The following is a 242,824-nucleotide window of genomic DNA, read 5'->3' on the forward strand; positions in this document are numbered from 1 at the left end:
TAATTGCTCTGGCTAGGACTTCCAGCACTATGTTGAATGAGAGTGGCAAGAGTGGGCGTCCTTGTCTTGTTCCTGTTCTCAGAGGGATAGCTTTCAGTTTTTCACCATTGAGTACGATGTTGGCTGTGGGTTTGTCATATATGGCCTTTATTATGTTGAGGTAATTTCCTTCTATACCCATTTTACTGAGAGTGTTTATCATAAGTGGATCTTGGATCTTGTCAAATACTTTCTCTGTGTCTATTGAGATGATCATGTGATTTTTATTCTTCATTTCGTTAATGTGTTGTATCACATTGATTGACGTTAATCTGTATTTTTAAGAAATATCCCAGGTAATTCTGAAGCGGGTGCTCCAAGAACCATATATGTATTTTAATGTACATTTCATTTAACATTTTTAATATTTTGACACATTTGCTCTATCTCTCTATATATATGTGTGAGTGTGTGTGTGTGCAAATTGTGGAACACTTGAAAGTAAGTTGCAGACATTTTAACAGCACTTCACCCTTAAATACTTCAGCATGTATCTCCTAAGATCAAAGACATTCTCCTACATAGCACAAAGACATTATCACATCCAAGACATTTAACATTGATGGAATAATATTAACAACAAACAGTCCAAATTAATATTTCCCAAATTTTCTCATAATACCTTTTCTAACTTTTTCACTCCAATGTCAAGTTAAGAATCATGCATTGCATTTGGTTGTCGTGTCTCTTTTGTCTCCTATAAACCAGTCCTCCACCCCACCTCCCCCCCTACACTTTGAGGAGCATATTTTGGGAAGAACTAACTGCTCTGTGGCTGGAGTTCTTGGTACACTTTTTCCTCCTCATTCTATTCTCTTTCTCCTTTTCTAATATTTACAAACATATGTCTCAAAATTCTGCAGTGATTCTCTCTTGAACCCACTACAGTCAGACTTTTGCTCCCACACAGTATTCATATCAAGGTCACCAATGACCTCCATGTTCCCCTAATGACCTCCATGTTCCCCCAATGACCTCCACGCTCCCCTATGACCTCCATGTTCCCCAATGACCTCCATGTTCCCCTCAGGACCTCCAGGTTCCCCTAATGATCTCCAGGTTCCCCCAATGACCTCCATGCTCCCCCATGACCTCCATGCTCCCTTGTGACCTCCATGTTCCCCAATGACCTCTATGTTCCCCTAATGACCTCCACATTCCTCCAATGACCTTCACGACCTCTATGTTCCCCTAATGACCTCCATGTTCCTCAATGACCTCCATGCTCCCCCATGACCTCCATGCTCCCTTGTGACCTCCATGTTCCCCAATGACCTCTATGTTCCCCTAATGACCTCCACATTCCTCCAATGACCTTCACGACCTCTATGTTCCCCTAATGACCTCCATGTTCCCTAATGACCTACATGCTTGCAAATCTAATGGTCAATTTTCAGGCCTTATCTTCCTTGACCCATCAGCAGCATTTGATACAGTGGATCACTCCTCCTCCTTGATATACTTTCTTCCCTTAGCTTCCAAATCAACATCCCTCCATTGTTTTTTTCCCTCTACCTCACTGACTATGCCTCAGTCTCCTTAGCTGGTTCCTCCTCACATTTCTGACCCTTAAACATTGGAGTGCTCTAGCCTCAGATCTCTGCTTTCCACCTTTACTCACTTCCCTGCTTCTACTCTACCTCTGTACAGTCTTTTCTCAATACAACAGCCAGAATGATCCTTTAAAGCTTTTAAATTAGATCATGTGCCCTCTCTCCTCTCCTCAAAACTCCCCAGTGGCTGCTGTCACAGGATCCTCCCTCCATAATTCCAGTTCTCATGGGTCTCCTACAATGCTGTTTCCTCTCCTTGCCCCTTCAGGCCTAGGGGTCACCTGGCCCCAGCCTATCCCTGTGATCTCTGTGACCTTGTCTCCTATTGCCCTCCCCCTCAGGTCACTCTATTCCAGCCAGCAAGCCTCCTTGATGTTTCTCAAGTCTGTGTCTGCCTCAGGCCTTCCCCCTTGCCCCAGATAGCCACATTAATTACTCTCTCACTTCCTTAAGGGCCCTGCCCAAATGTCACCTTTTCTAAGAGTCGTTCTTTCTCTACTCTGTGTAAAATAGCAACTCCCGCTACAGCTGGCTGGGCACTCCCCAGCTCTCTTATCCTGTCTTATTTTCTTCCTATCATTTCCTAGCATATTATGCATCCATTGCTAATTTGTTTACTGCCTGTCTCCCTGCACTAAAAGGTAAGCTCCAAAAAGGAAGAGATTTTGGTTTTTTTCACAGCTTCAGTCCCAGTGTCTAGCCTGGCACATAGGAGCCCCTATAGAAACATTTTTTTGAATGAATGAATCATATGTAGGTATGTAAACGTGTAGAAGAAGATCTGTAGATGCATAATAAGGTCTGTAAGGAGGCACACTGGTCATAGTGATACCTCTGGGGAGCAAGATTACGGAAGGGGGACTTTCATTTTTTATTTCATTTGCTTCTCTATCGTTTGAATTTTTATAGCAAGCACACATTACCTTTCTAACTAGAAAAATATAAACAATAGGGATTTTAAAAAGAAAAAGAGCTTTAAAGAACCAAAAATCTTCTTAGGAGACAAGGTTGGGCAGCAGGTGGCAGGGTTGTTTCAACTTCTGCTTCTGTCTGCCAGGCTGGTGCGCATACTGGCCCGGCACTGGCAGAATGCCAGGAAGAGTTGTGTGAACATAAAAATAAGGTTCTAATTAACATATATCATGATGTGACCAGTGGCTATATCTGTGTGTGGGGTTACTGCAGATATTTTTTTTAATCTTTTTTGTGCTTTTGTGTATATTTTAATTTTTTCCATGGTGAACATGTAGTACTTGTCGAATAGGAAAAAGAAAAGCATTTCATCTTTTAAAAGAAAAATTTTAAAAGGTGTCCAGTCCTGCCTTCCCAAGCAGGAGGCAGATTTTACAGGGCTTCTAATGCATTGCCTTGCCCATGAGAACCTCAAGGAAATGCCTTCAGCTAACTTTGAGACAATGAGCCAGGCATTCAGACTTATCTGGGTTAGTAGGTTGTGGAATCACCTCTGCTTCAGTTTACTAAGAATTTCTCAAGTATTAGCCAAGGAGTTTGGAGTTATCATTTTGAAGAGATTAAACCTACCATTTAATAGGTTCACAACTACAGTCTGTGGACATGTCTATGCATACATATTTAAAGAAGAAACTCTAGGAAAATATTTTCATCAGACACCTTTCCTTTACCCATCTCTCCAAGCTTCTTTTCTCTGCTTTATAACAGCTGCTCTCACTGGAGGCATTTTTAAGCAGAATGGCCTTGTCCTTGCCAACATGAACCAATGATTAAATGAAAGGTGCAGCTCTACATGGCTGAGGCAAGAGGCAGAAGGGCCAGGCAGTGCTCATGCTGCCAGCTGAGTGTGACCATCCCTGTCACATGGCCTCCAGGATCTACATGCACATCGCACCTTTTGGTTAAGATTTTGCTGTTAGTCCCCCCACACACACATAGCTTCCACACACAGACATGCACATGTGTATACTCACAAATGTGTGCATACACACATATAGTTCTGCACAGGAGGCTCATGAGGCTCCTCTGCCCCTCTGTATTTTACGCTGTTACCAGGCACCTCTTCCTTCACCCAACCTATACTGCCAGATCACCCCAGTGCTGCCTGGCCAATGTCCGTCATCCTGCTGAACTTCTGCTGCCCCAACACTCCTCTATCTCCACTCCCAGCCCCTGACTCTATACCCATTTTGCATGTACTTCAGTCGGAGCTCCTTTGGATACAAAGAACAGAGACCTATTCAACTTGGTTCAACAACAAGGTGTATGAGGGGGTAGGAGGGCAGGGCACAGATTACTGTAAGGAGACCAAGATTTCAGGGCACTCCCAAGACAGCCACCACAGTGGGACCTGGAACAGGAAGTGAGGCAGCTACAATTTCTGGCTTTCCCTCCAGAGGCTCATGATCTCTCTCTTGGTGTCTCTGCTCCTCTCTGCATATCTGCCCCATTCTCCTCTTTCTGTTGACTGGTTCCTCCTCACTTTTGCTAATACACGGTCCCTCACCCTTGACCCAGCTCCAAGTCTGTCTTATAGCCTTCCAGTCCCATCTTAGATGATGGCTCAGACTCTCAGCTTCCCAATGCCATATCCCCAAGAGAGGAATTCAATTGCTCAAGCTTATCTTCTTAAATCAGGCCACAGGAGTCCTATATAGAGCACTAACTTGCCTAAGAAGGGGCCATCATTGGGTCAATTGCCCACCAATGCTGCTGCAATCAGACAAGACTGGAAAGGGTGGGGTCTCATGGACATTTAGGGTCACTGAAGTGATGTGCAGGGCAGATGCCCTGTGGGAGGGCAGGCAAATTATTAGCAACTTTAGTACAGCAGGCCTGGAAACTGTGGTCTGATGAAAACCTAGACCAAAGGACTCTGTCTACCTACAAGGACTTGCAAATCATACACAATATTCACGTGCCCTGTCTATTCTCAGAGACTCCCAGAGTTGTCAGGTCCTAAGGTCCATCAGGCCTACTGATAACTGTCCTAGCCACTGATCACTGGTCTCCACTGCCTCTTTTTAAATCGCTTTGTTGAAACAAAATATGGCATATTCATACAATGGAATATTATTCAGCCATAAAAAGCAATGAAGTACTGATACATGCTACAACACAGAAGAACCTTGAACACATTATGCTAAGGGAAAGAAATCAGACACAAAGGACCATGCACTGTATGATTCCATTCATACAAAAGTCCAGAATAGAGACATCTATAGAGACAGAAAGATTAGTGGTTGCTTAAGGCTGAGGGTGGAGGTGGGGGGAGGGGATAGGGAAGTGATAGCTAAAAGGTATGAAGTTTCTTTTTGAGGTCATGAACATGTTCTAAAATTAACTGTGGTGATAGTTGCACATATCTGTGAATATACTTAAATTCACGTTTCTCAAAAACTCAAAGTGGCAGAACTGCAAAAAGACTTCTCAGTCTAGAGAGAAATTGCTCAAGTGAAGGAAAAATATTAGACACTCTAACTTCCAGTTGACTTCGCCTTGTCATGAGATGAGTCATGAAATACACAGAGATACAAATCCTAGCAAAAGATAGTCAAGCCTGGTAGCGAAATTCCATCCCAGAGGGCATAATTATTCCACACTAGTCTTAAGAATGAAAGCATAAGGGGATATACGCATGGATGATAGCATTTGACTTTGCCAAGGAGTTGTTAGAGTTTAACAGAGTGATTGCTTTTGTTTGTGGGAAGTGTTACATTTAGGTGTGGGACAGGCAGTGGCCGGAAGGGCAGAACTTATTCTGGAAAGTGGAGAGTGTCCCAACTTGTTTGACTGACCAACGAGTGCTTTTCCATATCACAGCTGCATTTGTAGAACTTCAGGATATTATCTCAAAGTATTTTTAAAGGTAAGCAGAGCGGTGCTGTGTTTCCAAAACTAATAGCATAAAAGAAATATAGGGAGATAACCAGTGCACATGGGGTGTGTCATGTAGGAAAGAGCCAACCATAGGCCAAAGTTTTTCAAGTCTGACCTGCAGAGTGGCTCGTTTATATTATTCAGCTCTCACTTTAAAGGTTCAGTGTCTCTGCTAGAAGTTTTCAAATGTATTTAACGATTACCTATTTTAAAAATTATAACCTATTGCTAGCATACCAACCTGGGCTCACGGATAGCTCAGGCAAATAGCAGAAAACAAAACATGGTTTTCACAATTAGCTGGTGCTAAAAAAATAAATGACCAAAATGTGATTCACAGCTGATTTAGCCTTTATTACAGAATTTTTAAATAGAGAAATTAAATCTCTTTAATTGACACTAAAAAGTACAACATCTAACAAGATAAAGCAATACATATTTACATTTTTGTATAAAATATGGCATATATCACAAAACATTTAAAAATGTGAACAGTGAGGTGTTCTTTTTTGGTTAGTGAAAATCAGATATTTTGTTTTATTTTATTTTATTTTTTAAAATTGTTTTATTAAGGTCATATTGGTTTATAATACTGTAAATTTCAGGTGTACATTATTATATTTCAGCTTTTGTACAGACTGCATCGTGTTCACCACCAATAGTCTAGCTTTTGTCCATCACCATACATATGTGCCCCTTAACCCCTTTCACGCCCCCACTCCCTTCCCTTCTGCTAACCACCAATCTGTTCTCCTCATCTATGTGTTTGTTTATCTTCCACATATGAGTGAAATCATATGATGTTTATCTTTCTCTGTCTGGCTTATTTTGCTTAGCACAATACCCTCATTTACATCCATGTTGTCGCAAATGGCACAATTTTGTCTTTTTTTTGGCTGAGTAGTATTCCATTGCATATATATACCACGTCTTCTTTATCCATTCATCTCTTGATGGGCACTTGTGTTGCTTCCACTTCTTGGCTTTTGTGAATAATGCTGCGATGAACATAGGGTTGCATAAATCTCTTTGAATTGTTGATTTCATGTTCTTTGGACAAATACCCAGTACTGGAATAGCTGGATCACATGGTAGTTCTATTTTTAATTTTTTGAGAAATCTCCCTACTGTTTTCCATAGTGGCTGTTGAGGTGTTCTATTTTAAAAATTCCCCGTGATGCCCACTTTGTATTAGGAATGAAGTTTCATGATCCTCATGGCAGGTGTAGTATTAAATTTATTCCTTAGCTTGCTTTTTCTTACCTGGTGATATGAAAGTCCTCTGTTACATAGGTCTATGTAGCGAAAGGAGGAACACAAACTACACATTGGGCAGCACTGGGAAACTCTTAGAAGTTTCCAAAACCCTTGAATTATTTGATATTCTACAGCTGTTTTTATTTTTATTTATTTTATTTATATGAGTTATTTGATATTCTACAGCTGTTTCCCTCCAATTTTTAGAAACATTGCTGGGATGGGCCATCCTCACTTTGAAGTATTCTGGCTTCTTGCTTGCTTGATGTAGATGCAGTTTGAAGACATAAATCTCTGCTTCTGTTGTCACACTTCTTTCTTTCTGTAACAAGCTCATAGGAAATGAGTGGATGAAATATACACATTTAATAGACAGGATGTAATAAATAATAATATCACAAATATATGTAACTGGAAGGACGACCACTGCCCATTCCCTCACCTCTCCACCCCAGAGATGTTGTTAGCACAGAAGAATTAGTAAACCCTCACCCAGCCTCCCTTTTCAGAGATTGCAGGAAGTAGCCCTGCCCTGGAATTTGACCTAGCCTCCGAAATAAAGAAGAAAACTTTCCATTTCAAAGCTTCTGCCAGCTCTTGGGGTAGGTGGCTCTGTGATAGGTTTACTTTTTTTTCCTCTGGAGCATCTCCCCACCCACCCAGGATACAGTCTGAAAGCAGAAGGAGAAACAAAACACTGGCACTTGCTTTGCATAACAATATAACTTGGCAGGGCCAGCTGTGCAGATTTTGTTAACTTTTGGGAAGTGTTTCTCTTCCTCAGTTTGAATTAGACTGGACTGTCCTTGATAATTAATGGGGACCCATGGAACAAAGTCACTAGCTGTGTGATTTTGAGCAACCTTGAGGTTACAAGCTGTGTAACCGCTCTGAGCCTCAGATACGTCATCTGTAAAATGTTGACAAACATAGTCCATACATGATGGAGATGGTGTGAGGATTAAATTGCCATATCTCACTGAATCTAAGACATCATCAATTGTAGGATAGACCATTATTTTATGTACCACTAAAAAAGATAAAACAAGTTACTCCTTGAACTCTACATATCATTGATTTTGAGACATCGTGGTTTCAGAAATGTTAAAATGTGAAATGTACACATTTTTCTAATCGATGAAATATAGTAGTTAATACTGATAAGGTGCCTAGAGCAGTGCCTGGCATATAGTAAGCGCTCAAAGTTTGCTGCTGTGGAGTGGGACTTCCCTAACAGAAAGTAGTAATTCCCACCTTGAAAATGGAGGCCTTATTTAGAAGACCATAACCTTCGATCAGGGAGAACAAGGCTGGGAACCAGGACAGGTCCACAAAAGACCCTTGTGTAGGAGTTAATTCTTTCATGCTCCTCTGTTGCACAACACAAAGGCAAAGCCATTTTTAGTGCACAGTTTTGCATCCTCTCTCTGTCACTGTAATTCTTTCTAGTTACCCTTGCCCCACCCCTCTGATAAAGTCCGATACTCCTACAGAAGTCTGCATGATGGAGTTTGTGAGTACTACAAGGGGAGGAGGGCCTGCTCCACATTTGGCTTGGAGCTGAGGCCCAGGCAGAGAAGCTGCAGCACACCAGGATGAGCCATTGTCCAGGTGCCCGACATGGTGACGCGCTAGGCAGTAAGCAGTGGTCTCCTTGGAAGAATTGCTGCGAGTGGCCAGGAGAGATCCAAACTCAGAGAAGGGGCTGCCCAATGAACATCTGACTGAGAAGTAAATGTGAGGGACAAAACCTCCTTCCCCAGGATTTTAGGAAAAAAATGACCCCTGGGGTGGCAGAAGTGGCTGATGCTTACGTCACCTAGATGACGAAATTATAAGACAACCTACGCAATCCAGACCAGCAGTCATTGAATCAATCTCTATTTCTCCACTTTTCAAAAGCACAATTTACATATTTCATTGTTTCTGAAATCAGAGTATACGATTATGATGATGGTGGTGATGATAATAGTAACAGAAATAGCTAATGTTTGTATATAACTTAATGTGCGTCAGGTGCTATTCTAAGTGTTTGATCTGTATTAACTGTATTAACTGTATTCCTCAGTTGAGGAAACTGAGGCACAAAAAAGGTAACTAAGTTCTCCAAGCACACTTAATAAGTGGCAGAGGTGGACCGAGTCATGATCCTAACTGTGACACTCTCATACAGATTATCAAGAGTGTGGGATTTATGTTTTTTCTCCAAAGCTATTTCTAAATCAATGGTGCCTCTTAAGACATCCAATGGTATTTCAAAATCGAGCAAATCAAAGCAGTGGTTAAATGGTACCTACAGTCCAATTCCGGTTCCACTTTCATGCACTGGGGGCCTCTGGGGGACAGTAGAGGGCAGTGGCAAAGTGCATAAGCAGTGGCATCCGACTACCTGCATTTGAGTCTCAGCTATGCCTCTTATATGCTGAGTGAGCTTGGGAGAGTTTTTAAATCCCTCTGATCCTCAGTTTCCTATAAAAGGAGGATGATCATAACATTTTCTACCTCACAGAGTGCTGTGATGATAAAAAGAGATAATCCATGTGAAGTTCCTTGAACACAGCAAGTGCTCAATAAATGGAGACCATTTTCGTCTTTCATTTGACTTCCTGGTGTCCTCAGACAAGGGGCCTTCCCCTCAGTGTTCAGTGAAGTTCTTACGCGTTGAAGACTAGCATCTTTAGATAGTGCCACCCTTCAGTCAGCTCAGGGTTTCTAGACTCTTCTCGGTGCTTTAGAGCACACAGCAGTGTAAAGGGCTCACTGCAAGGGCCACCGTGTGCCTGGATAACCGCTGCTGGAGTTTCTGGAGAACCACAAACCAGGCACAACTTCATGCCAGATGGGAAAGTGTAACGTTTGCTAACTTAAACTCAAAAACAACTCCACCTGTTTTTTGTTTCACGTCGTTCAACTTTTTTGAATGTTTCAAGCTTGGCTTAGGTTTGTGAGAGCCTCAAAGGACTTTGTTAGGAAAAAGAAAGACTCAAGCAAACAAAAAACAGACACTGCCATCTTGAAGCAACGGATGGTCACGTGCCAAGTAATAAACTGGAAATTAATGATTCAAGTGCTGAAGTGACATCAAATTCAGGAGTGGACGGGATGTTGGGAGTAAGCCTGTGGTAATCAGACAAATCCCCTTTTCTTAAATGTAGGCTTATTTCCTCTTGTTCTCTCTGTGGAAAAGAAGGCAAGCTTTTAATCCTCCCCTTGGTAAAAACCCTTTTTATGGATTATTAGCATGGAATTAGTGAATTTTAAGAAGGGGTTTGAGAAGAAAAGTGTGGTCGAGAAGGGAGAGACAACTGTGCCGGATGACCTGAGTGGTAGGAGATCTCTGTGGAGGAAGGGGAAATAGAATTGAAGGTTGCACTGTTGTTGTATTTTCTTTTATAGGAGACATTTTGAAATTGACCTGTGGATTATGGGAAGTAAGTACAAGTTTGGCACCTAGTCCCTGAGAATATTTCATCCCCTCATGCTACAAATGCCAGTTAGGATGTGCCTCTCTAGTTTTTATTTTCACTTTGACCTGTTCCTCTGGGAATGTGCATGGATCTTTGGTTTGATGATTTCAGATTCTCCCCCTCAGCATGTGTCCCTAGGGGCAAGACACAAACCACACCCAACTATCATATCCGTGACCCTAGTAGCAAACTCATGACCCTATCATTATAAATACACAGCTAACCAGGCACAACTAAGCCAACCAAATCATCAACACAACTGCTCTCCCTAAGAGCCCCGGGCAGGATTTCTTGCTATATATAATAACCAAACTCTGGGCTCTCATCCCAGTATTCAGCAAAATTTTGCTTTGGTTCAGAGCTTCTGAAAACGAAATCAGTCATCTCTGAAAAGTAGAGTGTCTGCCAGGGCCATCTCTGGGCATGGTGCCCACCCAACTCATAGTTTCCAGATAATACTATAGTGCTCACTTGGGCTTCAGAAGTTCACAGCCCTGATTCTCTGAGGAAGGAGCAGGTATGAAAAACACTTGGGGGAAATGTGTGGGCGGGTAACAAATAATTATAAGCCAGCTGGTAGACATTTGGTGAACTATTGTTCTAGGTGGGTTGAATCCTTAGAGGCTAAGTCACCATCTCCAATCTTTTCTGGAAGTAGATAGGGAGGAGATAAATAATACGCAAAATGAGCAGCAGAGGCAGAATTTAAGAAAACACACGAGCAGCCAGAAACACTGAGAGCTGGGTAAAACTTGTTACAGACAGTGGGAGAAACAGGAATGGCATAATGGTTAAGAGACAGGGAGGGGAAGCGGGCTGCCTAGATTTAGCTTCTGCCATGGCATTCCATAGCTAAGCAAGTTAATTAACCTCCTTGGGCCTCAATTTCCTAATCTGTAAAATGGGGATAATAATAGGTTAGCTACCTTATGGAGTTATTGTAAGGTTAAATGTGAGGGTTTTTTTTGTTTTGTTTTTTGGTGATTAAGATTGGCTCTGAGCTAACATCTGTTGCCAGTCTTCTTTTTGCTTGAGGAAGATTGTCACTGAGCTAACATCTGTGCCAATCTTCCTCTATTTTGTATGTGGGACGCCTCCACAGCATGGCTTGATGAGCGGTGTGTTGCTCTGAGCCCAGGATCCAAACCCAAGAACGCTGGGCCGCTGAAGCAGAGCACGCAAACTTAACCACTACACCATCAGGCCAGCCCCATAAATGTGTTACTATGTAGAAAATTATTCCAACACATCTAAGCACAGGCTAAGTGCTGTATATTATTGTTGCTGTGTTCGAAATGTTCCTAGAATATTCAACCGACTTTGGCTGCTATTCCAGTTTAGTGATCAGCCATTAAGTACAGATCAATTCAAAGCTAGGTGAAAGGAGAGCTGCTATGAATACAACTTCCAATTTCAGGTCACTGATTATTGCCTGCAAAGTCTTGTTCTTCTACACACCCACATTTTGGGGGCAGAGGAGAGTGGGGAGTGTTTCCACATGGAAATTAAAGGTTGAAATTGCTTATTTCGGGAAAAGCAAAAATAAACAATATGGAGATACAACTGGGGCCGTCCCCACCTACTTCCTAGGCAGCTTCATAGGAAGCTGGCATTGGTCCTTTGAGTAGTGTGGGGTCATCTGGATCTGGTTCTATCACACACCTACTCTTTTCTATTCCACCATGTAACAAAGAACCAAGTCACCATTCTTTGGTTACTGATCACTTTGATGAGTGTAACTCTTCATTTCCTAGTAACCGTTTCCTTCCTCATTACTAAGCCCTACCAACCGAAGGCTTCTGAGCTCTTCCACTCTGACTCAGAACAAGAAGCCCGCATGGCAAGCCCGACGCCATGAATCAGAGCTTTTCCAGTGTTTGTTGATAGGAAGGGAAGAATGCAGGTATGGCAACAGTGATCACAATATCTACGGCTTTGGAAACCTCTCAAACCAATTTCTAGTCACTAGTCATCTAAAGATTGTTCCTGAGAGGTAAAGCACCTTGATGTGAAGGGGGAAAGAATGAGACAGAGGCTCCAAAGGGCTCCCTCTCTACCCTATGTCGTCCTATGCCCCATTCAGTCCCTCAGGCCACATGTGCTTCATCCCGCTGGATGGGGAGGAAGGGATTTGACACCAAATTCACATTAGAGTGTTAGAAATTGTGAGTGTGACCCCTTCAGGTAGTATTTACAACTTGAAGGGAATCCCAGCTAGGGTAAGAAATCTCAAGCGGTGGATAATCAAGCCCTGTGACCTCTAGTCCCCAAGCCCCAGAATGAGATGAGCTAGTTTGGATGAGACCTTTCTCAAGTCTCCCACCTAAACCATTTCCTCCACCCTGGTCATTCTCTAACCAATTATCCCTTTCCATTTTCTTCATAACCCTTATTACTATCTGAAATTGTCTTGTTAATTTATCTATTTACTTGATTATTGTCTGTCTATTCTCTCAAGAATGTAATATACATGAAGACAGAGACTTTGTCTGGTTTGTTCACTCCTGTGTCCTCTAGGGCCCAGAACATTGTTGACCACATAATAGGTACTCAATAAATATTCGTGAAGTGAATGAAAGAATAATGAACTGAAATGATTTTTAAGCAAGTTCTCCTGAAAATAAATTGTTCACATCCTCATAGCCTTTGATAATTCAGACCCCATAAATTTTTTATGGTGCAAACAAGACTATCTTCTGTCCTTCCTGTACACTAAATAGCATAGTGTTGTGGCAGTGATAAAGAGTGCCAGTTGTTTTGTCGCCATTATCACTCAAGGGACTTTTGGCAACAGGTAAGCTAGAGTACGGGCTGCTAGAGGCCTGAATGCTCTCCTGGATATGTACGCACCAGCTTGGGGCCGGAAGGGAACACTTCACTTCTAACGTAATTGAAATGCTGAAGAGGAGTTTGAGAGATGAAGATAACAGGTCTCTACACGACAACCCCACAGCTCTGAAAGTTCAAAGGTTTCCACTTTGTTAGATGTACATCTTCTAATGATCCCCCGCTCTCTATGGCCTTTGCCTACAATAACCCTCACAACAGCAATAAGGTGTGTAGGCGGCAAGTATTATTAGACTCATGTGCAGGTGGAGAAAGTGAGGCACAGCCAAGGCGGGGTGAGGCAAATCAACTACCTGGCCTATTGTGTATTCCATTTAAGTCGCCAATCATTGAGTGCTTACTTTGTACAAGGCATAACTCTTGAGCCATGTCAACCAATAACCCATATTATTTCTCCCATTCAGACAACTCTCATTCAGCTTAGCTCAGGATGGGAAGAGGCTTATCTGACAGCCTAGAAGCTGCATTTCAGCACGCAGCCCCAAATGAACAGAACTGGGAAGACCAGAGCCCGTGAGATGACTTCCAGTGCTTGACAGTGGTGGGTTTCTTGTGTAGAATGAAAGGAACCTTCTGATTAGTTCGTGAACACAAGGCTCACTCTGGGGCCAGGCACTGATTCCGCTACATTATCTCCTTGGGTTCTCACAACCCTTGAGGTAGGAAGTATCTTTATCCCCCTTTTACAGATGAGGAAACTAAAGCTTGCTGACCTGCCCAAGGTCACAAAGCTAGTAAGTGGCAGAGCCACTTGAACATGAATCACTTAGGTCTGTCTGATTGTGGAGCCAACCTTAAGGCTTCTTTGTTTCCAGCTGAAGACACGTCAACCAGTATACTACAGCATTCGAGTAGAGCATTGGGAATCTGTCATCCTACACAGACCAGAAAGCTCCTTCAGCTAGAGCCCCACGCAATCACCTTTGGCATCAATGGCTACATCAACAGCACAAGAACTCAATAAATGTGGAGTGAATGCACGAATAATGTTGGTAATGAAGCCATTTAATCTTCCAGAAAATGGGACCATATGTTTAGAGTCTTCTATTGGGAAGCAACATTTTAGAAAGATTTCTATCTGACAACGCTATAATTTGTAAGTTCCCACACATAAAGGGCTGGCCTTCAGCTGTATGAAAGAGGGGGCTCTCTAGAAGAGTTCCTCTGCTGGTTCTGGATCACTGGGCTTGCTCATCTCCACTGTCCTTCCTTCATACACAGTGACTAGGCAGTGGTAAGTTGCAGTGATGATGAGCATAGGCTCTGAGGTCAGGCTACCGGGGTTCTAATCTTGGCTCTGCCACTTGTTAGCACTATAATCATAGGCAAGTTATTTCATCTTTGTGTACCTCCGTTTTCTCATCTGTTGCATAGATTAAATGAGTTATTATTTGTAAAGTACTTAAAACAGAACCTGCCACATAGTAAACTATATAAGTTGTTATGCTACTTCAAGTAAGAAATGATCCTGTGATGAAGAACTGGCCAGGGGATAGGCCACCAAATAGACAAAGTAGAAGCAGCAAGTTGAAGGTTAAGCCTGCAAATTAAAACTTCTGTGCACCAAGTATTTCTCCTTCCTCTTTCCACTCTTTGTTGTTGAGCCCAAGAGTAGTTAGATTGTGGCCCACCAGAAGCCGCACTCTGTGACCACCAAAACTCAAAAATGCCCACCTCTGTCTTCTAGCAACTCTATGTGGGTGACTCAGCACACTCTTTCTAATTCGCCCATGGTACTCTAAACCTGAGGCTAGCCTGAACCACAACAGTGGGTGACATTGGCAGTGTATATTGGGTGGCCCCTCTCACTTCTTCCTTCAGCAGCTCCCTCGTCCAATTCTACCAGGCCCTCAGTGCCCTTATAATGACCCTGGCTGGGCAGGGTTCCCTTGAAAAGTGACATCCCTGAAGCTATTGGCCTAGGGCTCCAGACCTTCCTCAAACAGGATTCTGATGGAGCAAAACGTAAATCCCCAGGAGCTAGTTGGATTCAAAGAACTAATCCCTCATTCACAAAACAAATAAGCTCCAGCTAAGATAGCTTCCTAATCTCTGTCAGTGATCTGCAGGACTGATCCAAGACAATTTTGTCATCGTCGAGTTGTTTTTTCCATCTTTCTCATGATGTCCTCCCTCCTCTTGCCAGGCCACCCTTGATAGTTATTACCTCCATTTTTTTCAAAGTCAACCGTAGCAAACCACATCTTAGGAGCACCTGAATAAGAGGTCTATAACATCTCTGTATGTATTCTCAGTGGTGAAATGTTTGATGCCTTTATATCTTTTTTTAATTTCTGAGATAATCTGTCACTATTTTTTCCCTTAAATTTAAGAGATTTGGGGAACTTTATATTAGAAAGCTCCAAAAGATTTTTAAAAAGGTATGATCGTCATTTTTCTTGATTCAGAAGAGCATATTTTATCAGTAAAATATAATATGAATTCATGCATGTGGAGGGTTTTCAGGAAACATTCATCTATCCTTATGAAATGTTGGATTTCCTGCAGATAAAAGTATATGGTGCACGATTTTAGTATCGAATTGATGGAATTTCCTCCCTGATATCTGATTTCTCTTACTTAACAAACACTTTTCACTTCACTAGGCAGCCGTATACTTCAGTTTATTTCTACTCTTCTTCACTCCCTAGCCATCCCATCTCCACCATCAGTTGTTCATTCCTATTTATTGTAGAAACAACCAAAGACAACATGTTATGGGTTGAATTGTGTCATTCAAAATTTATATGTTGAAGTCTTAACCTCCAGTACCTCAGAATATGACTGTATTTGGAGACAGGGTCTTTAAAGAAGTAATTAAGTTAAAAGAGGCCATTAGGGTGGGCCCTAATCCAATGTGACTGGAAGAAGAGGAGATTAGAAGGGAAGACTATGTGGAGACGCAGAGAGAAGGTGGTCATCTACAAGCCGAGAAGAGAAATCTCGAAAGGAACCAACCCTGTAGACACCTTGATTTTGGACTTCTAGCCTCTAGAACTCTTAGACAATAAATTTCTGTTGTTTAAGTTGCCTAGTTTGTGGTACTTTGTTACAGCAGTCCTAGCAACTAATGCACTACATATATGATGTCAATTGATATTATTCTTTTTGGATAGGTAAAGTGATAAATTACCCAAGTTTTTAATGACCTGTATATGCCAAGGGGGCAGGTATCCTGGGGCAAGTCCTCAACAGAACAGCTATATTCCAAGGCCCAGGGTCACTGATGTGAAATAGCTGGCTGGCTTAACCAGTGGTGACTAGAGAGCTCGGTACTGTGTCTGTACAGCCTGGCACTCAGGCCCCAGGAAAGTCTGTGTTGCAGTTTACTCTGTTTATGGGGAACAATGAAGCTAAGAGGGCCGGATCCATTTTGTGGATGTCTCTCCCCTACCAGCACAGCCCACTCAGTCTGAGGTCTGTAGTGAAAAGAGGTGCCAGCCCCAATTTGAAATAATAGGGCCGACTGCCTTGGCCATTGGCATAGGCTCAAGTGGAGAGCCCAGAAGAAGGAAAAAGAACTCACTCTAGGACCATAGCAGTGGGGAAAAGGCCCTGGACTGAGAAACCTGGCTTCTTAATCTTGTTCCCAAGGACCTTCAGCAAATTACTTAACCTCTCAGGGCCTCTTTTTCCTTACCTGTAAAATGAATGGGTTGTACCCCCTTCCTACTAAGGCATGGTTTCTCAAGGTGGGATCAGCATGAACCAGCTGCAGCATAATCATATGGGATACTTGTTACCAATAGAATCCTGGGCCCTAACCCAGACCCACTGAATCAGAATCTCCTGTGTTGGGGTCTTAGAATCTGCATTTTAACAAACTCTATTGCTCCAAGGTCTCTTTCAACTCAACATCTCCTGAGTCTATGACCTATTATCCACTCTGCCCTGTTCCCATCATCTGTTTAGAAATAGGATCACTTTCTCGCCTGGACCCCTTGCTACTCTTAGCTTCTGGAATGATCCTTAGTGCAGCTGGTGATGTCCTCAAGTGCTTTCTAGCTATGAAAGCCATATGTCTACTTCCGGCAAAGGATGACCCATAGCAAGGAGAAAAGCAAAAATAAAGGTTTGGTGGGAAATAATTTTGAAACTACTAGCTTAACGTAAACTTTTGATATTGTCTGGCTTTTAATTTTCCAGAACTTGTTTGTCCCTCATGAACACAAGTAATCAGTAGGTAGCCTCACTAAAAATTTCCTTGAACTGGTTCCTTTGACCAAAAAAAACAACGGAGAGAAGGGTAGGTTCGCTAATGATTTGAGTTCTACCAAACATCGCATAATTGTTTTGCATATCAGTATTTTGGCCTTTCCTGCTAAAGGTCTTTCCTTGGGTTTGCAAACAGGAGTTTGAGAAGAGTCCTGGTACTGACTGAGCTTTCTTGGTAATGTCACAAAATTTCCAACCACAAAGTCGATCTCCATTTGAGTCAGAGCAATTAGAGGAAGACTAATGGCTGTGGACAAAACTACTGAAATATTTTATTGAGGAAGCCAAATAAGTAATTCAAATGGGAAAATGTCTTTTTACAATGGTGGGGTATAATCTGCCACATTTTAGCGGGGAAATGCCCAGAAGATGTTCTTAAAGAAGAGGAGAAAATATGAGTATTCAAGACTCCCTTTCACAGGCTGTCGGGAATGGCATTGAAGGATGATTTCCTGGGCCCTTCTGTAAGACCTGTTTCTCACAATCTTTCTATAACTCAAAGTTTAAACCTTGATTTCCAGATGATCTGGCACTGCCCACATTCCAGTGCCTAGGTTGGTGCCTTAGGGAAAGATGTTTATTTCAACCAGTCCAGGATACTATTGATCAAAGTCAATAGTAAGTTCACAAACACACATGATATTGGGCTCAGTATAAAAACATACTGTAGGGCCGGCCTCGTGGCTTAGCGGTTAAGTGGGCGTGCTCCGCTACTGGCGGCCCGGGGTTCGGATCCCGGGCGCACACCGAGGCACCGCTTCTCCGGCCATGCTGAGGCTGTGTCCCGCATACAGCAACTAGACGGATATGCAACTATGACATAGAACTATCTACTGGGGCTTTGGGGAAAAAAATAAGGAGGAGAATTGGCAATAGATGTTAGCTCAGAGCCGGTCTTCCTCAGCAAAAAGAGGAGGATTAGCATGGATGTTAGCTTAGGGCTGATCTCCCTCAAAAAAAAAAAAAAAACATACTGTAGAGTTAGATAAGTCATTTTTAGCAAAGCTGAATGTTAGCTAAAGGAGTGGCACCCTGTTTAGAAGTCAGAATAACTAAAGCCACCAAATGTTCAAATGGCTCTTTTCACGTGAGAATACATTGGTGCTGGTAGCTTTGCTGTTTCCTGAGCACTGGCAGCCAGTGATAAAGATTTCCTTGTATCAAGATCATGCATTTTTCATGGAATCCGGGATACTAAAGAGGGTCCATACTTATAAAAGAAGCTCACAATGCAAATGATTTGGATTGATAACGATTGTGCAAATCAACACATACAAATTTCTAAACATTTACTGTCTCTAAGTAAAACTTAGGGTAGAAAGTTTTCAGCAAGGTGACAAAATGCAGTAACCCTTATCAGGACTATAGAGTCTGGGTGACACCTCCATCCGCTGAGCCACTTAGAGTCAGAAGGGTTCTGTTTTTCATCTTAGGATTTAACTTGATGCCCTCCAAGATGCTAGAATCTTCTCACTTGTTTACCATGAAGGTAATGTGTAAACCCATGAGGGTATACGCTCTATCAAACCAACCAACCAAGTTAAAAGGATGCGGTGGAAGCCTCCACATACACAACCCCCACATCAAGGCCGCTGAAACACTTCTTTAGCTAGGAGTAGGTCATATAGATGCCAATACAGAATCTGAGTTTGAGGGTGGTGAACTTTGGTCACTGAAAATGACTCATTCTTTTGCACCCATACTTACTCTATTGCTCATGGAGGGGTACCTGTTTACACAGTCCTGGACTTAATGCTACTTATGCTTTGGGGATCCAACTTTAGGGTCTTTGAAGAAATGCCTATCTCCACCAGAAAGAATAAAAGCTCTTTGAGGGCAGCAGCCATGTCTTAAACTAACCTCTTCACCCTGTACCTATTGCAGAGAAATCGGAGAAAAACAGTCTCAGTGATGTGATGTTATTAAAAAGAAGCATTCTATTATGTTGCCTTTTAAAACAGTGGTTATTAAAATGTGGAGCAACAAAAAAAATGCTTATTGGAAAAAGCTAAGTGAAGATACGTATGTGAGGTGGTGGATGTGTTAGTTAACTAGATGGGGGAATCCTTTCACAAGGTATACTTATATCAAATCATCACCATGTACACTTTATCTTACAATTTTATTTGACAGCTATCCCTCAATAAAGGTGAAAAAAAGCTGAGTGAAAAAAGCAGGATACAAACATTATATAGATTCTATAACTACAACCATTAAAAATTTTATGTGAAGAAAAGACTGGAAGGAAATATAACAATAATGGATATGCTAGAAAGGTAGGTTTATGAGTAATTTTCTTTTTTTTTTGCAATAGCATTGAATAATATTTCTTCATAATTTTATTTAAAAGAGGGGTTTCTGTCCAGTTATTATAAAGTTAAGTTCCCAGGCTGAAAGCATGAGTTGATTTTTTCCCTTGCCTAACCCAATCTTCCAGAAACTGAGAATCTCAATGGGGTGAGCAATTCTCCATCCTAAAAAGGTTGCCTAGGAGAGGGGCTCAGCTGGGCTCTTGGCTCTCAATGAGTAGGCCCAGAGAAACTCTGAGTCACCCCAGAACTAGAGCAACCAGCCTCATTCCTGTTCCCCTAAATCGAGGCAGTGGTGTAGCCCATTCTTATGTGTGCCTGTCAGCGTGTTTTCAGACAGCAGAGCCTCGAGGGGAGGATAAGGAACTGCTGGAAGCCCCTGATTTCAGCTCCATGCAGGTGGGTCTGAAGTAGGAAAAGGGAAAGGAAGCACATTGGGTGCAAGATGGTGCCTCTTCTTCCTGGGAAGGAAGATGACCTTTGTGGCTAAGATTTGCCACTTAGAGCTTTTCCTGGTCCCCACAGATTATCAAGTGAATCACCAGGTTCAGCAAAATATTTTTGTGCAGTCTGCTTACTGCTTGAACAAAAAACTCATAGAGACATTTGAATCAATCCAGTAGGTGCTTATTGGAAAATGAGGAGTGAAGGCACAAGGCACCAAAGCTTAATACCCAGCGCTTGCTGAGGAGACAAGAAAGAGTTAAGTGACAGTGCGTGGTGCAACATAACGAAGTGCCACATGAATGGAAGAGAGCGCCAAGGCTACCACACCCTCCAAATTCCCCAGCCACCCACTGGGGTCTGGAGCTGTTTTCATTTGCTTGTTAGCTTTTGATATTTGCTAGTTAGGGAGCATGCCTCTGAAAGCCAGTGCTTCAATCAAAAGCTTATTCATTTACAAAATCAGCTCTTAATAGGGACACATCCGGGAATAACTTAAATAGAAAAATGCTCACCCGTACACAATGTTCAGAGGAAAAGTGGGTACAAAATTATATACTCAGTGTGAATCCAGTGATGCATAATGTATGTCTATTTCTTTCTTTATTGAGAGAGAGAGAGAGTGTGCAAGCCAGCGAGCCTAGAAGGAAATACTCCAAAATGTTATCAGTGGTTATCTTTGGCTTGCGGGTGCTTTTTGTTTCCTTCTTTATATTTTTCTGCATTATAAAGTTTCCCACAATGAGCACTTATCACTTTTTTCATCAGAAAACCAGAGCTCCATCAGGCATTGGTGGGTGAAGCATTCTAAAATGTAGAGCTTTCTGTGAAAATAATAAAATGGGTTTAAGAACAATTTTAAAGAAATCTCTCGCTAATTGAAAATGAATTCTTAACAGAAATGAAGCCCCTTTGAGGTAAACTTTCTTCCACTGAGATCCAGGGGGCAGCCACACCCTCCCACAAACCTGCCTTGGTATCTCAGTGTCTTGACAGGTCGCCCAAGGCCTGAGCAAGCAGGAGCTGAGGGCCTACTGTGTGCCCAGCATTGTGCTGGGCATGATGGCTCTGCTCACTGTTGTGAGCAAGTTCAACATCCACTAGTTACAGGAGGAATTTGGATTTTATCTGACCACACCCCCTCCAGCATCTCCTACTGTAGTGCGAGCCATCATAGCAGAGAGGGGAAAAGCACAAACACAGCAACCACACAGACTCAGATTCTCATCTGCTTTGTGCTTCTCACTAGCTTGGCCAAGTCACTTGACCCTTCCCAGCTTCCCTTCTACCTCACAAGCTGCTGCTGGGAGCCTCCAAGGAAATAAAGCATATCAAATCCTTAGCATGGACTGCGCATATAAACAGTACCCAAATCATGTTAGTCCCATCCTGTTTCCTTCCCACTGTCACCCCAAGTTCTGAAGTATGACAATATCTTGCCTGGTGTCGAACAGGAAAGAATTGCAAAACCGTAGCAGTACAAGGCATGGAGTGGAGAAAGAGGATGGCAATGTGGGATACAGTGAAAATCTGTGATACCATTCCCTAGTTATCCACAAGAAGCACAGATTTTCTATATATAAGGAAGGGCCAAGTTGTGTGGTAGATGATTTAGTTGCCATAGGAGTTTAGATAAAAGAGAAAGCCCTACGGGGCTTCCTGGAGGAGGTACAGCTGGGGTTGGCTCTTGAAGGGAGGGGTGTGAAGGAGGTGTGAAAGGAGAATGTATTGCAGGTGAGGTGAATGAAAGTGAAGGCACAGTGGAGGCAATAAGGGCGCTGGGCTGCTGGCCTAAACTAATGCCTTCCTTACAACAAGAGTCCATGGGTGGAATATAAGAACAGCAAATCCCTCAGGGAACATTTGACGGTCCAACCCCCTCAATTTTACATCTAAAAAAACTGAGACCCAGAAAGGGAAGGCCACACAGTCACATAGCTGATCAGGAGCACAGCCAAGACTAGAACCTTGGTCTTCTGACCCCCAGAGCCCAGTGATGTGGCACAAGACTCGGAGAGCCTGAGGGGCAGGGATCCCACTTTAGTCAAAACTGAGTGGGGCTGGGGGCAGAAATGGGGCATGACTGCTAAAGGGGATGTTCTAGAATTATTATTGTTATTATTTTTTATAATTTTATTTATTTATTTATTTTCCCCCCAAAGCCCCAATAGATAGTCGTATGTCATAGCTGCACGTCCTTCTAGTTGCTGTATGTGGGACGTGGCCTCAGCACAGCCGGAGAAGCAGTGGGTCGGTGTGCGCCCGGGATCCGAACCCGGGCCGCCAGCAGCAGAGCGCGTGCACTTAACTGCTAAGCCATGGGGCCGGCCCATCTAGAATTAGATAGTGGTGATGGTTGCACAACTCTGTGAATATACTAAAAATCATTGCACTGTACACTTTAAATGGGTGAATTATATGGTATGGGAATTATATCTCAATAAAGGTGTTATGAAAAATACTGAAGCCCCAGGGCCCATCCTGGGTCCTGGCCCAGAACAGAAGCTCAGTTGCCAGGAGAAGAATGGGGCAGGTGAATGGCAGGACAATAGAGTGATGTCCAGTTCAGACCACTTAGCAACTGCAAAACTTCATACACACCAAGCAAAAAAGCCTGGGTGCACTTGAGGTGAGGTATTGAATTTGTTCTCTGAAGTTCTTAGGTTTGGCCTTAGGTGCCACTTCTCCCCCTCCCTCCCTCACTCAGGATGCCCTTGATCTCTTCATAAACAGTTGAGATCAAATGGTGCCCCTGTTTTAATTGTGCCAGGTGTTGGGTTCTGGGTGCTGGCAGGGAGCTAGCTGGGTGTGTGGAGACCCTGTGGTTTGGGAACTGCTCGGGCTAGCAGAGGCCCAGGTAGCTCCCCCACTGCCTCTCGTAACATGACAAGCACTAAAGAGGGGTTCAGCCCTGATGTTCACCTGGGTTATATGCTTTACAGTTTTCCACAACTTTTTGTGAAGTTGTAAGTGCTCCCTCAGCTTCTTGAATATCATGGTAAGGCTTTTGGTGAATCAAAGCACATATATTCACAACTCTTTTTCCTTAGTTCTCTTTCATTTTTTATTTATTCATTCATTCCACAAAAGAGAAATGGCCTCTGCCTTGTGGACTTTATAATCAAGTGGGAGAGAGATCAATCAAACAATCACTGTGGTAGGCAGAATTCAAGATGGTCCCCAAGATTCCTCTGCCCTGCTGTGCCTGCCTTGCATAATCCCCTCCCCTTGCATGGGGGCAGGATCCACGAATGTGAGAGGATGTCACTCCCGTGATGAGGTTACATTATATGGCAAAGCTGAAGGGATTTTGCAGATGTAATTAAGGTCCCAAATCAGTTGACTTTGAGTTCTTCAAAAGGGAGATGATCCTGATGGACCTGATTTTATCAATCACCAAAAGAAATTGTAAGGTGACAATTGGGACAAATAATACAGAAGGGGAATGCCTGGTGCTATGAGGGTCTACAATGGAGGTATTTGAAATAACAATAGCTAACACTCAACGTAATCCATACTGTTTTCCAGGTGCTGTTCTTGGTGCCTTGTTTAGGCCTCACAATAGCCCTAGGAGCAGAGACAACTGTTGTCCCCATTTTGTAGGTGATGAGATGAAGACATAGCGAGTTTAGTAACTTGTCTGCTAAGTGTGCTTCAAGAATAGTGGAGTTAGGATTTGAAGCCAGGCAGTGTGGTTCTGGTTCTGAGGGTCAGGCCAAGCTGATTAGCCCAGAAAAAGCCTTCCTTGGGTGGGGAGGTAGGCAGTGCTTGAGGGGAAACAAGAAGGTTGAGCTTAATCCTTCTTGCATCTTTTTCTCTCTTTGATTTCTATGATACTGCCCCACCCCAACTCTCTATTCTTTTGACCCTTCCTTGCTTTTCTTTTCTCGTTTACCTAATTTTGAGGTTTCCCCAAGATTTGGTTACTTGCTTTCTGCCCTCTTTTAAGTTATCTTTCTTTCTGAAAGTGCATTCACTCTAATGAGTGGTCTTTTAGGCTGTTATGGAGTCATTCAGTTAATTTTTAGTAATGAATCAAAGCATTCAGAGTCAAATGACACATATGTCAATTCGTGTAGCGAGAGTAAAAGTATTTGTAACTTGGAGTGAAATGACTACTGCACCAGTTTGCAATTCTAGCTACCCAATAGGAAGCTGCTCAGGTAATTCTAATGTGCAACCAGGGCTGGGAACCGTTGGGTTAACACAACCAAGGAAGCCAGTCAGTACAATCTTCCTTTAAGGGGCTCTAGGAGTTAACATGGAGGGGTGGTCATGAAGAGAGTTACTTTGTTTGCAAGACCATACATGAATAAGCACAAGCTAGAGCAGCAGTAAAAACATTCTACATCCACTGGTGCAAATGAAAAAAACCAGGAAAACAGAAAAACGATAGCTTATTGCTTCCTTTAGTGTGCTCCCCACAGTTGTTAATGAGTGTTACACAGGTGAGAAAATAACGTAGTAAGAGGGTGGGGGCATTGGGTGTTGTGTGATAGCACTTTACATAGGTATTATTGAATCCTCATGACACTAAGAAGTATATATTATTATCCCTATTTAAAATATTAGCAAACTGAGGCACAGAGTATGTGACATGCCCAAAGTTATAGAGATAGTAAGACCGAAAGATAAATTTAACTTATGAATGAAGAATGTCACTATTCTTCCTCTTCTAAAAGCATTATCAGGAATTGATGTTGAATTTTTTGTTTTTTCACTATTTATCACAATAGTGTTTTTTCTTTGTTCTGTTACTAAAGTGGATTCGATTAATAGATTTTCTAACATCAAACCATCCTTGCATTACTTCAATGAGTCCTTCTCGGTGAAGATATGAGTATATTAACATACTGCTAGATTTCATTTACTAATATTTTACTCACCATAGTTTCAATATATAGGTATGTGTGAGACTGATAGGAAGTTACATTTTTCATGCTCTTTGTCAGGTTTTTAATTTTTATTCTATTGTCTTAACACCTAACATTTGTTACCCTCTTAACAAATTTTTAAGTGTACAATACATTATTGTGAGTGTAGGTACAATGTTGTGCAGCGGATCTCTAGAGCTTATTCATCTTGCTTAACTGAAACTTTATGCCCATTGATTAAGAACTCCCCATTTCCCCCCCAAACACCATTCCACTCTTTGATTCTATGAATTTGACTATTTTAGATACCTTATAAAAGTGGAATCAAGCAGTATTTGTCTGTCTTTCTGTGACTGCCATTTCACTTAGCATAATGTCCTCAAGCTTCATCCATGTTGTTCCATATTGCAGAATTTCTTTCTTTTTTAGGGCTAAATAGCATTCCATTATATGTGTATACCACATTTTTTTTTAGCCAATTATCTGTTGATGGACATTTAAGTTGTTTCTTTGCTGTTGCTGCAATGAACATAGGAGTGCAGTATCTCTTTGAGATCTTGATTTCAATCCTTTTGAATAAATACCCAGAAGTGGGATTGCTGGATCACATAGTAGTTCTATTTTTAATTTTTTGAGGAACCTTCATACTGTTTTCCATAGTGGCTGCACCATTTTGCATTCCTATCAACACGTGCAATGGTTCCAATTTCTGCACATCCTCTTCAGCACTTGTTGCGTTTTGTTTTTTTGACAGCAGCAATCGTGATAGGTGTGAGGCAATGTCTCATTGTGGTTTTGATTTCTATTTCCCTGATGATTAGTGACATTGAGCATTTTATCATATACCTGTTGGCTGTTTGTATATCTTCTTTGGAGAAATGTCTATTCAAGTCCTTAGCTCATTTTTAATTGGGTTGTTAGTTTTTTTTTACTGTTGAATTATAGGAGTTCTTTATATATTATGGAGACTAACCACTTATCAGATATATGGTTTGCAAATATTTTCTCCCATTATGTAGGTTGCCTTTCACTCTGTTGATTGTTTCCTTTGCTATGCAGAAGCTTTTTAGCTTGATTTAGTCCCACTTGTCTATTTTTGTTTTTGTTACCTGTGCTTTTGGTGTCATTTCCATGAAATTGTTACCAAGACCAACCTCTTGAAGCTTTTCTCTTATGTGTTCTTCTAGTAGTTTTACAGTTCCAGGTCTTATGTTTAAGCCCTGAATCCATTTTAAGTCGATTTTTGTGTATGGTGTAAAATAAGGGTCCAATTTCATTCATTTGCATGTGGATATACAATTTTACCAATATCATTTCTTTTTTTTTAATTTTAATTAATTTATTTTTTATTGCAGTAACATTGGTTTGTAACATTGTATAAATTTAAGGTATACATCACTATACTTCTATTTCTGCCAAGACTTGGAAGCAACCTAAGTGCCCATCAAGGGACGAATGGATGAAGAAGATGTGGTATATATACACAATGGAATACTGCTCAACCGATATCATTTCTTGAAGAGACTATCATTTCCCTGTTGTGTATTCTTGGGACCCTTGTCGAAGACCATGGTCAGTATACATGTGGATTTACTTCTGGGCTCTCTATTCAGTTCCATTGGTCTGTATGTCTGTCTTTATGCCAGTTTTGTAGTTTTCAGTAGACAACTTTTGCTTTCTTAGTTAAATTTATTCCTAAGTATTTTATCCTTTTTGGTGCTATTATAAATGGGATTTTTTTTCCTAATTTCTTTTTCAGATAGTTTGTTGTTAGTGTATAGAAACGCAAGTGGTTTTTGTATGTTGATTTTGTGTCTTGTAACTTTACTGAATTTGCTTATTAATTCTAACAGTTTTTTTAATGGAATCTTTAGGGTTTTCTACACATAAGCTCAGGTCACCTGCAAACAGGGACAATTTTACTTCTTTTCTGATTTGGATGAATTTTATTTCTTTTTCTTGCCTAATTACTCTGTCTAGAACTTCCAGTTCTATGTTGAATGGAAGTGGCAAGAATGGGCATCCTTGCCTTGCTCCTGATCTTAGAGGAAAAGCTTTCAGCTTTCCACCAATCAGCGTGATGTTAGCTGTGCACTTGTCATATATGGCCTTTATTATGTTGACGTATCTTCCTTCTAGTCTTAGTCTGTGGAGAGTTTTTGTCATGAAAAGGTGTTGAAATTTGTCAAATGCTTTTTCTGCATTCATTGAGATGATCATGTGGTTTCTATTATTCATTCTGTTAATGTGGAGTATCACATTGATTGATTTTCATATGTTCAACCATCCTTGCATCCTAGGGGTAAAGCTCACTTGGTCCTGGTGTTTGATCTTTTTAATGTGCTGTTGAACTTGGTTTGTTAGTATTTCGTTGAGGATTTTTGCATCTATATTCATTAGGGATATTGGCCTATAATTTTCTTTTGTTGTGGCGTCTTTGTCTGGCTTTGGTAGCAGGTATCATTATTCTGGCCTCACAAAATGAGTTTGAAAGTGTTCCCTTCCCTTCAATTTTTTGGAAGAGTTTGAGAATGAATGCTATTAATTCTTCCAAAATGTTTGATAGAATTTACCAATGAAGCCATCTGGTTCTGAGCTTTTCTTTGTTGGGAGGTTTTTGATTATTGATTCTATCTCCTTACTCATATTAGTCTGTTCAGATTTTCTATTTCTTCATGATTCAGTCTTAGTAGGTGGTATGTTTCTAGGAATTTATCCATTTCTTCTAAGTTATCCAGTTTGTTGATGTTTAATTCTTCATAGTTATCTCTTATGATCCTTTTTATTTCTGTGGCATTAGTTGTAACTTCCCTTCTTTCATTTGTGATTTTATTATTTGAGTCTTCTCTTTCTTTTTCTTAGTTAGTCTAGCTACGAGTTCATCAATTTTGTTTATCTTTTCAAAACACCAACTTAGTTTTGTTAATTTTTTTGTATTTATTTTCTATTTCATTTATCTCTACTCTAATCTTTGTTATTTTCTTTCTTCTGCTAACTTTGAACTTAGTTTGTTCTTTTTCTAATTCCTGGAGGTGTAAGGTTAAGCTGTTTCCTTGTCAGAATTTGATATCAACATTTTGCTGGCTTTGGTTAAAAAATGGGAACCTTTTCTTGTTTTTCACTGTTCTAGAACATTTTTAAAACTATCAAAATTATCTGTTCCTTGAAAGTTTGAAAGAATTTGTTCTTGAAGCTGTCTGGGCCTGATGCTATTTAGAAGAGTTAGTTATTTAAAACATTTCTAGTTTATTCTACAGGGGCTTAAACCAGCCCAAGGAACCCCATGAGGGACAGAAGAAATGTATTCTACTCCATCAGGCCGTTTCTTTGCTCTTCCTATTCACTTATTCACTCATTAGTGATATCCTTCTGTTTACCTGGTAAATCTTCTCTCTTCTTTTCTTCTTATCCAAATATAGATTAGTTATAAAATAGTATTTACTGTGAGTTTTTCCAGTGCTGCATGTAGGTGCATGACATACTTAGGTGCCCTCCCAGTACAATGGGTACATGATGCAGATTATATTTGCAGGCAACTTTTGAGTTAAAAATGTTCTGGACTTCCTGAGATTGACATTAATTTTTCTTCTCTTTTTTCTCTACTTCCGTTTTCCCAGCTATTGAATTAGATCCCCTGTGCTAGAGGAGGCGGCTAAAGAAGAGCTACAGAACTAGGTGAGGGGGTGGGGAGAGAGAGTGGAAAACTATCAGAAACCTTTATTGGGAATTAGATTTTCCCTGCCTCCCCCCTCCCACCCAGAAAGGCCTACAGTTGTTCCAGGCGATGGTTTGAGCCTGCCATTCTAGAATGTTCCACAATGCAACTATTAGTTTCCTGCAGAGGTCATGAAACATAGATTTTTGGCTTTCCGGTCTTGCTCAAAGATCTTCTTCATTTCAGTGAAATACCAGTCCAGAAGCTACTTTGAAAAGTGTCATATGCCGTCCCCAGCCTCGGTTTAGGAATAACTTGTGCAAAAGCCACAATTGCTCTTCTTCACAAAACCTCTACTGTGGTTTTCGCACATCACTGCTACCTTGAGCACAGTCTTTCCTCTTTCGTACAGAAGTAAGAGAAAGTATTAGCACTAAGTCAGCTCTGTTCGCATTTCCGGTTTCAGAGGAGCTAACTCTGAAAATGTAGTCATTTTCATTGTTCACCAACTTTATGAAGGATACTCCCCAAACCCACCCCACTGATGGAAAACTCTTAGTGTCCTAAGCTGCAAATGAACATTTTGTTCCCAGTTGGGAGTGGATTTTGGGACAGGTCTTTGTTAAGAAGTATGAAAATAGGAACATTGGTAACTGAGAAAATGCATTAATTCCTAGGTTCAGCCACATAACTGATACCCTGGGTTGGTATTTTGTACCTAGTGGCTACTAATGCTGTGAACCCTAGAATGCAGAAGTATGCAATGTTGGAAAAGAAGTAAAACACTATCCCAACTCCCCTCCCGTACAGCTCAAAGGCCAGGAAGACTTCCTTTCCCAGAATACACGTGGCTCTACCCGAAAACAGAAATGCGTGATCCCTCAAAATCTTTAGCTATCAAATTGCACTCCTTCCCCTGTTTAGAAAATTAGCCAGGAATGGTCCTTAAGACTGTGGTGTGAGCTTTTCTTTTTAAGGTAACTTCATTACCTATACTTAATTGGCCCATAATCCTTAAGCTTCCCCTTCCTGTCCTGACGTGTGTGGAAAAGGCCAGGGAAGAGGACAATTGTGAGATCCTACGGGGTCCCCAGAGCTCTGCTCCCTGACCCCAGTGCTCAGAGGCCCCTGGCCTCCCTCATCTTCTCCTATGTCTCAGCTGGCTTCTCGGATTCCCAAGAACCAGTCCTTCTGAGCACTGAGAGTGGCCACACCCCTACCCTTCCAGGCAAGGCAGGGGGCAGCTTTAAAGCTTCTTAAGAATTTGCATTTGAAAAGGAGACCTGGGGTGGCAGCCCCACCCCTCTGTACAAAGCCTGCCCTCTGGGAGCAACCCTGAAAAGGCCTAGTGGGAAGGTGTCACCTGCATGGGAGATGGGGGGTATATCCTTAAGAGAAGATGTGAGAAGTAGGGGTTCTAAGGTGACAAGCAGGGGTGAGAGTTCTGCCTGCCACCCCCCCACTTCCTTTTTCCCCCTTCTTGACTTACTTTTGCACATTTTCTGCATTTCTCTTGTTCTGTTTCTGAACTGAGACCCTTCTCCATCCACCTTTCTGTCATCTTCTTTCTCTTTCTCTCTCTCTTTCTCTCTCTCTCTCTGTCAATATTTCTTAATTTGTCCTATTCCTTGTCCCAGAACCAAATAAATCATTCTGTGGTTGACAAGCCCACCCATGAACAGAATCTGCCCTCCCTTTGACCCTGGATCTTTTTGCTGGGTGGCACTATTTTCGGACAAGGAACCCTTTCTAGACTCACCTTGAACCATCCACATAGGTGCCTCCTTGTAGGTGATATGAGAGACCAGCCCTAGAAATTAGCTATTCTTTGCCTGGGGGTGGGGAGTGGAGGAGCAATGTCTGGAAGGACAGAGATTGAGAAGAGAGTGGGACCCCGTCAGCAGCCCTGCTGCCTTCTGCACAGCACAACGCCTTGGCTTAAACAAAAACGTTCCTAGTAGCAGAAAATGCTTCTAGGGAGGAGCTTGCTTTTGTCACAGTCATTCAGTTAAAATGTACTGATCACCTACTATATGCCAGGCACCATTCTAAGTGCTGGAGATATAAGTGCTTGGAGAAGAAGACAGACAAAAAGCGCTGTCCTTGTGGATCTTACGTTCTAGAAACTGCTACTGGACCGGGAGTCAGGACTGTGAGTGCTAGTCACAGCCTCATGAGTTATTAGCTATGAGACCTTGGACAAGTTCCTTATAACAACTTTCTGAGCCTCAGATTCCTTATCAATCAGAGGAGTTTGAGGTTGAATGGTCCGATGGATATGGAGGTGTGCTCTATGAAGAGTATCAAATACCATATAAATATATGGTTTTATTATTGTCTACCCTCATCCCTGCCAGGGCTTTTAGAGAGTAGTTCCTAGCCTTGAGCCTACAAGAAATGAAGGTATCCTGGGACTATTTCACTTGGAAGGATTCTGTGAGTGCATGAGAGTACTAGTAATTAAAGATAAGTAGATGGATAAATAGATGACAGGTAGATATAGATATATATTTTTTATACAAGTAATACATGTTCATTGTGGGAAACGTAGAAAATACAGACAAGTTGAAGCAAAAGGATAAAAATCTCCTAGAATTTATCACCCAGAGACAAGTCTTGTGGTACCTTCCAGACTTATTTCTCTATGCACATATAGACCAGTGTAGAGCATAATCAGAGGAGCCACACAGTCCCTCTGCTTGAGAGTATGTCCTCTGTGGATGAGCATCTTTCTCCTCATGTCACGATTGGAGCAGCATTTCAGAAGATGAGGCAAATTATTTCTGTGGAAGTGTTGTATTAGTTTCCAACGGCTGCCATAACACAGTACCACAAACTGGGTACCTTAAAACAACAGAAATTTATTCTCTTACAGTTCTGGAGGCCAGAAGTCTGAGATCAAGGTGTCGACAGGGCCATACCTCCTCTGGAGATGCTAGAGAAGAATCTTTTCTTACTTCTTCCAGCTTCTGGTGTTTGCCAGCAATCCTTGACGTTCTTTGGCTTGTGGCAGCGTCACTCCAGTCTCTGCCTCTGTCTTCACATTGCCATCTTCCCTCAGTGTGTGTCTATGTCCAAATTTTCCTCTTCTTATAAGGACACCAGTCATTGGATGAGGGCCCACCCTAATTCAGTATTGCCTCATCTTACTTTAACTAGTATTTGCAAAAGTACTATTTCCAAATAAGTCCACATTCACAGATTCCAGGTGGGCAAGAATTGTGAGAGGACGTTATTCAACTTAGCACAAGTGTCAATCCCATCGCTTGTTTGAACATGCTTCAGATATGGTTGGTTCCCCCAAGTCAGGACAGAGGTGTCCAGGCATCAGTGACCCTGTAACAATAGGGGGCACCAGAGCTTTCTGCTCCTTCCAGTCAGAAAACATCTTGATGTCAAAATCCCTGATTGGATTAGATGTTGGATTAGATGTAGATGTGCTCTAGTGGGAGCTGTTCTAAGTCCACACTTAGCAAGATGGCACCATTCACTGTGGGACATTGTGAAAGAGAAAGTTCCCAACTCTATTTATTCACAGATGAACACTTGTGCCACAACAGCTCTTGAAGGTTGTGGTAATAGTTTCCAACTGTTAGCCTATGGGTAAAAATTAACATGGGTGCAGAGAATGGAGGGGCACATACAGCTAATTTCTAACTACCACACATAGACACTTTGGGGACACTCTTGACTTATTTTTACACAAGTGGAACTATGGGAACATTCTATTTTTGCCATGTTATTTGCACTAACAGTGTATCACAGGAGTCCTTCTAAGCCAGTAAATATACTTCTGTACCAAAATGTATTTAACTAGTAATCCTAAATCTTTTGATATACTCTTCTACTCCCCACCCCACTCCTGTGGTCCCTGACATCTTACTATTTAATTGAATCTCTCCACCTCCTTTTGCACCCCCCACCCTGCCAGAGAAAAAAATGCTTCCTGTCCCTGGCATTTCCTTAATCATATGCAGACATGGCTGGATGTTCTTTGCTAGGCTGCTGAGTCAGAAGCCTGGACGGGCCAGCTTCAGTCTTAATGAACTGGCTCAGGAAGGAAGTGCTAACAGAGATGGGTGCACTGTGCAGTCAGTGGGTGGGAGCTGATGCCGGCTAGAAGAGCTGAGCCTTGTGAGAGGCAGTTTGATTCTTGGGAAAGAGCATTGGCTGGAAGTCTGGAGGCCTGGGCTAGTCTCTGCTCTGCCACTAACTTGCTGCATGACCCTGGTAAGTCATCCCCTTTCTCTGAGCCTCAGTTTCTCCATTTATGAAACCATGGGGCTGGTCCCAGGAGGACTGTGGGAGAACTAGAGTTCTCCTGAGTCAGGTCCCCACTAAGAAGACAGTCTCCTGTGAGGATACCTAGGAGATGAATTAGGAGAAGAAGTGCTCATTTCAGAAACAACCCCAAGGGATTGTCAGGAGCAGACCACAGGAGGGATCAGAGAGGGACTGCTGGAGCCTGGGGTCAGAATTGAAGAGGGCAGCTTGGAGGATAGCAGTTGGAAGCTGGAGAGAGAGGAGAGACAGGAGAGAGCCCTGAACAAGTCAAGAAGAAGGATTAGGGTAGGGGTAAGTTAGAGGTGCCCAGGGAAAGGCTCTGTGGGGGGATTTGGGGCATAGGAGCTAGGGCCCAGCCTACCAGAGTCCTGGAGCTCTGGGGAGATGCAAAAGGCAGGCTGAGACTGGAAAGAGGGAGGTAAAAAATGGGCTCAAACTACTCAGACAAGTCTTACATGTTCAATCCTATCAGGCTGATTTCTGAAGGAAAATGGGTGCCAAAAGTGTACCCACTTGTAAAGCACTTGGCCGCTGAGACCCTTCACCCTGGAACAAAGAGGATTTTTGTTACCATAAAGTCCTGATATTCTGTGCTCCACCTTAAGGGCCCATTGGAAGAAGCTGGGGTGCTGTGCAGAGCAAGGCTTTGGTCCCAAACATGCAGACTTAAGAGGAGAAAGAGCCCCTGGTCTCCAGCCTCCGGGCCCTTGCATGTGCTATTCTCTACCTGGAATGCATGGTTCCCTCACCCAGAAAACAACCCCTTGAGGCTCTGATGTCGCCTCTTCCAGGAACCTTCCAGTGCACTGTGGTCGACTCTTTGCTTTTCTATCTCTTTAACTAGAAGTCCTTTCTTTTTCATTTTGGTTCCCCAGACCTATCAGAGAGCCTCGTGCTTTCTAAGTGCTGGGCAAAGATTTGCAGAAGGGATATTGACTACTTGATTCAGGCACAAGGGCCCTCATGCAGTCCTGCTTTAGGAAACATCAATGGGAGGACCTTCGGGAATTATACGGAATGATGTCATGGGGCTTGTGTCTTTCTGCTGGACACAGCAGTAGGTGTTAAAATCATACAAGGGGTGCAGCAGCACCCAAGAGCCCAGTTATGACTAGACATTTTTTCTAGAACTTCCTTCGAAGCAGGCTGTTCCTACTGTTTGGCTGGGGTAGGGGGTGGGGAGAGCAGGGGGTGAGGGGACAGAATCCTGCCTCCAGGACACAACTCCAGAGTTTTTTTCCTTAGAGCCTGAGAAAGAGGAATCACTCACCCATTCTCCCTCAGATACTAAGCCACTGACTGCCTCAGGACAACTATCTCTTCCTTGCCCTCTTTCCAGGCTTTGCCAGAACAGCAGCGAGACACTGATGAACATTTACCCCCTCAGGCACAGAGCAGAGAGCCTTACATAATTTTCTCATCTAATCCTCAGGACAAACCTCTGAAGCAGAAACTATTATCATCCCTGCTTTATAGACAAAGCAACCAAGGCACAAAGAGGTTAAATAATTTGCCTAAGATCCCACAACAAGTAGAATAGTCCAGAATGTCTGCTACCAAATTCTGGCTATTTCCACCACCCTAATCTGCCTCTCGGAATGATTGTTATGCTCAAAAAATATTCCCTAGTCAGGTTAATGACGTTATTATTTTGAAGCAATTAAAAAAATGATTATGTTCTATGTTTATGGAAGATGTGAGCACCAAAGAGGACATATGGATGGCAAATGAGCACATGCAAAGATGTTCAACATCATTAGCCATCAGGGAAATGCAAATCAAAACCACAATGAGATAATACTACAGACCTATTAGAATGGCTAAGATAAATAATACTGATGATACCAAGTGCTAGTGAGGATAAGGAGCAACTGGAACTCTCAGTCAAAACTAATCTTTGGTGATAGAAGGCAGAATAGTGATTACCTTTGTGAGAACTGGAGGTGATTGGGAGGAGATAATTGGGGGCTTCAGAGATACTACTAAATGTCTACAATCTAGGTGATGATTACAAAGGGTGTGTTTATTTTATGAAAATTCACTAAGCTTACGATTTTTGCACTTTTCTGTACATAAAGGTTTACTTCAATAAAAAGTTTATCAAAAAATAAATTATTACAAAAGTAAAATATGCTCATTGTAAAAATAACACAGAGAGCACAGAAGGTATACATCAAAAAGTAAAACTTGCCCCCCCACACCCCAGTTCTACTTCCAAGTGGTAGGAACCACGTTACCTGTGTTTCTTGTCTAAGCACATAAAAAAATATAGCTTTTTTTCTGACACAAAAGGGGAGTGGAGTCATGGTGCCCCCACGTCAGAAACGAAGAGTGGGCATTTGCCAAGAAAGTTCACCATGGGGACCTGGGATGGAGGTAGGCAGCTAAATAGGGGTTGGGCATTCTGATCACACTATCAAAACTAATACCTGAACCCAGGCCAACACTCCAATCATCCCCATCTCCAACCACATTCGTCTATGCTGGAATGATTATCCCCAACCCCCTCCTACCTTATTCCTCCTAAGCCCCTGGAGTGTCAGAGTAAATATAGCCAGCTAGAAGACTGCTGCAGAATGAAAAGGGGTGGAAGACTCTAGACTAGAAAAGCCAAAGACAGTACATGGACACTGAATGTCAGGATTTGTCAATGGAATGCTGGAAGTCAGGATACAAAGTCATGACAGGTGTCTCTTCTTCTAGGGAGCCTTCCTTGGTCTTCTTTCTATCCCACCCCCCTGGCTGGGTAGGTACTCCTCCTTAATGTTCCCACAACAGTCTGTGATCACCTCCACTGTGGCACTTTTCACATTGTTTTACGGTTGTCTGCTCATGTATGGGTTGGCTTCTCTAGACTGGGAGCAACTGACAAGATAGGGACTATCATCTTTATCTTTGTATCCCCAGCATCCAGCTCAGCCCTGGCCCACAGTAGGCACTCAGTGAATGTTGATTTGAGTAAATGAACTGATTGAAAGAAATGTCTCCTGAAATTGCTTCTTACCAATCTAGCCAACAAGCGCAGCATCCTGGAGGGAGGCACCAGAGATCACATCATCTCTGGCTTTCTGCTGCAGACCCACATGGAGAATTCCACATGGTACAACCAAAATCCTCAAGGCCAGACAGGACTTTGCATTGGAGGCCCTAAAACGCAAAGCCTGGCTTTGAAGAGGGTGTATAACACAAACGATTTACTATGCATTGATCTGACTAATGGAAAATAAACCATTATTTATTCTAAATTATCTTCCTTTGAGTGTGGTGTGTTTAGGTTAACATGTTGATTGGTCAGTGTTAAAAAAAATGCGGTTTTTAGCCTTCCAGATCCCATGGAAATGTCTGAAAAAAAACTTTTAAAATTGAATAAGTATAAGGTTATTTGTTGTGGCATCGTTTAATATCATATGACTGGAAACAACCTAAATGTTGATCAGTGGGGGTCTAGTTACATAAATTATAGTATGTCGCTCATACAGTGGAATACTATGCAGTTGTAAAAAAAGAGAATAAAGAAATACTTTGCTGGCATGGAATAATCTCCAAAATATATTGTTAAAGGGAAAAACAAAGATGCAGAATAGTATATTGTATACTACTGTGTGTAAAAAAGGGTGAAAGAGAATATTTATGTATTTGCTTGAATGCACATAAAGCAACTCTGGAAGATACATAAGAAACTGGTAACACTGGATAACAATGGAGGACTGGGCAGAAGAGGTAGAAGGAAGACTACATTGCACGCTCTTTTGTCTCACTTACATTTTTAACCATGTGAATGTATTATTTAGTCTAAAATAAATGTAAAAAGAATGAAACCACAACAACCGTGAGAAACAAGAAAAGGTGCATCAATGTGAAATAAATTTCGAGGGATACCAGGAAGCAAGAAAGCCAATGAGTTTGGACTAATAAAGAAATCTGAATTCAAGAAAACAGAGATAAGAGTGGGTTTTCCCAAGGAGAAAACGGTTGCAGAGTCAATAAATGCAAAGAGCAGGGGTAGGCTGAGAGGCAATTAGGATAACCCTTCAAAGAGCTGTAGTGGAAACAGGGTGGGACAGGTGGACCCTTTTCTCCATCTCTCCCTTCTCCCAGGAACCTTTTGTCAGCAGCATTATTTGGTCTTTGCCCTCAGGCTAAAGTTGCCCGGGGAGGACTCTAGGGAGGGTGCAGAGACCTCCACGACAGGTACAAAAAAGAAAACAAAAGGAAAACCAGCATCAGTCAAGAGTGAAACTCTCTAAAAGGCTCCACCCCTAGAGAAAAGCACTCCTTACGTTATCAGTCGTGGGGGTCCCTGGCCTTCCTGCCTCTCCACCCACATAACTTAAAGGGAAGCCTGTCTGTTGACAGGCCCTACCCACTTAAACAGAACCCACAGCCCTCCCATTCTGGACAGAGGTTTGTGGGGGAAACAGATGAATGTATTTCAGAGGAAATACATGCCATCTACCCAGAAAAGCTAACATAGTTTTTCATTCATAAATATGACCAGACAAGTAAGGGTCATCAGACATTTGAGGAAAACCATCAACATGAAAGAGAAGGGTCAAAATAAACAAGTGGAACTGACCCCAGAGGAAAGAGAGATAATTAAAGGGGTAGGAGAAAACTTAAAACCAATATATTCCAATTTGTATCGCCAGAGAGGCTAGCTAGTGCTATTCTTCCAGGTTTGAATGTTTTACAGCTTCCCTTTACATCCCCTTAAAAGAAAATTTAGTGATTTGGCAAAGATTTACTAATTCCTTACAGTGTGTCAGGAAGCAAGGGTTCTGAGATTTTTTTAATTGTCTCTTTCCTCTAGGAGCTAATGGTAGGGAAATCAGACAAGTTAATTATGATGTAATGTGGCAAATGCTGTGATAGATTAAACACAGAAGAGGGCACCTTGTCAGCCGGGAGGGGATGTTTCACAGAGGGGCTGTCTTTTCAACACTAGTGGATAAGAGAGGAGGGAGTCAGCATGTGCATAGGGAACAGCCAGCTTGAACAAGCACAGCACATTTAGGGAAATAAAACTAGCTTAGTATGGTTGATGCTCAGGGTTGAGCATGAGTGAGTTGTGGGAGATGAAGACAGAAAGGTTGGCAGGGGTCAGAACATGGGCTATGCTGAGAATCAAGACACCATCCTGTAGGCTAGGGCTTTCCAGACATGTTCAGGGAAAAGAGTCCTTGTGAGGCCCTTTGTAGAACAAACAAAATGCTGATATATTTAACTCTTTCGTATGTACTGGAAATAATTTTCCTAGCAGAAACTATGACTGTGTTCTAGGTTATCAATACAAATCACAACCACAAGCATATTCACACCAAAAACAACCTGTTGAAGTATGATCCATTGTTTTTTGAGTTTTTCCCTTGATACTTATTTGCTGCAGATCAATCACTAGCTATAAGACAAGCAGTAGTAGAAAAGGGAGACAGAAAGTTAAGAAAATTTGGTGCAAGAGAAACTAAAAAATGAAACAATTCAATCCATTAACTTAATTCTTTCCATGAACTAAGAAAGAGATGGTCGATCTTTGACTTTGGCTGCAGGCACTTTCATGCACTCCATAGATCTACAAATTTCTTGGAAACTAAGTTTAAGAATCACTTCTGGATGCATTATGCTGCATATGCATTATGCATTAAAAGGGGCCCAACACCAGGATGAGGCCACTCCTTTTTGGGGGAGAAACAGGTATAGAAGGTCCTGACACAAAGGACATATGATACAAAATCAGAAATCAGAAAGTAGAGCTAAAGTTTGGAAGCTGGAAAAGTAGCCAATTGTTGCATCAAGCTAGAGGACCAGGCGGAAGAAGGATGGAAGGAAGAGGAGGCTTCAAGGACTGAAGTACAAACAGGCTATTCTGGAGCTAATCCCATTCATGTTGAACATGCCAGGGCACTCTATCAATCTGCTTCCCTGGATCTGGTGCAGAGTCTTAGGGGGGGTCAAATCAGATTAGAAAATATGGTCTGTTATAAGATCTAGAATTAACATTCTGCCGGCAGTATGGAGGATGGATGGGTTGAGGCAAGAAGAGAAGCAAGGAGATAAATTTAGAGGATGTAATTGAGTAATCTAGGAGAGAGAGGAATGTGGGCTTGGACTAGGATGTTGGCAGGGGGGATGGAGAAAAGTGGTGGCAGTCAAAAAGGTTTTGGGAGGAAGTAGCCACTGGGATTGGGGAGCAATCTATGGCAAGAGAGAAGGAGGAATCATGGACGATTCCCAGATCTATGACCTGGACAACTAGGTGAGTGGAGTGCCATTCATCGAGATAGGGAGAACAGGTCTGGATTGGAAATGGAGTGGGGAGAAGAGTTAAATTTGGGGCATGGCAAATGTGAGGTGGCTTTGGGATATCCAAATGGAGATATTCAGAGGTGGTGGATAAGAGTGGATGGGAATCACCCAAGGAAAACATGGAGAATGAGAAGAGGGTAGGAGAGGAGATGAGAATGAGGATAGGGAATACCAAAGTTTGAAGGGGTACAAAGAGACAAGGGGATCACATGAAGAAGTATTCTGAGAGGCAAGACGGGAGAGGTTTCAGAAGGATGACAACAGAGTAATAGGTCAGAATAATAGAAAAGTCACAAAAAATGAACTCTAAAAACAGCCCGCCAAAACTATTGAGCTAATAATGGTAAGAGTAGTTTCAGGGGAATATTGTGGGCAGAAGTCAGACTTCAGGAAGCTGGAGATCCAGAAGTGGAGGCAGGAAGATTTGACAACAACTCTTTCTTGAAGTTGGTCACATGAAAATATCCTGACATTGTCTGCATCATTGTGGTCCCTTCAGCATCCTTTCCCTGGGGGCTTGGCTGAGCTGATCTTCACAGGGTCCTTGCAGCTCTGGCATTCTGTAATTGTATGAAACTGACCTTGGAGAAGTCCTCGAGCCCATTTTGTCTCTCGTGATAATTTTCCTTCAGTGGAACGAAGGTTACTTGTCTAAGAACCGAAGCCTCTGACTTAACTGATCAAAGTTTATCACGTGCACTTAAGCCACCTACTTGGCAGATGTAGTGAAAAGCTACACAGTTCTGGGCCCAGGACAGGATGCTGGGGCGTGGGAGGGGAAGAGAGCAGGTGCTAACTATACAGATAGCATACCTATCGGAGCAGTTTGTTAGTTTCCTATTTGTCTCTCAAAACAATTTTATAGGAATCACCAAAGCAATCTTATCATGGTTTCTAGACCCGGTTGGGATGCGGGGTAGGGATTTCCACAACTGCTTTTATTTCGAAGGGAATCTGATAAGACGACACAAAAGCCATTCAGAAATGCATAATCCTACACACCTCAATGATTCAATTTGTTTTCAAAACTTTGGTGTTTTTGACGTTGTTATTGTTCATTTGTTTTTTACTAGTATGTAAGGAGTTGGTGATTATTTGGAAAACTCATATCTTAGGCTAAACAAATTCCAAAAAATTCAGGATAAGAGTTGTTCATCTATTGCCTAACACTTTTCAAAGAACTTTCAGGCACATCTTTATTTGATCTTCACAACAACCTATAGAATAGGCAAGGCAGATGCAACTGCCCACTTTGGATATGATGAAACTGAGGTCTAGAGAGGTAACGTGATTTGCCCAAGGTCCATAGCAATATATCGGTAGAGCAAGGACTAGAATTCAGGTCTTTTAATTGCAGCCTGTTTTCTCTATTCTGAACCATTACATCAGCTTCAGCAATTATCTGATGGATTGGAACAGTTTAGACAGGCAACTTGGCTAAGTCAAGCTAATATTCCTACTTTAACCTTAATCCCAGAGTTTTGGCCTGATTTCCCTCAAGACCCTACTCCACTTGGCCTTTGAGAAATTTATTGTTCTTGAATTATCTTTCCAGTTAACTTTTATTTAATAATTGTCAGCACTCCTTTTTGCTTTATGCCACGTAGACTAGACTTGAAAATCTGCTTGGATTTCATCGGGTTTAAAGATTAAAGAAGTCTTGAGAAGCAATTAGTTAGTGGCACACCAGTCATAAAATCAATCCAAACTTTTGTTGACATGTGTTTCTTTCCCCATATACCAGCTTCCCGCTTTGTATTAGTAAGATTGAAATTGAAATAAGTCTGTTGCTGGTGGATTAATTTGTCACTTTCTTTGAAACTGGTGAACCCCAAAAGTTAGACAGCGATAGGAAAATACTGCCATAGTCTGTTTAGAAGCCTATGACATTTCAAGGCAAGAATGAATGTATGGAAGAAGAAACTTGTTTCTTCTTTACTAACAAAAGGAAAAGCCTGGAAGTGAATGATATGGGTATAATTTAAAAAAAAAAAAAAAAAAAAAAAAACCTTTACGTAACTTTTTTGCTGGGAGAGAAGACTACGAAGCACATTTTCCAGGAAGTGTGGGCTGCGACGATTGTGCGCTCTTAACTAATCCTGAGTAAGGTGGCCACTTTGACAGTCTTCTCATGCTGCCTCTGCCACCTTCTTGGGTAGAAGACATCATTTCAACTTTAACGCAGCATGATCGAAACGTACAGCCAACCTTCTCCTCGATCTGTGGCCACTGGACCACCCGTCAGTATGAAAATTTTTATGTATTTACTTACTGTTTTTCTTATCACCCAGATGATTGTGTCAGCACTTTTTGCTGTGTATCTTCACAGAAGATTGGATAAGGTAAGATGAACCACAAGCCTTTATTGACTAAATTTGGGGCCCTTATTGATTTGTGAGTTGATTGGTTTTAGTTCTACCCAAATGATGGACAATGGTAGGAACCCAAATAGACAAATGGTCTTGTGGCATAATGTTTGTTGTCTAGTTAGTGAGGTCTCCTATTCTTGTCTCTGGTCAAGAGCTTGGGCTCTGGAATCAGACTGCCTGGGTGCAAATCTTGACTCTGCCCCCTACTAGCTCTGTGATCCTGGGCAAGTTATTTTACATTTGTATGCCTCAGTTTCCATATCTGAGAAAAGGAGCTAATAATGGTACCCACCTCATAGATTAAATGAGTTTAGCCTTGTAATAAGCTTAGAACAGAGCCTGGCACAAAGGCTCTATGTAGGCGCTAGCTATAATTACTTGCTAAAGTTTTGCTTAAAAAGTAAACTCTTTTTTTCTGATGGAGACAAATTTTCTTTCAAATTTCCAACTGGAGAAGGAGAGCATTAATTTGATCTGAAATTTCATAGTGCTTCAAATTAGCATAGACCTGGATAAGCCCCAGAATTTGTAGTCTTTTAGTAAAAGTGACATTCTCTATATAATTATTCAAATGCTGATTGTACTTGCAAGCTTCTCAGTTTCCCTCTGAGATGTGTTACATTCTTAAATGGTTGGACTTAACAGGATCAAAAAAGTAGAGTAACTTAGTAGGTTGTTCTGCATTCTTAGGAAAAGATAACCATTAGGATTTATCCTGTTTCCATGTGTTTATCCACTTCCACTGAGCGGCATTATTGGCTGTGTTGACAAATTACCAATCATAGGTGAAAGGAGAAATTTGATCAATTATCCGGCTGTTCCTAAAAGTCTGGATGTGGGAATTGTGGATGTACAGCATCTGGAAATTGCATTTTCTCAGGGATGTTTGTGTGTCCTCTATTGGAGGGCCAACCTAGAATTAAGGCGATGAGGTTTTCTATCAGGATAAGGTGGGGCAGTGTTGGTTGAGGCAATTTGCTGGGTTACTCAAATTTTAGGTTTCACTGCTGAGAAAAGAGGGGGATTCTGGGTCTGGTTGTTTGTTTATATTTGGCCTCGTGGGCTCTGCCAGTCAAATGCCTGGACATAAGCCTAGCCTCTGAAGGGGAAATAATGACCTGGGTGGACTCAGATTTACTGTAGCATTTAGATGCGCTCTTAATGACAGTGAAAGCCGCCGGTTAACTGGATCTTGTTATGACTCTAAAAATGTAATCTTAAAACAATAAAATGGCACAGAATTAGTTGATTATACAGGTGAATTCCATACATTTAATTATTCTAAGACATTGGAAAATAAAATATCTCGTTAACTTTGGAAATGAAAGATGATTTCTTTGAAAATGCAAATATTTTCTACAAATACTGAAGTTAAAAAGAGAGAGATGTAATTAGAACTTGAGTTAATTGACACACACTGCAAATTAACGTTTTTTTATAAAGCACTGCATCACAAACACTAAAATGAAGTGGTCAAATTAGCTCAGCAGAAAACTATTTTATAGACTGTGTTCATAATGACCAATTATTACTGGAGGAATGGGAAATGTGACAATTACAGAATATTGCTGCGATAATACATTGAAAAAAAGGTACACTTTGTGATGAAATTTTATTAGAATAGCTGTGATTTTTACCTAGAGTTTCAGATAATATGACATTTTAATTGCTGGCTTTTGTAGATTTTTTTTAACTGCAAATACTAAATATCAATAATCCAGTATAATAACTTTTTACTTCCCTTTTATATGCCCAAAGTCCTCCTCCTGTTGTTGAAGCCATGGAAATGAGTGTAGAGGCAGGCATCACTAGCTGCATTCTCCCTCGGAATTACATTTCTCATGTCCCTGTTATTTTACAAATAGATAGAAGATGAAAGGAATCTTCATGAAGACTTTGTGTTCATGAAAACAATACAGAGATGCAACAAAGGAGAGGGGTCCTTATCCTTACTGAACTGTGAGGAAATCAGAAGCCAGTTTGAAGGCTTCGTCAAGGTAAGGAGCTCGGTTGTTGGTAAAAACGTCATTGAAAAGTTTTACTACTTCTGCTAGGTCGGGAAAATGAAACCCGACAATGTGAAAGTTTAATATTTGTGTTATCTATGTATCTATCTATACATATATATATATATATATACATACATATATGGGTATGTGTGTTTTTTAAAAAGGCAAAAATGAAGCCAAAATCCTATTTTTGAAGGGAAAGGAAAGTTGGAAGTGTGCACTTTCATAGGAATGTTCTTGAGAAGAACAAAAAAGTTTCTCTCCGGGGAAAATGCACACTCTCATGGGCGTATTCACACACACACATGAGTCATACATGCAGTTGCCTCTGGGCAAAATTATGAAGTACATCAATTTGCTTTTTGCATTTTCTTATCTTTCCATCCAAACCTTGATGTGTTCTCACTGTGGACCCATAGTCTGGTCCCCATTTGCCAGGGAAGCGATAACCATTGGCCGCTGCAGTGTTGGCAGGCCACAGGTTAAGATATTGCCTTTACTGGGAGTAGTAGGGACTTCTGGAGACTGATACACTCTAACATATGAAAAAATGCTTCTCTGATGATGGAATTTCAGGTGCCATGAAAGTGAGATCTTTCCCTTTTATTGTGAGGAGAGGTACCAGGAATGGATGATGGACCTTCTCAGTGCTGCTCAAACCAGCCCCCATATAATACCACTTGCTCATGAAGCCAGTCGACTCTAGGGCCCATCAAGACCTGAGGCAGAGAGAGTTTGAAGTCTTCCAGCCCAACAGGCTGGTACCCAGCATGAAGTCACTGCGGTGACTGTGGCCTGTAATGGGTACCCAGAACAAGAAATTTTATAATGTTTACTGAGGATGTGCCTACAACATTAATTCCATCATCATAGACAAGAGGTCTAGGGGCTCTTTCTTCTGAAGCAGAGCATCAAAAAGTCTTTCTGCCTGTTTCCCTCTCAGAACACTGAGTCGAATACCCTTGGCCCTCAGCTCACTTTGGGGTCATGAACAGCTCACATTAAGGGCCGCTCTGTGCCAGAATGGTGGGTATCTGGATAAACCAACAGAAGCTGGTTCTCACATATAGATGATGTGTAATTTAACCCTGGAGTGAAGGGCTTAAGATCTTGTTTCTGAGCTTATCCCTGTCCTCCTGTACCGTCCCTGATGTGTCATTTAATCCAGTAGTGAAGAGTCCAAGAGCTTATACCTGAGTCATGTTCAGACATCAGAATGCAGCTCAAATCTCTGCTGGTTTTTATGTTCTTTACACTAATCTAGGGTTAAACGAAGACTCCTAACTCCTTATTTGCAAGGCTTGGAAATGATTTGAGTTTCTCTGGTTCTTCAAGGATTCTGGCCAGTATTACAGGGTATTAGGAAGTGTTGCAAATTTAAAAGTGAATAAAGCCACTTTCAGAACAATGGTTAATAATCCAAATAGCATATTTAATGTGCTGGCTATGTGACCTTGGGCAAATGACTTCACCTCTCTGGGCCTCAGTTTTCTCATCTGTAAAATGAGAGGGCTGAGATTATCTGTAAGGGCACTATCAGCTCTGACATTCTGTAATTATGTGATCAGCCCTCAATACCCTCCAATGACAACGAGAGTGGCTGTTGTTTTTTTCCCTCCCTCTCTCTTTCTTATCGAGAGCTTTATAGTTGAACTTCCAATTCCTCATGGCTTTATTTCAGGTCGGATATGTAAAGCTTTCCAAATCAGCTACCCATGATAGGAGCAAGAAAAACAGTTGGCTTGGCCACTCTGCTTATGCTTGCATGAAAAAAGTGACAGCTCCAAAGATTCATATTCTAAAAAGGCAGACCTCCTCAGGCATGTCAACTGGAGCTCCTTACATGCGACAGAGGAAGCCCCTTGTCTCTACTGCAGCAGGGGTGGAACCCTAGTCAATGTCATCTGTACGTGTGATATGCACGATGGTTAGACACAGAGTCCTCCAGCTACTCAATCCTCCTCCAACAACTGACCCCTTTTCCAATATTCACTCCCCCAAATTTCTGATTCTAAAACAATATTTTGGACTTTTTTTTATCCCAACAAGCCAACTACAGAATAACCTCAAACTGGATTTTTATATTCTTAGCTAACGTTAGCAGGCTTCCTTTCTGGGTCACAGTCTGACTGGTGCAGAGCAACCTAACATTTGAATTTTGGGGCTCCAAATCATAGGATTTGAAAAGTTCTTAGAAATAATCAGATCCAATTGTCAACCCAGAACTTCAATCTTCTCTTCACCACCCCTACCAACTGGTCACCCAATCTCTGTTTGAACACCTCTAGTGACAAGGAACTCATTATCTCCTGAGGCAGATAGCACCAAGAAGTCACTTTGCGGGGAAGATGGGATTCAGGGCTTATGTTAGGGTAAGTGGAGATAGCATTTTGAATAGCGTAGCTTCACATTAAAATTTACTACCCACCCCACCCTCTGCTAGAATGATCAGTTCCATGATTGTCTGCCCACCAATGCCTGAGATATCTTTGACAGGGTCAAAGCATTTCCTTTTCAAGTTAAAGGTCAACCTGTCCATACCTGTCATATAGCATTCCCACAAAGAGAGAAATAACTAATCTCAGATTTTCTGAAAGTCAACTTTAAAAAGTCTTTCAGTTGAGGTGGGGAGTGAGGCGAGAAAAAAATAAAAGAGGTTCTGGGGAGTGTGGCTGGGGGAAAGTTCACGGAAAAGCAAGGCTGGGCGCATAAAAGACAAACTTTGCTGACTACACATTTTCATCTTGGCCAAGCCCTGACACCAATGCAACCACTCAGCCTAAAAGTATCTCGACCTCGATCATCACACTCCATTTTTGAAAAGACACTAAATACTCATTTGTTTACTTGTTATCTCACAAACATTTTCCTGTTGCTGTACTTTCACAGTGCCACACTTCAGCTCAAGTGGAAAGTTAAAGAAGCTCTGTGGCCCATGTGAGCGTTTCGAGGTGCAAGCTCCCTTTAGGCTTTGTGACTTACACCCTCACATCTGGCAACTGAGCTGAGCCTACAACAAGACACTCAACACTAACAACACTAATTCCTTCTAGGGGAGGAATGAAAAGGAAGGGTCCTGGAGAAAATTAATTTTAGTAATGGGAAGGCGCACAGGACTTTGATTATCAGAAGATGTGAAAATGCTACTGTCTTCCTCCCTTGTGTTCAGGGTACAGAGGGATGGTGCTAGTCGAGCCAGGCCTATGAATGTGATCTCACAGTTTCTACTCTTGGCTTTAGCCTCAGACTCCTTGGGTGACCTCATGCCAGCCAGTGAAGCCCTCCAGGCCTTTTATTCAGTATTTTTAAAATGGCAGCCTTAGCTTTTTTTACCTTCCAGCCGTGTTGATGGCAGTCCCCCTTAGCTTCTTTAAGTGCCTCTAGCCTTCCTTCAGTTGCTGAGTCAGAAGAAACCCCTTTAGAAGTGTTGCATTTGCCTTTGACCATCAACAGCATTGGGAGATTACCTGTGTTTCCTATATGCTGATTATTCTAAACAAATACAGGCCACACAAGGCAACCAGCAACAAGAGACTGTCCTCAGCCCATTGAAAGTGACAACAAAATAAAAACTATCCGAAGGTCTATTCATAGTCTAGGATTTCTTCCCGAGGTCAAACTTGCTATTACCATTTCCTAAGAGATTTCAGACCAATTTTATTCTAATAGACACACACCATGCTTTATGTTTAATAATATTCTATATACCAGTTCCCAGGGTAGAATCATCTTCCCATTTGGCATTATTTGTCAATACCTGTCAAAGCCGGAGAGTCATAGCAAGGGTCAGTATGGCAGCCTTTGGTCTGGAGAGAGCACTGGAACGGAAATAATAAGGCCCGCATTCTGCTTCCAGGGTAGAATCATCTTCCCATTTGGCATTATTTGTCAATACCTGTCAAAGCCAGAGAGTCATAGCAAGGGTCAGTATGGCAGCCTTTGGTCTGGAGAGAGCACTGGAACGGAAATAATAAGGCCCGCATTCTGCTTCCAGGGTCACCCCTGGGCTTTCTGGGCTGTCAGCTCATCTGTCAGAGGCATGGGCTTGCAATCGGTATGATGGAATTAATGACAGGATCTGAGTCTATATGATAATCCTCACCAGAAACAGGCAACGGAGTAATGACAGATGCCAAGTGAATGATACCTCTAAAACTCAGCACCCAGAGTTCCTGTTAAAATGACCTTTTGCAATGATTCTTATTTTAGAATATAATGCTAAATGAAGAAGTGAAGAAGAAAGAAGAAAACTTTGAAATGCAAAAAGGTAGGTTGCTATTTACTAATTTCTATGAATACTTAAAAACTAAAAGGAAGCTGTAGGCTGACTGTATTGAACAACTCAGTGTTGAATTAGGGAACTCTTAGCCCCAGAAATAAAACAAAAACACAATTGCCAAATCAACACCGTTTCCAGTGCCTGTGATTTGGAAAGGCTTTGGATGTACATATTTATGACGGAGGCTGTGTTCCTTTAATGCTGACAATACCAAGTATGAAGAAATCCCATTATTTTCAATACCATAATCAGAGCGACCATACAGCCTAGTACCACCAACAGAGGATAAGATGACAAGAAAGTCATCATTTGGTAGCAGTGGCATTCATTGCTCAACGATAACAGTTTTTCCTAGGGAACTATGGCAAGTAGAGCCTCTAGGATCGAGGAGTGGTTCGGTGTGACAACATTCTATTCTTTGCCCCACTTTTGATGTCATAGCATCTGGAACATATCACGGTTGGAAGGCACCTTGACAGTTCTCAAATCCAGCACCATCCCCAGAGCATGAATCTTCTTCACAACAGCACTGACCATCTGGCCTGTGATCGAACATGCCTAGGCACTTTCTATCTCATAAAGCAGTGTAGGGCATCTTTGAATGGCTCTAATAATTATAATAAGATTACTACACTACTCAAGAGAAGTCTTTTCTCCTCTGGAGTTGAAATTTGTTCCTATAATCTCTACTCACCATACCCAGTTCTGCTCTTTGGGGCCATACTAAACAAAGTATACTTCCTCTTCTACACAGCAGCTGTCCAGATGTTGAAAACAGCAATCATGGCTCCTGAGTCTTTTCTTCTTCAGGCTAAACCTCCCCCGTGTCTTCCACTGTTCCTCCTATGACCCTTTCCAGGCCCTTCCCTCTCCTAGTCACCTGCTTTTTTGGACACACTAACTTTCCCTGTTCCTCTTAGAATGTAGCACCCCAAACCAAACACAATAATGTCTGGAGTGACCTGAGCAGCTGAATATGGGAAAGATGGGATGTCAGTATACGAGTGTTGTTAGAAAAATTATTATATCACAAAGTCAGTGAAAATGATGCTAAGACTTGTGTAAATTTAATGCACACAAAGAAATACATACATAGAAAGATACGGAGATAACAGATACTGTTTTCTGAGGCAAAGGGTGTACTCAGCGCTTGCTTTAACTATTGGTCTGGATGCAAAGGGTCATCTGATTTCTATGAAGGTTTTGTCTTCAGAATGGCTATAAGATCTGTTGAGTGGTACCATGTTGTCTGTTAATTACCATGCAATTTGAGGAAATACTTCACGTGGATGCTGCCTAGCAGTCTTCAGGAAAATGATAAACTTAACAAAACTGGTAATTTAGGTCATGCAATTTGATTCAATATTTATAGGGTGCCTACAAAGTGTCAAGCACCAGGCTCATTACTGGAATAAAAGAAACTTCCATACAATCTCTACACTCAGGAGATCAGCACATCTAATTAAGGAGCAAGACTTTTAATTGTTTCTAATGAGAAACAATTAGAGATAGATACAATAGTTCGGCCAGTTGCTTGACCAAATCAGACAACATAGGCATCTTACTAGCTAAGTGTACAGACACGATCTTGGGACCCACTAAGATTCTCAACAGGTGGGAGTTGTTCCTAAAAGCAAGATTCAAAATATGTTTAATGAAGAGTAGTATTTTTAGCCTGTTTCAATCTATGTAAAGCGGAGTTGAGTACTGAACAACTATTAGAAGAATGGGATCAGCGGAAATAGCCAATTCAATTGTTCAGATTTTAGAAACCAACTTTTCCCTCTGTGAGAGGGATTTCAGGCCCTTTTATCCTTCCTTTTACATGACCTATTTAAGCATAGTCTCTACTACACAGCTGTAGAACTAGACCAAATAGCTCTATGGGCAGTTTTGTATTACTTTGGCCTGATAGTTTGCTTTTGGTTTCATTTCAGGTGATCAGGAGCCTCAAATTGCGGCACATGTCATAAGCGAGGCCAGCAGTAAAACAGCATCTGGTAAGTCCAAAAGTGTCTGAGCATCAGCCACCAAGGGGAAGGCTGGGATGCTAAAGCCATGTAACCTAATTATTAGGCTCCTCTCTTCCTCTGGGGCCCAATTTACAAACCTACCCATACACCTCTCATATGCTCCTTTGCCTTCAAAGTGAGTTCAAACGTACAGATGGGACTTAGAGGAACAAAAGGAGGTGGGAAGCAATCCCAATGTTCTCATTATGTTCTTGCTCAATGGCTGATTCCAAATGATGAATTACTTGGTGGAGGGACCATTATTCTGATAACATAGAAGAGATGGCAGGCAGTGACCTCCCGACTGGGAGCATCCCTCATCCTAACCCCTCTTCACTGTGTGTAAATGGGCCCCAGGGGGTATTTCCTGCCATCTGTCAATCCCTGTATGATTAACCCCAGCCTCACTGGGGCCAATCTCAGGGAAATTAAAAGTAAAATCATTCTGCAAAGATCAATAGGCTCCAGGATGTTAGATTTTCCAATGAAGTAACAACAGACGACATACTGTACTCTTTTCAACTCTGAATGATTTTATTTCCGTATACGTTCTGCCATCATGCTAGCCCTTAGATCTTTTTTCCCAAATCTGTACCTTGTGATTGCTGGTGCTGGAGAATGTGTCGCATCTGATAAATGGATGGAAACATGCATGCTAGCATAAAATCCCCCATCTACATAAATGCAGTCTGAGAGCATCAGAGTAGTCTTTGAAAAATTCATCACAGTGTTCCGGAATGGAGTTCTAAACAGTGTGTGTGCGTGTGTGTGTGTGTGTGTGTGTGTGTGTGTGAGAGAGAGAGAGAGAGAGAGACAGAGACAGAGAGAGACACAGGGAGAGAGAAGAGAAGAGATACTTTCTCATCTTTAGGTGGCTTGGGCTTCTCAGTGAGTGTAACACATACAAGGTTATCATGGATCACAGTATGGGGATAAGAGCACTGGATAGGAAGTTTTTGAACACTGAGGTTCAAGAACCATCACTATGATTTGCTGGGTGACCTTGGACAAGTCCCTTTACCTATGCAGCAGTTTCCTGCCTCACTTACTTCACAGGGTGCCTCTGAGCATCAAATTAGCTAATGTGGAAGAAAGTTATATTGTCAAGTGCTATGCAAATGTAAGGTGTCATTACTTAGCTAACTTCACTTTAGTTTAGATGTCAGAAGAGTGACATAAAATTTTTCATTAATACCAGCTATTCCCACAATATTTAATAATTCTGCCAAGCACCTCTTTCTCAGAAAATACACTTATGGGAGAACATCACAACTCTATTGGCATGTCCAGGGTGGCCATCCACATGACATCGTCTCATCCAGATTGGATGACAGCAACAGAGACACCTCCTAGAAGAGATAGCTTCCCACTAGTCTTTTTCCACCTGTATATAAGTCTTTGCCCTTGGATATATTAGATGGTGCTCAGATTCTGCCAAAGGCCCATGATTCATACCGCTCCTAGCATATTTTACAGTCTGCATCACAGTAGGCTCTCAGGGGATCGGGTGGGAAGAGAGTAACGTTCTTCCCCCACTCCAGTCCCAAACCTCTCATTCCTACCTGGTCACGCTGCTACAAACTTGACATATATCCCACAGCAAGGATGAAAATTGGTAAGAACTTACAGAAATAAACTTAGTGGTCTGAAAGATAAGGAATCTGCCCTTGTTTTCTCAATCAGATGGTCCAAAAGTGAAAACATAATAAAGTGTCATTTCTGGAGTGATCTGGAGGGCCAAGAAATGCCAGGCATTTCAAGATGCCTTCCTATTACGGAAGGATGAGTTTTAACAGGTTGGATATTATACTTTGATTGGCCTAAGACCACCAAACAGATAATTAAAAAAAAAAAAGCTCAAGGAAACAAATGCATCAATACTTTCGCTTCTCCTCCAACCCCCACCCCCAGCAGTCTAGCTCTCTGTGGGAGCTGAGATTTGAAATCGGGTGCACACACTACTTTGAACCCACTCAACATCTCAGCCGAGAAAATGGCACACTGTTGGTGGGTACTCGGGTTTAGCCACAAGAATACAGATACTTTCAAGTTGGTGGCGCCCACTACAATGGGAGATCAAAACATACAGTGAAATGACAGGTTTATTTTCATACTTCCTTGCCTAATTTTAGTCCTTGCTGTGGGAGGCTGTTGGGTTTGCAACAGCATGATCAGGTAGGAAGAAATAGGGTCTTTCCTTTTCTCTGTGCTGAGGCTGAGCTAGTGGACTGGCAACACTTTGACTTTGTAAAATTCAAGGAAAGTAAGATATTGATGTTAATATTAGCACGGATTTTGTCTGAATATTTTGGCAGGCATAATTTATGACGTGGAATTTTGAAATTATTCACACTTTCTTAGGTTCAAGGGCAAATTGACTTTGAACTCTAAAGAGAGAAGGAAACTTACTATGCTCTGTTACTTTATTTAATCTTTATAACAAGTCTCTGAAATATGATGTAACATAGCCCAATGTTACAGATGAGGAACTGAAGCTCAGGGAGATTAAGTGACTTGCCCAAGCTTGAAAAAAGCTTGGATTAGAACCCAGCTCCATCTGACTGTAAAGCCCATGCTGATTTGTCAGTCATAACTCCTCCCAGGACTCTGAGGGTTGGAAGGGTCCTTAAGAATCCCTGACGCCCAAAACTTCCATTGGTATATGAAGCTAGTATCCAACATTAAACTATATTTCCTGATAGAATGTGAACCATGCTATGATTCACCTCATCACAAATTTTTCCCCTCTCCATTACAGTTCTGCAGTGGGCCCAGAAAGGATACTACACCATAAGCAACAACTTGGTAACCCTCGAAAATGGGAAACAGCTGGCCGTTAAAAGACAAGGACTCTATTACATCTATGCCCAAGTCACCTTCTGTTCCAATCGGGAAGCTTCGAGTCAAGCTCCATTTATAGCCAGCCTCTGCCTGAGGTCTGCGAGTGGATCTGAGAGAATCTTACTCAGAGCGGCAAATACCCACAGTTCCTCCAAACCTTGCGGGCAGCAATCCATCCACTTGGGAGGAGTATTTGAATTGCAACCAGGTGCTTCGGTGTTTGTCAACGTGACTGATCCAAGCCAAGTGAGCCACGGGACCGGCTTCACATCTTTTGGCTTACTCAAACTCTGAACAGTGTAAGCTCGCAGGCTGCGGCTGAGCTGATGCTGGCAGTCTTCATAATACAGCAAAGCAGTTAAGACCACCCCTGTTGAACTGCCTATTTATTCTCACGGAGAACTATTTATTATACACCCCAAGGCACGTAGGGCTGCAATAAGTGAATTACGGGGCGGGTGAAACCCAAACAGGCCCTGTTCCATAAGAGCTTGTATTCTGAAGCAGCAACCCCACTGATGCAGACATCCAGAGAGTCCTATGAAAAGACAGGGCCATTATGCACAGATTGAATGCTGAGTAAACAGCAGATAATTAGCGAAGTTTAGTTTTGTTTCTTTGCATGCAGTGTCTTCCAGTGGATAATATATTTGATTTATCAGTGAAGATGCGGAAGGGAAATAGGGAGCCTCAGCTCACGTTCAGTTATGGTTGATTCTGGGTCCTTGTGGCCCTGATGGACGGGGCAGGCTCTAGAAAGTCTAATGCAGTGGAGAACTGAAAAACCCTGCCCCCACCAGCCATCCTGACACTCATTCTCTCTCTCTTTCTCATAGACACACACACACACACACACACACACACACGCACACACAGGAGTCAAGCTGTTGCTAGTCAGTTATCTTATTTCAACCCTGTCCCTGTCTCCACCACGGTAGATGGGAGCGGGGAGCAGAGAGCAGCTCTGAGCCTGCCCACTCCTCCTCATGAAATGACTGTATTTAAAGGAAATCTACTGTATCTACCTGCAGTCTCCATTGTTTCCGGAATGAACTTGTGATTATCTTGTTATTTATTTTTTGAATAATAAAGATCCCTTAACATTATTGTTGTTATTTAGCACCTAAAGCCCAAGCCCAGGTTGGGTGAGGAGGAATCATTGGAGGGACTTTTCCCAACCTTTGTGATGTTTTCATACTTGGTTCTCAAGCTTTTGGCACCACAAAATATCTTGGCGACAGCGCAGTCCCTGAGACCTTCGATAGCCTCTGATGGGTGACAGGGAAGCTTATTCAGTGAAAAGCAACCTGGATCTTTATTTCCAGCTTGTTCTGGAAAGGTTGCAGGGAATTGAAAAGAGACTGTTTTTTTCTTGATTAATCACAGCTAAGTGAAGCTAGAGGGAGGGCCTTAAATGAGAAGCAGTTGCTTATCTTTTTAATAGCTGTCTAGGTGGTTCCACGTTAGGCAAGAGGAAATGAAGCTGGGACAAACCGAGGGGAAGTGTGGGCCCCTCAGTCTTCAACTGAAGCCAGCAGAGCTATTTCTTGTCACCTCCAATTGATGGATTTTTCATGTGAAAAACCCAGTGTCTTCCTCATCTTTACTGGTAGAGTGCATTGCTTAAGACAAACACCACATGTTCAAGCAGAAAAATATTACTAGAAATAGAAATAAGAATAAGAAAATAAGAAAGGGGAGGGAGGAAAGGTGGGGTCAGCTTTTGGTCACTGCCCCTGCTCTTCAGTCCTGTGGATAGCACAGTCCCTTCTTGGCTGAGTGACTTTGAAGACCTTGGAACATAAATTTATAACACAAGGTTGAAATCATGCTAGACAAACTTGCTTGGCTGCATAATTGCTCCAACGAGAGAACTTTGGTATGAGCAGGGGTGACATTTGTTGATTCGGGGACTCACTTAGGGATATGTCCACAGTGCTATCTTGTCCTTGGGAGTAAAGATTCTTCTACAGTGTTGCCCTCTGCACGAGAGACTTGAAGGAAGTGGGGTATGGCCATGGCAGTGAGGAGACATTGGTCATGGTATCCTCAAAGGTATGGGCCTCCCTTTGGAAGGCCAGGACCCCAGGTCTAGCTGAGGGGAGGGCTTGGCCCAGTCCAGAGAGAAGGAGACAATACACAGGCCATGACTCTCTCTTCCTCATGGTAGCTGAGTGCCCACTCTGTAGCACAGCCTTACTTGCCCTACTGCCTGGGTGGGACAATGGGGGTGGGGATGGGCAAGAGGCTTTACCCCTTTGGTAGGGTTCATAAGAATCCATGTCCAGCCTGGACAAATCATTTATAGTCTTTATATACTCACATCCTCTGATTTAAACATTGCCCCTGCACTTCACCCGGCATTCTTCTTCATCTTCTTTGGGAATCATTATCCTCCGATTGTCTCTACCTCTAGTGACCAAGTTGCTAACAATATCTGTTATCAGAAGGAAAGCTATAGATACAAAAACTCTACATGTTCTAGGCTAACTCCTCTGCTCTCCTTCTTTCTACTGCCCTCTAAATGCCACCTCCTGTAGTTCCAGCCCAGAACTTTCCCTTGAGCTTCAGCCTCACCAGACTGCTTCCTCATGGGGTCACCTTGCCCTTCCCAAGAAGTCCAGGTCCTATCCTTCACCCTCTTCTCGTCCTACATACTCACAGTGGGCTGTCTCCCCCTGGTTCACAGGTTTAGCTACCACCGTCACGCTACTATTGTCATGCCTTTAGTCCTGACCTGCCCCATAGAGTTTGTCCCCCAATTGCCTACATCTCCAAACGGTGGGCCCGGGGCCCTCAAACCCAATGCATCCAAATGGAACTCTTGATCTTTTCCCCCACACGACAGGATCCACTTTCAGTGTTTCCCATTCCAGCGAATGGCAGCCTCATCTATCCTGCTTCCCAAGCCAGAAGCGTGGCTTGACTTCTCACTGTCCTCACTCCCATGCCCAATCCCACTAGCCTATACACAGCAACCCTATTTCTTACTAGTTCTTAAATTAATCTACTTTCTATCTCTACTGCCACTATCCTAGTCCAAACTACCATCATCTGTCTTCTGGAAAACTACAACAGCCCCCTAGACTCCCTGCTTCCACTCTTGTTCCCTCTCATCCATTCTCCATACACAGCCAGAGTGAATTCTTAAATACAATTCTGATTTCACCACTCTCCTGTTTCTTATTGACTTTACTATAAAGATCAAAATAATTAACTTATTTCATCTCCTGCCAATACCTCTCTCAGTGTCTTTAGTTCTAACCCTCAGTTCCTCTAAGCAAGGCTGCAAATGCTTTCCTGCCTTGGGACCCAGGCACACTGTTTTCTCTTCTTGTAACACCCATTCCCTTCCCCCACTGCACCCTGTACTTCAGCTTCGCAGCACTTATCATGGTTGAGGTTTTTCCTACTATGCTGTGAGCATCTTGAGGACCGAGACCTTGTCCTGTTCACCACGGTAACTTCAGTGTCTATTACAGGGCCTGGCATAGAATTGGTCCTTTATTCACGTATGAAGGAATAAATGAATGAAGAAATGTAGCTGCTTATAACTCAGTAGTCCATGAAATAATTCTGTGTTGGTTACAGCAAAAATTTGCAATACTGTAAAAACCTTCATTATGTCAAAAATATCTATATGATAAAAATGTACTCAGGGAGTAGAAAATGACTGAGAATTATACCATAGATTAAAATAGATAATATATTTTTAGTTTATGTTTCATGATAGTTTGCAAAATAGTACATGATGCTTGCTCCAAACTTCACTTGAATATTTTCAAAGCTGTTCCAATAAATGATGAAGACTTGAGTACATTTCTGATCTACCTATAATATTCTGATCACACATTATCTAATTTAATTCTATTTTTATAAACATGTCATTTCTGCATTCCATCTAAGAGGGGAAAGGAACGCTTGAAATGACCAGTAATTTTTATTTCCAGATAAAGGGAAAATGAACTAAGTGTAAAACATTACTGTCTCTGTTACTTGATAGGAAGCAAATGTCTACAAAACGCAAACAGTGTGCCCTAGCAAGCTGTCGGTACAGGGCACCCCGGTTAAAGGGAAACAACGTATAGACTCCTGGGCTCCAGGAGAGCACACACTTCATCTTGAATTGGACTATTTCCATAGGGCCTGATATCACTGTGTTGGAAGATGCACTACTTTGAGACACAGAAACATGGAACTAAGTATGATTTTTATTATGTTCTTTTTCTCTGTGAACCACATCTCCATTTTAAAACACAAAACCAGAAATACTCATTATAGTGTAGTGGTTAAGTCTGGAGTCAGACAGATGCAGTCTTATTCTAGGCTCCACTATTTTACCAACTTTAAAACCATAGGCAAGTCATTTCACCTCTTCTGGGCCTCAGGGACCTCATCTATAAAGTGGGGATGATAAGAATACCTGCTTTGCAAGGTTTATGAGGATTTGATGAGCTCATTCACAGAAAGTCCCCAGCAGAGTCTGCTCTCTGGAACAGATCATCATATAAAGAGCACTAAGGTCGGTCTTCACACGGCCCCAAGCACTCCAGTCTGCACCCAGTTGTGCAAGTAGACAGGATGGCATCTTAAAATGGCTGAAACCTCTGAGACCAAGGAGAATGCCTGGCAGCCCAGGCACACATGAAAGGCTTTGCTCATGTAGTAGACTAAAGACCACACCCAATCTGAAGCAAAGTGAAAGCAAAGAAAAATAAAAGGCAAGATGAGAACATACATCTAACATTAGAGTAGACCTGTGCATAGCCAAGACTTTCTTACAGTTTCATTGTCAAAAACAATTAACTATTGGAGGCTTGGGCTTGCCAAATTTTTCAGTAGGCTTGATGTAGTTCCATATATAGGATATTTAGGAAGGTTTAGTTAAAAAAAAAAAAAAAACTACGATCATTGATGCCAATCTAAAGGACATTAGCATACAAACTTACCTGCTCCCTGCCGCACTCCTCTGAGTAACCCCAATAGCCAATTCGGCAACTCTCAAGAAACCAGTTAAATATATAGCTGTTTTCCATTCCCCGTTCCTGGAGTTCCACTGAGTTATCCTTCACATTTTTCCTGCTAATGTAAGCCCACTTAAAGTCCAATAATTTTTGGTCGGAAACTCTACTCCTATCTTCTGTACCTCTCTGATTGTAAATCTCTTTGAAGCCCAACGTGCAGCCTTTACCACGTCTTAGATTTGATTCATGTTTCTTGTTACTAGGAGCTAAAGATGTTTTTTTATCCCTTCATCCACCCATCCAACGCTGATTGAGGTTATAGGTTCTGTGCTATGAATGAGATGAATATGGTCCAGTCCCCGCCCTCAAGTAGCTTCCAGTCTTTTGCATAACAGGTGTGTAAACGTTTAAAGCCTCAGACAAGCAGGGGAAGGTAGGTGTCAGGAAAGGCTTTCCAGGAGAGGTGGCACAGACTGAGTCTTGAAGGATGCTGGGAGGAGGAGGGGCCATAGGGAGGAAAGGAGTCCCAGAGGGAAAGAGCAGAACATGCAAAGCATAGAGGTGTGAAAATGGATAAAGTGTTCAGGGGAGCAGGCAGGAGGAGTCAGCCACAGAGGGCCTCGTGTGAGGAAAAACTCTTGGTGTATATGCCAAACGGCACACGCTGAAGCCCAGTCTAGAAAGAGGCTTTGTGCTCATTTGGCAGAGACAAAGTGCCCTCTGGCCTGCTTTCCCAGAGGGGCTTGCTCCACAGCATCCTGCACTGCAGCGTGGCTGAGGTGGTCTGCAGCGCGAGTTGAGAGAAAGGTGATGAGGAGGCTGGGTCACAGACTGGACTCAGCAGGCTTTGAGGCTGCAGAAAACTTAGAACCCCAGTTGGCTTCTGCTCTTGGCACCAAGGCAAGTTTTCACAATTTTCCCAAACAAATAGCAGAGGCATCAAATTATTTGGAACATTTTCTCATTCAACAAATATTCATTGAGTAGGTACTATGGGCTCAACCCTAATTCAGGCCCTGCATTTACATGGCTGAAAGGAGTCAATCCCTCCTCTTAAAGTACTTAACATTTAGTGTGGAAAAAGACACAAGCAAATACAGTGCAATGTGATGATTGAGCAAAAGGAGCTGTTGGAGTCTAGATTCCCTGAGGAGGCAATGCTTGAGCTGACTTTTTAAAAATTTATTTAAAAATTATTTCAAACTTACAGAGAAGTTGCAAAAATAAGAATAGTACATCCAATGATAATTTTTGCCTGAATCAGTCTTTACTATGATGGTTGCACAAAATGATGATTTTCCAAATCTGGGGTTCCTTCCATATTTACCAGTCAATACTTAGCATGGTACTGTAAACAAGAGCCTTCCCTTTCTCCTCACTTATTTATTAATCTGTATGGACTCATAGATTTCTTTTTCAATGCTTTCAATACTTTTTTCAATGTTTTCTAATTCATTACCGTCCTTATTTTGGTGCTCTAATGTTCCCTTATTTGGCCAGTGGGAGCCTCTTCAAGTTGGCACCTGTATCCTTGTAACATGCCCCTATCATTGTTGGGTTTTTTTGAGCATTCTGTTACTTTCTGGCACAACAAGATGTTCCGGGCTCATCTTATACCTTCCCTGTCTCAGCCATAGAATCAGCCATTTCTCCAAGGAGACCTGGTTCCTTGCAGTGCAGAATATAGTGTCTAGAAACCAAGTTCTGGGCACTAGCTGTATTCATTGCTTTTAGGGTGTCATTGCCTTTCTGGGAAATGTATGCATTTATATACATATATATGCACATATATACTAAAGCTATCAGACTTAGCAAATAAAAATTCAGGATACCCAGTTATATTTGAATTTCAGGTAAACATTGAAAAACTTAGTACAAATATATCCCATGCAATATTTGGGACATTATCTACACAAAGATATTATTTGTTGTATACTTGAAATTCAAATTTAACTGGGCATCTTGTATTTTATCTGGCAATTCTAATACATACAAACATACATACTACATACATATAAAGGCACACATACACATGCATAGACACATATGTATGTGCATTTTAGAAATCATGAGTTCACATAGATACTTGAGATGATTCTAAATGGAAAGGAAAGAATTTGCTTAATGCACAGGGATGGGAAAGGGATTCTAGGCAGGGCAAATGGCACATTAAGGACTTAAGAGAAATTCAGGGAGATCAAATTTTACTGAGTGTGGTAGGGAGAAGCAAGAGATTAAATTTTTAAATAGATGAATGGCATAGTCAGATCTTTTAGATGATCATTCTACTGGCACCTAAGAGGCCAGACTAGAGAAGGTGACATTAGAGGCAAGGAGATGCATTAGTCCAAGAGAGAGATGACAAGCGCCAAAAATAAGCAACAGTCATGAGGATGGAAAGGAATTCAGGGGACACAACAGAGTTAAAAATGGTAAGACTTGATGACTAGACTTAGAAAGGGTTAATGTATAAATCTATACAGGGTTGAGGGAGAAGATAGAATGAAGCATAATGCCCATTTGTCTTGCTGGGGCAACTAAGCGGCCAGTGGCACTGTTCACTGGGATGGCAAACACTGCAGGAGCAGATTTGGCAATAGGAGTGAGAAGTCCAGTTTTGAACATGTTGAGTTTGAGGTGCTGTAGGACCTCCAAGCTGAGAGGTCCAGAAGGTATCTGCATCCCTGGGTCTGGAGCTCAGGAGAAAGGTCAGGATGGAAAAACACGGACATAGGAGTCATCTGCATTTTGATAAATGAAGTTATAGGAGTAGACGAGCTTGTCCAGAAGAGGCTATAGAAATGAAGAGAAGAGGAAAAGAGTGTCAAAGAACAGGGTCAGGGAACAGGCACAAAAGGCAGACGCAGGAAGTGAGACTGAGGGGTGGTCAGAAAGGTTGAATGAATGCCAGGAAAGTTGGGCTCATGAAAGCCAAGAAAAGAGACATTTATCAAGGAAGCAAGGGTCAAATACTGCAGAGAGGTCAAGATAGGTTTTGAAAAGTGTTCCCTGGATCTGTCAATTAAGAGTTCATTAGTGAGTTCATGAGAGTAGATGGCTGTGGTAGAAGCCTACTTAGCAGGTGCCAAGTGCAGAGGAGGGAATGTGGTAGAAAGAGCACGGCTGCGAGAGGCAGACAGACCAGGGTTTCCAATCCCAGCTCCACACATACTAGCATATTTCTCAACAACCTTGTCTGTTCATTGGTAAGATGGGGATAACAATAGTGAATACCTCAAAGGATTGTTGTGAGGGTTACATGAGCTTAACCATGTAAATCACTTAGTACAAGGCCTAGCACACAGAAGGTGCAATGTTATATCTATTGCTTCAGAGTAGGAAGCATAAACAGCTGACGATGTCTCAGGCGGAAAGGTAATATTAGGTGCCTTCAAAATCATTGTCTACAGAAGTAAAAGTCAGGGGGCTTCCATTGGACTAATGGCTTCAAAGTCATAGCACTGCAGTTATGACCCAAATCTAATTTAGGAAGCTGCTGCTGCTGTTGCTGCTGCTACCGCCACCACTGCTGCCACTACAATGCTGTGAGTAGACAGACTGGAATGTAGAGTACAAAAGCCACAAACACATCCTTGGAACTGCCTGCCAGTCACCAAGCCTCAGGCAGACAGCCACTGTCCTACTTAAGCCTTCCAAACATTGTGCAAAGGCATCTCATTGACAGAACTGAAAATGTATCAGAATTCATATTGTATCCAGAACCCTAGCTGCAAGAGAGTCTGGGATATGTATTTTTTCAGACTTCTGGTGGGAAACATAAAAGAGGTAGTGGTGCCAGCCTGTGGTGCAAGCGGTTAAGTGCGTGCGTTCCGCTGTGGAGTCCCGGGGCACGCCAGTTCGGATCTCAGGCGCGCACCCGATGCACCGCTTGGCAAGCCGTGCTGTGGCAGCGTCCCATATAAAGTGGAGGAAGATGGGCACGGATGTTAGCCCAGGGCCAGTCTTCCTCAGCAAAAAGAGGAGGATTGGCAGAGGATATTAGCTCAGGGCTAATCTTCCTCACAAAAAATAAATAAATAAAAGAGGTAGGAATGGATGCTGAGTAGTAACAGAAAATATCTAGCACATCTATCTCTAGGTGGACCAAATATTTTCATCCTGACTGCTAACACTAGCATTCCAACTGTGTTCAAAATATAGGATATCATTGACGGACAAAATCCTACAAAATATAAAGAGGGATGGGGATGAGACTAAAGATCAAGGAATAAGCTTGAACAGGAAAATGAATATCTCTTTCTCTAATTCTGGAAGGAAAATGGTGAGAAGAGGTACAGACAGTTTATAGGTCAGGACCAGAAGGAGAGAGTGGAGAAGTTAAGGGAGGTTCTGTCTCATGGCATGTATTATCTCTGTAAAGTAGGGAGCAAATATCATCTGCCCTGAGTGAAAAAGGTAGAAGCTGGCGAGGGGGCCTGATGAGAGTGGATAGCTAGTGAGGGAAATGGGAGAGGAAGCTGACACAGCATGGGAAATCTTTCTGCACACCAGCTAGCAAAAAAAAAAAAAAAGAAACACAGGACTTATTTTATAAAGCATCGTTATTCTTATTTATTGAAAATGTCCATTTTAAAAGTCTTCAAAATAAAAACAAGTTAGAAAATTTGAGCTTGTGTAAGAAGGGACATGACAGAAGAAGAGCTGAAAGGCCTCTAAGGGCAGCAGTTTAATTACAGGGAAACAGGAACCCATTTATAGAGTATTGTAAACAACACAACTATGGAGACACTGCTCTCAGGCTAACATGGCTTCATTTCCTTATATTATTGTTTAGTGTGTGAGTGCGGACACCACTCTGCACAAGCTTCATTACCCAGAGTACCGAGGGCCTCTCATCAGAAGGGCCAAGTCCCCAAAACATGCATATGTACACGTCACTTTAAAATAAAGACCTTTCACTATTTTAAGCAATCCTATACCTTATCAACTAAAGTATTTTGTAATCACAAAATGTTTCCTATGGATATAGTTTGCACATTTATTGCAAGCCATTGACTAACCACAGACAGGGCAGACGCTAAGATCTGTGTTGTTGTTGTTGTTAATTTTTAGGTGAAGGATGGCATTTCTAAACTGCTGTGCTTAAAAGCAGAACGATAGCCATTCCTAGAAATCTCCTTCACTCCTCAGCTTGCAAAGACCGCCGTGGGTGATCGGCTGATGTTGGACTGCAGGAATAGTCCGTTTGCTACGGATGGTGTAACTTCTGCTATGCAGCAAGCAGTCGGCAGCCCCGTACCGTGTAGCTATGGGAACTTGGGACCCCCAGGACTAGAAAGAAAAAGGGCTTAGCAAGCTGGGGGTTTCAAGCTTCAAGTTTGGTTTCTAGACAACAGTTGCAAAACGCACATTTATAGGCACCCATTAAACGTATCTGGAAGACAACTTTGATCAGCCCATTGGCCCTTTACCTCTCTTCCAGTGATCTTCCCCACGTGGCCAAATTTCACTTGTCTTTGGGAGATAGAGGGGCAGGTTGCACTGCTCTTTCCTAGAGCCTCGGGCCAACTTTCAATTGCGTGAGATTTGGACGTGTGCTGCCCTTCTGTGACCCTCTACTAAACCTGGTTTATCACAGTTCTAATTTCTGAGATCCTTACAAAGGCAATGGTTTGATTCGATGAGCAATTTGAGTAAACCAGTTCCAAATAATCACCTTCACTAGTAACCAGCACACAGCTACTAGAGGGGCCCTTTCTTTCTGGATATACAAACTGGACCAACTGCACACTTCTGCAAATAATGCTTACAGTCCTACTCAAAGAGGCTGATGAATATTACAGCTTCTCACAGCATATATGGGAGAGCAATAAAGTGAATTAAAGCTGTCTACTAGGGCACAATATCTCCTCAATGCAGATTGTTTTGAAGGATGAGAAGTCAATTTGAATATGCAATGTAGATAAAGTAACTGCTCACAGTCTATATTTTTAAAAAGTAAGCAAAGCACACACATACTAGTTTACACACCCCTTGGTATGGTTGGCTAAAAGCACGGGGGAAATATAAACTTTACATATGAGGCAGAAGGCTAGGGAAAATACCTATCATGCACTGGGAAGAAATGGTCAACTCTGCTGCTGAAGGGGAGGATTGTCCAGTGCAATTTGCTAACGGATTTGGTGTTGGCATGGATGACCAGAGCTTCCACCCCACAGAGTTAAAATGTAAACCAACACAAAAGGAATAAGGGCGCTCCTGTTTTCTTGGTTTTATAGACAACCTAGGGCAGTAATTTAAAAAAAAGTGTACATTGAGGGGTGGCACATCATGGTCCAGGGAAGGGCAGCTGGATCATTGGGCGAATGTGTTTGTCTTTTCACCCTACTCTAGTCATAGCTCAAGAAGCTTTGCCTTCAGTAAATTAGCTACTGAAGGGCTTCCAGGTACAGGAAAGCATTGGGGGAAAAGTCAAGTTCACATTTAATAAGCCATGGCCAGCCACTCTGGGATACCAGCCAGCCTAACAAGAGTGACCAGAAGGGTAAGAGCTGTTGAAGAGGCACTATGAATTGAAGGCCAGCTGAAGACCATTTAAGTCATTGGCCTGTACTAGTTTTCCTTTTCTTAGTGAATGGAAAAGACTTGGGGGAGGTTTCTACCACCACCCCTTCCTTTTACCCCTGTCGAAAAAAATAAACAACCAACCACTAACCAAACAACAACAAACACTCAAGCAAACACAGAGAGAAAGAGAGAGAGACTGACTCAGATACAAAATAAAAACCAAAGAAGTGAGCAAACTGAGTGGAACCATTCAGCGGGACATTTCAAGATGCACAGTGACGGTTATGGAAGAATGGAGGTCTTGCTACTGGACTCAGCCCGAATACACTCATCAGTTTGCTTCAACAGCCTCCGGACCAGCTTTTCTAGGTCCCTTCTTGACTTCAATTCTTCTTCCAGGCATTGCTTCATTCTTTTATTCTCCTATGATGGGAAAAGACTTGTTGATTACCAAACAAAGTGACCACTACTCAGGGCTCCTCCTGCTCATCCTCTAGGCAGCCTTCACCACTCACTACACCTTCCTTCCTCAAACTCCTCTCCCTCAGCTTCTAAGACAAGGCAGCCTCTTGACTCTCCTACCTCTCTCTGACCAACCCTTGGCATTCTTCTTCCTTGAAACACAAGCATTCTCTAAGGCTCTAGCCCTGGCCCTCTTCTAATTCAACACTCTTTTCACTTAGTGTCTCTTCTCTTTCAATTCAAGTATCTCTTAAGGGACCTCCCAAATCTCTCTAGTACTGACCGCATCTCATCTCATGAGCACCAGGTCCACAGTCCCCAATGCCCACTTGATATTTCCACCTAGATGTTTTACAAGCACCTCAAACTCATGATGTCCTAAGTGAACCCACTATGGTGAGCTCACCACCACCCCAAAATTCTCTTCCTCCTGTGGTTCCTGATCTCCATGAAGAGCACCACCATATCGAACTTGATACCCAGGTAAGAAGCTTCATCTTCAATCCCTGGCTCTTTCTTAATCCCAACATCATGGCATCATTTTCCATAGGCTGTAACTCTGCAATGTGCCTTCCTTTACATCCGTTTTCCTCCTCCGCAGCCTCAGTGGCACTACTTCACTTCAGGGCTTCACTATGTCTCACCCTGACTTTTGCAACAACCTCTTAAGTGGTCTTCCAGTCTCTGGTCTCTCTTCCCTCCAATCCATCCTTTACCCTGCAACCAGGTAGTCAATCTTCAACCACAAAGAAGAGTGAGCATCGAGGAGCACTGAATCACATCTGCAGGGGAGCCCACAAATCATGATTCATGGTTCTGTTTATACTTACATGCTCACAAATGACTTATCTTTCCTTAAATTCTGTTCACAAATGTCAGGGAACATGGAAGTTGTAACTAAGTCTGGGACCCTACTGTAAACTGCTAAATAGGTATATAAGCAAGCCTCAAAAATTTAAATCCAAGGCCACATGGTAAAATCAGCAAAACCCACCTTGACAATACAAGGGAAATAAAAATCCCCACCTCGCCCCCTTGTTCTTGGACCCTTCCTGAGAGCATCTACCAGTGTGTGGCAAGGAAGAGGGAGTGCTCCTGTTATGATCTGAGAAAATGCCTTTTATGTTTCATTACCTGTTTCAGTTCTTTGACCTCATCCTTCAAGGCATAAACAGTATCAACAAGGCTCCTAGAACAAAGAGATAAAGTTCAGACATTAATAGCTGGCATCGAAGTATTGTTAAGTAACACTTGACAATAAAAGCAGCTTTATAGAAATACAGATCCTGAAAAGCGGCGGGCTTTCTAGCTCATCAGGAGAGATACCACTACTAATGGTCCTTGTGTTCCTCATTTTTATGGGCTAACAACCACCACCGCACACGCTCATTCAAATGCCATGGCATTGCACCTTTTCTATGCTTCCCTCCTCCTTTGTCACGTGCTTCCCAGCTTGAGTGAGTACAAAACAAGAGACTAGGGCTCATCATAGATTTGGATTTCTCTCTTTGGGGCAGTAATGAACATCATCTAACATATAATGAGAGGTGTCACAAGGCCCTGCCCATCCTACAATGTCTGTGCTATGGCATGGCCCTTCTCACCTGTCTGACCCTACACGATCTTACGTGATGCAAAGTCAGGGGCATTATTTCTGGAAGATTCCATATATTCCAAAAAAGGATAAGGCACCCTGGCTGAGTTGTGGAGCAGTCATTTCCTCTCTGGCTCTCTCCCTGGACAAGGACTTTGGCGATCTGGGTTCCAGTTCCGATGGTACCACGTACCAGTCCTCTAACCTTGGGTAACCAATTTCCTTCTCGCCCTCTCTTGGTCTTACTTTCTTCACATAACAAAATGGGGATAATACCACATTCCCTGAAAACCTCACAAAGTCATTGTGGGGATTAATATAGCTCTAATAACAATAATTATAACTATGATTTATTGAGTGATTTCCATGTGCTAGCCTTTATACTTATTATTCCATTTAACCTCACAACAACCCTGAAAGTATTACTATCACACCCACTTTACAGATGGGGAAACAGAGGCACAGAGAGGCGAAGGAACTTGCCCCAGGTCACACAGCTAACAAGTGGCAGAATTTGGCATTGAACCAGGGCTGTTCTTCTGTTAAGCCCAAGTGCTTTACCATTTTCCCCTATCACTTCATATACCAGATGGAAAAACACATTGATGATGCCAAGCACTTTGAAATATGCTGTCTTATGCAAATTTAGGCTTGACTTCAGAAATGACTCAAGTTTAAACAAATGAATTATTTGGCAACTTTGTGTTTATTTTACGAGCCATAAGGTACTAAACCTGATTTTTCCCCATTAGGTCACCCTCACTACTGTACAAAGGTAGGCCAAGGACATAACTTCCCTGAACCTCAGTTTCCTCATCTGTAAAGGTGGTGAAAGTAATGCTTATCTCACTGGATTGCTGTAGGATTTTGAAATGAGGTCAAGTTCGTGAAAGCCCAGTGCCTGACTCAATAAATGTGAGAAGCATCAATCTGGGCAGGGACAACGGCGCTGTGGCCTTCCCAAGCACCACCTAAACCTATCTAGAGTGAAATTCTTGCGTACCCTGAAGCACCTTACTGTAAGAGGGAGCTGGCTCCAGGGGGAGCCACCATGCAGAGAGTTCTGCCCCCTCTGTCTCTCCTTCTCCCCTCCCTTTGTTGGGGGGCAGCCCTCCCAAGGCTCCCAACTGCATGATCAGCAATGAGGGCCACATTCCCAGATGAGGAGGGACTGTCCTTCAGTGCAGGCTTTGCAAGAGCCACATTGCCCTGCCAGAACCTTCTTTCCAGCCCCTGACAAATCAGGAAAGCTTTAGCCCGCTCTGCTCACTTTTCTTCGATGATGGTCTGGCCATTGCTTCTGGTTTCCTCGATGATGAGTTTCTCTTCCTCGGGGAGTAAGACTTGTGGAACAGAATCTTTGCGAGTACCTACAAACAAGGTTGCAAGAGGGGAGAGTCACTAGTGAAGATCATTTATGGGTGTCAGTTCCTCTCTACTATTGTTATCAAAGGGTCTTTGTTGATAGCATGTTGCTACCTTGCACCTAGAGAACAGTCACTCAACAATTACAGACAAAATCTTCCTGACATGAAAAATTCTAAATGGCCAAATATATTGATTCAGTCTTGGTGGGAGGGCATTTTGTATTCAGAAAAATAATGTGAAAGGGTCACTGTGATAACTGTCTTCAAACAAGACCCCATTCTTTCCTGTTTCGCCTCCTCCAGAGCAAAGAGGTGACCAGTGACCTTTCTGTCCCTGCACATCTCCAGGGAATAGCACACCACATCCTATGCTATGGTATTATGTAATTTTAGTAAAAATCATGTAGAGAGTAGCACTGCACTGGGATACAACGTACTTAAAGGGCCTCAGAAGCATCATCCACTCCCATCTGTTCTCTTTATAGTCTTGTAGGGTAAGAGAGGGTCAGTTAAAACCATTCTAATCAAGAGTACAGTGGGGGCTTGGAGATTATCACATCAGCAGCAAAGGTGCAAGCATCCTTACTGCTCTCTGCTCAGACTGTCTCTAGGCGCTGGGATGGAAGAGGTGACAGGACAGACATGGGACCTGACCATCCAGCTCTCCTGCACCTCCAGCCTCCCCCTCACTTCTGGATCCTTCCTCTCGGAGCTCGAGCCCTTAATCATCAGTCTCCCTGAGCCACTGGTTTCCTCTCTTCTAAGCCAAACTTCTTCAAGTTATGTACACTCACTGCCTTCACTTGATCACTTCCCCTTTCTGGAGGTGGATGTGTCTCTGCCTTCCACAGGGCCTAGCACTGCATAGGTGCCTAATAAGTGGATAGCAGACTGACCTACTGACCCACCGACTGAATGCAGCAAGAAACAATAGCAGTCAGTTCTAGGGAAACAGAATTTCTGGCTGGAGAGGGATAGAGGGTGGTAGGTCACCATGATGCTAAAAGGCTTGCTGCGTGCCAAGCATTGCACTAGACACTTTCCACATATAAAAGGCAGGCTGGGGAGGAGGGGCAAAAATGTGACTCTTTAGGCCAGAACACCTGCCTGCACCTCTGAATAGATCTATTGACTCTATTGATGTGAAGAGAGGTGGTGGGGGAGGAGATTAGGTCAGATTTTGTATGAAGGATGCTTCTGGTGTCTCCTTGTCCCCCTCTCTTTCCTTGTTTTCACAATAAAAACTGCTCTTACTCTCCTTTCCTGGCTCCTCGAAACTTGTTATCAGAGCTGGGCATGTCCAGAGCCACAGCCAGGTTTTCTCCATGAAGCAGAAGGTATAACAGTTCCCTCTTCATGGTCAAATGTGTCAACTTTCACATTGAACGTTTTCCTCATGACAGCCTTAAAGAAGTGTTACTTTGAAAGCATACATCAAGGCAGTCCACCTAAGATAGCCCTTCCCACACTCGTGATTGCTCAGTGACTGTCCAAAATGGAGCATTAGGGAGAACTCATTTCTTACACAGATGCAAAAACCTCACGCAAGGTGTCCTGAAGGTCTAAAATAATGGAAGACAGAAGACATAAGCGACGTGACCTGGCTTTTTAAAAAGCACAAGGATGAATCAGAAAACATTATCTCGCTTTCAGTTTGTAGCCTGAAAGTTGTTCAGGGAAATACCCTCACCTAATAGCTCCCTGATAAATTGTCTACATTCCGAACAGCCTCTTGCTAAGCAGCTACATTTCCAGATTTTCAGAGCAACTTCGAAACTTGAGTTTGGTGAAGCATTGTTTGCTTAAATATGCAGCTGATCAAAGATAGTATTTTGACTTCCTTTCCAAATCTGCCTATAAGAAGAGATTAGCATCAGTTCACAGACACAGGAACTCTCTGGGCTCTTTAATTCCTAACTAGTGTTGGTGAAGGTATCTGTGTACTTCAAAGGAGAATGACTTAAAAAAAATTTTTTTTTCATTTCTATCACCTCCAACTTTTTTACTCTTGCATGTCTCTTTGTCTCTGGGTGAAAAGAAATAGTGGGTAAACAAACCGCTTGGTAGCTAAAACCACCTTATCTGAAAGATGCAGTCCTGCACCGCTCCTCTGCACTGTCACCTGCTTTACATGCCCTGCAACCCATCTGGGTTGCTTTTCTCTTTTTCGAAGAGGCAGTGAGCAGTAAAAAAGAAACACCGTTCATTACAGAAAGTGGTTTGGGGGAACGTACTTGAGCCATGGCCTGGTTGAAAATTTGCGCTGGTACAGTAGGCTTCAATCACTTTAAGAATCTGAGCATCTTCTTCCAGAGCAGCCGTACCTGTCAAATTTAATTAATAATGACTTTTTATAGGGATATATGCCTCTGGACCCTCAAAATGTTGCAGTGCACTCTGTTACTGGGGACCGGCTTCTCTGGCCGGTGGTATTTCTGAAAGGCAGAAGGAAAAGCTGTCCAACCCTGGTAATGGAGCAGGAGTGCCAGTATCCCTAGGGAGTTCTGGGGTCAGCATCAGTGAGTTCAGACCCAAGGGTGGCCTGCTTCTGAAGACAACCCAGAGGTCTAAATTGGAGAGTCCTGTCAGTCGTCTCTTAGAGGCCACAATTACAGCACTGGGCTTGGTGTTAGCCTCAGTTCACGTCCAATACACCTCATTCTTCCTCTCCTTCAAATTTCAAGGTTCACCTTCTCTAGGAAGCTTTCTCCCATTAGCCCCACCCATTTTTCCAACCAGCCAGCATAGTCACTGATTCTCTCTCCTTCCTCCTCTCCCTCCAACTCGTTCTTGAAATGACTGGATGGCAGAACCCTGTTAACATGCTGATGTGCACACCCAGGTGGGGGGTGAGGGGTGGGGGATGCAGAAGCTATAGTCAAGCAAGGATTTATCCAGACTATATTTTTGAGTGATACACACAGTTCTGTCACTCCTTTGTAATACATCGCTTGCCCCTTCACATGTCCCGAAGTACTTTTTTTCCAGCCATAGAGGCAAATATGTACATATCAATTGGCTGACCAACTTTGCAGTCCATCTCTAAATCAAGCCATGTTTCTACATGTCAGCAGGCTGATGCCTTGTCTAACTGAGAACATCATGGAGAATTAAATTTCCAGACGGATTTCAGCCTTCAGGTCGATTTAGTCTATCTCAGTAGAGGAAAATATCTCAGGCATCAGAAGCTAACAGGGAAAAAAATATATCCATAGCAAATGGGTCCCTTTAATGGTTCTAAACCAGGCGGGGCAAAATATTCAACATGAAAATCATACAGATAGTGTCTGCCTAAGATGACATAAAGTGCAGCAGATTATTCAAAAATCTTAAAGGTGACCAAATATTTCCGTGCATTTTTCTTTATATAACAGATGACACCGAGAACAAATTGCTCTAATCATCTGCTTTCAAAAAATTATTCTGTTAGTTCATCCATAACCAACTTTCAAAAAGTACAAAACACATACTTTTCCGAATCACATATTCCTCCTCTGATGGCTTTCTTTCAGTCTTTCTTTTATGAAGAAACTTCTTCATCGTTTTGGGGCTTTTACTAGACTCCTGTAAGGATAGAGGTTTCTTTATGAATTAAAATTCTCCCCCAAAAAAACAAAGTAAAAAGAGCAAATGAGATTAAATAGAATGCTCTCTCTTATTTTAACAGTCTCAGTTAGGAATGCACCAAAATTTAATACTATACACAACAAAAATGGCTCCAATAACTCTAAAAGGTTAAATAAAACAGAGGCAACGACATTATCCTCTCAATTGCCATAGAGATGGGAATAAGAATGGAGTGTGCCTACTGAAGATGCGGCAGATTCTCCAGGAGGCCAAATGCCTTTAGGGTACCATCTGCAGAGAAAGTAATGGATGTCAATCCTAGAGAAATAACGGTATTCCTAACTCGGTTCATATTCCCCACTGATAGAGTTTTAAGGGAATTAAATAAAAATTGTAACTACTAATGAAGTAAATACTGCTTTTCAAAGAGCTTTAAAACCATTTAAATAAATTTTCCTTAGCAACAGTCCCACAAAGAAGAATATTAATTTCTATTTGTCAGACGGGAAAATTAAGACAGAGAGACTAAGTAATTTCCCGGCAGTCAGAGAAAAGAGCCAAATGAAGGATTTCCTGATAAACAATTTTGGGTTATGAGTAAGTCACCTACTGCCAAGCTTAAATATACATATAAAGCCATATTTTAATTAGTATATAAAAGAGATATGAATTATTGAATTTGCTTTTGCCATATAAATAACCAGCAGGTCTAAACAAGTACTCATTATCAGTATCCAAGTAAACAGATTAGAATCTTAGACTTAGGCAACAAACCGAGTGATCATCTTATCCCAATCTCCCATGCAATGTATACATGTGATGCATGGATAATAATTAGTACCCTAAAAATATATGAAACAAAGAATTTAATTTCTTCCACTTAGCCACAGCGATCCACTTAAACGTGAAAACAGACAAACACAAAAAACTCACATGTGACAAAAATAACAGGAGAAAATAGCATTTAACAGGAAAATAGGCATTTTTAAGGCATTAGAAGATGACATTTTCATATGTATTTCACAAGAGCCTGCTTTTTGAAGAAAGTACTTACATGTCGGAATTGCATCTCTTCATATTTTAGCCACCAATTATAACAAGGGACAAAACAAGCATAAAAGAACGCTTCAATCATCAAAGTTTACAGCACAGCAATATGATGTCACTGTAAGCCAAAGATATTGTTCTACCCTTACCTTTAAGATATAAGACATCCTCTAAAGTGAATATGTAAAGAAAGAGAAGATGAGCGTGAGAGATCGATGGTTATAATGACCAAATCCATTTATCAATAATTCTAAAACAACATTTGAAATGTTAGTGTTATCAAAAATCACACAGAGAGAATATCATCATGTTTCCCACATTAGTTTAAGATGCAATATCATCATGCAAAAGCCCAAAGAATACAGTTCTGTGCAGAATAACAAATGCTGAAAATAACTGAAATACATACTACATAGTAAGAATATATTAATAACTCTCTTCTCACAGCAGAAACAAAGTGATCATGCCTTAGTTTTAATGGATTAGTTCTGTGAAGGATTAAGTCAACTTTACCCTTCAAAGCTCACCTTAATTTGAACTTAGTAACTGACAATTACAAAATATCCATCATTAAAAAGGGGACCTAGATAACTCTGAAGTGGCACTCTTGGTTTAGGTAATCAAAGAAGAAAATTGGATGATTGCAGGTATCACAGGTCAATTTCCAAAGCAAAGCTCTGAGGCTGTTTCCTGGCCAAATTCTGAATAGAAGTCACGCAAAAGACCCAGCTCAAAGATTATTTCTCCTATCAGGTCAGGTTGAAAGGATCAAAAAAAATCCTCCAGTGTCCAAATATTGTTCTTTTTTTACTGCACTAAAAGTTGGAGGCAACAATTAATCGAAACAGTAGCACGGTGTTTTAAATCCAAACAAACTCGAAATCGAGCTAAGTCTGCATCACTCATCAAAACACACATTTGATATAGAAATATATGCTGCCTTTGCACCATCATTCTAAGACACATCTCACAACTGTCACAAACTAAAATCTTCACTTAGTAAGACCTATTTAAAGCACAGTTACTAATAAATGAGGATCTTTTCGGAAAGCTGAAACGATGAGAAACAGGTTAGGGAAAAAAAAAACACTGTTTGGATGGAAAAGCTAACACTCCACACAGTTACGCAAGCTAGTGACCAACATTTCCTGACTGCAACTTCGAGAGAAAAAAAAACCTTGAAATCCCCACACTACCCAAATATCAAATGTCCTCTAAGGTTGTCACTTAGAAGCCTCTTTTTTTTTTTTTTTTTTTGGTGAGGAAGATTAGCCCTAAGCTAACATCTGTTGCCAATCCTCCTCTTTTTGCTGAGGAAGATTGGCCCTGGGCTAACATACGTGGCCATCTTCCTTTACTTGTTTTTTATAAGTGGGATGCCTGCCACAGCATGGCTTGATAAGCAGTACATAAGTCCACGCCCAGGATCTGAACCGGAGAACCCCAGGCCGCCGAAGCGGAACACGTGAACTCAACCACTACACCACCGGGCCGGCCCCTAGAAGCCTTTTTTTAAAAGACATTCCTTTCATTAAACTCTTTTCCCTTTCCAATTGCAGCAAATAGTTCAGACTTTCATAGTTCAGACTCATGGCTTGGTCCCATAAGACTTTACTGATTTGATTTAAGAGATCAAAATGATCCAAAATGCAGAATTGGGTCTGTTTGGTTGGAAATTCAACTCTAACGAAGTGGCTCTTGTGAGATGTGTGTACATCATCACCAATTTATAGAATTATCCTCATAAAGGTAACCAGAGGCACTTCAGGAGACCAGGGAAACTCATGCAGTGCACATAAACCCTATGGAGATTTAATAAGTATTTGTAGATGGACAATGGGGAAGTGGAAAATTAAGAAATAAAAAAATCACTGAATCTAGCAATTCAAGATTGGCTGACATGTATCATCTATCATAAATTCTAGCACATTCCCACAGAACTATTTGTAATAAGCTATGAAATTAGCTTGTCAGGAGCATTTTATACCATATGTAGCAAAATTACCTCTTTATAACCTAGTGCTGCTGATGGTCTAAGTGGAGGTGCAGGTCGTAGACAACTTAAACTCCACGGTTTTATAATTTGAGGAGGCTCCAAGGGTCCTCGGGGCTGTCCAGTAGAGCTAAAAGACTGGGAAAATGTCTGATGAGATGTTGGCAATCTGCCATCTGAACCCGACCTTGCGCCACACAGTGAAAGAACAATAGCTTCATTGGATCAGCAAAGCCAGCCATAGAAAGGGAAAGATAGGAAAACGAAAGTCTCCAGTTTGAGAACTGGCACTTTCCAGTCAAGATTTTGGGGTCTCTAAGGAACAGCACAAAATTGACTCCACATCCCATGATCCTGTCCTCCCTCTCTCTTCTGGAATTTCATTAAAGTCAGCTTTTTCCCTCTATAAGGGAGGAAAGTGGAGTGACAGGCAACATTTAATGAGTTCAGTCATGTGTTGGGCACTCAACTAGGTGCTTAAATAGGTTATTTCATCAGAACAACCTCAGACATAGACTCAGCAAAGTGAAGCAACTAGCTAGCAATTGGCAAAGCCAAGATTTGAACCCAGATCTAATGCCAAAGCCCATGTTCTTCCCACCACAACACACAGTACTCAAAACTGGAATTTTGGCATCACAGATTTGAGCGTGAAGAGACGACACAGCATATCTTCCATCTCACTCAGCAAGTACAGTAAAATCTCATCAACTCAAATTCCATGAATTCTAAATTTGTGATAACTTGGAAGAAGGCAATGCTGAAAGTTTACCCTTGAAGGTTACTGCGTGAAAGTGATAGCATACATGAGATTACATGGAGATGTTTAAGTACTTATGAAGGTAAACTATTCGTTTTGACTTAGCACATTATTAATATGAGACTAACAGTTGCTAATGAAAATAAATCTTGTTCATCATTAAAACATCTTAGCAGGACTTCTGGTTAGAAACACTTTGCTAGCAGTTCGCTGGAGTACCCTAATACCGTGAAACAAAACTGCACACCTCTAGGTAAAACTTTTTATTAATTTGGATGGGTCTCCCTCCACAACAAAAAATCAGAATTAGTGAGGTTTAACTGTACTTCAACACCTGCAAATATAGACTACCGACAGACTACAGACATGCACACTGCTTCTTTTCAGTCCTCAGCAGGCAGGATTTGACAAGAGACTCAACAATCCCTGGACAGAACAAATGGACTACTTACGGAATGAGCACTACAAGATGACGATGATGTTTTGGATAATGAACTGCAAGAGGCAGGTCCTCTGATCAGTTTGTACAGCTGCTCCAGCCATTCCTGGAAGTCCTGGTTGTTGTTGCAGTGGACCACAATTCTCTCCATTATGCTACCTGCATCACCCAATTACGAGCATTCGAAAACAAAAGGCAAGGAGAACCTTGAGCTTGCCTCATTCGTAAACATACTTCACGTAACTAGGAATTGAGTGTCCTAATTTTCAGGAGTTTTCATACCTATGGGGTAACCCTGTTGAAACTTCTATATCAGGAACAGATAAGCTGTGATAATAAAGTAAAGAAATAAATATTCATGTCTGATATATAAAACTGTCCTTGATTTCTACTGCTTACAGAATCTTAGAAGTAGTATAAAACTTCACTAGAAACAAACTCACAATCCAAAAATTTAAGCACAGAGTTCATAGTCTAAAATGAGAATATTGTACAACTTCACCCAATATCAAAGTTGAAACAAGATCCAACTAAGGCTGATTAGTCTTTAGGCCAATACCAAATCTTGGGCTCCCTATTGGGAAAGAGGGGTAAGGCCTGGGGCCACGATCCCAGTGTTAGCCTTTGTGCCATCTCAGTGTAAAAAGTGCCACCATTGCATGTAAATTGCAAAGGCCTAGCAAAGCGGACAACAGGCCAAAATGTCAGGGCCCGGCAATTTGCTTAATTTGTGAAGAAACTTTCATGGCTTTTCAGCACTTTTTAGAAACACAACCAAATCTTGCTAATTCATAGGCTGATGATCAAATTGCTGATAAAAGTCCACATCTTTGGCTCCACTGTCACCAGGGAATAGATGACAGAAGGGATAAAAACTTGCATTTATATCAGTCCGTTTTGTTATTTCTTAGCTCTAACAAGTAGCTCTTATGCAAGAGAAGATTGAAATTAATGGCAAAGCCGAGGCTTTCGAATGACCAGGAGACTTCTCTGTTCTATCACTGTAACCTAATTATGCTGGGAAATGGAGTATACTTCGTCATGTCCATGTAAGACTTGCTCGTGGACTATATAACAGAAAATAATAGCATTTATTTATCTAAACCCCACTTCATTCCAAAAAGGATTTGAAGTAGCTCTATGAAAAAAAGAAAATTACCTACCTGTGATTTCAAACGTGCAGTCATTCCCTTCAATTTCATCTAATCTAGTCACCACCATTCCTGCTATTGGTATTTTTCCCTACCAGAAAAAGAACATTCCCATTAATTCTGAGGTTATACGTGTCTCTGCTTATTTCTACTAGATTATCTGACCCTCTCAGGAGTCACTGCTGAACTATGGTTGACATATTTCTCTGGTTTGTCAATACATAAAATGTTTGCCTGCTTTAAATTTTAATCAGACAAGAAAGCAAGGAGAGGGGCCGGCCTCGTGGCTTAGTGGTTAAGTGCGCGTGCTCCTCTACTGGCAGCCGGGGTTCGGATCCCGGGCGCACACCGAGGCACTGCTTCTCCAGCCATGCTGAGGCCGCGTCCCACATACGGCAACTAGAAGGACGTACAACTTTGACGTACAAATATCTACTCGGGCTTTGGGGGAAAAAAAGGAGGAGGATTGGCAATAGATGTTAGCTCAGAGCCGGTCTTCCTCAGCAAAAACAGGAGGATTAACATGGATGTTAGCTCAGGGCTGATCTTCCTCACAAAAAAAAAAAGAAAGCAAGAAGAAAACGTGGGTTGTGTTTTGCTAACATACCCTAAACCATAAGGTCAGGATTTATAAACAGTTTACTTTTTCTAACACGTTTTCATGAGAATCAATAAACAAAGTATAAAAGACTTGAATTTTATGAAAATTGTTAATTGCTAGGCCAAGATATAATTAGGCAAGAGTAACTTATATTACTTATAATGCTCCATATTTTGGGAGTAGACTAAAGGAAGTTTAATTTCCTAAGGAGTTTGATGACTTGCATTTCGGAAACCTGAATCATGTGATGTGACTATAATAAGACAATCAAAGGAGCAGGTCCCAGCTTTATATTTTCTCAGCAATGATGATCTAATATAGGCCTGTAAAATGCTGCTGCCAATTTATCTAGTCGCAGACTTAGGTTTCTATTTATACATTCATAATCTAGCTTATAACCAGAGCAGTGGACAGTCAGGCTAAACTCATTACAGCAATGCAAAGGTCTTTGATCTTACAACCTGTTTAATTACAATGAAGGGTCAGAACATTCTGCCTTTTCTGGCTGGAGCTTTTGATGCCATAGTGGAAATATTGCATCTGGATGGAAACCTGTTTTCATTATGGGTCCTCCCGTTTGTTTTGTATGAAATCTACTAACCTGATAAATGAAGCCACTCATCCGAGGACTTGCAGATAACATTATCAAGACATTTGAAAATAACATGAAGTACCGCTCCTCTTTTTCCTGAAGTGGAATGAAAAATATTAAATGGAAAATAGAAATTGCACATTTTGTTTGTTAAGAATTTCTGGAATCACTGTTTTGTAACATAGATCTTATATAAGGCAATGAAATATGAACAATGATTTTTTTAAAAAGGTCATCCAACTTCAAAGCACAAAACTCACTGAATTTTACTTTGAAATGGATATAAACCCACAGAAGTCACACAGGTAACGCCTTCCTGCCCAAGCTGCAGCCAGAGGACAAATAAGTCTCTAGGTTTACAAAATGAAAATGATTTTACTTTGAAAAGTGGCAAAATGAAGGAGTTTCCAGGTGATAGGAAATTTATTATGCTCTAACATGTATGTTAAATTCTTATTCATAAAATTACTTTTAAACAGCAAGAACACAATAATTTTTGTACCCATGTAAAACAAAGAAGTAAGTACTTTTTAAAATGGCACTAAAGGAATTTATATACATAAGGGCTTCTCTGAACTCCTTAAATAGATATGCAATCAGTATATGCAAAAAATTACACTCAGCTCACATGTCCAGTCTTCTTAGCTATGATTATCCTATCCCCGTCTCGATCTCCTTCCTTCCGCTTGAGAACAGCAACCTTTGAAGGCTGACTCTTCTATCAAGGGCTCTGCATCCTTGCACAGCTTTCTCTTGCTTGGTTTCCTTCTACAGACATCTCATCCCGTCCTCCTCCTTCCAGCAGCCTCTCCTGTTTAACTAGATTTTTCTCTTTTGCCTTTACCATATGCACATCTCCTGTTCTAATAGGCCATCACTTGCCCCCGTGGCTCCTTGTAAATAATACCCCGTTTCTGGACATTTTATTGCCAGATTACTTGCTGCCTTCATTTTCTCCCCGTTGATCCATCCCTAACTGCACCCCCACTGCTCTCTCAAAGTCATCAATAACTGCCTTCTAACAAAATCCAATGGCTTCTTCTTGGTCTCCATACTCCTTGACCTCTGAACTTTCTGCAGCACTCAGCAGGCTGACCACTTTCAGATGCTCTTCCTGGAATTTCCATGATACCACATTCCACCAATTCTCTGTCTTCATCTTTGTCTTCTCTTTCTGGCACTGATTTCTCCTCCCTTCACCCAAGAGGTTTATCCCAAAGGTGTGAAAGACTAATAGCTAGACTCACTGCATTAACCTTCCCCAGGATATCTGCATTTTAAATGAGATTGCTTATTAACCCAAAGTAATGAATCTCTGACAGAGACCTGTCAGGGAATATAAGAAGATATTTTGGGAGAGGAAAGACAATTCTAACACCCAGTAAATCATACCAGGTGATGTAATCAACCTTCCTCCCCTCCCCTTCCTCCTTCCTAAAAGACATAATTCATCTTCAATGCTCTGTGCTTCTTTCTGGGTATTTACTTCCCAGGAAGGCACATCTATCAGGGACATCTAAACCTCTGCCTCTGCCTCTGCCCTCTTATCCACATTTCTATCTGTTTTAACAGCTGCCTACAAGACATCTCCACCTAGATACCTACAGTCACTTGAAAGTTAACACGTCTAAAATTACATTCGTCATCTCCTCTAGCCCATGGGCCACCACTTCCTATAGACTTTCCCTTCTAAACGTGTCTCAGATTTGCCCCTTAAGTTTCATTCTCTCCGCCACCACCTTCGTCCGGGGTACTTCTCACTTTCCAACCCAGCTGATCTTTCTGTTTCTAGCCCCACCCCTCCAGTTTACCTGACATATGTGGTTGTCAGACTAAGTATCATAAATACCCCTTTCATTGTGTTTCTCTACTACCCAGGACTCTAATAGTTTCCTATTGTCTGCTGCGTCAATCTGAACTACTCTTGCCTGACATCCAAGGTCCTTTATGACCTAACTCTACCTGACATAATCAATCTTCTCTTTTAATCTGCCCAACATGCTTTCTCTGATCCTAACAGAGTGGCTTCCTCACTGTCCTGCAGAAGAAAAGGCCATTTTCCTGTTCCCTCCTGAGATAAGAATGATCTCTACCTTACGGAATCCTCCCCTTTTCTCTTCATGGCCCTCTTCCTCAAGTCCCATTTCCATAAAGTCTTCTTCTTACTCTCTCCCTTCTCTGAACGTCTATGGAATCCACTGTGAGATCGCACAACCTGGCATTGACTATTTTGGTTTGTTTTCTAGTTGCAGCTTGTGTTTTCACCTGTTTTTAAGGAATTCTTTGAAGGCAGGGATCATTGTGTGTTCTTTCCTCCTATCTCCCACAGCACCTAGCAGAGTGTTGGGCAAAGAATAGTTGCTCAGTTTCTTTGAATGTTTGAGCATTTTACCTTGATGGAAGAACAAATCAAGGAAGAAGAATATGAAAGATGGGAAGAGATGATGTTGAGATTTTAAATATCTTACCTCACATGTTCCATACTGCACCATTACTTGTGACATAAAAATCACATTTCCCAAGGTTTTGATATCCTCCCCTTCCCATGCCTGAATAGGTTCAGAAAGTATCTGCAACTCCAGCTGTTTTCTCTTTCTTAGATCTTGGCACTGCCCCTATAGAACCAGAGCAGAACATAATGGAATAGGAATTCTTATGAAACAAACCTAAAGGAAGACCAAAGTAAGATGTGGCTCTTGACTCTCAGCTTTCCACTGAGTCCCTATTCCTCATCACAAATCCCATCACCAGATCCGTTCCTGACAGACAGAAAGATCTACTACACTAAATTTTTAGCCTTGAGCCCCCAAAAGTTTTGTGAGGAAGAGCTACTTTTCATTTTGCCAAAACATCAAGATAAAATGTTGATGATGGGGCTTGTTTCTCCCTCTTTGCAAGGAGTGTGGGAAGACAAGTAGCAGAGTCATATGAAGCAGGTCCAGGAGAGCAACTGGAAGATTCAGGGCCGCTGGTTAGTGTCCTCATTCGAGCTCCTCTCCATCTGGTCTCTCTTTGCATAAATAGCACTGTAGTTGCAAAGCAATTTTATTTTTCTAACGTATGCCCAGTTTCCAACCAAGTAATATCTTAATAAAAAAACAAACAAAAAGCTGACTCCAGGAGTTATATAAAAAGGGAAAATTAAATTCCTTATGCCACAGTGAATCAAACTGATCTATAATGAAACATGCGCCCTGCCCTATACTTTGTTTAGGGACTAGTAGTAGATTGTTATGAAAAAAAATCCTAAATTAATTTTTATTCCTAAAAGGATTGGAAAAAAGAGACACAACTGAATTTCACAATACAAACTGAAAATAAAAACCAAGAAACAATATGTGGGATTTCAATACTATCACTGCTTCAGAAAGTGTGAGGTTATCTTAGAGTAATTTAACAGTATTCATGCTGAATTGAGTATGAAAATAAGCATATGGCTATGTTACTTTCCAAATAAATGTCATAGTTTTTTAGAGTGTGTTTTCCATAAATCTCTGCTGCCCCTTTCAGCTAAACAGAAACTTGAAGAAATAAATTCATTGTACACATATTTTTAAAGCATCTATAGTGGGAAGTAATATACTATAGCCATCAAAGCAAGTTTTAGAACATGTAAAATGATCAGAAAGAAATACTGTTTTAAAAAAGTGGCACTTTATATTCAACTTACACAGGAAAAAATTAAAGAGACATAAATGATAATAAATGCCATGGGTTTCAGTGGGCTGTTCTATTAGGTTTAACTATGTAGAACTGCCGATGTTGAACTGTTTTTGACCTACGACAACAGCAATTTTAACCTAATACACTACTCTGGTATTCAACTTGGCTGTTTAACCATGAACACGTTAGGTACTGACCTTTCAACAGCAATAAAAACAAGGTGATGGTGAATGTTGCCTCACAACCTTACAGCAAGAATCAATAATTAAACATTGATCCCAATCACTTCAAATGCTACAGAAATGTCTAAAATAAAGCTAAATTTAATCACTCAAAATAACATTTTCTTTCCTCCTAAAATGCCACCAAGTGGTTTTACATCAGTGGGTTCAAGAAGACATTAACCATCATGCTCAAGATACAAGATTACAGGTAACTTTGGTAGCAATCTATATAAAGCAATTGTATTTTAGTAGGTTTTTTTCCTTTTAGATTTGATAAAAAGATTTCTCTTTCATACGCAAAGAATAAACTCACACTTTTTGGCATAAGTAGATGAATCCAGTATTGATGCCAATCAGTGAACGACAAGTTGCACAGACATAAGGTGAGCTATATGGGGGTAAAGACAAAGAGACAAAAGGAAACCCCCCACCTACACAGCAATGCTTAATGTGGCAGAGACTTCAAATGTGAGTGCTTTATACCCTCAGCCTGGCAACCTTTCATAGGTAAGCATGATTTTTGGAAGAAAAAATTAAATGAAACAATCACTGCGATACTGTCACTAAAGCTCATTGTTTCCACTCTAAAGACCTTTGATAAGGAAAGAAATGTTACACACAAATCACTCTTTCAGGAACAAAGCATACAAAATGGAGAATTATAATTTTAGAGCATCACTTACCATGAGAGCTTTGAATGCTATGATTGCTTTCAGAATATCCTGATGATCTGGATGCGTATCCTATTAAAGGAATACATTTTAAAACAATATTAAAGGAGAATGGATCAGCAGTTGCCAGGGTTAGGGGTGGGAGGAGGGTGTGGCTGCAAAGAGATAGAAAGAGGAAATTTTGGGAAATGATGGCACTGTTCTGTATCTCGATTGTGGTGGTGGTAACATGAATCTATACCTCCGTTAAAAGTCATAGAACTGTGCGCCAAAAGAAAAAAAGTAAATTTTACTGTATGCTAATTTGAAGATAAAAAATAAAACAGCATTTGAGCATTTTGAATCTCAGTACCTCCAATTATTATGTACTAAGAAATTAAGACAGCTGGTAACACATCATACATTTCATAACATATACTAAGATGTGGTTATTGAGGCAAGAGTTGCCATTTCTCTTTTTGTTATTATACTTCAGATAACAATAATTATCTGGGGGACATCCTTAGGTCACATTGTTAGTAAATGACAAGAGGTAGAGAATTGTGGAAACAGTGGTGGTTAGAGAAAAATCAATCCAATCTCCTTTCCTAAAATGCCTCCTTTTTCTTTTGGCAGACTCAACATGGCAGATGGGAAAAAATTCCAAGTTTCATACTATGTGCTCCCTCTTGAGCAATGTTATTACTTATGGTCCGCAATGCTATGGCACTTCTAACCCCGAAAAGTTGACGGGTTCAAACACGGCTTTGAGGAATCCACATTTCCAAAATTGTTTGTGAAGGGAAAGCAGAGCTTCTTAGGGTAGATGTATACCTAACATTGGGGTGTAAGGAGTGTAGATGTGTACCTAACCTTGGCGGTATATATATACCTAACCTTTGGAATTCAGCTGGAATAATGGGAAAACAAAATCTGCTGTTCGACCAGCCTTGGGTGATAAAATACAAGCTGAACAGACTAGGGATCTGACTCAAGCCAAGAATAGTATTGCTTATGTAAAAAAGGTTGTATTCTTTTATAGTTAAATTTATCCTTACCCAAATCAGCTGATAACTGAGAAGTTCAGGTTCTACTCTACCATTAGCCAGCAGCCACGCTAAATGATCAGAAAGCTGGATAAAGTGTCTCACCAGATGGTGAACTAGTGCTAAGGATGTGTATTATCTGATGGTGGGAAATGGACGGCAGCCAAAGGCAAGTGACCAACAGCAAACGGAGGCAGGAGTAGAAATAGGCTTTGATTCAAGGAAGGCCAAGACAAAGAACACAGGCAGTAAGAGCATCTGGGGATTTTTTCCCCCCAAATTAAGTGTATATTAATACTTCAACAGTGAGCAGTAACAGAAACTGAGGCCACTAGTTTCTGGATTTTTGTGATAAGAAAGGAGGGGCAAACCTCAAACGGTTCAGCAAACTGGTTTAGCTTCTGGAAAGGCATCCAGATGTCAACACCTTCCCAAGCCCTAACTGAAATTTCATTCCGGCAGGCTTTACTCACTAGCTCCCCACTGCCTCTAGCTTTCTGGCAGGTCAAATAACCTGAGAATGTGGTTTCGCTCAGCGTACATGCTTTCAATCCTTACAAATGCTGACAAGACCGGCAGTGTGCAACCTTTTTCTTTAAAGATAATCAAACCTTTTAAAACCTCAAAACCTTTCCCCAGACACAGGAAGAGCCTACCCCAGCGGGCCCTCCTCTCCCACTCACGTCTTAATCCCCCATGCTCGATTGCACAAGCACAGCTCAAGAAGCTCTCCCTGTTGATTGGGTTTTAATTAGAGGCTCTGGGCTCTTTATGAAAAAATATTCAATTATCAGGCCTCGTTGAAAATCTTAATATTTACAAAAGGATTATAGGTATGCTACAGCTGTTGCAAGTAAACTGTAAGTTTATAAACAAAAATGTGAGTGAACATTCACCTAGAGGTATGGATGCATAGAGAGATAAACCAACATTGGATCCATTTATTAATTTATAAGGAAATACCAGAATCTTCCATTGTAATTCGGAGTCAGAAAGGTGAATGACTCTGGATTATAATGGAAGTGCTCTGGAGATAAATATTTCTGTCTATAGTGAAAGTGTTCTTTATATTTTCTGATGTTGTTTTGCTTTGTCTATCTCCCACAATAAAGATGGTTCATATACCAGAACAACAGAAGATTTCTTGGTCGATTTTGATTGAACCACCATCTACAGATGAGAGGGCAGAAGAAAACCTGTCAATAAGTTAGCATAGACTTGAGGGAAGCAACAGGACCAAGGCTGGGAGGAGAAGAAGGGGAGGGAGAATGATCATGAATATTTAGTAGTAAAGGATGGGGATCTTCCATTATAAGATGAATAAGTATGGAGATCTAATGTACAGCATGGTGATTAGTTTATAACACTATATTGTATACTTGAAATCTGCTAAGAGAGTAAATCTTAAGTGTTCTCATCATTTAAAAAAAAATGGTAACTATGTGAGGTGACGGATGTGTTAATTAACTTGATTGTGGTAATCATTTCACAATGTATAAATATATTAAATCATCACATTATACACTTTAAAAAATCACACTGTACAGCCTAAAGATATACAATATTTATTTGTCAATCATACCTCAATAGAGCTGGAAAAATATATAAAAATAAGTAAAAACTAAAAAATCTTGAGGAAAAAAAAAAGAATGTCCCCTTCTTATTTTGCTGCATAAAGAGGAAAACTAGAAGCCCAGGAAGAGGGAAGATTGAATCAAGTACATTTTGAAACCAAAGCTTTTTCTGAATTCCTCAGCAAGGTTAGTTTGGATGCAGACTGGCTGCTTCCTCCAGAGCAGAGGCCCGTACTTGTACACGAGCTTAAAAAAGCTCGCCTTCCCTTACCTCCATATGCCGTTCCAACTCTTGCAAGAGAGTAACATACTTTTCCAGTCGCATGAATGGTTTGCTGAGGCTTGTTGTTAAAATAAGGATCCCTGGGCTGGATGCACCTTGACTTTCCATAAACTGTTCCAGATCATCACTAGCAAAAGAACGAATATAGTCTTGTTACTGCTTAATATCTCAAGTAAAGAATTATCAACAGAACATTATTTTACTGTATTCCACACAATATAAAACCAAATAAAACTTGTTTCACTAGTCTGAATGCTGTCCAGTTCATTTCAACTCAATTCAATAAATCTTTATTTAGCTCCTCCTATGCAATCAGCATTGTGCCCAGCACTTGGACTATAGTGGTGAGCCGGACAGTCACGATCCCTGGCTTCATTTTCTCATCCAACAATTATTTATTGAGCATCTACTAAGTGACAGGCTCTGTTTTCTGCTAGGGATACAGCAGTGAACAAAACAAAAATCCCTGCCCTTAAGGAGCCTGCACCCATGGGCACAGGGCACACGGTCTATCAGATGACCTCGATGCAAGGTTTAAAAAAATATTTTCTTAGTCATTTCAAACATTCTAGTTATTGGCTGGTCAGATGTTAAGGGTAGCAACTCACCAAGCGCTCCCTATCACCAGGGCTCTCACTTGTAATGTTCCAGAATCAAGTTCAAAATTCAGATAGCAGCATGTTTGTATGACTGACCACAACGTCACGTAAAAGCCTACCCAAACAATTCCATAAGGCAACAACTTGATTAAAAAAAAGACTGTATTAATGTTTTATGAACTATGTCTTGTAAATGTCCAATTCTAAGCTTATGCTTTCTCCGTCCTTTAGCATCCTCTGGATTGTCTCCTTTCCACCAATGGGATATTGAGTCCCGGGGCTGCAAGATCGTTTTATACATTTACACACAATATAATTAAAGAAGGACACTTATTGCCTAACTGACAGCATATTTTGAAAGTTCTGCTTATCACTTGACCCCTTTACCTCCTTCTCGTCCATGCATATCTAGTCACAAGTCTTCTTGTATCTGTTTATTCCTTTCCATTCCCACTGCCACTGCCTTAGTTCAGGCCTTCATCTCATCCGATCTGGTTCACTTCAATAGTCCAACTGGTCTCCTGGCTTGCAAGCTTTTTTGCTTCTAAACCATCCTATAGACCACCACCGGAATCCTGTTGCTTTCCTACTCAAGAACCTCTGATTGCTGACAAGATCAAGTCTTCACTTTGTAGACTCCTAGTAGCTCCACCAATCTTTCCCATCACGCTCCCATAGGAACCCTCTACTACAAAATGACCTACTCATTCTGCATCTTATGCAGCGGTTCTCAACTGTGATGGGTTGCAATAGTTGTAAAATGTGTTCAAAGAAACTTTCTTTCAGTAATAAAATACTAGGGAGGCTAGGAATGGGGTGGATTGCAGGTTATCCCTATTAAGAGACACTCTCCCTCCTTGGGCTTTTGTGAGCAGGAGAGAAAAGGATGGGGTTTCAGCTTATGTACCAGCAGCCTTGAGGCATGCAGTATCACACGCATGTCAGAGGGTATAAAGGGCTTAAGGGAAGCTAGATTGCATCTGAATGGTCACATCTAACAATCGATGCTGAGTATTTTATCAGTTTTTGCAGTCTTGTTCCAGAAGCAGCTGAGAGGAGGGAAGTGTCCCGGCCTCAGTCATAAAACAGATTTGGTGACCTTGGATCAGTTACCTAGCCTCAGCTGACTCATCTGTAAAATAGAGATAAAGCCTACTTCCTACTAAAATTGTGAAGATTATATATTGAGATTTGTACTGTTTCACACTAAGATCTTTGCATGCATTTGTTCTTGTTTAATATTCACAAGAACATCTCAATATAGGTGTTATCCTCATTGTACAGATGAGAAACCTGAGCCTCAGGAAGGGTGAGTAATAGCAAGTAAATGGCTAAGTTGGGGTTCATACCCAGGTCTGAAGTCAAAGCCTCAGGTCTTTCCATGACACCACACTGCCTCTGTACAGGAAGTATTTGGTAAGCTTTAAAGTAGTTAATAGATGCAATTTTATTTCTATTATTATTATTCCAAGTCAAATACCTTGCTCAAATCACATCTTTAAAAACTACGATTAAGCTGTGATTTCCAGCTTAATGGAAACTCGATTGATGTTTCATTTCCAATCAAGAGCATAAGTGCACAAAGAGGTTTAAAAATTCAACGCATAAAAAATATAATTAGGAAAATAACTTGAATTTGGAGAGTGCATTTGAGTAGAAATGTAATTTAGAGAAAATCATTTTCTTAATTTCTTTTCAATTTGGTAAACAAGTCTTATGTTTTCTTTCCATGTCTAAATAACTGCCCTCATTCTCATCTAATTGATACAAGGGTTACAACAATTAAAAGCTAATGCTAATGTGTACTTTGTTATTACTTTCCATGCAGCATTCTAACTTCTGGGGTTGTTAAATATTATAAAAGATTTTTTTTTTAATTTTCAGTATAACGTGAGATCACTATCTTAGAGTAAAATACTGGCAATTTGGAAGAAAAGAACATTTTCCTAGTGCAACGCAAGAACAAAACTGTCTTATAAAGCCACGGCCCATTATGTTAAATAGATCCTAAAAGACACAGTTACTTAGGCAAATAAATTTAATACACAAATTAATATTGTTATACACAAATAGAATACACAAATATATATCGTCATACCAAAAAACAATGGGTCTTAAAAATGCAGTTTTTAATTTTATGCAGCCTGTTTGAAATGTCAGTGGGTTAAGACTTGCTTTTCAAGCTTAACATGTTCTATATCTGTGATGTGATACAACAGAGGTAGTTCTCAATGTAGGAATGTTGTTTGAAACTCAACATATGTTTATCTCATAGAATGCATGGTGGATGGGGCTCTGGTATGTTCTGGGTCAGGCTAAAAAGCTCAAGAAAACTATCGTATATTGTAATACAACTACAGAGCTTAACCATCTCATATAACAGTATTTCTGTGGCATCTTTGCTTAGATTTCTACTTTCAATGATGATAACTCTACCTAGAGCAGTCCTAGAAAAGGATCGGGTATTTCTTCTCCCCAGCTCACTCCCTCCCCACCAGCCTTTCTTGAGAATCACTGTGGCCCGGAAAAGGAAAGTGAGGCATGAGGTGCTGGGAGGCCCGGGGCTTTGGCCAGTGGAAAATCCCAGGGATGCCACTCACACTGAGTTGGGTGGATTTCTATTATCCCTTTTTCATTTATCCAGTTCCAGAGACTGGGCGGTCTGCTTCTTTTTTGTCCCCACCACTTTTTGTTTGTGATCAACCTCACTTGCTCCCTTCCCTGGTTCCTCAAAGACAGAAACAGCACAGAATTATTCCTATGCTCCTTCCCCGAAGCAAGTACACAATTCTTTGGGTTTTTCTCAAAGCCTTCATTGCTGACAACAATGGTAAACATAGGGTGAATAAAACCAACAAGAGGAAAGTACACAGTGGTGCTTGTGGTAGTCGCTGCAATAGAGACAGAAGGAAGGTCCAGATCTATCTTAGCGCTCTCTCCTCCTCTCCCTGCTCTCTTAACTTGGGGACTCTCTCCCTAGTCAAAAGGATGGACGCCACACCGAAGCATGGGAGTGGGTATTTTTGTAAAAGAGAGGTTATTCCCAGGAAGAAACATGAGCTACAGTAGCAAGCCAGAAGGGGAGAGAGAGGGGAAATCCCAAAAGACCTCACTCAGGGGATAGCAAAAGACTGGGGCGGCCATTCAAATATATGTAAATAGGGAGGACACATCAAAGGTGGGGTCTGCTTATGTATCCAAATTCAGATAATAAATACATTACTGCATTTTTTAACAAGATACCAACATGCACTCATACAATTTTAAGGCCGCATGCCTTCTCATTGCCAATTGTGAAGCTCATTTCTGGTATGATGTTGCCACCTGCAGGCTGAAACAAAGAAGTTCACCTGACTGGCCTGCTCAGGCTCAGTGCTTTTCCTGCTTCTAAGCATCTACAGGTTCAGCAGAAATCCACCAATGCCCCTATTTCGGCTGAAACCTTCATCGAAAACAGGATTTTAATCTGAATTTTTTGTGAATTTCACTCAACTATGCTTTGCCTCTAGTATGTCAGCATAAATAACCACAAGATGCATGCAAAATAGCCAAGATTAGATTAGAAGCACATCTGAAGAAAACCCCCAAATATTTTAATTTAGTTTTCATCCCTTACATGTAAATAAATGAGTAAGATAAAAATTCAGTTCTACGGGACTCTAGTGAGTCTTTCATCACTTCAAAGGATATCATAAAATTCTCAAACAACATCACTAACCAAAATCAAGCAAACAGTGGAATAATAATTCCCCAAAACGTTGAGAATCTTTAAATTAACTATGTAACAAACTTTAAATCATTGGGGCTGGCCCGGTGGTGTAGCGGTTAAGTTCATGTGCTCTGCCTCAGCAGCACGGGGTTCGCAGGTTCGGATCCCGGGTGCGGACCTACGCACCACTTATCAAGCCATGCTGTGGCAGGCATCCCACATATAAAGCAGAGGAAGGTGAGCATGGGTGTTAGCCCAGAGCCAATCTTCCTCAGCAGAAAGAGGAGGATTGGCAATGGATGTTAGCTCAGGGCTGATCTTCCTCACAAAAAAAAACAACAACTTTAAATCATGATGTTTGAAGGAATCTCTACTGTTATTTATAAAATTAAATTCCTAATATGGGGAAATGCAGTAAGTAACATTTTAGCACACAGAGTTACAACAGAAACTTCTCTAAACACTACAAAATTTGCTATTTGAGGGGCTGGCCTGGTGGCGTAGTGGTTCAGTTCATGTGCTCTGCTTCAGTGGCCCAGGATTCACGGGCTCAGATCCTGGGCGCAGACCTACTCACCACTCATCAAGCCATGCTGTGGCAGCGTCCCACATACAAAATAGACGAGGATGGGCACAGATGTTAGCTCAGGGACAATCTTCCACAGCAAAAAGAGGAAGATTGGCAACAGACGTCAGCTCAAGGCCAATCTTCCTCACAAAAAAAAAAAAAAAGAAAGAAAAAAAAAACCTTCTATTTGAGGTATAACCACTTCTTTCCGGTATTTAGCCAGAAATGCTGTTCTCAGATTAAAAGGAAAAGAACATGTGTTCATAAAAATGGTAAGCTAACATGAGGGGGATCTCCTTTTACTGGTATTAAGAAATATGTCCTTATACACACAGGATGTTTATGTATCCATCACAGAAAAAATGCATCTGAACTATTTTTTCTTTATTAAAGATAGGTAATCAAGTATGAAAACATTCCTGGAAATAATGAAAACCAATTCAGGACTATGGTTCCCTCCAGTGATGAAGGGTGGAGCAGGAAGTATTGGAGAGTATACACAGGACTACAATTGCAGTTATAGTTTGTGTCTTAAGCTGAATGGTGTGTACGTGGGTGTACTTTATTTTATCTCTGCTCTTTGTATGCTTGAAATATCACATAATTTTTTTTCTGAAAAGCAACTAGTAGCTGGTAGAAGATGAATAAAGTAGAAATGGGCAGTGGCAACAACTACCTTGTGCTCTATGCTGGGTACTTTGTATACATTATTTCATTTAATCCTGTAAGGTAGGTGGTTTTATCCTCATTTTACAAGTGAAGAAATTAAGGCTTAGAATTAAGTGCATTACCTTGGGTAACACAGCTTTTAAGTGGCAGAACTGTAAACTGAGACAATATAAAAGTGGTAAAAAGTTTAGGCTGAGATCAAGGAGTGGCACAAAGGGGCTTAAAAGGAAATAGTGAGGAGTTTCACTTTCAGGACGGTGTCATGAGATGCTCCATGGACCCCAGTGAAATAAGCAAAGCTGGTGGAAACTATAAAAAACAACAACAACCATTTAAAGTCTCTAGAAATTGTCGTACTGGTATATGATAAGTGAAAAAACATTTATTCAAGAAAATATTCCAAAACTCAGTAAGAACAGGGAGAGTTTGTAGCATTTGACCCATGATCTGCTATCTCCCTCTGTCTGCCCCTCCCAGCTCAGCATGAGAGAAACTCCACTTCAGGCAAGTATGGCCAAGAAGACAGGCCTCTTTCTCTCCTCAGCTCCCAATCCAAGGACACAATGTCTCACTAGCACGTCTCATCTGCTTCAACTCTGAGTTGAGGAAGCTAAATTCCTAGTGAGTGTGGCTGAGAGGTTGGAGGCTTCCTTCTCTGCTCAGCCCACACTTAGGGAGGAGGCTCTACCCCAGGTGTGGCAGGCTGAAAATACTGGGGTCCAATCACCTTCACCTCAGCTCACTTGTAGGGTAAAGGTTCTGTCCTAGGAGAGGCAAGCAGAAAAGACCAGAGGCTACTGCCCTGCTGAGTGCCCAGAGTAGTGGCTCAAAGATTTTGCCCAGGGGGGAAAGGCAATCCATAGGAATGGGGAGCTCTGAAGCTCTCCCCAAAGGAACTGGTTTTAGTCAAAAAAGAGTGTGGGGAAATTCAAGCCTAAAGGCTCTTGCAAAAACAACGAAGATTTTGGTGGTAAACAAATAAGAGGATGCTGGTTGCTCTTCTTAATTAAGAGCAAGAAGCTAGACCATAGGCCAACTAGGTCACTAGCGAGAACTAAGTAAAGCGATAGTAAAGAAGTACTAAGAAGGATCAGAACAAACTTCAAAGACTGGTCTCAAAGCTACCCCTGGGGGCCAGCCCGGTGGCGCAGGCAGTTAAGTGCACGCACTCCGCTGCGGTGGCCCAGGGTTCACCAGTTTGTATCCCAGGCGTGCACTGACGCACTGCTTGGCAAGCCATGCTGTCGCAGCATCCCATGTAAAGTGGAGGAAGATGGGCACAGATGTTAGCCCAGGGCCAGTCTTCCTCAGCAAAAAAAGAAGAGGATTGGCAGATGTTAGCTCAGGGACGATCTTCTTCACCAAAAAAAAAAAAACTACTCCTGCCTAAACTTAATTGGATCAGATGGTAGATCAATTTATGCCCCAGGGAATTGTCAAAAACATTAGAGCAATCAACTGGAAATTAGTGGAGCCTAACAGCTGGATGTGATACCAAATGGAGGTAGACAGCTTAACAGAGAGATCAGGAAGAGAGACAATGAGAAGGCTGCTAAAACCACTGTCATTTCAGGGTGACTGTGTGCATGACCAAGGCTGTGTCCTCTAAGAAGTGACATGAGAGGCTGCACACTGTGGGGGAAATAGACTTCACTAAAATAGTCTAATCAAGTTACTAAACAAACAAATAAGCAAACAACAACAAAAACAAACCCGAGAGAGGAGGGAAGGAAATCACTATCCAGAATTCCTAAGCCTAAAATTGGATAAATGTCTAGTTTTCAACAACAAAAAATGTGACAGGCAAATAAACAGGAATGTGTGACCCATACATGGGGGTGGGGGGGAAGACAACATAAATTGATAGAGTGACAAAATGTCAAATTTAACAAAGACTTCAAAGTAACAATTACAAATGTGTTCCAAGAACCAAAGGAAACCATGCTTAAATAATTAAAAGAAGGTACGATGACAGTGTCACATCAAATAGAGAATATCAGACAGAAATTATAAAAACAAATGGAAATTCTGAAGTGAAAAAGTACAATAACTAAAATTTTAAAATTCACTAGAGGTGCTCAATGGTAGATCTGAACTGGCAGAAGAAAGAATCAGTGAACTTAAAGATAGATTGATAAAGATAATGCAATCAGAGAAAATAAGAACAAAAAAATGAACAGAGTCTCAGGGAAATGTGGGACATCTTTAAGCACAACAACATATGCATGATGGGAGTACCAAAAGGAGAGGAGAGAGTATGGAGCAGAAAAAATATTTGAAGAAATAATGACTGAAAACTTCCCAAACTTGAGGAAAATATTAATCTACACATCCAAGAAGCTCAATGAATTCCAAGTAGGGTCAATGTAAAGAGATCCATATGCAGACAAATTATAGTAAAAGTGCCGTGAGACAAAGACAAAGAGAAAATCTTGAAAAGAGCAAGAGAAAAACAACTCATCATGGGCTAGGGAACCAGAATAAGATTAACAGCTAATTTCTCATCAGAATTAATGGACACCAGAAGACAATGAAATAACATATTCAAAGTAATAAAAGAAACAAAATTGTCAACCAAAAATTCTATATTCATCCAAACTATCTTTCAAAAATAAAGGTAGAATGAAAACATTCCAGGATAAACAAAACCTGAGAGAATTCTTTGTTAGAAGACCCATCTTACAAGAAATACTAAACTTATAGGTTAAAATCAAGTAAATCCAGATGTAAATTAAAATCCACATATAAAAACATAGATTACCAGTAAAGGTAATCATGCAATTATGAAAGATAGTATAAATACATATTTCTCCTTCTTCTCTTAACTGATATAAAAATAATTGTATAAAGCCTTATTATGTAATTGTATTTTGGGGCCTATAACATATAGAAATGTAATATATTTTACAACAATAGCACAATGGAGGTGAGTGGAAGGAAAGCCCTATTGGAATAAGGATATAATACCAGATAATAACTCAAATCCACAGCAAGAAATGAACATAAACAAATGGTAAATAAGAATGTTAATATAACAGATGCTATAAATATATCCTTGTTCTCCTTTCTTCTCTCAGTTTTATTAATACACATAAAATTATATTAAGTAATTACTGTAGCAATGTATTATTGGGTTTGTAAAATATAGATGTAGTATGTATAACATTTGTATATGTAACTAGAATTAAGTTAGTGTAAATATAAAGGAGATTCTGACAATTTAAGATATATATATGGAAAGCCTCAGAGCAACCTCCAAAACAATAATTCAAAAAAATCATTAAAGGACTTCTGATTTCAGCTCTGACATGCAAAGAGCTTGCAAGTCGTCACTACTAGCCTCAAAGCAAGAAAAAACACTGAATAAACTGAAATCAATGACTTTTCTTAGATCCACTGAGACTGATATCACAGGGAACTCCACCACACCCAAATTTGGAAAGACAGGCAAATACAGAGAATTAGAGCTGAGATCAGCTTCCCTGAAGGAGAAGCGACTAGAACCAGTAACTGGTAGAAACACTAAAATGGCAATTTTGATGAATTACAAGAGCCTGGGTCTGGACTAGTTTTACAGTTAAAAACTCTCAGGGACCCAGGGAGCCGAACTCTTTTGCAGGCTTTGCAGCCAGGAGCCCAAGCAGGTTCTCATGGTGAAGATCCGAGAAAAATCCTCTTGTGTTTCAGGGAGGGGGAGAGAAAAGTAAGCATTGTGAAATGCTCCCAGAACATCCTCCACAACAAGGGCTTGCTCTCCAAGGGAAATTAGGTTGCCAGAGCCTTATCTGACCAGGGTAAGGGCCAAGAGGCCAGTTCCAGCCCTCTCTCATCTTCTCATCATATGTAAGAAGAGAGAAAAAAAGGCTAAGGAATGCTTCTAAAGGTCAAAGGTCAGGGACACAGGTTCACTAAAAAATTGAAATGTATTCATAACATTATAGAATGTATCCCCTCCACTACACCTTACCACCACATCAACAGGGCTCCACTATAACAGTGGATTATAGTTGAGCGAGCTGCAAGACACAGACTCTACTTAAAAAGGAATTGTTAAGAAACACAAAGATACAAAGGGTGAAAAAAAACAAGGAAATTACAAGAAATTGAAGCCCCTGGTACTTACAAAATGCACAAACAACAAAAGAAAAAGCAAAAAAGTGGGACTACATCAACCTGAAAAGCTCTGCACGGCAAAGGAAACCATCAACAAAATAAAAAAGCAACCCACCAAATGGGAGAAAATATTCGCATGTTACATATCTGATAAGGGATTAAAACCCAAAATATATAAAGAACTCATACAACTCAATAGCAAAGAAACAAAAAATCCAATTAAAAAATGGGGATGGGGCAAGCCTGGTGGCATAGTGGTTAAGTTCACATGCTCCATTTCAGTGGCCCGGGGTTCACAGATTTGGATCCCAGGCACAGACTTGCATATTGTTCATCAAGCCATGCTGTGGCAGTGTCCCACAAACAAAATAGAGGAAGATTGGCACAGATGTTAGCTCAGACACAATCTTCCTTAAGCAAAAAGAGGAAGATTGGCAACAGACGTTAGCTCAGAGCCAATCTTCCTCACAAAAAAAAAAAAATTGCAGAGGAACTGAATAGACATTTTTCTAAAGAAGACATACAAATTGCCAACAGGTACATGAAAAGGTGCTCAACATCACTAATCATCATGGAAATGCAAAAAAAACCACAAGGAGATATCACCTCACACCTGTTAAGATGGCTATCATCAAAAAGACAAGAGATGACAAGTGTTAGTGAGGATATGGAGAAAAGGGAACTCTTGTACACTGTTGGTGGAGATGTAAATTAGTGCAGCCACTATGGAAAACAGTATGGAGGATCCTTGAAACATTAAAAATAAAACTACCATATGATCTAGCAATCCCCCTTCTGGGTATATGTCCAAAGGAAATGAAAAAGGACATCAAAGAGATACCTGTATTCCCATGTTCAATGCAGCATTATTTACAATAGCCAAGATATGGAAACAACCTAAGTGTCAGTCAACAGATGAATGGATAAGGAAGATGTGGTATATACATACACAATGGAATTTTATTCAGCCATGAGAAAGAAGGAAATCTTGCCATTTGTGACAACATATACGGACCTTGAAGGCATTATGACAAGTGAAATAAGCTATACAGAGAAAAACAAATACTGCATGGTATCACTTATACATAGAATATAAATAAAAAGTCAAACTAAAAAAAAAGAGAGAGAGAAAAGAGACATCACATTCAAGAGAATCCACATAAGACTATTAGCAAATTTCTCAGCAGAAACCCTGCAAATCAGAAGGAAATAGAAGGTATATTCAAAGTACTGAAGAAAAACTGCCAACCAAGAATACTATATCTGACAAAATTCTCCTTAATAAATGAAGGAGAATTAAAGACTCTCCCAGGTAAAAAAAAAAACTGGGGGAGTATATCACCACTAGACCTGCCTTACAAGAAATTTTAAAGGGAGTCCTTCAGGTTGAAATGAAAGCATGCTAAACAGCAACACAAAAGCGTTCTTCAGTATAAAGCTCATTGGTAACATTAAATATATAGACAAATACAGAATACTGTAATACTATTGACAATAGTGCATAAATCACTTAAATTTGATATAGAAGTTAAAAGACAAAAGTATAAAAAATAACTATAAAAATATGTTAATGGGTGCACAATATAAAAAGATGTATTTTTTGACATCAGTAACATAAAGTGGAGGGGAAGTAAAGGTGTAGAGTTTTTGTATGTGATTGAAGTTAAGTTTTTATCAACTTAGATTATTACAACTATAAGATGTTTTATGTAAGTCCTATGGTAACCACAAAGAAAATACCTATAGAAGATACACAAATGAAAATGAGAAAGAATCAAAACATGTCACTACAAAAATTCAATGAAACACAAAGGAAGACAGCAAGAGAGGAGAAGAGAGATAACAAAAAAAACAAAAGATAGACCAAAAAAAATGAACAAAACATCAATAGTAAGTCCTTCTCTTTCAATAATTACTTTAAATGTAAATGGACTAAACTCCCCAATCAAAAGACACAGAATGGCTGAATGGATAAAAAACAAGACCCAAATATATGCTGTCTACCAAAGACTCTCTATATTTAAAGACACACACAGGCTGAAAGTGAAGAGATTGAAAAAGACGTTCCATGCAAATGGTAACCAAGAGCACAGAGGTGGCCACATTTATATCAGACAAAATAGACATTATATCAAAAACTCTCAAAAGAGACAAAGAAGGACATTGTATCATGATAAAAGGGCCAACTCACCAAGAAGATATAACAATTATAAATAAGTATATAGCCACTCAACATCAGAGCAACCAAATATATGAAGCAAACATTGACAGAACAGAAGACAAAAATAGACAGCAACACAATAATAGTAGTGGATTTCAATACCCTACTATCAGTAATGGATATAACATCCAGATAGAAGATCAATAAGGAAACAGATGACTTGAAAAACACTATAGATCAAATGGACCTAACAGACACATATATATCATTCCACCCAACAGAGCATCATACTAATCCTTCTCGAGTGCATGTAGAACATTCTCCAGGATAGGTTACATTTTGTGTTACAAAACAAAACTTAACAAATACAAAAATACTGAAATCATATCAAATATATTTTCTGATTACAAGGGAATGAAACAAGAAATTAATAGCAGAAGTAAAACTAGAAAATTCACAAATATATGGAAATTAAACAACACACTCTAGAACAACCAATGAGTCAAACAAGCAAAAGAAAAATTAGAAAATATCTTGAGGGGCCGGCCCGGAGGCACAAGCTGTTAAGTGCGCGTGCTCCGCTGCAGCGGCCTGGGGTTCACTGGTTCGGATCCTGGGCACGCACCGACGCACCACTTGTCAAGCCATGCTGTGGTGGCATCCCATATAAAGTGGAGGAAGATGAGCATGGATGTTAGCCTAGGGCCAGTCTTCCTCAGCAAAAAGAGGGGGATCGGCAGATGTTAGCTCAGGGCCAATCTTCCTCGCAAAAAAAAAAAAGAAAAAGAAAATATCTTGAGACAAACAATAATGAAAACACAACATATCAAAACTTATGGGATGTAGCAAAAGTAATTCTAGGGAAGTTTATAGTGATAAACACTTATATTAAAAAAGAAGGCCAGCCTGGTGGCATAGTGGTTAAGTTCACACACTGTGCTTCGGTGGTCCGGAGTTCACAGGTTCAGATCTCTGGTGTGGACCTATGCACTGCTCATCAAGCCATGCTGTGGCAGGCGTCCCACATGAAGTAGAGGAAGATGGGCATGGATGTTAGTCCAGGGCCAATCTTCCTCAGCAAAAAAGAGGGGAATTGGCAACAGATAAAAAACAAAGATTGCAAATAAATGACCTAATTTTAACCTCAAGAAACTAGAAAAGGAAGAACAAACTAGGCCCAAAGTTAGCAGAAAGAAGGAAATAATAAAGATTAGAGCAAAAATAAATGAAATAGAGAAAAGAAAAAAAATCAATGAAACTAAGAGTCAGTTTTTTGCAAAGATAAACAAAATTGACAAACTGTTAGTAGACTAAGAAAAAAAGAGAGAAGACTCAAATAAATAAAATCAGAAATGAAATAGGACAAATTACAACCAATGCCACAGAAATAAAAAGGATCATAAGAGGCTACTAGGAACAATTATACATCAACAAACTGGATAACCTAGAAGAAATGGATAAATTCCTAGAAATATACAACCTACCACAACTGAATCATGAAAAGACTGAAAATCTGAATGACCAATAACAAGTAAGGAGATTGAATCAGTAATCAAAAACTTCCCAGGAGCCGGACCAGTGGTGTAGTGGTTAAGTTCATGCTCTCCACTTAGGTGGCCCAGGGTTCACAGGTTCGGATCCCTGGCGTGGACCTACACACCACTCATCAAGCCACACTGTGGCAGCGTCCCACATACAAAATAGAGGAAGACTGGCACAGATGTTAGCTCAGGGCCAATCTTCCTCAAGCAAAAAGAGGAAGATTGGCAATGGATGTTAGCTTAGGGCCAATCTTCCTCACCAAAGAAAAAAAAACAAAACAAAACTAAAAAACTTCCCAACAAAAGCCCAGGACCACATGCTTCACTGGTGAATTCTATCAAACGTTTAAAAATGAATTAACACCTATTCTCAAACTCTTCCAAAAATTTGAAGAGAGGGAACACTTTCAAACTCACTACCCTGATATGAGAGCCAGACAAAGGTATTACAAGTAAAGAAAACTACAGACCATTATCCTGAGGAATATAGATGCAAAATCTTCAACAAAATACTAGCAAACCAAATCCAATAGCCTATGAAAAGGATCATGCAACATGACCAAGTGAGATTTATCCCTAGGATGCAAGGATGGGTCAACATATGCAAATCAATGTGATACACCACATTAAAAGGACAAAGGATAAAAATCACATGATCATCTCAATAGACGCAGAAAAAGTATTTGACAAAATTCAATACTCTTTTATGATTAAAAAAAAAAAAACTCAACTAATTAGGAATAGAAAGAAATTACCTCAACATAAAAAGGCCATATATGACAAGCACACAGTTAACATCATACTCAATGGTAAAAGACTGAAAGCTTTCCCTCTAAGACCAAGAACAAGGCACAGATGCCCGCTTTTGCCACTTCTATTCAACATAATATGGGCAGTCCTAGCCAGAGAAATTAGGCAAGAAAAAGAAATAAAAAGCATCCAAATGGGAAAGGAAGAAGTAAAAGGATCTCTGTTTATAGATGACACGATTTTATATGTAGAAAACCCTAAAGACCCCAAAAAGAAACTGGTAGAACTAATAAATGAATTCAGTGAAGCTGCAGGATACAAACTTAACATACAAAAATCAGTTGTGTTTCTATACAATAATGAACTATCTGAAAAGAAATTTAAGAAAAAAAATCTCATTTACAATAGCATCAAAAAGAATAAAATACTTAGGACTAAACTTAACCAAGGAAATCAAAGACTTGTCCATTGAAAATTACAAAACATTGATGAAAGAAATTAAAGAAAACACAAACAGGTGAAAAGACACCCCATGTTCATGGATCAGAAGATTTCATATTGTTAAAATGTCCATACTTCCTAAAGTGATCTACTGCAATCTTTATCAAATTCCCAATGGCATTTTTTTACAGAAATAAAAAAAATCCTAAAATTCCTATGGAATCAAAAAGGACCCCAAATCATCAAAACAATCATGAGAAAGAAGAACAAAGCTGGAGGCCTCACACTTCCTTGTTTCAAAACATATTACAAAGCTACAGTAATTATTATTAATTTTTTTATAATTTTTATTTATTTATTTTTTCCCCCGAAGCCCCAGTAGATAGTTGTATGTCATAGGTGCACATCCTTCTAGTTGCTGTACGTGGGACGCGGCCTCAGCATGGCTGGAGAAGTGGTGCGTTGGTGCGCGCCCGGGATCCAAACCCGGGCCGCCAGTAGCGGAGCACAAGAACTTAACTGCTAAGCCACGGGGCCGGCCCAAAGCTACAGTAATTAAAACAGTATGGTATTGGTGTAAAGACAGACAATAGACCAATGGAACAGAATAGAAAGCCCAGAAATAAATCCATGTTTATATGTTCAATTGTTCTTCAACAATGGTGCCAAAAACACACAACAGGAAAAAGATAGTCTCTTCAACAAACGGTGTTGGGAAAATTGGATATTCACAGGTAAAGAAATGAAATTGAAGCCTTATCTTACACCATACACAAAAATCAAATCAAAATGGATTCAAGACTTAAACCTAAGACTTGAAACTCTAAAACTCCTGGAAGAAAACAGGAGAAATGCTTCACAACATTGGTCTTGGTAATGATTTTTTGGATATAACACCAAGAGCACAGACAACAAAAGGGAAAATAGACAAGTGGAACTACATCAAACTAAAAGGCTTCCTCACAGCAAAGGAAACAACAGAGGAAAAAGCAACCTGTGCAACAGGAAAAAATATTTGCATATCATATAAGGGGTTAATCTCCAAAACATATAAGGAACTCCTACAACTCAATAGTAAAAACACTAATAACTCAATTTAAAAATGGACAAAGCACTTGAATAGACATTTCTCCAAAGAAGACGTACAAATAGCCAACAGGTGTATGAAAAGATGCTCAACATCATTGATCATCAGGGAAATGCAAACCAAAACCACAATGAGATATCACCTCACATCCGGTTAAGATGGCCATTATTTAAAAAAAAAAAAAGATTGGGGCCAGCCCCGTGGCATAGCGATTAAGCACGCGAGCTCTGCTGCTGGCAGCCCAGGTTCGAATCCTGGGCGCGCACTGATGCACCACTTGTCAGGCCATGCTGTGGCGGTGTCCCATATAAAGTGGAGGAAGATGGGCACGGATGTTAGCCCAGGGCCAGTCTTCCTCACCAAAAAAAAAAAAAAAGACAAAAAATGTTGGCAAAGATGAGCAGAAATTGGAACCTTTGTGCACTGTTGGTGGGAACATAAAATGGTGCACCCACTATGGAAAATAGTATGGAGGTTCCTCAAAACATTAAAAATAAAACTACCATAGGATCCAGCAATCCCACTTCTGGGTATTTATCCAAAAGAATTAAAATCAGGATCTCAAAGAGATATTTGCATTCCCATATTTGTTGCAGCATTATTCACAATAGCCAAGTTGTGGAAACAACCTAAGTGTCCACTGATGGATGAATGGATAAAGAAAATGTGGTACATATGTACAATGGAATATTACTCAGCCTTTAAAAAGAAGGAAATCCTGTCATATGTGACAACACGGATGAACTTTGAGGACATTATGCTAAGTGAAATAAGCCAGTCATAGAAGGGCAAATACTACATGATTCCGCTTATATGAGGTATCTAAAGTAGTCAAACTCACAGAAGCAGAAAGTAAATGGTGGTTGCCAAGGGCTGGTGGAAGGGAGAAGGTGAGAGTTGCTGTTCAATGGGTATAAAGTTTCAGTTATGGAAGATGAAAAAGTTCTAGACATGTGCTGTACAAAATTGTACTTATAGTTAAAAATACTGTTCTGTATTCTTAAAAATTTATTAAGAGGGTAGATCTCATGCTGTAGGTTTTATTACTATAATAAAAGGAAAAAAGAAAAAAGTGGAGGAGAAATAAACCTTTCTCAGGGAAACAAAAACTGAGGGAAATTGTTGCTAGTAGATCACCTTTGCAAAAATTTTTAAAAGAAATTCTTCAGAGAGAAGGAAACTTGGATCTACATAAAAAAGGAAGAGTGTCAGCAAATAATAAATGCAGGTAAAAAAAACCTTCTTTTTCTTATTCTTAATGGATCTAATAGATAACTGTTCAAAGTAATAATAGCAACGATATAATGGGTGATTTTACCTTATGGATAAATGAAATGAATGAGGACAATGTTATAAGAGATGAGGGGGAAGAATTGAGAATACTCTGTTATAAGGTACCTGAACTACCTATGAAATGGTAAAGTTTTATGTGAAAGTGCTGTTATATTGGTTGTAAATGGATATTATAAACTCTAGGGAAACTATTGAAATTTTTTCAGAAGAGGTATAATATGCTAGGAAAGAAGAGAAAATGGAATCATATAAAATGTTTAACTAAAACCAGAGAAGGCAGTAAAAGGGGGGTAGTAAAGAAACAAGTGCAATGAACAGAAAATGGTTACAAACATGGTAAATATTAATCCAACTACCTCAATAATCACTTTAAATGTAAATGGTCTAAATATGCCAATTAAAAGACAGAGACTGTCACAGTGGATTAAAAAAACAAGACTCAACTATAGGGGCCGGCCTGGTGGCACAAGCGGTTAAGTGCGCATGCTCCATTTTGGTGGCCCGGGGTTCGTGGGTTCGGATCCCGGGTGTGCACCAACACACCACTTGTCACGCCGTGCTGTGGGGGCGTCCCATATAAAGTAGAGGAAGATGGGCACGGATGTTAGCCCAGGGCCAATCTTCTTCAGCAAAAAAAGAGGAGGATCAGCATCAGATGTTAGCTCCGGGCTGATCTTCCTCACAAAAAAAAAAAAAAAGACTCAACTATATATTGTCTACAAGACACAGATAGATTAAAAGTAAAGGGATGGAAAAAGATATATCATATTAATGGTAATCAAAAGATAGCTGGACTAGCTATTTTAATTTCAGAAAAAGCTGAAATCAGAATAAGGAAAATTATCAGGGACAAAGAGGAAGCATTACATAAAGATAAAAGGGCCAATTCTCCAACAAGACAAAATCCTTAATGTGAATACACTTAACAACAGAACATCAAAATACATGAGGCAAAACTGATAGAACTGAAAGGAGAAACAGATAAATTCACTATTATGGTTAGAGACTTCAACATCCCTCTATCAGTAATCGACAGATCCAGCAGGTAGAAAATTAGTAAGGACATAGTTGAACTGAATAGCACCATCAATCTAGCGGATCTTGTTGACATTTATAGAATATTTCTTTCAACAACAGCAGAATACAAATTCTTCTCAAGCTCACACAGAACATTCACCAATATAGACCTAATTCTGGGACATAAAACACAATGTAACAAATTTAGAAGAATAGAAATCAACAAATGGTGCTGGGACAATTGGATATCCACATGCAAAAGATTGAAGTTGGCGGGGCCGGTCCGGTGGCACAAGCGGTTAAGTGCGCGCGCTCCGCTGCGGCGGCCTGGGGTTCGCTGGTTCGGATCCCGGGCGCGCACCGACGCACTGCTTGGCAAGCCATGCTGTGGCGGCCTCCCATATGAAGTGGAGGAAGATGGGCACAGATGTTAGCCCAGGGCCATCTTCCTCAGCAAAAAAAAAGAGGAGGATTGGCGGATGTTAGCACAGGGCTGATCTCCTCACAAAAAAAAAAAAAAAAAAGATTGAAGTTGGACCCTTACCTCACTCCATATGCAAAAATTAACTCAAAAAATGGATTAAGGAGCTAAATGTAAGAGCTAACACTATAAAATTCTTAGGCATAAATCTTCATGACCTGGATTAGGCAACAGTTTTTTAGATATAATACCAAAAGCACAAGCAACAAAAGAAAAAAATAGACATATTGGGACATCATCAAAATTGAACTTAAGATTAAAACTTTTATGCTTCAAAGGACACCATCAAGAAAGTGAAAAGACAATCCACAAAGTGGGAGAAAATTTTTGCAAATCATATATCTGACGGGAGTATATAAAGAAGAATATGTAAATAAGTGTTGCAACTCAACAATGAAAAGAAGAATAACCCAGCTGAAAAATGGGCAGAGGATTTGAATAGACATATTTCCAAAGAAGATATTAAAACAGCCAACAAGCACATGAAAATATGCTCAATGTCATTAGCCACTGGAGAAATGGAGAGTGACTGCTACTGGGTCCAAGGTTTCTTTTGGGGGTGATCAAAATGTTCTGGAACTAAATAGTGGTGATGGTTGCACAACCTTGTGACTATATTAACAACCACTCAACTGTACATTTTAAAATGATGAATTTATGGTATGTGAATAATTTCTCAATAATAAGACAAATAATCCAATTTAAAAACAGGCAAAGGATCTGAATAGACATTTCCCCAAAATAAATATATACAAATTGCTAATAAGTACAAGAAAGATGCTCAGCATCATTATTCATTAGGGAAATGTAAATGAATATCACAATGAGATATCACTTCACACCCACTAGGATGGCTATAATCAAAAAGACTGATAATAACAAATGATGATGAGGATGTGGAGAAAATGGAACTCTCATACATTGCTAGTGGGAATACAAATTGGTTCAGCCACTTTGGAAAACCGTCAGATAGTTCTTCTAAAGGTGAAACATAGAGTTACCATATGACCCAGCAATTCCACTCCTAGGTATCCACCCAAGAGAAATGAAAACATGCCCACACAAAGACTCGTACATGAATGTTCATAGCAGCACAATTCACAATCCGTATGTCCATGAACTGGTGAATGGAAGAACAATACGCAGTATCCACACAATGGAATATTTTTTGGCAATTTAAAAAATGGTATACTAATAAGTGCTGCCACATGGATGAACTTCGAAAACATTATGCTAAATGAAAGAAGCCAAACACAAAAGGCTGTATGTTGTGTGATCCCACTTAAATGAAATTTCCAGAACAAGCAAATCCATAGTGACACAAAGTATTTTAGTGGTTGCCTTGGGCTGGCAATGGGGACTGACTTCTGCTGAGCATGGGTTTGTTTGGGGAGCGATGAAAATGTTCTGAAATTGATTGTGGTGATGGCTGCACAACTCTGAATATACTGTACACTTTAAATGGGTGAATTGTATGGTATGTGCATTATAATTCAATAAAGCTGTTACATAAAAAAGGAAACGGTAACGTTTTATTTCTTAAGCTGGGTGGTCTGTACATGGGTGTTCATTTTACTATAATTCTTTACAGTTGCATTTAGATTATTCTCTTTGTAGGTAAAATATATATCTTAATAAAAATATTTTTTTTAGAATTCGGACAGACCTGGATTCTAATTCTGGTTCAACCACTTAACAGGTACAAGTTCTTGGGCAGATTACTTGACCTTCCAACGTCTTATCTGTAAAGCAGAGATGGTAATAATAGTAACTCCCTCATAGGCTTTTACATCACGTGCCTGGCACACTGTCTGTGTTATTATTAGCTAATATTTGCTCTAAGCAGTTGAGCTACTTGCCTAAATACCCCAGAGTCATGGCTTCTCTTTCTTTAAAATCCAACTTCCATATTTGCTATTCCACAAGAGTTCACAACTTTGATCAGGGGAATAAAATTGACCTTCAATCAAGTAGGATCTACTGAATTTTACTTTAAAAATGTCCTTATATAACAGCTCTATAAAGTCAATAAAGCTCCTAGCAAACCAGGACAAAACCAAAATTTCCACCCCTTCTGAGGGTTGGTGTCAACAGTGTTTTAGCCTGGCTCTGGGAGTTCAAGTCTGGACCAGATAAAGAGAAGAATATTGTTTTCAGTCTTGAGCAGCCTCGAGAATGCATGTCCATCCTGAATCTCGTCTCCAGGTTAAGTCCTAAGCGCCTCTGTATGTTGTTCTTGCTATTGTCCCACCTGAACTTCTAGCACGTGATTTCAAAGTTAAAACTGTGTCTTTAAACCTATCATACAGTGTTCTGGCCCAGATGAATGTGCCAGTGAATGTGTCAGGGATGGGGAATCAGAGGGTAAGGAAGAGGAGAGATGTGAACTTCTCCGGGTCCTTTGCAAGGACTCTTAAAGGAGACACTATTCTGTTGTTCTCCATGAATTTGAAACAAATTATATTCATGTATAATTACTATCAGAGCCCTTTGTTTAAAGCACCTGCCACACAGTTCACAGTGTTAGTTCCCTTCCACCTTTCCATGTTAATACCTGCCTTTTAGCCAAAGCACTGTTTGAGACTTCCTCTACCAAAGGAAAGTGAAAAATAGATGAATCTAGGCAGTTTAGCTATTTGTCAGCAACTCAGATAAAACATTCACTGGGGCAGGGAAGGCTTTAAACCATGGGATGTAAATAGAATTTTACTTCAGAAAAGCATTCCCTGATCCCTCCCTCACCCCAAACCACGCTGCAAAGTCTCACAGCATCCTTTTAATTACCCTTTTATAATACATGCTTACAATGTTTAATTTCATGTCTGGATTTCCCTTAAGAGTCTATGCTCCATGAGAGGAGGGACCTTCTCTTCCTTGTTCACTACTGTATCCCCATCAGATAGTACAGGACCTTGCACATAGTAGGTGCTCAGTAAATTACTTGTTGCATTAATAGACAATCAACCCATGTTACAATGAATCAATTCCTGGCATGATGAATGGGAATAATCAAGAGTCCAACTGGAGACCTTGGATTTCCAAATGAGGTGGTCCTAGGAAGGGATCTCATTGTAAAACAGCCTATTTGAGGAAATGTTAACGATTTACCTGTGCTGGGTGAGTACATTTACAGCTGAAGGATGATTTGCACAGTAAGCCAGATACATAGATTTAAAATGAGGCATGAGGTTCAGTAGACAACCTCCTACTTTGTGTTGGTTTTCTGGAAACCTGTAAGGAAAACAGGTGAAACACAGTATGTAAAATACGCACCAGAGGATAAAGGAAGATTATTCCAATTAAACCTGACAACATGCAAACTTTTTGAATCCTTTTGCCAAAGTTAAAAGAGAAACTATAGTATAACCATCTTATCCATGAAATGCAAGTTCTTGACCACTGCTTTAAACTCTAGTCACCAAACATGGTGCCAATCCATAGGGTCAGATACTCATTTGGAATTAGTAGGTAAGATTTTTTTCTAAGATGCTTATTCAAACTATAATATTCAAATTTTTAGTTGGGCACACTAAAAATACTCTTGGCTAATTTATATGAAGTTCAAGTACAGACAAAACTAATCAAATTCAAAAATGACACATCACAAAGGAGTATGATGTAGTCTTGGTGGTCTGCTGGTTGCTAGGCAAGGTTGCCTCAAGATTTTTAAAATTTGTTTTTTAAATTACAAGCCACCTGTTTTCATTTGTAGACAAATAAGAAAAGCACAAGAAAGGAAAAAAATGCTCAGAATTCCACCATTCAGAGATATCTATTATAACAATTTGGACATATTCTTTGGACTTTCTTCTACATGTTTCTCTATAAAATGGAAGACAAAGATTACAAATCTAGTTTGTAATCTGCTCTTCTCACCATTTTTCCATATCAATAATATGCATCCCTATCAGGTCTCTTTAGTGTGGGCTCTCACCATCTTCCTCCCTGGACAATCACCTGTGTCCCATAAAGCTCGAGAAATAGGCAATCGCCCCAATTTCCCTATAGACGATGAAAGTCACCAACTTCTCTGAGATATACCGCTTGGAAAATTAATCTTGCTACAGAAATATATTGCCTGATGATCATTACAGTTCATTCTGCAGTAAGAAGTTTAACGCCTCAACAATCTAGCAAGCCATCAAATATGTGTTGTGGTTCACATAAAGATATACTTTTCCTTTCTCCATTTTTTATGTTTTTCAACTGTTAACATAATAGACATGATAGCAAGAATGACTAAAAGAGAACAAGCTTGCAAAACTGAATGAATAGGGCCAGCCGCGTGGCTTAGCGGTTAAGTGTGCGCGCTCTGCTACTGGCAGCCCGGGTTCGGATCCCGGGCGCGCACCAACGCACCGCTTCTCTGGCCATGCTGAGGCCGCGTCCCACATACAGCAACTAGAAGGATGTGCAACTATGACATACAACTATCTACTGGGGCTTTGGGGGGAGAAAAAAAGGAGGAGGATTGGCAATAGATGTTAGCTCAGAGCCAGTCTTCCTCAGCAAAAAGAGGATTAGCATGGATGTTAGCTCAGGGCTGATCTTCCTTGCAAAAAAAAAATTCTAAAAAAAAACTGAGTGAATAATCTGAATAACTTTTCCAAGTAATTTGCAATGTACAAAAGAAAATACCTAATGTATGTCAAAAGCATCATTCACGGCCAATTGAGACCTTATTTGTCTCTCATACTGACTAGAAGCAGTAAACCGGTATGATTTTTAACTAAAGTCAGAAATAATTTACTACATGTAGAGCTCTGAAATACAACTAGTGGTTTGACACTGTTAATACCACCACCTAGTGCATTTTTTCTGTACTGGGACAATTTATCAAAGTTGTAACAAATGTATAAACATAAAGTGCCCCTATCTAAGACAACAGTTAAAAGGAAAACAAAACACAACAATGTTGCTGGCTATCCCAAAGGCAATATGCGACACTTACTTGGAACATTCTTCCAAGGCTTGGCAGAGCGTCTGTTGAAATGTGCATACCTCCTCGAAGTTTCCCAATAAAGATGTAAACTCCACAGTACTCAGACTGAAAAACACATACATGTAGTTCAGTGACTAGAACTTGAGGATCACTCTAGTTACCTATCTGTAGTCTAGTTAGCTAATAGTTTGCTAATAACTGGAAAATGGAACAAGAGAATCAATCCTCACATTTTAACTTTTGCTTTTTAATTTATACCAATTCTGTGGTCTTAAGCAACTTTCTACAGCTTCTTTCCTTGATTTCCCTTTTCTATAATAAGAATACTGATCCTAAAAAAAAAGGAAATCTTTATGAGAAGGAGTAGGGGGAAGAAAATAGTTCTAATTTGCTTGCTTTCAGCGTAGAATGGAGTCAAATAAAGGCAAACTAAACGATTTTATCCAGGGACTCTGTACTAAGAATTTTCTCATCTATTCTTGCCCTGCCAACTAATAGGTGATAATAACAACGAAAACCAGCAGCACTCATATGGTACTTAACACTTATGCAACCATTTTACAAATAATAGCTCATTTTAACCTTACAGTAATTTTATGAGGTAGGTACTATTGCTGTCTCCATTTTACACGCTAGGAAACCCAGGCTCAGAGAGGTTAAGCAAATCACCCAAAGTCACAAAGCCAGTGAATGATGAAGCCAGAATTCGAAACAAAACATTCTAGTTCCAGAGTCCACGCTCTTAATCACTTTTTGGGAGAAAACTTTTCTGAAGATTTCTGCCACATGTTCTTTCTCCTTAATGTAATAAAACAAGAGGAGTGTTTCCCAGAGAGTAATTTTTGCTGACAAAGAAAATGAAGACCCAAGAAAACGTTACCAGTAACCCCTAGAGTATAAAAAGCTCCCAGTTCCTCTGCTACAATGTCCTCCTGAACCACAAGCTGGAAAACCCCTATTGTGGGTGTCAAAAGCGAAACCTTTAGCCAGCCAGCTTCCTTGGCTGTTGCTCTCTCACAGCAGCAAGAACCTGACTTGGGGGCTTACTTGAACCTGATTGGGGGTGTATTTGGCCCTTTCTGGATCAGACAATAAACAGTCTGGCTTGCTCAAATCACTTTGGGGTCTACGAGACAGAACCAATAGAAACTTACTATAACTGCATTTTGAATTTATGTGAGAACAGAGCAGTTCTGAATCGGGTCTCCCACCTCCTCTGCCCTGGCTCTCTTCCTTTCCTTTCCTCTTACTGTTTCTCAATTGCTAATCAGTCACTCCTTCATTTAAAATCTTATCATCTCCCTTCCCAGGGTTATCACTTCATTTTACCTCTCCTCCTCTGCCTGTCACCTCCAGAAAACAGAAGGCACATTTCATTCGGTGGCAGGAGATACAGTGGGTTCAGCCTGGCCACTTACTGCCTGTGTGATGGGTACATAGGAAGCCTCTCTGGACTTCAGTTTTCTTATTTATTCAATGGGGATAGTCATTTCTTCCAGGGCACTAGACCCAATGATTCATTGAGGTTCCATTCAGCTCTAAGGACTATGATTCACAGAACACTTCATGTTTTACATAATAATAACAAAAGACACTTTGTTGTCGATCATGTTGAAACTCTTACAAAACACAGGAATACAAAATCCTTTCATACTGAAGTAAGATTCCCATAGGGCTACGAAAATAACCAATTGGGAAATTTAGCAAGACATTATGCCTAAGCAAGCATGATTTGGAAAAAGGGAGAAAAATAGTGAAATATATTAAATTTATTTTTAAGCCTGAAGACAATAGTTTTGGCAACTGTCCAGCAAAAGTAAACTCTTACTGAGCTCAAAGAGGAGGCTTTTGTCCTCCATTGTATGGACCGACTGCTAAATTTTCTACTTGACTTAAAGATCATAATCTCTAATAAAGTTTAATTAATTAAAATAAAAACACAAACAAATGTAGTTAGCCACTAATTGTTAAATATGCCATGCCTACAAGCACAAAAAAAGAAGGGTCAATATTTGTCTTTTGTGAAAACTAAGTTTTCAATTCAGGCCTCAGGCAATCACTTCAGATATCTAAGACCAGCATAAAGTTTGAACATTTTATTTTAAAAAGCATTTTAACATCTCTTTATCATTCACTTTTGCCTGGGTGAAACACTGGCTTGAATTGCTCTTATGAACATTCACAAAATGCCACTCTTTCCACTCTCAGAGCACGGGAAAGAGTTTCTGCCCTGGCAAGCAAAGGTCAGAGTGAGCACAAGAATTTCCAGTTTATGTGCTTTCTGCATAAAAACACCAGCAAGTTCTTTTTCGGTAAAGTAAAACCAGATGTACCACTTTAAAAATGTACAAGGTAAAAATTGTGACAGACTGAAATCCAGATCTGCTCACTCCTTCCACAGTAAGAAGAAAAAGAGAGCCAAGCTCTCCAAAAGCAACATCTTGCATAATTTTTTGCCTTGACCATGTTCTTGGCAACCTGTGATCTGTGGAAATTCTTCTAAAGGGCAAAATCAATTATTCAGTGACATAAGAGCAATGACTCCATATGCTGACATTATTTTGTTTTATTTGGCGAGGGGTTTAAAATATAAATCTTACTTGTTATTGGACTGCAGAGGTCTTAAGTAAGTAACAAGAAGAGACTGAAGTTCTTTAGCATAATCTCTTTCAGTGTCCAAGATATTCTGTAAGACCTATGGAGAAACAAAGGTCAAGGGATTGTAATTGTCAGGATAGTCCAAGGCAAAATACAGCTTTAGATCTTTTAACCAAATTACTAGAAAAAAAAAGTCCTATTTACTCAGGCTAGCACTGTAAGTCAGGAGCACAAAGTCTGAATGCACTTTGTTTCATTCTAGCCAACTCCTTTAATAACTGCCTGACAACTGGTTAAATTACATAACTCATATGAACACTATTTTTCAGAGTTACCCATAACTGGAGGGGCCTTGCCATTTACACAGTACTGTTCAGAATGCTTTCGTGTGTTTTAAATCATTTTATCCTCAGGCAAGGTCTCAGTTAGCTAGCAAAGGATCATCATTCCCATTTTATGGATGAGAAAACTGAGACCAGATACCTTAAGCCAGCCCTAGTGGTCTAATGGTTAAGATTCCGCGCTCTCCCTGTGACAGCCTGGGTTCACTTCCGGGTCAGGGAACCACACCACCCGTCTGTCGGTTGTCATACTGTGGTGGCTGCATGTTGCTGTGTTGCTGAAAGCTCTGCCACGAGTATTTCAAATACCAGCAGGGTCAGCCAGGGTGGACAGGCTTCAGCGGAGCTTCCAGACTAGGAAGAAGGACCTGGCCACTCATTTCTAAAAAACTCAGCCATGGAAACCCTATGAATAGCGGCAGAGCATTGTCGATATAATGACAGAAGGTGAGAGGATGGCGCAAAACGACGGGGCAGGGTTCTGCTTTGCTGTATACAGGGTCGCTAGGAGTCAGAATCAACTCATGGCACTAACAACAAACCTTAAGATATAGAGATTCAATGTCAGGAAAATTTAATGATAACTCATGTCATACATCACACAAGATTTTTCTTTAAGTTATGTTTTTGATAAGACCTTTAGGGGACAAAATCTGAGGACACTGAATTTTCAAGCAGGGTTAAAACTGGTCTTTTAATAAAGGTAAAAAGTGCTAGTATGAACAATTCAAAGAGAAAAGGAAGTTGAAATGTGAGGAATTTAGCAAGTCTTATAATACTTACCAGTGTTATTAATAATAATCAAATTAAAATCCTATAGGCCAAACAAACAATATACAGGTCCACAATTTCTCTTCCCCCACCAGTCCTAGGACCACACCCCATTTCCCAGCCTCTTCTGGAGACAGCTGCAACCTTCATTTGAAGCTCCTAGAGATAATCAAGCTAACATTTTGGTATATTATTTCTCATATCTCCTAATTCATTCAACAAAAATTTACTGAGTGCTTATTCTGTGCCCATAGGGAGTTTCCACTCTATTTGCAGAGGGAGACATTGAACAGAGGATCACAAGACAATGCGAAGCATTCTTAGCTAGGAGAAGCCCTTTAGCCTACCAATATGCCAGACATATACTCACAAGACAATGCATGATGATCTGCTTTTGAAAAGTGGAGTGAACAAAGCAAGTGGAGGCCCAGGTAGCTATGGGGTTTTTGGGAAACGATGGGACTGGAAGGTGGTCATCCAGGCTCTGCTACCAACTGACAGGTTGCTTTAGTTTTAAGGCTTCACTCAACCTCATCTCAGATTGTGACATTTCACCTACCTCAGGGACCATTGTGAAGAGGTAGTGAGACACTGTATAGGTAGGTGCTGGGTGAGTGGGAAAGACAATATCACTGCTGGTTGAGAACCATTGGTTTAGAAGGACACAGGCCACAGGGTGGCTTCAAAAGCCAGGGCTTAAATTGTAGCCCCTCCTCCCCAGCCACTCATGTCTACTTGTAGGTCCTCTGTTCCTCAGGAACTCCCTACTCTCTAAAGGTGAAAGTGTAAACCCAGAGGCCTAGAGGTGCTAATGCTCTCTGAAATTAATCCAGTGACGGAATAGAAATGTTACCCCCTGTAGAAAGTCTAAGCACAACAAAGGAAATTAGAAACTATATTGAGATGAAAAAAAAAAAAGAAAATACAATATAAAAAAAAACTTGGGGGATGAAGCTAAACCAGTGCTTAGAGACAAATATATAGCTGTAAATGCCATATATCAAAAAAGAAGACAGAGAACTCCTGGTTTCTGGTACAGCATTTAAGGAGCTTGCAAGTCATTACTCCATTCTAACAGCAAGTAAATAGCTGAACAAACTGAAAAAAAAAATACCAACTTTTCTTACATCTGTCAGGGAACTGAGGTCACAGGGGAAAAAGCTAACCCCAAAATTGCAGAGACAGACAGACACCTACAGAAAATCAAAACTTGCTGGAGCAGAAACCCATGAGCAGAAGCCTCCACGGGAATCAGTATTTGGGCAGGAAAACCTGAAGTATAATTGACGAATAGCTGGGGGCTCCGTGTGAACAAGTCTGAGAGTTAAAAACTCTAGGGGGCCCAGTCACAGGGGAGCACATCCACACTTTTGTGAGCTTTACCTCCAGTAGCTCTACCAGGTTCTCACAATGAAGGTAGGAGGAAATCTCCCTCCTGCTTCAGAAGGAAGAAGGGAAAAGTAGCCATTTTAAAATATACTAGGGCATTCTGTTCTTTGTAACAAGGTCTGCCCTCCAGAGAGAAAGGATTTTACCAGAGCCTAACCTATTGGGATTTTATCAGAGTCTAAAATACCTAGGGGAAGGGAAACACCCTACTCCAGCTCCCTCTAGCCTTCCTGCCCCACCTCCGGGAGGAAAGAAAAAAAAACCTGAGAAGCACTGGTGGAGTTCACAATCTAGGGACATAATCTCACCGAAAGACTGAGACCTAGTCATGGGACTTTAGAACACTTCCCCTGGCCCCACACCTTACCACCATATTATTAAAGGCCTATTTACTGCAGTTCCTTTTACCTAGTACATCACATCTGGCTTCCAACAAAAAAATTACAAAGCATACTAAAAGGCAAAAAACCTTAAAACCTTCACAATTTGAAGAGATAGAGCAAACATTAGAACAGAAGTCAGATATGGCAGGAATGCTGGAATTATCAGACCAGGATTTTAATATAACTATGATTAATATGCTAAGGGCTCTAATGGAAAAAGTAGACAACATGCAAGAACAGATGGGTATTGTAAGCAGAGAGAACTACAAAGAAAGAATAAAAATGAAATGCTAAAGATCAAAAACACTATATAGTCATGCACCACATAACAATGTTTCAGTCAACAACGGACCACGTATATGACAGTGGTCTCATGAGATTAGTACCATATAGCCTAGGTGTGCAGTAGGCTATACCATCTAGGCTTGTGTAAGTACACTCTGTGATGTTTGCGCAACAACAAAATCACTTAACATCACATTTCTCAAAATGTATCCACATCGTTAAGCGATGCATGACTGTAACAGAAATGAAGAATGCCTTTGATGGGCTCATTAGTACTGGACCACTGAGGAAAGAATATCTGAGCTTGAGGATATGTCAATAGAAACTTCCAAAACTAAAAAGCAAACAGAAAAAAGACTGAAAAAAAATGGAACAGAATATCTAAGAACTGTGGGACTACTACTAAAGGTGTAACATACTTGTGATGAGAATGCCAGAAGGAGAAGAAAGAGAGAAAGGGATAGAAGAAATATTTGAAACAACAATGACTGAGAATTTCTCCAAATTAACATCAGACACCAAACCATAGATCCAGGAAACTCAGAGAAAATCAAGCAGGATAAATGTCAAAAAAAACCCTCCTAGGCATATCATATTCAAACTCCAGAAAAATCAAAGATAAAGAAAAAGTCTTGAAAGAAGCCAGAGGAAAAAAATAGCTTACCTAGCTATAGAGGAGCTAAGATAAGAAGTATATCCAAGTTCTCCTCAGAAACCATGCAAGAAAGAGGAGAGGGGAGTGAAATATTTAAAGTGTTGAGGAAAAACACCCACCAACCTGGAATTCTGTATCCTGTGAAATTTCCCTTCAGAAGTCAAAAAGAAACAGACTTTCTCAGACATACAAAAATTGAGAGAATTTTTTGCCAGTAGATCTGCCTTGCAAGAAATGTTTAAAAAAAGTTCTTTAGAGAGAAGGAAAACGCTTTAGGTCAGAAACTCAGATCTACATAAAGAAAGAAAGCGTGAAAGAAGGAATAAGTGAAGATAAAATAAAAACTTATTTTTCTTATTCTTAATCGATGTAACAGACAATTATTTGTTCAAAATAATAATAGAAACAATGTATTAGATTATGTATGCTTAAGTATACATATAATGCTTATGTATGCTTATGTATAACTGAAATGAATGACAACAATGATACATGGGATGGGAGGGAGGAATTAGGAATAGTTTGTTATTATAAGGTACTTGCACTACCTGTGAAGCAGTATAATGGTATTGGAAAGTGGACTTGGACTAGTTCTAAATCTATATTGCAAACTCTAGGGCAATCACTAAAAAAAGTAATACAAATTTCTAGAAAGACACAAACTACCAAAACTGACTCACAAAGAAACATAAAATCCGAATAGGCCTATAACAAGTAAAGAGATTGAATGAGTATTCAACACAACTTCCCATAAGTTAAAGCCCCGGATGAGATGCTTTACTCATTGATTCTACCAAAAGTTTAAAGAATTCACAACAATGCTTCACAAACTCTTGAAATTCTGGGAAAAAAAGAACAAAGTTAGAGTGTACACTTTCCAATTTCAAAACTTACTAAAAAGCTACAGTAACAAGACAGTTTAGTACTGGTAAGGGATAGATACATAGATCAATGGAATAGAATTGATAATCTAGAAATGAACCCATGGTCAACTGATTTTTGACAAGGGTGCCAAGACCTTTCAATAGGCAAAGAACAGTCTTTTCAACAAATGATGCTGGGACCACTGGATATCTACATGCAAAAGAAAGAATTTGCACTCCTACTTCACACCATATAAAAAAATTAACTCAAATGGATTCAAGAGTTAAAACTATAAAACTCTTAGAAGAAAACAGAGGAGGAAATCTTCATGATCTGGGATTTGGCAATGGATTCTTGGATGACACCAAAAGCACGAGCAACAAGACAAAAAATAGATGACAAATTGGAATTCATAAAAATTAAAAACCTTTATGTGTCAAAAGACATTATCAAGAAAGTGAAAAGACAACCCACAGAATGGGAGAAATATTTACAAATCATATATCTGATAAGGGTCTAGTATCCAGAATATATAAAGAACTCTTACAACTCAACAATAAAAATAAAATTAAAAGTTGGCAAAGAATTTGAATAGACATTTCTCCAAAGAAGATATACAAATGGCCAATAAGCAAATGATAAGATACTCAACAGCATTAACCATTAGGAAATGCTAATCAAAACCACGATGAGATACTACTTCACACTCATCAGGGTGGCTATAATAAAAAAAAAAAAACAGACAATAACAAGTGTTGATAAGGATGTGGAGAAACTAGAACGCTCATACATTGCTAGTGGGAATGTCAAAAGGTGCAGCTTCTGTAGAAAAGTTTGGCAGTCCCTCAAAACTTAAACATAGAGTTACCATATGACCCAGCAATTCCACTCCTAGAGAAATGAAAACATACATCCACACAAAAATTTGCACATGAATTTTCACAGCAGCATTATTAATAATAACCAAAAAGTGGAAACAATCCAAAAGTCCGTCAACTGATGAATGGATAAACAAACCTGGTATATCCATATAATGCAAGATTATTCATCCGTAAAAAGGAAAGAAGTACTGATATATTCTATAATATGTATGAAGCTTGAAAATATTATGCTAAGTGAAAGAAGCCAGACACAAAAGAACAAATACTGTATGATTCAATTTACATGAAATGTCCAGAATAGGCAAAATCTATAGAGACAGAAAGTAGATTAGTGGTTGTCAAGGGCTGGAGGGAGTGACTGCTAATAGGTATAGGGTTATTTATTGGGGTGATGAAAATGTTATAAAATAAGATGGTGGTGATCATCACACAACTCTGGTAATTTACTAAAAATCAGTGAGTTGTACACTTTAAAATGGTGAATTTTGAGGTATGTGAATTATATGTCAATAAAACTGTTTTATTTTTAAAAGTCAAAGCACAAATTTCTCATCTGTTAATACACATTTTTCTGTTTTTTCTCTGACTCCGAGTCCTTATCCAGTATAGTCCTCCTCCAAACTCAAATTTGTCCATCATTATAGCTTTCTGCCCAGCTGGGCTGTTTTTTACTGCAGTACCTCAAGTAATCACTTATACTCACACTCAACACAAGTATTCATTTTTTTAATTCTTAGAAACGGAGAAAACTGCACTAGAATTCAACAGTACCGTATTTTGTTAAGAGGTAAAACTCATATGCAGATTGCTTTATTAACAATATTTATTTGTTTGTCTATAGTATTTGTATGATAGCATGCCTTCCCACTTATATCCAGGAGGGTATGAAGTCATCTAATCATCTTCTTTTGTTCGCATTTTTCTAAAAAGACTGTCTGGTAATGAGCCATCTTACATCTTCACCCTCCTTTCAAGCACTGTTGTCTATAACTGTCACACTACCCAAATTATAACATCTGTTAAAAAAAGAAAAACAATGAGGCCAGCCCCGTGGCTTAGCGGTTAAGTGCGCGCACTCCGCTGCTGGTGGCCCAGGTTCGGATCCCGGGCGCGCACCGACGCACCGCTTCTCCGGCCATGCTGAGGCCGCGTCCCACATACAGCAACTAGAAGGATGTGCAACTATGACATACAACTATCTACTGGGGCTTTGGGGAAAAAATAAATAAATAAAATTATAAAAAAAAAAAAGAAAAACAAGATAAAAACACAAAACAGCCATTGCCTGAAGGGAATTTCTAAATTGGAAAAATCACAGATAGTATTTACAACATAAAATGTGATTTTTCAAACAATCAAACAACATTGCTTTAATTCCATGGTTGCTATAATCCAACCTCCCTCTCCCCACTGAAACCACTTTGTTATTTCAACTTCCTTTAAAATGCTATCATCTGGGTCTCCTTTAAAAGAAATCACCGAGATTTTGCAAGAAAGGCACTAACTGTTCTGCTGCCATGGGTTTATTTGCTAGGTGAGGCAGCACACTTTTCTAGGAGTTCCACCTCTGTTGGAACCACTAGCATGGGACACACCGAAGGCAAACGCGAGGTAAGCAGGCAGACACTTCCTGCTGCCTTTCAATGAGTTCCAGAGAGCTAAACGGAAAATGTACATTAAAAACTCATATTGTTGCAAGTTTTGAGGATGGCTGAATGCTGACTTTACAAAACTAAATAGACAAAGGTGACTGATGAGTCCTTCATTAAATAATTCAAAAAATTTTTAATGGTAATGTACTAAATAGCACTGCCATTGCTGTGGTTTGATAAATAGAAATGCTCATCATAGTGGATGCTTAGGATTCTTTCCCAAATTCACTTAGATTTTTATTGCTCTCCTCAATCTCAAAAGACCAACTGATGAACTTCTGAGACTGGGTCTTTATTTTTCAGGCCACAGGGCATCTACTGTAAAAGGATAAAAAGGGAAGCAGACAGAGAAGGCTATGTGTTCCCAAACAGAAGCCCTCAGTGGTGAGCCAGAAGGCAAAGAGTTTGGCAGGCCAACCAACTTCAGAGCAGCACAATTTGATGGAGATGAAATCCATTCAAACATACTAAAATAGACTGTGTCCAGACATTGCCTTCGCCTCCCTGACTCTGTCTTCACAAGGACAACTGAGTATCCTTTTTCTCAATTAACCTTTGACTAGATTCAAACTAAAACAGTTGGTGAGAAGCCATAGAAAAAGAGGTGGAGGCCTTTTGTACCTCCATCCTAGGCTATCGATTTTCCAGTAAAATATATTTCCTACATTTTCAGGAAAGGCTTTAGAGTGAATTCATTTTTTATAACTCTGTTTTCCAAAGAGAAAGAGTCATATAAGTATGAAGAAATTATTTTAAGAGGCTAAAATGCATAAAAAAAGACTGAAGATAGAGATATATCCAATGATAAAAGAAGATATAATTGCCCCAGGAAACCTTAAATCAAAGCAAAAACATCACATTACAGGAACTCTGAGACGATGATGATGCCTGTAAAAATGAGTTACTGTTGGTAAAGTCCTATGAGAACGAAAAACACAATATATTACTGTATTTATGTCATATTTTACTTATATGCCAGTAGGACCACCTGTTTACATTCAAGTGCACTGATTGATTTCAAACTTCCGGGTCCTTGGCTTTCATAAAACAAGCAGCACTATCCCCCATTATCGACAGAGAGACTCCACAAACTCCTGTCACCTCCTCTACCTCCAGCCCTCAGATGGAAGAGATGTATGGATGAGTGAGACAGGAAATAGGTAGGAAAAAAAGAATAGGGGATATGGAGAAGCAATAAATGGATAGATGTGTGAGGCAATTTAGGCTGGTGAATTATAAAAGGGAGGGAGCACAGAGAATTTTTAGAGCAATGAAAATACTCTGTATGATACTATAATAATGGCTACATGTCATACATTTGTTCAAGCCTGTAGAACGTACAGCATCAAGAGTGAACTGTAATACAAACTATGGACTTTGGGTGATAATGATGCATCAATGTAGATTCTTCAATGGTAACAAATGCACCACTCTGGTGGGAGATGCTGATAGCGGGGAAGGCTGTGTATGTGTGTGGGCAGGGGATATGTGGGAAATCTCTGCGCCTTCCACTCAGTTTTGCTGTGAATCTAACACTGCTCTAAAAAAATAAAGTCTTAAAAAAAAGGCAGATAAGCACTAAAAAGGTAGAAAAAATTCAGAGTGGGAGCAAGTGGGTAGACAGACGAGCGAGAGAAAATGGAGGTAAGCAGAAGGTGGGTGGCAAGAGCAAGAATTACAGGAGGCTTCCTGGGGTTTTTATGCGACAGACTTCTTCCCACCTTTCCTACTGCATATAGTTCTGTAAGATACACCCTTTAGGCATCTGCCACAAGTTACAATAAAGTAGAAGAAAATTAGAAAAAAATAAATAATACTGGCCCTTACTGAATATATTTTCCCATTTGGATGTAGGGAAATATCATCTCTCCCTCTGCAGACAGCTGCTCATTCCCAGAGCTGAATATTAGGATTACTGTGAGTCTGGCGTATTTGTGGCAGCACAAAGGACCGCATTCTTACAGGGTGCTAGTTGCAATGAATTAAGAATTCCACCTTCCAAGCGGCATATTGATGGGGGAAGAAGAGAGTGCAGTCCACGCTATGACCTGCAGGGATGGATTGCAGGCCCCAACATTCTTGCCTGGGTGAATTTACTCATATAGATCCCCCTGCCTCAATTCCCTTTCAGCTCTTCTCTGCTTATCGAAGTCCTGATGCACCTTGAAACCTTTCTCTTCCATTCAATCTTTCCCTTTATTGGTTCTCAACCTTTAGTTTAGTGAGTATCAGAATCACCCTCTGGGGGGCGGGGGGAGGGAGAGGGTTAGAAAGGGGCTGTGGGAGTTGTTAAGAATGCTGTTTCCTGGGATCTATGGCCAGAGATTCTGATGTAGCAAGTTGGGTGTGGGGCCTAGATCTCTGCAGTTTTAACAAGCTCCACAGGGGCATCTGATGCAAAGGATCCCCCAACAACATTTTGAGAAACTCATCTTAGGACACTTTATAACTTTACACCATTTCTGCCATGTGGCTTATGCTATTGTGTCTGTCCTGCCTCCCAAATGAGACCATGGGTGCCAAGACTTAAATGCTGCATAAAAATTAAGCCTGACAACTAAGCTACATACATTCCTTTTCCTGTTCTTTAGTTTTTCACTTTTATTGAGGTATAATTGACAAATTAAAATTGTACATATTTAAGGTATACAACTTGATGTTTTTATATAGGTATACATTGTCAAATGATCACCACAATCAAGCTAATTAATACATCAAATCACCTCACACAGTTAGCACTTTCTATTTGTTGTTCTTTATTTTTTCTTTCTTTCTTTTTTTTTTTTGCTGGGGAAGTGTCTCCCTGAGCTAACATCTGTTGCCAATCTTCCTCGTTTTCTTGCTTGAGGAAGATGAGCCCTGAACCAACATCTGTGCCAATCTTCCTCTATTTTGTATGTGGGTCGCTGCCACAGCATGGCTGATGAATGGTGTAGGTCCATGCCTGGGATCCAAATCTGTGAACCCGGGCCTCCAAAGTGGAGCATGCAGAACTTGAACCACTCGGCCACGGGGCCAGCCCCTGTTGTTCTTTATTTTTTAATCACTCCTGGCACATAACATCAAGTTACAATGGGCAAAGAAAGCCAATAAACAGAAGAAGATTATTAGAAAAATAATTAATAGAAAAATGATATGCTTTTTTCCAATGGTGAGAGAAGTTTAACAAATGGCAGTGAATTTTGAGGACAATGAAGGAACCAACGTCAGAGGCAGCAAAAGCCTCCTCTGAGCCACCATGTCCCTAAGGGATGCTAAACTCCCATTCCAAACAACAGACCAGGAGTGGCCAAGCCTCAGTTAGACACATTAAACATGTCTCGTGACAGATGCAGTTCTGAGCTGGGTGCCCAAAGCCACTTTGATCACACTGGAGAATTTCTTAACATTTCAAAATTGATGTGTCACTAGGATCGCATCAAGGCCTGAATGGGGCTGAAATCAGCATACAATCCCTTGAAAACTTGAAAAAGGAGAGAGAATGTCTGTAGACTTGCAAATTCTAAGAGGTCTCTATCCTGCCCAAGTTTACAGGACTGTGATAGTTAATTTTATGCGTCAACTTGACTGATTCGCAAGGTGCCCAGATTAAACATTATTTCTTCATGTGTCTTTGAGGGTCTTTCCAGATGAGATGAGCCTTTGAATCGGTAGACTGAGTAAAGCAGATTGTCCTCCCCAATGTGGGTGAGGATATCCAATCTGTTGAGGGCCTGAAAAGAACAAAAAGGTGGAGGAAGAGAGAATTTGCTCTCTCTGCCTGACTGCATGAACTGGATCTTCTCTTGCCCTCAGACTGAGACTTACACCCTTGGTTCTCCTGCTTCTCAGGCCTTTAGACTGAACTACACTACTATCTGTCCTGGGTATCCAACTTGCAGATGGCAGATTGGGGGACTTCTCAGCCTCCAAAATCGCGTGAACCATTTCCTTATGGTAAATCTCTTTATATATATCCTCTTGGTTCTGTTTCTCTGGAGAACCCTAAGTAATACACAGGACCAACATAAAGGGAGCATTTGGACTAGCAAGAACTCTCTGAATGGAGGAGCATAAAAACAGGCCTGATCAGAGACAAGTATTGTCAAGGTATGAAGATAGAAAAATTGCCATGAAGGAGAAATAATGAAGAATACATAGTTCCTGTTTTTATTTAAATATATATATGCATATGCACACATATATATCACAGGCTATATATATACACACATATATGCATATATATGCACACACATACACACACACCTACGTCAAAGTTTAGCATGAGATTCACCAACATGTTAACAGTGATTATCTCTGGGTGGTGGGATTAAAGGTGAAACAGGTGACATTTATTTTTTTCTTTATACTTTTTCTGTATTGTCTGATTTTTTAAAAACCAGTTATTTATATAATGTTAGGTAATCAGAAAAAATGTTCTTTCTGTTTTATTAAAAAATGGAGTAAAACTCAGTCACTATATCTTATAGATATCTTATAGATATCTATATCTATATCTATATCTTATAGATATCTTATAGATATAATCTTATAGAACTAGTAACAGAAAATGTCTACAATTAACGACTCTTAGAGGGAAAAAGATTTAATATAAGATCAGATGGGGACACCTTACATGTGGGTGAAGTTGATTTTCCAGGTCTCCAAATACCGTGAGTGGGCTAGAATTTTTTTGATTGGTCTAAGGTATTCAACACAGATTGGGAGGACAGTCAGAACACTCAGAACATATTTTGAATTAATTGCTGCTAAAAATTTGCCTAAATACTCAAATCAAAAGAAATGTGGATGAATAAAAACCACCAACAGCCAACCAAAATCCCTTCACATCCATATCTAGTTACAATAATATGTCCAACTGGTCTCAATAATTCAGCAATATTTACACCAAAGCTTTACAGCTCCTTCACAGGCCACCATGGGCTCCCCAAGACTTTCTATTTTCTTTATTATGTTTGAGGTTTGAGGCAAAATCTATCAAAATTTAAAGATATATAAATATGTCTATCTTTTGACCACACAATTTAACTTCTAGGAATCTACTCTACAGATCTTTATATACTTTGCCAAAGTTACACATATAAGATGTTCACTGCAGAATTGTTTATACTAGCAAGGAACTAGAAACAAGGCACAGGAACTCCTATAGGAGGTGGGTGATACAAACTGCAGTACACCTAGAGGTTGTATATGGTATATATAGGATTTACACAAGGCCCATAAGAATCACAGGGATTAATCTGCCTTAGATAATCCCAACATTTTAAATTGGTAGAATCAGCAGAGGCAGAGAGAGATCCAGAGCAGAGCGATGGATGGTATGCTCCAGATCCACAGGGAGAAGAAGCTATGATAATATTTTCATCCACCGTTTGACTGTGTCTTTTCTTTAAATATTAAATCATTTATAAATGATTTTTATAATTGGGAGTCACCTGGAAGCTAAAAGAAGTGGTCAGGGAGGAAGGGAGAAGGGAACCTAGTTCTGCTGGGTAATATATTTTAACCGCAGAAACGTAAAAGGAAAAATAGTGACAAAATTGTCCCCTATGATTATTGTCCATGTTATCTATGAAGTTCCTTCTTGATTTTTCATACCAACTACTGCTCATATCGTCATTATGGAGCAGATTCACTGAAGAATGAAATTCAATTTTTTTTAAACTAAATGTACAGAAGTGCTTAAAAACTGTTTATCCATGCACAAAATGGAAGGAGCATGCAGTACAAACGCACATAGATCATTGGGTGAAAAGTGAAACTGTATTTCAGCAGAGGAGGCGGAAGACAACGAGGCTCCCAGACAGGAAAACTTAAGACGTTATGATGACTTGACCTTTTCATTAGTGACTGGGCCAAGTCAGGAAAGGAGACATGAAGGAAAGCAGAGAGTAGATTAAGGAAAAGGATATAATTTCTTTTTCAAGTGGGAACTTATTTTGAGTATTGCACATGCCCTATTTATAGTTAATATATTTTGACATATCTGTGTTCAAGCCAGAGCCACATCATTCCTCCCTCTGTGCCAAAGGGCACTCTTCCCTTTGGGCTCTCCTCGAGAACAAGGCTGATAATATTTCAGAGGATATCACAATGGATTGCTTGATTCTAAAATAAATTCACAGCATGCAATCACTTCAAATTTATTGCATTAGAGGAGCTTGGGAATTCACCTTCTAAATATCTGGCAAGGCTATATCTAACAGCTGAATTTCCCCATAATGCCTCATTATTAACTGATTTCTCTTTTGCCACAGTTTTATAGGTCTTGCTCTGAATCTTTGTGCTACCCTTGAATTTTTCAATACAGTGGATGTAAAACTTCTAGACATCTGTAAGAGGCCTACAAGTAGAAGAGCTCCATTGTACTGCAGCTGACATTAGACCCTTGCAACGCCACTTCATCCAGTCTTCCATTTGTGTCACCTCAACATATCAGTGGTTCGACAAGTGAAAAAGTTCCATTTAGGGAGTCAAGAAAATTTTTGTTCATCATCTGAACACTCACCACAGTATAATAATTCTTGGTAAGTGGAGTAGTTTCAAATCCTTTGACAGCCTTGGGGGAGAGAGGTCTCTCTGTGAACAAGACATTTAAATTATGTTAATATCATACAAGTCTAAGATGAACATTTTATAACATAGGTCAACTAACAGACTATAAATATTGTCAGGTGGAAGGATCAATTGAAATGTACATTCCTAAACAAGTGAAACTATAATTTTACTAAACTAACGACTTTCAAATTTAGATCTGGTCCAGGCCCCTCAATTTCTTTTTTTTTTTTTTTAATTTTATTTAGTTATTTATTTTCCCCCTCAAAGCCCCAGTAGATAGTTGTACGTCATAGTTGCACATCCCTCTAGTTGCTGTATGTGGGACGCGGCCTCAGCATGGCCGGAGAAGCGGTGCTTCGGTGCGCGCCCGGGATCCGAACCTGGGCCACCAGCAGCGGAGCGCGCGCACTTAACCGCTAAGCCACTGGGCCGGCCCCCAGGCCCCTCAATTTCTGAGGGGAAGAATAACCAAGGAGTTAAGGTCCAGCTACTTAATGGCAGGGCCCGGGAAAGAACTTCACTCCCAGTTTGAGCTTGTTTCTTTACTCCTGTCTGCCTCTCCATTCAACTAATTCAAAACAGATAAGCAAAACCAATGCTAACCAAATATATATATTTGTAACTTGCAACTTACTATACAAGTAAAATATAATATAAATAATAGCAACCATCCTTTCTTGGGGCTGTCTACTGTGCCAAAAACAAAATAATCAGAATCTTTAACACACTGAAAAATAGCAGAAAATTCTTCTTTCCTTTATGTATCATTTTAATATCATTACTTTGCACTATAAAATGCTGCCTTTCTTTTACAAAGTTAATCTTACCTATTAAACTCATGACTAAGAGACATCCTAGGACATTCTTTAAAAAAGAAAACCACCTAATAAAAGTGAAAGACCTATACAACAAAAACTACAAGACGTTATTGAAAGAAATCGATAATGACATAAAGAAATGGAAAGATATCCCATGCACATGCATTGGAAGAATAAACATAGTCAAAATATCTATATTATCTAAAGCAGTCTACAGATTCAACGCAATCCCAATCAGAATCCCAATGACATGCTTCACAGAAATAGAAAAAAGAATACTAAAATTCATATGGGGCAACAAAAGACCCCGAATAGCTAAAGCAATCCTAAGAAAAAAGAACAAAGCTGGAGGCATGACAATCCCTGACTTCAAAACATACTACAAAGCAATGGTAATCAAAACAGCATGGTACTGGTACAAAAACAGACACACAGATCAATGCAACAGAATTGAAAGCCCAGAAATAAAGCCTCACATATACAGACCGCTAATTTTCGACAAAGGAGCTAAGAACATGCAATGGAGAAAGCAAAGTCTCTTCAATAAATTGTGTTGGGAAAACTGGACAGCCACATGCAAAAGAATGAAAATAGACCATCTGCTATCGCCATTCACAAAAATTAACTCAGAATGGATCAAAGACCTGAAGGTAAGACCTGAAACTATAAAACTCATAGAAGCAAATATAGGCAACACACTATTTGACATTGGTCATAAAGGAATCTTTTCAGATGCCATGCCTAGTCAGACTAGGGAAACTAAAGAAAAAATAAACAAGTGGGACTTCATCACACTAAAGAGCTTCTACAAGACAAATGAAACCAGGATCAAAATGAAAAGACAACCCACCAGCTGGGAGAAAATATTAGCAAAACACATATCTGACAAGGGTTTAATCTCCATAATATATAAAGAATTCACACAACTGAACAACAAAAAAACAAAGAACCCGATCAAAAAATGGGCAGAGGAAATGAACAGACATTTCTTCAAAGAAGATATACAGATGCCCAATAGGCATAGGAAAAGATGTTCAACATCTCTAATCATCAGGGAAATGCAAATCAAAACAACACTAAGATATCACCTCACACCCGTTAGAACAGCTATAATCACCAAGACAAAAAACAACAAATGTTGGACAGGATGTGGAGAAATGGGAAGGAACCCTCATACACAGCTGGTGGGAATGCAAACTGGGAGAAAACGGTATGGAGATTCCTCAAAAAATTAAAAATAGAAATACCCTATGATCCAGGTATCCCACTACTGGGAATCTATCCAACGAACCTGAAATCAACAATCCAAAGAGGCTTATGCACCCCTATGTTCACTGCAGCATTATTCACTATAGCCAAGAAGTGGGAGCAACCCAAGTGTCCCTTGACTGATGATTGGATCAAGAAAATGTGGTGTATATATGTATATATATATATACATATATACACACACACACACAATGGAATACTACTCAGCCATAAAAAAAGACAAAATTGTCCCATTTGCAACAACATGGATGGACCCAGAGGGTATTATGTTAAGTAAGTGAAATAATCCAGAAAGAGAAAGACAAACACCGCATGATTTCACTCATATGTGGAATATAAACCAACACACGGTCAGAGAGAACTATATCGTGGTTACCAGGGGCAAAGGGGGTGGGGGGTGGGCACAAGGGGTGAAGGGAGACATGTATATGGTGATGGACAAACAAAAATGTATAACCAAAATTTCACAATGTTATAAACTATTAAGACATCAATAAAAAAAATTACTTTAGACTTCTTCTGAAGCAGCAGAGAAGTTAGTATTAAAAAATGCTATTTGCTGCCTTTATAAGTTCCAAAGAAAATCATAAAGTTAAGACTTTGGTAGACTTTACCAATTAAGTAAATTGGGCAGAAACTTAAAGAGGCTTTTGTTGTAAGTGTAACTTAACCTTCAGTAACAACAGGAAAGCAAGGATCTGACAGCTTTTAATGGAATTTTGATTAAAAAAAAAAGAAAACCACTTAATAAAAATACAAGACAGTGATCATAAATGTTTAACAGTGTCACTACATAATATCTTTCCTACCTAATTTTCTCCTTTGCTTCATTTTGGCTTATATTCCATTTTTATCTTGCTATATTGTTTGCTGCTTTAAACCCTTTCTGAAGTATGGTGCAGTATAAACAACCAAATAATAATATATCATCAGGCCTTGATTTTTCTTTTTTAAAAATAACATTTTCTAGTTTTAAATCTATTACACTCCGACCAAAAAAAATGAAAAATATAGAAAAAAAAATAGAAACCAATGATTAGCCCATCTCCCAGCACTAACCATCATCCAGAGTAACTTTTTTTGTGTGTGAGGAAGATCAGCTCTGAGCTAACGTCCGATGCCTATCCTCCTCTTTTTGCCAAGGAAGATCGGCCCTGGGCTAACATCTGTGCCCATCTTCCTCTACTTTATACGGGACTCCGCCACAGCATGGCCTGACAAGCAGTGCATCGGTGCGCGCCCGGGATCTGAACCCCAGGCCGCCGCAGCGGAGCGCGCACACTTAACTGCTACATCACCAGGTCGGCCCCCAGAGTAACATTTTGAAGTCTCATCCCATTTTTACATATGTGTTTGTGATCACACACACACACACACACACTCACACAGGGATTTTTCTTACTTTACCTACAGGTTTGTAATTTTCCTACTACAACATTACTTCATGAATATTTTCCCATTTAACCTTGATTTCTAATTATTACTATTATTATTATATTAAAAAATCCCTTATGTTTATTTGGCACTTAACAGCTTTTAAGGCATTTTATTTGATCTTTACGTCTCTGTCAGGCAGAGATGATCTTCTCATTTTGCAGAGGAGGTCAATAAGGTTCAGGAAGGTGAAGTCAGCTGCCTAAGGGTATGAATCTAGGAAATGGCAGAGCCAAGACTGAATCCCAGGTGTGTCTTGACAACAGCCTGTGCTTCTAACCAATATGATGTCCAGAGATAAATCTACTGAAGGGCTCGGCTGATGGCATGAACAGCGGCTCCTACTGGAGTTCAGAGGGGCCATCAGTTTGAACTGGGATGGTTAGAGAAGACCTTGCTGGGCAGAGGATACTTCATCTGGCCATGAAGGGTGGCTAGAATTCAAACAGGCAGAGAAGACAGTAGAGGGTTTTCTAGTCAGGGAAGATTCCAGAAGCACAGCTGTAGAAATGGCAATACTTAAGGCAGAACTGTTCCTGCGACAGTGAATTGTCCAGCTAGGCCAGGCTAGGTAGAGAGGAAATAAGGCAAAAAGGCAGCAATGAGGGCCAATTCTGTCACTTCTCAGTGGTGACAAGTGGGGCATGGCCAGTTTGAGGAAGCTTTATGCTATTTCAAGATCCACCTGGATCCACATGGTGGCTCCACAAGGCTTTATTGGGTAACCCTGAGCAATGCAGAGCCACCTTGCCTATTACTTGAGATTGTAAATGGCAGAGCCAGGACTTGAACCCAAGTATTGGATTGTCAAGCCTGGTGTTCTTTCCAGCACACCATGGTTTTGCACTCTTAGACATATTCAAAAGTGACAGTTACCAAATTCTTTTAGTTTTTTACTGGGCATGTTTTCTACAATGTAGCTATAATGGTTCTACTTAGAACTCAGTTGTTTTGTGCAATTACTATGTAAACCAGTCTTGATAAAAGTGAAACTTTCTAGAGATACCAGCAAGATGTGGTCACCTTTGGAAAGCAAGGCCAAAAGGAAGGGTAAACAGTAATGGACAGCCTGCCAAGACACAGAAGAGGAAAGGAAAAGCCACAGGAATGGGTCATTGTAATCCAAACAAAATGTTAGCTATGTAAAGTAGAGCAGAGAAGGAGAAACGGGAATTGAAAAGAAAGAAGTGGCTGCTGTGGAGATTCTTGGGTGGCTGAACATGATGCAAAAAGAGCTGGTGCTTTGATAAGATCAATAAAATTGTCAAACCTCTAGCAAGACTGAAAGAAAAAAAGAGAGAAGATGCAACTTACCAATATCAGGAGCGAAACAGGGGATATCACTACAGACCCTAGAGATATCAAAATATAATAAAGGAATACTATGAACAATTCTACACACATAAATTTGATAATTAGGTGTGAAATGAACCAATTCCTCAGAAAACCAAAACTACCACAACTCAGGCAATATGAAATAGCCCATTGGAATAGCCTTATAACTATCAAGAAAATTGAATTTATAAATTTAAAATTCTGGAAAAAGAAATCCCCAGGCCCATATAAGTTTCACTGGAGAAGTCTATCAAATATTTAAGGAAGAAGCAATACTAATTCTTCACAATCTCTTATAGAAAATAAAAGAGGAGGGATCAACTTTCTAACTCATTTTATAAAGTCACTATTACACTGACACCAAAACCAGACAGACAGTACAAAAAAAGAAAACTGTCGACCAATAGCCCTCATGAATATAGACGCAAAAAACCTTAACAAAGTATTAGCAAATAGAATTCAACAATATTTTAAAAGAATTGTATACCATGGAATTCATCCCAGGGATGCAAGGTTGGTTAAATATTCAAAAATCAATCAAGGTAACCCATGATGTTAATAGTCTAAAAAGAAAAATAACGTGACAATATCAATCTATGCAGAAAAAGCACTGGACAATATTCAACACCCATTCAAGAAAACAAAAAACTTCCAGAAAAAATAGGAATAAAGAGGAATTTTTTCAACTCAATAAAGATTATCGATAACAAAACCTATAGCTAGCATCCTACATGATGGTGAAAGACCAAATGTTGGATGCTTTCCCCCTAAGATCAGGAACAAGGCAAGGATGTCTGCTCTCCCCACTCTTACTCAGCACAGTGCTGGAAGTCCTAGCTCTCCTTGCAGTCTTGGTGTCGGATAGGGGATTAACTCAAAGAGTAGAATGAAGACAGATTTAAAAGGACAGACTTGGAAAGTCTAAAAACATGTAGCCTTTGCAAATGACTGGCCCCATGAAAAAATTCAAGGGGTGGATACAAAGAGAAAAAGAGCAGCACTATGCCTCAGTGACAGTTTCCTGCCCCTTGTTCCTCCTTTGCCTCCCACCCCCACCCCTGCCACTGCTTACTCTCGCCATGTGCAGTTCTCTCTGAAACCCACACTCAGCCACAGGCAGAGAAGGAATAAATATGTGGAGGTTCACAGGAGACAGGGTCAGTCCCTGGTGCTGGTTCAAAGTGACCTAACCAGCACTAACATGAAAACATAAATTTTTAAGGTGGTGTTTCTAAGGCAATGAAAAGATTGGTCAATTCAATTCAATCAGTGAAAAAAAAATCAGTCAATGTAGTGAAGAATTCAAATGGGTTATTTGGCATAATATAACTCAAACAACAATGTCACACAGATATAGCCATAAGAACCCTCCTAATCCTGATGAAAAGATCTTTTCCCAGTGAATTTTTGATTATTTTCCTTCCCTTGCTGATGTACAGATTCCAATTGTTACCAGACACAAACACAGGTTCTTTACCTGCCACACAAGAGGGGCAAAATAAAAATGAGAAAGCCAGGCTTACGGCAAGGAAAGGGTCTTTATTTCGGGTAACGTCAGCCTGGAGATGAGAGAAGATTCCAGGTTCGACTCCTGGCTGGCTCGCCAAATTGTTACCAGACACATACACAGGTTCTTTATTCACCACACAAGAGGGGTCAAATAAAAACTGGAACGCCAAGTTTGTGGCAAGCAAAGGGTTTTTATTTCGGGTGATGTCAGCCAGGAGACAAGAGTTCTATTGCCTGTTGGTGGCAATAGGTCAAAAAAGAAATCTAGTGACAACTAGCTTCTCTGACCATGAAACATTATGTGACACACCCAGGGGATTAAAACAGGAAGTCTAAATATAAAACTCAATCCTAGTTTTGGTTTGTAATGAGTAGGAAGAGTCATTTCTTAATCTGCCTTAATACAAATTTAATTAGCTATCTACCTAATCCCTTCCTTTGATATCTATATATACCTGCTAATGAGAAGTTTTAGAAGAAGGATTTAATGATCCCTTAACTGAATCCATTGCAGAAAACAGAATTTGCTTAAAATGTCTGCTCCAATCATATTGCCTCAATATTTTCTTGGCATGGAAATTTTGCCAAGAAAATTTTAATGCAAAGTCCTGACAAAACTCTTACCCTTTCTCGGTGACAAAGACAAAAACTAAAAAGTGATATAATTCACTATGTTACTGATGTATTGGCAGAAATAATTCTGATGTATAAATAACATATTAGGGGCCGGCCCCGTAGCTTAGCGGTTAAGTGCGCGCGCTCCGCTACTGGCGGCCTGGGTTCGGATCCCGGGCGCGCACTGACGCACCATTTCTCCGGCCATGCTGAGGCCGCATCCCACATACAGCAACTAGAAGGCTGTGCAACTATGACATACAGCTATCTACTGGGGCTTTGGGGGAAAAAAAAAAGGAAGAGGATTGGCAATAGATGTTAGCTCAGAGCTGGTCTTCCTCAGCAAAAAGAGGAGGATTGGCATGGATGTTAGCTCAGGGCTGATCTTCCTCACAAAAAATATAAATAAATAAATAACATGTTAATTTGTAGGTTACCACTGATTTTTAAGAAAAGGACATGGGCCGGCCCTGTGGCTTAGTGGTTAAGTGCGTGCGCTCTGCTGCTGGCGGCCCGGGTTCGGATCCCGGGCGCGCACCGACGCACCGCTTCTCCGGCCATGCTGAGGCCGTGTCCCACATACAGCAACTAGGAGGATGTGCAACTACGACATACAACTATCTACTGGGGCTTTGGGGGAAGAAAATACATAAATAAATAAAATAAAAAAAAGGGCAGAAAATTGTGTAAATGGCTAATTTTCTTATTTATAATGTATCTGACTCAAATGAAACAAAGGAAGAAAGTCCCTTAATATATGTTCTGTAGTTTATATAATGACTAAGTTATTCATATAAGTATTTTTCATGAAATAAGATCTTTGAAAATAATACTTTTGCTCAACATAGAGTTTATTTTGCTCATGTAACGATAAATCAAGAGGTAGACAAGCAGGACTGGTAACAATGGATTCATAATGTCACGTGTCCAGCTTCCATCATCCTTAGTGAGAGGCTTTTATCATCATGGTCACAAAAATCTACCCTACCTTCAGCTTCAAGATCATGTTGAAAGGAGATTTATGTATGTGAGTGTTTTATACTCAAATATTCTATTTCTCAACTTTCTAAAGTATTAGATTGGTGGTTCTATAAGTCTTCTGAAATTAGCCTCCTCCTGAAGAGAGGGAAGAAGCTGTCCCCAGGGCTTCAGCCATAATTATCTCTAGACAAAAGCTACAGTGAAATCTAAAACTTAAAATGCCACTCCCCAAGGGGAAATTTACCAGAACACGAAGTGCTCTTGTCAATGACAGGCTCAAGGGAAAAAAACTATGCGCAGCACTCCCATGGCACAGCACTCCCATGGCACAGCAATCTGCAAAATGAGGGTTGTATGGGGCTGGGGTTGCTTCCTTTTGTTTCTAAGACATTCCAAATAATGTGTAGTTATCAGCCTGAAAGGTACTCCAGTCTACCATGAATAAATTTGTCAGAATTACTGACTATTCAAGTGACCTCAGTGTTACACATTTGACCCAATAGTAAGCAGATAGAGATGGAGATCTTTAGTTCCATGTCTGATTCAACTTCATAAATGACCCAAGAGGTTGTATGGCAGTGGGGTTTAAAACTAAATTGAAGGTTTGTTTCTACGAGATATGCATTTAATATATGAATCATTTTTTTTAACTCCTTAAAGATAAATCTTCTTTCCTAAGCTTGCATATCAGTATAGACTTCATGGAAAGAAATAAAAAATTGACAAGTATTTTCCAGACGAAACATCAAAGAGCACAGCATTGAATTTATAATGTACCTCAGCGCATCCTAGATAGGTTTTGGCCTACTTACAATTTTATGGAGGCAGCAAGACTTGGGGTGGGAAAGAATTCGAGTCAACAAAGACTTGACACCTGCTTTCCCAATAAAAGATTTTCATTACACCAAGCTAATCTCTTCCACTGTCTCCCAAGCTCACTCTGCTCAATCCTACCACAGATTCTTTGTGGTTTTTGTTCTGCCTGACCAATCACTACTACTTAGATTATCCTTCCATCTCTTCTGGGCCTATTCACAGCCTACATATCTGAGGGTTCGGCTCAAGCCCTACCTCCTCCGTGAAGCCTCTCCCAACCTCTCCAGCCACACTGCACTCTCTGTCCACTGATGATCTGTTATATATTTTACACTTCATCATCCACCACTTCATACTGTCAGTTGTCGGTTTCATCCCCAGTTCTTATCTCTCTCCCATGCTCCAAATCCATACTGCCAACTACCTGCTGGAAATCTTCAGAAGTATGACTTGCTGGCACCTCCACTCAACATGTCCAAAACAACTCATCATCCTCAGTACCAGTCATCACTCCAACACAAAAGCGCTCACACACACACACACACACACACAACCTCCTCCTCCTGTCTTCTCTATTAATGGAGTTCAGCACGTATCCAACATTTTCTATGTCTAAAGCACTGTGTTAGGCACCATGGAGACAGAAAGGTATACAAAGATGAGTAAGTCCTCCTTGACCTCCCTGCCAGGACGAGTTAGGCACCCCTCTTCTGCTCACCACTCTCCATAGCATCCTGTATTTAGCTCTATCACTAAATGTATCACACTACATTCTAATGATATCTCCCCCTCACTAAACTATGAACATCATGAGGGCAAGAGTCGTGTCTTAGGTTTCGCTGCCTCACCAGTGCGCAGGACAGGGACTGATATCCTAGTCGTGGCAAATAAATCTTTACTGGCTGGCTTCCTGGGTGATGCTGCATGCCCTTAAGGAGCTCACCATCAAGCTGGACCCCTAGACTTGGAGTTATCCTCACCTCTTCCCCTCTCCATCACTAATCGTGAGCAAGTTTTCTTGATTCCCTTTTAACAGTATCTACTGCATCCATCCACTTTCTCTTCCTCTCCACTCTCACCAAAGTAGCCCACACCACTATCTGTACTGCCTGGACCTCAGCAGTAGTCTCTACTTGTTTGCCCACATCCTCGTTGGTTATCCCCACCACTTCCCTGAAATCCAGCCTCCACACTACCACTAGAAAGATCTTTCTCAACCACATGCTATCTTCTGCTTAAAGCTTTTCATTGCTACCCTTCTTTACGTAGCTCCAGCTCAAGGTCCCACTCCTCTTCACTCACCTGACCCTCAGCCTAAATCATCCTACCATTCACTCCATGCTTTCCTCCTTCTATGCTTTAACTTACTAACTCCCTCTAACCTTCTTCTACCAGTCATAAAATTCTTTCCATCCTTTAAGACCCAATTCAAGTGCTTTTTTCCCTTCTTAGGTCATTGTTAATCAAATCATTTCTTTACCCCTCCAACAGCATCTTACTTACAGTTTTGTCTGTGTTACTCCATCTCATCCTGTCACAGTTGGTTGTATACACACTTATCTTGACTACTAGAGTATAAGGTCCTCGGGGACAGGGTCCATGAGGACAGATTATTATAGCCCCCTCCCCACCGAGTGCCTAGGTGATGCTCAATGAACAAGCTGAACAAAATTTAATGACGTGCCCCACAATATTCATTCATTTTATAAATATTTACTGAACCTAACCAAAACAGAAAGAAAATCTCTGCCCTCGTGCCCAGTTACATTCTAATGGTATGACACAGACAGTGAATGAAATAAATAAGTAAATGTATACTATGTTAGATGGAAAGAAATGGTAAACAAAAATATAAAGCAGGGAAGGGGGTTGGAGCAGTGGGGACCGGGGTCAATTTGCTCCTGGGTGACCAGGGAAAGCCCTACTGTGAAGCTGGCAAGTGAGCAAAGACTTGAAGGCAGTAAGGGAAGCAGTCATGCTGATATCTGGGGAGAGCGTTCCAGGCAGAGGGACAGCAAGTGAGGCAGGAGCCCGTGTGGCACAGGCAACCAGGAGGCCAGTGTGGCTGAAGTGGAGTAAGTGAGGGGGAGAGAGGTCAGAGAGGAGATCAGAGGGGCAACAGAAGGCCAAATCCTGTAGGGCCTTAGGCTACTGGGATGATCTTGGCTCTTACTTTTTTTGAGATGCGAAGCAACTACCAAAGTTACGTTTTGAAAAAAATCACTCTGGCTACTGAGTTTACATTAGATTATAGGAGTGACAAGGACAGGAGCAGGGATGCCCATTAGGAAGCTGCTTTAATCAACCAGGTAAGAGATGTTCTGTATACTTCTAGTCCTAGGCCTTCCCTAACCAGCAGGCTTCCTGGCCCCAGCTATCCAGACCTATCCTTGACAGTTGGATAAGATACTTCTAGGGGTTACTTAGGTGTTCAAACCCGAGCCAGAGCTTGCCATGGGAGTCCTTAACTGAGTTCTAAACCAAAGAGAATATAGGAGAGGGGCCGGCCTGGTGGCACAAGCAGTTAAGTGCGCACGCTGCACTGCGGCGGCCCGGGGTTCGCTGGCTCGGATCCCGGGCGCACATCGACGCACTGCTTGGCAAGCCATGCTGTGGTGGCGTCCCACATAAAGTGGAGGAAGAAGGCCACGGATGTTAGCCCAGGGCCAGTTTTCCTCAGCAAAAAAAAAAAAAAAAAAAGAGGAGGATTGGCAGATGTTAGCATACGGCTGATCTCCTCACACACACACACACACAAAAAAAAAGAATATAGGAGAAACTTGAAGGATCCAAAGACCAGGACAAACAGCCCGGGGCAATTTACAAGGGAGTGGCCAGACTGAGCCACAAGGCATCTCAGTGAGGGACACTATAACGAGGGCGTGCTGTCTGTCCACTTTCCCCATCCCCTCAACAATGCTTGGGATTCCCAAGCAAGACAGCAAGTGCTGCTCCTTTTAGTTTTGCAGATGAAGGCACTGAATCAGGGAACAAAGTTAGAGTGAATCTGGAAAATTGTTTAGAGATCCTAACAACCAGATTATACCAATCCAAAGATGTAGCAAGCAGTAAAAATCGGCTGTGAAAATCATCAAAACTAAGGAAATTCCAGGCAAGGCCTATAAAAATACTTCGGGGCTCAACAGAAACTTCTTGATCCTCAGTGATAAAAAATGCTAAGAAGTCTACACAAACATATACAATTATAAACCTGTTAGTAAATATTTATTCCGTTAAAGATGTCCCCCATTAACCCAACACACAACACAGAAAAGTGTGCAAACTAAATTTTATCTTAAATGCTTTAGGGAAAAGCTCCTAACAGTGGTTATCTGGGGGAGAGGATGAAGGAGAGGGGAATTTTTATTATCTATATTATATATTTCTGTAATGTTTTATTTACAGTGAGCCTATAATTTTATTAATTACTAGCCTTAATTTTGAGGCATTAAAAAGGCAATAAAGACATCTACAAAAGAAAAAATGCACTGAGGGGGCCTGCCCGGTGGCATAGTGGTTAAGTTCATGCACTCTGCTTCGGTGGCCCAGGGTTTGCAGGTTCGGATACCGGGTGTGGACCTACACACCGCTCAAGCCATGCTGTGGCGCCATCCCATATACAAAATAGAGGAAGAATGGCACAGATGTTAGCTCAGCAACAATCTTCCTCAAGCAAAAAGAGCAAGATTGGCAACAGATATTAGCTCAGGGCCAGTCTTCCTCACCAAAAAAAAAAAAAAAAACGCACTGAAGAATTAAGTACGCAAAGGAGCCCTTGGTTAAATATTTTTGAAAAGTGAAGAGATATAATAATGCGAACAACTGAACATCATTTTATATATCAGGGGTTTTTTGGTAATATAAGCGAGTCCTACTTTCTTAAATAATAAAAGGCAAGTAAGATAACTAAGAAAGCTCTAAAAAGACTACAGAAGAGCGATTAGATTTCATTCTCTGGATATCATTATGAAAAAGGATAAGCAGTTTGCAGCATGCAATGAGATATAGGCAATCTTATTCAGAATCAAAGCAGCCAGACAGCTTCCTGCAGTCCTATGACTTTTATTTCTTGTACACATCTCTGAGGCATTTAGACTTAGGTCTGCTTAAAGAGCTTAGGGCTAAAAAAAGGAAGTTAGCACATGGCCTCTCTTATGATTGTACTCTGCCATGGTGATTCTTAGAGTAGCAGGAAGGACTATGTACTCTATTACATGGGCTAGAATTAGTAAACAGAAGGAGACATAGTTAAGGTGGAACAGTTGTCTGAGCTTTGAATTCTTTTGCTTTTTTAGTTTTTTGCTGCCTCGATGTAATCTAAATACAACTTCGTTTCAAAATATCTAATCACAGATTTTTCCCAGTTCTGTTCTAGTCTTATTTTTGACATACACATACAGGTACAAACAGTTTCTGTTAACCAATTCAAACTACAAGATTTTCAGCAAGAATACCAAGAAAGTACAAAAGTCACATTCAAAACAGCTGTTAAAAGATTCACTTACCACTGGATTTAATTTCTCGGACATAATTACTAGGGAACCAGCCTGTTCTCCCATTTAATGTGCCTTCCCACCAGCCTCCTTCTTCAACTCTAGTGACATAAATGATGTCCCCTTTACAGACTGACAATTCATCTTCATTAGTCTGTTTAAAGTTGAATCTTGCCTTTACTATCAACTGGTGACTTCCATTTTCCGTCATCTCCTAGAGAAACAAAAGTCACACCAGATTAAGTGCTCATCTAAATGAGGCAGGGGCAGAAATGATATGAATTTAGGCAAATAAAGTGAAGTGACCAAGGATAAAACCCCAGATCCATCTCAGTCTTGAGTTTTTAATTTAGGAGCGGGTGTAACATGGATAGGCCTCAGGGGGGATTAATAAACCCTTCGAAACTGTATGCAAACTTCTGCATTTGTGAGAATGTGAATTTTAGAGGGAGTCAAAGCTTTCATTTCCCTCTCCCCCCACCAATTATCTAAAGATACTTATTTAAATGAGCCAGAAAACAAAGTAGAATGGTAAACTCTTCTCTCCTGCCTCTACCCAACACACAGACATAGTCTTACATAACTATATGACCAAGATTAGCTTCTAACCTACTCTCATAAAATCTGCCTCCCACCTCCCAGTTACTAAGAATATCTTAAATTGGCTAAGACTTAGTCATATGCAAAGATCAAATACCCCATAGTTACCTAAATCAGGAGTTCTTAACCTGTCACAGGCCCATTTGAGAAGCTGTTGAGCACAATGGAGATTTACGTAAAACACATACTCATAAGTTCATACACAGGAGATTTTGCATACTATTTGAGAGGGTCCAAGGGGTGTGCAACTGCAGTGTTCATCAGCTTCTCAAAGGGATCTGTGATCTCAAAGGTTAAGTGCTGTGGAAGTAATTCAAGTGCTTTGGAAGTAATAGCTCATGATGGCTTAAAGCACGTGGGTGGCTTTTGACAAGGAAAAAAGTCTCAAAAGAGCAGAAGATGGGGGCGGTTCCTCCCAAATAAAAGCTCCCCTTAAGACCAAATGCAAAGATAACTGGGCTATTCCAATGTAGGAGCTCATCATAGGCTCAATAAGAATGCAAAGAGAAAAATAAAATGACAATAATGATGATGATAGCAAGTAATCTATATTGGTTGCCTACTTAGTTCTCCTAATAAACAGAGGGATAGGGGAAATAACAGCAAACTGCCATCAGGAAGTAGTGACAATGACTTACGTTTGCATGGCATTCTCAGTTAAACAACTTGCTCAATTCTAGGAAGGGACAGGACTTTGGGGCTTCAACCCCATTTTCTGACTCTCTGCCCCACAAGCCTTTGATCTGCTTCAGCGGGCCAGCCTGAATTGGCGCTAGGTTTAAAATTAGTTTTCTCGGTCCCCAACAAACAGGATGACTATCTCACCACATATAGAGATGCAACCAGGATATTGATCTAATTTTATGGATTTTAAAACAGGCAAGGGGAATTGAGGACTATACTTACCACTGGCTTTGACTGCCTTTGCAGCCCTGGAGCTGTGCTAGAAACTGCTCCCTGTGGGTTTGTCTGAGAACTATTAGCAGCACTAAGAGAAGAGGAACGTCCACATGGTCTTTCTGACAGCTGATCTGTGAAAAGAGGAAAAGGCATGGTAAAGGGAACCACTCATGTCGGAAAAACATCTACAACGTAACATTATCTTTCGTGGGGCATTATCAAAGGCAACCTGGCCATAATTCTAACTGTTATCATCATGAACATGCCAAGTGTAGTTCATTCCCCCTCCCTTTTTGGTGGCCAACTTCTTTTTCTTAACCTTACTGGCCATTGCTCTCCAGTAGAATGAAAAACAGCGACAGAACCACATTTTCTCTTAACCCATTTCCCTACAACCCTTCTCTCCTGAACCAGTTGCAACAGTATGCCCTGTTATCCAAGGCAGAACTATATTGGGTACCAAACAGCTGTTTGTGGCTCTTATTACTTTGAAATATTTCAAATTTCTCTCTTTGTTTTTTGGCCCATAACTGAGTGGTTCTTTTCTTCCTCACATGTTAACAGTATGTGTGGCATATATGATGCAAAATCTCCCCTGAGCCTGGGGGGCGGGGGGGTGGGGGGGTAGAATGAGAATGAGAGAGAGAATGTGTGTCTGGGAAAGATGCACTCTTGATACTAGAATAATTTTTAAAAAAATCAAACTCAAGAGTCTTCTCTTCCTTGAAACCTTGTGTAATTCGATCAGACCAGCGCTGAGCTGGATGTTTTCACTATGCTGAGAGTGTACTAAAGAGAGGAGCTGGCTTCTTGACAAATTCAAATGAGGGTTCTTTTCCTCTCCATTTATTTTTAAAAGATATAAACTGCAAAAGTCTAAAGCCCAAACATTCCCTAGGCGACGAGCTCAGTATCCAAGTAATTTCCTTGATGCTGTGGGTTTTAACTTTCACCTCCTTGTGTTTTATAAATATCTGTGGCAAGGAAAGAGACTGTAAAACTTGCTAGGAGAGTTTGGCAAAGGAACGTATAATTTGTATGGCATAATGTTAGAATTATACGATCCTCCCTGCCCAGAACTGGATAGTTGTCATGTGTGTTAAATATAGTTACTTGAATTAGCTGTACTTTCTGCTATACGCCTTGCAATAGCTCAAAAGCATTTTTTTCCAAATAGCAAAAGAACAACTTCGGAGAAGTATTTTTACACGTATTGCTATTATATATAGCTCTTTTGACTAAAACTATAATTACTTGATAGCTTCCTAGATGCTCCATCCTGTTTGGCACTTGATTATATTGTCTGCTCTTGTTCTCTAATTGTTTCACGTGGGTAAGTTGAGTCTCCCTAAATAGGCGGTAATTTTCTCAAGGGTGGGGACCATATCTTACACTTCCTTTGTGGCACCTGGCAGTGCTGGGCACGCAGCCTGTTGACTCTCCAACAGTTTGAGCAGCAAGACCCGTGTTTGGGCATAAGGGCTCTGGAGCCAGTCAGATGTGGGTTTGAATCTCAGCCCTGCCACTTACTTTCTAGTTGGGCAACTGTGGTCTGACTTTCCTCATCCTTAATACGGACCCAATAATAATACCTACAGCCAGGGTGGTTTTGAAGATTGAATGAGACCACCTATGGCTCTTAGGATAGCCTAGACCACGGTAAGGGCTCAAAGCATTTTAACTATGGTTATTACTGCCCAGCTATAGGTAAGATACTCTATCACAGAAGGAGTGAAGTTAGACTCCAAGGTTATCATTGTTTTCTTCGTATTTACTAGGATTGATATTTAATACCTCCAATGTGATGGGTATTAAACATTTAAATAAAAGACATTCTTTTCACTCACTATGAACCTGAGGTTTCATTTCCAGTGCAAGGATACTGAGGGTTTCCTTTACATGGACAAAGACATACAGAAAACTATGAGAAAAATATGTCTCTGGTGGGGAAAGGGAAGTAATGGCTCTATTTTGTAAACTTTATGAAAAAGGGAACTGGTCTTTTTTTTATTTTCTGTCTTGCTGTACTCAATTGCCTGTTCAATAGCTTTGAATGAAATAGTTCCTCGGTTCTCAACATTATATTAAGGACATTATAATAACACCTGTAACAGATATGTTTAAATCCTAAACCATGAAAAATTAAAGCATTTGACACCATTGGGGTTTATTTGGGGGGAGGGGAGAAATTTGCACCAATCGAACAATCCTGGCCATAGTCGGCTCCTAGCGAAATCAGAAACACACGCATCCCACCATGACACCCAGAACTCATAAATCACAAGCCCTGCTTACCTTCTGTTGCTTTGTTGACAGCTAAAAGAGTGCTCAGAACCTTGGAGAAATTGACCCCTGAATAAAGGTCATCAGGATCAAACACCTATGAGAAAAGAAATTGAAACTGTAAGACACTGTAAGTATTCACGACAACAAACCAAGCTATCAAAAGGCCACTTCCTCCAGCTCTCAGGAGAAAAAAATGTAAAAGCCAAGACCCAAACCTCTGTATACCTTTGGGAGAAATGAAAGCAGCAGCTGAGCTGCCTAATGACATGTGGCGGGCTATCAGTGAGTCAGAGCCAAGCAGTAATGGGAAATGAGAGCCAAGCTGAGAAGGCAGGGCCCACCAGGAAATGCACGGTGCACACTCAGACCCTCTTCTGACCTGAACATATCAATACTCTCAGCCCGGTTACAGGAAACTCGTGTGCATGGCTTACAGTTAGTGCCCATCACCTACAGAATGTCCTTAACACTCCACAAAGAAGGAAGTGGAGCTTTTGTAACACATTTTCATCTGTACAGTTTATTCACTGTACTCAGTAGGGGCACTGTCAGGACTACCTTTCTCTCTGCTCCCTGCCCTCCCTGCTGCCACCCACTAGATCCCAACTCCCTGGCATTCCAACTGTATGTTGCCCAGGTCCACCTTTTGCCCACAGCCTCAGCTCCTGGTTTCTGCTGTTTGACCTTGCCCCCTCAGCTCGTCTTCGTGGATTTGAACCTTTGCCTGAGCCTATAAGTTCTTCCTGACCTTAGGTGACTTTCCCAACATGACCTCTGGCCTTCCTGATGCTACTCAACTGTCAGCAACAAAACATTAAATAAATACAATATTCCACTTTGCAGTCTCAACCAGCATTCTGATACGCCAGTGTCCCTAGTGAGGATACCAGTTGTTGTTTTAAATACAATTTAATTGTTAATTTTAAAATGTATTCAATGTATTAAAATGTATTGAGACTTCTTCTAGTCTCATATATTTATATTTGAAAGTAGAAGTATTCTTAAGCACTGGCACAATCTATTAATCTGCCAGCCAATGATGTACATATATATGTCTATATAGATATATCTAGGCAAGCAGATGCCCACCTTCTGGGTGGAAATGCACCTTCTAAAAACATTTCATTCCAGGATGTCCAGAAGTTTGCATTTTTTTCCCAAATGTGGTGATGGGCATAAAATGTACCTTTTCATGTAGGACATGATTGGTAATGGGCCTAAGATTGTGAAGGATCTGTCTTCCCATTAGGTAGAGCCATTTGTTCCATTTCTAATCTGCTGTTTTCTGGGAGCCACGTCAAGACAAAATTTTATCTTCTTTGTGCACATATTCTTGAAAACCTAAAATCTGTCTCTAGAATGAAAATACATAGTATCTATTTTTTTTTCAAATTTAGGGAAGGTGTCAATATAGATAACATATGCAAATGTGAGCCTACAGAAGTCTGCCTATTCTGGGATTCACAACTCTGCTTATTCATTTAATCAATGAATGTTTTTAGTCATTAAAACAACTGAAGAGCCCAATCACATCCAAAAATTAGATGCTAATTTACTGTTAGTAAAGGGGTAACGCCAATATTACTATTACTCAAGTTAAATGACACTACGATCCAAATATGTTTCTCAATGCTACAATGTAAAATTCAAAGTTTTCCAGAAATAAATTGATAGGCATTTTGTTTTCATTTGCCAAAGCCTGGGTGAACAAGATGCGATAGACCCTGGAGAGAGGATCTAGCATCCCAGGGGATTCCAGACTTATAGAATCTCCCTTAGAACTGATCAATGGGAAAGTGTCAATGTATGCCAAAATGGTAACAAAGCAAAAAATTCAATTGTTTTTAGCCCGTAATTCCTAATGGGAATGTGAATATGTGTGTTCATGTAAATGCATTTGTTGGGTAGGTGTGGTGGAGATGGGTAGAGTCTAAAATTATAAGCAGAAGTAAACTTTAGCAGAATAAAGCATGAGAGCAAAAGCTGTGATAAAACCCTCTTCCTTTGTTTTTCTGTTGCTCCTTTTCCAGGTGAATCAACTGCCTATAAGTGGCAACACTGGCATTATTCACTCGTACTGCTAGTTGACTGAATTTGAGAACAAACACACTGATCAGAAAATGAAACGTGCACTAACAGAGTCATTGTATCTGCTTGAGGGAAGTTGCCTGAACTATACACAGTTCCCTCTTTAGAAAACCCCAATACAGTAGAGTTTACCCATGGACCCTGTTCTTCTCACTGCAAGCCAATGCTGTAGCACTGGGAACTACCCAGGAAGGAGTTGAAAGAGGCCTCTAGGGATTAGTAGAGAAGGCACTGCCTAAGGGTTATGATTTCAGAGCGAATGGAAGATTAGATATAACCATGAACACCCTCCACTGCACCACACCCTTCTTAGCCTCAAACTGAATGATATTGAAAATTCTATCCCAGACCTTTCTTCCATGCACTTGAGATTGGTCCCCTACTAAAATGGAAATGTTATTCGGAGAGAGTGCAACACTTTCAGCTGTTATCAGTCTTTTATACCTTGGTGGAAATGAGAGGTCTGAGACCAAGTTTAGAGATGATGATGATGTGGAAAAAAACTAAGGGTACTGGCACGCAACTGGGACAAAGCAAGAGAGAATCCCCTAACGTGGAGAGGGTGTGAGGAGAACAAGGAAAAGTAGATTACAGTACAAGCCATTTGCCTAGGACTAATCCCAATCACTTATACATACAAAATGGAGAACAAATTCCCCTTTTCTATCTGCAAAGCACTTTTTCCAATACAAAGTCATGATGACACTCATCTTCTAGTACTCTGTGCAAGCCTCACTAGCCTGTTTAGTGTCTCTGGTATGAAACTGAGGCCCAGATTGGCTGAACTTGCTTTATATCTATTTTGGTCCAGAAATTAGCTGGTTAGTTCCAGTTGGATCTGTGAAGGTCAGAGGAACAGCAGGATTCCCTCCCTCCGTTTACCACTACTGTCACGCAGACACGAAAGAAAGGATTGCTTCTTAGACTACTGCTAGATGGTTTCAAGGTCCCACTCCTGCAATAGGATGAGGTAACGTTCAAGTATAACAACAACAAAACATTTACTCTACTCTGGGTAAGCAATAGGGGACACAGGGACTAAACGTCATTAAAGACTTTTTAAAAATATTTATATATAGCCAGTCTAAGGTCCAACCCTACACCAGCAGCTGAAATCAGACGAGGCATTTAATTTTTAAATGTTTCCCCACATTTTTCCATTTTGGATATCCCCAATGACAGAAAAACCTATTTTCCACCCACTAAACACCAGGTGTTAATTCTGAACTGTTGGGGATCTGCCAGTATAAACTGCACAGAAGTTAATATTTTTATGGATTTACAAATAGACCCTTTTGGAGTAGTTTTCAGTTTCAACATGTATGCTATTTTATGACATTTTCCCTAAATTGACAAAAGCAAGGAAGCACATGAGAAGAAATTCCCCCAACCCCTTGTTCTATTCCCCTGATAATCTTATAGCTACAATTTACTGATGTACTGAGCCATTGCTATGTGCTATGTGCTGACACCAGGCTTAGAGATTATATATATCCATTCATTGCACTGGATTCTCCCAGCAAGCCTGTAATGTGGGTACAATTATTTCCCCCATTTTATAGATGAGTAAACTGAGACTCAGAATAGTTAAGTCACAAAGTAAGAAAGGATGGAACCAATAAAAATATATAAGAAAGTGCTCTGAGGGGCATTTTAGCCCTGTGTGCATACTTTATGTTTTCATGAGACATTGAAAAAAATGAAAAAGAAATCCATGGATTTGTACACAAAAAGAAATCCCTTGCTGCTGTCAATACAAGCAGCATCTGTACCATCGCAGCAAGTTTGTTACAACCTCTAAGATGACTAATTCAACTAATCGTGGCCAAGGGAAAATCTCCCTTATGACAAGACTGTCTCCGCAGGGGCCTTGCCTAGCTCCTGTGCTGTGCTTATCATTTCAAGGGGCAGCCCCGCCCCAGCAGGCACCTGGTCGTGCAGAAGCGGGGAAGGGCTGCACTGAGTTACTCCTATTTGTTCAGCTGGTTCCACCTTGTGAGCCACCATCCATATTTGTGAGGTGTTGGGTGGGTGGGGGTCCAGCACGTGGTTATAGGACCAAGCTAAACCATTCCTTGGCATCGTGCTCTAACCACCTGAGTTAACCAGTCACAGCCCTAGCCACACCCTTGCTAAGGGAAGAAGACATACTGTATACTAGTTCAGAACTGGGTAATGTTGCTAATGTCATGTAGCTTCAGCACCACTTAATCAACTTCCATTTAAACTTAATTTAGGGTTTGAGGCGATCACAATAGGCTCCATCACTCAACTGTTAAAATCTAATCATCTGAAAAGCAAGTGATTCGGTGGAACCACATGGACATAGCTTATGTTTTAGTCCCATTTAAAAAAAAAAAAAAGAGGGCTGCCCAGTGGCGCAGCAGTTAAGTTCATGCTCTCCACTTTGGCGCCCTGGGGTTCACTGGTTTGGATCTTGGGCTCGGACCTATGCACCACTCATCAAGCCATGCTGAGGCAGCGTCCCACATACAGCAACTAGAAGGATGTGCAACTATGACATACAACTATCTACTGGGGCTTTGGGGAGAAAAAAGGGGGAAAAAAAGGAGGAAGATTGGCAGCAGATGTTAGCTCAGGGCCAATCTTAAAGAAAAAAAACATTCCAAGTATTTTAGGAACATTCCATCTCTCCTTTGTTCTTATTGTTCTTGTTGGATAAAATCTTAAATTAACCCATCTTGAATCACATTCTCTAATTCTCACAGCTGAGCACGCTGCCTCTGTTAACCCCTGAACTTTGGAGGAAATGTCATTATATAGTGTGACAGAGCAAGCAAATCTGAGCTGCTTAGTCATATTTCACCGGGTGGCACCGTTCCTGGCTCTGTGAACACGACCTGGGATGCTTCCACATAGCTCCTACTAAAAGCATCACAAAGTCAGCAACAAATAATGCTCTTAGCTCAGAAATTGGACTCAGCCACTAGTATTCCACTTACTAGAATACAGTGGATGGCATTTGTACACTGCCTCGTTTTAAATAATAACTGTTCCTGTTTGCTATGGAGCAAACTTAAGAGAGCAAAGCCTGCTCTCTACTCCTCTCTTATTTCCTTCCTTTCGCTCCATTTCAGCAATTTAGGGAACAAGATCTGACTTGTGCATGTAACTGCAGTAACATCGGTGTATTGAAAAGAACACTGGTGTGAGGGTCAGAAGACCTTAACTCCAATCCCAGGTCTGTCACTGCTGAGCAGTTGTGAGGACCTTAGAGAAGCAACACCCCTTTTCCGTGGCTCTGTTTCCCGTCTGGAAAGTGAGAGATGTCTTTGACCCAAAGAGCACAGTGAAAGGCCTGCTGGCCCATCATCTGAGGGGCTCTCAAAGGCAGCATCTTGCCTAGGTCCCCAAGGTCCAGAATCTGGTCTTCAATTCTCAAGGCTCTTGAGAATGAAGTCACACTAACCAAGTTCACAAAATGCCAAGGCATAAACCAAAATGCCAACTTAATAATTTTTACTAAAAAAATGAACCATTAAGAGGACTGGATACTCCCATTTTATGGCCAGATCACTCTCTCTCAATAGAGAAATCTACATGGTTAGCCAAATTACCATTAGAAATTTGTTGGATAGTATGGAATCAAAGCAAAGGGAGTCTGAGGTATTGCAGCCTACCATAATTATTACCTGTTTATAAGTTGATTTTTTCAAAATTTCATTTTAAAAAGGATCTAGTTATAAATTCTGGCTCTATCTTGCTGCCACGCCTAGTGGGACTTGGACTGTGATTGTGGACGGCTTTAATCATCTATGTTCTTCTGTCTCTGTAGATTTATATAGAGTTACTTTACATAACTAATATGGGCTTCTAGATTACTCGGACCTCATAGAATCCAGAGCCAGGAAGTTCAGCTCCATAGAGCTCCTACAATAGGAGCAACGATCTGAGCATAGTTCCTCACTGCTCACACTGCATTGCAAAGTCACCAAATCCACTTTCTGATGGCCTCCTCAGCATCACCAACATCAACGTATCACACCTTATGATCTCCATTCTTCCTTCTTAGCACTCCTTTAAGGGAAAACCACTTTCTCCATAACAGACATTTATCTTCAGTTGAGTATTAAGTGTTCAGGAAAGAGGAGGAATGATACAGGCATCTTGGTGGGAACAGTCAAAGGATTAAAAAGAGAGAGAGAAAACCACTGGCTTGGGATAATCTCACCAAAAAGAGAGTAGGCATGAAGGAAAGGAAAAGATGAAATCTCTCTTGTCAATAGTGCTTGCCAAGACAAGAACAGGAAGCAGGAGGCCTAGAAGCAGCTGTCACTCAACCAGCCAGCCATTGTGGCCTGCCCCCTTGCCCCTCTTCCTGTGCTCCTGTCACTAGAGCCTTTGCAGGAGCCACACTGGCTTCCAGTTTTGAGGGGTTGAGGTTGATGCGTGATGCCTCAGCTGCTGGAGTGTCCATGTGCCAGACCTGGGGGTGTCCTCCCCAAGCCCCTCACTCCCACCTCTTCAGAGAAGGGGACTTATTTCCAAGTGTTCCAAATTGGAATGCGGAACACATTTTCCCAGAGACATAGTGTCACACCTGCCACTTAATCTCTGTGAGTTCTACAGTTTAGCCACATTAGTTAGTAAACAGGCTGTTGTGGGCCAGCCAGAAAACATAATCACCCTGCAGAACCCTGTTTCTATAGGAAAATGTTTTCTGGGTTCCTAACAATAACTTACAAAAGAACTTTTGGAAAATAATCCGTTTTTATATTGAAGAATGCCTGAATATGTGTTCCCAAATCAACGTCCAACATTCTTTATACTTTTACTTTGTCCTTTCAATAGAAAGGATGAAAAAATACCCTACACACTGGAGTACCCTACACACTGGAGTACTATTTATTTTAGAATTTCTCATGGTGTGAGAATCAAGTGATATGTATAAAGACTATGACAATATATGTAGAAATTGCAATAGTCAACAGCTCCTGCCTGTTTAACAGTCCAGGCAGTTAAGGAGGAGACTCACCTGTGAAGATAGGGCTCCCGCAGCCCTGCTTTTCCTATGATTTAGGGTTGGAGCCTGAGAGCCTAACAGAAGCAACTGCTTCACTATGAATTCCATGCACAGGAGAGACTGGTGTTAAATGAGCCTCACACAATGATTAGGGCGGGAGGAGGGCAATAAAAAAAGTAGCCACTGCAGGTTGCTTTAAGCAGCAGCTCATCCGGCAGTTTCATCTGCTGCTTTCCATAAAGTCCTCCACTGACTTACCCTCATGTTTATTTCTTCTGAACAGCTAAGCCTTACAGTCTGCATAGATGCTGCACACCAAAGCCCTCAATCACCTACCACTGTAATATTCCCTTTATTCTGTGGGTGATAAGATTAGCCCAATTTCCAATTAGAAGGCAGACTCTTTGAAGTCCAAATTGCTCAACGGCCCTGGTCCAGTATTTGACATATATGAGACACAACAAATAATCATTCACTGACTGATCGACAGGATGTACTGTCAGGGAAACTTAAATACAAATTGTGCCTAGAATGCAAGCCCTATGAAGCCAGTTTTTAAAAAACTTTTTCACTTCTGTATCCTCAGTGTCTAGAAGAGTGCCTGTCACATAGTAGGTGCTCAATAAATATTTGATGAATTACTGAAAGTTTAGAAGCTCTTGCCAGAAGCTCTTGTCAATAGATGATTAATCATAATTGAAGAAAAAGCACTGTTGAAATTACAGTAAAGTCAAAAAGAAATATCATTAAGGAAGAAAAAATACATTTCCATGTGACTTTCCAGGAAACATCTATTATTTAAAATAACATACACCTGTACTCATTTGCAAACTTAAGCCCTGGGACTGTGAGGTGAGCAAAGGTACTTCAAAATCCACGGCTGTGGATTTCACTGAGTTGTGTGCTGAGTATGGGCGAAGTCCACAATTGCTGGCCTGTCTCAGGTAGTGCAGGTTCCTTTTAAATCTCCTCCCAAAGCACCATGACTTAAGCACCATGAGGGCATAGAGAAGGGAAGCTGGAAAGAACTGTGGGACTTCACTGCTTTGCTGGAATCGGCTATATTTTCTGAACTGTTTATTGTAAAATAACTTAAATGACAAACACTACTAGCCACACTTTACCCGTTCATACCCTGCTCTAAGGCAGGATCCAAGTCACACAGAGCACAGCAGGACATGGCAAAATATGGCAAAGTAACACACCAGAAGCAAGAAGGGGTGACAGGCAATTTGAAAGACTACAGATCACATGCCCAAAGTCCCTCTTACACCAGCTAATCGGGTGGGAAGGATGTTGTGCCCGAGTTTCTACCATTTTCTTTCTTTAGAGATCACCTTCAACAATACGTTTGGCAAAGACTTTTGGCACTCTTTGCTTATGTCTATATGTGAGTCACTTTTTCAAAAGCATGTCATTTTCAGAGATGCCTATCAATGTCTAACAAACATCAATCAATCGATTAACTAATTACTTTTCCTCCATCTGATCCCAAACAAGATTCGCACCTAGGAAACAATTCAAACACGGTAAGGTGGGCGTTCGGGAGCTCTGATATCAGAGACATCAGAAATGGTGCTTTCAGTTAACATCCATGTCTCTCAGTCTAATGGAACCCAGCCTAGAACTGCCTACAAGGTCAAGTCCACACTCTTCAGGCTAGCATTCAAATTGCTTGTCAAGCTGGCCTCACCCTAGGAAGCCCACCATTTCTCACCATCATCTCCTTGTATGCCCCAGAATCCTTCACTTTCTTCACTGTGCCTCTGTCTGATATGTACACTTCTCCTTATGCAAAAGTTCCCTCAGGGGCCGGCCCGGTGGCACATGGTTAAGTTTGGTGCACTCCGCTTCGGCGGCCCAGGGTTTGCAGGTTCAGATCCCGGGTGCAGACCTACACCACTCATCAAGCTACACTGCAGCAGTGTCCCACATACAAAATAGAGGAAGATGGGCACAGATGTTAGCTCAGAGCCACTCTTCCTCAAGCAAAAAGAGGAAGATTGGCAACAGGTGTTAGCTCAGAGCCAATCTTCCTCAGCAAAAAAGAAAGAAAGAAAGAAAGAAAAAGTTCCCTCAACCATTTGAATCCTAGCTGTCCTTCAGGGCCCATCCTGCATCACTCCCCTCCGTGAGATCTTCCCCAAACACTCCACCTCGGTACACAGTGGGCTTCTCTTCTTCTGAGCTCTGTATTATGCTCTAAACTCTGGAACCACTAACTTGGATGCCTCGCCATACCCTGCTGTACACTGTTAAATCCATTATTTCCTATATACATGCTGCCTCTTCCCACAGTGCTAGACACGGCACTCACCATATAGACAGTGAGCAAGTACTTGCTGACTGTTAGTCTTTCCTTTCAACCTAAAATTTAGACAGATTTTTTTTTAATAATTTTATTTATTTATTTTTCCCCCAAAGCCCCAGTAGATAGTTGTATGTCATAGTTGCACATCCTTCTAGTTGCTGTATGTGGGACGCAGCCTCAGCATGGCCAGAGAAGCAGTGCGTCGGTGTGCGCCCGGACCCGATCCCGGGCCGCCAGTAGCGGAGCGTGCGCACTCAACCGCTAAGCCACGGGGCCGGCCCTAGACAGATATTTCTTACACCAGAAACACTTGTCCTTTTGACATGCCTTCCCCAGAAGGAAAGACAGGGAGAAGGCATTTTTTTCTGGTAGAACTTGATAAATCAGGGCTCATATATTTTACATCATTTGGTAAAATAGATTCTTCTTTTTGAAGAATATGATTCAGAGAAGTGAAGAATGCTGACAAAGCATTCACCTCACCAAAAGGAAGTGAAGTTACTGCCTGGGATCACTTTGGAGAATCAGAGTTACAGGGTCCCAATGTGCGAGTCTCACACCTTGAAAACCTAATCAAATTGAGAGAGTTTGGGTAACATAAGAAATAAGATGCCAGCCGGCCGGGTGGCTTAGCAGTTAAGTGCTCGCGCTCTGCTACTGGTGGCCTGGGGTTCGGATCCCGGGCGCGCTCCGATGCACCGCTTCTCTGGCCATGCTGAGGCCGCGTCCCACATACAGCAACTAGAAGGATGTGCAACTATGACATACAACTATCTACTGGGGCTTTGGGGGAAAAATAAATAAATTAAAAAAAAAATAAGATGCGATCTGAGAATTGGAAAAGCAGAGAAGGTCTTCCACATGACATTATGGGACCCAATCTCTCATACTTTTAATTTTCTTTTTTTTAATTTTTAAAAAACATGAAACAGGTACTCTAGCTTGGCATAAAGAAACTGAGTAACATTGTATTAGGGGAGACCTAGCTTTCTTTCTATCCTTATTTTCATCTACTAAAGAGTCATTTCTATGAATAAAAGTCAACTCTTGATAATCTATATATAGACTCTTAGATATACAATTTATCTAAAATAAGTTTTTAAAAATGCATCCATTCATTATCCATTCAATAAATATTTCCTGAACACCTGATATATGCCAGGCACTAATACATAACCTTGTTTTAAGATGAGAAATAGCTGCTGGCCCGGTGGTGTAGCGGTTAAGTGCACGCGCTCCGCTTCGGCAGCCCGGGGTTCAGAGGTTCGGCTCCTGGGTGCACACTCACACACCACTTGTCAAGCCATGCTGTGGCAGTGTCTCATATAAAGCAGAGGAGGATGGGCATGGATGTCAGCCCAGGGCCAATCTTCCTCAGCAAAAAGAGGAGGATTGGCATTGGATGTTAGCCCAGGGCAAATGTTCCTCAGCAAAAAGAGGAGGATTGGCATTGGATGTTAGCTCAGGGCTGATCTTCCTCACACACACACAAAAAAAAGATAAGAAATAAAAAGGACACTATACAAAATCCGGCAAATAAAGAAGTCACTCACAGGTACACCAACTGTTAAACGATTGCTGTCCATTCTGTTGTCTTTCCTTGAAGGTGATTTTTTAATCCCAAATCAAAATTGTCCCCCATCCATAACACATTCCCAAACACCATCCTATCTTCAAAGAATGCAAACTGGTTATATTACAGTACAAATGCTCATTTCCACTATCACAACATACATTTCCTTAAAGAAGTGGTTAAATTTCTGTTGTTAGTAAAATACTGCATTCTCTTAGTTCGCATGCATTTCTCAGAAATTATTGGTTAATATCCCTAGTTTGCTGGAGACCTAGCCACGAAGAACAGACAAATTACAAGATGGAATGTTCCTTAGTGTTCAGGCTTGCTTCACAGGCCAGGCTCTTCATAAAAGATGTTAAGAGCTTGACATCTTAAAGATGCTTCTTAAAATAATGTCCACACTTCTAAGGGGTAGGGAAACCTGTATGTTATTGTTTAGGGTGAGACAAGTCCTTAATCACAGTTTGCACCTCACTGCTTTGCAAACTGCTGCATTTCATCTCACCTTAATTTAATTCCTTCTTTTCCCTATTGCCCTATTCAATCCCTCAATTGACATGTCTGATCTCTGTAATAATATTCAAGTCCCCAAGAAAGTATAAAGCTAGGATTTTACTCTGTTTGTCTAAGCAGAACTTAATTAGGAAGGTAAATCTTCTGCCAGAAGTCAAATAGAAGTGACACGTGACTATAGGCTGTTTCGGATGATCCACATCTCTGAACCCATACACCCCTCTGGCTGGTAGGGTGCAGTTTGCCAGAGTATGACAAAGCCTGGAGCTAATCAGCCAGATGTCTAGTGTCATAAGTCTTTCTTGCAGATGACAGCAGAGGAAGTGGCAATGTCAATGGTGAAATGCAGATATGGAGCAGCTTCTGGACCGAGTGGACATATCCCTCTAAAAAGTTAGTAAGCAAAGGCCCTAAGAAACTGGCAAGTGCCCTCACACTACTTCATTTGCAATTCAAAGGCCAGATCTTACACTTCCTTTTGGTACTAACTCCAGTGTCATCACCAATGGCTCTGCATACCTTATGCTATGCTGGCAACGTCTTCACCTCTCAGACTGATCCCTGGGGGCCGCCTCAGTGATAACGTATGACCAAATGAGAATGGGGCTGGAGTAGGGGATAGCTGGCCAAGATGGTGTTTTGTTTTGTTTGTTTGTTTTTGTGTGTGTGAGGAGATCAGCCCTGTGCTAACATCTGCCAATCCTCCTCTTTTGTTGCCCAGGAAGACTGGCCCTGGGCTAACATCCGTATCCATCTTCCTCCACCTTATATGCAGCATGGCTTGCCAAGCAGTGCATCGGTGCGCGCCCGGGATCCAAACTGGCGAACCCCGGGCCACCGCAGTGGAGCGCGCGCACCTAACCGGTTGCGCCACCGGGCCAGCCCCAGATTGGTTTTAATGAAGAGCTATATTGTGCTCTGTTGCCCCCAGAAACAGCCTGGATTAGAATCAGCATTAAAACCAAATTAGAGCAAGTTAGATTTAAAACAAGATAACTTTTACATCTCATGTCAGGAAGATGCAATCGATCAAATTGTCTAACAAAATGCAGTCCTTTTGGTATTACCAATATGCATTTAACCCAATTAAGAAATGACTTTTTCTTTTTAAGTATTACATACTGTGTTTTTTCGTATAGAGGCAATTCATTTTGATTTTCCCCCTCAACTACGCCCAGTGCAACAGGTTTATTACTTATTTCCTGGGGGCAAGAGGGAATGTTTTTGTCAGTCATCCTCAAGAGCAAAAAAAAATTTGTTGAATTGTTTCATTTAATAAAACAATAAGCATCTTGCTCTGGGGTGTGTTTTTAAATTTCAAGCTCTTGTAATTATAAAATAAATATGTTTCTTTTAGAAGATACAAAGATTAAACTATTTCATCCAGGTGAACATGAGAAACTGAAAATATTCTTTTTTCACATTTTTCTAGTTCATGCATAGACTAGAAAAGAGTGAAAAACTTTCCTGATTTTTCAATTCCAAGAGGAATCCATCCAAACTGTTTCTATTATTAGCACACAAAATGGTAGCTAAAGAAGTTGCTTTGTCGTGAAATAAGTCAGAGGGAGAAGGTCAAATACCGTATAATTTCCTTCATTAAGTAGTAGATAATAACAACAATAAACAAACACATAGGGACAGAGATTGGATTGGTGGTTACCAGAGGGGAAGGGGGGAGGGAGGAGGGTGAAAGGGATAATTCGGTACATGTGTGTGGTGCTGGGTTGTAATTAGTATTTTGGTGGTGAACATGATGTAATCTATGCAGAAATAGAAGTACAATGATGTACACCTGAAATTTTTACAATGTTATAAACCAATGTTACTGCAATAAACAAAAATTAAAAAAAAAAAAAAAAGAAGTTGCTTTGTCTTCTCCAGTTCCTCTGTAGAACTAGAACCCCAAACATATTTCTAGTCCTGAGTTGTTATAAAGGAAACCATATACAAATCATTTTCAGCAGTTAAAAACTGGCCACTCTAAGCATTGAGAACAACAGCAAGACAATAAGTTGGAGACTTGCCATGAACTTTTATAACCAGTTCACAAAACTCGTAAGATTACACGTATATTGTCAGAAATTACAGATAAAAATCCCAGTCTCTGTTCTATGGATATCGTTGGGCTACAATATCACTGAAATTTCAACTGTCTTTATGTAGCCTTTCAAATAAAATATATAAACAAATTAAATATGGCATATAACTAATTTTAAACACATTTCAACACACTCTAGTCTAAATTCGAATCATTTTCTATGATGCGAGGCACTGAGAACTTCAAGTCCAGAAAAAAGCACTTCAATTAGTGAGTGAAAGATGTTAATAATGTTGAAAGGATTCATTTCTGCTGTTAAACCTGAACACGGAGGCGAAGCCTGCCATGGCTAGCCATCTCAAATTCCCAGAAACATTCAACTTTGCCTTTGAAAGAGGGGTGTTGAGTATGGGGCAGATTTTACCTTTGACTTTATTTTTTTAAAACGTTTTTCCAAAAACAAGCGGTCTCTGCCAAATAAAGCTGGGAACTGAGAAACAAGATGGCTGGATTTTGTGTTTCCTGTTTTAAGTTTCACCCCTGTCTAAATTCTCAAGGTAACTAGTGTAAAGACTCAGAACGCTTGGAGAAGCCATCATTCCACAGAGCCCACAGTTTACCCTTTCCTGTATCCAAGGTTTTTTTTAATGTTAAGATTTCAAAAGGAAATCTTGCTACAAAGCATGACTCACTTCTTAAATGAGGTTTGCTTAACATAACTGAACTGAGTGAACTTTTTTTGAAAATGCAATATTACCATTTGTGAACACTAGTCTACTGGGATATATGAAAATTCCAATTAGGAACTAGGTCTTATTGAGAGTTTACTCAATGCCAGGCACTGTGCTAAGTGCTTTACTTGCTTTCTGTCATTTAACGCTAAGAGATAGCATATACCCACTACTAATAAAGTAGCATATACCTAATATTTCCTACCACTATCACCAAGGAAGCTAGCACACACCTAACAAGTGGCTAACCCAGGTCAGTTCAAGTCCAAAGCCCAGCTGTTAGCCACTGCACTACTATCCTACTTCTCAAGAACAAAGGTTTCTCTGACCAGGAATCAAACCCAGCCCAAGGCAGGGAAAGTCACAAATTCTAGCCACTAAACCACTTGGCACGGTTAAGTTGCCTGATCCCACATGGAAAGGCCTCAGATGGTTATATGTTTGGGGGTCCGCTTTTTATAGTTTTTCTGTCTCCTTTCCTGATGTGCCGTTGATTTCATTTCTTCCATGTTATACATACATATACAATCTTTCTGCCATTGCCAGAGTATCTAATCGACAGCAGTGGCCTCTTCTCCCTTTATCACAACTTTCTATTTAGATGCTGTTTTTCCAGTTCACAAAGTGCTTCCACATACCTTATCTCACCTAATCTAATTTGCTGTTTCTAATCTGTTTTGGGATGAGCAACCAAATTACCCATAATTCCAACATGCTTGGATAAGTAGAAGTAATTAGGCTCTGAGTGAAGGCCTGAGGCAGTCTCCTAGAAATAAAGTGCATAAGTCTTAGTGCAAAGATGGGGCTTCTCTTTTGCAGCCCAGACCTTCTCTGACCATTCAATCACTCTATCAATCATTTATTTAATAAACATTTATTGAGCATCTGCTATGTGACACATTCTGTACTGAGTGTTGGAGTTATAAGGATGATCAAGCTCTGGTTCCTGCCTTTGAGAAGTTCCAAGATGAGTAGAGAGAGAAATGTGTCCACAGATTACCATAGTGAGAGTGGGCGGGCAGCATAAAGGTAGTTTGGCACAAGGGATTATGGGAAAATGGACGATATCTGCCCAATCCAGCAGAGAAGATTTTCTACAAGATCCTAGGATGAGGAGGAAGCTGGTATCTTTCTTTATGGTTCTCAGCTAGGTGGTAGACACAGGAGATTGCTAGATTGCTGAAGTCTAGATAAACTAGGGAAATGGTTCTCAACTCTGGCTGCACATTAGAATCACTTGGGAAGCTTTCAAAACAAAATAATAACAAAACCTGGCCACTCTGGAAAACTGTTGGGCGGTATCTACTCAAGCTGAACATATACATACCCTATGATCCAGTAGTTCCATTCCTATGTATAAACTCAACAGAAATGTGCACCAGGAGACATACACAAGGATATTCATAGTAGCATTGTCCATAGCAACCCCAAACTGGAAACAACCCAGATGTCCATCAACAGGTGAATGGATAAACAAAATATGGTACATCCACATGATGGAATACTACTAGCAATAAAAAAGAACCACCAGTATCCACCACAACATGGGTGACTTGTACAAATATCACCCTGAGTGAAAGAAACCTGATACAAATGAGTACATACTGCATGATTCCATCCACTCATGTAAAGTACCAAACCAGAACAGACGAATCTTTTTTTTTTTTTTTGTGAGGAAGATCAGCCCTGAGCTAACATCCATGCCAATCCTCCTCTTTTTGCTGAGGAAGCCTGGCCCTGGGCTAACATCCGTGCTGATCTTCCTCCAACTTTATGTGGGATGCCGCCACAGCATGGCCTGACAAGCGGTACCTCCGTGCGCGCCTGGGATCTGAACCCCGGGCTGCCAGCAGCGGAGTGCGCGCACTTAACCGCTATGCCACGGGGCCAGCCCAACAGCAAACAAATCTATTGTCTTAAAAGTCACGGCAGTGGTGCTTGTTGGTGAGGGGTAGTGACTGGGAAGCGGCACGAGGGTGGCTTCTGGATGCTGATAACGTTGTCTCTTAATTAGTGTGCTGATTATATGGATGTGTTCAATTTGTAAAGATTCATCAAACTATATACTTTGGATTTGTGCAATTTCCTGAATTCATGTTATACTTCAACATAAAGTTTACTTCAACATTAGAAAAAAAAAAAAAGAAATACCAAGGAGGCTTGGGCCTCACTGCAAACCAGTTAACCCAGAAGCTCAGTGGAGGGGACTCCAACATTTGTATTTTTTAAAAGCACCCCAGGTGGCTCTAATGCACAGCCTTGTCTGAAAACCAAGGGGCTAGGTGTTCCTGATTTATCAATAATTCCTTTGGGGGTACGGCCTGGCACATGGCAAAGGGAACGAGTTCTGGAGTAAGGTACATCAGTGATGACATTCTGGTCTGTTTTGCACTGGCAGCATGGGGCATTTGTCTGGATGATCCCCAAACCTCAGTTTCCACCGCTGTATAATGGGCACGCTACCACCTCCCTCCCAGTATTGTTGTGAGGACTAAATAAAGCACCCAGCACAGTACCTAGGACGTAGTAGGTGTTTGAGAAATGGTAGGTACTCAATTTATTTTCTTCCTTTGCGTCTAAGTCCCTAAGGACAGTGATGAACAGATTGCTGTAAACGAACAGAACTCACGCTCTCCAATTTCTCCTCCTGAATGAGTTTCTTTGTAAAGACTGAAGTAATATTATACTCAGACTCTAATGATGTCAAACGAACATCGGACATTTCTGGGCTCTAGTCACTGACTCTGTTCAGCACCTGCTATTCCCGAAGATGAATGGAGAGGAGGCAGACTGTAGGTAAATATAAACCACAGACCCTCCTTTGGAAAGCTTTCTCCTGTCCTCACGCCTAAGAATATTGCCAGCCCTGTGTTAGTAGCTTGGAAGACATACCATCCATAAAATGTGCCAAATGAAACACTTTTGTATAAAATATCATGTTTTAGTAAGAACAAACAAACAAACAAAGCAAAACCCTGGGCTGAGAGCAGGAGATCCAGGTTAGAGTTTTGTTGCTTTCACTGGTAAGCTGTATGACTTTGGTTAACTACACTTTTCTGTTTTTCTGTCAAATGAAAGTAATGCCATCTCTCCTACATCCCTTACAAGGGCACAGCGAGTTTCAGATAAGATAAGTAGTAGGCATTCCAAAAAATTAAGCAGCAAAGAAATGCAAGATGAGAATACCAGCTGGAAATTTACTTTGTTCCAAACTCGAATCACCAACCACCACCACTCTCGAAGACTGAGAACTCGCTGATATTAACTGCTCCAAGCACACCAGAGACTACATCAGCCTGAGGCTGGCTTATGTAAGAAGGGACTGCAGCACTGCCTGGCATGTAGCAAAATACTTTGCTTAAGAGAAATCCTTGGAAATGCCTCAGCTGAAGTACAAGGGCAGGCCCAGGCCTTATGTTTTGGAGAGAGGTGCTCTCAGTCACGGAACACCAGAACTGTGGCTGGAGAAAATGATGTCATCGGAGCTCCTCTTACCATGGGCAATGTCAAAATTAAGATAGGAAGTTCAAGGACAAATTGTGGGGTTTCCAGGCAAATATAAGTTAGAAAAGCGGCTTGGATCTTAGAATTTTGCTTCAAAATTTAATACTTTACAGAATAGCAACTGAAATTTATCCTATTCTGTTATGGTTTTTGGTTTACATCGTTTTATTGACAAAAATATACATAGTTGCATAGAAAAATATATTCCTTTACCTTTACTCTCACTACACATTAAGACAAGAAAAAAAATCATATGAGTCACCCTTATATCCAAAAACAATAACGAACCGAAAATAAAAATATAAGATTTTTGAAGAGAGAGAGAAACTTAAGGGCTCTCCACTCTAGAGCTAAGAAATAAAATAGCTCAAATACCTGTTGGGTTCCTAAATGACTGGAAAATGAAAACTCGAAATTAACTATGGGCACGTTGAAATATCTTGTAGAGTACAAGTCTTTCCCCATCCACAAACCATTCCTGCGACAGACCTGTGTACTCAACACCGAAAATATCCCCAAATGTACGGATGCCAGGGATGGTGGGGGGGCATCAAATTAGTATCAAAAATAGTACTGTTGACCCCTGCCCTGGTTCCGGGGGAAAGAAGGAATCCGGTCTGATGCAAACCTTGCGGGCAGAGCCGGACAACTCGCCCCTAAGTTTGGCGCGTCCTCGCTCTGCGCCCGCGGCCCCCGCCCCCCTCCCGGCACCCGGGATCTCAGTGCACTGTGAGGCCCTGGCAGAGAACGGACCCCGCGGCTGGGGCTGGGAGCCACAGCAGGGGGAGGAAGGGCGGCTCCTCTCCAACGGGGGTCCTTCAGCACCACCCCCGGCCCTCGCGCTCTCCCCTTCCCCTGACCCGTTGCCCCCAGGCAGGTCACCTGGCTCGGCCGCTGCCCGCTTGTCCTCCGACTGCTCGCTCACTCCAGCCGCGCCGCCACCGCCTCCTGGAAGCGGCTCGCCCTCCCGAGTCACGGGGCCGGCGAGCGGGCGGCGAGCCTGTGCCAAGGCTGCGGGAACCCTTCAACCCAGCCGGAGCTGGGACCCTGCCCCGAGCGCGGCCGCCACCAGGGCGAAACTGGAGAGCTGGGCTCGGCTCGCCCGGGCGGGGAGGGGCGGCTGCAACTTTGCTCCTGGACGCGGGCGAGGAGGGGGCGCCCGTCTCCAAACTCCGTGCCGCGCCCGCAACCTTTCCAGTCCAGGGATTTTTTTTTTTAATGCCTTTCTTTTTTTTTTTTTTTTTTTTATCTAAAGGGAAGCTAGATTCTTGCCTCCAAGTTCTTGCTTCCAGAGCCTTGCCGCTCGGCGGGCGGAGGACCGCGGGCCGACGGCGGGGTGCGGGAGACGCGTCCCGCTGGGTGCGCTGGCGGCAAGCTGGGCAGGGCGCGCGGGGCGGCGGCGGCGGGCGGGGAGCGGCTGCCCAGGGAACCTGCCTTCGCGGCTCCTCCGGACCCCGCTCAGCTGCCCGCGCGGGCCCCCTCCTGCCCAGAGCCAGAGCCCGAGAGAGAGAGCGGCCTGGAGGGACCCGGCCAGCGGTGGGGAAGCAATGACCCGGACCTGGATCGCTGAAGTAGGAACTGGAAGTGACAGCGGCGCAGGGCAGAGCAGCAGCAGCAGCAGCAGCGGCGGCAGCCCGGGTAGCCGTGGCAGCAACAGAAGCCGCGGTGTAGCGGCGGCGGCCACACTGCGCATGCTGCTGCCGCCTGGTTCAGTCCCTAGCCCAGGGCTGCCGGCGCCTGGCCTGCTGCGGGCCACTGCCAGAGCCTCGGGCGGGAATCCGGGCCTCACAGACTAGCCTTTCCTGGTGGCCCACTTCCTTCTCCACCCCCAGGTGCAACTCGGTAACCTCCAAGCTCTATGATGAGCCGCTGAGACACCCAAGCAAGGAAGCGCTTTCCACATACCTCCCTTCCTTGAACTATCCTGAGTGTCCTTCCTGGGCTCTCTGATAACAGGCCCCAAATCAAATAGGCTCTATGAGGGAGAGTAAAAAGGTTCGTGATAGATGGGAAATATTTACAACCTTACTTGAAGTCCAATGTTTACAGAAATACAATGCAGTCGGTAAAAGAGTAGGATGGCCAGAGTCATGTGTGTCACTTACTGTAACTCATGGAAATTCCATTAGGAGTGTCAGATTTGCTCAATAGGGGGAAAAAAAAACTTACCAAAATCCTCTTTAGTCTTCCCACTGGCTCAAATTGAGCAGCTAAATATACAAAGCTTTGCCCCGTGGAAACTGATGGAATCAGGCCAGTTAGAAAGTGTCCAACAGTTAGGCATTACCAATCCCTGCTCTAGTCTCTTCATTTTACGGATGAGTCAACCAAGGCCTAGAGAAGGGGACTCTGACTTCATACAAGTAGCAGGGCCAGGGCTTGAAAGAAGGTCTGCTGATACCCATTACAGCTCCTGGTTAGTTCCTGGCCTTGTGCCTAACTCCTCCAGGGAGGTTCTGCTCTCCTAGAGCTGGAGCTCTCTTACCCGAGATTTAGCCTTGACTCATGATCATTAGTAGAGCTGCCTTCCTTCCAGAACTGCTTCCCTGCAGAGCAGCCCCTGGGAAGTGGCAAATCGTCCATCCCACAAGCCCTACTTTGGGGAGGGCACCCATGCTGTTCCAGTGACAAGGCAGATGGAGTGACTCAGGGAGACAGGAGGCAATGAGGGGGTGGGGGCAAAGAAAAAGCCATACTGATACCAGCTGGTACTGGAAAGAGAGAGAGAGAGAAAAGGAAAGAGGGAGAGAGAGAAAGAGAAAGAGAGAAAGAAGCACTAACTGAGCCTCATATACATTCAATGATATCCTTCATGAAGCAAACATCTTTTTACAAAGTAGGCTTGGCCCAGGAGCAGAATAGGAGATGGCAGGGTGTCCCTGGCAATGGGCTGGTAGTAAGGGTGGCAGGGGACAAAGCAGGAGTACCTGCTGGGGATGAGACAGGAGGAAAGCCTGGCTGAAAGGAAAACCACAGGACTAGAGCTGTCATAGACCAATCATTCATGGGGCTGGAGCCAGGACAATGCAGTCAGAGAGGTACCACCCAGGCCACTCGAATGATCATAAGAACTGTATATGTCCCTGACTCCCACCAAGTTCAAAGGCGGAACAAAAACAAAACTACCATTGCTAGAATAGTGTTGTCAAGGGACTTCCTGCTCACATTAGTGACACTCTAGACATGAGGATGTTCCCATATGTTCTGGAAGATTTTCTCTTGAGGCCTGAGTGTCCTCCCTGCCTTCATCATTTGTAAACAAATAAGAAAGATATATTTGGTTCACAGGAAAGGAAATACAAATGGACTATAAGGGGGTGAGAAGATGTCCAAACTCACTAGGAATCAGGAAATTCAAATTATAGCAATAAGTGAAATACCATTTTCACCCAACATTTTAGCAAACATTAAAGATAAATAATATCAAGTGCTGCCAGGGACATGAGGAAGAAGGCACTTTCTACACTATTGTGGGAGTATAACTTCATATAGCATTTTTGTAGAGGAATTTGAGACTATCTATCAAATCTTGAAACAGTAATTTCATTTCTATGAAGAAACATGCTTCAAGAATAATCACAGATGTGCACAAATATCTATGTGCATATTACAACATGACCCACTGGGATTTATCCCAGGAATGCAAAATTGATTTAACATATGAAAATTAATCAATGTAATACAACAACATAGCAATATAATAAAAAACAAAAGCCAATAGTCATCTTAACAGATGCAGAAAAAGCATTTGACAAAATATAGCACCCTTTTATGAAAAAACACTCAAAAAACTAGGAATAGAAAGGATCTCCTTCAAACTGATAAAGGGCATCTATGAAAAACCCACAGCTAACATCATACTTAATAGTGAAAGACTGAAACCTTCTCCCTAATACAAAAACAAGACTAGGATGTGCACTCTCGTCACTTCTATTCAACATTGTACTGAATGCTCTAGCCAGGCAAATTAGGCAAGAAAATGAAATAAAAGGCATCCAAATTGGAAAGGAAGAGGTAACACTGTCTCTTTGCACAGATATACATATGTACAGATCTTGTACAAGAAAACCACAAGGAAGCAAAAAAAAAAAAAACTATTAAAACTAATGAACAAGTTCAGCAAAGTTGAAGGATACAAGATCAATATATAAAAATCAATTGTATTTCCATACACTTGCAATGAACAATCCAAATATGGAGTTAAGAAAATTTCATTTACAATAGTATCAAAAAGAATAAAATACTTGGGAATAAATTGAACCAAGGAGGTACAAGGCATGTACACTGAAACTACAAAATATTGTTGAATGATATTTAAAAAGACATAAATGGAAATAAATAAATGGATAGACATGCTGCATTCACGGATCAGAAGACTTAATATTGTTAAGATGGCAATACTCCCCAAAGTGATATACAGATAACACAATCCCTATCAAAATTCCAGCTTGCTTTTTGGCAGAAATGGACAGATTGATCCTAAAATCCATAGGGGCACACAAGGGATCCAGAAGAGCCAAAATGATTTTAAAAATGAAGAACAAAATTGGAGGACTCTTGCTACATTAATTGATTCAGTGGGAGAAAGAATAGGATTTTCCACAAATGGCTTTCAGACAACTGGATATCCATATGTAAAAGAACGAATTCGGACCCATACCTCACATTATATACAAAAATTAACTCAAAATGGATCAAAGACCTAAATGTAAGAGCTAAAACTATAACACTCTTAAAAGAAAACATAGGCGTAAATTTTCATGACCTTGCTTTAAGCAATGGTTTCTTAGATATGATACCCAAACACAAGCAACAAAAGAAAAATAGAGGAATTTGACTTCATCAAAATTTTAAAAACCTTTGTGTTTCTAAGGGTATTGTCCAAGTTGGGGAAGCACTTTAGAGAGTGCTTTTCTCCCCAGGTGTCTCAGCAGACTTCCCTGACCAGTTGCAAGTTGTGTGATCTCTAGAGACCCTAGGACACTATAGTCCTATGAGAACACAGAGATAGAGGCCAACTGGGCACCTAAAGGGTCAGAAGACAACGGCCCTTTAACACGGTCACCACGCCCCACAGTTGATACTCAAATCGTCTGTGTGCTGCTGCATCCCTGGCTTCATTTTTCTGCATTTCCAAACCGACCATTTCAAGCCGGCACTCTTTCTTCAGATAAATGATAGTGTGTTTTGGGCAATAGTCAAGCCCTGCTCTTCTTGCTTTTTGTACGTTAACAGTTTTATGGCATCAACAAAAATCTATTCAGCATGTCCTATAGTAGGCACTGTGTTAGGTACTTTATTTTTTTTTATTTTTATTTTTTTTGTGAGGAAGATCAGCCCTGAGCTAACATCCATGCTCATCCTCCTCTTTTTGCTGAGGAAGACCGGCTCTGAGCTAACATCTATTGCCAATCCTCCTCTTTTTTTTTTTCCCCAAAGCCCCAGTAGATAGTTGTATGTCATAGCTGCACATCCTTCTAGTTGCTGTCTGTGGGACAAGGCCTCAGCATGGTTGGAGAAGCGGTGTGTCAGTGCGCGCCCGGGATCTGAACCCGGGCCACCAGTAGCAGAGCGCGTGAACTTAACCGCTAAGCCATGGGGCCAGCCCCTGTGTTAGGTACTTTAGACCTGAGAGATACTCTGTCTAAAGTGACAAGATATGGAAACAACGCAAATGCCCATCAACGGATGAATGGATAAAAAAAGATGTGGTATATATATGCAATGGAATACTACTCAGCCATAAAAAAGATAAAATTGTACCATTTGTGACAAAGTGGATGGACCTTGAGGGTGTTATGCTAAGTGAAATAAGTCAGACAGAAAAAGACAAGTACTGTATGATTTCACTTATATGTGGAATCTCAAAAAGTCAAACTCAAAAAAAACAGAATAGAATGGTGGTTCCCAGGGAATGGGGGCTGGGAGGACAAAAATTGATGTTGTTTAAGTGTACAAACTTGCACGACTAGTAAATAAGTCACAGTGATGTAACGCACGGTATAGTGACTATAGACAACAATATTGTACTATAATTATGTAATGTGATCAATATTGCTACAATGGCAATCATATTACAATATATAAATGTATCAAAGGAACACGTTGTGCACCTTAAATTTACACAATGTTATATGTCAAATATATTCAATAAAAAATAATTTTTTAAAATTTTCAAATATATGTGTTTAGGTCTGTCTCTTAGCTACCCAGGAGCTTGAGACTGGATGGTCAGTATTCTTGGCTGCTGGGTGCACCCAGCTCAGCTTTCAGTCTCATTCCTTATGTATTGATTTTATTGACTTCCCTCAGGGTTCTAGGAGTGCCTCAATATAGCTCCCAATACAGGCATAATTTTGCATACAATACTACCTAATAATTGCAGTAACATCAAGCAGCTATTATGCATGTCTTATGTGCAGTTCTATATAAGTACCTTAGATGCGTTATCTCGTTTGATCCTTAAAACAATTGTATGCAGTAGATATCACTAATGTCTGCATTATATAGATGAGAATACTGGAGCATAGAGAGGCCAAGTAACGTTTCCCATAGTCACACAGTCAGTAACTGACCACGCCAAGACTCTAACCCAAGTCTGTGAAACTAGAGAAGGTATGTGGTTAACCGTGATGCCAGAGATTGCCTTATTACAATATTCATACAATGTTCAGGCCAGCCTTAATTATCAAAAAATAATAAAAAATATGCCCAATGCCTTTTATTTAAAAAATGAAAATTACGACATACTTTTTAGAAAGATTTATATCCAAAATAGATAAAAATATCTTAAGCATTGTTGCTTAAAGTAGTAAGCATTAGTTATCAGAAAAATCCACTTTTGTGAAACGACTCATTCTCCAACAATTCCAGACCCAGGAGGTGTTTCTGTATCATCTAGTATTCTTAGAACTGCAAAGAAGCTCAGCATACCTTCTGGCAGCTTCAGAGTGCAGAAATTGTTGGCAACTTCACCATGTTTTTATTTGACAAATAAAAAAAGAAAATACCATGATCTGTTTGTAATACATATCATTCTGTAATGGATATAGAGTGGTCTCGGGGTACACCTACCTCAAAAGCCATACGCACACGTGCCTATGCACACATACACGTGCCCATGCACATACATGTGCGCACACGCGTGCGCACACACACACACACACACACACACAGAGCTATAATTAGGCAATAGGGAAACCCAGAATAAAATATTCTGAGACGTGCATAGCCTGATGCTCTGGCTAACTTGAGGAAAAATTCTGAAGCAAGCAAAGTTGATCTAGGGCAAAGCTACTTGTACTACTACTTACTACTAATAGCTAACACTTGGAAAACACTTACTATGTGCCAGGCACTCTTCCGAGGACATGGATTCATTGAAATTTCACACACCAATCCTATGAGATAGGTGCTGCTATTATTCCCATTTTACAGTTAGGGAGACTGAGGCATAGAGGCATAATTAAGTAACATGCCCAAGGTCACAAAGGTACTAGTGAGAGAGAACTGAGATTTGAACCCAAGCAGTCTAGCATCAGAGACCATGCTCAAACCACTACTAGTACTTCTCCACAAAAAGTACTACTAACGCAAGTCTGCACTTCTTATGTCCCTGGTCCTGTGATGAACACTCTACATACATTATCTCATAGATCTTTTGAAGTTGGAGCTCTTAGCCTAAATTATTATGCAGTATCTCATTTGATCCTTAAGACAACCTCATGAGGTAGCTATAATTGTGTCCATTTTACAGATAAAAACATTGAGGCACAGAGAAGTTAAGTAACTTCTTAACACACAGGCAAAAGTACCACCTCCCTTTCAGCAACAACCCCTATACATGTTGTGTATATTGCATATAATATAAGATAATGCAATGTAATTTAATATTCAATTTCCACCTCAGGGCCAGGTTCTCTCAGGATTTCAAGGTCTGTGTTCTAAAGTGGGAAAAAGTGACAATAGACTTTCCTCTCTTCCAAACTCAGGGGGATTGCAGTGACCCTCTGCAGCAGCCAGTGGCCCACTTTTGGTTCCCCTTAGTAGGGAAGCACGCCACACACGCTCTGTCGCCGGAAGCCTGCTCTCACATCCACACAAGCTCTGTCACCGGAAGCCTGCTTTCACGGCTTGGATGCTGTATTTAAAAGATATCGTATTTTGAGTTTTGATTTTGTTTTGCTTTGTTTTGGAACTGGTTTCTGGAAAAGACAAACTAGCAACCACCACTGGGGACCACCAATCTTAACCATGGTTTCCATACAATGCTTCCTCTGTTTAACAATGAAAATAAACCAAGCACTTTTACTATACCACCATCTCAATTAGCAGAGCGAAAAATGATGACAACGAGGAAGACAACCTGGGCAGGCTTACCTCCACTTGAAGGGTCGCACATCCTTTCAGGAAGTCATTGATGTTATTCATGCAGTCAGCTTCGGTTTGGGGCTCCAGACAGTACTAGAGAAATATAGTCAAATGTCACTTGGAGACTGTCATCCATGCCAAGCATACCATATTTCTCATTCATTGATGACTAGATAGGTAGGCTCTTTAAGGCAAGGGGCAACATTGCTGTCAATCCAGGAAGAGAAATAACCACCGAAGGAAGTGATGCAAAAATCTAAACGGTTGGTCTTTGTTTCAAATGTCACCAAACCTTTAGTCCCAAGTGATCTCTACTTACAAACTTTTTCTCATGCTTTTTGCCAAGTGTGGTAATAGCAAATTAGAGAGACCCAGACAGTTTTTTGAGCTTGGTTCTTGCTTTCAATTGATTACTTTGCTCCCTCCTCCTCATGACAATTTATTAAAATTATATTTTCCCCTTTGCTATTCTCTACATTTGATCACAGTTGTCTCTATTTTATAAATATTTTATCACCATTTTTCAAGTTTAAGAAATTATAAGTAAATAAATCTGTTCAATAAAAATACAAACTGATTCAAGAAGGCAAAAGAACTATGCTCACAGTCACAGTCCCCACTGACTTTAAGAAAATAACTGTAGGACTCTACAGTTAAACTTACTTAAGGTGCCTACTTTAGAAATTATCCAGCCTTTTGATCATGGGTTTTCAACAATAAAAATTTTGGATTTTTAAAAGAGAGTAACGTTAGTTTCACTTTGAACACATGTTGCATTTGAAACATATATTTGATTTCTATTGTTTTAACAAAGCTTATGTGACATTTTGGATTATTTTTCCTGCTTGCTAAATAGTCTCTCTTTCAATGGATATTTTATCTCCTTGAGAAGAAAATCTACATTGATTTTAGTCAAATTGCCAATAAACACCATCAATATCTGTTATAAATCACCCCATTATTACACAGACTCATATGTACCCCAAGTTCAGAACATGCCCTCGGTACACAAGGAGCTGTGACATGTATATCTGTGACAGAGCAAGCTTGTGATACGGGTGTTCTTGTCCCCTGGTATCAGGTTTTTAGTACACTGATATTTCTGGGACAATTACTAAACAATAGAATTTCATTTTCTGACTTTTTCAAACTAAAGAAACAGTAAGAAAGAATGTCTAACTCTTAGAGATTAAAGGAGAGTCCCGTGACCTGCCCAATAGAACATCTCAAGAGTTATATTATTGCTGCTCTCTGGTGGTAAGCAATCCTCAAGGTACTGTAAATTTCCCTTACCTTTTCTATAGAGCCAGGCCTAAGTCTGTTGATCAGTTTGCACAGCACTACACCATTTTTCAGCGAGGACTTCAAGAACTCTTCCGGATCACAGATGGTCTTTTTGGGGGAATCTAAAACTCCCAAGGATATAAGCCATGTCACGATTCGCTCTTCTGGATTCATTACTGAGGACTGTACGCTCCAAACAGCTCTCAGGGGCAGCTGCAAGGACTAAGCCACATCCGCGATTGCATCTGCTGTTGTCTTCCTTTTTATGAGTTCTCTTCTGGGGCTTGCAGAACAAAGCTTTGAAACAACTTTTCTTAGACAACGGTGGAACCCACTCAAATTATGGAATTTTAAAACCACAGAGATCACATTCAAAGATGTGGAAATAGAATGAATGTAAAAATCATGGATAGCACTCGTTTTCTTTTTCAAAATCTGCAAAACAAATTCGTTAGGATAAAAAAGAAGAAGCACACACACACACACACACACACACACACAAAACCCCAACAGTGCAAGAAGCTGTAAGGGAAGGAAGTGGGGAGGATGCTGGGGAGGGAGGAGAGAGAAGGAAGCAAGTGCTCTTGGAAAACAGAGGTGAGCCAGCACTTCAGAGGACCTTAGAAATGAGCCACTCATGGGCCAGTCGGGGAAAACGCTGTCAATAAATAGTCTAGCCCCAGTGAAAAGCTGGCTTCTGTCAAGAGCAAGATGCCAACTGGCTCTTAGGTCAGGCAGATTCGAGCCTCGTAGGGAGCTGTGCTGGCACAACAAGGCTCAAAGAAGGTAGGCTGAGAAAGTTCTTCCAAGAAACGGCCGGATGTCTTCATACTGTCTCACGGAGATGGTGTATCACGATCATTCCTTGCAAAACACGTTGAGTTGCATGGTGACAACATGCCAAGCAAATGAAGATTGTGCCTGCTGTCAGCCATCACTGTGTATAAGCAGAAGCTAGAAGAGTGGCATTTTACTTTGCAGCCAAAAAGCTATGTTTAGGGAAATAGGCTAAGGATAACATCTGACATCCTGTTTACTTGCATTCTTTAGCAATTCTTTTTCTGGACATGGTTCCACTACACAATCCAGCTGCAATACCCTTAGCAAAGGCTCAGACACAGTCATATAAGCGGGTAAAAAACACTTGAAAACAGAACTTTAGAGAATAAAAGAGCACTTGTCCTCTGTCTACACTACAGTCTGGAAGGTTGATGTTTCCCCAACAAGAAACACTTTGAGTCAAAAATGCTGCTCTGAAAAAAAACTGGTCTATAACAAGAGATCTTCACTATTCTCAAACACTTTCATAACCAGTTGAAATACTCATACTATTAGGAAATCTATGATAAGGGCAACTTGAACAGCATAGCCTTAGCTTGGCAAAGGCATGGTACTCACCATCACTGCCCCTCCTTATGCATGGGATCCTGCTAAGCTTCAGAATTCTCTTCAACACAGCTTTAGGCATCTACTACCAAATAATCAGCTTAGATAATCCTGCTAAATGTTTGCAAAGCTTCCCCTTCTTGCCCTGTCATAACACTTATCACGCTTTACTATTACTACTTGTTGATGTGTCTCCTCCACCAGAATGTAACCTCCCTAGAGCAGGGGTCTTATCTGTCCTGTTTAATACTGTTCCCAGCAGAGTGCCTGGTATACAGTCGATGTTCAAAAATGTTGAATGAATGAATGAATGAATGTACTCATACGGTCTTCTGGGTACAGGCACTACTTGATTATAAGAAGGATTTTTTGTTTGTTTTAATGGCTGAAAATAAACACTTTTTCCTTGCTAATGATTTTTTATTTATTGAGGTATAATTGACACATAATAAACTGCACATATTTAAAATGTATGATTTAGTGAATTTTTTTTTATAATTTTATTTATTTTTTTTTTCCCAAAGCCCCAGTAGATAGTTGCATGTCATAGCTGCACATCTTTCTAGTTGCTGTATGTGGGACGCGGCCTCAGCATGGCCAGAGAAGCGGTGTGTCGGTGCATGCCCGGGATCCGAACCCGGGTCGCCAGCAGCAGAGTGCGAGCACCTAACCGCTAAGCCACAGGGCCGGCCCTAGTGAATTTTGACATATGTATACATCTGGGATACAATCACACGTACACATACACACACTCCAGATAAACCTTTCCATCATCCCCAAAAGTGCCCTTGTGCCCTTTCAATCCCTTCTTCCCTCCCTTCCCCTCAAAGCCCAGGCCACCACCAATCTGCTTTCAGTCCCTATAGATTAGTTTGCATTTTCTAGAATCTTATATAAACGGAAGCATGCAGTATGGTAATTTCTTTTACCTGGCTTCTTTCACTCAACATTATCATTTTGAGATTGATTTATGTTGTTGTGTCTATTAGTAGTTCTATAACGAGGATTTGACATCTAAATGTTTGGTTTGATGTAATTATATGTATAGGCAAAATAAGAATGGTCAATCAAAAGTTGTAATTGACTTTTGACCTGTGACCAAATCTATGTAATAGAAAAAAATATAAGATCTATTTGTGGATAAATGAAATTCCCAAGTCAGACCTACTTAAACACATTTTTGTATGTCATTTGGACAGTTTTCACAATTTCTCATCAAAATTGTACTCTACAGACAAACAAATCTGGCAGTATTATTGCAGTATCATTTACGTTTTCTAGTGAAGAACAAAGCCTGGGTAATTTCAGGAGCCCAGCCTAGTCCAAAATAGGCTTGAGCCCAGTGAGGTCACCTGGATGAAAATCTGTCTCATTTTGGACACTGACTATAACAAATTACTATAAGTAATAAAGTGAAACCAGAAAGGCAAGGTTATTTCCTCAAGGCAGAAAAAGTAGTCCTGTTAGTATAAAGATTGGAAGTTGGGGTTGGTATGGTCAAATGTCAAGAGAGCAAGGGATTTCAGGACAGTAGCAAGCATTTGGGTGAAATGACTAACCGTGGAACCCAGGCTGCATAGGGAAGCAAGTGATGATGGAAAAGAGGGGCTGAACTGGGGGAATAGGGTGGGGGGTGGAAAGACTAGAGGTCACAGTGACACAACAAGTAGCAGGCTCCACACAAGAGCACGAGAAAAAGAGAAAAGGCCAGTCACTTGACTTCCGATTCTTAGTACCATACACCCTGGGCCACTAAACCTGCCCCCTCACTCACTGGCTTTCCCACCTCCATCTTCTCATCCTAATGAACTCTCTGGCAGAGCACAGTTGTGTGCTCCGTACCTCTTGATAGTGTAATACCCCTGCTCAAAAATCCTCAGACTCTCCGTCACCTAAAGCAGTGATTTACAAACAACAATGTACAAAAATAATCCTCTTGTGAGAAAGGAAGGAGAAAAGAATGAGAGTGGAACTTGAGCCAAAATAGGTAACAGTTTATTAAAAATAAAGAGATCTACAGGAAGTGAGGTAAATGTTAATATTTGTTAAAACTGGTTGCTGGGTACATTGGTACCAGTTATACTATTTTCTTTCCTTTTATGTGTCTGAAATATTCATAATGGATTTTTAAAATTTTAAATCTACTGAACATCTGTTAAAAAGATTTGGGGGCTCTATTCCCCAAAGTCCTAGTTCAGAAGATCTGCAACAGGGCAAAGGAATCTGTATTATTAAAGTATCCCACTTGATTCTGAGGCAGGTGGACCAAGGTCACACGTGGAGAAACAAGTTGGTTTATAACCTTCCACTCCACCTCAATTTTTGCCAACACCTGGGTCATTTCAATAACCACAAGTACAACAGTCCAACATCATGACCACTCAGTTCCTTGACCTCCTCTATGGGTAATTGATGTATTACCTCTCAGCCCCTCTTTATGCTTGTTCTGTGAAAAGGGACCTGGGGCCTTTAAATACGTTTTACTTGGCCAGCTAGCAGGATATGCAGATTTATCAGTAGCTGGCAGTGGAGAGACATTGCAGGAAGAAGGGGTTTCACTTCCTGTTTCCTGTGTGCTCACTCCACAGGCTCCGACCAGCTCCCAGCTTTCCTAGTGCTCATCTTCTGCAGCATTGTTTTCCTCAATGCACAGCAGGTAACACCTGCCCCTGGCACCACGCTTGGGTGGTTCTGCAGCAAAATGTCTCTGGTGAGACACCCACCCTGTGAACAGGAAACCAGCACCCTAGAGAGGCACGTTTTCAACAAGATCCAGAGGGTGGATGTCCAGCAAGTTCCACTGACTTGGCATTACAGCAACTTCTCTAACAAGGCCTGGATCTCAGCCACGGGTAGAGAGGAGGGTTATCACAGCTTCAGGGGTAGTGACTATTATATATTATTTTTATATTGTCTGCTACTATATATTATATCTGTTATTCCTATATTCTTTTAGAGTTCCCTTTACTTCTTACTACTCAATCCCTCTTACTCCTATCTCCTGTTATTATTAATAATTCTTCACGTTAAACTTTTCATGTTCAAATCCCTCTGTGGTTTCTCTGTCCTGATTGGGCCTAGGCTGACACACCTTATTATCTTCAATGAACACTCCTCCACGTTAGCCAACCACTGGCAAGGTCACACCTTGTACTTTGTCATCACACAAACTTCTCTGCCTCCTAAATCATAAATTCGAACATTACATTTTCTAACTACAACCTACCATCTTTCCAGCTTGCTTTTTCAGTTACTCCCACTACAACTAGTCCTTAACTTCATAAGGATCTTCAAAGCATTGTTTTCAAAACTGATTATACAAATTTACATTCTCACCAGCAGGGTATGATTTCCCAGTGCTCCATATCATAGATAACATTTGATATTTCAGGCTTTTAAAATTTTATTATCTTTGTGGGTATGAAATTTACTTTTCTACGATTACTAAAAAGGTTGAGCATTTTTTCACATGTTGATTGGCCACACACGTTTCCTCTTCTGTAAAATACTTGCTCATTTCTATTGCCCACTTTTCTACCGAGTTATTTGTCTTCTGTTATTGATTTGTAGAAGTTTGTTATACATTATGGATACTAAACCAACGTCAGTTATATGTGTTTGCGAATATCTTCTTGTACTCTTTCATTTTGTGGTGTATTTTAAGAAACAGAAGTTCTTGATTTTTAAAAATAAGATAATTTATCTCACTTTCATGTGAAGTAAGTCCAGAATTTGGCAGTCTAAGGCTAGCATGCAGCTTCATAGTCATCAGAAATCCAGGATTCTACCCTCCTGCTACTTTGCCATCTTTAGCTTCCCACCTCATAGTTCAAAATGACTCTTTATGTGAACTTGGATTAGGCAGTGGTATCTTAGATATCACACCAAGGCCACAGCAACAAAGAAAAGAATAGACAAATTGTTCTTCATCAAAATTAGACATTTTTTCTGCTTAAGAGGACACTGTCAAGAAAGGGAAAAGGCAACTTACAGGATGGGAGAAAATATTTGAAAATCATATACCTGATTAGGGACTTGTATCTAGAATATATAAACAACTGATAACTCAATAATAAAAAGGCAAATAACTAAAACTGTGCAAATTATCTGAATAGACATTTCTCCAAAGAAGATATACAAACAGCTAATGAGCACAAGAAAAGATGCTTAATATCATTAGCCTTCAGGAAAATGCAAATTAAAATCACAATGAGATTCCACTTCACACCCATTAGGATGGCTATATCAAAAAGATAGGTAATAACTAGTATTGGTGAGGATGTGAAGAAATTGGAACCCTCATACATTGCTGATGGGAATGCCAAACGGTGCAGCCTCTGTGGAAAACAGTTTTGCAGTGCCTCAAAATGTTAACATAGTTACCATATGGCCCAGCAATTCCACTCCAAGAGAAATGAAAACATGTGTCCACATAAGAACTTGTACACAAAAATTCATAGCGGCATTATTCATACTAGCAAAAAAGTGAAAACAATCCAAATGTCTACCACCTGATGAATGGATAAACAAAATATTACAATCAACTATTATTCAGTCATAAAAAGGAATGAAGTACTGATACATGCTACATCATGGATGAACCTTGAAAACATTATGTTAACTGAAAGAAGCCAGTCACAAAAGATCATATATTGTATGATTCCACTTATATGAATTGTTCAGAATAGGCAAACGCGTAGAGATAGAAAGTAGAGCAGCAGTTGCCTACAACTGTGCTGGGGGTTGAAGGAAAATGGGAAGTTACTGCTAATATGTATAAGGGGTTTTTTGTTGGGGGAGGGGTGAAGGAAATATTCTAAAATTGATCTGGTGGTGCTTGCACAACTCTGTGAATATGCTAAAAGCCATTGAATTGTACACTTTAAATAGGAGAACTATATACTATCTGAATTATGTCTCAATAAAGCTGTTATTTTTTAAAAGGCAGTTGTGAGTTAAAAAAAAAAAAAAAAGACTGTTTGAGCTTTAGCCATCATGTCTGCATTCCAGCCAGCAGGAAGGAGGAAGGGGGAATAAAAATGACACTCCTCCCCCCACACACACAAATTATAAAGAAAATTTATGATACTGAAAAATTGAAGGACTGTTATGATGATCTTTGTACACACCCTCCGGATTTAATCACTGGTAAACTTCTGCCGTATTTCACTGACCTATATGGGCTCAGTGGCTCTGTTTTTTGCGATAAACTATGTGAAAGTAAGTTGCAAACAGCATATCGCTTCACCCTAAATACTTCGGCATGTCTCTCCTAAAATTAAGGACATTTTCAACATAACCCAAGATCTATTACCACAACTACGAAAATTAACAATAATTCACTAATGCCGTCTAATTTTCAGTTCACATTAATATTTCCCCAATTATCCCTAAAAATGTATTTTAGAGATTTTCTTTTCAAAGCAGCACCCAGTCAAGTTGCTCCTCCTCGTGTCATAGTACTGAATTGACATCTAGACAAAAATTTGAGTGACCACAGGGTTCTTGCACGTTTGTTTCCCTTCTCCTGGGGATCAAAGTCCTGCACTGCTTGTTGTCTCAATGTCTGGAAAGAGTTGTTTCGTATATTTTGTCCAGCTTTCTAGTTGTTTATATCGGGAGGACAAGTCTGTACCACATAATCCCCCATGGGTAGAAGCAGAAGTTGGCTTAATCTATTCTTAATTATATTTTCTATATCATGCAACAAATTAGACCTAATACAGTTCTTTCTTGTGCATTTACAAGAGCTCTTTAGATATTAAGGACATTAATCTTTTGATATATATGTTTTAACTTTTTTGCTAGCTAGTATTTGTCTTTTAAATTTTATTTTTTATCAATTACTATATAGAAGCTTTAAATTTTGTATATAATTAACTATACCAATCTTTCCCTTTACGATGTATAGCTTTTGTATCACACTTAAAATCCTTCCTCAAGGTCACTTTAGAAATTTATCCTAGGGAGACAATGACAAGTTCAGAAGATATATGTTGATGCTAATAAAATCACAATCCACAGAACAAAAAAAATTTGTAAATTAGGCTTTAAAATTAAGAACTTTTGTTCTGTGAAAGCCCATTTGAAAAGGATGAAAAGACAAGCTACAGACAGGGAGAAAATATTGAAACCACATATCTGAAAGGCCTACAGTGTAAAGTATGTTTTTTTTGTTTTGTTTTGTTTTGTTTATAATTTTATCATATTTTTTCCCCCAAAGCCCCAGTAGATAGTTGTATGTCATAGCTGCACATCCTTCTAGTTGCTGTATGTGGGACGAGGCCTCAGCATGGCTGGAGAAGCGGTGCGTCGGTGCGCGCCCGGGATCCAAACCCAGGCCACCAGCAGCGGAGCTCGTGCACTTAACCGCTAAGCCACGGGGCCTGCCCTAAAGTATGCTTTAAAACTCTCAAAACTCAACGTTTAGTTAAAAAAACTAATCCAATAGAAAATGGGCAAAAGACATGAAGAGATATTTCATAAAATAGGATATGGGGATGGAAAATAAATACATGAAAAGATTCAATGTCATTAGCCACTTGTGAAATGCAAATTAAAACCACAGTGAGATACCACTGCATACATATCAAAAGAGCTAAAATAAAAAATTGTGACAACACCAAACGCTGCTGAGGATGCAGAGAAACTGGATCACTCATACATTGCTGGTGGGAAGGTAAAATGTTGCAACCATTCTGGAATATAGTTTGCAGTTTCTTAAAACTAAACATGCACTTACCATACAACCCAGCAATCACACTCTTGGACATTTATCCCAGAAAAAATGAAAACACAAGAACCTACACATGATATTCATAACAGCTTTATTTGTAGCAGCTAAAAACTGGAAACAACCCAGATGTCCTTCAACAGGTGAATGGTTAAACAAACTGTGGTACATTCACATCATGGAATACTACTCAGCAATAAAAAGGAACAAGCTATTGATACACGCAACGACTTGAATGGATCTCAAGGGAATTATGCTGAATCAAAACAAAAAGCCAAAGTTACGTGCTGTATGATTTCATTTATATAACAGTCTTGAAATGACAGATGCCCAATGGTCTCACATTCCAGAGATACAGCATATTTGTAAAACCTTTGCTGCTGACAAACAATATAAAGACATATGGGATTATATAGTCTAATTTCCCAAGGGGAAGTGGATTCTCTCCTAGAGGGGCAACATGGGAAAAATCATCACATATAGCCCCAATCAAGCCATTAACTTTGTCTTTAAGGTTAAGTTTAAGCAGGTATTCTTAGGATGAGTAGACAAGCACATCTAGTTTGAGAGCTACTTTTTGCTGACTATCTGGCCTCTTGTGATACATCAGGAGTCACTTCTTTCAGCTTTTTCTACTCAGACTGCCATTTGACAACGAATATTGGTAAATCTGTCAAGGAAAGAAAACTCAGCTCTCTCTCCCTTTCTCCACCATCAAGCGTGTGCAGTTGACTCTGTTCCTTGCCATACCTTCTCATAAGACTTTCAAATTCAAGCAACTCCCGGCCAAAAAACAGAAGCAGAATTGTTCCATTCCCCAAAGGATTCAGATGAAAAGTGGTAATAAAATCAGTTTATTCTATTTACAACTCCATGGGGAGACATTGGAGAAAACCAAGCTGGGTCTGTGAGGAATTGCACATAAGATGGCACACATATTTGTGCTGTATCAAGGTCACTTGCATCTTACCATATCAAGGTGAAAACATCACCACTATCTGGACACGTTTTATTCGGAAAATGATTTTTCTCTTTTTTTCTATGCTTCTGCACTAGTAGGTTGGTTTAGTAATACATATGTAAGACCTTTTGTTTGAAAAAAAAAAAAAAGAAAGAAAATTGAAAGGCCTAGAAGACTGTCTTGTGAAAATCACCAAATTGGATGGCCAGCATGGTGATGATGCAATCTAGTCACAAAGAACTGATATCATGTGCAATGGGACCTTCATATGTACTGGGTGGGTGATTTTCAGAGATGAATGTGGAAAAGCCTTTATCAAGGGTTCATGGTCCAATGTTCTCAGAGGCATTGGTGGAATGCTCATTCTGTATGACCAATTGAAAAAAATCATCTAAGTGCAATCTAACTAGAAATGGGAACCAGGAGACTCATGAGAATATGTACCACACTGACCACTGAGAAAGTCCCATTTTCTTTTTAACCAGGACATCACGTCTGTAGACATGTGTATAGAAAGATATAGAGAAGGAGACTCGTGATCACATTTGATCATTAGAACGGATGAGTCTGTATATTCATCATTTCAGTGGTGGGGGGGTTGGAGAGCAATCATCATTATAGGACCACAGAGGATGAAGCCCAAGCTAAGCAGATCTAGAAGCCATTTAGTTTATTTATTTATTTATTTTTTGTCTTCTGACAATGACCACTATTTTTTTTTTATTGGTTTATAACATTGTAAAAATTTCTGGTGTACATCATTGTACTTCTATTTCTGCATAGATTACATCATGTTCACCACCAAAATACTAATTACAACCCATCACCACACACATGTACCGAATTATCCCTTTCACCCTGCTCCCTCCCCCCTTCCCCTTTGGTAACCACCAATCCAATCTCTGTCCCTATGTGTTTGTTTATTGTTGTTATTATCTACTACTTAATGAAGGAAATCATACGGTATTTGACCTTCTCCCTCTGACTTATTTCACTTTGCATTATACCCTCAATGTCCATCCATGTTGTCACAAATGGCTGGATTTCATTGTTTCTTATGGCTGAGTAGTATTCCATTGTGTATATATACCACATCTTCTTTATCCATTCGTCCCTTGATGGGCACTTAGGTTGCTTCCAAGTCTTGGCTATTGTGAATAACGCTGCAATGAACACAGGGGTGCATGTACCTTTGCAAATTGGTGTTTTCAAGTTCTTTGGATAAATACCCAACAGTGGAATAACTGGATCATATGGTAGTTCTATCCTTGCTTTTTTGAGGAATCTCCATACTGTTTTCCATAGTGGCTGCACCAGTTTGCACTCCCACCAGCAGTGTATTTAGTTTAAATGTTTTCTTTGTAGGACCTCAAGTTGTGTTTAAGTATGTTTTTTAAAGTCCCATTTATACTTAAGCACTATATACTATTTTTGCACAGTTGACTACTTGCAATTTTGCTCCTTGTTGGACATTCTTTTGTAAAATAATAAATACACAGAATACTATTTTTTAAAAAAGGAAACATCCATCAATGGGGCATTGATTTAAATTATATAATACATCATCAAATCAAATACATATACAATTTCTAAAAAGAATGATATAAATCATATAGTGACAGGGAAAGATGTCCAAGATATAGTAAGTGTAAAGAAAACTACAGAACAGGATATATGGTATGATCCCCCTTTTAAAAAATAAATGCTTAAATATGCATAAAAATTGAAGACTAGACCACAGCTATTATTGCCAAACACTCATTAAATATTTCAACTTCAGATGCAGAATGTTGAATTAATCATACTCCTCAGTTTACCGTACATGTAATTCTACATGAGGACTCTCCTAGCATTTTTTTCCTTCATTCACAAACACCACTCCCCTCATGGACACCCATTCTAATGTGCATGAGTAACGTCATTAAATATACATGTTCTCTTATAAAGTTTGTAGTGTGGTTTTGTATGTATCTTTTATTTACATAAATGATATTGTGCTATAAATCTTATCCTGTTTCTTACTCTTTTTTCATTTAACATAACAGTCTTTAGCATCTGGCTTGCTGTCTTTCTTTCCACCACTACCCCTGCTAGAATTCTTGGTAACGTCTATATCCACGTGGATGATCAGTCAACACCCTGGCCTCTAACTGCCTTGACTTTCTCACATCCAATTATCCTGGCTTTCACTCTACCCAGCCACTCTCATAAGCATATCCAAATACTTATCATTACCAAAAATGCACCACCTCTGAAATCTCAATTTCAAACATTCCACACTCTAAGTGCAATCCCGTATTTTTCCAGATCACTTCTGGTACATCTATTCCAACAATCCTTTTATCCACTTGACCCAATATCTCTTTATGGTCCATCACTGCCCTCATAGCATCACTTTCCTTCTTAAGCAGTGTAGAGTCCACAGTCAATTGTCATAATCATTTCCTTGCAAATACCCTCAACTTTCTTGTTCCACTCTTCCTTCATCATACTCATCTGCCAAAATCCCAACCTTGGCTAAATTCAACTTTCCACTAGCTGAACATGACCAGAGAAAACTTACAATAGTGATGACTGGACTCACGTTAACTTTATTACCTCACACCTCAATTGGGCCTTTTGCATTGCCCAGCAATCTTACTACATTTCCCTAGTTCATTTACTTCCCCACTTTGCCAGAAGATTATTTAAAACATAGACTTCTCTCATCAAATCTGCAATTTCCTCTCTATCCTCCTCACTCTCAGCTGATGATCTTGTTTATTTAACTGAAAAAATAAAATCAGTCAACTCCCCTTCTCCAAATCAACCAACCTACCTGCATCTGTACCCATCTACTCTGCCCTCCATCCTGTTACAATGGATGAACTGTCTGTGCTCCTGGCTAATATCAATCTCACCTCCCTAAGGACTTTGCTCCTTCAATTATCCCCCATATTTCCTTCAACACTTCTATACTAGTTTGCTAGGGCAGCCGTAACAAAATCCCATACACTGGGTGGCTTAAACAACAGGAATTTATTTTCTCACAATTCTGGAGGCTAGAAGTGCAGGACCAAAGTGTTGGCAGGTTTGGATTCTCCTGAAGCCTCTCTCTTTGGCTTGCAGATGGTGGTCTTCTTGTTGTGTCTTCACATGGTTGTCTCTCTGTGTGTGCGTGTGTCTGGTGTCTCTGCGTCCAAATTTCCTCTTCTTCTAAGGACACCAGTCATGTTTGATTAGGACCCACTCTAAAGACTTCATCTTAACTTAATCACCTCTTTAAAGACCTTATCTCCAAATACAGTTACATTCTAAGGTACTGGGAGTTAGGACTTCAACATATGAATTTTGAGGGGACACAATTCAGCCCATAACCACCTCTATGTTATCAAATCCAATGGTCAGTTATAAAACACCTTACTAGATCTCTCAAAGACATTTGCAACATTTGATCACTCTCTCCTTCTTGAAACCAGTGTCACTACAAAAGGTTGTTCAGGTTGTCCACTGCACAAGGGCCTTACATCTAAGGAAATGCCATTCACAATCATAGATATCTTAAATTATTAGGAAATTTTTCATATTTTTATAATTCAAGGACTCTAAGTTTAAAAACTCCAAGGCTTTTAGATTGGTGATTTCAGTATCATGATCAATTCAACACCCGGTTTTCTCAGTTCCTTGAGGAGAAGTGAGTTTGGAAAGTATCAAGAATTCAGTTTTGGGCATATCATCACAATTGAAAAACCTGTTGGTCATCCAAGTAGAGGGTCGGCCCCATGGCTTAGCAGTTAAGTGCACGCGCTCCACTACTGGCAGCCCGGGTTCGGATCCTGGGCGCGCACCGACGCACCGCTTCTCTGGCCATGCTGAGGCCGCGTCCCACATACAGCAACTAGAAGGATGTGCAGCTGTGACATACAACTATCTACTGGGGCTTTGGGGAAAAAAAAGGAGGAGGATTGGCAATAGATGTTAGCTCAGGGCTGGTCTTCCTCAGCCAAAAAAGAGGAGGATTAGCATGGATGTTAGCTCAGGGCTGATCTTCCTCAAAAAAAAAAAAAAGAAAGTATTGAAGGAAGTTAGAAATTATTTGACAAAAACTGAACAATGATGTTTAAGGAAAATATATTAATGATGCTGAACAAATTGTAGGGTCTCTTAAAATTGACACCAACTTCTCCACTATAAAAAAGGAAAAGACAACTCATTTTAACTGTATATCTATGGTGAACCCATTTATGATCAATTTCAAGTTCAACTGTTTTCTATATTGTATACAATATCACATTTAAAAGAAAGATTTACAATAATTAAAGAATATCATGGCTGTATTAGTTTCCTATGGCTGCTATAACAAATTACCACAAACCTGGTGTCTTAAATCAACAGAAATTCATTCTCACACAGTCCTGGAGGCCAGAAGTCTGAAATCAAATAGGGCCATCCTCTCTTCAGAGATTCTGGGAGAAAAGCCATTCCTTGCCTCTTGCAGCTTCTGGTGGCTGCCAGCATTCCTTGGCTTGTAGCCACATCTCTCCAATTTATGCCTCTATCTTCACATGACCTTCTCCTCTGTGTGTGTCTGTAGCCTTGCTCTGCCTCTCTTTTATAAGGACACTTGTGATGGCATCTAGGGCCCACCTAGATAATCCAGGATAACCTCAAATCCTTAATCACTTCTGCAAAAATCCTCTTTGCAAATAAGGTTACAGTTACAGGTTCCAGGGGTCAGAACCTGATTAGTCAGCCTAGTACAATGGCCTTTTCAGTGCTCTAAACAACATATTATAAAATAATATAAATAGAAAATAATTTCCATTTAAATAAATAATAAAATACATAATTCATATATAAATAAATATTATACAAATATTTATATATTTATTTATATATGAATTCATATAGAAATCATATATAAATCAAATATAAATTCATATATAAATAAACATTATATAAAATAATTTTATATAAATATTATAATAAAAGTAAACTAATACATCTATGAAAACTTTACAATTAAAATGACTGATGAGGGGCCGGCCCAGTGGCCTAGCGGTTAAGTGTGCGTGCTCCGCTGCTGGCAGCCCGGGTTCGGATCCTGGGCGCGCACCGAGGTACCGCTTGTCAAGACATGCTGTGGCAGTGTCCCATATAAAGTGGAGGAAGATGGGCACAGATGTTAGCCCAGGGCCAGTCTTCCTCGGCAAAAAAAGAGGAGGATTGGCATGGATGTTAGCTCAGGGCTGATCTTCCTCACACACACACACACACAAAATAAAATAAAATAAAACAAAATTACTAATGAAAATATGTAAGGAATGTGATATTGATAGCCTTTGAAGTATGAGGAATTAAAATCTGGAACTAAAAATTTGGTTGCTAAAATCTAGTAAGACTCTTGTTGAAGCACTCAATATATTTGCAGCAATAATTTACTAGATACATTTCTGAATACTTCTGGAGCTCTCAGGATGTATTTAATTTTTTCAATAATGGCCACAGGTAGAGAATGTAGTTTCCCAAAATTAAAATTTATTAAGAACTATTTAACGTCTACAATGTCAAAAGAAATACGGTCATATACAGTGATCATTTCTATAGAGATAGAGCAAGTAAGTATTGAAGCTGTCATAAAGATTTTTGTTTCTGTAAAAGCATAATGTCAAACTATTTTATAATAAATTATTATACTCTGATGGCTTTGAGTTCCTAGCTGTTGTGATTAAATTTTTGAGTTATCTATACTTTTATGTTCAATATTTGATTTGTATAATTTATACAGAATGACTTTGTTGTTTTGTAATTGTTCTTATTGGAAAACAAACAGCATGCTACCTTAATTTTTTTACTTGAGGGAGAGAGAGGGCTTTTTGTTTGTTTTCTTTTGTTTTCACACAGGAATGATGTAGCCTAACAGTGGCTCTGCTTGAAAGAGATTCTTCGTTTGGCTTCCATGTCTCCACACAGTTTTCCTCCAACCTCGCTGGTTTCTGTCTCTTTTGCTGGTTCCTCTTCATCCATATGTTAAATATTGGAGCACTCCAGGGCTCAGGCCTTGGACATCTTCTCTTTCCCATCTACATTCACTCCCTAGGTAATTTTATCCAGTGTCATGGCTTTAAATCCTCAGCCCTAACCTCTCCTTTAAACTCTAGACTCATACTTTCAACTGCTTACTTGCCATCGCCACTTGATTGTGGCGCATATCTGTGAATATACTAAAAACCATGAATTGTACACTTTAAATGGGTTAATTGTATGGTATGTGAGTTATATCTCAATAAAGCTGTTGTACATTTTTAAAGAAGAAAAAGAGATGGATTCAACATATCTCTCACCATAGTCAAGACTATTTTTAAAAATAAAAATAAAGAAGGGATTTTTTGTGTGTGTGAGGAAGATCAACCCTGAGCTAACATCCATGCTAATCCTCCTCTTTTTGCTGAGGAAGACCGGCTCTGAGCTAACATCTATTGCCAATCCTCCTCCTTTCCCCGCCCCCCAAAGCTCCAGTAGATAGTTGTACGTCATAGTTGCACATCCTTCTTGTTGCTGTATGTGGGACGGGCCTCAGTATGGCCGGAGAAGCGGTGCGGCGGTGCTCACCCAGGATGCGAACCCGGGCCGCCAGCAGCAGAACGCGTGCACTTAACCGCTAAGCCACGGGGCCTGCCCAAAGAAGGGATTTTACCCACAAGGTAGCAAGACATACTATAAGGCTACAATAATTAAATAAGTGTAGTGTTGGCTCAACATTAGGTGAACAAATCAGCAAAAAAAAAAAAAAATAGCCCAGAAACTAACCCATGCCTATGCGGGAATTTGGTATATGATAGACACAGTATTTTAAATCAATAGGAAAAGATTGACTCCTCAGTAAGTAATGTTGAGACAACTGGCTATCCATTTGGAAAAGAGGTATATCATCAACTCATACCACAAACAGAAATAAATTTTGGAAGAGATGGATTAAATCCTTATATGCATGAAACCAAACTAAAAACATAATTAGAAGAAAATATAAGAGGGTGTGTTTTTGGCCTTGGGGTAAGGAATAGCTCCCTAAAAATGACCCCTCCAAAAAAACCCAAACCATAAACATAGGCTTCCTTATACTGCATCCCAGCATTAGTCAGACTTACTGTAGTAGCCACTGGTGTCTGCCCCTTTTCTGACCAGTGCACCCATCCTCGAGCTCCTGGGGGTGCTGCAGCTAACAGCTTACTGCTGCAACCTTCTCCTTAAAATTGCTCTTAGCGACTGGGGACTACCTTGCTCTATTAGGTTTTTTTTATTGCTGCAGTAACAAATTGCTACAATTTTAGTGGCTTCAAACCACACAAATTTGCTGTCTTACAGTTCTGTAGACCAGAAGTCCGGGGCAAGCCCCCTGGTGTATTGGTTAAGTGCGTGCGCTCCGCTGCTGGCCGCAGGGGTTCGGATCCCGGGCGTGCACCCACGCACCGCTTGTCAGGCCATGCTGTGGCGGCATCCCATATAAAGTGGAGGAAGATGGGCACAGATGTTAGCTCAGGGCTAATCTTCCTCACAAAATAAAAAAGTCCAACACAGGTCTCACTGGGCTAAAATCAAGGTGTCAGTAGAACTATTCTCCTTTATAGAGACTTAAAGGGAAAATCCATTTCCTTGCCTTTTCCAGGTTTTAGAGGCCACCTGCTGCTGTGGTCTGAATGTTTGTGTCCCTCCCAGGTGCACCTATTGAAATCCTAACCCCCAAAGATGATGGTATTCGGAGATCGGGCATTTGAGAGGTGCTTAGGTCATGAGGGTGGACCCCTCATGAATGGGATTAGTGTCTCATAGAAGAGGCTCCAGAGAGCTCCCTTGTCCCTTCCACCACATGATGACATAGCATGTAGGCATTAGCTATAAGCCAGGAAGAGGGCCCTCACCCAACCATGCTGGCATCTTGATCTTGGACTTTCCAGCCCCCAGAACTGTGAGAAATAAATTTCTGTTGTTTATAAACTACCCTATCTGTGGTATTTTGTCACAACCAGCCTGAACAGACTAAGACACCTGCTTTCCCAGGCTCTTGGCCCCCTTTCTCCATCTTGAAAGCTAGTAGCAGCAAGTTGAGTCCTCACATTATATCTCTGACCCACTCTTACACCTCTCTCTTCCATTTTTAAGAACTTGTGACTAGGTTGGACCCAACTGGATAATCCAGGCTAATCTCCCCATCTCAAGGTTCATACCCCTAATCACATCTGCAAAGTCCCTTTTGCCATGTAAGGTAACATTCACAGGTCCCAGGGATAAGGACATGGACGTCTGGGGGGGGGGCATTATTTTGCCTAAATTGAAGAAATACAATTAAAAACAAAATCTTTTTCTAAATCCAGAAATCCTTTCCGCAATGATGGCAGAGAAAAAAGAAAACACTCTTCTTATTGAATAAGCATTAAACCGGAATGTGATGTGCACCACAGGTAATCTACTAAGAGACTGTAAAGACTGAAAGAAATCTCACCCTTTTGTATAGCTGGGCAGATACAACGGATTACATACATGTTCTCAAGACAAATGATGACTACATATTAAATAAGAAGACTTGACAGCACCATTTGTCACACATAGTTAATCCTAACTGTACCTAGCAATTGAGGTGATGCACCTGTGTTAGCTAATTGGCTTTATTGAGATAAAAAAGAAACTTCTCATATCTTTACGACAGGAAGTAGTTTTGCAACTTGGAGCAAGGCACCCACCAAAGTTAGGCTCCTACTCTTCCACAGAAACTAGGAGATATACCAAAGATGTATCAAAGAGATGGCTCCCAGGTCCTTGAGAAAGACATTCCTGGGTCACAAAGCTGACAAAAGTCCTGTATAGTCCTCAAAAGGATTTATATGCATTTCAAAGAGATGAGAAAGTACTTACAATTATAAATTTTCTAAAGTAAATGCTTTGAGGACCGGCCCTGTGGCTTAGCGGTTAAGTGCGCGTGCTCCGCTGCTGGCGGCCCGGGTTCGGATCCCGGGAGCGCACCGATGCACCGCTTCTCCGGCCATGCTGAGGCCGCGTCCCACATACAGCAACTAGAAGGACGTGCAGCTATGACATACAACTATCTACTGGGGCTTTGGGGGGAAAAAATAAAAATAAAAAAATAAAAAAAACACAAAGCAAAGCAATTATCAGAATTGTGATAGAATAACAGAATTACTGAATTTTTGGAAAGTCAGGATATTATCTGTCTTGGGAGAATAAATAACCTTTGAATATATCATACCTATGGTGAACAGTTAAATCAGATTCTTGATTAGCAACAAAAAAACCTTTTTTAGTCATGCATTAATTTTACAAATTGTTGTGATGCCTTCATTGCTTGTGCTTTCACATGATTAACTACTGAGTAATATTTTGTAGTTCCTTACGAAGTTTCTCAAGACTTAGCTACTAACGAGTAGCTTTAACTCAGGAGCCTGATCACTTAAAATTTTAATTAAGAGTTTTCCTTTTAAGTCCAATAAATTTCTCCTGAGGTTCTACTGATTACAAAAGTAACATCACATTTACATGAGAATTTAAGTCCTTCAGCAATTGTGCCATTATTTCAGATAATTTTTTTCAAATGTGAAATACAAAGATATGCATGTCCATCATCTAATATCAAAGTCTTATTATGAGGTACCACTTCAAGAGTACAGATGGAACTTCTAGTGTTTAATGTACATGGCTCTAATGTTTTAAGTCTTGAGGACAAATCCATCCTACAGGCCATTTTTCACATTGGTCCAAATCAATACTTATATTATTATGACAGTCAACTGAATCTCTACAAATAACAGGCATCCACCTTTGTTTTTCCCTCCATACTGGGACTGGAGAGAACTTGCCTCCCAATGTTAACCTAGTGAAATCGGACCTCTCTTCTGCAGTTTCTATCTGTAGATGCCAGCTTTCTGTTTGTCTGTTAATTAAATGTTTTTCTTTTTTACATCAACCTTCCAATCAAACCAGTTAACAAAACATTTCTGTGTTAAATTTAGAGCTTGAGTACCTAGATACATACTAACTACTTTTATTTTGTTATAATCAAAAATTATTACTGCTGGGTGTTTATCCAAAGAACTTGAAATCAACAATTCAAAGAGATCTGTGCACCCCTATGTTCACTGCAGCATTATTCACAATAGCTAAGAAGTGGAAGCAACCCAATTGCCCTTCAACTGATGAATGGATAAAGAAGATGTGGTATATATATACAATGGAATACTACTCAGCCATAAAAAAAGACAAAACTGTCCCGTTTGCAACAACGTGGATGGACCTTGAGGGTATTATGTTAAGAGAAATAAGCCAGACAGAGAAAGACAAACACTACATGATTTTACTCATATGTGGAAGATAGATAAACACATGGAGAAAGAGAACAGATTAGGGGCCAGCCCAGTGGCATAGTGGTTAATCACATGTGCTCCACTTCAGCATCCTGGGGTTCCCAGGTTCGGATCCCAGGAGCGGACATATGCACCACTTATCAAGCCATGCTGTGGCAGGCACCCCACATATAAAATAGAGGAAGATGGGCACAGATGTTAGCTCAGGGCCAATCTTCCTCAGCAAAAAGAGGAGGATTGGCAACAGATGTTAGCTCAGGGCTAATCTTCCTCACTGCCCTAAAAAAAATAAAAATAAAAAAGTGACTAACACATTCATTTTTAAAAAAAGAGAGAGAACAGATTAGTGGTAATCAGAGGGGAAGGGGGTGGGGGTGGGTGAACAGGATAAAGGGGCACATATATATGGTGATGGATAAAATTTAGACTATTGGTGCTGAGCACAATGTAGTCTATGCAGAAACTGATAAATAATAATGTACACCTGAAATTACACAACGTTGTAAACCATTATGACCTCAGTAAAATAATTGAAAAAAAAATTACTAATAAATACGGTCCCACTGTATTCTGCCAATAATCAGATTGTTGGATTTATAAATCCAGATCATGTCCATACCCGGAGCACAATTTAGAGCTAATCAGAAATATGTGGTTGTGGGAACCACTGCTTGGAGTGTAGAAAGGAAAAGTAGTGTAAAAATGTTTGTTTTCTGGGCCGGCTCCATGGCTTGGCGGTTAAGTGCGTGCGCTCTGATGCTGGTGGCCCGGGTTCGGATCCCGGGCGCACCCCAGGGCACCGCTTCTCCGTCCAACGCGGGGCCGGGTCCCACGTGCAGCAACTAGAAGGATGTGAACCTGTGACATACAGCTATCTACTGGGGCTTTGGGGGGAAAAATGAATAAATAAAATCTTTAAAAAAAAAAAGTTTGTTTTCTTAGTAAATGTGATTCTGAAAGTAATTGAAATAACTACTGCCGTGAGGAGGGCAGCCATGCAGCCTATGAGAATAGTAACCAATTTTCTAGAATATCTCTTTTCAGTTGAGTTCAGTATCAATATCCGTTATTCTAGAAAAGTCCTTCGTGGGAATTACACTGTAGTTCTGCAGTGCTGGCTTCACTTGGAAAGGATGAACTCAGCTAAGTTTCTCCTTTACTTTGCTAGCCTATGGGTGATCAGTAACAACTTGAAAGTGTCCCTTTCAACTGTTTCCCAGTTAATAAGGGTGGCAGACTTCCTCAGGCAGATCCTTCCAGGTCCTGGGACCTTAAGTCTCAAGGTTTCTATGGAAGAGAGAAGCCCTTTTAAGAATTGAACATGACTATGAGAGGATTCAGTCAAACTGGGCACAGGACCTGGTCTCAGACCGAAATTCATAGACCCGCCAATGTAAATTCAAAGGGAGAGATTCCCTGCTTGCTTGCGGGGGTCACTCTAAGTTTTAATAAGGCCCTAGGCCATTTTAACCTGGTAGATAGCTGAATCTTAGCCAAGGAGTTTGATTCATTTGCTCTATATATCCAAAGGACTGAGGCTTACAGGAATCTGCAAATATTTGCATAAATCCTGGACAACAGTAGAAATAAAATGACTTCCTCTGTCCTAGTCAACGTGCTCTAGTATCCCCAAAGTGGGAATTATGTGTATTAAGAGAGACTTTACCACTGCCTGAGCAATGGCTTTGTTTTTTTTTTTTTTTTTTGCTGGGAAAGAGTTGCCCTGAGCTAACATCTGTTGCCAATCTTCCTCTTTTTTTTTTCCTCCGCAAAGCTCCAGTGCATGGTTGTGTATTCTAGTTGTTAAGTCCTTCTAGTTCTTCTATGTGAGCTGCCACCACAGCATGGCAACTGACAGATGGGTGGTGTGGTTCCACAACCAGGAACTGAACTCAGGCCACCGAAACGGAGCGTGCTGAACTTTAACCACTAGGCCATCAGGGCTGGCTTTTGAAGTGGGAAAGATTTCAGGCCATCCAAATGTCATACATATCATAACGAGACAAAATCTCTTACCTTTTACAAGCATTAGTTCCATGAAATCCAACCGCCCCCAGGTTCCTGGTAAAGTTGGTTAGGGAGATCTTCCTGGGCTTATCTTGGGAGTGGCCTGCAAAGAATTCTGCTGACAAATAGCATATCTTTTTAATATGTTTTGAATAATTTCATCTTTTTGGTAGGCATAGTAAGAGTCCAGTGCCTTTAAAATCCCTGCCCCTCTTTGTTTTGTGAGGAAGACTGGCCGTGAGCTAACACCTGTGCCAGTCTTCCTCTGTTTTGTATGTGGCTTGATGAGCTCATCACAGCATGGCTTGATGAGTGGTGTATAGGTCAGCATCTGGCATCCGAAACCGTGAACCCTGGGCCACTGAAGCGGAGCGCGAGAACTTAACCACTACGCCACTGGGTCAGCCCCTAAAATCTCTTTTTTATTCAGATGTTTTTGTTGAAGACATAACAACACTAACTGGGGAGTGAGGATTACTGTTAGGTAATTCCTATAGCCCAGCCTCCCTTTTCAGTCCATTTGCCTAATTCCTTTTGTGAAACACGTTTTTTAAAATGAACAAAAATTTCTTACTGTATTAGGAACAGAGCTTCTACATTTGGAGTCTGCCATGTTTTAACAGCAGCTTTTGCAGCTCTGTCGGCAAAATGAAGTACTAATATCTGAGAAGGTAGCTGTAAAGACTCTAACAAACCAGCTATCAGTTTTCCATGAGACATTTTTTAGTTCTTAATAAAGTAAAAACCCTCTATTTTTAAAAAATTTCTGTGTTGCATGACAGACACCAAACATGTATTTATTAGTAGTAGATATATTACATGTTTATTTTAAGTCCAGAACCAAGAATTGCAGCTCTAGTAACTGGTATTAACTCATCTGCTTGTGCAAGCTTAATTCCAGGTGAAACATGAGCTTCCAAGGCTGTATGATAAGTCACCACAACGTAGGGGGCCTTAAGCAGGCCACTTTTAGCCACGGTACATTGCCCATTGGTAAATAGTATTAAATCTGCATTTTGAACAAGAACGTCATACAAATCAGGTCAGTTTTCAAAATTTGGGCTCCTCAAAGCTGGGGGAGAGGCTATAGTCAATTTCTGGGCTGGCCCCGTGGCTTAGCGGTTAAGTGCGCGCGCTCGGCTGCTGGCGGCCGGGGTTCAGATCCCGGGCGCGCACGGACACACGGCTTCTCCAGCCATGCTGAGGCCGCGCCCCACATACAGCAACTACAAGGATGTGCAGCTATGACATACAACTATCTACTGGGGCTTTGGGGAAAAAATAAATAATTATAGTCAATTTCAGTTGTTCAAAATTCTCTTCGGATTCTAGGGACCAAACCAGAAGATCTGGAGGATTATCATGCAATTGTTTCACCAGAGGTTTTATCCATGCTGCAAAAACTGGAATCTACTCTCTACAATATTGTACTGTCTCAAAATTGTCTACTTTTTTTTTTTTTAGTAGGCTGTTTGATCTGCAAAATGGGCTGACTCCTAGATTGTCACACTCTGTGGCCTACAACTGATAACAGATGCCCAAATATTTTACCTCAGATAAGCAATACTGCAATTTGGCTAGTGAGGCCTTATGCCCTTGTGAAGCAAAGAATTGTCACAAAACCAAAACATCCATCAGTTTTACATTGCTCTTTGGTTTCTGAGGCTACCAGCAAACCATCTACATTTTGAAAATTATAGATCCCTCTAGTGAACAAATTTCTCTAAGTTTTCCTGTAAATGACTAGAAAAAATAGCAGAGCAGTCTCAAAACCCTTGAGAAATTGTTTGCCATAAATACTGAACTGCTTCATAAGCAAAAGCAGAGAAGAATTTAGATTCATCCACTAGAGGAACAGAAAGAAGAAGGAAGGAAGCAAAAAGCAAGAAAGAAACAAAGAAAGAAGTCCCGAGCCAAGGCTGATGGTAGGAGATGCTATTACAGAACTGGGCTCCTTAGTAGCAATAGAGGTGATAGGAGTCTGCAATATGTGAGGCCAGGTGGTAGCACTTAACCATTAGGAGCAAGCTGGGTATATTGCCGTGACAGGCAGCAAGGTTGGAATGTCACCAAGGTGTGCCTGACCCATGGGTATCTAATGAGATGACTCAAATAACAACGTATTCCTAGGGGCAAGATAGAAGAACAGCCAACAGGGGTATTGCTTTATATATATATATTTTTTTTTAAAGATAAACATTAGATAAGCAGAAGTCTGAGGTTGCTGTAGACTGAATGTTTGTGTCCCCTCAAAATTCACATGTTGAAACCCAATCTCCAATGTGATGGTATTTGGAGGTGGGCCTTAAGGAGGTGGTTAGGTCATGAGGGTGGACCCCACATGAACGAGATTAGTGCCCTTATAAAGAAGCCCCACTGGCCTGGTGGCACAAGTGGTTAACTGCGCGCACTCCGCTGCGGCGGCCCAGGGTTTGCCAGTTCAGATCCCGGGCACACACTGATGCACTGCTCAGCAGGCCATGCTGTGGCAGCGTCCCATATAAAGTGGAGGAAGATGGGCACGGATGTTAGCCCAAGGCCAGTCTTCCTCAGCAAAAAAAGAGGAGGATTTGCAGATGTTAGCACAGGGGTGATCTCCTCACTAAATAAATAAATAAATGAATAAATAAATAATTAAATAAATAAAAGAAGCCCCAGGGGTCAGCCTTGTGGCATAGTGGTTAATTTTTTTTTTGTTGTTGTTTATTTATTTTTCCCCCAAAGCCCCAGTAGATAGTTGTATGTCATAGCTGCACATCCTTCTAGTTGCTGTATGTGGGACGCCGCCTCAGCATGGCCGGAGAAGCAGTGCGTCGGTGCATGCCCAGGATCCGAACCCGGGCCGCCAGTAGCAGAGCGTGCGCATTTAACCGCTAAGCCACAGGGCTGGCCCCTGGCATAGTGGTTAAGTTCACATACCACTTATCAAGCCATGCTGAGGTAGGCGTCCCACATACAAAATAGAGGAAGAATCTGGAAGGTATTATGTTATGTGAAATAAGACAGAAAGAGAAAGACAAACACAACGTGATTTCACTCATAAGTGGAAGATAAACCAACACATGGACAGAGAGAACTGTTTGGTGGTTACCAGGGGCAAGGGGGAAGGTGGAGAGGGTGGGCAAAAGGGGTGAAGGGATGCATTTATATGGCGACTGACATACAATAATGTACAACAAAAATTTCACAATAAAGAAAAAAAATAGAGGAAGATTGGCACAGATGTTAGCTCAGGGACAATCTTCCTCACCAAAAAAAAAAAAACAGAAGCCCCAGAGAGATCCCTCATCCCTCACCCCTTCCACCATGTGAGGACACAGGGAAAAGAGAGCTGTCCGTGAACCAGAAAGTGGGTTCTCACCAGACGTGGAATCTGCCATCACCTTGATCTTGGACTTCCCAGCCTCCAGAACTGTGAGAAACAAATGTTTATTGTTGATAAGCCACCTAATCTCTGGTGTTTTGTTATAGCAGCCCAAAAGGACTAAGACAGAGGTCAACTGCCCCAATGGAAAGTCACAACCCCTTTCCCAATTTTCAGAACTAAGCCAGTTCTTAGACCCCAGAACCCACAGAATGAAGGAGAGGCGAGTTTCCCATGAGGAAGGACCCTACAACAGCATAGCAAGTATATTGGTTAGTGATTTCCCCAGTCCTTCTCCAAAAGAATCTATGACCATTTACTCAGATAGCTGAGGAAAGGGGAATACATAGAACTTTTGAGGCCTATTGGAATCAGGAAGTAAGTAGACACTGACACCCAGGAGCCCAAAGTGCTCTTGTGGCTGCCCTATTAGGGAGGGGTTAAGGGGGTCAGGTATTAATAAGGAGATAAGGGGTATTGGCTCAGATCTGTCTCACAGTAGATCCAGTAGTCATCTCCTTGGCTCCCAGATGAATAATTGAAATTAATATATTGGCAGAATTTTTATATCAGTTCCTTGATCTATAGAGGAAGAGCTATTGTAATAGGAAAGGCCCCATGGAAGCCCCTGAAGCTCTTCCCCCCCAAAAATCCTCCAATGGCCAAGATAGTAAATAAAAAACAATATCACATCCCTGGGCCAGTTGGGGGAATGGCAAAGATTAGCTTCAACCTCAAAATATTAGATGATGCAAAGTCGTGATCCCCATCATATCCCCATTTAATCAGTCTGGCACCTGCTCAGTAGTAGTCCCAATTACACTTACTGAGCTGGATGTGGTATCTTTACTAGAGCGGATTAACATAGCCTCTGTTAGGGGATACGTGACTACACAGATTTGGGCAAACACATTCTTTTCATACCCATCAGGAAGGAAAATCAAAAACAGTTTCCATTCACATGGGACAGACACCAATCTATATTCACAGTCTTACCCCAGGGCTATGTTAATTCTCCTGTTCTCTCTCATAATATAGCACAAAAAAACCTAAACCATCTGGATATTTCAAAGAACTTGATAGCGGTCCACCATACCGATGGTATCATGTTAACCAGACCTGATGAGCAAGAAGCAAACGTACCCTGGAGGCCCTGATAAGACATATGCACTCTAGAGAGTCAGAGATAAACCCTACAAAGACTCAAGGGTTAGCCATGTGAGTCAAGTTGTTAGAGATGTAGGGTCTGGGGAATGCTGGGACATTTACTCCAAAGTGATAGACAAACTGTTGCCCTTTGGACCTCCTACTTCTAAGACAATGTACAAAAGTGGGCCTCTTTGGATCTGGAAGCAACATGCTCTGCACCTGGGAATACTGCACTGGTCCACTTATTGAATGACATGGAAGGCTACTAGTTTTGAGTGGGGCCCAGAGCAAGAAAGGGCTGTGTAGCAAATATAAGCTGTAGTAAATGCAATCCTGCCGCTTGGGCCATATTATCCAGAAAGTTCCATGATACTAGAGGTATCTACTGTAAAAAAAAAAAAAGAAAGAAAAAAATCCATGTGGAGTCTCTGACAAGCCCAAATAGTAGTGCAGTGCAGACTTTCAGGGTTCTGGAGCAATGCCATGCCATCTGGAAGCAGAGAACTATATACCATTTGAAAAGGAGCTTCTGGCATGCTACTGGGCCCTGGCAGAGACTGAGCACCTGACTTCGGAACAGCAAGTGACCATGTTCCCAGAACTGCCCACCACGAGCTGAGTTCTGTCAGATCTAGATAGTTGTAAGGTTGGCCATGCCCAGCAGCAATCCATTGTAAGATAAAATGGTATATCCAGTAGGATTGGGCTCAAGCAGGCCCAGGGGGCACAAGTAAGCTGCAGGAACAGGTGGTGCAGACACCTATGTCACCCACCGCTGTTGCACTGGTGCCTCTCCCTCAACTCACACCTGTGGGCACACGGAAGGGGGAGCATCCCTTATGACCAGCTGACATAAAAGGAAAGAGCTCAAACTTGGTTCATGGATGGGTAAGCTCAGTGTTTGGGTACAAGTTGAAAATGTGTAGCTGCTTTCCTACAGCCCCACTCAATGACGTCCCTGAAAGACAGTGGGCAGAGCTTTTGGTGGTGCACTTGGTCATCTACTTGGCGTGGAAGAAGCAGCCTGAAGTTATAATATATATTTGTTCATGGGCAACAGTGAATGGTTTGGTTGGTTGGTTAGGGGCTTGGAAGGGAAAGATGGAAAGACTGGGGTCAAGGAAGTCTGAGGAAGAGGCACGTGGGTGGACTAATGGGACTGGGCACAAAGTGAAGGTTTTTATCTTTTCATGTTAACACCCACCAGAGAGCATCCAGTGCAGAAGAAGCACTAAACGACAAAGGAGACAGGATGACCTGGCCAGTTGATATCAGCCAGTCTGTCCTCTGCCACCCCAGTACTTGGACAATGGAGTAGCCACGGTGGCAGAGATGGAGGCTATACATGGGCTCAACAGCATGGACTTCCTCTTACCAAGGCTGATTTCCATATTGCTGTGGCTGAATGTCTAACCAACAACAGAGATCAACATCAAGTCCCCAATATGGCACCATTCCTTGAGGATATCAATCAGTCACTTGGTGTCAAAATGATTACATTTGACCCTTTCCCTTTGGAAAGGTCAGTGGTTCATTCTGACAGAGATTGACACATATGTCAAGTATAGATTTGCCTTTACTGCCCACCAGGCCTCAGCCAGCACCACTATCTGAGGGTTTGCAGAGCATCTGATCTACAAACACAAGCCCAATTCCTAGTCCCAAACTCACAATTCAGCATGTCACTCCTCCTCCCATTGGGGGAAGTAAGTGAGGGGCACAGAGAAGCCTGGAGTGTTACTTCCACAGATGTCCCTCCACCTGAAAACTGAGGAAATATGGAATAAGTAACCCCCCTTGACTTAGGTTGGGTTCCCCAGAAGCAGATGTCGAGATGAGGATTCATGTACATGCAATTAATTTGAGGAAATGCCCCCAGGAGAACCTGATAAGAGAATGGAAGCAGCAGGACAAGAAAGGGTAAGAAGCTAAAGAAATGGGTAAGTTCTGGCAACATCTTGTGGAGGATTGCTTCAGCATGACCCCAGAGGGGGACACTGAGTGTAGATTCTGCCTCAGAGTTTGTCCCTACTTTAGGCAAAGGAACTAAACTTCCATACTCCCACATCAGTCAGTCATTTGGTCAAGACTGTCCACAGCTTGCAGGTGGGGAGGAATGGAGTTGTGTCATGTAAACCCATAGGCATTGCCAGCTCTCTGCATGTGCAAGTAAAGTGGCTCCATTAACCCAAAAACAGGCTTCCAAGAAAATCAGAGAGACACAGGTGCAGGCCTTTAGAAGCAAACATACAAAAAAGCCAGGGGAGTGGTGCTCATAAATTGTTAAATGGATTCGCGGTATATGGGAAAAAACATTCCTGTTTTCCTTTACACACTCACTACTCTCAATACTGGTCATCAAATGTGTATGTGGTTTTTCCCACACCAACCAATTCTCTGACACCAGCTGGGTATCCTACAATTTAACTCAATTCTGACGCTCAATTCTCTGAAGAGTGTCAGATCCAACAGATTAAGGGCTCAGTCCCACAAGACTGCCCCCCACTTCAGGCACTAATCACAAGTCCTGATTGCTACCTGTGCTTCTGACCGACTGGCTGTAAATCAGAGGTTCCCACAACCCCCTACTCGGGTTTGTTAATTTGCTAGAGTGGCTCACAGAACTCAGGAAAATAGTTTACTTGCTAGATTACCGGTTTATTATAAAAGGATGCAACTCAGGAACGTCCGGATGGGAGAGATGCATTAGGCAAGGTACGTGAGAAGGAATGCAGAGCTTCCAGGCCCTCTCCAGGTGCACCACTCTCCCCACACCTCCACGTGTTCACCAACTGGGGAGCTCTCTGAACCCCATCCTTTTCGGTTTTTATGGAGGCTTCATTACTTAGGCATGATTGATTAAATCATTGGCAATTGGTGATTAATGCGACCTCTAGGCCCTCTCCCCTCCCTGGAGGTTGGAGTGTGAGGCTGAAACTTCCAACCCTTTAATCACAGGGTTCGTTCCCCTCGCAACCAGTCCCATCCTTAGGTGCTTTCCAAAAGTCACCTCATTAATATAAACTTAGCTGTGGATAAAAAGGGCTTGTTATGAATAACAAAAGACACCTTAATCTCTCTTATAACTTTGGAAATTCCAAGGGTTTTAGGAGCCCTGTGCCAGGAATGGCGAGGAAGAACAAATATATGTTTATTATTATAAATCACAATATCCCTGGAGGGAATCTGGGCAGAATGACAACAATAACCACTACACACCCCTAACATTCACCAGCATTTTTTTTAATATACCTTATTGATGCATATTTTACATATCACATAATTCACCCATTTCAAGTGTACAATTCCAGGATTTTTAGTAAATTTACCAAGTTGCGTGACAATCACCATAAATCCATTTTAGAACATTTTCGTCGCCCCAATAAAATCCCATTTACTGTTAATATCTGTTCCGGTCATGAGGCTCTTGCAACCACTTTCTGTCTCTATAGATTTGCCTCTTCTGGACATTTCATATAAATGGAATCATACAATATGTGTGATACAATATGTGTAGCAATATATGTAGATAAAATCTGCAACCTTTAGTGTCTGATTTCTTTCACTTAGCATAATGTTTTCCAGGTTCATCCACAATGTAGCATGTATCAGTACTTTATTTTTATGCCTGAACAATATTTTACAGTGAATAATTCTGCTATGAAGATTCTTATACTAGTCTTTGTGTGGACGTATGTTTTCATTCCTCTTGGGTATTCACCTTGGAGAGTAATTGCTGTGTCATATGGTAAACTTATATTTAACATTTTAAGAAACTGCCAAACTGTTTTCCAAAGTGGCTGCACCATGTACATTCTCACCAGCAATTTATGAAGTTTCCCATTTCTCTGCATCTTTGCCAATAATTGTTATTGTCTACCTTTTTTATTTTCATCATTCTAGTGGGTATGCAATGATATCTCATTGTGGTTTTAATTTGCGTTTCCATAGTAACTAATGATATTGATCATATTTTCATGTTCACCAGCTATTTTTTAAAACACCTGTATTGAGGTAAAATTTACATATCACAAAGTTCACTGCTGTAACTGTTCAACAATTTTTAGTAAATTTACAGAGTTGCGCAACCATCACCACAATCCATCACAAACATTCCATCAACCCAAGGAGATCTATCGTGTCCATTTGCAATTAATCCCCACCCCCAGAACTAGGTAACAACTACTACAACAATCTGCGTTCTATCTGTATAGATTTGTCTTTCCTGGACATTTAATATAAACGGAATCACAGAATATGTGGTTTTTTGCGTCTGGCTTCTGAGTGTTTTTAAAGTTCATCCATGTTATAGCACGTATCAGTAGTTTGTTCCTTTTATCCCTAAATAGTATTCCACTGAATGAATATGCTACACTTTGTTCATCTGTTCACCAGTTGATAGACATTTTGGATTGTTTCTAACTGTCGGCTATTATGAATTAGCTGCTATGAACATCTATGTGCAAGTCTTTCTCTGGACTTATGTTTTCATTTCTCTTGGGTAGATACCTAGGAGTGGAATTGCTAGGTCATATAGTAACTCTATGTTTAAGTTTTTGAGGAACTGCCAAGCTGTTTTTCAAAGTGGCTGCAACATTTTATATTTCCATCATCGATGTATGAGGGTTCCAATTTCTCTACATTTTTGCTAACACTTGCTATCATTATAAAACGTCCCTCTTGCTCTCTAGTAACTTTTTTTATCTTAAAGTTTATTTTATCTGATATTAGTATAACCACACCAGCATTCTTTTTTTTTTTTGAGGAAGATTAGCTCTGTGCTGACATCTGTTGCCAGTCTTCCTCTTTTTCTTTTTTCTCCCCAAAGCCCCAGCACACAGTTGTGTATCATAGCTGCAGAGTTGTAGCTCTTCCCCGTGGGACACGGCCTCAGCATGGCTTGATGAGCAGTGAGTAGGTCCGCTCCCAGGATCCAAATCGGCGTACCCCGGGACACCGAAGCAGAACACACGAACTTAACTGCTATGCTACTGGGCCGGCCCCAAGAATAATATTTTATAATTATTATTTTATGGAGTTTTTTTTTTGTGTGTGTGTGTGTTTTTTGGTGAGGAAGATCAGCCCTGAGCTAATATCCGTGCTAATCCTCCTCTTTTTTTTTGCTGAGGAAGACTGGCTCTGAGCTAACATCCGTTGCCAATCCCCCTCGTTTTTCTCCCCAAAGCCCCAGTAGATAGTTGTGTGTCATAGTTGCACATCCTTCTAGTTGCTGTATGTGGGACGTGGCCTCAGCACGGCCGGGGAAGCGGTGCGTCGGTGCGCGCCCGGGATCCGAACCCAGGCCGCCAGTAGCAGAGTGCACGCACTTAACCACTAAGCCACGGGCCAGCCCATATGGAGTTGTTTTAAATCCATTAAAATAAGAAAAGGGAGCAAGCCTGATGATCTAGTGGTTAAAGTTTGGCGCTCTCACCACTTCAGCAGCCTGGGTTAGCTTCCTGGTCATGGAAGCACACCACCCATCTGTCAGTAGCCATGCTGTGGCTCACCTAGAAGAACTAGAAGGACTTACAGCTAGGATATACAACCATGCACTGGGGCTTTGGGGAGGAAAAATAAAGAAATAAAATAAAATCTATTAAGATAAGAAAAGAGAATATATATGTAAATAAAATTTCTGGTTTTTTATAATTGCCTAATAATTACCTTTACTGTGCTCTTTGTTTCTTTGTGTGGATTAGATTTAATCTCTGGTATCAATTCTTTTCACCCTAAAGAACTTCTTTTGATTTTATTTTTTTATTTCATTTTATTTATTTATTTTTGGTATTTCTTGTAAGGTAATTAAGCTAGCAATAAACTTTCTCACTGGTTATTTATCTGGGAATTTGTTTTGTCTTCAGTTGTTTTTGTTTTTTTAATTGCAAAATGATCACCACAATAAGTCTAATTAAATTCCATCACCACAAGTAGTTACAATTTTTTTCTTGCGATGAGAACTTTTAAGATCTACTCTTTTAGCAACTGTCTTCAATTTTGAAGAAGTTTTTCTGGATATAGGACTTTTAGTTGACAGATTTTCCTTTCAATACTTTGAGTCTCATCCCATTGCCTTCTGGTCTCCATTGTTCCTGATGAGACGTCAGATATTAATTCACATGTGTAGATTCATAGAACCATCACCACAATCAAAATGTAGAACTGTTCCATCATCACGAGGCTTCTTCATGCAATCTCTTGTAGCCACCTCCATAACTTCCATGCCCCAATCCCTAACCCTTGGCAACTACTAATTTGTTCCTCATCTCTATAATATTTTATTTTAAGAATGTTATATAAATGAAATCAAATATTATGTAACCTTTTGAGATTGACTTTTTTCATTCAGCATAATTCTCTGGAGATTTACCTAGGATGTGGTATGTATCGATAGTTCATTCTTCTTTATTGCTGCACAGTATTCTATGGTACGGATGTAGCACAATTTGTTTAACCATTCACCCATTGAAGTGCATTTGAGATATTGCCAGTTGGGGGCTACTATGAATAAAGCTGCTTTAAACATTCATATACAGGTTCTTCTGTGAACATAGGTTTTCCTTTTTCTGGTATAAGTGACCAACAGTGCACTTGCTGCATCATACGGTAAGTGTAAGCATAATTTTTAAAGAAACTATCAAAATGTTTTCCAGAGTGGCTATACCATTTTACATTACCAGCAACAATGTATGAGAGATCCAGTTTTGGTACATCCTCGCCAATATTTGGTGTTATCACAATTTTTTATTTTAGCCAACCTGACAGGTGTGTAATTGTAATTTGCATTTCTCTAATGGCTAGTGATGTTGGTCATCTTATCATGTGCTTACTTACTGTCTGTTGTTATTTTCAGTAAAATGTCTGTTCATATCTTTTGCCCAATTTCTGACTAGATTTTTTTTTTACGTTAAATTTTGAGGGCCAGCCTTGTGGCTTAGCGGTTAAGTGTGCGCGTTCCGCTACTGGCGGCCCGGGTTTGGATCCCGGGCGCGCACTGATGCACCGCTTCTCCGGCCATGCTGAGGCCGTGTCCCACATACAGCAACTAGAAGGATGTGCAACTATGACTTACAACTATCTATGGGGCTTTGGGGGAAAAAAAAGAGGAGGATTGGCAATAGATGTTAGCTCAGAGCCGGTCTTCCTCAGCAAAAAGAGGAGGATTAGCACGGATGTTAGCTCAGGGCTGATCTTCCTCACAAAAAAATAACAAAATAAAAAAATATTTTTTGAGAGTTCCTTATATATTCTAGTTACAATGTCTTTGTGAGATGTGTGTGGTTTGAAAATATTTTCTCCCAGTCTTTAGGTGGTCATTTTAACCACTTAATAGTCTTTTCAGAGCAAAAACTTTTTATTTTGATGAGGTCAAATTTATTCATTTTTTCCTTTATTGATTGAACTTTGGTGTCAAGTCAAAAAACTCTTCACTTAGCCTTACGTCCCAAAGATTTCATCACATGTTTTTTTCCTAAAAGATTTATAGTTTTAAATTTTCTCTTTAAGTCTGAGATTCATTTGGAACTAATTTTTGTACGAGGCGTGAGGTTTAGGTCAAGGTTAATCTTTTGCCTATTGATGTCCAATTGCTCCAGCACAGTTTGTTGAAAAGGCTATTCTTCCTCCACTGAATTACTTTTGCCCCATTGTCAAAAATCATTTGGGCATATTTCTGTGGGTCTATTTCTGGGTTCTCTAATCTGTTCCATCGATCTATGTGGCTATCCATCAACATTGTCTTTTTTTTTTAATAATTTTTAATTTATTTTTATTTTATTTATTTATTTATTTATTTATTTATTTATTTATTTATTTATTTATTTATTTATTTATTTTGTGAGGAAGAACAGCCTTGAGCTAACATCCATGCTAATCCTCCTCTTTTTGCTTAGGAAGACCAGCTCTGAGCTAACATCTATTGCCAATCTTCCTCCTTTTTTTTCCCTAAAGCCCTAGTAGATAGTTGTATGTCATAGCTGCACATCCTTCTAGTTGCTGTATGTGGGACGCGGCCTCAGCATGGCCAGTGAAGTGGTGCGTCGGTGCGCGCCCGGGATCTGAACCCGGGCCGCCAGCAGCGGAGCGCACGCACTTAACCACTAAGCCACAGGGCTGGCCCAACATTGTCTTGATTACAGTAGCTATATATTAAGCCTTAACATCAAGTAGAGTTGATGCTGACTCAACACAAGGTTGACATGAGGGAAGCCATATTGTAGAAAAGAAACCCTATTGTAACTTTGAATGACCTCTGATTAACTAACCCAGACATGCTCTGTGGATTTTATGGCCCCTCTCAGCTGCTATAAGTTGATAACTTTGTTCTTTTGAGTCCCTTAGGAAAGTGATGACCCCCAGGCAGAGAGCCTATGCTGATAGCCATCATCAATGACAACTGAAAGATCTGGGTATAGAGCATTGCTCCAGTTTCTGATGCATATCTAGTAAAACAAAAGACTATCAGGAACTAAGAACAGATGTCTACCTCCACCTGGAGATCAGATGGATGCCCCCACCCTGAGACCAGATGCCTCCCCCACACGGAGACCAGCCCCCTATATAACTGACCTGTAACCTTTGTTCTGTGAGATGATTTTTTTCAGACATTAGTTGGCCATCTTCCCCCTTGCTAGCAAGCTGTAATAAAAAGTCCTTTTTCTCCTACCACCTTGCCACTTGACTATTGGCATGTCTTGCGGCGGGCAGGAGATCCCCCCCTTGGGCAGTAACAGAGTGATTCCTCCCACTTTACTGTTTCAAATTTGTTTTATGTATTTTAGAGCCTATGTCTTTCTATACGAATTTTAGAATAAGCTTTATATGTCTTCTGTGTCTATTGATATGATCATATGATTTTACTCCTTAGTCTGTTGGTATAGTGGATTACATTAATTGATTCTTGAATATCAAACCAGGCTTGTATTACTGGACTAAATCCCACTTGGTTCTGGTGTATAATTTGTTTTTTACATTGCTGGATTTGGTTTGCTAATATTTATTATTTTTGTGTCCAACTTCATAAGAGATATTAGTTTATAGTTTTCTATTTTATGCTGTCTTTGTTTGGTTTTGGTATCACAGTAATACTGGCCTCATAAAATGCACTGGGAAGTGTTCCCTGGTCTTTTATATTCTTGGGGAGATTGTGTAATATTGATGTTAATTATTTAAATATTTGGAAGAACTTTCCAGTGAAACAATATGAGCATGGAGATTGCTTTCTCAGGAGCTTTTTTAGTTGTGTATTTATTTTATTTATTTATTTTTTTTGTGAGGAAGATCAGCCCTGAGCTAACATCCATGCTAATCATCCTCCTTTTTTGCTGAGAAAGACTGGCTCTGAGCTAACATCTATTGCCAATCCTCCTCCTTTTTTTTTCCCCCAAAGCCACAGTAGATAGTTGTATGTCATAGTTGCACATACTGGACAGCACTTCTAGTTGCTGTATGTGGGACGCAGCCTCAGCATGGCCGGAGAAGCGGTGCGTCTGTGCACGCCCGGGATCTGAATCCCGGGCTGCCAGTAGTGGAGCGTGCGCACTTAACCGCTAAGCCACGGGGCCGGCCCCAGTTGTGAATTTAACTTCTTTCATGGTAAAAGGACTGTTCAGGCGATCTATTTTATCTTGGTTTAGTTTAAGTACTATATTAGGGTTCTCCAGAGAAACAGAACCAATAGGATATATATAGATACATAGAAAGAGATTTATTATGAGGAATTGGCTCACATGATTATGGAGGCTGAGAAGTCCCATGATCTCCATCTATAAATCTGAGGCCCAGGAAAGCTGGTGGTATAGTTCCAGTCCAAACCTGAAGGCCTGAGAGCCAGGGGAGCCAATGGTGTAAGTCCCAATTCAAGTCCAAAGGCCTGAGAACCAGGAGCACAAATGTCCAAGAGCAGGAGAAGATAGATGTCCCAGCTCAAGTAGAGAGCAAATTGACCTTTCCTCTGCCTTTTTGTTCTATTCAGGCCCTGAATCTATAATGCCCATCCACATTGAAGAGGGCAATCGTCTTTACTCAATCTACCAATTCAAATGCTAATTCATTCCAGAAACACCTCATAGACACATGCAGAAATCATGTTTACCAGTTATCTGGGCATCCCTTAGCTCAGTCAAGTTAACACATAAAATTAACCATCACAGGTACCTTGTGGTTTTGGAGGAATTGGTATATTTCTTCTAAGTTTTCAAATTTATGAGCGTCAAGTTGTTCCTAATATTTCCTTTTTTATCCTTTCAGTTTCTGTAGGATCTGTAGTTATATCCTTTGTTTGATTCCTGATATTGGTATTTATGACAATCTCTCTTCTTATCTTTTGTCAATCTTGCTAGAGGTTTATCAATTTAATTGATTTTTTTTTTTTAGTGAGGAAGATTGGCCCTGAGTTAACATCTGTTGCCAGTCTTCCTCTTTTTCTTGAGGAAGATGGTCCCTGAGCTAACATCTGTGCCAATCTTCTTCTACTTTGTATGTGGGACACCACCACAGCATGGCTTGATGAGTGGTATGTAGGTCCACGCCTGGGATCCGAACCTGCGAACCTGGGCCACCAAAGCAGAGTGCATGAACTTAACCACTATGCCACCGGGCCAGCCCCTTAATTGATTTTTTAGAAGAACCACTTTTTGTTTCATTGATTTTCTCTATTGTTTTTCTTTTTTCAATTTCAGTGGTTTCTGTTCTTATTTTTATTATTTCCTTCCCTCTGCTTTCTTTGGTTTCATTTTTCTTTTTGTTTTCCAGTTGCTTGAAGGAGGGAACTTAGATTATTGATTTGAGACCTTTCCTCTTTTCTAATATAAACAGCATTTAGTCTTATAAATTTCTCTTTCATGGGATTGTAAAATGGTGTAGCCACTTTGGAAAACAATTTTGTATTAACTCAAAATGGTAAACAATGAGTTACCATATGACCCAGCAGTTCCACTCTGAGGTACTTACCCAGGAGAATTGAAAACATATGTTCACACAAAAACCTGCACAGGAATGATCATAGTAGCGTTATTCATGATAACCAAAAAAGTGTAAACTACCCAAATGTCCATCAGTTGAATGGATAAACAAAATGTGCTATATCCACACAATGGAATATTACTTGACAAAAAAAAGGAATGAAGTTCTGATACATGCTACAACATAGATGAATGTCGAAAACATTATGTAAGTGAAAGAATCCAGTCACAAAAGGCTACATATTGTATGATTCCACTTACATGCAAGTAAAGAATAGGCAAATACATAGAAAAAGAAAGTAGATTAGTTATTTCTAGGGCCTGGGGACAGGGAGGAATGGGAAGTAACTGCAAATAGGTATGGGGTTTCTTTTTGAGGTGATGAAAATATTCTTGAAATAGTGGTGATGGTTGTAGAACTCTGTGAATATACTAAAAACCACTGAATTGTACACTTTAAAAGGGTAAATTATATCTCAATGAAGTTACTATATAAAAGACATTTCCCTTTCAGCACTGCTTTAGATGAGTCCTACATATTTTGATATGTTGTATTTTCATTTTCATTCAATTCTACGTATTTTTTAAAATTTTCCTTGAGACTTTCTCTTTGATCCATGGATTATTCAGCAGTGCTCAAGTTTTATTTCCAAGTGTTCATTGATTTTCCTGTTGCATTTCTGTTATTGACTTCTAGCTTGGTTCCATTACAGTTAGAGAACATACTCTGTGTTGTAGGCAGAATAATGGCTCCCCCAAAGACGTCCATGTCCTGATCATCAGAACTAGTGAATATGTTATGTTACATGAAGAAGAGGAGTTAAAGTTGCAGATGGAATTAAAGTTGCTAATCAGTTTACATAAAATAGGGAGACTATTTTGGATTATCCATGTGGGCCCAATCGAATCACATAAATCCTTAAAAGTGAAAGGGGGCAACAGAAGAGGTCAGAGAGATGCAATACGACAGGGACTCAACCTGCCACTGCTGACTTTGAAAATGGAAGAAGAGGGATACAAACCAAGGAATCTAGTAGCCTCTAGAAGCTGGGAACATCCCTCAGTTTACAGCCTGCAAGTAAACATGGACCTCAGTCCTATAACCACAAGGAAATGAAATCTACCAACAACCCAAATGAGCAAAGGAATGGATCCTCTCCGAGAGCCCACAGAGAGGAATGCAGCCACTCTAACAAACACCTTGATTTTAACCTGATGAGACTTGGACTCTACCTCTCTGTGTTGCAGTCAGAAAATTGTCCCCAGGCAGAGAACTGGAGTGAATATGGAGATCCCCTCACGTGTTTCCCTTTTCTCAGACGTTGTACTCCTGTAATACTTATTGTGCAATGCCTGAAAATGGTTGATGCATTATATTTTGTCCAGTTTTATGGTTGTTTGTGGTGGGAAAGCTGGTTCAGTACCAATTACTCCATCTTCGTCAGAAGTGGAAGTTGCTTTACTTTTCTGTGTGTTACACTTCAATTTTTAAAAAATATTTATAAAAAGTTAAAGGAAGATTAACTACAACACACAGGTAGGATCACCAAGGGCTTAGAGCTCTCAGAATGAAGGTTTAGGTCATGCCATCAAGTAAAATACCACTATTAATTGAGGTAAAAGGGAATACAAACTGGATCTTGCAGGAAAAACATTATAAATACCAATTCTGTCCTTGTGACCAGGTACCTAAGCAAGGATTGTAGACTCCACTTGAATTCTGTCCCTGGCTGTGTCATACTCTTGTTTCCTCTCAATACTTTATATAGAATGTTTGGGGATAAATTTAACATTTTCAGTCCATATATTGAAGAATATGGAGACAAGATCCCAGGGATTCTACACTTGGAGTTGAATGCAATTATTCACAAAACTTTGGGTTCTCTTTCTTTGGGGTGGCCATTTTTTTAGGCTTTTGGGATACATCAATAAACAAAACAGGTCAATTTCCCTGATCTCATGGAGATTATATTCTCACAGGGGAAGACAAAATAAATAACGGATACAATAAATCGGTAAATTACATAGTATGTAAAAAAGTAATAAGAGCTACAGGGAAAAACTAGAGTAGGGTAAGGGGGTTCAGGCATGCTGGGCATGGGGTGAGATGGGATGGGCAGATGCAGTATTCAATAGAACAGTCAGGGTAGGCCTCCTTGAGGGAGTAAGATATGAACAAATATACAAGGGGGGTGAGGAAGTTAGTCAAATGGATATCTGGGGGGGAAGAGTGGGTCAGATGTCCAAGCGGGCCCTACTGGGTTCTCTGCTTAGGGTCACATAAGGCTGAAATCAAGGTGTGGGCTGTGCTGGACTATTCTCTGGAGGTTCTGGGAAAGAATCTGCTCCCAAGCTCATTTGGACAGATGGTAGAATTTAGTTCCTTTTCCTTGCTGCCTGTCAGCCTGGGGCTGCTCTCAGCTTCTAGAGGTTACCCTTATTCCTTGACATGTAACCCCCTCCATCCTCAACCAAGCAATGGCACATGAAATCCTTTTCATGCTCGAATCTCTCTGACTTCCTCTTTTGCTACTGGTCAGAGAAAAATCTCTGCTTTTAAGAGCTCATGTGATTATATTGGGCCTGCCCAGATAATGTCCTTTTTAATTAACTCAAAGTCAACTGATTAGTAACCTTAATTATATCTGCAAAATCCTTTTTACCATTTAACATAACCATGACTGTGACATATCATATTAACAGTCCTGGGGATTAGGCAGGGAAATTTGGGGAGCCATTTTGGAATCCTGCCTACCAGAGACACAAAAGAAATAGAAAATCTGAATAGACCTGTATCTACTCAAGAAATTAAATTTGCAATAAAAAAATCTTCCCACAAAGAAAATTCCAGGCCAGATGAGTTCATTAGTGAATTCTATCAGACATTTAAGGGAAAGACAATACCAATCCTGAACACATTCTTTCAGAAAACAGAGGAGGCAACATTTCTTAATGCATTTTAAGAGGCCAGCATTACAGCTCCAAATTCACTCTTTTTGCTTACTCTGTGAAAATGAATCTGAGCCCTTTAAATATTTTTCCTTTGCCAGTTGGCATAACATTAGGTAAAAGAAAAATTCGTTTCTTCTATACTCCTTCTCTCAACACTTCTGGCTACCAAAAGTGTTTTTTTTTTTTTTGCCCAACGTTGACCCGTTCTCTGACAACAGCTGGCTGGCCTTCAATTCAATTCTATCTGCCTGAAGTTAGCGTCAGATTCCACAATTTAAGGCCCCAGTCCCTCAAGACTGCCCCCACTTAAGATGCCAATCACAAGTCTGGGCCTCCTGTACTTTTGACCAACTGGCTATAAATCAGGGGTTCCCACCACTCCTTCCTTGGCTTAGATAATTTGCTGGACTAGCTCACAGAACTCAGGAAAGTGCCTTACTCACTATTACCCATTTATTATAAAGGATACAACTTAGGAACAGGCAAACTGAAGAGATGAATAGGGCAAGGTACAGGGAAGGGGCATGGAGCTTCCCTGCCTTCTCAGGGCACACCACCCTCCAAGCAACTCCATGTGTTCACCAACCAGGAAGCTCTCCAAACCCCTTTGGGTAAGGTTGTTTTTTGTTTTGTTTTGCTTTGCATTTTAATTATTTTATTGAGATCATATTGGCTATTTGTGTATTTAATTTCAGGTGTACATTATTATATTTCAGTTTCTGTGTAGATTGCATCGTGCTCACCACCAATAGTCTGGTTTTTATCTATCACCACACACGTGCCCCTTTACCCCTTTCGCCCCCCCCCCCCCGCCCCCTTCCCCTCTGGTAACCACCAATCTGTTCTGCTTATCTACATGTTTGTTTATATTCCACATATGGTTGAAATCATACTGTGTTTCTCTGTCTGACTTATTTGCTTAGCATAATACCCTCAAGGTCCTTGAGGGTTAGCCTTTTTATGGAAGCTCCATTACATAGGCACGATTGATTAAATCACTGGCCTTTGGTGATTACCTCAACTTCCACTCCTCTCCCCTCCCAAGGTCAGGGGGGTGGCGCTGAACATTCCAAACTTGTAGTCACATGGTCGGTTCTGGCAGGCAGACCCCAAACCTTAGGGACTTTCCAAAAGTAACTTTATTAGCATAAACTCGGGTGTGGTTGAAAGGGATTTGTTATGAATAACAAAAGACATTCTTTTCACCTTTATCACTCTGGAGCTATTTCAGGAACTGGGGACAAAAATCAAATGTAACAAAAGATGCTCCTTTCACCTTTATCACTCTGGTACTGTTTCAGGAGACGGAGATGAAGACCAAAATATATATTTCTTAGCATATCACAACATCACATTAGGTTTTGTAGTCAAGGGCATTGGAGAGACAACGCAGGAAGAAAAAGGGTTTTGCTTTCTGGTTCTGCTATGCTTGCTTGCAGCATGTGCTTCTCCAGCAGGGGCAGCTCCTTCGGTGCCTGGCTCCTGCAGTGTGCAACGGGCAGCAGCTAGCAGCTTCCCTGGAAACCACCCACCACCAACAGTTTTATAGTTGAGTACCTCTGGTGAGACACCTCCCTATAAACAGCCCTCTCCAGTACCCTAGATAGATTTCTAGCAAGTTCTGCAGGTGTGGCACCACTGTGACTCCTCTACCATTCAACAGGCCACGGGCATGCCTCTCCAAGGTGTAGGTTTCAGCCCTGGGTGGTGATGAGTTCTTCCTTGGGTCCTCCATCACAGTGTGTGGGGGGGTCTTCCCTGAGTACCCAATCTTGGCCCTAGGAGTAATGGTTACTGTGTATTATGCTATATTGTTAATCTATCATTATATCTGGTATTCCTATAGTCTTGAGTTCTATCTACCGTTTACTAAGTGATCTCTCATTATTCCTATCCATGTTAAATAATTCTTTATATCAGACCTTCCCTGTTCAAAGTACTGTGTGGCTTCTCTCTCCTGATTGGACCCAAACAAATACTAAATTGACTTGGAGACAGACCCTGGAGAGTGGCAACTGGAGACAGATCCACAAAAATAGGATTTGGGGATCGGTTTGTTCATGCCTTTGGGCTTGAGCGCAGTGCTCTTTGCAAATGGGACTAGCAGTCCATGGCATGCAGAGGCATAACAATGAATCAAGAAGTGCCAACTGAAGAATGTGCTTTGGGAGCCCAAGTGGCTGCTGCATTTAACCGTTGTACCGGTAATGATGACCATAAAGACTGTGGTGTTCGGTGGATTCTTTTGAGTTCACTTTAGTGCTTACAAGGAAAAAAATTACAAGCTCAAGTCCATTAACTCTCAGTTCAAGCCACTGTCTAAGAATCAAAGAGCGCCACAACCCTAAAAAACCTCTTATTTCTTGTAGTTGCAGGGCTGATATTCCTGAAAATCAACTGCACAGGATGCTGAATTATAATGACAGTTGAATCCACTCTCATCAAGTTTCTCATGTGAAAGGGAGAATTGATCAAGAATGGGACTCTGAGGGGCCAGCCCGGTGGCGCAAGTGGTTAAGTGCGCGCACTCTGCTGTGGCGGCCTGGGGCTCGCCGGTTCGGATCCCAGGCGGGCACCGATGCACCGCTTGTCAAGCCATGCTGTGGCGGCATCCCATATAAAGTAGAGGAAGATGGGCATGGATGTTAGCCCAGGGCCAGTCTTCCTCAGCAAAAAGAGGATTGGCAGATGTTAGCTCAGGGCCGATCTTCCTCACAAAAAAAAAGAAGAATGGCACTCTGACACTTGGAATGGAGACATGTTTGGACCAGCATGAAACTGACAATTGTGAACCCTCAAGCCATTCTGAACCTCCCTTACTAGTTGAAGCAGCTTCCCCTGCAATGTCTGTAGAAAATAAACCACCTTCTGCTTAAAAATCCTGTGATAACCTTACCTGGTATCAAGATTCCTTGAAAGGGGATGCTATTCTCCTTAAGATCCACCACAACCACCTCCAACTGCCACTAGATCCAGAACTAGGGTCAAATGTCAGCATGCTCCCGGTGGCCAGGTATACACTACGAGCCAGGAAGAAATAGTTTACATACCAAACTGGGAGAGTGGATAGGCAAAATATGGGGGATGCACACCATCAAATATTATGCTGTAGTTAGAAGCCACAGACTAGATGTATATTTGCAATATGGGTAAATCTTCAAAACATGGTGATGAGAAAGTTATAAGAAAAAGAATGAGCTATACAATACCATAAGATTTAAGTAAACTAAAAATACATGCATATAAAACATCGCTATACATTCAATAACACATACAAACAAAAAGACATCCGGTAAATGCATTAGAGGGTTGCCACTAGAGGGCAGATGGCTGGGAGTGGGAACAGGAATAAAAAGGAAAATAAAATGAGAAGGGCCCTGAGTGGACTAATCACAATAATGTACCAAAAAATTGAGGAATGACTCAGGAGAAAAAGTAAGAACCTGAGCCTGTAGTAGGGACTTGCAGTTCTTGACAAGATGCTGATCTAACATAAGGTGCTGGCTCCCTCCCTCGATTCCAGCCCTGAAGATGACACACAAGAGGAAAATGGACAGGTGATGAAATCCACTACTTACGCAGCATTTACCATGTACCAGGCACTATTAATACATTTAATCTTCCCAGCCTATGCTATGAGATACATACTATTATCCTCATTTTACAAATGAGAAAATAAGTAGAGAGGTTAAGGAACTTGCCTAAGGTCACACAGCTGATAATGCTGGATCTGGAATTTGTACTCAGACAGTCTAGATAAAACTGAGAAACACCAAGACAGACTGGGGAGGGTGAGTTCGGGGCGGGGATGGGGGTCAGGGGAGAGTGGCCTAAAATGGAAGGTCTGGCACCATGGTGGGAGAGGCCAGAGGAGAAATTTCTAATTGTGCCTTTTTTTTTCCTCCCCCAACACTGATCTGGGAAGATCACTCTCCACGTCATCACCAGGGCAAAACAAAGAACAGCGGTGCCAAGGCACCTGGAGGTGGGTCACATTAAAGTAACACTGGAGTCACTGGAGGGGCAGCACATGACATGTGCAGGCACATAAGCCAAGCCAGCTCCCATCACACACACAGACACTGAAACCCCAACCTTCCGGCTCGAGCTAGTAAATACAACTTAGACCCTCAAGGCAGGAATTTGGCCACGACTTCCTTGAGGAATCTGACTAGCCCAAGAGGAAAGAAACCTAGAGGCGCTGGCATCAGGGATCCCCCAAAAAACAGCCCCAACAGTGAAGCTCAAAGTTACAAAGCCCTCAGAGCTTACAAACATGTTAATCCCCTACTCTTATGAGCACAAAACCCAAAATTTCCACTCATTTGAGGAAAGCTTCTAACATGGAAGATGGAGTTTGAATTAGAAAAAACAGCAACAATAACTCTGAGGGGAAAATAACATCTCCCCAGAAAGGAAACTTTCAAAAAACTAGTATCTTTAGAGATTACTACAAAGCTACAGTAATCAAGAAGAGACATAATTTTAAAAAGTACAGCAATGGACCTAGGTACATATGGTTCCTACAAAAATACTAAGGTAATTCAATGGAAGAGTAATTTTTTCAACAAAAGATGCTAGAATAAATGGATATCCATATTTAAAAAAATAAGTTTCAACTCCTACTGCACCATAAAAAAATCAATTCAAAATAGATTTATAGACCTAATATAAAGTTAAAACCACCAAATTTGTAGAAGAGAGGAAAAAATCTTCATGACCTTGAAGTAGGCAAAGTTTCTACAGGTCACAGGAAGCAATAACCACAAAATTTTTGACTGATTTCATTTGCTCAAGAAAAACAATAAAACACAGACTAGGAGAAAATATTCACAACACACATACCTAACAAAGAACTTGTATTCAAAATACATAAAGAAATTTTACAGGGGCCAGCCTGGTGGCATAGTGGTTAAGTTCGCATGCTCCGCTTCAGCGGCCCAGGGTTCTTGGGTTCGGATCCCCGCCGTGGACCTATGCACCGCTCAACAAGCCATGCTGTGGTGGCATCCCACATATGAAATAGAGGAAGATGGACACAGAAGTTAGCTCAGTGACAACCTTCCTCAAGCAAAAAGAGGAAGATTGGCAACAGATGTTAGCTCAGGGCCAATCTGTCTCACCAAAAAAAAAAAAAAGAAATTTTACAATATTTAAAAGAAAACCCAATTTTTGAAATAGACCAAAGAGTTGGACAGTTTGTGAAAGATATACAGATGGTTATAAGAACACAAGAAACAGCCCAATATGAAATGCAGTATGAGATACTGGATTGCATCCTGGAACAGAAAGGTCAGCGGTGGAAAACTTGTGAAATTTGAATAGTCTAATAGTCTGGAGTTTTGTTAATAGTAATGTAGCAACGTCAATTTCTTAGTTTTGACAAGTATACCATGATTTTTAATGTAAGATATTAAAATTAGGGCAAACTGGGTAAAGGATATTTAGGAACTCTATGCTATCTTTGCAACTTTTGTATGAATTTTAAATCACCCCAAAATAAAGTTTATTTTTTAAAAAAGTGCTCAGTACAAGTGATCAGGGAAATGCCAATTAAAACTACTATGTATTACCTCCCCATCTATCCATTAAAATGGTTAAAATGAAACAGACCAACACAGCAAATGTTAAGCAACCAGAATTCTCAAACTGCTGTGAGGGCATAAAATGATACATTTTGGGAAAACTATTTGGCAGTCGTAAACATGTATCATCTACCCTATTACCCCATCCATTCCACTCCAAGATACTTGTCCAAAAGGAATGAAAAAATACGTCCAACACTTCTATGAGATCATTCATAGCAACTTTATAATAGCCAAGAGCTGGAAAAGGCCCAGGTTTCCATCACTATGTAAACCGTACTATGCCCATACTCAGCAATAAAAACCAATTACTGATATGTACAACGTGGCTGAAGCTCAAAAGCATTTTGCTGAATGAAAGCCTTACACAAGGTTCCATACTTTGATTGCATTTAGATGTTCTAAAACAAAGCTAGTCTTATCTTTGAGGGATGATGGAAATAACTGTCTAGTAAGGGCCACAAGGTACTTTGCTGGGGTGATAGCAGTATCCTCTATCTTGATAGTGTGTATGCTTTTACCAAATCTCATGGTACATTTAATTTTTATTTATTTTTCCCCCAAAGCCCCAGTAGACAGTTGTAGGTCATAGCTGCACATCCTTCTAGTTGCTGTATGTGGGACACGGCCTCAGCATGGCCAGAGAAGCGGTGCATCGGTGCACGCCTGGGATCCGAACCCGGGCCGCCAGTAGCGGAGCGCACGCACTTAACCGCTAAGCCACGGGGCCAGCCCTCATGGTACACTTAATATTTAACCATTTCAGATTGAAATTTTAAAATTTACCTTCAAAATCTGTAAATATTGAGTTCACTATTGAGTGCTTGAGTGTTTCCATTTCAGATTGAAATTTCCTTAAAATTTACCTTCAAAACCTGTAAACATTGAGTTCACTATTGAGTGCTTGTTTCCAGGGAAGTGTATTGATATGTCCAACTTAAAAATTGATGGGATGAAGTTTTTCTGGAACTGGTATGGAGCTGATGTTATTTACAGAATGACAATACTTAGCTATTATACAATGCTATCTTAATACTGAGCTAACATTCCTTTTCCACGTGATGAGTTCTGTTCAACTGGCCAAGCTCAATATACTGTTTTAGGTACTGAGTAAGTTAATGTATATATTAGGACCCACAAAAACGGAGGCTACCCCAGTGGCCTGGCCCATGTCACAAAGATAAACCTAAGTCAGCCTGCTCTTACAGGGAAGCACCTGTCAAGGAAACCGTACACCAATCACAATTCTCCAACTCAGCTTTAGCTAGCTCACTTTACCCTAGAAAATAGAACCTTGTAGCCAATCATGCCCCGTTTCTGCATTGCTTCTTCTAACGCTCTATAAAACTTATGCCCCAAATCCCTCAGGCACAGTGCTTCACCACTCATGGTCTTCTACTCCAGACACGCAGTGTTTTCCCTTGAATAAAGGACAGTGCAAAGGAACCTGGGGTTCAGATATCTAGAGAACAGGAGATAAGGCAGAGAAACAAAGTTGCCAATCGAGAAGCACACTAGTCAAGCGCTGCTGGTTTAACAGCACCACTGGCAGACTTGGTCCAAAGTGGGAATCACTGCGAAACCGAGCTGTTCACTGACCTGTTTCTCCCAAAAGTTAAGCAGGAAATAGTACAAGCACTCCAGTACATCTTTGGTGTTATTGCTCCCATTTTATTTCTGAATTACCTTGGTGCCTACCTGAAGCTCACTCCCCTACAAAGGAGGCCTTGTCACAGAACAGGCCACCCCAGTGACTATGTTCCCTGGCAACTGCTCAAGTGCCACAGCATATGAGAACTAATCTGAGGGAGGGGGAGATGTGCAGATCATATTTAAAAGCCTAAATAAATTCCTTATCACCAAAGAGTAAAAAAGAAACCAGGGCCACAAAAAGATGTGTGTTAAGTTTTATTAAATTTCAAATACAAAACATTCCAAAAAGAGAAAAGCAATCTGTAATACCTAAGTTGTACTATAGTCAACTACCAGTTAAACAAGGAGAACATTTTAGCACTATCTTTTACAACCAGTATAAAGCCAGAAGAATCAAGACTGATTCTTTTTCCAATGGGAGCAGAATTAAGTCTGCTGGGTCAGTAAACTATTTGCTAAACAGCTGTCTGGTCATTTAAGCACATTTCTTAATATGAATTTAGTATTCATATTTACTATGATTAATATCTCTTGTCTACACTATCTTCAAGATATCTAAATTAAATCTCAGGTGCCAAATGGCCCTCAGAAGTATAAACTCAAGTAATTTAGATTATACAAGTATTGAGGAAGACAGCTATGTAAGTGCAACAGCTCTTTAAATTTGGTCCATATCCCTATGGTCTATGATTAAATGAGGGTTAAAATCTCGGGATTAGTTTCCACAATTGCAAATGTTAAACATGATTGATAGTACTGATATCTACTATACAAAAATTCTCAGAAGTTGAGTTGGTTCTTCTAACCCAACAACTCAAATCTGTTTCCTTTGAGAACATTAGCTTTTCTACTACTGTCTCCAGTTGTATATTAATTTGTTTCCAAGAAAGGACGTGGGAGTAGTTACAAAACAATACAGTTAAAAAAAAAAAAAAAGCCAAGTGGCCCAATTTTGTTTCCAGTTTTTAAAGTGTGCTATGTTTCCAGTTACTTTAGTTTCTAGATATTATCCTTGCCTTTTGTTTTGCTTAAAGAGTAAATCCTACTTCTGGATAAACACCAAAAAATGTTTCACTTGCTGAAAAACAGACACTTCACTGGATAAAGAGTTACCACTTATGCCTTTCAGTTTTCTAATGCAACTTTCTGACAGTCAGTGATAATTAGGAAGTTCTAAGTTGCAGAGTTGTCCCTATGACTTGAGCTAGACAAAATGAAAGCCAGAGCTGTAAATCTACATAAAGAACCACAAGAACTTCCTGACTACCTCCACTTACCAATGTCCTTTAGTTGCTCCCCCTTTCTCCATCTGGTCAGTTACTTAAGTAACTACCACTCCCTAGTTAAGAGTGCTAACCAACGTTGATGCCTTCCTCAGATCCACAGGAACCCTTGAAGGCAAAAATCTAGTGCCTGCACCAAACCAACTCTGACGAGTACTGCTTATGCAACTGTCGTGCCTTATCAACAATCAGCATTCTTCTGCTTCAACAACTCTGTAAAAATGAAAAGCATGTGATCAGGTCACAAGACAGTTTTATACTGGAAATTACCCCTCCTCTTACCTATTCTTTAAATATATATATATATATTTTGTTGCTTTTAACAGGCAACAAAACATTTGCTTTAAAATTCCAAGCCCTAAAAAGCAACCACAAACACCTGTTACAATTCCTGTAAGCATCCCTTTCGTAACATTAAGACGATGCAACTATGTTATCATTATACCAGTCAAGTTGTTATTCAAACTGGGAACTTAGTAGCAGCTGCATCTATTCTCTTTCGTGAATTGGTACGTGGCTGTGCAAACCTTTTACACAAGACACAGGAGCCAAGTCTGAACCTCATTCAACTTTGCTCACATACCAAAAGCGTAACTGTACAGCTACAGTCAACAGCTGCTTACCAAGAAAAAGCATTGGCAAGCTTTATACTTTCAAAAAAGCTAAGAATACTGCAGGACTGAGCCACTAATGGGAATATAGCTACATTTAAAATAACCTCACCCTACACATTACAGCCCTTAACTTTACCCTTGTAACTATCCTTTTACAGATAACTTGCCAGTATCACAGCTATGCAAAGTGGCAAAGCTCCAGTATTTAAATGCATAAAGGCCACTGCTTTCAAAACTTACCTTAGCATTTGATCTTTTAGTTGGCAGCTTTATCTAGTGTGAATAAATCAGCACTCCATGACCATAATGACCAAAATCCTCAACCTGTAAAAATTAAATAGGTAACTAGTTATCTCTCTTAAGGAAATTCTTCATAACTTGCCTATAACTGCCCTCTTTCCCAGAAAGAAAAGGCAAGTTCAGACTTGCAGCTTAACGTTATTTCATGTTCTACTACTTCTCTTAAGTGGTGGAAGAGTCACTGGCTTGGGATGGACTGGAATGGCTTAAATGGTTAAGTTGCATGGCTTATGGACTCTCACTCTGTTCCAATGGTGCACTGCCATGTTAAATCCATAAGTTGAACGGACAAAACTTATTTGAAGGAATAAGTGCAGGGTAAGGATTTTTAGTTGGAGGTCTTCAAGTTTACTATATTCAAGAGCATCTTTTTCAACTTCATGGCTGGACCTGGGTCATGCTGCCTCAGGTTTTGCTTTTTAAAGACCACTTGCAATAGATTTTCTCCATACAGTGTAGTTTCATAGAACTAAAAACAAGTCAGGCATCCAACTAAATGTCAAGTTTGCAATGGCTTACAGGGGTAGAGAGAGGGGGACCCCAAACTTAAGCCATTTCCTATATTGACTAAAGAATAATTTGAAAAATGTTAAAACATATGAAGCATGTTTAAAGGTCTTCATCAAAAATAGACTTAAAAAAAAAAAGATACCCCCTCCCAAGCCCCAGATCGCTATTGGTAAACAACAGCTGTATTATTAAGGCCTTTAAGTGTCATACATGCTTTAAAAAAAAATCCAAGTGTTGAATTTGGAGGACTTCTAATGCTATCGAACACTTTGCTTTTCCAAAAGTTTTTTTTAATCTAGAAAGCATTTCCATTGCCATGAGGTACAGTATGTTTCACTGTACTATGAGGAAGGTTTAAGTGTTCAATTTCGACTTAGACGGAAAAACTAGTTTGCTTTGCTTACCATCTTTGCTGTTTCACAGGCATTTGATGCTTTAAATCTGATGTGGAATGCTGATAGATTCACTTTTTAGAAGTCATAAGCCTTTGAGAAGTTGGAGATAACTTCATTGCTTATCTATTTTCTCCTTTGCAATCAAGCTGTTCCTTAAAAGTGAGACACTACAGAGTTGCAAAAATTTGAAACAGTAAGAGCAAGCATCGTTTGCAGCTTCATGGTTGGTTTTGGCCAAACTTTTTATTTAGTATTGTGTAGTTGCTTAACACACACTTAAATGGTCTTATCGGGGGAGGGGGAAAGGGGAGGTTCTTGTAGATTCCCAAGGAAATGTCAGAAAGGCAAAATATGGCCAGCATTATCCACTTGTTTTGGGTTTACTGGGCGAATAGCACTTTCCTTACATAAGCATCTGATCTCAGCTTTTTCATACTGAGAACATTGAGATTTCAGTTTGAAGATACTCTGAAATCCTAAGAGTAGCATACCCCGACCACCCTCTATATAGAGCTAGCTTGTTTATATAGGCAGAAAGAGTCATCTCTCCATTTTAGATGGCTAGATGTTTGTGGAAGATCTTAAGAATTGCTTGCCTCATTTACTGGGAAAAATCAGATAGGAAGTGGCCTTTAGGGACACTTTTACTTGGAAAATTACAACACTAGTACACAAGTAAAGTCTTAACACATTTAACATTTGCTTGTTGAAAGCAATGTCATAAAATCAAATAAGATTAAACATGTTTTACTTTTTTCCTCACAAGAACATAAAAATTATGGAAGGGGAACTTAACAGGAAATTTAAAAAAGATAACACAATTTTTCCTTTTAGTAGTCCTTGGGTAGTTATGACAGAATAGGTTCCACTTTTTGTTTGTTTCTTTGAACAGGGATTTTGGTCCAAAGTTTTGTTTGTTTTTAATATCTGCTTCTGCCTCCCCCTCTATCAGATCGGCTTCCTCCACGGCCACCACCTCTTGGTGCTCCGCGGCTTGAACTGCTGTAGGAATCACGTGGAGGAGGGTACCCCCTTTCCATAGAAGGGGGAAGCCCTCTTTCTTGTCTGCCAACCCGATCACGACCACTTGAGTAGAGATCACTTCGGCTGCTTGAGTAACTGTCTCGACTTCCACCATATCCGTCACGTGAGCTGCTGTAATCATCATAGCGACTGCTTCCACCATAAGATGGCGGGGGCCCTCGTGTAGGTGGAGCACTACGTGAGTTACCTGCAGGGTCAATGGTCAGGTAATATGGCAACACTATAAATTGTATATATACAACATTTAAATCTGAATTTACAGAATTCTTGTATTAAACGTTTACTTTCTCAACTGGAAGGTTTTAAACTGCCATTGCTGGCCATTACAGGGATTTGCTCATCTGCTGAGATACGGAAATGGATGGGTTTTAATGTTTGTTTGAAAAGACTGAAGACGGTGTGTATTTCAAGAGGATATTCCAGACAGCTTGTTATTTTATAGTAGACACTCAGCCACTTTCCAGTGATAAGTTGCAATTTTGAACTGTAGACTTTCCTTCATATTGCAATGGTAAACATTTGATCTTGTTAATAAAATTTTTAAATTGTATTTTCACTGTTGGGGGAAAACACATAAGGCTGCCAATTTAAGCAAGCAAAATCCCCTCCAAAGCAAGCAAACAGCCTCAAAAAAAAAAAAACTTAGAAAAAACAAAAGCCCCTCACAAAACTAGGAACAGCCCAGCTGATCAAGTTACCCCCTTAAAAGCAAGCGAACATCCCTTTAAAAGCAAGCACCACACAGCCTAATAAACTGGCTCATGAACCTAAAAACTCAAGCTGGTGATATTCAAAGACCCTCAACCAATATCTTACCATAACTCTCATATGAATCTCTGTAGGAACCTCCACTTGGATGATCTGAATAGTCACGATCACGACCATAGCCATCTCTATCACTAGAGTAAAGAGACAAACATGTAAATCCCGAGGCATCGATTTTTACAGCAATTTGTTTTTTTTACATGAAGCCATAGCAGTAAAGAAACTTACCTATAGCCTCTTGATGGATAGTCATCACGTGAACTAGAATGACCATAATCACGGTAAGTATAATCTCTTGGTGGTGGTGCATAATCTCTTGTATCACGAGAACTTGGGTAATCTCTGCTTGAATAGCTAGCAAAACAAAAGTAACTTGGGTCATGCTTTTGATGAGCTCTCCTTCAATCTTAATTATTGAGACAAAAGCTACTACACTTTTCTGTTACCTGTCTTTAGTAGAATATCCATCATCTCTTGGGGACAAATAAACATCTCTACGAGAGGGAAGGGGTTCCCTTCGAGGTGGGCCTCCATAACTATCTCTTCCACGTGACACAGGAGCTAAAAGAAACATAATCATTTTTAAAATACACCCAAAGGGAAAAAATGTGAACTTACATTCAGGCAATGAAGAGTAATGATTTAATATGACAATATGGAGCTAAATCAAGCAATTTTCTTCTCTAAAATTTTCAATTCACAGCCAAATTATTTTCAGTGCTACTTAACTGCATGTACCTAGATCACCTGAGTCCATGAGTCACTTTTACCCATCATTTTTAGATTCGCCTCGAAATCCTTTCTTGTGCTATGGTGGTAGGATAGATTGGAACACTTACCTCTTCCTCCCATTCCACTGCTGCTGCGAACTGGTCCTGAAGGGGCAGATCTTTTAGGAGGAGGACCCCCACTTCGAGGTGGCGGTCCTCTTTTTACTGGAAGTGGTCCCCTGGAAGAACTCATGTTAAAATTCATGGAATAGCCACCATCATCTACATTAGAAGAAAAAAGAAAAACGTGAAAACTCACAAGAACCAAGAAAAGGCCATAAAAGTTTTCTTTGCTTGATCAAAAATAAGACCACTTGTTTAGTTGGGGAATTCTGTTTTAGTTTTCACTTGTACGAGACTGAGCATGATAAGTCTATACAGACTAATAAAATAAAACTGAAGTAGTCTTAAAAGTTACTTCAAAGGAAAACGTGATTTACTTTCATATGCCCAATGCCTATGCCTATCAAAAATTTTTGCAAGGGTTTTGTTCCTACAGGATGAACTACCTGGATAAGGAACAGTATATTGTCCATGGTTTAAAACCTGCAATTTATCTTAGGAGGCCTTCTGTTTTCCTTTTAAGTCACAATAACTTTGGTAGATAAGTGTTCTCAACTTCAAAAGCTGGAGCCTATAAACAAGGACTTAACCAAAAACCCCCATTGGTGTGGCTTTGCAGTTCCTAACTTATACACCAAGCCTGAAGTAGACCCAAGTTATTACCCATGTGCCCTCCACGTGATGGAGGTCCCCTGGTTCCTCCACTTCCTCCTCTTCCACCTCTAAGGCCTCTGGGAGGGCCTCTGCTTCTTGGAGGTGGAGGTGGTCCACGTCTCCCACTTTCAAATGATGGTTTAGTGGCTTGCTCCACCTTGATGGCTTTTCCATCTAAGGACTAAATAATACCAAAATGGTTAATTACATAAACATTTAAAAAGCACTTGGGCCAAGAGAATGTCAGAGGAAATGATGCGAGCAGATGATTTAAATGTGCTTCTGTGATTTGACTTGGTCTCTTAGGATCCTCTGATGTGACAAGAGAAAGGCATATTCCAGATATCCCACCACCCCCTCAGCTTGGGCCCCCGAATAAAGACCCTGGACCAGAACTGAGCAGGACCAGGAGACTAGAGCCCTACCAAGTCCAACTTGGATCAGCTAAACCACAGCCAATTTCCAGCAGCATAAGTATGAAAATAAATGGTTGTTGTTGTTAAGTCATTGGGAAAAAAAAAGAACTTGCAGATCCACTATGCTCTGTAACATCAATATGTCCTTCAAAACGCAGGTGAGTTTTGCTCACCAATTAATCTAAGAAAAAATGCTACAAATATAGTCAATGTTACTATTTCATTTACTCAAAATGTTCACTCAGTCTTTACGGATGACATTGATGATTTGAACCAAAACATAAGGTGGATCCACTGCACTGCTGGTCAGTAAAATGTAAAACAAGGCCAGACAGTTATCGACCTCTTATAAAAATAACCAAAAAGAAAAGCTAAGTTATCGAATCACTTTATGGATCCCAGATAAAATAGTTTCTAATATTCTGAACTGAAACACTTTAAGAGTATAATCCCTAACTTTGGCTACAAAATCTGGTTCTGAAATTACAAAGATCTATGATCAGAGCATCCTGGAAAGGTATGCACTCGAAGACAACAAAATTCAAGGGCTGCCCTAGACCAGACTTGGATAACACATTATGCTATTTTATGCACTAGGAAGCACAGTATCATTGTGCAATCTCACCTTTCCATTCATGTCTCTGGCTGCATCCTTAGCATCTGCTGGGCTTTCAAAGGTGACAAAAGCAAATCCTCTTGATTTGTTGGTCTCGCGATCTTTCATCAAGAGCACTAAAAAAAAGTTTTCGGGGGAAAAAAGTGTTAGTCTAGTTCGAATAAAATAACAAAAGTGTACATCTGTAAAAAGAAAGCTCAGAACTTCTTAGAGGACAAAATACATTATCATTTTGGATCAATGTAATCAAATTCATCATAGCTTACCTTTTTAATTTTAATAGCCTTGAATATACTTTTAGATAACTCACCTTCCACTATTCGTCCATATTTGCCAAACACTGCTTCAAGGGCTTTTTCATTTGTTTCTGTATTGAGGCCACCAATAAAGAGCTTTCCGGGGCGATCTGCTTCAACCATTTTCCTTCCCTGGTGAGAGTCTGGTGAAAAGAATAGTATTACCTCCCTGGAAAAACTTCAAGTTTATCGGACACATGTATTTATGGGTCGCATTTTTGTTTTACTAAAACCACTAATAACTCAAGACATCAAGTGATCTTTCCCAATCCTCAGCAGGACACCAATTTAAGTAGTTTAGGAATAGGTCAGTTTACATTAAACTGGTTAAAAGGGCCAACTTAACTTAATGCCTTCAACCTTAATCCACCTTGGCAGTTTCAATCAAGTAACGGCTACTCAACATTGGAAAAAGTGAATTTTAATCCTTGATTTGTTGCCTTTTAAAAATTTAATTATCACATCCTAATTACCCTAATGGTTATTAAAGACTATCGACTCATTCAAGGTCATGGGCCAGACGCAGGTCCTTTAACACCAAGCCCTCTTCCAAAAACTTTGTCTTTCCTCATTAGGATTCCCTAGTAAATATAAGCAGAAATTTAAAGTTTGAGCCAAGTTACGCCTCCCCTTCATCCAACTACCCCGCAGAAAAGGTTACCGATTGATAAAAAGTGTCAAATCATTTGATACTAAATAACGGAATGTGGAAGGGTACACTGTAACAGCAGCCCAGGACTGCAGCAGAACCCAATTAAAACCCGTCATTAAAAGCCGCGTGGAAAACACAAAATGGCGACACTTGGATTCAGCCCAGAACAAGCGACACCGGTCAAGGGAGTAACTTTTAATAGCAGCGGCTCGGAAAATGCAAAAGGCTTCCTCTCCAAGGCCGCCAACGAACAGGGCTCCCACGTACGAGTGCACGTGCCCGTCGGCAGCGCCAGCCCAATGCAGGTCCCGCGGTCTCGCCTCGTCCCGCTCCAGCCCCGACCTCCGCCACCACCCCCGCAGGCGACAGGCAAACTTTCTCGAGAAGCACACAACGAAACGGAATGCCTACATTTGCCTTCCTTCGACACTCTCAGCTTTATCTAAATAGCTCGGCACCTTTGGGTTCTTAAAATGGCGCCCGCCACCCCCATCTCCCGGGAGCTAATCCCAAGTTCTAACGTGGCGAGAGCGGACGGAAAGCGGAGTCAGGAGAGGATACACGTACCGGAGCGGGGACGACGCTTTCAAGCCCCTACGAGCTCGCCGACAGGGGCTTCCTAGTAGCTCGGCACGAGGGAGGCTGCCGGGTCCGAACACGGAAGAAGGAAGCCGCTGGCACTACTGCGCAACGAGGGCGAACAAAGGAGACAGCAAACTTTATACTGCCCGGGAACGAGGCTGAAGGACCCGGATGGAAACGGAGCTTAGAATTTGAAACGCAAAGGGAGGGGGAGCGGTTCCCAGCCTCCCCATTGGCTGCCTCCTCTGTCACTAACTCTTCGCTCCTCCCATTTTCCCGGGCCCTGTGGTTCTGGACGGCGCCCGTTCTAACCGTTTTCCCAGCCCCCACCCGTGCCCCACAAACCCGCGTTTTTGCTTTCCGCTAAAATGGTTCACGGGCTGCATTTAATAAAGAACTGAAATTTATTGTGTGTTCTAGTGGGCCGGGCACGGTGCTAAACTTTACACCTATTAACTCATTTAATTCTCAAAACAACATGATGAGGGTAGATATTCCTATTATGCCAATTTTGAGGAAATGGAAAACAAGTTTAATAAAATAAACTCTTTTCAAATTGTCTTTAACAAGAGTTTTTATTGAATGGGGGAAATTCTGATAAATAAATACCAAGTGGGAAAAACACGTCCAAAGCGGTAGACGGTTCCTTCATATACGACAATTACTGAACAGCTCTTAAATGGCCGCGAGGATACAACCCAGAACAAGCGAGACAAGGGCAAGATTTAGCAAATAAAAATACAGGACGCCCAGTTAGGTTTGAATTTCAGAAAACAATCTGTTCCTTATAAGTATGTCCCATTATCATATGCAAAAATCTTACTCGTTGTTTATCTGAAATTCAAATTTAACCGGGAATTCTGTATTTTATCCGCCAATCCTACTTGGGAAAGATTACAAAAATGTAAATATTTCCAGTTTTTTTAAAAACTAAAGAAAAAAATTAAATGCAATTAACAAATAAAACAACTGCATGCTGTTATTAGTGTCAAGGGGGAAGTAAACTAGGTGCTTTGATGGACAATATTTGGGAGACCAAGTTTGATTAAGACATCATGGAGGGCCTATGTGAAGAGGTGACTTTGGAGATCAGATCTGAAAGGAGAAAAGAAACCAGCCGTGGGAAAGCTTTCCAGGAAGAGAAGAGAGCACTAAGCACAAAATGGAGGGAAAGAGCTTGCACGTTTCAAGGAACAGAAAGAGATCCAGTGTGACAGGAATTTAATGGGCATAAAATAAGGGAGCCAAGGTAGGCAGATCCTTTGAACCGGTTAAAAGATTGCAGGGGATTAAGGGTGGAAGCAGGGACACGAATGGGGCTGTGAGAACAGACCAGGAGAGAGAGGATGGTGACTTGAATTAGGGTTGTGGCAGTGGCCATGGGGAGGAAGGAACAATGGCTAGGCGTGTGTGGCAGGTAGCAAGGACAGGATATGCTAATGAATCAGATGCACAAGGCCTGGGGTGGAATTGAGGAAACAGGAAGTCATTATGGATGACTGTAAGTATCTGACATTAGTAGGTGATGGCCATTTACCAAAATGGTTGCAAAAGAGCGAGTTTGGGTTGTGGGGGGTGGAGAAATCTGATGCTCAGAGCGGAGATCAGGGCTAAGTTGTTGCTTTAGAAATGGTAATACCCATCAGAATGAATGAGACCACCAAAGAACAGAATAAAACGGGAAAAGAAAAGAAGGCCCAAGATCACACAATATGTACTATAAAAAAAAAAAATATATATATATATATATATATATATGGAGAGAAAATAACTATCAGGAAATATGCTAAAATGTTACCAGTTTATTTGGGGGGAGGTAGAATTTATGGACAATTGTCACTTTTCTTCTTCACAGTTACAATTACTCTGCCCATGGTGAATTATGGTATATGCAAGGCGGGTGGTAATAAATGATGTTCAGGTCGTGGGTAAAATCCCCAAGAAGCTTTGGAACCAGCTCTGCATGATACTAGTACACACTTAGACAAGAATATTTGTTCTTGTGTTTTTTTCCCCCAGCCAAATAATGACAGTAAAGCAAAAGTCATGTCCACTTGCCTTCAGAATGTGTTATGTAAATTATTGGCTCTGGTGATAGTTGGGAATTGGCCAGGTTGACAAGAACCACTTAAATGCCAAGCTCAGCAAACACTCCGCACCCCCAGGTGGAACTAGGAGAACTCCCTCTCCCTGGGCCAGCAGGCACCCTCTTGCGCTGTGCTGTCTCAGATGCAGACAGAAGGACTACAGGACCTTCCCTAGGCTCTGAGACTAAGCCAGGCCTCCCCTAGTCTACGGCAGAACAGGGCGTACTCTACAATAGATGTCCCTGTCCCCCTGGGTCTCAAGAAGGAAATGTGCACCCCTGTGGACCTGATCACTCTAGTCTTTGCAGTTAATGCCCAGGAATGTGGGAGAGGGGGAAGTAGAGTGCTCTAGACACGGGGAACAGCACTTCCAAGGACCAGAAGAGAGAGGGAGGGGGTAGGGGATGGCTAGGTGAGGGAATTGTAGGAAAGGATCATAATGGCTATAGCACAGAGTCAGGACAGAGAGGACAAAGGAAGAAGCTGGAGAGGGAGGCAGAGGGCCTACTGACTAGATCAGAGGGCAGTGGAGAGGGGAGCCTTTTTAAGAGGTGGAGCAAGGTAATCAGATTTCATGTTAGAGAGATCACTGTGGCTGCAGTCTGGAGACTGTATGGGGGAGGAGGGGCAGGAAACAGGGATGTGATGTAATCTGGGAGAGAAGGGACCGTGGGCAAGCTGAGTGTGAGGGACTCTGGCCAACAGGCAGTTGGATAAACAGGTCTCACACTGCCTAAAACTAATCTCAGAATCCCATCCCTCCTCCTCATGGATCTTCCAGATTTTTCCCTTTCCTTCTTTCTTTCTGTTTACTCTTTTGGATTATCATTAAATAGAGTTATATTTTCTCATTACTATAATTTTTCCCTTGACCCGTTGTTTCTCTCCAGATGCCATCTCAATGATTGAGTGATAGACTGAGTCAGCAGTATTACTTCACCACTAGGTATCTTTGGAATATAATCAATGCTAAATAAATGTTGGCTGAATTACTTGCAAGCTCTTTTTATCCTCCATGGTACTTAGTACGAGACAGGTGCATAGTAAGTATTGAGCGAATACTGGTGGCCTTGTCTTAAATTCCAATTTATCTGCAAAGGGCTCACATTTTTTACTGAAACAGACAACAAAACAACAAAAACACTCCCTAGTTTGAAAAGCTTCAACCAGTTAAATGATTAAGAAATAACCCTCAGTCATCAAACTAGGGATCCGCTCTGAGATGCGTAAATTGAAGCTATCTTGTCAACCTTGCATTTTTACGTGAAGGGCAAATGTAAGGTCACTCAGCATCCAGTTGTGTCTGTTTTCCAAACTACAGAAAGATATCCTGCCACGTGTTCTAAAAATGTTATCTGGTATGAAGCAAGAAGGAGGAAGGGAGGAAAGAATTTTATGTGATTAAAGATTGGGAGACTTTCCAAACCACTTTAAGTAGCCACTGTCCAGAGATAGCCTACTTAGCTACAACAAGCAAGGAATAATAACTTTTTAACCAATGATATCTATGTAGGAACTGGCTGAATGAAGATACAGTTCTACTGTATCTTCCTCCGTAATGAAAGAGATGATGTATTTTAACCAAACTTAATACTCAATTAAAAGGAGCTGAAATACGCCTTAAGAAACATTTCAAGTGGGGGGTGGGGAATGATGGATTTTTTCAATAAATTCTGTGGAGATAATTCGAGAACCATTTGAAGGGGAAAAAATGTGGATTCATGCTACACTTTTTACTCTAAAATAAATTTCAGCTCAAAGATTTAAATGTAAAAAGTAGAACCACTGGAGTACTAGAAGAAAATGGGTAGATGCCTTTATAATCTTGTCTTGAAGACCATCCATCCATCCATCCATTCATTCATTCACTTAGCAAATATTTATTCAGTGCCTTTTACGTGCCAGGGCTGTTTTAGGTGCTGGGAAAACATCAGTGAAGAAAAAGACAAAAGTCCTTGCTTACCTGGAGCTAACATTTTAGTGGAGGAGGAGAGGAATAGACAATAAACAATAAACTAAATAAATAAATTATAAAGTATATTTGAAGATGAAAAATGCTATGAAAGAGGGCATAGTAAGGAGGAGGGTCAGGGGTCTGGGAGAAGGGTGCAAAATTAAAAGGGTTGCTCAGAGTTGGCCTCACTAAGAAGGTGACACTGAAGCAAAGATAAAGGAGGGAGTGAGCCATGTGGATATCTAGGGGAAGAGCATGCCAGGAAGACTGAAGGATACCTGCCACGTTCTAAGAACAACAAGCAGGCTAGCATGGCTGAAATCGAGTGAGTAGTAGGAGATAAGACTGATAAGTAGCAGAGGGGCCAGATCATGAAGGTATTTGTAGACCATGGTAAAGACTTTGCCTTTGTCAGGGAGGAAAAAACTAATTTTCCCTCTACCCTTCTAGGTTCTTGGCTGAGACCCCTCATCCTGTAATAAAAGACAGATTAACAGGAGAAAAACAAACAAGTTTAATAACATGTACGCTTCCTACATACGTGGGAGAGACCTAGGAAAACTGAAAAACCTCCAAAATGACCCAAGCCATCATCTTAAATACCATCTTCATCTAAAGACAAAGGAAGATGTTGAGGGGCAGCGGGGGAGCCAGTTATGGGAGGTGACCAGGAAAAGCACAGTAAACAAGGGTAAGGTTGTTATGCAGATTTCAGTCGTTGCTTTCTTCATTGATAAGAGTTTCTAGAGATTTAGTCATCCTTCTCTTCCTAGTACAGAGAGGGAGACACCCTTACAAATGGAGATTTCCCTTAGAAATGTAAATGCCTCCTACAAAAGGGTAACTTCCACTCAGTTTTCAGAGCTTTTCCTGTGTCTGCTGTTTCTTATCACCTCAACATAATCCTTATGCTAAAGGGGTATATTTATATTGGGGTGGCAAATTATGCTCCCCTTCACCTTTTACTGTGCTTGAAATTAGGAGCCACTGGAGGGCCTTGAGTGGAGGAGTGACATATCTGTCTTACCTCATAACGGGATCATATTGGCTGCTGGGTCCAGGATGCGCTGTAAGGATCAAGGGTGAAAGCAGAGAGACTAATAGAAGACTATTGTAATAGTGTCTTGGGTCCAGGGGGTAGCAGGGGAGGTGGTGAGAAGTTGTTGGGTTCTGGATATATTTTGAAGGTAGAGCCAAAAGGACTGCCTAACTCAAAATCCAGATGGCATGAATGAAAAGACTGATTCATTTGACTATAAAAGCATTCATTCTTTCTTAAACTGCTTTGATGGCTCATTCTTTTCCAGGGGATCCCTAAATATTAGAGTTTCTCCAGTCTTGCTGCTAGACCCTCTTGTCTTTTCATTCTGTCTTCACTCCTTAGGTAATCTCATCCATTCCCAGGGTGTCTATTACAATAAATATCCCTATGACTCCAGGATTTATATTTCTATGCCAAATCTCTCCCTTGAGCTTCTCAACTTGCATATCCAACTTCCTGTCTGATGTTATCACTTGGCTGCCTCAAATTCATTAACTCATTCCCTTGTGAAATATTTATTGAGTACCTACTATGTGTTAGTTACTATGGTAGGAACTGGTATACGATGGTGAATGAAATGAACGTGGTCCCTGCCCTCATGAAGCTTACATTCTAGTGGGGGATGCGTGAGAAAGTAAACAAGAAAACAAACTAAAAATAGTGAAAACTGCTATGTAGAAAACAAGTTGCAGTAATAGAGAATTAAATAAAGTCTGTGTGTGCAAGGGAAGGAAACTTACAATAGCCCGGGAAGATCTCTCTGAGGAAGTGACACGGAAGCTGAGAGTTCAAGGATGAGAAGCAACCACCCATGGGAAGAACTGTAGGAAGAACATTCTAGATAGTAGAAACAGCATGTGTAAACACCCTGCTGAGGAAAAGAATTTGATGTATTTGAAGAACTTAAATGAAGCCATTATGGCTTCATTTAACATAGTGAATATAGGGAACATACAGATTAAGGGAAAATGATGATAGGTGAACTAGTTGGAAGGTTAGGAAAGTATCCAATCACCTAGGACCTTGTAAGTCCTGGCGAGGATTTTGGGGGTTTATGCTAAGAACAATGGGAAGCCACTGAAGGGCTTTAATGGAAGAGAAAAACTTGAGCTGATTTGTATTTTGGAAAGATCACTCCAGCAGCTGTGTGGAGAATGAGTTATAAAGGGGCAAGCATGGAAACTGGAAAACCACTTAGGAGTTGAAGGCAGTATTCTGAGTGAGAGCTAACATGGCTTGGACTAGGGTAGGGGTTGTGGGGATGGAGAAAAGGGGACAGATCAGAAAGTTAGGAAGTTGAAACAATGCAGAGTAGCCTACCTAAGAACCGGACCCTGGAGCTGGAATGCCTGGTTTGACACCTGGCTCTGCCACTTCCTAGCTGCGTGAATTTGAGCAAATCCATAATTTCTCGGTGCCTCAGTGTCCTCATTTACAAAATAACGATAATAATAGTACTTATAGGAAGTTTCAGGATTAAATGAGTTAATATACACAACATATTTATAACATTTCCTAGAGCATAGTAAGTGCTCATTAAGTGTTAGCAATTAATGTCAATGACGGACTGGCTATGGGGAGTGAGGGAGGAATCAACAGTGATGTCAGATTTCTGGCATGAACTACTGGATGTCTTTTGAGACACTAGGGTGGCAAAACCTCAGTTTTGGGTGAAACCAATAATTTACTTTCTCCATGTCTACTGGAAAAAGTCACACAGTTGGCAGGTTGAGTCTATTATAAAATTTGTGATCACAGACCTCAAACGAGACTTCAATATTGCCCAGTAATTTTTCTACATACCTTTGGTCAATCCACTCTTCTACCTTCTGCAATCATTTTTTAAAACCTTCTCCCCTCTTCTCTAACCTTCTACCCTAGCAGCACCTCCCTCCCGCCCCCCCACTTTCAGTATTTGACCCCAACCCTTATTTCATACAGAAAATAGCAGCCATTAGATAGGAATACACTTATTTTCTGGTTACCAAACATACTTATCTACCCATATCTCCACCCATCCTATCTTCCTTTCCTCCTGCTACATTGGATAGTAGTTCCCAAAGTGTGATTAGTTTCCCAGAACAGCAGTATGGCATTGCCTGGGAACCTCTTAGAAATGCAAATTTGCAGACCCCACCTCCAGACCTACAGAATCACAAACTGGTGGAGGAAGAGGCAGCAATCTGTGCTTGAACAAGCTCTCCAGGGAATTTTGATGCACAATCAAGTCAGAGAACCCATGCAATAGAAGAATAATGCATCTTCGGATTTAAGGCCAATCCTTCTACCTGTGCTTTGGATAATATTCTCCCCTGCTTTCTTGGGAATTGTATATCAGTAATTATCCTTTTTTTCTCCTGTATATCCAATCACTCCTCTCAAATGGAACTTTCTCATGCACATTAAAACATGCTCAAGCCCTTCTCACATACAACCCCCCCCAATCTTTCATAGCCCTGTAGCTACCTCATGGGAGTTTTCCTCCCCTCCACAGCCAAACGTCTTGAAAGAGTTGTTGAGGGTGTGGGAGAATGGGTAGTCAGTAGACTTAGGAGAATCCCACTGCTCGTGGGAGGGAAAATTTGTACAGCCATTTGGGAGAGCAGTTTGGTAGTATATATTAAAATACAAAAAGTGCAAGCAGTGTCTATTAAAATTTAAATGACCATACCTTTCTTGTTGCCTTCGTTGACCAGGACAGTGTGTATAAGGCAGCTTTTGCAGAATTGTTAGTGACTGGGGAAAAAATGGAAACAATTTAAATGACTGTCAATAGAGGAATGCCAATAAATTATGATATACTCATAGTATGTAATATGTGTAATGCATCTGTTAAAATAATGAAGTAGTTCATTCCCTACATCATGTTATACTAAATATCATATATGTATATGTAAAATTATACTATGTATAACAATAATATGTTGATACACAGAAAAAGGCCAGGAAGGACACACCAAACAAGTAACAATGGTTACCTCTGGAAGGTGGGGGAGAAGAGCAGAATTGGTGGCAGAGGTCAAAGAGGATTTTAGTCTTCTCTGTAATGTTTTACTTTTTTAAGAAGAGAAATATATTTATATATAACTTATGTAATTAAAAATTAATCACATAAAAGAAAGAGTTATCTCTACCCACTACCTCCATTTCATCACCCCTCACTCAATTCTCCACTCACTCCAGTCTGGCTTTTATCCTGATCATTTCCCCCCAAATAGCTCTCTCTCATGTCACCAATGACATCTGTGTCACCAAATCAAAAGCATAAGATGTTTTCTGCTATTTTACTTGGCCTTTTTTGTTCTTGACTACTTTCTCCTTGAAACACTCTCTTTCCTTGGCTTCCAAGGTCTTTTATTTTAATATCACTTTCTTCTGGTTTTCCATCTACCTCTCTGCCTGCTCCTTCTCTAGCAGTTCTGCAGCTTATTCTTCTTTGCTAGACCACGAATTGTTGAAATTTTTCAACGACTGTCCCTGGGTCCTTTTCTCTTCTCCTTCTTACTCTCCCATCACGTGATTTCTTCTATCACCCATAAGCCATCAACTCCAAAATTTGTATTTACATTCCAGAGCTATATATTCAGCTGTGTGCTTGATATCTCCATTTGTAACTCTCAGAGTCTCCTCAAGTATAACAAGTTCCCAAAAAGCCTCCTGATCACTCTCTATCACTCCTAAACTTGGTCCTCTTCCAATGTGCCATGGCTCAGTGAACGGCTCCGCCAACCATCCAGTTGTTCAAGGCAGAAACCCATGAGTCAGCCATGACAATTCCCTCTCCCTCATCCTCCGATATACTCCATCAATCAAATCAAATCCTATCAGTTTTATCTCCCAAATATCTCGTTATGTTCATGGTTAACAATCTAGGGGCTGACCCTGTGGTGCAGCAGTTAAGTGAGAGCAGTCTGCTGCTGGTGGCCTGGGTTCAGATCCCGGGCATGCACCGACGCACCACTTGTCAGGCCATGCTGTGGTGGTGTCCCATATAAAGTGGAGGAAGATGGGCACGGATGTTAGCTCAGGGCCAGTCTTCCTCAGCAAAAAGAGGAGAATTGGTATGGATGTTAGCTCAGGACTGATCTTCCTCACCAAAAAAAAAAAAACAAACAAACAAAAACAGTCTACGTTAACCTTCTAGTCAAGTGGTTCTCAAAGTTTGGTTTGAGAACTCCTGGGGGCCCCTGAGACCCATTTAGTGCATTCACAGGATCAAAACAATTTGCCTAAGAATATCAAGATATTATGTGCCTTTTTCACTCTCATTTTCTCCTGGGTGTACAGTACTCCAGAGGCTACGTGACATGTGATATCACAACAGATTGAATGCAGAAGCAAGTATGAGAATCTGGCTGTCTTCTATTAAGCCAGACACTAAAGACATTTGCAAAAATGAAAAACAATACTACTATTCTCACTATAGTCTTTTGTTTTAGAAAATACAGGGGTTTTTTTTAGAACTAATAAGCAAATTCAGTAAAGTTGCAGAAAGCAAATCAATTTACTAAAATCTGTTACATTTCTATACACTAATAACAAACTAGCAGAAAGAGAAATTAAGAAAACAATTTCATTGGGCCGACCCCGTGGCTTAGCGATTAAGTGCGCGTGCGCTCCGCTGCTGGCGGCCCGGGTTTGGATCCCGGGTGCGCACCGACGCACGGCTTCTCCAGCCATGCTGAGGCCGCGTCCCACATACAGCAACTAGAAGCATGTGCAGCTACGATATACAACTATCTACTGGGGCTTTGGGGGAAAAAAATAAATAAATAAAATTATTAAAAAAAAAAGAAAACAATTCCATTTACAATTGCATCAAAAAGAATAAAATACCTTGGAATAAATTTAACCAAGGAGCTGAAAGATGTGTACACTGAAAACTGTAAGATATTGATGAAAGAAATTGAAAAAGACACAAATAAGTGGAAAGATATTTCATGCCCATGGATTGGAAAAATTAATATTGTTAAAATGTCCATACTACCCAAAGCAATATACAGATTTAATGCAATCCCTATCAAAATTTCAATGGCATTTTTCACAGAAATAGAACAAACAATCCTAAAATTTGTATGGAACCATAAAAGACCCAGAATAGCCAAAGCGATCTTGAGAAAGAAAAACAAAGCTGGAGGCATCATGCTCCCTTATTTCAAACTATATTACAAAGCTGTAGTAATCAAAATAGTATAATATTGGCATAAAAATAGACACATAGATCAATGGAACAGAATAGAGAGCCCAGAAATAAACCCACACATATATGGTCAATTAATTTATAACAAAGGAGCCAAGAACATACAATGGGGAAAAGACAGTCTCTTCAATAAATGGGAAAAATGGACAGCCACCTGCAAAAGAGTGAAACTGGACCACTATCTTACACCATATACAAAAATTAAATCAAAATGGATCAAAGATTTGAAAATAAGATCTGAAATGATAAAATTCCTAAAAGAAAATATAAGTGATAAGCTCCTTGACATAGGTCTTGGTGATCACTTTTTGGATCTGACTCCAAAAGCAAAGGCAACAAAAGCAAAAATAAAAAAGTGGGACTATATCAAATTAAAAAACTTCTGCACAGCAATGGAAACCATCAACAAAATGAAAAGACAACTGAATGGTAGAAAATATTTCCAACTCATATATCTGATAAGGGGCTAATATCCCAAATATATGAAGAACTCATACAACTCAGCAAAAAAAATCAGACAATCCTATTAAAAAAGGGGCAGAGGATCTGAACAGATATTTTTGCAAAGAAGACATACAGATCACCAACACATACATGAAAAGGTGCTTGACATCACTAATCATCAGGGAAATGCAAATGAAAACCACAATGAGCTATCACCTCACACCTGTTAGAATGGCTATTATCAAAAAGACAAGAAATAACAAGTGTTGGCGAGGATGTGGAGAAAAGGGAACACTTGTGCACTGTTGGTGGGAATGTAAATTGGTGCAGCAACTCTGAAAAACAGTATGGAGATTCTTCAAAAGGTTAAAAATAATACTACCATATGATTCAGCAATTCCACTTCTGGATATTTATCTGAAGAAAATGAAAACATTAACTCAAAAAGATATATGCACCCCCATGCTAATTGCAGCATTGTTTACAATAGCCAAGATATGGAAACAACCTAAGTGTCCATTGATGGATGAATGGATTAATTGTGATATACATACAATGGAATTCAGCCATAAAAAGGATTGAAATCTTGCCATTTTTGACAACATTGAGGGCATTATGCTAAGTGAAATAAGTCAGACAGAAAAAGACAAATACTGTATGATCTCACTTATACCTATGTAGAATCTAAAAAAAAAAAAAAAAAAAACTCAAAAAACCCAACAACAACAAACAGCTCCAGCTCATGAATACAGAGAACAGATTGCTGGTTGCCAGAGGTGGCGGGGGGAAGGGGGTGCAAAATGGGTGAAGGAGGTTAAAAGGTATAAACTTTCAGCCATAAAATAAATAAGTTATGGGGAGGTAACATACAGCATGGTGACTGTAGTTAATAACACTGCATCATATGTTTGAAAGTTTTATCACCAGAAAAAAAATTTTGTAACTATGTGTGGTGAATGGAAGTTAACTAGACTTATTGTGGTGATCATTTTGCAATGATTCCTGTAATACAGGGATATGTGTACCCTTTTGATAACAAGTTGATATTAGTGGAGAAACATAATTCTCAGAAACTCTACAATACTAAGGGAAAAACTAAAACTTTCTGCTCTCACCATATCACAGAGCATATGAATTATAAGAATAATTACTCAAATGGAAAACTTAACCCTCAAAGTGGTAAACCTGCGAAATCAAGCTATTACAATGGCTGCCTTGCCGTATGAAACTTTTGGTGTGAAAAGAAGAAGAAGATTCAGAGTTAACAATTGACTAATGGAAGAGGCAGACAGGGCTCTAATACATTGTGAAAGTGACAAATCAGAGGTATACATAGGGTACAGTGGGAGCACATACAAGGGGCACTTAATCCAACTCTGTGTGTGTGTGTGTGTGTTGGGTGGGGTGTGGTGTATGTGTGGAGTCGGGGGCTGTCAGGGAAGATTTGCTGGGAAAAGTAACTTTCAAATTAAGAGCTGAAATATACCAGCAAGATTTCAGCCAAGCAAAAGGTAGGAGAGGTGGTGGCTGAGTCAGCAGAGCATACCAGACTAACAAACAGCAAGGATCAATTATTTTGTTCAGAGGCTAGAGAGAATGGCCTCTTAGTGTAACTGAAAGTAGTTCTCTGGAGCAGGATCAAAGAGTAGAATGATTGTGGGAGTGGACCCCCCCTCACCACCCCATCCTCTGCCCCCAACTGAAGTTTGATGCTGAAGAGGTATATGTGGTCAAGCAGGTCTTCCTAAGCAAAGTTTGGACTTAACCCTTGAGGCAATGGAGATCCAGTAGAAGAGTTGTTCAAATTCTTATTTCAAGATAATTTTAGATTTACAGAAGTGTTGCAAAAATAATACAGAGAGGTCTCATATGCCTTTCACTTAGCTTCACTTAATGTGAACATCTTACATAACCGTGATACAATGATCAAACTAAGAAATCTACTTTGGTACAATATTAGTAACTAAACTAGGGACTTTATTTGAATTTCACCAGTTTTCCCACTAATGTCCTTTTTCTGTGCCAGGATCCAATCCAGGATCCCATCTTGCATTGAGTTGTCTAGTGAAGGATTTTAAAGAGGAGTGTGACATGATTAGATTTGCATTATCAGTTTGAGAGAAACATTAAGACTTGAGGGAACTGGGAAGGAAAAGGGAGTCAAGGCGTGAAGCCCAAGGGATAAGCTAGTCTGGTCCTGTCGGCACACTATGAAAGGTATGCTACGACCTCTGGCACTGACACATTGGCTTACCATGGCACTTTAGTTCCGTTGTTGATGTTCCAATGCTGATTTAGAAACATCGCTAAATCATGATTGGGGAGGGCATGATCCAGTGGAGCATGATTCCACTGGATCACAGTATTCCTTTGTTCCACTACTTAATTTTGGTCTATACACATTGAAGTGAACTGGAAAGAGGATGAGAACTGTAGCTTGGATATCTTTAATTCCAAATGGTTAGAAACATAAAAAAAAAAAACGAACTATTAAAGACCTAGTAGTTGCATTAGTCTGTTTTGTACATTTTTTTTTTTGTGAGGAAGATCAGCCCTGAGTTAACATCTGCCAATCCTCCTCCTCCTCTTTTTTGCTGACGAAGACTGGCCCTGGGCTAACATCCGTGCCCATCTTCCTCTACTTTATAGGGGATGCCGCCACAGCATGTCTCCACAAGCGGTGCATAAGTGCACGCCCGGGATCCGAACCTGTGAGCCCCAGGCCGCCGCAGCGGAGCGCGTGCACTTAATACCGCTTGTGCCACCGGGCCGGCCCCTATACATTTTCTTTAACGTGGCCTGAAGCACCTACTTTTGTGAAGTGCCATTCCTTGTCTTCTCTCCTTTGAAAAAACTGTTTGAGTGATATTGCGTATCACAAATTTCATGGTTAAATCTCTCTATGCACCACTGTCAAACATACCTCATAACTTGAGATTCATATGCTTCACTCAGTCTTTCACTTGCTTATTTCTGAAACATTCATAGTTGATGTAGCTGGAAATTTAATGGCTACATCATGAAAAGAGTTTATTTCTTTTTTTATTACCAAACATTTTCACTTCCTTTTAATACCATTGTATTTGAGAACTATATTATACATCAGAAGACTTGCTTCCTAGTCTCAGCTTCGTCATCTGTTAGCTGTGTGACCTTTTGGACAAGCAAATTAACTTCTCTTGGCCTCAGTTATCCCACATAAAATAACTACCTTGCCTACCTCATACGGTCACCGGGAGGATCTTGTGAAATAACGGATGGGCAAGAACTTTGCAAACTCTACTGCTACATAAATAAAGAGGGTATTATCCTTGTTATCAACACTCTCATCTTTTGATTGCATCTTTTTTTGATTTCTTTTTTTTTAATAATTTTATGTATTTATTTTTTTCCCCCAAAGCCCCAGTAGATAGCTGTATGTCATAGCTGCACATCCTTCTAGTTGCTGCATGTGGGATGCGGCCTCAGCATGGCTGGAGAAGCGGTGAGTCGGTGCACGCCTGGGATCCGAACCCGGGCTGCCAGCAGCAGAGCGCGCGCACTTAACCACTAAGCCACGGGGCCGGCCCTTGATTTCTAAATGAAGTAAAATATGTAAAAATGCCTATGACAGTGTAAGTTACCTGGTATTCATTAATCTTTCTTTTCATTTATTCTGAATCTATGCATTTTTTTATTAATTTTTTTATTTATTTATTTTTCCCCCAAAGCCCCAGTAGATAGTTGCATGTCATAGCTGCACATCCTTCTAGTTGCTGTATGTGGGACACGGCCTCAGCATGGCCAGAGAAGCAGTGCGTCAGTGCCAGCCGGGGATCCGAACCCGGGCCGCCAGCAGCGGAGCGCGCGCACTTAAGCGCTAAGCCACGGGGCCTGAATCTATGCATTGTGCTCTTATCAAGTGTCTGGTCTGTGCTAGGGATATGAAGATAAGGAAGAAATGGATCCTGTGCTCAAGAAGCTTACTTTCAGTAGAGGGAGAGAGACAAGTAAGCAAATAAAATGAATCAAGTGGTCTTCACATTCACGCCAAAATACCCCTAATGGCCCAGGAGAGAGAACTCATGTCTCTCTGGAGTTTGGGGCATAGCCTACATTAAGAAATTAATTTCTTTGAGTTTTATCTTTTAAAAGCCTTGCAGGGGCTGGCCTGGTGGTGTAATGGTTAAGTTCGTGTGCCTCTTCCGCAGCCTGGGGATCACAGGTTGGGATCCGGGACCTACGCACTGCTTATCAAGCCATGCTGTGGCAGGCATCCCACATATAAAGTAGAGAAAGATGGGCACGGATGTGAGCCCAGGGCCAATCTTCCTCAGCAAAAGGGGAGGATTGGCAACAGGTGTTAGCTCAGGGCTAATCTTCCTCACCAAAGGAAAAAAATAAATAAATAAAAGCCCTGCAAATTTTGCATTCCACACGGCAATACAGCCCTGTTTGTTTGTTGCTGCTTTTTTTTACACAGCAAACAACCAAGTGAGGTTTATTCTGGAAATACAAAGCTGATTCAATATTTGAAAATCAATGCAATGCATCATATTGATAGTCTTAAGAAGAAACACATGATCATATCAATTGATGCCATGAAAAATGGATAAAATTCAATATCAGGTCATGATAAAAACTCTCAGCAAACTAGGAAGAGAAGGGAACTTCTTTAACCTGATAAAGGGCAGCTACAAAAAGCCTATAGCTAACATCATCCTTAATGGTGAAAGACTGAATGCTTTTCCCCTAAGATGGAGAACAAGGCAACGATGTCCACTTTCACCACTTCTATTCAACATTACATTGGAAATCCAATATAATGGATTGTGCAATAAGGCAAGAAAGCAAAACGAAGGGCATGCAAATTGGAAAGGAAGAAATAAAACTGTGCCTATAGGCATACAACATGAGAAGGCGTACAGGGCTGCCCAGAGACAGCAGGCAGGCCTCACTCTGGAGAGTCTTCAAATTGGCGCATGGGGGAGGGGAGGCGTTTGTGTTGGGCAAAGCCAGGCCTGCCTAGTGGATGGCTGCCACAAGGCTGCCCTGGGGCTTCTGCATCTTGTAGGGGGTGGGGGTTGGGGAGGTAAAAGACAAACTCCTAGAGGCCCGCAGCAGCAGAGAATGCAGAGAATGCTCTGGAATGGGCCACCTCCATCTCCGATCTCCGGGCTCAGCAGGTGGCTGGAGCTGGGGACAATCACATACTGGTGACACCAGGAGGGCTGCGTCTTCTTGCTGAGAATGGGGACGTAGCCATCGGTGATGCTTCACTTCTTGAGGTTAACAGACATGGCCCCGCAGGGGGCTTTAATGGAAGACCTCAAGGGCACCGTTGGAGTTATAGAGGATGAGGATGGTGACCAGGGCAAAAAGGATCACGAACATGCTGACCGCTGCTCTTTCCTGCTTCTCGTCTCTCTCTGGCGCCTGCGGAGGGGCGGGGGCCGGCGTCCTGTAGGTGACTGGGTGGCAGACCTCCCCCGGGGAGTGCCAGGCACCCCATGGTCCCCTTACTTGGCAAGAGGCGCCCTGCTCCGCAGACAGCTCAGTCCCGCAGCAGTCCTGGCCCGCTTGGTCCTAGCGCAGCAGCTAGACGCCCGGGCCCAGGCCTGGGAGACTGGCGGAGCGTCCAGTTTAACATACACTTTTTCATCAAAAGGCAGACCAATGAGCGGTGGTAATGCAGTGGTGAAACAAGATTTTTATTCAAGCTCTAGTTGCTTCCAGCTGTCACCACTTTCACGCTTTCTAGCTCCCTTTTCCTGTTCCTCTTCACAAAGGTGGTGCCCCGTCTGATCGAGTTATCCTGTCCTTCAAATCTTTACCTGGGCTTCTCCAATTCTCTTCGTCAAGTTCAATCTTTTCACACTCACAACTCCCCTAATTCTGATCGTTCGTACATTTTCTCCTTTCATGTCTCCTACAACATTTCTTACCTCTCTAGTCCAAGAGTTAACTCGCTAAATTTCTACATACCTCTGCTGATGGCCAGCTCGCTGCCTGTGTTGGGTCTTGAATCGCCGTCTGCCAATCAGCAGAAGACGCAGACCCCTTGGAGCGAGGGAACTTGGACAAAAAGGCTCTTGGCAAGGCGCAGACGTCTCAGCATAAACAAATAACCTCTTGTTCTCCAAAGCTCTTGAGACACAAGAAAGAATAATAATAAGTTCTTCTACTATCTTTGTCCTAGGATACCTACAATTCTCTCTAGGTCCAAATACAAGCACTTTGCATTATAGGACGGCACAAGAAACAGAAGGGAAGGGCGACAAACATTCTTACGGAGGTCGCAAAATAAGATCCCTGCCGCTAAGATAAAGAAAACTTTCTTTCAAAATCTAAGAGCAACCCCCGCTTTCTCCACCTCCCTTTTCTTCAGTCTTCTCCCCTTTCTCCCTCCTTCCCCAGACCTGCGCTGTCCAATAGAAATATAACGCGAGCCACAGATGTAGTTTTGAATGTTCTAGTAACCACATTTTAAAAATAAAAAGAAACAGGTGAAATTAATTGTAATAATGTTTTATTTAACGCCATAGACCCCAAATACTATCATTTCAACATGTAATTAATATAAAAATGGAGATGTTTTGCGTTCTTGTTATCGTGCAAAGCTCGGTGTGCATTCTACACTTACAGAACATCAATTTCGGACTGGCTGCATTTCAAGCGACTAATAGCCACCATACTGGGCAGCAAGGCCCTGGAATTCCCCTTCCTCCCCCTTCT

General features: G+C 40.8%; 3 protein-coding genes and 1 non-coding gene across 9 annotated transcripts; 1 reads left to right on the plus strand and 3 right to left on the minus strand.

Moving 5' to 3' along the window:
- The first annotated feature begins 32,500 nt into the window (after positions 1-32,500).
- CD40LG (CD40 ligand) lies at positions 32,501-53,022 on the plus strand. Of its 2 annotated transcripts, XM_058536838.1 has the most exons (6): positions 32,501-32,742; positions 41,391-41,441; positions 43,334-43,465; positions 47,687-47,744; positions 49,694-49,756; positions 52,527-53,022. In XM_058536838.1, the coding sequence occupies exons 1-6, from the start codon at positions 32,734-32,736 to the stop codon at positions 52,901-52,903; spliced, it is 690 nt and encodes a 229-aa protein (XP_058392821.1). In that variant the 5' UTR covers positions 32,501-32,733; the 3' UTR covers positions 52,904-53,022. The 2 variants fall into 2 exon arrangements, with proteins under 2 accessions (XP_058392821.1, XP_058392820.1); XM_058536837.1 differs by lacking the exon at positions 32,501-32,742 and having other exon boundaries at positions 40,928-41,441.
- Positions 53,023-64,370: 11,348 nt separating this feature from the next.
- ARHGEF6 (Rac/Cdc42 guanine nucleotide exchange factor 6) lies at positions 64,371-169,551 on the minus strand. 4 transcript variants are annotated; one of them, XM_058536840.1, is made up of 22 exons: positions 169,330-169,551; positions 168,046-168,129; positions 141,928-142,012; positions 139,639-139,763; positions 138,145-138,346; positions 124,813-124,883; positions 111,086-111,180; positions 108,495-108,590; positions 106,652-106,774; positions 85,103-85,241; positions 82,245-82,304; positions 80,143-80,289; positions 77,684-77,770; positions 76,490-76,572; positions 75,344-75,485; positions 74,144-74,269; positions 72,288-72,308; positions 70,995-71,088; positions 69,759-69,848; positions 67,428-67,527; positions 65,698-65,752; positions 64,371-64,524 (listed from the first exon to the last, which is right to left on the minus strand). In XM_058536840.1, the coding sequence occupies exons 1-22, from the start codon at positions 169,492-169,494 to the stop codon at positions 64,384-64,386; spliced, it is 2,331 nt and encodes a 776-aa protein (XP_058392823.1). In that variant the 5' UTR covers positions 169,495-169,551; the 3' UTR covers positions 64,371-64,383. The 4 variants fall into 4 exon arrangements, with proteins under 4 accessions (XP_058392823.1, XP_058392824.1, XP_058392822.1 ...); XM_058536841.1 differs by lacking the exon at positions 74,144-74,269 and having other exon boundaries at positions 169,330-169,509; XM_058536839.1 differs by lacking the exon at positions 72,288-72,308 and having other exon boundaries at positions 169,330-169,509.
- A 50,198-nt stretch (positions 169,552-219,749) lies between these two features.
- Positions 219,750-225,488, minus strand: RBMX (RNA binding motif protein X-linked). Of its 2 annotated transcripts, none has more exons than XM_058536845.1 (9): positions 225,369-225,488; positions 224,164-224,318; positions 223,863-223,969; positions 222,831-223,002; positions 222,174-222,326; positions 221,781-221,895; positions 221,563-221,688; positions 221,386-221,468; positions 219,750-220,756 (listed from the first exon to the last, which is right to left on the minus strand). In XM_058536845.1, the coding sequence occupies exons 2-9, from the start codon at positions 224,270-224,272 to the stop codon at positions 220,446-220,448; spliced, it is 1,176 nt and encodes a 391-aa protein (XP_058392828.1). In that variant the 5' UTR covers positions 224,273-224,318; positions 225,369-225,488; the 3' UTR covers positions 219,750-220,445. The 2 variants fall into 2 exon arrangements, with proteins under 2 accessions (XP_058392828.1, XP_058392826.1); XM_058536843.1 differs by having other exon boundaries at positions 224,164-224,292; positions 225,369-225,487.
- LOC131401543 (small nucleolar RNA SNORD61) lies at positions 224,047-224,115 on the minus strand. Its single transcript, XR_009217737.1, has one exon. It is a non-coding gene; the product is annotated as a small nucleolar RNA SNORD61 (small nucleolar RNA).
- Positions 225,489-242,824: the final 17,336 nt, after the last annotated feature.

This window comes from Diceros bicornis, chromosome X, assembly GCF_020826845.1.
Source record: "Diceros bicornis minor isolate mBicDic1 chromosome X, mDicBic1.mat.cur, whole genome shotgun sequence".
NCBI classification, from domain to species: domain Eukaryota; kingdom Metazoa; phylum Chordata; class Mammalia; order Perissodactyla; family Rhinocerotidae; genus Diceros; species Diceros bicornis.

What these genes read in the sequence shown, in the direction of transcription:
- CD40LG (XM_058536837.1), top strand. Translation starts at nt 41,286, where the DNA reads ATGATCGAAACGTACAGCCAACCTTCTCCTCGATCTGTGGCCACTGGA. An exon ending in TTCACAGAAGATTGGATAAG is followed by an intron (nt 41,442 to 43,333) that starts GTAAGATGAACC and finishes TTTTACAAATAG; the next exon opens with ATAGAAGATGAAAGGAATCT. An exon ending in AAACTTTGAAATGCAAAAAG is followed by an intron (nt 47,745 to 49,693) that starts GTAGGTTGCTAT and finishes GTTTCATTTCAG; the next exon opens with GTGATCAGGAGCCTCAAATT.
- ARHGEF6 (XM_058536840.1), bottom strand. Translation starts at nt 169,494, where the DNA reads ATGAATCCAGAAGAGCGAATCGTGACATGGCTTATATCCTTGGGAGTT. An exon ending in GTGCGACCCTTCAAGTGGAG is followed by an intron (nt 142,013 to 168,045) that starts GTAAGCCTGCCC and finishes CTTTTCTCATAG; the next exon opens with GTGTTTGATCCTGATGACCT. An exon ending in CAGACCATCATCGAAGAAAA is followed by an intron (nt 65,753 to 67,427) that starts GTGAGCAGAGCG and finishes TCTTTGTTCTAG; the next exon opens with GAGCCTTGTTGATACTGTTT.
- RBMX (XM_058536845.1), bottom strand. Translation starts at nt 224,272, where the DNA reads ATGGTTGAAGCAGATCGCCCCGGAAAGCTCTTTATTGGTGGCCTCAAT. An exon ending in ATCACGTGGAGGGCACATGG is followed by an intron (nt 222,327 to 222,830) that starts GTAATAACTTGG and finishes CTTCTAATGTAG; the next exon opens with ATGATGGTGGCTATTCCATG. An exon ending in TATCCATCAAGAGGCTATAG is followed by an intron (nt 221,469 to 221,562) that starts GTAAGTTTCTTT and finishes TCTTTACTCTAG; the next exon opens with TGATAGAGATGGCTATGGTC.